Source organism: Siniperca chuatsi, linkage group LG21 (genome assembly GCF_020085105.1).
Source record: "Siniperca chuatsi isolate FFG_IHB_CAS linkage group LG21, ASM2008510v1, whole genome shotgun sequence".
Lineage (NCBI taxonomy): Eukaryota > Metazoa > Chordata > Actinopteri > Centrarchiformes > Sinipercidae > Siniperca > Siniperca chuatsi.
Window position 1 is genome coordinate 4,759,009 of NC_058062.1, and position 220,684 is coordinate 4,979,692.

The 220,684-nt window shown below is 39.5% G+C and overlaps 22 protein-coding genes and 1 long non-coding RNA gene across 41 annotated transcripts; 9 read left to right on the forward strand and 14 right to left on the reverse strand.

Moving 5' to 3' along the window:
* Positions 1–21,176: 21,176 nt before the first annotated feature.
* Positions 21,177–35,611, reverse strand: kmt5c (lysine methyltransferase 5C). Of its 2 annotated transcripts, none has more exons than XM_044181307.1 (9): positions 35,192–35,611; positions 34,590–34,722; positions 33,544–33,709; positions 33,333–33,442; positions 31,959–32,122; positions 30,160–30,179; positions 29,750–29,886; positions 29,463–29,623; positions 21,177–28,224 (listed from the first exon to the last, which is right to left on the reverse strand). In XM_044181307.1, exons 2-9 carry the CDS (start codon positions 34,700–34,702, stop codon positions 22,841–22,843), a joined length of 6,255 nt encoding a protein of 2,084 aa, XP_044037242.1. In that variant the 5' UTR covers positions 34,703–34,722; positions 35,192–35,611; the 3' UTR covers positions 21,177–22,840. The 2 variants fall into 2 exon arrangements, with proteins under 2 accessions (XP_044037242.1, XP_044037241.1); XM_044181306.1 differs by having other exon boundaries at positions 29,451–29,623; positions 35,192–35,610.
* A 3,157-nt stretch (positions 35,612–38,768) lies between these two features.
* ppp1caa (protein phosphatase 1, catalytic subunit, alpha isozyme a) lies at positions 38,769–49,723 on the reverse strand. Its single transcript, XM_044181060.1, has 8 exons — positions 49,533–49,723; positions 49,141–49,251; positions 44,164–44,295; positions 43,669–43,899; positions 43,477–43,581; positions 43,169–43,392; positions 42,583–42,717; positions 38,769–42,291 (listed from the first exon to the last, which is right to left on the reverse strand). Exons 2-8 carry the CDS (start codon positions 49,193–49,195, stop codon positions 42,175–42,177), a joined length of 999 nt encoding a protein of 332 aa, XP_044036995.1. The 5' UTR covers positions 49,196–49,251; positions 49,533–49,723; the 3' UTR covers positions 38,769–42,174.
* Positions 49,724–51,492: 1,769 nt separating this feature from the next.
* Positions 51,493–56,255, forward strand: cldni (claudin i). The gene is made up of 3 exons (XM_044181063.1): positions 51,493–51,689; positions 53,261–53,393; positions 54,862–56,255. The coding sequence occupies exons 2-3, from the start codon at positions 53,262–53,264 to the stop codon at positions 55,363–55,365; spliced, it is 636 nt and encodes a 211-aa protein (XP_044036998.1). The 5' UTR covers positions 51,493–51,689; position 53,261; the 3' UTR covers positions 55,366–56,255.
* A 51-nt stretch (positions 56,256–56,306) lies between these two features.
* coro1a (coronin, actin binding protein, 1A) lies at positions 56,307–66,408 on the reverse strand. Of its 2 annotated transcripts, none has more exons than XM_044181061.1 (11): positions 66,255–66,408; positions 64,715–64,918; positions 62,185–62,307; positions 61,902–62,031; positions 60,884–61,065; positions 59,771–59,890; positions 58,581–58,685; positions 58,367–58,512; positions 57,778–57,835; positions 57,454–57,669; positions 56,307–56,672 (listed from the first exon to the last, which is right to left on the reverse strand). In XM_044181061.1, exons 2-11 carry the CDS (start codon positions 64,910–64,912, stop codon positions 56,580–56,582), a joined length of 1,371 nt encoding a protein of 456 aa, XP_044036996.1. In that variant the 5' UTR covers positions 64,913–64,918; positions 66,255–66,408; the 3' UTR covers positions 56,307–56,579. The 2 variants fall into 2 exon arrangements, with proteins under 2 accessions (XP_044036996.1, XP_044036997.1); XM_044181062.1 differs by lacking the exon at positions 66,255–66,408 and adding an exon at positions 65,112–65,246.
* A 2,741-nt stretch (positions 66,409–69,149) lies between these two features.
* On the reverse strand, positions 69,150–80,470 carry paqr4a (progestin and adipoQ receptor family member IVa). Its single transcript, XM_044181069.1, has 3 exons — positions 80,185–80,470; positions 74,687–74,905; positions 69,150–74,051 (listed from the first exon to the last, which is right to left on the reverse strand). The coding sequence occupies exons 1-3, from the start codon at positions 80,468–80,470 to the stop codon at positions 73,618–73,620; spliced, it is 939 nt and encodes a 312-aa protein (XP_044037004.1). The 3' UTR covers positions 69,150–73,617.
* Positions 80,471–80,822: 352 nt separating this feature from the next.
* Positions 80,823–88,334, forward strand: LOC122868780 (perforin-1-like). Of its 3 annotated transcripts, none has more exons than XM_044181066.1 (6): positions 80,823–81,146; positions 83,737–83,857; positions 85,046–85,621; positions 85,788–85,926; positions 86,019–86,230; positions 86,570–88,334. In XM_044181066.1, the coding sequence occupies exons 2-6, from the start codon at positions 83,832–83,834 to the stop codon at positions 87,438–87,440; spliced, it is 1,824 nt and encodes a 607-aa protein (XP_044037001.1). In that variant the 5' UTR covers positions 80,823–81,146; positions 83,737–83,831; the 3' UTR covers positions 87,441–88,334. The 3 variants fall into 3 exon arrangements, with proteins under 3 accessions (XP_044037001.1, XP_044037000.1, XP_044037003.1); XM_044181065.1 differs by having other exon boundaries at positions 81,003–81,141; XM_044181068.1 differs by having other exon boundaries at positions 81,017–81,141; positions 83,820–83,857.
* Positions 88,335–88,682: 348 nt separating this feature from the next.
* LOC122868779 (perforin-1-like) lies at positions 88,683–93,690 on the forward strand. Its single transcript, XM_044181064.1, has 5 exons — positions 88,683–88,862; positions 90,791–91,366; positions 91,533–91,671; positions 91,764–91,975; positions 92,110–93,690. Exons 1-5 carry the CDS (start codon positions 88,837–88,839, stop codon positions 92,987–92,989), a joined length of 1,833 nt encoding a protein of 610 aa, XP_044036999.1. The 5' UTR covers positions 88,683–88,836; the 3' UTR covers positions 92,990–93,690.
* Positions 93,691–93,887: 197 nt separating this feature from the next.
* On the reverse strand, positions 93,888–110,101 carry LOC122868782 (spidroin-1). 2 transcript variants are annotated; one of them, XM_044181070.1, is made up of 25 exons: positions 109,972–110,101; positions 108,349–108,396; positions 108,048–108,074; positions 107,145–107,204; positions 107,002–107,034; positions 106,761–106,835; positions 106,518–106,601; positions 105,824–105,853; positions 105,479–105,523; positions 105,030–105,080; positions 102,733–103,830; positions 99,153–99,215; positions 98,988–99,035; positions 98,827–98,889; positions 98,168–98,221; positions 97,645–97,680; positions 97,470–97,529; positions 97,120–97,164; positions 96,558–96,599; positions 96,384–96,443; positions 95,886–95,960; positions 95,430–95,462; positions 95,073–95,111; positions 94,495–94,551; positions 93,888–94,259 (listed from the first exon to the last, which is right to left on the reverse strand). In XM_044181070.1, exons 1-25 carry the CDS (start codon positions 110,036–110,038, stop codon positions 94,255–94,257), a joined length of 2,298 nt encoding a protein of 765 aa, XP_044037005.1. In that variant the 5' UTR covers positions 110,039–110,101; the 3' UTR covers positions 93,888–94,254. The 2 variants fall into 2 exon arrangements, with proteins under 2 accessions (XP_044037005.1, XP_044037006.1); XM_044181071.1 differs by lacking the exon at positions 109,972–110,101 and adding an exon at positions 108,628–108,718.
* A 9,871-nt stretch (positions 110,102–119,972) lies between these two features.
* Positions 119,973–121,619, forward strand: LOC122868791 (cytochrome c oxidase subunit 6A, mitochondrial). Its single transcript, XM_044181085.1, has 4 exons — positions 119,973–120,132; positions 120,497–120,572; positions 121,114–121,256; positions 121,395–121,619. Exons 2-4 carry the CDS (start codon positions 120,497–120,499, stop codon positions 121,482–121,484), a joined length of 309 nt encoding a protein of 102 aa, XP_044037020.1. The 5' UTR covers positions 119,973–120,132; the 3' UTR covers positions 121,485–121,619.
* Positions 121,620–122,874: 1,255 nt separating this feature from the next.
* On the reverse strand, positions 122,875–129,800 carry armc5 (armadillo repeat containing 5). Its single transcript, XM_044181072.1, is given in 8 exon segments — positions 122,875–124,983; positions 125,470–125,602; positions 126,144–126,955; positions 127,052–127,886; positions 127,889–127,942; positions 128,491–128,601; positions 128,714–128,744; positions 128,831–129,800. Coding segments are annotated over 8 exon segments (3,882 nt in total). The 5' UTR covers positions 129,224–129,800; the 3' UTR covers positions 122,875–123,470.
* Positions 129,801–130,020: 220 nt separating this feature from the next.
* si:dkey-66i24.7 lies at positions 130,021–131,956 on the forward strand. Of its 2 annotated transcripts, none has more exons than XM_044181082.1 (2): positions 130,021–130,266; positions 130,557–131,956. In XM_044181082.1, exons 1-2 carry the CDS (start codon positions 130,173–130,175, stop codon positions 131,159–131,161), a joined length of 699 nt encoding a protein of 232 aa, XP_044037017.1. In that variant the 5' UTR covers positions 130,021–130,172; the 3' UTR covers positions 131,162–131,956. The 2 variants fall into 2 exon arrangements, with proteins under 2 accessions (XP_044037017.1, XP_044037018.1); XM_044181083.1 differs by having other exon boundaries at positions 130,246–130,385.
* Positions 131,957–132,971: 1,015 nt separating this feature from the next.
* On the reverse strand, positions 132,972–135,460 carry LOC122868785. The gene is made up of 3 exons (XM_044181074.1): positions 134,823–135,460; positions 133,868–134,099; positions 132,972–133,760 (listed from the first exon to the last, which is right to left on the reverse strand). The coding sequence occupies exons 1-3, from the start codon at positions 135,126–135,128 to the stop codon at positions 133,045–133,047; spliced, it is 1,254 nt and encodes a 417-aa protein (XP_044037009.1). The 5' UTR covers positions 135,129–135,460; the 3' UTR covers positions 132,972–133,044.
* A 692-nt stretch (positions 135,461–136,152) lies between these two features.
* On the reverse strand, positions 136,153–139,983 carry elob (elongin B). Its single transcript, XM_044181084.1, has 4 exons — positions 139,827–139,983; positions 138,229–138,363; positions 137,785–137,893; positions 136,153–137,567 (listed from the first exon to the last, which is right to left on the reverse strand). The coding sequence occupies exons 1-4, from the start codon at positions 139,827–139,829 to the stop codon at positions 137,455–137,457; spliced, it is 360 nt and encodes a 119-aa protein (XP_044037019.1). The 5' UTR covers positions 139,830–139,983; the 3' UTR covers positions 136,153–137,454.
* A 1,129-nt stretch (positions 139,984–141,112) lies between these two features.
* zgc:153292 (uncharacterized protein LOC100003014 homolog) lies at positions 141,113–149,494 on the reverse strand. Of its 4 annotated transcripts, none has more exons than XM_044181078.1 (12): positions 149,472–149,494; positions 148,240–148,441; positions 148,027–148,059; positions 147,644–147,744; positions 144,199–144,307; positions 143,969–144,001; positions 143,852–143,884; positions 143,512–143,745; positions 142,808–142,911; positions 142,042–142,207; positions 141,898–141,953; positions 141,113–141,669 (listed from the first exon to the last, which is right to left on the reverse strand). In XM_044181078.1, exons 1-11 carry the CDS (start codon positions 149,477–149,479, stop codon positions 141,909–141,911), a joined length of 1,068 nt encoding a protein of 355 aa, XP_044037013.1. In that variant the 5' UTR covers positions 149,480–149,494; the 3' UTR covers positions 141,113–141,669; positions 141,898–141,908. The 4 variants fall into 4 exon arrangements, with proteins under 4 accessions (XP_044037013.1, XP_044037011.1, XP_044037010.1 ...); XM_044181076.1 differs by lacking the exon at positions 149,472–149,494 and adding an exon at positions 149,083–149,447 and having other exon boundaries at positions 143,975–144,001; XM_044181075.1 differs by lacking the exon at positions 149,472–149,494 and adding an exon at positions 149,083–149,446.
* On the forward strand, positions 144,343–147,892 carry LOC122868788. 2 transcript variants are annotated; one of them, XM_044181081.1, is made up of 4 exons: positions 144,343–145,264; positions 145,432–145,723; positions 145,948–146,129; positions 146,908–147,892. In XM_044181081.1, exons 2-4 carry the CDS (start codon positions 145,573–145,575, stop codon positions 147,439–147,441), a joined length of 867 nt encoding a protein of 288 aa, XP_044037016.1. In that variant the 5' UTR covers positions 144,343–145,264; positions 145,432–145,572; the 3' UTR covers positions 147,442–147,892. The 2 variants fall into 2 exon arrangements, with proteins under 2 accessions (XP_044037016.1, XP_044037014.1); XM_044181079.1 differs by having other exon boundaries at positions 144,343–145,236.
* Positions 149,495–149,769: 275 nt separating the features above from the next.
* Positions 149,770–153,876, reverse strand: rusf1 (RUS family member 1). The gene is made up of 14 exons (XM_044181073.1): positions 153,516–153,876; positions 153,349–153,426; positions 153,145–153,259; positions 153,020–153,065; positions 152,850–152,882; positions 152,652–152,757; positions 151,739–151,840; positions 151,052–151,122; positions 150,742–150,926; positions 150,567–150,624; positions 150,407–150,471; positions 150,183–150,314; positions 150,031–150,096; positions 149,770–149,934 (listed from the first exon to the last, which is right to left on the reverse strand). The coding sequence occupies exons 1-14, from the start codon at positions 153,663–153,665 to the stop codon at positions 149,849–149,851; spliced, it is 1,293 nt and encodes a 430-aa protein (XP_044037008.1). The 5' UTR covers positions 153,666–153,876; the 3' UTR covers positions 149,770–149,848.
* Positions 153,877–155,795: 1,919 nt separating this feature from the next.
* On the forward strand, positions 155,796–160,328 carry LOC122868792. Its single transcript, XR_006376175.1, has 3 exons — positions 155,796–156,323; positions 157,987–158,219; positions 159,444–160,328. It is a non-coding gene; the product is annotated as an uncharacterized LOC122868792 (long non-coding RNA).
* Positions 160,329–161,196: 868 nt separating this feature from the next.
* Positions 161,197–174,244, reverse strand: prr14 (proline rich 14). 3 transcript variants are annotated; one of them, XM_044181086.1, is made up of 11 exons: positions 174,088–174,244; positions 172,637–172,665; positions 172,359–172,538; positions 170,958–171,120; positions 170,803–170,868; positions 170,095–170,135; positions 166,406–169,408; positions 166,182–166,323; positions 165,238–165,347; positions 163,709–163,777; positions 161,197–162,290 (listed from the first exon to the last, which is right to left on the reverse strand). In XM_044181086.1, exons 3-11 carry the CDS (start codon positions 172,499–172,501, stop codon positions 161,999–162,001), a joined length of 4,029 nt encoding a protein of 1,342 aa, XP_044037021.1. In that variant the 5' UTR covers positions 172,502–172,538; positions 172,637–172,665; positions 174,088–174,244; the 3' UTR covers positions 161,197–161,998. The 3 variants fall into 3 exon arrangements, with proteins under 3 accessions (XP_044037021.1, XP_044037022.1, XP_044037023.1); XM_044181087.1 differs by having other exon boundaries at positions 172,359–172,551; XM_044181088.1 differs by lacking the exon at positions 172,359–172,538.
* A 996-nt stretch (positions 174,245–175,240) lies between these two features.
* cd2bp2 (CD2 (cytoplasmic tail) binding protein 2) lies at positions 175,241–178,745 on the reverse strand. 4 transcript variants are annotated; one of them, XM_044181095.1, is made up of 7 exons: positions 178,617–178,742; positions 178,215–178,293; positions 177,430–177,559; positions 176,926–177,083; positions 176,259–176,850; positions 176,089–176,174; positions 175,241–175,518 (listed from the first exon to the last, which is right to left on the reverse strand). In XM_044181095.1, exons 2-7 carry the CDS (start codon positions 178,287–178,289, stop codon positions 175,408–175,410), a joined length of 1,152 nt encoding a protein of 383 aa, XP_044037030.1. In that variant the 5' UTR covers positions 178,290–178,293; positions 178,617–178,742; the 3' UTR covers positions 175,241–175,407. The 4 variants fall into 4 exon arrangements, with proteins under 4 accessions (XP_044037030.1, XP_044037026.1, XP_044037029.1 ...); XM_044181091.1 differs by having other exon boundaries at positions 176,259–177,083; positions 178,617–178,745; XM_044181094.1 differs by having other exon boundaries at positions 176,259–177,083; positions 178,599–178,668.
* Positions 178,746–179,148: 403 nt separating this feature from the next.
* On the forward strand, positions 179,149–186,084 carry pheta2 (PH domain containing endocytic trafficking adaptor 2). 2 transcript variants are annotated; one of them, XM_044181099.1, is made up of 4 exons: positions 179,149–179,666; positions 182,579–182,667; positions 182,774–183,086; positions 183,866–186,084. In XM_044181099.1, the coding sequence occupies exons 2-4, from the start codon at positions 182,587–182,589 to the stop codon at positions 184,273–184,275; spliced, it is 804 nt and encodes a 267-aa protein (XP_044037034.1). In that variant the 5' UTR covers positions 179,149–179,666; positions 182,579–182,586; the 3' UTR covers positions 184,276–186,084. The 2 variants fall into 2 exon arrangements, with proteins under 2 accessions (XP_044037034.1, XP_044037035.1); XM_044181100.1 differs by having other exon boundaries at positions 179,160–179,666; positions 182,774–183,077; positions 183,866–186,080.
* A 295-nt stretch (positions 186,085–186,379) lies between these two features.
* mylpfa (myosin light chain, phosphorylatable, fast skeletal muscle a) lies at positions 186,380–195,599 on the forward strand. 2 transcript variants are annotated; one of them, XM_044181098.1, is made up of 8 exons: positions 186,380–186,397; positions 190,678–190,804; positions 191,598–191,696; positions 192,994–193,069; positions 193,165–193,269; positions 193,798–193,876; positions 193,974–194,022; positions 194,739–195,599. In XM_044181098.1, coding segments are annotated over exons 1-8 (639 nt in total). In that variant the 5' UTR covers positions 186,380–186,395; the 3' UTR covers positions 194,841–195,599. The 2 variants fall into 2 exon arrangements, with proteins under 2 accessions (XP_044037033.1, XP_044037032.1); XM_044181097.1 differs by lacking the exon at positions 186,380–186,397 and adding an exon at positions 190,359–190,540.
* Positions 195,600–196,042: 443 nt separating this feature from the next.
* On the reverse strand, positions 196,043–207,870 carry LOC122868795 (TBC1 domain family member 10A-like). 2 transcript variants are annotated; one of them, XM_044181089.1, is made up of 11 exons: positions 207,718–207,870; positions 207,369–207,458; positions 205,285–206,310; positions 203,860–203,959; positions 203,644–203,751; positions 202,570–202,676; positions 201,885–201,999; positions 200,736–200,801; positions 200,457–200,646; positions 200,053–200,207; positions 196,043–199,891 (listed from the first exon to the last, which is right to left on the reverse strand). In XM_044181089.1, the coding sequence occupies exons 3-11, from the start codon at positions 206,289–206,291 to the stop codon at positions 198,998–199,000; spliced, it is 2,742 nt and encodes a 913-aa protein (XP_044037024.1). In that variant the 5' UTR covers positions 206,292–206,310; positions 207,369–207,458; positions 207,718–207,870; the 3' UTR covers positions 196,043–198,997. The 2 variants fall into 2 exon arrangements, with proteins under 2 accessions (XP_044037024.1, XP_044037025.1); XM_044181090.1 differs by lacking the exon at positions 207,369–207,458.
* A 1,072-nt stretch (positions 207,871–208,942) lies between these two features.
* Positions 208,943–220,100, reverse strand: hsd3b7 (hydroxy-delta-5-steroid dehydrogenase, 3 beta- and steroid delta-isomerase). The gene is made up of 6 exons (XM_044181096.1): positions 219,853–220,100; positions 217,261–217,416; positions 213,678–213,786; positions 211,828–211,927; positions 211,249–211,411; positions 208,943–209,972 (listed from the first exon to the last, which is right to left on the reverse strand). Exons 1-6 carry the CDS (start codon positions 220,010–220,012, stop codon positions 209,560–209,562), a joined length of 1,101 nt encoding a protein of 366 aa, XP_044037031.1. The 5' UTR covers positions 220,013–220,100; the 3' UTR covers positions 208,943–209,559.
* Positions 220,101–220,684: the final 584 nt, after the last annotated feature.

The following is a 220,684-nucleotide window of genomic DNA, read 5'->3' on the forward strand; positions in this document are numbered from 1 at the left end:
CTTGGATATTTTTACCAAATTTGGTGGCCACCCACCCAATAGTTGTCAAGATATTTCCCTCTGAACCACAAATGTCAACCTCATGGTAGCGCTAAAGGAAAAGGCAGGGGATCACCAAAGTTATTAGAATACATTGTCTGGGAGGCATAATTATCTGTACATGTTAAGATATTTAAGTGACAACTTTGACCTTCTGGTGGCACTACCATGGTATGAATCATCTGGAGAACTTTAATATCTGTATCATATTTCATGGAAATCCATCAAGATATTTCACACTGAACCACAAATGTCAACCTCATGGTGGCACTAAAGGAAAAGTCAGAGGATGACCAAAGTCAGTAGGATTTGTCCTCTGGGGACCACAAATGTCTGTACAAAATTTCATGTCAATCCATCTAATAGTTGTCGAGATATTACAGTCGGACCAAAGTGGTGGACGACTGACACACAGACAGACTGACTGACTGACCAACATTGCCATCCAAGAGAGCTATGCCTCTAGCAAGGCTTAAAATGTGAGGGGCTTAGCTAAGGTGAGAGAGGTGCATATTGCAAAAGAAAAGGTGCCAGAGAGACAAGAAAATGACAAAAACACATCTGTGGAGGAGAGAGAGAGAGGAAAAGAAAAAAACAGCAGAGATATTGTGATGGAACAGGGAAACACAAGAACATTGCAGGAGAACAGCGAGAAAAGGAGTTGAATGTGAGAGGTGGCTGTGAAATCGGAAGTGTGAACTCACAGGGCTGGATTGTGGAGAGCAGAGAGGAGCAGAAGGCAGAGAGGATGAAGGTGGGGTCGAACCATCATACCACCACCAAACATTTTTTTGGTTGAATTTGCCAAAAGTCAGGGCTACTGTAGTATTGTGATATTCATTGTATTTTGATTTGGCATTTTCCCACATTTTCATACCAAAAAATTGAAAGGAGTCCATCATTTTTGTAGAATTCCATTATGGTCATGTTGGAAAAGGCTCTGAAACAGCCTTTAGAACCTCACAGGATGCTAAAACGCTCCACTGAAAGCCATAATGAAATAAATTTTACAGAAAGGAGCTCCTTAAGGCAGGCAGAGGTAGGTTTCATTGCAGGTTTTACAGACTGATACCTTGAAGCTGTTGAGTAAAATCCACCCACACCACACAGTGATCATCAGCCTTCTGAAAGTGGCTGGCGTGACAGACCTGTTTGTCACGCACTCTGAGTTACTTATACAGATTTTTTTCAAGGTTGATATTAGCTGGATACTGGCTGATCCTGAGGGATGGAGCTGAGAAAATGAACGTGGAGATAAAAGGCTGAATCCAAACTTTTGAGAGAATCACTCATCGTCAATTAAGCTGGAACAGGTCAGGACAGAGGGAAAATTATGAGAAAGTGATAATCAGTTCCCGAGAGAAAAGTCATGACTCACACATAAAAGACCTTCATAATGAATGCTCTGTGTGTGTGAGCTTATGAGTGTCTATCTGAGTGAAGATGAAGAGGGCGATGGAGCGATTAGATATTGCCTAATGCCAACAAGTGATAATCATCTCCTCCGCTTCATATCTCGCTCTCATAAATCTTTATCTCTCGCCATTCTCCTTGGAGAGCTGTTTCAGTTTCAGGTCATATCATTAACACTTTCAGTCAGCTCGGCAACTTAAAACTATATTAACCCTGCTAACCCTAACCTCGTCGAGCAATCACTGATTTTAGCTCCACTAGGAAAGTAAGAACACACCGTAAGAACGGAGAGCCATCTCAAGTCAATCGATTTTCAAATTAAAAATGTTCCAGGCACACAAAGGGCAGAGCACGATACATTTTACACAATATTAAAGGGATACTCACACTGTTACTTCTTGTTAATATGTGATATTCTGCACATTATTTTGCGATGCTATTGTTTTTGTGTAGCCACTTTCCCTCAATCTGCTTCTTCTACCTCAGTTATATAAAAAAGTAAAGGACAAGAAATTGTTGCATTCGGCTGTAGATTATTCATCTCATGAACGTTATACATGAGAGATACATAATGGCTGCACTGCCACGGCGGCAACTCCTGAAAGCACCTTAGAATGTAAGTGTGTTGGGCAGAGAGGGGACAGGGCAGATCTCCTGAACTTAACAAGCATGCTAAGCTATACAGAGAAGTGAGTTAATGGGCATTAGGAGATGGAAAACTTTATTTATTTTACTAGCAGTGTTATGTTTGATTGCGTGCCCCTGCCTTGGCATTTGCTGTAGATTTATTTGTACGTTCGCAGACATCTGACAGCTTTTATATTTATCTGTTCTGTCAGCAGTGTCGCTTTCAATAGTGTTTGTTGTTGGGACTCAGATTTTTAATTGCATTATGCACACACAGGCTATGTCATTCTTGCTTTATGATGTTATTCAGCTGTGTTATATATACAGTAATGTTATTTCAATTTTAATCAAATACTGGTAGCCTTTTACAGCATGTGAGCATTTTGGTCATTCATTTTTGCTCTTTAAAAATCTATATATGATACGCATGGTTCTTGTGGATTTGTTTTATGTGTGTCCCTATAGACACTAAATATTAGTTCTAAATCAAAAGTCTTGAACATAGACTGCAGAAAGTGTGATATTAAAAAACTGAACTTTATGTCTGATGTTTACTGATGATGATTCTGAGCTGGAAAGACCTCAGGCTGACATCACTTAATTTACATTTGGTCAGCCTGTGAGTATGAGACCTAGAAAGGAAGGACACACCAACTCTTGCTGTTTTTTGGCAGTGCTAAAACATTTCAGGATGTTTTTCTTCCTTTAAACATGCGTTGTACATTATTGTATTGTAATCAAGTGCAGTAAGATGTGAGCGTTGTAAATTTGTATGCACTGAAGCTCAAATCAACAAATGAAACAGGTGGTTGGTGGCTCAGGTGGTAACACACTTGTCAGAAAGGAAATGTTAATATATTCATGGATGGGGAACAAGTTAGATGAGCCATTTGACATCTGTTTTAAAAGACGCAAAGCTCACAGGAGGAAGTGGCATGTTTAGCAAATCTGGCAAGGGAAAGATGGACTTGATCTCTTTTTGTTAACTCAAGACACAGTCACCAGGTGTAAATGTAATCCAAATAAATCCTGTTTCATACACATGATCACGTGCTCATGCCACACTTGAACCTGCCATTGGTGGCAGAAGACAATGCGCAGAAGAAAATGGGGTTATGAGGCAGCATTTCTACTTCTACTTGAGGAGTTTTCATAAGGCAGAAGTGAGAGGGAAAATTAGGTAACTTTGCTGGGTGACTTGCTGGAGTCTTGACCTGGTTCTACTAAGCTTCAATCTATCAGCGGTCTGTGTGATGCCATCAAAAGACTGATATCCCACCAGCACAGTGACATTTAACCTCCCTCCCTCTCTCTTTTTATCTCTCCCAAAACACACGTGTCTTCATGTGCTCTCTCACTCCCTCTCTTCCTCTCTCTCTCTTTGGTTCACCGTCTCTTTTATGTAGGACATAGCATGTATATAGATAGATATTTTCAGTGTCTCGGTCCCCAGGAAATTTCACTGGGAAACTTCCAAAGAACAGATCGCCCCACTTTCCTGCCACTAAACTGGAACGGCCAATTTCCCTCCCTCCTTGTTTGACATCTACACACAAAATGGCACGCTGATGCGCACAAATGGACACAGACCTCTTGTACAACCTGTTTGTGTGTGTGTGCAAGGACTCAATCCTCCATGAAGCTGTGGATACAGATGGACAAAGGCTAATAATGTGTGTAAACTTTGACCCTCTGGTCAATTGAGCACATATGTAACATCCTCCAGCACTAAGGCCTCCAAGTGGGAGCTGTATGTCACAGAAAATGTCGATCCAAACTGCGGGGACCCAGGGGAGCTCGAGCGAAGGAGAAAGAAGCCACATGTTCTACGCATATTCTGATGTAACCATCCCTTGTGCTATTAAACTAGGGTGAGTGCCGGTGGAGGAACCTGGTTTGAGTTTGAGAGGAAAGGGTGGGGTGTACCACAGTCACCGGTGTTCTCATCATGGAAATTTTGCAGAATTAGGCCCAGGACACCTCAGAAAAGAACACCAGCTCATTTGGTGTCCCAGAATCTCCCTTCTGGCCCCCTACACTCACCCATCCCATTATATCTACACTCAGCATGCCAACAGGAACACAAACTACTGTAGACTGTACTTATACAGAGGGTATTAGAGCTAAATGCTAATGTCGGAATGCTAACATGCTCACAATGATAATGCAAACATGCTGATGCTAAGCAGGTATAATGTTTACCAAAACACTCCAACTACAAAACAGTCGGCAAGACATTCATGCTTGCAAGAAATCAAAAACCTTCCACGTCGACAATAAGCCAAAAGACATCTATCCAATTCTGCCTCTCTGATTTGTGAGCATCAAAAGAAACAGTACTGTAGTACAGGAAGCGGATTTAGAGACATGTTGGGGAAGAGCAATAAAACAAACCCCTGGAGGACTCCCTATATATAGACAACAGTGGATTATAGTGAAGATGTGAGTGGGTGTATGAAACTACATAAAGACACAAGAAAGAAATGAGCGTGTGAGCTCTTCCTAAGGGGTAAGAGTGACCTCGTAGCCTATTTCCCTGTGGTTCAAAATGGTGTTTACCTCAGGCTACCAAACCTTGCCTCACAACACAGTGACTTTTAAGATATTTTCCAGTCAAAATCATGCTTTCCAGACTATTAAACTCTGTTTAACAAATGTTCGCTGGAAGCAGAGCCAGTCAATTCAGAAAAATTATAATCAGCATTAGTAATTTATAAAGATTTCTCTTTCTCTCCTGCCTTAAAGCTTCTATTCTCTCCCCCTTTTGGAGATAGGTCACCTGCTATATTAATTTGTATACAAATGTTATTATAAGGTTGCTGATGCCCCTTGAGCCAGAGGATTGCTCATTTGCTTATTTATTGATCAAACAGGTTTGGTTGTTTACAAAGACCTGTCAAATCTTGACAACACACAAAGCAACCCGTTTGACTGAGCAACAAGCTACGACTCATATTTTGGAAGGTTTTGGCAGCAATAGTATAACATAGTGTAAATGATATTCTAGTTTTGTTTTTAACCTTAAGAGCTACTGCATTGATTCAGTTAAGAATGAGACACTTCTGAATCCTGAAATCTTCAGTGATTTCCAAAAGTGGTGCATCTACACTGCATTTCCCAGAGATCAGTTGCTTTATTGTCCCTGTCTACACAGCAAATGTTAGACAATAGGTCAAATTATGTTGCATTAGTTTGTGCAAGAGGCATGTGTATATGCCACACAACTTCACATTAATTCTCTTCTTGGATGCAAATGAAGTTCAAGTGTGAGTATATCATATGAAAACACTGGTTAGTTGGCAGAGGGTTTGCATGAGCTGGTGCAGCGCATTGATGTATATGGCAGTACATTTAGCCAAATACTGTATATTTTATTGCAAGAACACACACTCTGTGTTACTTTATAATAGGGCAACTCTTTAATCATTTGCCCTGCAAAATGTTGGAAAATAGTGAAAAATGCACTTCACAATTACAAATATTCAATGAACTATCACAAGAAAGAAGGCAAAGCAGCAAATCCTAACAAATGAGAGGCTAGAACTAGAGAATGTTGAAATAATTGCTGATTATTTTTCTGTCAATCGACTACTTGATTAATTGACTAATCATTTCAGCTCTACTTTATTAAAACGCAGTCTTGTACAAGCACAAACAGTATTTCTCTGCGTACATGTAAGAGACCACAGTGTTTGTTAAAGCTTCTCTATTATCGACAGAAGAGATGAAGACAGTCACTCAGCTGGGGAGCCAGAAAGCTGAGATCACGTTCAAATAGCCTGTTAATTAATCCGCTTTATTCGTCATCGCCACTAATTCTCTGTGGGACTGCTCAGAATTTGTACTTTTTTTCTGCTAGCAGCTAAACATGCTGCCTGTTTCACAGAGCTGAGTAATATCCTAAATCACACAGACTCATGGCTCTTGTCTGGCTGAAGAGCTGAAGTGGTGGCTCAGCTCAGAGTGGCAGGACCCACTTGCTGCTATCTAGGGCCGTACTGAGGGCCAAGTTGGGGCTATTAGTTGGCAGTGCATGGGGAGCTCATGAATAAGTAAGCCACAGTGGGAGTAGCTGTAGGGGAGGAGACTGCCTGAACATACGAAGGGCTGTGAAATATTAAAGGTGGATGCTGTTTCACGGCTGCAGGCGGCAAATAGGGGCCTGCAGCCTGACCATGTGGCAACCTCCAGGTCGTCCCTTTTTGTTTTCTACAGACCAACAGGAAGCAAATAACCCGACCACATGTCTCACTGGTTCACATTCACAAGAGCCTGCTGGATTTCTAATTTGCTTCTCTCTTCAGAATAACGTCCTTTGAAGTCCTGTCAGAAAGTACCAACCGTCAGCAGAGTCAGCGTAGCAATGGAAGTTTTGATCTTGACCCGCTGGGAGTTGACCAAAACTGGGGTTGTGATGAGTATGCAGCTCTAACAAGACTAAAAAGCCAAGTTTTAAACGGTGGTTGGAATAAAACACCTTGAACCAGGAGACATGATGAGACCTGTGATTCATACTCTCTCGCACTCTCTAACAACATGAGGTAGAAGGAGCAGAGACCCAAAAGCTGGACAAAGCTGTCACGGTTTGAAAAAGCTTTGTTTGACCAAGTGAAGGGAGTTTTTTAGCTCCCTGCGGTTCAGCAGCGGCTGATTCAGCACTTCTTCCAGGAGGGTCTGTGGTTTCACGTTTCAAGGCTTTTGAATGGAAAATCTATTTCCTCAGACAGATACAGCATCCCAAACAGACACATTACTTAAACACATCTCTCAGCCACTCTATACGTAGCAATTCTTGGTGATGGGATTCTTCAAGACAGACTAAACAAATGCCAGTTAATCGTTGTGTCGAGTTTACAATAAAAACTGTATTTCAACTAAGATTTGTCACAGCTTTGCTCCACATTTCTGCTCTTTTCTCATAAGTGGCATTCACATGACAATCACATGTTACTGTGATCTTCATAGGCAAACAGTCAGCTACAGAGTCACAGACAGTGGTGGAAAGTAACTAAGTACAATTACTCAAGCACTGTATTTAAGTAAAACTTTGAGGTACTTGTATTTTACTTGAATATTTCTATTCTATGCTACTTTATACTTATACTTCACTACATTTCAGAGGCAAATTTTGTACTTTTTACTTCACTAAATTTATTTTTCAAACAAAACATATGTTCCGCTTCTTAAATATAATGCATTGTTCAGAGTACATAATATAGATGTACAATACAACACTATCAAAGGAGCAATTTTATGCAGAATGAGTACTTTTACGTTAGATACTTTAAGTACATTTGGCTGATAAGTACTAAGTACTGTAAGTAAGTACTTACTTCAGTAAGCTTTTGAGGGATGGACTTTAATTTGTATTTTCGCATGTGGTATTGTCACTTTTATTTAAGTAAAGGATCTGAGTTCTTCTTCCACGATTGGTCACAGAGCTGAAGTCACATTAAAATAAGTTGATCTTTAAACATCATTCCCATTTGTGTGTCTTGTGACAGTACAGCTGTTGTTGTATGATATCATATGATGTCCTTTATTTCCTCACATCCCTGCTGTCTTGTACAAAATCAGGTTCACCTCCTTGTCCTTCACTTCAAAAATCCACTGGGACTCGGCCGCTTTTGATGTTTAACTGTCATCTGTGTTTCTTGTTATCTGGCTTGAAAGTGACAGAAAAGTAACAAAAGAAGCCGAATGGCTGTGAGCCACAGATTCAATCAGACTTCATAAACTCCAACCACAGACGGGAAAGCCATCACATTTTCGCTGTTTAATCTAAACTATGTAGGCCAATCAATATTGCTTCACATCAAACGACTCCTATAGGCTATATGTCCTTTGCCTCTATCCGTGCGTTCCTCCTTCCATTTCCAGCTTGTGTCTACTTCTTCTCTCTCCCTCTCTTCTACTCATTCTCCTCCTATAGCTTGGGCTGACAATCTCAACCACTTTCTAATCATCAGCAGCACTTCTTCTTTTTGTTCTCCTCTGATGAAACATCTTAACTTTGCAGAGGTCAGAGGAGAACATGCGTTGTACTGTGTGCAAATTTATGCACACTGTAAGTCTGAGTGTGTTTTTGTGAGTGTTTATGGGTGGGTGTCTGTGCACATGTCACCATCAGATCCCCCCGTCTGTCAGCTAATTTCACATCCAGCACTGCCTACCGTGAGGGAACTCACACTGTCTGATGTCCAGGCAAGTTGGCTGGATGTACTGTATCTCATATATCACCTCCCATTCACGCTGCCACAGCCCCCCTTCCACTGTTACTATAAATACTGCCAGCTGTGCTTCCATTATTAATGTAGCACGATGCCCAAACCTTCCCTGGCCCGAACATCGCAGATTCATCATCTCCCATAAACTTTAAAACACCCACTACTGCCTACTGCTGGTGCAAACTGACACACATAAACAAGCAGATGAGGTGCATGCACACACACCAACACACACTTCTGTCCATGACAAGTTCATTGGTGGAGGAGGCAGGCAGGCAGGCAGAGAGGGAGAATCAGCATGAAAACCAAAAATAACACATTGCATCTTGATGACAGATCAGTTACTGTTTGAAAAAGGCTGTAATGCAATATGGAAGCAGAGGGCCGTAGCTCAGCAGAGGTGAATTAAATCAGGCTCTTTTCTTTTTTGCTGAGGCATAGTAACAAAATGAGATATAATACTGTTATTTAAAGAGGTAATGGTAATAGTGTATTATATTTTGATTTGCTTAGTACTTCTATTCTTGTGTGCACTGACGTGATAGTGAGCTGCTGTAACAAAAGAGTTTCCCCTCGGGGATCAATAAAGTATTTCTGATTCTGATTCTGATTGCAGAGAGACAGAGGAAATAATAAACTGTTTTTGTAATGTCAAAGCTAATCACTGCATTAGAAAATGTAGAGTCAAAAGCTAACCCACGCTGCATTTTCCATCAACTGCAGCTGTTTCCCCGACAGGGTTACGCTGTGACAAAAACAAGGTGCTGCAGCTCGACACCTTTCAATCACAAGTAGCAAACCTGACACCAGTTTGAGTTTGCACAAAACGCTGAGTGAAAGTAACGTCTGCAGAAATCTCAACGACACCACAAACGTCCTGACAAGCTACTTGACATCTATTTTAGCATATGGACGACTTTAACTACTGACTGAAACATCATAAAACAGTCTAAAATCATAACATGTATTATGTGATATGGAGCAGGATAGAGAGGCTCTGATTTGCAAGAATCTTCATGAATTTTAAAGTGCAGTATGCATTTCCAAACACGATCACATACTAACCAAAAATAATTTGATTTCAATCTATGGCACAATAGCTTCTACAGCTTATACCGATATTACACATTCACTGTTTGGTTGAATAAAATAAGCCTCTCACAGATAAAATGAACATGAAATACTCGCTTTGGTTTGATATTCTTTGAACGCTGCTCACGTTCCTGTCAGGCTGTAGTGCTGCACTCAAAGCTTATGGTGAGAGCAAATTTAGGATTTCCAGCAAAAAACATGGAAGTGTTTGCGTGTTTGAACTCATTTAAGGTCACAAAAAGAATCACAATTGAGCTCATATCTACTGTCTTTCCCACAGGGCCTGAATGCAGCACTGGATCCTGCGGCTGATGCTTATGCTGCTGCCTTCAATCATGCACAAATACACACACACACACACTAACACAAATCACACCCCACCCCATCATCCCGGGCCAGCACTGCTCCACTGCTGCCGTGCATCTGCTGCTGCTAAATATAGCAACCCCACTTTGATGATGATGCAGCGGTGACTGTTGGGAGAACTCAACAACCCCCCCCCACACACACACCTCTCAATGGCGCAATTAGCCCTAATAAACTGAGAGTGAATTCATGATGCATGGAGGAGTCTGGCCAAAGCCCTCCAAACCCCTCCAAGCCCCCACCATCCTCCCCTCTAATTACCATGAATGGAGTCTTTGCAACAGGACAGATGGGATCTGTTTGTGAGGAGATGAGGTAGGAGAAAGTGAAAGAGCAACACAGCATTAAAGATACAGTAAGTGTGTGTATGTCTGTGTGGTGGTAATGGGCGGGGAGGGGGGGGATCCCCTTGGGAACCAAAGCCTGGCTGGGCATCATTTCCACAGACCAAATACACACACTTACAAACATACACAACCAGAAAATTTTGAGGTGAGGATTCAGATCTGTGCTCTTATGGAAAATACACATACATAAACAAAACACATCATCCACAATGATAACCACAACATTTTTTCAGTAAGTTGCAGTGTCTCCCTTTGACCATTTAGTTTAATTTTGAAGTTTCCTTATGAGTAAAATGTCTGTTCTGGTACTCCACATGTTCATTTATATCATGATAATGATACACTGAAATACTGTTTATTTGCAGCTCAAGACAGTAGTGTTGAAAAGTGCTCTAATATTCTAATTAGCCATGCTAGCGCCGTGGCTCTATGGATAGCAATGTCGTTATTTCAGTCGGTCCACCACTTTGGTCCACACTGAAAAATCATTATTGAATTATTGGGAGGTTTGTCATGAAACTTTGTACAGACATTCATAGTTTCCGAACAATGTACTGAAATGACTTAAATCCATGAGGTTGATATTTGTGGTTCAGAGTGAAATAATTCCACCACTGAATGGATTGCCATGAATTTTGGTACAGACTTTCATGTCCCCCTTAGGATGAATTCTAATTACTTTGGTGATGATTTTTAGCGCTCTCATAAGATCAATATTTTCAATTCTTTGGTTTATGACTAAATACCTGCACAACTAATGACATTCCCATCCGCCTCAGCTGTACTTTGTTTTTAGTGCTAATTAGCAAATGTTAGCATGCTAACATGCTAAACTAAAATGATGAACATTATACCTGCTTAACATCAGCATGTTAGCATTGTCTGTGAGCATGTCAGAATGCAGACATTAGCATTTAGCTCAAAGCACCGCTGTGCATAAGTACAGCCTCACAGAGTCGTTAGTATGGCTGTAGACTCATAGGCTTGTTTTAACACAAAACTTTTAATGACCCTCTTAAATTAGATTATTACACATTTGTGACCAATACATGGTAGCATAAGGCAGGATATTTTACAGTAGAACAATAAATTTAGTAGCAGTAAATATTTCAGTAAACATCACTGGAAATTAAAACATTATGAATAACACCTATTAATAAAAACACAAATGCAGCAATGATATAGTAACTTTTACAGCTAACATCCAAAAATAACATAAAATTGTAGTCTAAAACATTTGTGTGCTGCAGTTTCTATTTGCATATCTGCCAACATATACACATATAAATATATGTGATAAGTCAAACCATAATACTGGCTTTTTTCAATACTATATATTGTTCGAGCTCGAGAAGCGGTAGCCATCATTACACTATAGAAAGATCAGCACCTACAGACACTTCAAGACAATCCAAACAAAATTCATAGTATTAAACAAACATTTCACTGAGATCCAGCACAGCAATGAGCGCCTGCTACCAGCAGAGATAGAAACTGAATTTTAAAAGTACATAAACCTCACAGATTACCATGGCTGATGGGTGATTTTGTACTTCTGTAACAGAGAGCAGTTTGAACACTCGTACAAAAACTCTGAAGGTACACTTACTCCAAATCATCACCTCCCCTCAAATAAAAGGAGAGGTGGTTCATGGCAAACAAGCATCAATTTTCTACATCATGCCTGCAGGTAGAGAAAAATATGCTGTTGGTAATGACAGTGCCTCAGTCTCCCAAACACCCTGACAGCCTATTAACACCAGACAGAACCATCACTCTGGTATGATGAAACAGTCGCAGACGGTGAAATGATTAATAGAGACGGAGACTGAGCGACTCGATAAGAGATAGGTGGATAGAGGTAAACGACAGAGGGAAAGGAATAAGGAGAAACAAGAGAGAGGACAACGCTGAAGTAGGACAGAGCGCAGGGGAGGCCTGTCTGTCCCAGATCAGTCGTTTACCGCCGGCAAGAGAGGGAGAAGAAATGAGTGAGATAGGAAAAAAAGAGAGAAAAGAGTGAGAGAGTAAACGAGACGGCTAAATCTGGAGTTATTAACTACATCCCCCCTGAGCAGCGTAGCAAATATTGAAAAGAAAGTTAAGCTCCACTCCCTGCACTTGGGCAAATATACCAGGAGAGAGACTGAAAATAATACAAAACCTCAGACAAAATAAGGCTCTGACTATGGGACTTTGACAAGTTGTCAGCACAGCAGCAACTGAACAGAAGGATAATCAGTCCAAAGACACAGCATTTACACCCTTTCTCTCCTTCCCAACCCCTGTGGAAGAGGATTCTGAATAAACATAGCCTGAAATAATCCAATTAATTCTAATTAATCAACATGTATCTCTGTCAAGGCCTGTTTTTCCTCTTTGAGACAGGTAATCTCTGCCCTAGTGCACTGAGAAATCCTCTTTTTGCCAAGCTTTGTTGAATTGAATGATTGGCGAGAAGAGATTTTGGTCCCCTGATCCCCAAAGAGGGAACTGCACGGGTGGAAATGTCAACTGTGTGCTGTGTCCTCTGTGTGTGTAGTGGAACTAAAGTGTGGCGTTCCATAGCACTTTCCGACCAAGAAGGAATTAATGGTATTTCCCTGCTAACGTGGGCTGAATGTTAATTCATCTGCTCAGGCAGCAAATCATCTGTGTTTGCTGGACCTTGACTCTCTTTTTGCCAAACAACATCTGAAGTACGACATGTCAGTCAGTTATTCAACACTCAACAGCGGCTGCGTCGGCCTGTTGGATTAGCTAAACGAACAGCTGGATGTTCAGTGTCATACTGGTTTGACAGTGATGGAATAGCTTTTATTAAACTAACTCATTCATTGACACGTTGCCTGTTGAAGATGCAAGTAACAAGACATAATGTTGTAAACTGGTTGTAGATTATTTTTGCACTCCAGAGAATTCAAAAGTCAAAATTCAGGTTTCTTACTTTCCACCAGAAAAAAAATTAATAGAATGTTTTTTCAAGCCAGATGGTAAAAAGGATTTGGCTATCTGAAGTCATGCCAACATAGTTGACTACAATTGGATGTCAACACCAGAGAACCTTGATAGTTTTCATATGACATTTTGTGAATTTTCATCCTTGCATAACTGGACTGGCTACTGTTGCTAGTGACATGCTAATGGTGTGGGAAAGGAACTTCAACCACGAACAAGATCAAGCCGACTATAACTAGGCCCATATATGAAGAAAGACAACATTAACTTTACTACAACACAATGGAAATCTTTAAAAGTAACTTACAAGAGTTAGACAAGACTTAGACAAGAGGTAGACGATGTTGGTCTTGACCTCTATCACAAAGCAGTCCCTTTTCTGTAATGATTAGCATATTAATTAGCCACAAATGTATGTTAAAAAGAAATAAAGAAAGTTCTCAAAGGTATACAAAAGCCAGACGAGCAAATCACCTGGTATAGTGATTAGTTGGACCTGCATTCCAGCCTCCATCTTCCATCTCTGCCTTAGAAACTGCAGAATGGTCAAATAAATGTGAAATTGATTGTGCGACTTTGCTCCAACATGTGCAATCTAATGTGTTTGGCAGATTAAGACTTATTTTTTATATGAGTTTTTTGATATGATCTATGGAGAGCTGGTAGCAATACGTTAGCGTGTAGCGACTGCTTGACATCAGTATGTGATGAGTGTGTTTGAGCTTAGAGCACCACTCAAAGCAAAGACTGAGTCATGTATCTGTAGCACACCAACACTTAACAGAATAATCACTACACATTGTCAAAAGCACTTAACTTTTACATATCAATACAGACTATACGCTTCTCCAAATCCACCATTAATGCACTGATGGTGGCGTTCAAAGTTTTCACTGTTACAAATTGCTCATAGTGTGTAATGTCGGCTGTCTTCTCAGATGATCCGGTCTGCCATCCTCTACCTCCATGTCCCTGAGGCAACACACCATGTACAGAGCACGAATAGCATGTGCATGTGTGAGTTACTATGACTGTGTGTGGGCGATGTGTTGCCCACCGTATGCCATTGCCCAAACCTCTGTGAAGCCGAAACTGAACACATAGCCACATCTCTTGCGCTTCAACACCTCCAACAACAAGTTATTCGCAATTTAACTTCAATCCTGCCACATTATGCTGAAATCCTCCTCACTGCACTGTGCAACACTGCAATATAGAAGTAGCTTGTGTGTAATTATGTGTGCCCTGTAAAGTGACCTGCCATCACCTTCCTGTGGGCTGTGTTCAATATAGACAAAGGCATCTATAGATAGACCAAAATAAGATGGAGAGATAATGACAGGGGCAGACCAAACACATGGTTCCTGCTGGCAGGGTGACCCTTTTCTTGTAGAAGCAGCCGCTCGAGTGAGGGCAGCAGTTTTAACATCTCTATCAAATTCTTCTGCTGTTTAATGCATGGCAAAACACGTATATCTATATCTGCTCTTGAGTGCAATATTCCACACATTTTTAATGCTAAGGTGCATCTGTGTCCATGTTCATCCATGCATACCTTGCCTTACACGCTAAAGTCAATATGTCAGGGCAGCCAAAGTGTGATTTCCTAGGTGATTTTATGCACTGGTTAGCCTTTTAATGTGAACACTGAGCATGCATGAAAATGTATGTAGGAGGGATTATCAGTTTGACACAATGATAAATCCAAGAGCTGACAAGTAGCATCTCATACATCTATCTATGTCTTTTTTATTGATGATGCCACATACATTGCCTGATTCCCTGTCTTGTCTTGTCTTTGCCTCATCTACAAATCTGTGTCCCTCCACTGTTGCCTCCTCCTCTTTTTATTCCTCCACTTTCTCTCTTGTCCTCTCTTCTTCTGATGTAAAGCTGGGATAGTATATTCATCTGCTGGCATCAAGGAGTAATACACTATCAAACACTGCTTGGTTTGCCTTCCTTGTGTCTGTGCATCCCTCAGTAGGTTCTTTCAAAGCTGTTCTGTTGCATTTCTCATTTCATTTTATTTTCATTTCAAGTGTTTATTTTGTGCAACTGCTGTATATCTTAATTTAAAGCTGGGATATTGTACGCACAGACAGCCACGTGAGAGAGTAATTACTGCTTTAAATCAATGCAGGAAACTTGAACATGCAAACCCCCTCCCACCCCCTGCTGCACACACACATACACACACACACTCCGTTTGACTCCACTACTATCCCTACACAAACATAATTCATACTCTCCACAGCTTTGCCATGCACCCCCCTCCATTTCCATGCATGACTCCTTGAGAGAAAAAAAGAAAGAAAAGACAGAAAACATTCTTACTGTCTTCTACAATCCCTGATGAAATACAGAAATCCCTCCTTTGGCAAAAGGGATAGAAGTAGAAAAGAGAGGAGGGGGAGCAGTTGCCAGTTGCAGAGGAATAAGGAGTGAGGAGGGGCAAGCAGGAAAATGATGAAGAAGACTGTGGTTAAAGGGAGAAAAAAAGAAAAGACAATCACTGCTGCAACAACGAAGACCCTCCTCCTCCACAGCCACCGCCGCCACGAGAAATTACAAGGTGTCCAGCGTGCTGCTGTACGCTGAGGGATGGAGCATTATCCTCGGCTCCCAGCCCGTCCTCCAGCAGCAGCAGCTCTGTAGTAACACTTCTATCCGCTCGGTCCGGCAATCTCCCCATCCCTCGCTCACTATCCTCCCCTCCTCCCTCCCTCCAGCATGCTCAGAGTGCCCCTCTCTCTCTTTCTCTCTCTCGCTCCTCGTACTGGTTGGTTGGATTCTGTCCCTCACCCTCCTTCACATACCTCTCTCTCTTTCTCGCTCTCATTTGTCCCTCCTCCTCCCTCCATCTCTCTCATTACCCAGATACAGGGCATACCCCTCCCTCCCTTTATCTCTCTCTCTCTTTGATGTTATGGAGTTAGACTCTTAGCTGTGAAAAACTGTTTTTTTCCTTTTCACAGAACTGAAAGCACCATAGAACACAGTGGGATCCACCCAACGGTGGAGAGATACACACAAAACACACACACACATAAAAGATTATACAATAATTACCACACAATATCAACAACAAAACCACACACATCAATTAGAGCAAAATTTCTCATTTTTAACGGATTCCTTCCATAATCCGTAATCATATAATGATTATATCCAAGTCATACAGATACAGAACAGCACAATCTGCAGCGGTGCAGCCAACATGTGTATTCTCACACACACACAGAAATATGAATAAGGAATGAAAGAGATGTGTATAAGAGGATGAGGGAAGCCACTGCTGCAATGCTTATTACCATACATAGAGGGGGGTGAGGGAGGAGAGGACTGTGGGTGGAGAGGGAGCCTTCTACTGACGAGCTGAATAGCAAGTAGAAATCAACTCTATTATGCCAATCATTGATGAGTGAAGCATGTCAAACTTGCCTCATTGTCATTAGTTGGGGAGGAAGGGGTCAGCATGGTTGTGTCTAATAACTGATCGTGATATTCAAGTGAGATCCCGAGTCCCAGAACAACCAAAAAAAAAAAAAAAACATCTGCTGGATTCCCCCAGCGGAAAACTGTCTGGTTACAGTTGATGTTGATGAGTGTTACGCTGCATGTCAAATGTTGACAAAATATCACTGGTTCAGAATCCGGTGATGAATGTAAGAGGGCAAGCTCTCCTGCATCAGACATTCACACTGTTACATTATGAAACATCTGTATTAGACTATGAAAAATGGCTTCTCCAGCAACAAACACCTTTTGGATTTATCTCTCAGCAGTCTCAGTGTGCATTTTAATAAGCATCTCTTGTAAATTGTGCCTTATTTACTGTACACCCTAAATTGTCTGATTTTTTGATGTGTTTTTTATTCTCCTAAAACATTTTCCAGAATTGGTCTATTTAATCTCGCAGGTCATCATATAACTGTGATATAGTAGTTACATTTTTCCTGTTTATTGATTTTTCTCCCTTCTCGAGAAACAATATTTCTAGGGAGTTGCCGAATCTACTAAATCTCATGGCACTGTTTTATTTCTTTTGTACCAGTTGTCATGTTATGTTTTCCATTTTCCTGTTGGGTTGAAACGTTGAAATGTACTATTTTATTCATCCAACAGTCCAGAACCCGGACATTCAATTTACTCAAATGTAAGACAAATAAAAACTGCTGAAAAAAAGCTGAAACAATCAAATGTTTGGCATTTTTGCTTCAAAAATCACTAAAATGGTTAATCAATTGTGAAAATAGTTGCAGATGAATTTTCTGTCAATTGACTCATCACATAAATGGACTAACTGTTATAGCTCTAGATATCATCTGCCTTTTTCTAATTGAATCCGCCGTCCTGCACTTGGACTAAATATAACATTAGATGTGCTCACAAATACCATACTGCTTCACACTGTGAAAATGAGTGAAGTAAATGCCATGTCATGGCATCATATCTTAGGCATGGTGAGGCAGCTTCAACTCAGAGGTTACATTGACAGGCAAACCCTGACATCTCAGCTATAGAAAGTGGTATTAATAACTATAAATATCACCATCCTTCACTTTATTTTCTCTCACTAACATTACATCCATTAGCTCCAAGCTGGACATTTAGAAACGGATGTGAATTAAATGAAACCTCACACAGTGGGGGTTGTCCACCTCTTCACTCAGTCAGTGACTCATGCGGAGGTATTACGCCATCTGATCTATTGGTTTCTTTAAATTAGATTTGCAATGATTGGTCAGCCTTAATCTGCCAGCACTACTCCTTTGACTGATTGAGTCTATATGTATCAGAGGGTGTTTAACAGGTTTTGTTCATCAGGCTCAAGCTGGACCAACAGTATTAATTGGATGAGAGTAAGCAAGCAGTTGCAGTAAACTAAAAGGGATTGCTGTCCTTCATCAAAACCACACATGCAACTCTAGCTTGTACAAGGAGATGGGGGAGTCGCCTTAATAGCAGACAGTCAGACTTAATAAAGAAAGATAGCCATAATAATGATAAAAGCAATATCCCTGCTTGTGCAGCTGACATATTTATTCAGCCCCCTCTTTCAGACACACAGGGTTTTGTTACAGTCATAATTTACACTAATGCACTGACACCTCAGCCAGTAGCCCAGTCTCTGCCACCTGTCACCTGGGAAATAATGTGCAATGCCAGTACACCTTTCTAAAGCTCTCTCCTCTGAATGTGTTTTTCCTCTCTCCTTCCAGCCTAAGCTTGTTTCTCAGGGTTACAGACCGTTTGTGTTTCTCTTGCTCTGCTGATGAAGACCAAAATCCAACAGCAACTCAACACAGTCAGCCATTTCACACGGCTACCGTTGCCGTGCAACACTCATATCCCATGACAAATTATAATCCCTGGCGTCCTGACCATGGGGAACATGGAGTCATGTGGCTACATACATACATGTAGTTAGGGTTTAATGGAATTGTGATGTACGCAAGAGTAACATGAGGAGCGAGAGAGGTGACGCCTAATGAATAATTAAGAATGTGGAAAACTAGTGGGGTTAAAATGGTTGGGAAATATTTATGTGGCATATTTTATGGAATTCTACAGTATTTTGTATAAAGCAATGCTGCACGGAGTAGACAAGGTTAAAAGCAGTGGTGGACAGTAACTAAGTACATTTTCTACATTACTAAGATTTTACATTAAAAAAAACCATATGATAAGATTACAAAATACAACACAACTGGCTTTTTAAGGATGCTGGAGATTAATGCTCTGTGATGCAGCACCCAAGAAAAGTTTCCCCAAGTGGACAATAAAGTATATCTTACAAATGTGTGCAGCTGAACAGTTTTTTCTTTTCTTGCTCATTAATCATCATCATCTCACAATCCCTCAGATTTATCTTGTGACCCTTTGGAGGGGCCCGACCCCTAAATTGGGAACCACTGGACTAAACTACCAAACTGTATGTTAAGTAGTTAAGTTCCACATTGACCACAACAGTAAAATTTTGCTTACACAATGAAGCATCAGTATTAAGAATTTAATATTTTAATATATAATAATTTCTCAGTCACAGGGGACATTTTACTGCATAACTAGTACTTTTACTTTAAGTACATCTGGCTGTTAATATTTCTGTACTTTTACTTAAGTAGGATATTAAATGGATTCTTCCACCACTGGTTAAAAGGAGATAAAACTGAAGGAGTCATGTTTTGATAATCGCTGCAACCAAACTGAAATCAATGTTGAATTAATGGGTGCATAAATCTAAATAAACCTGTGTACTCTCTTATGAGAAACACTGGTTTTAATATTAACTATTTTTTCCCCTATTTTTTCCCTGTTTTTTCTGTCCCTTTAACTGTACAATTTCCAAGACACCCTTTCCCTCACTACTATAATGGATAATCCCTCCCTCTCTTTCCATCCTCATTATGAGAAAACTGTTATACTTGGCATCAGAATTAACTGCTCTGCTGCTACTGAGAGCCAGAAAGAAAAGCAGAAGTGGGTCATGTGCTGGAGGAGAAGAGGGGAAGAACACAAATGCTGGTTGGGTAGGATGAAAGCACAGGTAGAGAGGAAGGAGGTAACGGCTGAGCACTAAACCAGGAGGATGAGCGCTTGCCCCAAGCTTTGAAATTAACCAGATGAATACAGGAGGAGACTGAATATGAAGAAAAACAGAACCTTACAGAGGAAATGGCTGAAAAAATCATAACTGACAGTGAACAACTTTCTCTGCACACTTGACTGTAGCGTATAACAATGTTGTAAGGATTATATCTTATTCTTCTGATTATGGTGGACATATAAAAACTGCTAGAATGTAAACATTTAATCTAAATGTCTATTTAACAGTAAAAAAGCAATACCAGGGTGTAGAAATTTTGTTAAAAGTAAAAGCATTCAAGATTTAAAATCATATAAGTATTAACATCAAAATTTGATGAAAAATGTATGCATTAATGTGTACATCATTTGTACACTGTTGCAGCTGGCAAAGGTGGGGCTAATTTTAACAATTGTATATACTGCTGGGTAGCTTAATCTATAATATTAGATCAGAATTTATTAGTTGATCATATCTTGTATGAATAATTTGAACTGCAAAGTAATTAGTAACTAAAGCTGTCAGATAAATGTAGTGGAGTGAAAAGTACATTTACCTCTGAGATGTAGTGGAGTAGAAGTACAAAGTAGCATAAAATGGAATTACTCAAGTCAAGTACAAGTACCTCAAATTTGTACTTAAGTAGAGAATTTGAATAAAGGTACTTAGTTACTTTCCACAACTGTTAGTTAATAGTTTCATAAATTAATGTCAGGTGGAGACAATTTAAGCAGGAGTTTAACAAACAACTTTCAACTAGACTATTAGAGACCAATGAGAAGGTGACTGAAGAATCTGCACACAAAAAAAGCAACGATCGATTTTTGTTTCAATCATTTTTCAAGCCCAAATGTCAAATATTTTCTGGTTCCAGTTTCTCAATTTTGAGGACTTTATGGTATGTCTTATATGATATTAAATTGATTATATTTGGGATTTTGGACAACTGTTGTACAAAACAAGTAATTTGAAGACGTTAACTTGGGCTTTAGGAAATATTGCATTTTTCACTATTTTGTGACATTTATAGACCAAATGATTAATCAGCAGATTAATCGATAATGAAAATAATCATTAATTGAGGCCCTAACCTGAATACAATGACAATGGACAAAAAGTTAAATAGTAAATTGTTTGATTATTAGGAACACAATTAAATAATATAGAAAGGTATGTCATTAGATTTGGGCAGATTGAAGAATGACATGTCTAATTAATGATTAAATGATTTCATGGATGATCAATCAAATCAACAAGCTGGTCATCCCATCACTTGAATTTACTTTAACAGCTTAAGTATTTATATTCATTAATTAATTTATAATTATCATAATTTTTGTTTATATATATATATATATATATATATATATATATATATATATATATATATATATATATATATATATATATATATATATACATATACACACACACACACACACAGTATAAAATTGAAGAAATAATGTAATGCAAACAATCACATTTAAGTATTAAAAAACAGTCAAAGAGAGGAAATACAAAAAAGAATTAAGTGTCTTTAATGATATAGGCTACATTTGTACATTTCTACAGCAGACATCCAGTAAGACTAACTGCCAATTAGAAAAAAGAGAAAGTTTTACCTGTAACAACTGAAAAATTGGATAACATGTCAAAGGCTTTGAAATTAAATACTTGATGTAAATATTCAGTTCAGTATTTTGTCCCATTAAATAATAAAAAAACATTTAATAGTTTGAACAATCAATGTGAAATATAAATTACATTAAAGCACCATTTCAAGGATAAGGATATTAAAATAAATAATTGGCCTTTCCATATCAAGACAGTACATTTTCATGGTAATAATGTAAGGCTGTGCAGTCACACTAACGCTCCTGACCAATGATGTCAAATGGGTTCAACATACAGTAAATCACGACATGAGGGGAATGCTCGTGTGACTTCCACAATCAACAGCAAATAACTCTGCTTACAATATAAACACCTATGAATGTGTAGCTCTGTCAGCAACAACAAAATAACAGACAGTAACTATTGTAGGTGATGAACTTATCCTTCTGTTCTTTCTGTATAATAATTAACCGTTTTGAAAAAAAAACACCAATGACAAAAGTGAGTTACTCTGTGAGAAGATTGTCACTTTCCTTGATGTAACATTGTAATATTTAAATGTTTCTCTTACATTTCCAATTGGGAGAACTCCCTTTACAAACATCTCATGTTGTACTATCCCTCAATCCATTAAGCACAACTGGTCTAAAAATAAAAAAATAACATATTGCAGTTTCTCCCACTCGCTCATCCACATAGGTACTCAAGAGAGCAGCTGTGAGAAGCTGCAGTTCATGTCACACATGTCTTCAACCAGTAGAGTGGTCCTTGAATATTTATTTTTTTCAGGTCGGGAAAACATTTTACTGTATACTGTTCATGCACAAACCTTTCATTGATGCACTAATGACTAATGACCTTACTAAAATGTGGCAGAGCAACAATCACACGATATCACACATCTTACTTTCAACCTTCAAGGCCAGCCTGCCAAACGCATGCACACACTCGCACGCACACACACACACACACACACACGGAGGTACGCACACAAAGTGAGAAAAGAGCTTACTGTGTGTATAAAAACGAGGGTGGACTGTTTCAACAGGTGCTTCAAAAAGTCACAAGAACATATCAAAGACTGAGGCACAAAGCTGCCTTTTCAAAACCAACCAATACAAGTACCAGCAACCAATGATGGTGCTCCTGCCTCTACTGCCATACATGGTATATAAAAATTCATACAGCTATGTTACAGTACAGTAAGAGGGCTTTACAGGGTTCAAACTCCTAGTCACAAATATATTAATGCTTTCTTTTCTTTATGCATTTTTAATTTGGTATTCTCAGCAAATTGTAGTGAATATTTCATTTCGTAAAAATCATACAGTAGTTAAAACACGCTGATACGCCCACTTTACATAAAACCCTGTACAAGTCATTCATACATTAACAGTCCATCAAAATAATGATTTAGAAAAACGCCAATCAGTCAGCGGGCTTTTATAACTGGTAGACTATGAATTACAGTGTTTACAAAAACATCTTCTGTATAATCCTGTATAATCCCCCTTGAGAAAAACAATATCCAAATTCAGGGTTCCAGTGACTCCGGCGGGTATAAATCAATCCGAGTACTGGAGATCTAAGTCTACTGTGCCATCTGTCACCACTAACCTCACTCTCTTGGGTTTTGTGGCACCCATGGAGTGAGACGTTGGAACAGGTCCATAGTGTGGTGCGCCTTGGTGTTCCCCAGGCTGGCACTGTTGCTGCATGTCCTTCCTGCAATGTTCATCCTGTCCTTTCAGTCCTGAAAATCCACCCAAGGAAAAAGACGCTGGGTTAGACAGCTGGGGTCCACAGGGCTCGAGAACCAGCCGGCCTTGGGTGCCTGAAGGTTCCATCAGGCAATGGTAGGTGTAGTTTGTCGAGCCTAACCCTGGGTAACCCTCAGCTCCATCCCTGAGACCCAGGGTCAATGAGTGATCTCCACTGAAGTTTAGTACATAAGGAGGACCTTGATAGCCATAAGGGAAAGAGGCTGAGGAGGTTGGGGACTGACTCTTGTTTGCTGGTGCTGGCGTACCAGGAGGTGTACTGTGGGCCACTTGGGGGCTGTTGTGGTGAGACATGGACGAAAGAGACGAGCTAAAGCTGAAATCAAAGGGGTCTTGCTGAGTGTAACATGGCTGGTGTTTGTCTGAGGTCGACATAGTGGATTTATCCTGTTTTAAACTCTTGTCTTGTGGTGATGAATAACTGTCAGACATTTTGGTAGGAAAGAAGGTTCTTGGCTGTGCTGAGAGGTTTTTGTATGTCATGTTGGTTTCAACACTTTCATGTTTGTCAGATGAAATCTTACTTTTACTAAAAGACTGAGGGAAAGAGGGGTTGGATTTGTTGAAATGAGGGTCAGACCTGCTGTAGTTGCTGGAGGAACCATGGTGGCCGACATCCTTTCCAAACCCTTGAAGAGAAATGTTGTCTTTATGATGACTGTCTGTACTAACACCTAGTTTCTGACTCTGCTGGGTCCTCTCAATAGCACCTGATTTTGCACTGAGTGTTCTGGATGTGACGATCGGGCTGCCAGCAGCCATGGCGTCTTTACAGGGTGCACTATACAAGTTCTGACTCTGGTTCCCCCCCTGAAACTTAAGCACTCTGTGAATAACTGTAGAGGTTTTCTCGTGGAATTTGAATGGATTGTCAGGAGGATTGGGATTTTTCACAGTGAAGAGCTGAGGAGAGAGGAATTTGTTAGACATTTGAGGTGGCTGGATGGATTTAGTCAAGTAACTCTGGGACACTCCTCTGACTGTGTTTGGCTGACTACTTGAAAAAGACTGTGATTTACTAGGAATGGTCATACGATGGAAGGGCCCCTGGGTTTTAAGGTTAGACTGGGCTTTTGATTGACTGGTGCTAGCTTTGACGTTGCTGAAGGATTGGGTTAAAGTGACAGGAGTTTGAGATGTAACAGATGATGATGTTGCGCCAAACAGCCGAGGCTTACCGACTACAGACAAGGGCTGAGTTTTGAAGTCTTCTCTGGACAGCCTCATTCCTGGATTTTTACTTGTTATTCGATCCTTAGCAGTCAAGTCAGAGCTGCAGAGACCTGAAAAACTGAAACTGGGGTTGGGTGGGTTTCTGTCTTTGGAAGCATCCTTCGCTTCACATTCCAGAGGAACAGAGTCACTTTTGGAAGAAATTAGACCTGGAAAGAACTGCAGATCCTCACTGGTAAAGTTATTTCCTGGACTGGGAGGGCCAAGGTACGGCGTTTCAGTGTTCCATGTATCAGACGGGCTGTGAGAGAGGGGACTGCTGAAAGGATCTGTGGGTGGATCCAGTGAACACAGATCTGATGGGGAAGATGGAAGTATGTTCTGTGGCTGATAATACCCCTCAAAGTTGAGACACTGAAAGTCCAGAATATCATCGCAGCAGTTTGTGAAGCTGGGCTCACTAGAAAGCATGTTATCTGCAGTTGTGAATGGAGGCGACTGGGACGAGGGCTGGATAACAGAATTAGAAGCACTGGGACAGGCTGTTGGCTTTTCCAAAGTCTGAGATGAACACAAGCCCTCGGAGAGCCTAGAGAGACTGTTGTCAATTTGTTGGAGAGTGTGACTAAGACAAGTGGTGGGTGTTTCTACAGGCCCACACTTGCGTGTTCTCTCCATTTTGGGCCTCTGTTTCCTTCCTCCGCTGTTCATCTCTGGCCTTTCAGTGACTGTCTCTGCAGCTGAGGATATAACTTCAGTTTTACTGTCATTAAGAGGGGAAGACAGAGACAGTGGTGACAGAGACAAGGAAAATGGTGGTGGCTCTGTTTTCAGAAGGGCTGAGTTGCTGTTCAGTCCCTGCGAAGACGAGCACTCTTCTTTGAGCTTGTTAAAATCAAGACATCCTTTCTCTAGTTTCCCTAAAATGTGACCCTTTATCTCTTTCTTAACATTGGGCTCTACTTTAAGTTCAGTTTGTATGAGCCTCTCTTTGCTGTCCACTTCCCAAATATCCTCTGTCTTTCTGCGTAGTTTAATTACTGGTAACGGAAGACCATTTGAATCCAATTCAGGCTGCACTTTCTGTTGTGAGCCAGTTTCAAACAAGCAGCAATTCTTTACAAAACGATCTTCAATTTTTGTTTCTTGCACTACAGCTGACAACATATCACTATCATTTTTACAACTTTCAAATTTTACTGGCAGTAGCTTGACTCCATCTAGAAGTTCCCTGTCAAGCTTCACTTCAATGTCTATTTTCTCACTGGGCATTTCACTGGGTCCACATGCATTTTCAACATTTTCAAGATCTTTGTCAGATTTTGCATCTGAGGAGAGATTTATGGATTGCCTTTCACTGAGTCTCTCACCTCTTTTTTTCAAACGATGCAATCTGCTCTTTGACTTCTTACTAGCATGCACATGGGCCTGAGCTGCCTCCATCTCCATGTTCAAAACCGATACGGAATCCATGATGGCTTTAAAGGGATCGCATGTCATCAACTCATCTCCTTTTTCAGTTTTTAATGCCTCATTGTCAAATCCTGCGCTTTGCATCTCCCATACTCTCCCTCTCCTCCTCTTGAAACGAATCTTAAAATCAAGGTCTGGCTTTGTTTCCTCCAAACCACTTTGCTGGATTAACGTTTCCACCTCATCTTTCTTTTCAGATTTATTTCGAGTAGAATTTTTACCACACTGCTCTTGAATTTTATCAGGATCCTCAGTCTGTTTGTCCTTTGCAAGCTTATCACTCCCTAGAGTCTGATCCTCATCTTGCCTCTCTAATTTACATTTTCGAACTTTCCTAAATAAATGGCTTCGCTGAACTTCATTAGATCGGGAGCGAAGCACTTGGTTAAAGGAGTTCTGTTTTGAGACCCTTTTGGAAGTTAACCTCTGGACTTCTGTTTTCCTAAATCTGCCTTTAGCATCTTTTTTTCCTTTGCTACTCTCTCCTGAACAAGTGGTAAGGCCCTGCCTCAGCTCGGCAGATGAATTTAACTCAGTGGCTTCTTTAGAAGCTTGATCTGAAGTAAAATTTAAACCTGGTTCAGAGTCTATTTCCACAGAACTGCGAAATGTACGTTTCTTCAGAGGTATGTTGGACTGTATGTGTGCCTGTGGATTGGTGTCCAGATGCAGATTAGTAGTGGCTTTTGCTGAAATTAGTGACTTATGAGGTAGTGGGTTGAGGCAGGTGGCCGGTGGGTCGTTATGCCTCTGTGACAACTGAGCCTGCAAACTATCCTCACTCAACTCATTCTTCACTGTAGCTAGAACGTCTTTGCTCGTGTGTCCCTTGGTGCTTTGCTTACCTTCTGCTTTTGTTTTCACTGCTCTAGGCCTCGCCTTTCGTCGTCTCATAATTCTCCTCTGCACTGAAAAATGGTACCTGCCTCCATTTATTTCGGTCTGTTGTCCTTCCTCCTCAGCACTTTGCATTTCTTTAGAGGCTGAGGTAGAAAACCCTCTTTCTACAATATCTCTTTGTAATCTCTTATCTATTAAGGGTTTATCTTTTCTTAAAATATCAGATAGCAGAACCTTCGCCTGCTTTATGACAATATCTTCTTCATGCCTACTTACTGGCTGTTTACTCACACTGCTAGACATTTGTTCTGATAGTTTAACAACTTCCTCCTCCTTGCATGCATCCTTGACTTTATTTTGAACACAGTGCATGTTATTTTGTCCTCTAGATTTTTCGCTGGGCTCTATTTTACATTCGGACTCTTTCACTTCTTCCAGGGCCTTGTTACTTTTACATTCCATAACTGTAGATGCAGCATTTCTCTTTTCTTTCTGCCCTACAATTTTGCTTTTTACAACGTCCTGCGGTTCTTTTTGTACATCATCTTTTTCTTCTGACACACTTTGTATTTCGATGACCTTGTCAATCCCCCTTTTCTCGCTGTGGGATAAATCACCTACAGATTGACTTGTGTGTCGCTTCCTTAAATTTACTTTATCAGTGGCCTTGAAAAACATTTCCCTCACCCCTCTGTTACCTTCAGCTGTGCAGATCTCTGAACTTCCTCCCTGCCTCTGCTGAGATCTGGACACCCTTTTTTCTGTCAGAGCTGCTGGTCTGGAACACTGGGTCTGCTTGCTCCTTCCTTTCACCTCCACTCTTCCTTTCATGTCTTCAGAGGCCTTTTCTGCTTCTATACTTTGTGGCACTGATAACCTTGTTAGGCTGACTCTAAGGTATTGCTTCAGTGATATTAGTGGACACTTAGTGACACTCTGACAAACTTCTAACAGGGATGAAGCTCTGATGGTTCCATGCTCTGTTTGCTCAGTGGCTGGATTTTCAGCTGTGTCGATGATGCAGGATTCAATGCTGCTGCACTTGTTGCTTTGACTCTCTAGGATTGCTTTTTCAATCTTCTCTTGTTCTATTGCACTGCAGTTTTTGTCAACTTTGATAGGGTAAACAGTTGTAGTGTTGGCTGTGTTACTGGACCCTGTTTGATGTGTGGGTGTGGGGTCAACCATGCTTCGTGTTCTCGAAGAGGTCCTCTTGGGAACTGCCTGCTTATCCACCACTTTGACAGACTTCCCATTAAGGCCTGCAGTACTTACTGCAGGTAGACATTTCTGATGAACTGACATTGAGGAATTTAGAGTGAAAGGCTTCAAGTTTACTTCACTGCTGTTATTTTCTTCACCAGTCAAATTTGGTTCACTCAACCTGTTATCTTTTGGTTTCACTTCCTCCAGTTGTTGAAGCAAGGCTCTTTCTTTGCTTTTTGGATCCTTGCAATTGACTAAGAAATCCACTGTGTGGCGCCGTACTCTGATTCTAAGGTCCCTTAGAGTAACCTCTGACAAAAGTGGAACTGTCCACTGTTTGACTGTGGAGGATTTCAATGGGTGCTTTCCTGATCTTCTGTGCTTCTCTCGTCTCCACTTTTTTGTTTGACAAAATTTTCTGTTCTTCAAGGCATTTCTCCTCATCTGCTGAGTAAAGGAATTCCTTGAGGGGATGGCTATGAATGAAAGACAACAAAGACGCAGTTGAACTTGAAGACCATGCTTATTTAAACAAAGAAAACACTGAAATTCTATTGTGTTCAATTATCAAAAAATGGTAACTCTAATACACTAATAACATCTCTGTTTAAAAAACCTGATGATTTGAGTGATTATCTATTTAGAAATTTACTGCACAGCAGATGCCAAGATAGCCTGCAGTGCTAACAAAGCATGTGATGCTCGGAAAGGTGTGGGACTTAAGTTTACTAGATTATGCAAATAAAATGTCCCAACGACCACAGAAACAGCTCAAAAAAATCCACTCATATCCCCCCTCTATTGCATTACTACACCTTAAAGCTTGCTCCTCAAAAAATGCAGGTTTCGCATGTGATCTAATCAAAACTATATCACCCGTAGTAATGACTGGAATTACATACATATATTTGAGTAAAATATGAAGGTAAAAATTTTTCAAAAAATCTAACCAAATCTATTTAAAAGTTTCAATCTATTTGTGTGGGGTCTCAATTGTTAATGTTTACGACGTTCCCTGTTTGTTTCCAAAGATGTCAAATTATTTTATATCCTAGATGCTAAATCCTTTGTTTTGCTATGGTTACATAAGCATACACATGCTACTTATAGTGCTGAAATGTATTTTTAATAAAACAAAACAGTTGTTGTAACAGAGTTATTCAAGACTCCCATTTGTTTCCAAAGAGTGAGACAACGTTAACTGACTGCATTAGCCTGGTCTTAAAGCTGCCCCATAATTGTCTGCACACCGTCTCCATAGAAATCAGTACGCTAACATTTTTGGAAACCAACACAACAAAGTAAAAAATAGAAAAAAAGCTTGTTTCTTCCTAAATCATGATTAATATTCTTAGATCTGCAAACATGTTTTATTCAGCAAATCTGAGATCATCAAACAACCATAATGTTAAAGTAATCTGTGTGACATAATACAGCAGGCAAGTGCTGAAATCTGACTTTTACAAAAGGTATAGTGTACATCTAATATTCCTGTTAGTTAGTTTTGAGCCACTTCTGTGGTGCTGAGAAGACTTTTAGAAAGCCAGCAATGCAGATCTTCTTTTTTAATTAGCTGGCAATTTTTATTTTGTTACTATTATTTTAACAGTATTTAGAATTGCTGTGCTAGTAATTACTTTTTATGATTGATCAATAACTGATTTGAGATAGAATATTTTAGAGAAAATCCTAAAGCTGTTACCTTTTAAGATACCTGAGTGTATTCCTGGTATTATCGGCCTTGTAGGAAAGTGAACCTTCTCTCTGTGATGACGAAGATATCTCTCTCTCAGGCGGTACTTTTGGCCCACAGGGTCCTTTGTTTCTTCACATTCAGGCTGCTTCCCTCTGTGTTTGAAGTGACCCTCTCCATTCCTAAAGAACAATTAAAATTGCAGTTAAAAGTCCACCACTTTTTTCTTATCTGATAAACAAAATTTTCAGTTTTGAGCAAAAACCAAGCTATAATAAGGACAATGTCTGATCAGATGAAAGACACACCTCTCACAGGTGCAGCATTCACACATTTCATTGCCTTCCCCAAAAAAGCTGGCACCATAGTAACATGTGATCTCCTCCCCAGGTGAGATGGGTCGAATCACTTCAACACAAGCGATATTCTTTTCACCAGGGACGAACTGGGCGGGTGAAAAGGGAAAGGAAAAAAAAACAGCCAGAGACAAAGACAAAGGTTGGTTGGCCCATGGGATACATTAACACAGAGTAGTTAGGAAACAGAACTGGAGTGTAATTCTGTATAGAAAATACAATTTTCAATATGTACAATTTCACAATGATAAATCTTACTAGATTATTCAAATAAGATGTATTACTCTGACAAATGCTTACATCAATCATTTCAATTTGTCAAATTTCTTTGGTGCACGTGGTAAATAAATATTGGTGATTACCTTGCAGTTTGGTTTGCAGTCTTCAACCCAGAAGGACAAAGAGAGAAAAACACAGAGATAAAAGATTTCAAGTTATTAATTCAATGACAGCATTGAATAAAGGACTCAACTTTTTGTTGATCAACTGGTTTGTACTGAATTTATTTTGCAAAAGGCTCAAAGGCTAAGCTTATTAACTTTGAAACATTATTCAAAGATCTTGTCAGAAGTTGCCCTCTGAGTGGACAAAAGAATTAACTAAAATTTCATTGGACCTTTCATACACATTAATTCAGTTCACACACGCAAGCTGTGTGTGCTTATCTGTTGTAATGACTTCTATGATTGACAAAATGTTCATGTAATGAAATTATTCATTACACACTGGGCAAGGGCTGCAACTAACTATTACTTTCATTGTTGATTAATCTGATGATTTTTTTCACGATTAATCAATCATTTGGTCTACATAATGTCAATAAATACTTTAACATGTTCACTACAATTTTCCACAACCCAAGCTGACTTATTTAAATGTCATGTTTTGTTCGACAAACAGTCCAAAACCCCAAAATATTCTAGTTATTATCATATAAGACAATGAAAACCAGCAAAAATTCACATTTTAGAAGGTGGAACCAGTGATTTTTTGTTTAAATGATAAAGCAGTTAAACTGTTAAGACGGTGTAGTCCCTCAGTTAAACTGTTGTTGACAAATTTTCTGACGGTCAACTAATCGATTAATCAACTATTCATTTCAGCTTTTTGATTTGTGACTATATTTATGATTCAGATACAGTCATGGCAATAACAAAATTCACCACTACCTTTGAATTAATGGACATTTTCTCTGTGGTGCAAAATAAGTTTACTATAAATTTGTGTTTTTATCAACTACACAACATACTCGTTCATCTATGTGTAGCAGAGTTTTTAAAACTGTGGAACTGTGCAAGGAACTGTGAAGAATTGTCATAAAAGGAAAGATCAAATCAAATTAGGGAACTGCACAGGTCTTAAAGACACAAAGATAAGTTAGTCTTGTCACCTAAAGATATTTTTGAGACATTTGAATAATTTTAGAAACATTTTTCTTACTGGAATTTAAAACTTCAATTTTATATTTCAGTAAGTTACCACTTGGTCTCAGTTTGAGGGACAAAAGTAATTTGCTGAGATTTGAAACTAAAAATCCTAAATAAAGTGCTTTATTAGCATAACATAATGTACAAAATAAGTCGATAGTGTTGAGAGCAGTAATGCCCATGAAACAGGCAAAAATCACACTCATGAAGGACAATTTGTCAAAGATAGAAAATAACTAGACAAGTATTTAATGTTTAGTCTGGAACACAAGAACAGACTCTATATGTTTGTTACAGGTGATCCAGAAGTAACAGCAGGCACAAACTGGTGCTAATCCAGGTCCCAAGCACTTGTTCTAGGATCAGCATATTAATCTTTCCCAATGTGTATACAGTACTTACATAAAGTAATTCATGACCATAAAAATAGTCAAAATATGTGGATATTTTGTGTTTCTCAAATGATCATAATTGAAACTATAGGCCACATTCAGTATGTATGTCAGTAATCAAACATTATTAGAGAACAAATGACTAAGTCTTCGTCATGTAGTGTGACCACATGTAATAAAAGACCTGTCAATCAGTTTGAGAGTGATAGCCGCTTCCAATCTTGTGTTGTGAATGTTGGTATTTGGATTACCTGATTACTGAATGAAACTCACATGCAAGCTCTTATCAGCTCTGGGTGCGTGTACTGGGAAAGAATGAGTCATAAATGCTAACAAACTCACCATGGTTAATGAAAGCTGCAGGCCCGAGCCAGAGCTGAGCGCAGCGTTTGCGTGTGGAATACATCACGCTGAAGTCATTGACTCCAGCCCTCAGCACAGCGCTGTCAGCAGGGCTCAGCTCTGCTATGCATCCCAGCAGGACCTCCACCCGCTCTCCTGCAAACCTGTGGAGCAACAATCCAAGTGTCACATATCTACAATTAAAAAAAGAAAAAAGAAAACACACTCCAGGACATGCAGCAGCAATTGTTTAGTAGGGCTGGGTACCGAAGTCGGAACTTTTAAGGGTACCGACCGAATGGCGTCGGTCAGAGTACAGATTCACGTTAAATCAATCGGTGCCAAATTTCGGTACCTGAGAGTGCATCTGGGTGAGAAATTAAAGTATAGAGAGAAAGAGAGAGAGAGCGAGACTACGTCACCCCTGCTGCTTGTTCAAGTCACAGGGAAACGTGTGTGCGTAGTGAGTGTGTGGTTAAACGAGAGAGAGAGAGAGAGAGAGAGAGAGAGCGGCAGAGAGTGACGGTGAATGCAAGCGGTACAGAGGACAATGTGAGCAGTTAAACTGTCAATCTGGCAGTAAATGTACAGCGTAAGTTACAGTTTGTCAGTGAATAAAAGGCTGCAGCTTCTCAAGACCAACGTAAAGCTCCCGTGTGTTGTTTCCTAACTCCTGGAATAGCGTCGCTATGACGATGAGCTCTGCCTACTTTTAGAGGGTACTTTCCGCTATCTAAATCCCACACTGGGGCGGCATTATGCCACCGTTGTTCGGTTCAGCGTAAAAAAGCAAAGCAGGTGTAATGAAAGCACTTCTTTACAGCAGTATTGTGGGATCTCCGTGTAAAAAAAGGGCTACCGAGTCAGGGCAATGGCGAGCTGAAAGCAGTCGCAAGTGTGGTTACACTTTTCAAAACTCGGGGCAGACAACTCTCACTGCATAAGCTGGCCAGGGCAACACGTCTAACCTGAGGAAACACCTGGTCAAACACAAAATATATCTAAAAGCTGAAGAGGGTACCATGCTTGATAATCTGAAAGCCCCCCACAGCAGCCGCAGCTAACGATAGCATGCCTCCAGCCAGCAGGAAGAAGTTAATTTACCCTCCACAGATGACTAAACTTTAAGTGAGGCAGTGAGGTAAAATGTTCTAAATAAATAACAATGTTTACATTGAGAAGTTTGGACTTATTTTTTACAATTGAAATTACATGTTATGTTATTACAGAGAGAGTAAAGTACCACAAAAAGGTACCAGCACCTAATTCTAGGTACCGGTACTGGTATCGGTTCAAATGTGAACGGTACCCAACCCTATTGTTCAGCTACATGTTTACCTTGACAAATACAATATTAAGAGTGTGAGTGATTACCAGTGCCTTGTTGAGGTTATCTTTGCTCCGTTGGTCTCTGAGGAGTATCTGTCACAGGACTCTATCTTGACACCGCTATCCAACAGGAAGGCACTGAGGTACCGATACACCTGCAGACATCATAGATTTATGTATTTTGTCGGAACAAGTTTTAATTAGTTTTTGTGACATTATTTCATATTTATACTGATTTGTAAGAACATCAGCCTACATGTTGTCTAAGCAGCTCCTGTCGATGGCTCCCCAAAGCATTAAAGTAGTCACCAGCCAGATCACCCACTGTCAGCGCCTCAAACGTAGCGTTGAAGTCGTGCGTACGCTGAAAGCGCAACAGGGTCTCTTTGAGGTTACCCCAACGCCGGATCTCTGGTGGGGGACTAAAGACGAGAGAAAAGAAGATAATGGCATACAAGAAGAGCAAAAACACAGGACAAAGTCTAAGTCTGTGTTAGTCTAAGGCGTGTCTGTGTAAAATGATCATTTTTAATCTTGAATGTTAGATATAGATTTCAGGAGACTGCATCACTATGTATGCTTTAAATCATCAAAACATTTTTGTGCTCAGACTTGTCAGTTAACACTTCCTGGCATGATCAAAGGAAGACACAAGATTAAAAAATAACTCAAATAAAGGATTTGCATTTTTGTGAAAGTTGCTAATTTAACATTTCTTTTACTTGATGTGCTTGGAGAACATAAGATCACAAAAATACCAAAATCAGTCACCAGTTAAACAACGGACTAGGGCTGAATGATAAGCACAAATATGCTGGAAAAAATTGAGATAAGATCGTATCTATTTTCCCTGAAGTCAAAGTTTCAAAAGCTATTACAGTATTTGTACTTTAATTGTTGTGTTGAGCTAGGCAATAGTTCCAGTACACCTACTTTAATTGTGAATGGAGTTGGCAGTGTACAGGAACTGTGCTGAAGTGCAGATCTGTTTTTTGAACAGATACAGGACAGTATTTAATCTATTTGATTCCACACACTGTTATTTTGCAAATAAAGAAATGTTTAACTTGTGTGTCTGTATATAAAGACACCTTAAGGATAGCTGTGGGTGTCATGACATGCTCATACATGTCCCAGTAAACATACAAATAGTCAGAACAGAAAAAGCAAGCATAGTACTGTACTGAAGTGGAAACCCAAAAGAAATAATTAATAAACAACTGTTTAAATACTGCTTGAGTGTTAATTAGACTCTAGGATTGTGATATAGTTTGAACTGACATTTCTTGAGTGACACATTACCTGATGTTCATTTTGTGGGTGCTGAAGCCCAGCAGAGGGTCCAGCACCAAACCGGTGGCCAGGTCATCGGTCTCACACAGTTCCTTCACACTCATTCTAGTGCATCCGTCCATTGCCTCCCACCATCAGCATGCTGCAATCACAGGGTAAAAGTAACGCTATGACAACAATAACAAAACAATCATCTATGAGTTGTGCATATCGGCAGATCCAGTCTGCAAACGACACAACGAAACTTGCTCACTTGCTAAAGTTGGCTCACAACCCCGTCATGTAACCCGGTCTGTATCTGAATTAACGTTATATATACTGTCCTTACAATAACCAGTAAATGATTGGCCTAACGAATTAAGTTGGGAATGTGACTGAGTTCACATTAGCTTCCATAGAACATTAGCTTAGCATGTCGGCTTGCTGGGAAAATTTGCTAGGTTATCAGCTGAGGATTGAAGAGGCTAACATTATGTTAGCACCAGCGGTCAGCAGCTAACGTAACATCACTGCATCAGATCGTTGAGGAAATCCAGGCACTGATAGCCGACCTGTGAAGCAATATGCGCTAACAGTGATGCATACTGGCAATGTGGTTTTCGAAAACATACCTGGGAGTGTTTTGTAGTCAACGAAAGTATCGTCAGATAGACAATTTATCGCAAGCTACTCGCTTGCTCTGGCTCCCGTTCGCCTGACAGGGAAAGTTAGCCTAGCATCATATCCAGCTAGCTTTCCGCCGTCTTGCTGGCTAGCCCGGTCAGCCGCGTACGAAAATGGAGTCTCCTCGTCACTTCTGGAATTTGCTGGTTTGTTGACGACTGCAAATCCCGGACCGAATTACAAAAGGTAGAAATGGACCATACACGACGACAAATTAGCTGGAAAACGTATATGTTGTACATATGTTGTGCTGCTAGCTAACTAGCTTTGCACAACGCTCATCTATTAGCAAAAGTTGATGGGTAACGTCCAGTGCAACCGAACTACTATTGACCACGCCCACACGCTGCGCTATTCGCTGTGGTCAAGGTCAATTTTACAAATCAAACACGGTACAGTATTTTAAGCTCTGTGATTGGTCAGAGTTTTTATGGGTGGGGCCATTTTTTTAGGTTTACTATGTTGATGATAGAAAGCATCTCACAAAATTACTCACCCAAGAACTAAACAGTACAAATTGTAGATGCTGTCACCAGGAGCAATACGTAACCTGCCTGCTACTACATGATAGAAAAGCCACACATATTTAGCGTCTGTACTGTAAATTAGATGTCTATAGATGGAACTGTTAAGAACAGTTATTATTTGCATAAAAGTGTAATTAGTGAGTAACTCAATACCTTGGATTAGTGTTTCAGAGGGGTACAATTTCATTTCGGATGGACAATTTATTACAATGTAAAGACTGTAATTAAGGGTTAAGCAATGAGCTTTTATAATAAGCCAGTTATAATGAGGAATGCAAGACGTATAGCTGAACTCACGGTGTGGTCCAAGTTAAAGGTCCAACCAGTATTTTGTTTTTTTGGTCCTAAAAATTTGAATAACACTAATACATGGAAGGGTTTGGTTCAGAGATAGATAGTCAACATTTTATGTGTTTCTCAACTCATCATAGTTCAAAATACAAGCCAGTTTTACTATAGTGTTTGCAGATCCATACAAACCTTTTTAACATCAAAAACATTAATAAGAGATTGAGTTGTTTAGTGTTAGTATATTTATTAAATGGCCCTTCAATCAATTTGAAAGTGATAAAATGTTCCAATCTCCTAGTCTGAGCTTTGGGTTTTGTTTACCTTTGGATCACTGCTTGTGCCTTTAAAGGTTCAAAGTTAACTTTCTGCATTATGAAATTCACATTTCAGTGTGGAAGATAATCTACAACTCTATTATCTTTGGTACCTAATGCACACCTTCCTATCTTTGAATAACAAATTTACCTTAGGAGTCCAGGGTGCCAAAGTCCAAGCTGATTGCTGACTAGTGATGTATCAGTCGCGAACGAGTCGGCTCTGTGAGCCGGTTCCTTTAAGTGAACGATGAGAGCCAGCTCCCGCCTGAGAGCCAATTAAAGCAGAAATATTTTTTGTTTCATATTATATCATAGAAAATATACTGTATGTGTCTGTATAGAGTTGTGTAATTATTTATTAATCATACTATTAGGATAGTTATTCTTGATACATCCCACTTTTTAACCATCAATATGACAGAATATTTCAATGTATTGCAGATGAAGAATCTTGCATATTTATTTCTTGCAACAAATAAGAAAGTAACTGAGGCAGTGACCAGGAGTGGTACTAAATGAAGAGCCGTTTGGGAGCTGAAAGAGCCGGCTCTCGGAACGGAACGGAGCCATAAGATCTGGCTCCATTCAAAGAGCCGTAATTCCCATCACTAATCCTGACCTCCTTTTGAAGAATTAGCTATAAACTGTATATAGCTATGTATTTCTCTAAGATACATTGTTTTGCATTACCACTGTGAGCCTGTCAACCATTTCAAAATCTGCTCTTTTAGTCTGTGCTATCTTTTTGCAAATCTATTTTAAGATCTAGATCTACATCCATTCCATAGACTGTATAAAATAGATCCATACTCTATAATTTAACAGTGAAACTATTCAGATTGCTCAACCTTCAAGGAAAATTTCATCCAGAGCTGCCAAGAAAAGAGAAGTTGAAAAATGGGATTTTGCCCACAACCGATTCTTGAGTGTTGAAATGTCTTGGAAATCAAGACACCCAACTGGAAAACAATCCAGAGTAGTGCTATTGCATATTTTAAAGGGCATCAAGGCATTTAAGCTTTCACAGACATCAACTCTAAGGACTTGAAGTGAAAAGCAAACATCGCTCTGTCACTTTAAAGGCTCAGCTGAGGTATTTCATGTGGCTGAATGAATTTATCATCACAGATGATGGTCCAGTTTTACACATTTATTAATGAGTCTATCCTCCACCTCCTTAGTGCAGAAGGTAAACAGTTGCGCCCTTCAACGCCTTCACCCTGGTGAACACATTGTCCAGGCTCTTCTGACAATCAGAAAACAGTCACTGTTACTCTAGAGTCATACATTTAGTCTGTTCACACCACCCAAGCTCATGTTTTTTCTCTCGAAAGAACACTGCACTCACAAGATTTGATGTTGCTCTCTGGTGAAGACTCATACACAGGTCTGATTCATCAATCAACAGGAAGACTTACGAGCTGACAGGTGGTGACTTCACTGTAGAGGATGTCAGGCTGCACCGTCATAAATCTACAGGACCATCACAGACAACACTCAGCCACCTGATGTGAATGTTGCAGGTACATCAGGTGTTTCGTTTTGGTGTTGTTTCATCAGAAACTAGTGCTGTTTGATGTTTTCTATGCATTTATTGCTACTAGTGACTTCAATAGCTTTCTTTCAGTATACATACTAACTCATAAATATCTCCTGTCTATTTCTATACTTACAGTATATATACACTGTTACATGCTTATAAACATCTTTTTCATCCTTTTTCCATTTGTAATTTTCGTTATTATTTTGTCATATTAACACATTAAGTAGATTCAGAATTTTGCTTTTAAAGGCCTGCATGAAATTAAATAGATTTTCAGAGAATTTTTGGGTCAGCTAACTTTTAGTTTAAAGCAGTACACTGTGGTCCACTTTAGAGTAACTATTTTACATTTTCTAAGAAAACTGTTGAAAACTATACAAGATAAACAAAAGGGAAAAGAAGAAGACTGCAAAGACACAGAGGCACATAGATGGAAACAAACCATGCTGCACAACCCCAGCACCATTTTTAAAACAGAAGAGGAAGGAAGCGGCTGGCAGCACGGATGGAGAAAGACTGTGTTGTCAGTTTATTTGTTTTTCTTTTTTTCATAAACTAGCTCACACTGGACATGGTCAACTGACAGACTCTTTGACTTGGAAAAGTGTTTGTGTGCCGTCTGAGGCAGGTGACATCTATATAAATAAATAAGTAAATAAACACAGGGATAAAGACCCCACACAAGCTACCGACTTGACGTGTAAACATTACTACACTCCCTTTGCCATTGTATGAGACTTTTCTAGCAGCGGATGCTACTTTCACTTTTCATGTGGAAGTGAAATGTTAGATTTATATTTCTTACATTGTAGTCAGAAGCATTTGGAAAGAAAACCAGACACAAATATACAAATTCTATGTTTTATTTCTACCTTGTAACAGAGACAATTTGTGATTGATTTGAAAACAAATGAAATACAAATAAAAATAATGTTAATTTCTATTGTTTCCTTTTCTTAATTGTAATAATCTAATAATTTCATATCTACTCAGCGACAGTGCATGGTGCAAAACATCCCTGATTGATTAAAAAATCCTACACCAATAAGCTTGCAGAATCTAGGATTAAATTTGTTAGTAAAAACAATATGAACAAAAAAAGTCATTAAAGACCAGATTCTTAGAGGTAATAACAGTAAATATAGAGAAACAATTTAAAAAAAAAAAGTTATAAGCAGAGGTTTGTACAGCTATGAAAATGGGAATGAAAGTGGCCTTTATTGGACCATTTATTCAGAAGACAGAGATCTATAAGTTCCATAATGTTTCAGCACTATATTATGTCTTACATGAGCCACTTAACTGTTGTTGAAGACACAATCTCTCTCCATTGGAGAAGGTCCCCTCAACATCATAGCTCTCCAGCCTTGTAATGACTTTTTATTATCCTATTAGACTTTAATACCATACATTTCTGTACATCTCTTTCTACATCATATCACCTTTATCCACAAAAGGTGGGCCTGTATCATTTACAAATCAAAAGAAATGACCTTCAAAGCAACAGATCACTCTGAACATTGTTCCCCCATGGACTCACCAGCATGCCAAGGTTGGGCTCAACAATTTAGCCACCTTAAAACGTGAACAGAAACGGCAAGTCATCTGACTTGTGAATATCCTGTAATAATGGCATTTATTGATGTATTTTTCTTAGTATATGAATATAAATATGATTTCCTCACACCATTTATTTTGATTTAAATTTCACTTCCTGAGTTCATCTTACTGGATGTGATTTGAACAAGAGCACACAATGAGGTCCAATGACATTTCTTTTTCACCTGCCCTCTCCGACACAATATCTGATGTTGCACTGTATGCAAATTGTTAGAAAGCCAAGTAGGATTCTGAATAAAGCTTACTTACATTGATTTGATTGCTTAAAAAACATTTATTTTCTGAGGTACTGAGTTAAAAAACCTCTTGCTGAGAAAGTGGAGGGAGAAAGGTGGGGCAGGATGACGGCTGAATTCCATTTTCCCCACCCTCTGCTTAAGTATGCACTACAATCAAGTTGACCAATATTTACTGACTTTGCAATCTGGAGAGCTGCAGTCACATTTGTTCATACTTGGACAGAGGCCTGAAGAATAAGGACAGACAGCAGACAAATAAAACCAGACACACCAATTATGTAATGGGGGGAAAGAGTGTGTTTGGATTATTAGAAAAGGGCAGAGATACCCTCAGACACTGTAGAAAGAAATATTTTTCACCAGATGCAACAGCCTGTGCTGAACTATGGGCTGCTTTCACTGGGGACACCCTGTATGCCAAAAATAACTTAATGCACAGTAGAAGGAAAGCAAAATGGCCCATTTGTGACATTAAGTGATAACAAACTTTTTTTTTTTTAAAGCCTGTTTAAACAAGCAAAAAGTGTCTTTTTGATTGCCTGATGTTGAAACCCAACACTTTTAATATAGATTCATGGGGGATTTTCTGTACATATATTATCTGTGTCTTACAGTAAAACTATAATTTCGTGCTCAGATTCCCCATCAAGTTTAAAGAACTGCCTGCATGTCAGAAATCTGATCTATCACTTAGTTACATCCAAACACTGTCTTCAATTCTCATGTAACCAGTTTTAGCTTACATGCAAGCCTCATTTGGTGTGGGTTTTGATTTAAAATAAGCCCACTCTGTTTTTATGATTGAACAACTGCTCTCGTCAACTGAAGTGGTTTTGACTAGAGCACTTAGAACTGGAAAGGTCAGAGCAACGATTCAACATCTCCCTTGAATAGTTTTTGCCTTTGATCACAGCAAAATATGGAAAACCTTCAAGCCACTTTCTCCCCAGTAGGCGTGTTGAGTGTCTTGTGTTAGCTCAATATAGATTAAAAAGTAAATAGTTGTATCTACTTGTGGAACACATCAACTGCACATGGTGACATTGTATTATGTGTGAGGATTGAGCGTTGTGAGGCATTGAACAGAAGCTCAGTGACAAAGCCATTCACTTCCTCTTCCTGAACTTCCTTAACTACTTCTACTTCATAATCATCGAACAATCATTAGAAAAAATAAACATTTTGCATTGAAGAGATTCCTAATCATTATTTTTTTGTGATAAAAACAGGCAACATCTGCTTCTGAAACCAGCTTCAGGCTGTCCTCTTCTGCAGCCCATGAATTTCCACTCAACAAAAAAATAAATTAAAAATAAAATTAAAAAAATAAAATAAAAATCACACTGAAGCAACATGTGAAATGCCCCTTTGTTTACACTAAGTGTAAGCTGGGCCAAAATTACACTTTCCAGCTTCTACATTTTTTTTTTTTTTTAAATCTCATTCATAGACAACTCTTCAAGCTGCTGTATTGTCAATTCAATGTACCACACTCAAAGACAAGCAAAGCCACTATACATGGCAAAGGTTGCTGACAGACATGACAAAGCAATGGCAAACACAAAGTGATCAGCATGATGGCATAATTCAAATACATGGTTATTTTTATTCATCTTCAACTTTAAGTGAACTAAAAACAAGAAAATCAAACCATGTCGGTTTCATGTATCTACAAAAAATAAAAAGAAAGAAAGAAATAAAAGAAGCAAAACTATTTCACATTCATGACCACAATCTCAAATCATTGGTTTTCAGAAGGGAAGAGAAAAAAATATTATCTCATCACGTATCTATTTCATTTGAGGATTCAACTGCACATATATCCTGTGCACCCAGTGTGTGCGGTATGTGCCAATATCGCTTGACCGTGCAACTTGATCCCACCCCCCCATCACACAGACCTCTAAAACAGGATGTACAAAAGCTTGTGTTTAGCATTAAACAGTGCAGGGCCTTAACATAAACAGCTATGGCTCCTTTTTTCCTCTCTCCCCCTTCTCCTCCCCTGCACCCAGGTTTGAAATTACATCACGGATGGGCAAGAACCCATCTCTACAAGATGAGAGGAAAACAAAACAGAGGGCATAGGAGGAAGGAAAAAAACATACATACAGAATACAGCAATTTTCTCTGCATCACTCTCACTTTTTTTATACACAAAAAAAATTGCACGCAAACAGCCAAACAAACTGTTAAAAATCGTTTTAGAGAGAAAAAACATGATTGAACCCTGGACACTTGTCTGCTTTGTTGCCATTTGGTGACGAGGGAGAAACAAGTTTGGGAGGTAGAGGGAAGGGGAAAAAAAAAAAAAAAAAAAAAAAAAAAAAAAAAAAAAAAGAGCGTTGGGCCGACAGGAGGGTGGCAGGTTGTGGGAGGGGGAGCCAGCGGGTGTTATTTCTTGGCCTTGGCGGCCTTGGCTGAATTTCGCGGCGGGGTGACCGGTCTCCCAGAGCCCATTCCTCCCCCTCCACCATAAGGATACAATTTCTTATCTGCTGGCTTCAGAATCTGAGAGAGACAAAGAAATTCTCATTTAGTTTGACAGACATACACACTAACCTCTGTAATGGCTGACAGTATAAATTAATCTGATTTTTAGTATTTAGGTTTAATAATATAATATAGGTAAACTCGATGAAGTTTAAAACATAAAAAAATGAACAATACATGCAAGCCATTCACTAGAATTCATTAATGATCTATACTGTATAATTTTGGTTTGATACTGGTATACAAAATACAAGCAGCATACAAATATGTTTCATTACAAAATGAAAATACAGGCTCTGTATTACACACCTGAAAGGAGCACATGAGCGTCTCATCCACACTCATCATGGCACCAGCGTTGTCAAACTCTCCACAGTAGTTGGGAGCCGAGAATAAGGTCACGAGTTGCCTCTTTGCGAAAAACTCATAACCATCTTCTACCACCTCAGGACAGAAATGAGACCGTTAATACCACATATAATAAAACTGAAGCAAGAAAATGAACTGGTCAACCTATGACTCGCTTGGTACCGTTTTAGTCCACTTAGTAGAGTAAAGCAACACAGGTTTAAATTTTCAGCGTGTCCTGCCTAAACAGGAGTCCTGGATCTTGAGTACCACTAAATGTCACAATACTGACATGGATGATTGTAAAGCATATTATATATTAGCATATTTGAAGTAATCACCTGCAGTTTTGTTTATTTATAGTGAAGTTAATCTAAAAAAAAAACAACAAAACAAAAAACTTTTTGGTACAAGAGCTTAAATATGTACTGAAATAAAATCCCAATACTGGTACACCACTAATCCTTTGGTAAACAATTAAAGAGGACAAATGCAAGTCCCACAGCTTCAGTTAGCAGGAACACAAGGCCTCCTGGCTAAACATTACCTGATGCGCCCTGCATATTAGGTCCATGTCGTGTTTGTGCAAAAATTTGGCCACCACATCTGCCCCAAATGTGAAGGAGACACCACGGTCGTTTTCACCCCAGCCCAGCACATCTTTGTCTGGATCAGCCCACAGCAGGTCACACAACAAACCCTGGTCAGGCACATCTGTGGGTCGCATTACTCTGCGGATCTGCTCCATAGACTGAAGATCAGGAGAGAGGCCTGGAGAGAGATCATACACCCATCTTAGTCTGGTTCTTATCATCTATTGTGTATCCTGTAACATCTTATATTAACAAGGCCTACCTCCATGACAGCAGAAGATTTTCTCATCTACAATGGCAGCCACAGGTAAACAGTTGAAGCAGTCTGTGAAGGTCTTCCACAGCTTAATATTATACCGTCGCTTACCTACCAACAAAAGAGGTGAGATGAGAACAGCAGTCAAGAGAATTGTTTTTACATTCTTCCTGTTAACAAAAATACTCATGCACTTACACTCGTCATAAAAGCCGTAGATACGATTAATAGAGGCGCATTCATGGTTTCCACGCAGCAGGAAAAAGTTCTCTGGATATTTGATCTTGTAGGCTAGAAGCAGGCAGATAGTCTCCAGTGACTGCTTCCCTCTGTCTACATAGTCACCCAGGAACAGATAGTTGCTTTCTGGGGGGAAGCCTCCATATTCAAACAGCCGGAGGAGATCATAGTACTGACCATGCACATCACCTGCAGAGGGCAGCAGAGGAATACAATTTAAACACCATACTTTCACTACTACTGCGTGTAGCTGCTTTTGCATGCAGTCCACACATCAAATGATACAACTGGCAAATACAGATGAGCAAACTGTCTAGTAAATCATGAACAAAACCCCAGGAAATTATCTTCTCTTGCATCAGAGTCAGTCTACAGTCAAACCTCTTAGACTTTATGACATTTCAAACTTGGTCTTGATACATTATTGAAACTGACTACTACATTCAAACTTACCACAGATTTTGAGGGGAGCTTCTAGTTCAAGCAGTATTGGCTGGCTCAGGAAGATTTCACGGGACTTTAGGCAAAGGCCACGGATCTCACCCTCTGTCAGCTGGACATTCTTCCCTGGCCGAGAGCCCTTGACTGAAAAAAGGGAGATAAAGGATGTTTTATGGGAGATACAATAACACCACAAGGACACATCTATGCTCAGAGCTGTAATAAAGACTGAATGAAGGAGAACATAAGGCAAAGCAATGAAACGTGATCATTTTGATTTTAAGCCAGTCCACCAGACTGGGAAGTTAACACCTCCCACCAGCCAAATGCTGGCAAATTCTGTTAGCAGTCCAGTCTAACAGCCACTTCAGCAGGTAACCACATCATTTAAACGTAATATTATACTCTAAATATTGGAAATCATAAGTTACTAATACAAGCTATACTTAATGTTTATCAAACTCCAACACAACAAGATGAGCCTATGCAGTATGCACAGAGATGCAGCATTTGAGAAAACCTGATCAGTGGAAACTTGCCTGACGTTGTCAGCCTCAAAAGCACGTCTTTCTCTTTACGTGGCAGTTCAAACCCAAGCTAGGAGAAAGACATGAAACCCACTTCCCCACTAGCTGATGAAGCTGCAGCAAAGACATTATGACACTTAGTGTGCACTGTTAAGAAATTAAGTTAAGAATGGCACGCAATACAAACTGTATTTATCCTGTAATAATGAAGGTAATATTCTGTTCCTGTCATTTGGCTGCATTCACTGATGCTCCCTGGAGAATTAAGCAGGTCTGTCAAGTCTCTTCTTGTCATGCTTTTTCACACATATCACACACTGATGGAGCCAAACGCAAATCATGATAAAGATATAAACAAGGAACCCAATTTATTTTCCTGACAGATTAATTGTTTTAAAATGACACATCACAACAATACATGTCATCATGGCTCAAATGCTAGAGAAGGCAGGAGCTGGTAGTGGTACTGCTCATAATTCAGATCAAAATATTTATACATTGACATGCCAACCGTAGGGTGTGGACGTGACGCCATGCGACTATATCTCAGCGACTAAGTGTGTACTGCAGCCTTAGGCGAGACTGCCACTGACGGAGTTTGGAATCTGGTTTGTTTGTATAACTGACAGAATCAATCACACCCCCATTACTACATGTACTGCTTGATGCCAAAGTAGAGCACAACACAAACTGTACAAGCCTCCTAATGAGGAGTTGCATTCCCACCCAACAAATTCTGTCACAGGCTACTGAATAGGTAATGTACGTAACAGAACCGCCTCCAAACGTCTGACAATTATTTTCAACCTGGGTGTGAACAGAGCTCTCTCTAATATGTTTATGGAATTGATTAAACAGTTGTCAGGTGTTCCCTGGTTAACAGACGAATGAAACAAAGCGACACAGATCAAGGGTGAATAATAAGAACAAGAATAAGAACGACAGCTCTATTCAAACTAGATTTGTTTTACAACATTAAGTCTGTAATTGTACTTCCTACTACTGGCAAAACTAGAAGCAAATTCAGCAGCAAAGCTACACAATTATATGTGAAAGTATAGTTGCTTGGTCAATACTGAGATCAGAATTATTCATGCCGGTTATCCATCCAATAAACAAGATATTCCAGTTGAACATTGTAAGAAAACTACCACCACTTTCACATTGTAGCTATTAAGCAATGAACTAAAACCTGTTTCAAATGTACCCTACTTCCTTCACAAAAAAAATCTATTTGACCTCATATACCAAAGTTTAAATGAAATGGCTATACTAATGCCACCATGGCAGCATTCAAACAAATAAGGATTCAATCTCTAGGTACACAATGCTGTTTCATTACACTTGTAGGTTGCCTTTGTGAAGAAAATGCTTTTGTCTGAGATGACAATTGTGTAGCAGAGAGCCATAAATCCCAGCGTACACAAAAGAAACATTTGTGACTGATCAGACAGTTTTTGGTGATTGGTAAAGCAGTTTCCATGTGGACACAGACAGACCTCTTGATTCCATGTACCAGGGCAGGTACTTAAAACACAAAACACCAATATCACAAGTGATCAAATTAATGTGTGGTTTCTAAAATCATGATTTAATTTATTACAATTATTATACAATTAATGACACCACATCATTGAGACAAAGGAGGATTCAATTAAATGTAAACAATCAAAAGTTCACAAATAGCTGCAGGATAACTCTTATATGGGAATTTTTGGTAAACTGGATCATTACCACTGCAAGAAAAGTAATTGCTGATAATTGTCAAACTAACATTTGCTTGTATAGATATGAAAAGAGAGACACAGATCAAGTTTTTGTCCAAGCAACGAACCATAACTTGAGGAAATCACAGATACCCTTCACTCCTTGTGAATTGTTGTTAACGCAGAGCACCTGACAGAATTACAGACCATCTCTCAGTAAAACAAATCCACTTTTAATAGTGCTTGCAAAGCACTTGGAGAGGGAGGGTTAGAGTAGAAATCAACAAATGGATGTAAAATAATGGCTCTATTCTGCAGTGGCAACTAAAAGCAAAGTCCTAAACAATGAAAAGTAGGTATAAATACTGCAGTGCTGCTTGTCACTTTAAACCTGGATTACAGAAGGCTAAACCCTGACAGAGATTACTCCAAAGTTAGCCACATAGCCAGTGGGCAATAGTGAGCTTATGAGGGGTACAGACAAAAGGCTTTCCACTACGCTGATCAGGAGGCAGAAAACAAAGAGCTGGACCAGCACAACAGAAAAGCTGTTGCGGTGTTGGGAGTGCTGGAATCAACAGTTGGTTTGGTCCTGATTCAGTGCGGGGTGATGTCACGCTCTCCATACATGCTATTAGCAACACACACACTCCCAGAGTTCACTTTGCTCTAGATCTACGAAAGTAATCCAATAGAAACCGCTCATTATCCAAACACATTTAATTGGTTTGGTCTCAAAACAGTCAGCAAGCAGGAGGGTTACCTTGTTGTCCACATAGGAGGCTGAGCTGGTGTGGGATATAATTTATCAATCTTTTGATGCAGCACCTGCAGTAGGGTAAGTATTCTTGAGTCTACTGTAATCTTGAACGAAGCAGATCAACACAATAGTAATATTAACTGGAGAGTTGTTACTCTCAGCAATTTAAAAAAAAAAAAAAAAAAAAAAAAAAAAAAAGGTCAAGTGAGTTACATAAGAGGATATAAATACTGGCACTGTCAGGCTTGATTGTCTTCTCCTGGATTTGGCAGACCTTATCACAGCCCAAGTATAACAACCCATGTAAAAAACACTCCAGCAGCCATCAGAGTCCACAGTCAAAGTCAAACTCCCAGGAGGCACTATGACTGCACAGGCATATTTATGAATAATCCCAATCAAGTTCACCAGCTCAATTTAGGCCGATCGTGCAGTGCCTATATTTAAGAAGGTTAATAAACAGAGAGCTAAGGTCAAATATATTAATAGCGTTAGGCCTGGGAAAATTCTCTGTACCCAATGTTCCTCATTTACTGGCCAAAATATCTTCTGATACTGTGACGTGGACTCTACAAGTTGTGATTCATAAAAAATGCCAAAGACCCCTAACCAACGTACGTGATGCTGCTGCTGTGAAACAGTCACACAAAGAAGCCAGCATAATTTCAGAACCCAGCGCACTTCCCTCACAAGGGACTACATCGATCACAACCTTATTTCTTGTGGTCTTTAGATGAACTGTACACTTGGGTGTGAAGAGATTTATGCTTCTGTTGAATGTCCTCAAGGCTCCGGTTACACAACCATCATATAGATGTGAAGATTAAAAAAAAGCCCTGTTTTGCCTCATACACACATCTCCAGCCATAACAAATCTATCTCCACACATTGTATACAGTGGGCTTTCAGTGTTCACATGTAAAACTGCCTAAAAAATGTCTCATGTCTTAAGTGTATATTTTGCTAAAACATTGCACAAGATGTTTCCCAGTCACAACATAAAACTTACATTTAGAACTACTGTAATATATGCACTTATGGAAATGTTATTTTTCACATAAGATACACCCAATGCTGTGTAGGACAAAAAAAATGTAAGCAGTTCATATCTTGCTTAAAAAACAGCAGTAGAGTAGCAGAGATGGCCAACCAACAGTTTCAAACAGTTTTACAGTGAGCACATGCCAATCGAAGCACCTTTGTTTGTACACTTCATTAACAAGTCACTCTGGGGAAGGTTGTGGCTGCGAATTGTAATCAGATCCTCGACTGCGAAACAGTAAACACAACAAGACAGTCCACCCATGTAACTGAGAAACTCTGGTGGGAAATGGCAACAAATGGGGTTGGAAAAACAAAACAAAAAAACAATGACTACAAATCTGTTCTTACAGTGTCAATGAATGTAAACATCTACAAGTCATAGTAATAATTTCTCACTGACATATTGCAAATAGCCACTCTCAAATCCTCCAACTAATAACAGTAATTATTCAGACTGGGCATTTCTCATATTCTGAAATACAAGTAAGAAATCTCAGACCAGCATCACCTCCTCGATGGGGAAAGTAAATGCATTAATCAAAACCCATAAACCCTAAGCCAGTAATTTGCGTAGAATATGTGTGATGTTTCTCCATTTTCGTGCAACTTCACCTATTTACCCTTGATTTGCAGTCAATGCCGTAACAGTGTTATCTCTAATGAAAACAGATATCGATGGCTATGATAAAAAAAAATGTTCTCCATTCAGAAAACGTTAATTTAGCTAAACAATCCGTAATGAGCAGGGTTGATTGGGCTACAACCGTTCATCCAAATCCAACCATGGAGTCTTAGAGCACACCAATCTTAAGTAGGCTACTACAACATAACGTGACTACCTTTAACTTTAGCCGACTTACCTAGTAAAAAAAAATACATATTTCACTACCATCAAGATATCCCATAATGTAAATTTAGTACATTGCTGCACAGTAGGTTTGGTCCTCCTCACCTTCCAAGAGACGCTGAATTATAGAGTCGATGTTTAATTTGTCTGGCTCCGCCATTTTCTTTATTTTCTGGCGTTCTCGGGCAGTAAAGACCTTGGTTTTCCGTGTTGCACCTTATATTTCAAGAACAGAAAGAAACACAGACGGACACCAACAGTTACTCATAATATACGTTTTAACATCGGTTAGCTAACGAGTGCCTCGCACTAGCTAATTGAGCACTGTTAGCGGACTGAAACAATGAATGATCTTACGCGAGCTTGAGCTAACCAAGCTAACTAAGCTATGTACTAGCTACTAGCCAAGTACTGAAGGCTACACGTATAAACTAGCAGCAGCAAAACTGAACGGCTAACGTTAGCTATGTAATATAACGTATACAATATCCCCGAACCTTGTCTTCGGTTTTACGACAGTCTTCCTATGATGAAAATGTGTAAATATTTATCCTCTGTGCTCAATCTTGGCCCGTTTCTCTTGGCTTGTCTGGGTCCCTTCACTCTTCCCCCAGGAACTTTAAAAAGAGGGCCGTTTCTACCGAAATGTCTACGGTAACGTAGGAGGCTGAATCAAACCGAGTTCTTCACGCGTTTCTTAGAAGATGATTGGTCCATCCTGGAATTTAGAACTCGAATTGTCATATTTGATTGGACGCATTCAGGGTCCGTCTTACACGTAAGCTCCTCCCCCAGCCGTTTACAGCGGCATCAATGGAGATTTAAATTATAACTCAAAGTGCGCCACCGAGTGTTTACAAATGGAGTTGCAGTGTTAAACCTAAAAACACCATCTACTGACCTTTTCACAGGAAGCTGGCCACAGACACCTGTTCAGGATAATGGAAATCTGTCACAAAAGCTCTGTAATAAACACCTTTGGGAGGATCATAGTTTTCATTTTTATTGAGAATCTAAATGGGCTTACTTAAATCTATAATAGGCCATAGTTCCTGATGGAACCAATGAAAAACTTGCTTATCATGTGCATAATTTTAAACACATTTCTTTGTAGTTCAGTACCACATAGAGCTGGTGTCACTAGAAACTTTAGGATCTTGACTAAAATAAAGTTTTGTAGGTTTGAACGGTGTCATTTGAGTTTGTGTTGATGGACCCACCAAAGCTTCTGTGAGATTGATAATGCTCAATAAAAAAATAAAAAAAACTTTTTAAATTAAATTCTTTCTGGTCATGTTACTGTATCTGCTAGTCATTCAACAAATATTACAGAAAACTACAAAGCAATGACCTGTCTTACATTTGTTTTTTCTGATCGTCCAGGTGTTTTGACATGTAGAAATAGACCAGAAAGAGCCCAGTTTACAGTGATGGAATGTAACCAGGTACATTTATTCAAGTACTGTACAATATGAGGTACTTGTACTTTACTTGAGTATTTCCATTTCGCCACTTTCATGCTACTTTATACTAGAGGGAAATATTATACTTTCTATTCTACTACATTTATTTGGAAGCTTTAGTTGCAGTAAAAAATACTTTTACAGATTAAGATCACTGGACACTGAACAAATTCAAAATACGCGATGTACTTTGTAGAGTAAAACTACAAAACAGTAGCAGGTTTAGCTCCTCATTGTTGCTGAGAATATGGAATTATTCTTATTGAATTACAATTAATTATTACATATTAGTTGATGTACAGCCTCTGTTAAAATGTGGTTAATATCCATGTAAAATTTGAATTATATGTGTGAGTTTGTGATGCCCTGAACATAGGACCATCACTGAACCCTCTTCGAAACTAAAATCTAAAATTGTCAGCATACTATGGAAACCAAAACTATGCGTGTGTGAGTGTGTCACTCTGTCTGCATGTTTGTGAATGTGTTAATGGCAGGTACACATGTTTCACAACATTTAATTTCCTCATTTTCTTCCCTCCCCGTGATCCATGAAAGCCTACTTTTAATCTTACGCAAAATCCTAAACCCAATATGTCTCAGTTTCCTAAATCAGTCTCCATGTCGTCATCACAGTTTCGACAGAGGTTGGTGTGTGTGTGTGTGTGGGTTGTGCAGGTATGGAAGCCAGGGGGAAAAAAATCGTGATCATGTTCCAGATACCTCCATTTTCTTTGTTCTGGCAACTGAAATTATTCACTCAGCATCATCACAGCAATCACAACAACATCTGTGTGTGTTTTTTGATCAATTTTGACCAAAGACCACTGATGCTAACAGATGCCAACTTTTCTTTCATGGAAACTTTGAGGTTATCCACAGAGGTGTGGTAAGTAAGAACTCCTCTGGGCTCCACATCAGGTCTAAGGTGGAAAAAGAGAGGGAATATATGTAAAGGACAAGTCCAGTCTGGTTCACTCCTGTGTACTTCCCAGTTTGAGCTCAACCCCACCCTACACCTCACATTCCTCTACAAATACCCCATCTTATCACACAGTTTCTGCACAACACTTGTACATCACAAAACAGCATTTCAAAACAACGCACAGACAGGAAGAAAGGAAGAACCTCAAGAAACACCTTGCTTAATTTTTCAATTTTCAATCAACTTCAGAGGACACAGAAGACAAGGTAGGCATAATTTTTTTTATCCACTTTTTATTCAGATGGACACCCTGAGCTTTTGAAAAGAGATATGATTCTGCAAAAGCTTGAAATGACAGAGATGAAAGGATTGGTTGAGGATTAGTTGAATACCTTATTATGGGCACCAGCAAAAATCATGAAAAGTGCAAATAAGCAGCTGTGAGAGAGGAAAAGAAAAAAAGGCATGAAAGCCTCAGCAGCATGTTTGTGATTTTTTCAGAAATGTTTTTTGTGTCTGTGATCTCTGTTTAAAGGGATGTTTGATAAGACTTCACATGCGTCACTCAATTTAAAAAAAAATAGGCTTATGTGTGGCTATTTATTATCAGTAATTCCGAGGAAAAACTGAACAGAAAAAAAACCATCTGATTTTATATCCAGTGACCCACATCAGATTAGTTTTCAGTGTTCTGCTCTGAAAGTTTGTGATCTGGAGCGGGTCACATATGCTTAAAGTAAGATATTTTTGTCCTGGTCTAAATCCAAGTTACACTGTCCAACCCTGACTGGGTTATTGGCTCTCCTTTGTTATTTCACTAGATTTATGATGTAGGAAATTAGGTTTAATCGTCATCTGTGGGTATAATATAATTTCTTAATTTGCATTTACAAAAAATGCAACAAAATGTGCTTTCAGATGGTAAAGGATCATCTGAATTGTCTGTATGGATGAAGAACAAAGGGAAGGGGTTCCTCGCATGAATTGAAGATTATTCACGTGTCTGTAACACATAAATTGTATAAAAAATAAACATGTCTAGAGAGAATATGGGCATGTGTTTCATTTATCTAGTTTGAAATTTATAGTACTTGAATTCAATAGCAATTAAACAATTAAAACATTTCATGTAATATTTATAATGAATTATGAAAATCCTCTGTCTTGTGATCAAAAGAACTTCCTTAAACTGCATCACTTTTCATGCAAAGAATTTGCATCATTCTTCATAATTAACCTGCCGGGTGTGGGTCCGTTTTCCTTCCAACTTTTTGACTCGAATTTGAATTTTTGTCTGTATGAAGGTCAATCATACAGTGACCCTAAAATAAATAAGTAAGGCAGATTTTCAAAATAAGAAGATGTGAGGGAGTGGTTCAGCCAGTCCTGGGTGGAGTTCCAGGAGGCCAGGGCCTGTCAGGACCTGAATTTGTTTTTTTAACATAGCCCTAAGATACATAATCCTGTGAATGCCTGTCAGAGGGAATGGGTGTTTGTCTGAGTGTGTGTTCAGCTAGGTGATCACAAAAAACCCACAGATCAACAGTAACACCGCAACAACAACAGATAAATCTTGAATCAGTGGAACACATTCAACAACTCCTCCTCTCTAACCAAAGGAGGGAAACAGGATGAGTTTTACTAAAGTAGCAGTACTAGGAATTTAAAGTAGAATTTACAAAAATAAACAAACGAAATGTTTAGCATGTAAGTGGAAAAAAAAGGAAAAATCTTAGATTTTGGGAGAGCCAATTTAAAAAAGGCATCTCCCCTCCTCAGATGGCTGGGGATAAAAAATAATTTTTCTGATTTTTCTCTCCTTTTTGTCCGTTACCAGAATGGGATCTGCTGGAGTTCAGATTGTTTGTGTGGCCCTCGGGGTCTTTGGACTGGTCGGGGCCATCATATGCTGCGCTGTGCCACGCTGGAAAGTGTCCTCCTTCACAGGATCCAACATTGTGACAGCACAGGTAATGAAAAACTTTTTATGAAAGGTTATGAATAAGAAGAAGGTTTGTTGGTATGGCAGAGATGTTTAACATTTAAAGCCCAACATACAGTGGATTCTTCTGCCATACACTGATAGCACGTATCATGGAAGTGGTATTAACTAAACTTTATACTTTCCTGAAAGTACAGTTTCTATAACCCCATAATTAAAATGTTGAACACAGGATTGAAACATGTCACTCCCAAAATGATAGACAGGTCTATTAATACAGGGACTAATACTACACAACTAAAGCTGATTTCTGATACTGTTAGAGGATTGCTTATTAGTAATGTTTGTAAACACTGCAGCAAAAAAGGCCTACTGATACTTTCATCAGTTAACCAACAAACAAAATGTTTATTTTTCATCATTATATTATATTTGCAAATATACCTTTAAGTTATTTGGCCATAAAATTACAGATTTGACCTTAATGCTTAATAATCAGCTTTGGGGTGTACAGTTCAGCCAATTGTTTTTTCTTTTAACCACAATTAACTACAATATGTTCATGAGATTTCTTTACGGTTTCCAGTCACATAAGAGTAACCACACTGAATTCATTATTATTATTACTACATAAAGACTTAATAAAAGAAGACTATTATTATTGAAGTACTCAAGTAAAAGTAGCAAATACTACAATAACAAAATAAAATAAAAAGTCACTTAAGTAAAAGTATTAATAGCAAAATGTTCGAAAAGTATCAAAAAGTACTCACAATGCCTGTGTGAGTGCTATACTATTATCTATGTCATTACATTATCATTACTGATCCAGTATTGTGTAAGTAAGTATTTTAATGTTGTAGCTGGTCGAGGTGGAGCTTATTTAAACTAGTTTATATACTGCTGGGTAGTTTAAAGGCCCTGAAAACCAGTTTCTTACTATGAGTGATGGGATGCTACATGGACAAAAAAATGTTGTGGTTAATGTTGTTGCACATGACAGATTTCTGTATTTCTGTTTTTGTCTTTGCTTTTCTCACTGGTTTGAAGTGGGCGGGGCTCATTTAGAAAAAGGTGTCTTCACATACTTCTGTGCACCACTCAGGATCTTGCCACATATGAATCAAAATCTGATGTCAATCATATCTGATAAAACCACACTCTAAAACCATGAAGCAGATTAGCTGAGTTTTTGAGTGTCTGACACTCTAATAATACCTAAAGATGTTTTGTTTTTTACTTTAACTTTGTTTGTTTATTAAGTCATGAATATTTAATGTAATACAGAAGATTCAAGTTTTAAGGGCCTTAGCTATGAGAGTGCATCATATTTTATGAGATCAAGATATGTTTTGAATGAAAAATCTGATGTAAAGTAAAAAGTTAAATATTTTCCTTTGAATTGTAGTGGAGAAGAAGTATATAGTTAAGTACATGTACTGGACGTGATTGTGTTTGAAATGACTGAACCTCTCTCTTTCTGTCTGTGTGTGTAGAGCGCTCAGGATGGTCTGTGGATGACCTGTGTGGTGCAGAGTACCGGCCAGCAGCAGTGCAAGAACTACGAGTCGCTGCTGGAGCTGGCCTCTGACCTGCAGGCCGCCCGCGCCATGACCATCATCAGCTGCATGCTCAGCAGCCTCAGCCTCCTCATCCTGTTCTGCGGGGCCGACTTCACCACCTGTGTGGAGAACGAAGGCGCCAAGCCCAAGATCAGCCTGGTGGCCGGGATAGGCCTGCTGCTGGCTGGCCTCTTGGTGATCATTCCTGTCAGCTGGTCCGCTCACAATGTTGTGCAAGACTTCAACAACCCCCTGATACCTTCTTCCCAGAAGAAGGAGCTGGGAGCGTGTATCTTTGTGGGTTGGGGGGCCGGTGTGCTGCTCTTTCTGGCTGGAGGTCTGCTCTGCTGCTTCAGCAGGCCCAAATCTGGCAGCTCCGGTGGAACCGCCAAGTACTACAGCAACAGCGCCTCTGCACCTAATAAAAACTACGTGTAGTGGCTTTATGAAGGGGACTGGTGTTTGAGAGAAAGGAGGGGAGGGTGATTTAGTTGGTGAAAGACTGAGGAGCAACAAAGTAGATGACACCAGGGGTTGTTTTGGAAAAAAACAGAAAAGGTCTCTGTAAATACTGAATGCTGATAATAACTGTCTCCAATTTTTTCTTTTATATTCATAGTTATGCTGGTGATGTTTTAAATTTTAAAGTTGTTTTACTATTAGGTGTTGGGTTATGCATATGCTATTTGAAAGTACATGGAAAACAAATGGTTTGCAGGCTGTACATTATAGAACACACTAACAACATTTTGGGATCTTAGAATTAAAAAGGTTTCAGTTTGATTGCTGCTTTAACACATACAACATCAGCCACGGTATCCTAGCTACAAAACTGATGCATTCTCCTTATTTTACTTGAGATATTTGACTTCAAAAGGGTCTTTAAAAGATCCACACAAGTGTAAAGTGAAATTAAAGATATGAAAAGTGTATTTGATGGAAGAAAAATTATCTGATAATGTAAGCTCTAAACTCAACATTTCAGTATAAAAGCGCCGTCCAGCCTTTTTAGATGCCTCATATTTTACATATAGTTTGGATCAACCATTCTGTCTGTGTTGCATGTTTTGATCACTTGTCTTTTTCTCTTTAATCTTTGCTGTTTCTATTATCCACAGTCAGAAAAAGCTGCTCATAATAGTCTTTAACCAAAGGCACCTCAGTAGGTCTCAGAGAGCATCTGTGTGCTCTTGCTTCTCTGGTGATACGTTCTTCAACGTTCACAACATTTCAAACATTTGATATAACATTTGTTATTGCTCATTTTGTTTTGTTTCTCATCTTGTATGATGATGAGTATAAATGATTAAAATTTGGTGTAATTCAAATGTGTGTTTCATGTGTATTTCATGTGTTTGAAAAAAAAAGTCAAAACAGCATTTGGAAAATACAGAAGACTTTATTTTAAACTAAAAGCATATATTAAAATAGGATTTTTTTCAAATTGATCAGACAAACCAATAAACAAATTCAAGCTTTAAGCCAAAGAAAAATGAAGTTTCATAAGAACTGTTGTCTTAAATCTCTCCCTTTGTCTCACTACAATCAGAAGTTAAAACAGTCCTCTCTTCTCACTGTCTTTCTTTGCTCCAATGTTTCTCTCTTGACGTCTACTCTTGATTTATTTTTCTTGTTTTTCAAAATCCTCTAATTTAATGCTTGCTCTCCAGCTCCTTCACACGTTTAGTCAGCTCCTCTATCGCTGCTTTGAGGTCTTTCACCTCCTTTCTCAAGGACTGAACCTCCTAGGAGACAGAGAGACAAAGACAGACATGATCATGAGTTATGATGCGATAGAGTATTGATTACACACATATTGTAGAATTGGTTAATACTACATTTGTTGTCTAGGTTGCACCCGTGGAGCTAATTTTCAAGCCAAAAAGGATTTTCTGGAGCAATAAAAATGGTTACATTTAAAGAAACAACAACAGTCCAAACATTTATAGATAATCAGAGGTATATAAGGTATTCAGATCCTTTACTTCAGTAAAAACAGCAATACCAAAGTGTAAATATACTGGGGTCAATAACTCCCTAGTGGAGGTAAAAGTCCTGCATGCAAAATTGTACTATATAAGTACAGATGCATTACCAGTAAAATGTACTTAAAGTATCAAAAGTAAAAGTAACATTATGAGGAGAAATTGTCTGAGTGAGTGTAATATTATTACATATTTTGTTAGTGCTTTAATGTGTAAGTAGGATTTTACTGTTGTAGCTGCTCGAGGTGGAGCTAGTTTTACTATATTATATATTCAAGGTGAAATTAAGTTGATCTTTGTATGTAAAACCTTATTAAACAAAGTAACTGGTAACTAAAGCTGTGAAATAAATGTAGTGTAGAAGTATAAAGTAGCATAAAATGGAAATAAGATAGAATACGAAATTCGAGTTCAAGTAAAAAGTGTTTAATTAGAATACTTGTGTAAATGTACTTAGTTACATTCCACCACTGCAACCAACACAGTTTTGAAAGAGTTTGAACCCTAGATGTAACATGATATTTAGCTTTAAATGTCTCACCCCACTGTTATCCTGTTGAACCCCAGCAGAAGCAGTCGTGGTCTTCAGGAGAGTCTTGTGAACTTTGAACTCCTTGGCTTTGGTGGTTGCTACAAACCCATCCTTAAGAGAGATCAGAATAGGCTGGGCATCTTTTCCTTGAAACCACTCATCAGCTTCGGCTGAAGGCTCAGGACCGATGGTGTCTGGGTACAGATCCTCCTGGAACAGATCAGACTGCGCAGGCAGAGAAGGAAAAAGTGAGTTAAAGACAGAAATGCACAAATGAACCTAAATCTACAAACAAATTTTGACTGATAAAAGTACATATATTGTATACTGTACCTTGCGTGGCACCGTCATGACTATGGGCTCACATTTCCTCTCATGGAGTTTGTAGAACCTGAAGGTAGAAATGTTTGTTCATATTTTAAGTTGTTGTGTCAGCCTTGCTTGAGATAATAAGTTTCCTTTGTTTCCAAAATGTCAAGAGTCTACAGCCATGCTAGCTCCCGTGACTTACTTAGGCACAGTGGTGACAATGCTCACATGCTGATACTAAGCAGGAATAATATCATGTTTACCATCTTAGTTTAGCGTGTTAACATTTTCTAATTAGCACTAAACACAAAGTACAGTTCAGGCGGCATTGTCATTCGTTTTAAAGGTGTTTGGTCAGAAATTGATTGACTACATGTTGGCACTAGATGAAAAGTCAGGGGATCACCAGTGTCAGTTGGATTAATCATCCATGGAACATGAATGTCTGTACAAAATTTCATGGCACTTCATCTAATAGTTGTTGAGATATTTCAGCCTGGACCGAAGTGATGGACCTACTGACCAACAGCATTGCCATCCATGGAGCCACACCGCTAACATAGCTAAAAACACTGAGCTATTTTTGGCATTATAAAGACATAAATGTCACTACCTGGCGATTTCACATTTGTTGACCTCCAGGCCCCTCTTGGGCATGTATCCCATCCCCTTCTGGCTCTCCTTGCTGCTGTACATGGACAGGTAGTGGACATAAGGAGCTTCATCTGTCACCTCAAAGTAACGGATACTGCTGTCCCCCTGTGAAGAAGATGTGTTTAGTCAACTGTATGTGTCCGTGTAGGTGAGACAGACACAGAAAATCTAACCTTGCCACAGAGGTAGACGATGCCAGTGTCTGGATCAAAAAATGGCAGAAGGACGCCACTACTGGTGTCCAGTTCCTGCAGGTTCAGCGGCTCTCCAAAGTTCTTCTGTTAAAAGAGATTCAAATACATAGAGTTATACATTTAATTATATCCAATGTAATATTCTGTATAAAAAGGCTACTTGAGCAGACTGCATGTAAGCCAAGGATTCTTTTAATTGAGCTTGATGTGGGTTATTGCAGAGCAACACTGCCCTTAGTGCTGTAAGCTGTCAGTTGTGAAACAGCAGTGCTGTAAATACAATAAATAACTCCCTAGTGACACTGTGTAATACTGTGCAGCATGATGTATGTCCAGAGTCTGACACTAGAAGGCTGTTTTCACATTCATCTGCTGAAGGAGGAAAGCTTCTCTGTGCTCACCTTAAATGTCAGTTTAACGCGTGTATGTACGAGCAGGATTTTGTAACATCACAACTGATACACTGAGAATGGACTTTTCATTGAAGTAGGAGACATCTTGTGTTCAGCAAGAAAAATATTTCCATTCATTCTATTCATAGATTCTGAATGTTTTAATGCGGCAAAAGGAGTAGATTATTAACAAATTAACAAGGTAACTTAACAATTTTGTCGAAAATCCATGTCAGAAAGAAATTATTATTCAAAGCAGAGTGTTTTATGTTTTTTATGTCTTAAAACACGTCTGGATGGGCTCTTTAAAGGCCATGAAAACCTATTTTCTTACTACGAGTTATGGGTCCTGTTTAAACTCACAGTTTTCTGCCAAAGTTAGTTAGTTATGTCATATGAGAATTTTTCTTAATTTTTGGTTTTGTCTGTACTCGTCTCACTGGTTTAAAGTGGGCAGGATTGTTGCTCATGTTGCCAGGCCACTGTTAGTCAAATCTGATCAGACCACACGCACACAGTCCTGATGAAGCAGATAACTGAGTTTTTGAGTGCTCAACCTTTAATAAATAATACCTAACGATGTTTTGTTCCAAACAGTAATTTTGTATTTAATGTTGTAGAGAAATACTAAAGATTTGAAAACATGTTTTCAGGGGCTTTAAGGATAAGAATAAGGATCATGAAGCTTAGTAAAGTGAAAAGGTTTTCAGCCTGAGGCAGAAGTGACTGTAAGAGACAAAAGTCTTAAATGTGAACATGCAGGTGGTTGACACTCACTGGGTCCCACAGCGCCACCTGTCTCTCACTCATGCGACTGAAGCCAGTAGTGAGGATCTTTCCGTCGGACACGAACACCGCCCTGATAGGCCTGGAGCCCTCATGAGGCTTCTCCTTCTCCTGTAGGTGTGTGAGGTGGAGAAGAGGTGGTGTTACAGACAGAGCTATCTGACCAGAGCTACGTTCTGTGTAGACATAGTAGTACTCATTATTAGCACAAAAACAATATAAAATCATTACATTTTACATATTCAATATTTAAATGATTTGATACTATGAAAATATCAAATATAATTTCTCCGTCTTATTATTATCATGTGCGAGAGCTAAAAATAAAAATCCAAATAAATGAAGAAATTATTATTTATAAATCAGATAATGCTGCTGATTGAAAATGTTCCATTTCAGACTCACAACTCAAGAATAAATAAATAAAATCAATTTCCTATTGTTTTGCACTGAAATTCTCCAAATTGCTGCATATAGAAGCAGACAGACAAACAAATCTGTTAGCAATATAAAAAAGTTTTAGCATGAACAGTGTGATTAATTAATACAGTATATCTCAGCTGTGTTTTATCTTATACTTACTTAAACAGTCAAATTATGGAAACTAGAACTGTTATATCATTATAAGAGACTCAACTATTAGTCAATTAATCAATTAGTTGAATGACAGAAAATTAATCTACAATTATTTTAATCATCAATTAATTGTTTAAGCCATTTTTCAAGCAAAAAAGAAAAGCATCTGCTGATTCCAGCCTCTCAAATGTGAGGATTTGTTGCCTTTTCTTGTCATATATTCTAGTAAACTGAATATCTTTGGGTGTTGGCCAGACAAAAAAGCTATCTGAAGATGTCACCTTGGACTCTGGGAAATTGTGATGAGTATTTGTTATTATGTTCTGACCTTTGATAGACCAAATGATCAACTGATTATTAAAGAGATTAATCAGCAATAATTGCAGCTCTAATCATGATGGCCTGTGAGTTAAATGTCACTCCAGATGTTTGCAGAGAAATATAATTTAAGACTTGTTTGATAAAGCTGCTGTGACATTGGTACCAGTGCAGCGTTACAGGAAAGGACGGTAAGAGGAGGAAACCTACAATGAGGACGGTGCCCTTGCGTGGGTCCAGCACCCGCAGAGTCTTATCCTTGCAGGAGGTGAGAATCCTGGAGCCGTCCCTGTTCCAGCAGGCGCTGTAGATGAGGTCAGTGTGTATGTTGTCGATCCTCATCACTGCCTCCCCACAGGCCACGTTCCACAGGATCACAACGTTATCACAGCCTGCATGGACACAACAGTGACAAAAGTGGTAAATGAAAAGAGGAGTAAAAGGCTTCACTGTGGGTCATTATAAGGCCATTAATATACAGCATAAATCAAGATCAAAATAATTCCAGGTACGTTTTACGGTAATATTCTGTCTTATTTTCTAATGAAAAACACACGTTTTGCAATTCTTTATCACTGACTTGACATGACTGATTCAACCTCTACCCGATTAGTGAAAGCTTTGTTGTTGCTGATGTTTTACATTTCCAATGTGTTTGGAAAACACAACAGCAACGATAGCTGCCATGGCTACACAGAAAATGTTACTTTATTGAACTATTTTTAAACATAAAATGAAAACGTATCGACAGCGCTGGATACACTATTTGACTGACAAATTACCTCTGCATTAAAAATAACCTTAACCTACACTTGGTATTTACCACATAGAGAGAATTCAATTATTGTTTATATACTTTATCTACTATTAAAATCATGATATTATCAATTTAAACCATATTGCCCAGTCCTAGTAGTATTATTTAGCATGAGTTAACTGTCACAGACAGATTGAGTGGTTTAAGGAGTCATGGTAATGCTGTGAACTCAGAGTCAACAAGAGTGCTGATCCGTGTTCAAAGTGACAAAAGTGGGTGGAGACTGTGAGAACTTCCTGTTCATAGAAGGTGTGAATCTCATTCAACAATACATTTGTGATAGATCGTACATTCACACCACCTTAGTTCCTCTAATATACAAGCTACTGCACAGGAACTCTCTGTCATGTAAATGCAGCTCTGGGGGCGGGTGCGTCTGTGTTTTTAGCAGGTCTATGGAAGGTGTGATACCTGCACTCATCAGCACATTGTGGGCGGTGGGGTGCCAGCTCAGGATGCCAACACGTTTGGAGTGGCCGTCCAGCTTGACAACAGGATCTGTGAGTTGCGTGGTCAGCCCGCCGTCTGGGATCTCCCAAATCTTTTTACCAAGGGAACAATTTAGACACTGAATTTGCACATATTACAGTACAACATTACAGTACAATGTCATGTCATGCTGAAAACTGAAATGCTTGAAAGATCGAACTGAAAGATTCTGTCATGTTTGCTGTTGCAATATAGTAATGCCTACCATGACACTGCAGTCCTCAGAGCCACTGGCAATGATGTTGTCATTGTGAGGACAAAACTCGATGTCCAGGACTGGTCCTGTGTGGCCACACACAGTTGGGTAGGACATGTCGATACGTCCTGTCTGCAGAGAGAGGAACATCAAGAAGGGTGGTGAATACAACTCTCAAAAAACAAAACTCGTCCATAGTGTGAAAAGAGACATGGCAGCTGCAAAAGGTAATGATAGCAGGTTAGATAAAGCAAAGGGACTGAAAGGTTACACACAACTAAACAGGATGATTTAGTCTAGGTGGGAGGAGGAAGTTGATAGTCAGCTGATACAAATTCTACAGCTATGCCTCCAATTATTCCTAATGTGTAGTAACTGGGTTAGAGAGGAGATCAGGGCCAAGGAAATGAAATCCCATGGCTACTTTGGTTCTCCTTCCATGGCCCAATCTGGGCTGTCCTTCCTCGAAACATCAGACAGACTTTCACAAGCTGTGAAAAAACGTACGTATTACACCCAATACAGCAAAGACACGTGTGATTAAGATCCACTCCAAAAACAGTGACCGTATCCTCATGCACAGCACTGCCCTGGAGGAGGTAGAAGCATTCACAAACCTAGGCAGTGTTGTGGACACCACCAGACCAGAGGGACAGAGCAGGATCAATAAGGCTAGGCTGGTGTTTAACATGCTCAGATCTGGAGCTCAAGACACATCTCAGTCAACACCAAAACACACATCTTTAACTGCAATGTGAAGCAGGTGATGCTGTATGGATCAGAGACATGGAAAACAACAAAACATACAGCAAACAGGCTGCAAACATTCATTAACATCTGCCTCAGGAGAATACTAAACATCTGAGACAAAGTAAGCAATGTGGACCTGTGGAAAAGAACAAGCCAGGATCCCATCGACTTACAAATTCGAAGTAGAAAGTGCAGTTGGATTGGACACACCCTCAGAAACCCTGTCAAACATCACCCGACAAGCCCTGAAATGGAACCCCCAAAGAACAAGGAAAAGAGGTCGCCCCAGGAGCAGCTGGAGAAGAGGTGTCCAGGCAGAAATGTCTGGGAGTGGGCTCAACTGTGGAGATCTCGAAAGATCCGCCAACAACCGAGTGAGGTGGAGGACATTTGTCAATGGCCTATGCTCCCTAGAGAAGCAAGTAAGTCAAGACCATGCCTGACCCAGGGCATCATGACAATTTATTTTATGTTTTTTTGTTTGACTGAAAAATTCTGAATAGACATTTTTGAGCACTTTTTCAGTGTACTGTATCAATCACATCTGGCTCCACTGAGTTTCTGTAGTTTATTAACACGGTGGAAAAAACTGAACAAGTTATTGGTCCTTAAAGCATGATGGGACAAGCATGTTTGCACCAACATTTATCTCAAAACAGGAAGAGTATTTCCATGTCACCACAGTACATTTCTCTGCGATTTTACGCCCACTGGTCCTGTGACTAATTTGTTTCCCTTGAGAATTATATACTACATCAGAGATAAGCCCATGAATAATGTGGTTTCTGCAGGGTTCACCAAGTTAAAGGGCTTTTCGAGACCTTTTCAATACCTCATACAATGCAATTAATACCTGTGTCACATCATACAGCCTTGAATTATTTATTATTATATCACATTTTTGTCAGTACTTCCAAACCATATATAACAATATTTCCTAGTAATATAATTAATTACATTAACAGGACCTGGACTCAGATAAGTGGCATAAAATAGATAGATGGATTTACCAATGAAAGGATTTCATTGGTGAATCCTATGGAAGTTTTTGCTAAACACTTTTGCTTGACACTTGCCCATTATGAGACGATAAGCATCCTAGTAGCTAGCAGTAGTGACACCACCACTTTTACACCATTACTATACTACTAACATTACTGTCTATATCAGGCAAGGAAAATATTTAAGACTTTTGTGAATGAAATGTAAGACTTTTTAATGCCTTCTTTTTGAGGAAACTAAATTCACTTCTTTTTAAGACTTTTCAAGACCAGCAGATATCATATGTATATTAAATTCACAAGCCTGAGGGAACATGCAGGTGATCTTAAGAGAAGCTTCATTGAGTTCACATACTATAGATGACCATAAACAAGGCCACAAGGTTTGCAAATTTCCACTTTTTCAAGCAAATAAAATGCAATGAAGACGTTTCAAGCCACCTAACGTACTCCATAAGTGACTGCAGAATAACCGGGCTGAGGCCACATCCTGCCCTGACTGAGCTGACAACAAACTCCTAATATGGTGAAAACTTCTCAACAGAGAGCGAGTGACGTGTAGAAAGACTCAAAGTCGGCATCAAACTTCCTTATTCAGCTGAATGTGTGATGGTTGCTGGCAGTATTCAAATTTTAAAATGTAAGCATGGTGTCACACCAACTTGCATTTGAAATGATCAACATGTCCAAACATGGTATTATGAGAAATAGAAGGACACAGAGAGCCAAGCAGCAGATATAGTTTTCTTCTTTGTGCCAATATAAGCAGAGTGTTTCCTGTGACCCACCTTGCTCAGGGGCAACACCATGAAGGCTCCTCCACCACTGGCATCCACAATCATGGCCACAAACTTGGGGTTAACAGAGCAGAAGTTGCTGTCCCATGTCATCTGGGAGATTCGGATGTCATCGTAGCATTGGTCAGCTTTCAAAGCCTGGCCAAAGACGTGGCGGAACTTACTGGACCTTACAACCTTTCTGGACATGGTGAACTGGAAAGAAAGCAAGGGTTAATATGACAACAGGCTCAAAATGAAAAAGACAGAATTTTATGTGTGCAGGAAGCCTGTATTAAATCCTGAAATAGTCTCTAATAGTCCAGATCTATTACTCTGTGCATTTCAAATGCACACCAAATGTCATCATTTGAATGCATTTAAGACTAACCATGTCAAAAAGAGTTACCTGTAGTAATTCCCTTTATGTTTATGCTTTTAGATTTCATGTGGAAATGAACTGACAGACACAAAGCTGACGGCACAGCTAAAAGACACGACAGAGGAAAGCTAAAAAAAAAGAGGAAGCAAAAGCTTTCACAACTGCTTCCTCTAGTCTGTCTGTGACTGGTACTCTGCCCAGTACTCTCTCTTTAATTTGGGATTATATGTGTTACTTTAATAATTGTGCATGCTGAAGACAACTGTACAAGACAACAGTATGAAGGTGACACATAAAAAACAATGCTATGTACCATCAGTTGAGTTGCACATGCTGTATGCCAAAAAAGGTAGATGAGTTGACCCAAAGCAGCAGTTACACCACATCCTTCAGAGTGAACAACAAAACCACCGACCTTTCTCTCTTGTCAAAGCTGTCATTCACACACACACACACACACACACACACACTCGTGTTCTCATTGATTTTGCCACATGTATACATACTGGCAAATATATATTTTAGCAAGTTGCAAGTTAAAATACATGCAATAAATACACCCTTTACCAAAGCAGAAATCAAAACTGAATAAGTAATGAGATTCGTGTCAAGCCTCAAATCGTGTAGATGTTCGGTCAGTACCAGCTGCAAAATAAATCAATCTTACACTATTTAGGGACGGTAACACCAATCAAAAATACTTAATATGTTTTGCTTTACCTCCATTTGTAGATTTTACTTCCTGAAATCTGCAGCCGCGCCTAAGCTCAGAAGTGTACAACAGTTTTGCTGCATGTGCATCACAAGACCTCTCTGGCTGCTCTGCGCCTAATTTAATAATCCTTTATAGAGTGAGCTGTAATTTTATCAGGAACCTAAATGCATGTCAATAATCTCTCTCTTCCACTGTCTCTCTCTGTAGTGATGGAAAACATAGCCTGGTACAAAGTAGGAGAGAATTCACTGTCTTGAAACAGAAGGAACTCAAGCCATGTGGAGCATGAGGATCAAAGATGCTAAATTCAAATCAATGGCGTTTGATTAGCTTTACCTGTTATTTACCTATGTTATAATTAATGTACCTATTGTAGATCAAATGATATCTGCAGAGATGTTATGTAGGTGTAAATGAACTATATGAAAAACTGCAGACAGATATTGCAGGCCTACCTGGAAGTGTGGGGACGATTCAGCTCAAGGAGTTTCGGTAGTGCACCAAACACTCTGCCACCAGATTGAGGACTTAAAGGAGACGGTAGGTTAAAGTACATCACAAAATTACATGGAGGAAGTGACAGTTTCAAATGATGGTGGAAGTGGGAGGTGTCTTCTGTGACAGTTTTGGGGTTGAAAAACTGCAGAAGGCAACATGTAGGGGAAGACGGTGCAAGTTTGCAGAGATCTTTTGCAAGATTATATCAAGATAAAAATGTCAGGACAATACATACTTACATAGATATAGTTCATATAGTTAGTCTGCGCCTGGCCACAGGTGTCAACCAATGAAAGCAGATTCTATCATTCCTCAGGTGTCACCTAATAATCAGAATCACTACATTTCTGTGTAGTGCAAAGTGCAGTATCACTAAACGGGTTGAAAAGCATTACCAGGTCACAGAAGCTCCAGACTAAAGTGATGCATTGCTGAGATACACAGCTGAGGGCCGAAAGTGCAGTTTACCCTGAAATCTGAGAGGAAATGCTTTGATGCTACAATGTTGTGCAGCCTTCACTACAACATGATGAGACAGCTGGAAAACTGTCAGGGGCAAAATGATCAGTTATTCTTGATTATCTGTACATTGATTTCACCTAAATAGTTTGTTTGTATCAAACTAAATTATATATTGGAGGTCTACTGAGGGAAAGGCAGATAACATATATGACCCTTCCTGATCGCGCTCTCTTTTTTTTTTTTTTTTTTTTTACAATATTTGTGAGGACCTTACATCTATTTGATGTATCCCCTAAACCCTAATCTAACCAATATTACACTTTAATGCTCACCTTTTCTAATACTAAGCCCAACTTTAATTTAAAGAGGCACATGAAGATTAGTTTACTAGTCATGGTTACTCAGCCTTTGAAAACAGTTGTAAAAAGTATTGTGTGGCTGTGGGGTCAGCTTTGTAAAGCCTGAAAAAAATGACAGAAGTGACATCATTTTGAATCATTTCTGTTTGGGCTTGGAGACTACAAATTTATAACAGAAACCCTGCTTTGCTAACTAGGGGCATCAAGTTTGAAAGGCGTGGGCATATACCAGTCAGGGAAGGTCTAATGAAAGACACTTGAGTTGCATTATGGGAAATGTAGGATCCAGTGTATTTGGAGTTTGACCCATACTAGGGAGTAAAAGTCAGGATATCTCAGCCTCTGCTGCATCAATCTTGATATATATGATATTTTATAATAATAATATTTTATAATATCTTTTTATCTGTCTCTTGCAAGTCCCCCAACTTTACAGACATAATAATAAATTGCTCAAGCACCCATTTAAACCCCTAAACATTTCCTATTACTTTTAAATTACAATAACAAGCTCTAATCTAACTCATTGAAGAGGTGAGATCAAGTAATTTCTCATCTTTCTATCATTGTGAGGGCATTCAATACTTATTACACCTGCTCACATACTTCTATAATTGTGAGGACCCTCATTTGACATAATGCATTCCCTAGCTCCCACCCCTAACCTCAACCATCAAAACTACAAGACTAACTCCAGCCCTTGCCCTAACATTAACCTAAACCTAATTCTGTTGAGCATATAGGACTTGATCGTACAATCCCTTCGAAGTATCTTTCTTGACATCTAGAGAGGGGGGTAGGGGTAATAACTTCATTGGGGTCGTCAAGTGGGCACCCTCCTTGCTTTTGTTGATAGGCCCACAACACCTCCAAAGGGCTCAACAGAGACACTTGCTGTCCAAGGTGCACCCCCCTCCGCTTTTGGTCATTTTGCAGCCCATTTGGGATCCTTCCATTTAGCCACAGCCAGTTGCTGCTTCGCTCAGCAGCCTCTGACAGCGACCTGACAGCTTCTCATATTGCTTTACAGTGTTTGTGAGCGCCTTATATCTATTTGATTCATTTCCTAACCCTCCATCTTACTAATACTACATACACCTAACTTTGATGCTTATTGATTCTAAAACTAAACCCAATTTATTAACTTCAACCCCGAACCCTACACTATAAGCTCTACCTTACCTTTTCTATTACACTCTCAAGCTACCCCTGATTTACTACTTGAAGAGCTGAGGTCAAGTAGTGTCCTCACCTTTTAGGATTTTCCTTCTATCATTGTGGGGACAGTTGATCCTGACTATACAACAAATAGCCCAAACGATCACAACCCCACCACAAGCATTTTTACCTGTGCAATCAGATAAAAAGCTGCTCAATTGGGCGGAAAACCCCCCACTCTGGAAACACTGCCTTGCCCCTAGTCCTAACCTTAACCATCACAACTACATGCATAACCTCAACCTTTACGCCAACTTTAAAGGGACAGTTCACCCCAAAATTCCTCTTACCTGTAGTGCTATTCATCCATCTAGATCTCGACAGCAATGTCTCTTTCCAGAAATCATGACCTGGTTACTCAAGATAATCAACAGATTTGATGTGAGCAGTTTCATGTGGGAACTATTTTCTTTCTACCAATAGTTCCTATTGTATGTATGTTTTTTTTTTTGCACACAAGCTGAGTGCCATATAGTCCCATTATATTAAAAAAAATGCAGACATCTCTACGGCCGATATCTCCAAAACTCTGCAACTCACACCAAAACAATCTGGATGGATAAAAAGCACTACAGGTAAGAGGAAAATATGTATTTCTGATTTTGGGGTGAACTGTCCCTTTAACCTAATTCTAACCCTAAAACCAAGTCTAAACCTTCAAACAGCTGTTAGAAGAGGTGAGGACCAGCCTGAATGTCCTCACTTTCCAGTCCTAAAACTCAAACTGTTCCTCACAAACATAGAAGTACAAAAGGACACACACACACATCTCAATAAAAGAAACATGGATGAAACAGATGGCCTATAGGCGGGTTTAAAAATATAGACTTCAGTTTATTGCACAATCGTTGCTGGAGACTGAGGAGTGTGAGAGCCTGTCTGTTACACAGGACACTAATGTTGAACAGACGTGTGAACTACAGCACAGGAACAAACTGTGTCTGTGCTCATGCACATTAATTTGCAAGCACACAGACTGGATAATGAGGCACTCTGGGGATGCTATCAGCACCCCGTCAGTGCAAAGGGAGAAAGTAAATTTGACAACATACAGATTTCATGCTTGCATGGGTTCTGCAGGAGAGCTCATATACACGCCATACATACATGATCTGAAAATATAAATAAACAACCCTGGAGAATAACTGCAAACCAGCGCTGACAGTATTACAGCCTGTCAATTATTTTCATTTACCTGCAGTATGGCTACAGTAATGCCTGCATCAGTGCATATGAACTTCCGCTAGATGGAGCCACATTCACTCCTTTGTCATTTTAAAAATGCCATGATATTGCAGATATGAAGAGACGATAACAGACAGACCCTCCAGAAAGCTCCCTTCATCCTAAAGGAAAGGGCTTGTCTCATTATCTGTACACAGACCAGTGTCATTATTAGGATCCACAGAATAACAGTAATCATAATAATCAGTATATAACAATACAGGTAATCCATTATAAACAGGTCATTAACAGGCTATCCGGCACCTGTTATATTAAAAAAACTGAATTTTGTTTTGTTAAGTGATGTGTTCATACATCATTTCATTTTTTTCATTTGACATACAGGCAAAAGGACAAAAGACCATTTTTTCTGGCCAGGTTCCACTACTGTAACATGGTTTTCTGAGAGAAACTCCCTTTCCACCTTCTTTCTCCCTTCTGTCCAATCTGTTACCCAGTTCATAGCATGAACAGACTGGACAAACAGGGCAGGTGGAGGTAGATCAAAGTCTCGCAGCCATGTGTCAGACAGCAGAGGTCAGGTCTCGGATGTTACAGCTACTGTTATGGCAACCTGAGAAGTGGGAGACCCAGGATGTTGGAGCAAAGCCCTCTGTTACAGTGGATCAGAGAGCTGTCTTACCAAACACAAATCGACTTCACTGTTACGTATCCTTCAGCTGATAATGCATAGATAGACCAGTGGTAGTCACGAGGTATTCACATGCCGCCAAGATTCTCCACAATGGTCAGAAATGTCTTTCCCACGTGTCTAAAAAAGTGGTTACATCTAAATGATCAAATGCATTCTTAGTTAGGGTCACAAAAGGTCAAACAACTCTACATTAGCACTGAAACCAATTTCAGTATTTTTTTTCTGTGTTGTTCACATACATATGGATATAGCTAAGCAAACAAACATCTTTGATATTAATCTGAAGCACCGCACCGAGCCGCGTCTGCTTCCCTCTCTCATAATTCGCTTTGACTGTGAAAGAGAGCAGCAGCTTATATGTGGCAAACCATTATTCCTGTTTCTTATTTTTCTTTCCTTAACATATGGTGTATGTATCAAATCAGGGTATATCGTTTGCACTGTATGTATATATATTCTACATACATGTATTTACATTATTTATATGGACTTTAAATATGTTTCAGAATTGGAATTTACTTTGATCCAAAGCCCTTTTGAGAACAATGAACAGTGCAGTTTATTTGATAGTGATGTATTGCCTCTGATCGGACCTGTTCAATAATCTTCTTGTAGTGGATCTCCCCCACTCCCCCAACCCCCAGCCCCCCACTACCCACACAGTCAATTCCAAGAGCAAGTGACATGGCCTTTGGATGGCTACAGTGAACAAAAGATTGGCTAACACTATCGGACATCAGTTTCTGTTTCACAACTACTTTCATGCATTTTTTTTCAATTTCATTCAATGGCCAAAAATACATTAGTTTCAGCTTTTACATTGTACCACGGCCATAGTAGGTAATAATCATCAGAGTGAGACTAGCAGGCATACAGTATCTGGCTCTTTGTCAAGGTGAGGGGTGGGGTGGAGGGATCCAGTCTAAGACTAGTGTACGTGATAAAGACTGTGGGAAATCCTTCTTCACCTATGAGTCAGTGTGAGTCAGTCAGTCATGTTAGTGAGCACAGGAAGCAGAGGACATACTACACCACAGACGCTGCTAATTTGGCAAGAAGGGGCTGACAAGATTGGCAACTAGTCAGGGGGCGGCTGTGACTGTTGGCATGGGAAACAAGTGCAATGTCATTAAGAAAGTAAAGTCTGTCTGAAAAGAGATCGCATTTCAACCACTAGTCTTGAGCATGAAGTAACAGAGCAACAGTTAATTTTACTCAAGATTAGTAACTGAAATACCACAGAGGAATACAGTGGCAAAACAATCATGGACATCCACACAGAACTGATGTAACTTATATATTATGACAGGATGGCATAGGGGTTCATTCTTGTTTGGCAAGGCCATCTTAAATAAAATAAAATACTACTCCACTTTAAAAAGACTCAGACTGTCTAACCTCTGTTCGGGTTAAAAAAAGTGCAAGTTAAGAAGTGCTCTGTCACAAAACAAAAGCGGTGCATTTAAATAATAAAGCATAAAGTGGCAAAAATGACTAACCCTTATAAACCATCAATATCTAGAGTCAATGTACAAGTAAACATACAAATACATTAGAACCATTTTCATTCAAGCCCAAGAAAAATTTACATAAGTAACATCTTAAAAAGAGAAGTTTTAAAAGTCACATAACTTCTTGCTGATTATTGTGAATGTTATGTGAATTGCAATGCATAGAGACCAATCTTTTTTCACAATATTACTGTGTGACTGAGAAGTCAAACGTCACTGAAAAAAAAAGCGTGTGGGGAGAAAATGAGGAGCTAATCCTCGGGATTTGCACGGGTTGGAATACAACAAAAGATTTTCTCTGACCTCTAACTTGATCTGTCAGCCAGTGATCCTGCACAGCAACAACGTAAACTGTTTAGACAGCTGACAGATAAACACAATTTTACCTGTATCAGTAAATAAATACAACTCAATAAAAAGCATAATAAATATAATATATTTCATTACAATATTTTGTGCATATTGTGCCAATACGCAGGTCAGTTTTATCTGTAGTTTGTCTAAACAGGGTTACAGTGTAAAGATATTTAATTGTTCAGGAACTTACAATTACAATCACGTTACCATAAAAATTAAATAGCAATCCCTTAATTTTCAGTGCATCTTGCTGCCACATGTACATCAAGATCTAATGTACATATGGTGGCATTTCAGTGTAGTGTAACATAGCAATGTCATTTTTGAGATTGTTATCATCAGAGTGCCTTTTCATGTCTGTTCTGTCATTTTAAAATGCACATTAAAGGACTTTTTTTAAGAACAAATGTACATAAAAAATGTTAAACTTAAGACAGTTTATAACTTAAAAGTTCTAAAACCTCACCTTCCATAAAAGGAAATAGTGGTGACAATCTTCCTTATAATGGGAGGTTATCATAAATGTACAAGCATAAATAACTAGGACTAGGTTTGGCAAACAGTAATGCCACTGAACAACATAGTTTGTAAACGTGTGCACTTTCCTTTCTGATTAAAAATGCCTGAATTTCATTGGCACTGAGCTCAGGTGCAGAAAAAGCCGATAACACTGCACGATTGATTCTAATGTGTGGTCCAAGCCACCTAAAGCAAGTAAACTCATTGCCAACATGCTAGCAAACTCAGGAATGAACCCCCTCACCCATCTTCATTTCCTCGTCATCTCTTGACTGTAAGGACAAATCAGACTGATTCACAAATAAAGAAAGAGGCAGTGACAGAAAACAAGGAAACACGGACAGAACAACCAGTCTAGTAAAACTCAGTCAGTTGGACGTAGTTAAGACTCGATGCACTTACAGTATGTACATGTAGTATAAAAATATAGGTGTGAGGGTGTCTGAGCATGTGTTGTGTATGTGATGTGCATGAGTTGAGATATGGATGTGCTGCATAGGTAGCAACAGTGACATCTGAGAGGACTTGAGCATGTGATGTCATTTAGCCATAGACTGTCTTAACCAACCACATCAACTAATGTTCAAGTAAAACTTCTATTATTAAGTAAAGGCTTTAAACTCAGCAGTAACCTTTACTAGAGCCTTTACTTAAGACTTTATAGTGTTCAATACTCAGTCATTAAATTTACTGTTTAAAATAGTTCTATTTTGCAGTGTATGTTTATGTTCGTGTGTGTCCATGTTTGCAGCAAGTGAGAGAGTCAAAATGCTTGTGCGTGTTACTTGACATAATTTTGCCTGCATTCGCACAAAGTCCCAAGATGGACGAAGATATGAACGTTCTGAGTTTGAGCGCATGAAGTAAACACGTGCACGGACAACATATCGTCTCACCTCACAGAATCAGTTCCACCTGATTTCCCCTCCTTCCCCTTCCCTCTCCAGACACCTCCCTCCCCCCAGGAGGGCCTTTAACCTTACGTCCCAGTGTTCCTTGTGAGAGGGGGGGGGGGTCAGTCTGAGGGACAGTTGTAGCTGTTGATCCACAGCAGGTCGTCCAGCACACCCCAGTGCAGGTAAAGGATGGAGCCCACCACCAGTACATGCATAATCTGGTGGCTGTTGCACCAGTAGTCAAAGAGGCCCGGGCGGAAGCGCTCCGGGATGCGTGTGATGTTGATGACCCCGCCCAGCACAGCCAGCGCGTCCATCATGAGGAAGTGGCGTAGCGAGGTGGGGCTGCCGCCACCCACGCCCACCCAGCGCAGCAGGAAGAAGGAGAAGCGGAACAGCGCCTGCCAGGCGAAGGAGCGCAGCCGGCGAACGCTGCTCTGAGCTGTGACGGCGCAGTAGATGGCGTGGCTGGACAGCAGGATGTAGACTAACAGAGTCACAGTGCGGATGAACGGGTAGCAAAGCAGCGTGCTGTAGACAATGGGCAGCGCCCCTGAGACAAGAAAACACACAAAGGAGAGTCAGCATAGAGATGGAGCATTGATGCCCAGCTCAGCAGCAATGCAACACCTGGTGCAAGCCAGTGTGACACTGCTGAGTGTGGTTAGCAGCATTCAGACCCTCTAATGTTTAGTCATTTCCTGCCTGGGGGTTAAATATAGCACTCAACTACTTTGATAATCATTTAAGTCTTTGTATGGTGATTTTATAAAATATCAAGTCTCATGTCACAATATTAATTATTACTGTATTATTATCAGAATAATATGTGTAGTATGGCCAATCTATATTGGTTGTTCAAAGTACATAAGTGCATAAATAAATGCTAAATATTGCACTTGTCACTTTTGGCTTAATAGGCTAATACAGGCATCATGGAAATATCAATAGTCATCTTAGAACTTGGATCATTGCTTGCATTGGCCAATTGACTCAGTAGTCAATTTTGTTCTGACAAATCAATACTGGTACACCTCCAAGCAAAACACTTCCATGGAAAATCATTGACAATCAATGTAGAAAAATTTCACCCTCAAAGTAAACAGACCAGCAATAACAGCGGCCGACAATGAGTCCAAAATGATAAAAGATGAAGGAATCTGCTGAGCTTCAAAAAAGAAGTCTTACCCAATGTATTGATCATGCAGATTCCACACACGTCAAGTTTGAGGAGAGTGTGGTAGACGGGCTCCCCTCCCTCGTGGTTCATGAAGAGGTGGTAGAGCACAGAGCCTAGCTGGGGCGACAGGCAAGCCAGGAAGTGCACCACGCCCAACCACGTAACGCTGATCTGAGACCACGGGATGTTGAGAGGCAGCAGCACCAAGAAGCAAACCAAAGGGATGCCTGGAGAGAGGAAGGGCAGAGAAACAGACAGCACAGGTTGTTGGAGTAGGCTTTACTAGCTGTAATTAAAGATGAAGCCTGTGTAGCTCCTGTCAAGGCTCGATACACAAACAACACATACTTTGCTGTACACAGTGTCATGTACTTAACAAATCTAGTTTACTTTTTGTGCTGTAATTTTGCAATGTCTTCTGTATGTAATTACATATTTTTGACAGTAACATTTGTAAAGCAACATATTTTTAAGGATTATTTACTGTAGGATGTTTCTTCTAGAGGGCGTCCAGTGATTGATAGAAAACAAAGCGGTAATGTGCACTTTGGTATGAAAACCATCAGCTCAAGCGTGATAAAATAACACGGAAACTTTGACAAAACCAAATTAAGGTGTCATGTTTATTGTAATGGATTATCTAGCTCGGGACTTTTGAGGCCTGGGGACGTTGTTTTTCAAATTATACAAGAATGAGTCACTGCGAAGGGCTTCCAACTACGCTGAGTTTGTGCAGACAATGGCAAGAATAATGTGGAGCACAGCGGAAACCTACATGATTGGCACAAATGTATCAGTGTTACCCTTTGAAGGGAAAGACAAGACTCCCACTAAGCTCATATTTTGATGCAGCAAAGTGCCATATTGCTAATTGCTACATAGCTCCAATTTAAGTTTCTCTATTGGGCAAGGGAGAGGCATTCACTGCTATGTGAGAAAAATCCAGACCTTGAAATTTGATCCACATACAGTTGTTACGATCATTAATCATATTGCACTCCCTTCCTCTTTTTTTGCTCACTCTGCCTTTCCCAATGTCAAGGCATTCGTCCCAGCCAGGTGATACAGGCAATGCCATCTACTGTAACACATCTATTTTAAGTGTGTTATCTCTGCTCCTCCCCCCACTCATCCTGAGCCGACCAGCTGTACTCAGCTCCACTCAGGGTTGGATACAGTGGAGAGGACCTCCTCTGAAGGCCTGCAGCATGAACGTGGTGAAGTGTCTGAGAGCTGAGCTGCGGGCAGGATATTTTGAGTTTATATGCAAAACAAACCAGCTCATGAAACTTAGCTGAAATGTTAGAACACTATATTTTTATAGTGACAACAACAATGATCCACCTGAGTTTAAAGCACACCTCTGCATCTTTTTTTCTACTTTGGAAAAATTGGACAAAAGCTCATTTGATTAAACATCATTTCCTTATATAGGGAATGATGTCAGCTGACGTCAGTGGAGTGTAATAAAGACTTCCAGGGCCACTTCCCTGATGATCACTACTGCAATGAAATGATGACCTTCAGAATGAGAAAGTCGGTGAACACACAGATGATCTGCAGCACCCTGTATGCCTATAGGATGTATTTTGATGGTAATAACAGCAGGGGGCAAAGAAACAAGTCATGCTACTGTGTGCCATGCTATTGGCAGTCTAATCATATCAAGCTAAAAACACAATAACACCATGCAGATTGCTAACAAGCTGACACATCAGTCTCACCTCTGGCTGCACAGATTAACACATTACTGCAATTAATTTTGGTTTGCACTAACCTATTAAAAGAATGGCATATTGTTGTGTAACCATGACGTTTTGGACCAGATGAAAGATGAAAGCCACTCCTGGCAATTTCCGTTATGTGTATATATGTCCGCTTGTTAGCGGACATACATAGTAAAATATCTACGGTCTATGGTCTGTTTATAATTAATATAATTAATAATCAAATTCACTCTTCAATTTGGCACACATGCAATATAAAATGTATGTAAGTATAGTATTAATGTATTAATTCAAAGAAAAAGTGGTTCTCTATGCTTGCCATATTAATTTGAAAAAAACCTTCAGATTAAATACATTTTTAAAATTGAGTAGTAGTAGTAACTGTTTTTACTGTTTTACTTTTACTGTAGCGAGAGCAAATTTTAACTATGTTATTGAGCTGAAAGATTTAATCTATTAATCGTTTCAATCTGCAACTATTTCAATAAATCATTAATTGTTTCAGTAAATTTTCAAGCAAAAACAGTGAAGAAATGCCAAACACTTCCTGGTTTCAGCTTCTCACATGAGAGGATTTGCTGCTTTTCTTTGTCACAAAACATTGAAAACAGAATATATTTGGGTTTTGAACTGTTGGACAAAACAAGACATTTGAAGACATCAACTTAGGCTCTGTGAAGTTGTGACTGGCATTTTATCAATTTTCTTGTGTTTCACAGACTAGTAAGCAAAATAAAAAAATTTGTCTGCAGATTAATCGGTAATGAAAATAATCGTTAGCTGCAGACATACTACATTATATACCTTTTGGGTAGTTAAATCTTGTGTCATATTTATAAGTTGATTTTATGTTTTGTATATATAAATCATAATTAGCAAACTAGTAACTAGAGCTGTCTAATAAAGTGGATTAAAAGTACAGTATTTCCCTCTAAAAAGTAGTGGAGTAAAAGTATTAAGTAACATCAATACTCCAGTTAAGTATAAGTGCGTCAAAATTGTACAGTACATTAGCTGAGTAAATGTAATTAGTTATGTTCCACCACTGATGACTGATGTATTCATCAAAACCAACCTGCTATCACTCTCAAATTGATTGACAGGTGTTTTAATAGGTTAAACGTTCCTATTAAGCCCACGTAGCGTATAAGCCCACTTGCAACTTCTGAGTCAAATAAAAAAAAAACTACATCATCATTTTTTGCTGTGTGATGTTTCTTCCAGTGAAGCTGCTTATTATATAAATGTCACTTTATGTTATTGTAAGCCAATCAGATTGGTGGATATAGAGTTCTCGAAGCACATGTGTGACATGTGCCTGCTGGTTTTGGTACCCTCAGAAAAACATTTTTTGCATATGTCTACTCCTGTTTTTGGTAAGTATTCATTTGTTAACAAAATTTAAAGGTGGGGTATGCGATTCTGGAGAAATCCAACACCATGATAAATACCATGATATAAAGCGAACAGCGTCACTGCAAGTAATGTAACTAACGTTAGCTAGGTTGTAGGTTAGCTTAGCTAGGTTGTGGGTTAGCAAACTGTCGCTACAGTTGCTGCTGCGAAGCTAACAGCCAGAGAGGACGAGACGGTTTCCCAGAGCCAGCAAACAGACAACGATACCCACAACTCTCCTGCTACTATAGCTAACATCACAACAACAGCATATCTTGGCAAACTAGAAAGTAAGCTGCATGTCCGCAGGCAAGTCATTTAACGTTATCTGACACACAAATCATGGCTGGAATAGTGTTGTGTGTCTCGGTCCGAGCCACTTTGTTTAATTCCCATTTACAGAGCCAGCGCTGTGTACAAACACCGAGTTATTTTCAGAGAACACACTGAACGGACAGCTAGCATACCGTGAGGAGATATTCTTTGAATTTTGAAAAAAAACCGTCTATTGGATTAGATTCGCATATCCCACCTTTAAGTGATTAGTGTTTTGAATAAGACGTATGTTAGAATATTACTTGAATTAGAAAGATTGTTTCTTTTTAAATCAAAATAGGAGTTTTAGCATGCCAGCAAACAGACCACATGCTGCATCGATACAGCAGCTGCATAGTATGGTTCACTGCAATGACATAAAGCATGACAAGCATGTAGAATTTACATTTTTGTATGCAGTTTATATTATTATACTGTTAAATAGACAATAAATGTGTATTTTTATCTTTATTTATTTTTTAATTAACATTTTTACCTGTTGGGCTTGAAGGGGACGCTGGCAAACAAATCACAAATCACATCGTCTGGGGTGGATGTAAACGAGTATCGCAAATTACTTCTCTGCATAATCAATTTATACTTTTCATGTTATGTTAGTGATGCAAATATAGATATATTCCATGTAGTTGTTTTTTAAATGTCAGGTGTGTAGAATAAAATATTCTGTCTTTTAACCATAAATTCACTGATGTTCCCTTTAAGCCAACTTGACTGTTTCAATGGGGATTTTGACCTCTTTTGACCTTTGAACTATTTCCCTCCCTAATTTTGACCTCACCTGATGAATCAGCTCCATAATTCACATAATTAATACCCATATTTAAACATCATAGATCATATATGTGAATGTGTATATTATATATAATCACCTCAAAGAGCATAGGCCTGCATTTAGCCTATAGGAGAAAGTATAAATGGCAGAAATGTTGACATCTTTCTTGTTTATTTTGCTTAAGTTATAACCTAATGATACATGAGCTTCAAGATGTTGTGTCTGATGTCTCCTCACAATGTACTGTATGTTTTAATGTTACTCCACAATGAACTGAATGGTTTTAAAATGTGCTTTTACAATGTTTTCAAACTACTAGCCTAAATGTGATTAACATTTGAAAATCAATTAAAGTTATTGTTTAATTGTAAAATTGGTATTGAATCTGCAAACTGTTTTTCTTTCAATCAGTCTGTCTCATAAATCTTCATAAAAACATCTGCACTTTCAATCAGTTGGCTGGACCAGAAATTTTGGCCAGTTTCAAAAGCCAACAGCACACCATAGGATGGAGATACAGACGAAATGACAACACATATTTAAAGATGACGTGGTCAAAAGTAATTTTCACTATAGTTTTGATTTTTTTTGGCTACGTTCCAAAGAAGACATGATGTAAGTTTAGCTTTTCACACAGCAAAACGGCTGGTCACGCCTATATCAAATGCCATTTACAGGCCATAGGATAGGAGTGGACACAAAATGAAAATAGCTATTGAGAGCTAAGAGATTACAGATTTCAATAGAAAAGTTTGTATTGTTAATATTGTTTAAATATATATTTATTTATCAACAAATCATGAAGCGGGCTTATTTGAAACACCCATGGGTTTAAAGAGTAAGTTTGGTATCCATAAAGCCCATACCAGACTTTTCACATATTTTGACAAATCAAAGAATAAAAACATCAGAAATTGGTATAAACACACTTTATTTGAGAGATTAGACTTTAATTTTAACTAAAATGTTCTCACTTAAATTGGGGCAGTATATATTAAAAATGTCTGAAAAGCAGATTTGGTGGGCTTAAAAGGGACGTTCATGGACAAACACTATACAACAAATAAATATAAGTTATTAGTGTTTTCTAATGAAAATATGAATTTAGCTCAAATAAATGTGGTCAAATATTAAGGGTTTAGGTCATGTGTGCCTTCCTGACTGCAAATGTCCCCGGCTTTAGTGCAGTGTCTGTGCAGGTGTGGGTTAACACTCAAAGTCACACTGGCTCCAGCAACCTGCTGACTTAACTGTTCATGCTGATTTCTTTACTCACCGTGAGTGTATATGTTTCCAAGTTCATTGTGCAGGTAAAACAGGCTTCTGATGCAGTCTTGCACAGAGGAGATTGGCCGGTATCCCGTTAAGACGTATTTGTTAAACTGCAGATGTGGAGGTGAATTCGCCCAGTCCAGCAGCCTGGGTCCATTTAAAAATGCCATAGCAAAGAGGACCGTTAAAAGGACGCCGCCGAATAAGTAAAAAACAGACTGTACACCTATATACACATTTAATAAGATTATTGCAACTAAAACCTTATGGGATACCATTGGTGATGGCATTTGTTTAGGGTCTCTATATTGTGCTGTTAGCCTCCTAGCTTGGCGCTAGCAAGCTCACGTCAAGTCTCTCAGCACTACCCGGCAACGGCGAATCCGCGCCGCCGCTGTTTGCTTTGAACCGCCGGTACCTGTGTGAGTGTCATCCGCAAGGTTGGAGACAGACACGGCCAGCCACATACATGGTGCAAGCTCGGGACGGTCATTACATTTGGCATCTAAAAAATGTCAGTGCAGCGCCTAAAAGCCTTAGGCGGTTGAGAGGCAGTGTTCGCCGTCATGTTAAAGCCACTTCCTCATTAGTTAACGTTAGCATTCCGTTGCAGCAGCGCGAGCTTGAACGCGTCCCGGGCAGGGATGCTGTGGCAGTTGGAGCGTGAGCCGCGCTGCCATTCAACTCCAGATGATGCTAGCTTGATCCTAGCGGTCAGATTTGTAATAGAGGACTAGCAGGTCATACCTTTACTTTAATGAACGCGTCATATGCTCAGGTCAGTTCCGTGTGATGCTGGCTAGCTTTCGTAATGCTCTTAAAAAACAGATGAGATCCGGGACTCTGGAGCGGAGATTTTGGGAAGGACTGCGGGCTAGCAAGCCGGGCACTCGGCTACCGATGTCCTGTGACTGGGGCTGAGTAAGCTGATATTTGAGCCGGCTGACTCCAAACACACGCGGTACGGTCCGTAAAGCTTATACTCTGTTTCTTAAACATCTGTTTTATCCAATTATTTCTGGCTAGCTGTATTCCTTGAAACGCAGAGTCTTCCCTGGCGGCCTCAAGTCCCCTGCATCGCCTCTCCACAAGTGTCAAGCTACATAGAATAAAAGGGACGGCACTTCCGGTCATTGTTTTCAAAATCTATGTACATGCCACATTTTTCAGTAGTGGCTGCAAAGTTCAAACATTGAAATAAAGACTAAGCATTTGGTGCCAGTGATATCTTAGATGGTTCCACAAGTCTACATATGAGCTGGAGTAATATGTCATCAGTCAAGATGGAGCGAGGCCCTTAATCTAAATTTGTGTGTAGAAAACAGTAGCAGGTTGCTGTGGTAGTACAGAGTCTGAATGCATGGAATTGAATTAATTTAAATGTTCACACAGGTGTTGAAGCAAGATCATGCGTTCTCATTGTTCAGCTGAGTTTAGTTAAACCTGGTTAACATAAATACACAAGATGGTGCCTTATAGGGAGGACCACGTCAAACATTTGCTTTTGGGCCACTACTGACCCTCCATTTCTCCACCTCCTGCCCTTGTGTATGTACTCTTTCAAGCAGTATTCCTGGGCTGTAATAATACAACCTGGCCCCAGGTTTTCTTTGCGGTAATTTAATTAAATATAACTTTATTAAAGAATATGTGCCATTTGTGAGAAGAATATGTAATAAAAATAATCATAAATGCTTTTCAAGTCAGGTTCACAAGAAACACTAACCCATCTTAATTGTTGCTGCATATTCTCTAATAAATGTGCAATTAACCAAATTTCTCAAACCAACATACAAACAGTGAACCTGGGACTTCGGAGCCCCTGGAAGTCTGGGGACCTGAACCAGCTGTCCACTTGGTGTCCAGCTTTCTCTTAAAAAGCAAAACAAAACACTTTCAATAAATTTACTTTTCTTTAAAGATCAAATTTTATTTTGAAGGCAAACTCTTTTAACTTCTGGTGTTATTCTGGTCGGCTGAGAGGAGTTTGACGCTGCTTGGCCGCACTTGGCAGTGTGTGAATACCAACACTTAAGCTATAGCTGCCTTCAATTCAGCAGGAAATATTGCAGTTACCACCTGAGCTCACAAGATAAACAGAAAGAACATGATTATTATTACTACTTAATACTAAAAGATGTGTTTATTACAGCAACAACATGCGTCTTTTCCCTCAGGGGTTAATACAAATATTAATGATAATTATAATTACAGAAAAGAATTGAGGTCAGCCATCCAAGAATGTTTCCAAAGGCCTAGATGTTGAATTTTCTGAAAACTATGATTATACCGGAGAAATGAAATATTATTTCTAATAATAGAAATTATGCGAGTCTCAGATTTCATCATGAGAAAATCTGTTAATTGAAAATTCAAGTTAGCCCAACTTCTGTGAAACCAGTGATTTCTTGTGACATATTGTAAGTACACGTCCTTTCACTACTGTGTTTTTTATTATCATCCTTATGCGTGAGGTTTTGTCATGGGACTCACAATTAGGTGCATCCCTGTTGGACATTGATTATTATTCCTATTATCCTGCAATACACGTGTGAAGGACTGGTAGACAGCTCGGGCATATTGTGAGAACTTGTAATTACTATAATAAATAAAACTAGTCTGCACACTGAAAGCTGCAAGTCTATAAATGAGTCACCATCCAGACACATGGTAATTTGAGTGCAGTGCTCAAATCTCATACATGCTAGTCTTCTAATTTCAAACAACAACAAAAATACTGTCATTATAGGGTCAAATTTGCTATATTACTGCACACAAGTAATACACTTGGAGTAAGAAGTTTCCGAGGAGCACATGAAGGCAGCAGGTGACGTGCTGTAATCCTCTGATGGGAGAGGACTGTTGAGGAGCTGGATGACTCACACCACCTCCACCTCTCACCCCTCTCTGCTACACCTCTGTGGGACAAACAAGATACCCCTCTACTGTGGGAGGTGGTGGCTTACATGTCACATGTTTATCAGATGTGGTTAAGATTTCAGAATTATTCACAGTTGTACAGAAAGTGGATTAGAGAAGTGAAGAGTACAACAATATGTTTTTATAATGCCAACATATTATATGTGTTTCATATATTTCATTTTTCAGTTAGTTCCTCTCCTACTTGCAGTGCTGCTTTATCTCCTTTGTGCTTATAAAAAACATTTTTAATGTATGAATCGATGCATTTATCAGTTTTCACTGAATGTTTTTTGTTACCTTATCTGTAATTTTAATTTTTAGTTTCTTCTCAGTTAATTTCAAATATGTTAATTTATCCATATTAGATTTACTTTTGTTTAGTACGTATATATAAATAATATTTTTTACATGTCAAAATTTTAAATTCATCTTTTCTGTGTCAGTATTTGCTGCTGGAAAAAGCCAGATTTTGTCAAAGAGGCTCACTAAAATCTTATCTCAGAAAGAAATGGATCGTTTGCGTGTCACAGTCTTGTCACCTAGCATGGCCATTCAGCCCACCACTACTTGAGAGAAGTGACTCTACACTGGTCAAGCTGTCAAACCACTTGTTTTTTCCTGTGTTTTCTCAAAGACTACTCTCACCTCAGACCCACCCCCCATCACATAGTACTAATTGTCTTTAAAAACACAACGTACTGATTTGGATGCCCACAGTTGGATTCACGCATGCAGTGTGGACACGATAGACAAAGGTGAGTCTATGCTGATTTGCTTTTTGAAATATTCTCAAACTTGATTTGAAAATACATAACCTTCTGTGGGCTATTGAATATAATAATGATTAATGACTGAATAATTACTTTTTTTACATAGCACTAGCACTTTTTTTTAAATTACAAAGTGCTTTACAGTAAAACAAGCAATAAAAAAGGGAATAAAATCCAAAGATAAAATGGTTTTATCAGTTAAGAAAAAGCCATAAGATGCAGCTTAGTTTTAAGAAGAGATTTAAAAAAGAGGATACTGACTTGCAGCTGAGGGGCTCGGACAGCAAAGACCTGGTCACCCTTAGTGACAGGCGAGATTTTGGACCCACTAGCTGGGCCCTCAGGGAGTTAGCGGATCAGCTTAGCTTACTACAAGTCTTCAGTTTGTTTCTCATGATCATTGATTATATATTAATTATATTATAAGTTTTACATTGTTCTAATCACAATTTGTCAAAACTAAATAGAGGTGAAAGAATAAAGCAGCACACCTACTACGTTTTTCTTTTTTCTGTAGAAAGTTGTAAAAATTTTCCAAGGACAGTTGTGATATGTGCTTCTTCACTGTTTACATTTTCTACCATACAAGTAGACAAGCTAGCAAGACTACCAAAAACTAGCCTCCTAAGGCCTTCTGCTATCTCAGTCACGTCCGTCGAGAGTCCCTATTCACTCAGTCGTAAGGTTTATGCTCCTTCCTGACAGTCAAAGACTAAAGACTGCAAGTTAGTGAGTGGTTATGAGTGGTTTGTCCAGTCTTTGTAGGTTTAGTCTTCAGGTTTGTCCCAAGCTTTAGAGATGGATCTAAAGTTGCTTAAAACAGAAGGATCCAGAGAGGTTTTCTTTAAGATGGGGTAAATAGTAGTGTGTTTTTTAAACTGGACGGGAAAATGTCGGTCGACAGAGAGCAGTTAATAATGGCTAAAATATCTGGAAGAACTGTCTAAAATGCTGCTTTTAAAAAACAACTGGAAATGCAGTCAGAAGGGCAGGTTGGGGATGTTGAAAGTGCAACAGTGCTGCAAATTGACTGAATGAGGTGTTAATCTCAAGTTATTTAGCATGTGGTAGAAACTGTTCATTACTACTTCAGCGTGGAATTCTACAGTAGTTTAGTAGTAATAAATGGCTTCACTTGCTCATGTTTGTTTAACTAAAATGTTTCTTTTTCAGGATTAACCATCAGTTTACATCCATCACCCAACTTAACAGCAGCATGTTTCTGTTGAATATTTGCATCTATGCCAGCCTCATGCTGTCCCTCCCTCAGTATACGTATCAGTCATGCACAGAGGGGACACCCAGACAGTGCTTGGATGCAGAATTTGCTCCTGGTACCAATTTGGCCGGGGAAGGCTTCGACATCACCAGAATGGAACGCAAGGGGGCCTTTGTGCTCGACATGAATCAGTGGAAACGCAAGGACAAGACGTGCACCCTGTGTAGCAACCCCTATCTGGAGAACAAAAAGCAAAAGCTCCCCTTGTCAGTGGAGGACTGGAGGCCAAAGCAGTCCTGCAGCATGGAAGTGGCCAGTAAACTCCACCGATCCAGTGAGTCTCTGGTCAGTTCCAGCTCCTCTTTGGTAGAAAACAACTGGCAGGTCAATCTAGATTTTAATGTGGGTAAAATAGGTGGCTCACTGATGCTAGCTGGTACCCATTCTAAATTGGCTGATTACTCCATGGAAAAAACGAAGAATGACAAGTTCAGCTTCACAAGCCAAAGCATGTCCTGTGAGTACTACAGGTAAGAAGATGACGACTGGGATGAAACTTTTCTCCACACACTCCCCTAGATGCAAAGATAAATGCAGTGAACAAAATGAATGAACTTTAATGCTCAAATGCAATACTGTAGTATACCTGTTTCATACTGGTCTGTCTTTTATTGTCTGGTGTCTCACTGGAAACAGCTACCGAGTGTCCAGCACTCCCAAGTTGCACAGGGAATTTCGCAAAGCAGTGAAACAGCTCCCCAAAATCTACAGCCCTGAATTCAAGCAACGATTTTACAAACTGATTGACAACTTTGGCACCCATTACATCAGCAAGGTGAACCAAAATGATGGCAGGATTGTAACAAAACAAAATGCATTTCTATCAACAAATTCAAGCATTACTGAAATGAAAATATATTATTCCAGGTGAAGTTGGGAGGAAGCGTTCAATCTGTGACCAGCATCAGGCAGTGCCAGGCCAGCCTGCAGGGCCTCAGCGTGGAGGAGGTGCAGATGTGCCTGGCAGTTGAGGCGTCCGCCAGCTTCAAAGCTACAATAAAAACTGAATCAAAACACTGCAAGAAGGACCTAGAGAGGACAGACAGTAAGTCAGCCTTCTCCAGCCTCTTCAACGACAGGTATAGAACATTTTCTCATATATATTGTCACGTTTTCTATTGTTTTGCACTTCTAAATTACTATTTTCAACACTGGAAAGGCCAAACTGCGGTTGTCTTAAATACCAGAATTGAAATATATTAGATTTTAAAATGTCCCTCCAAATCCAAGACCTACTTTCTGTGCAAACCAATGGGGGAAGACTTTCAAAATCATGTAAGGCAATATTAATTCCAATTATAATAAAACACCTTGTGTTTGATGGTTTCAAAGGTAGACCCCTAAAAGCCGTTGGCTTCTCTAGTGTTGTTTAAATGTATGCTCTGGCTCAGTTCTTTAAGCAACTCTCTCCTCTACAGGTTCACAGAAATAAAGGGGGGTCATACCACAGAGCCAGACCTTCTCTTCTCCGCTGACAAAAATCCATCAGCCTACAAAGAATGGCTGAACACACTACCACAGAATCCAGACATATTCTCATATTCCCTGGAATCGCTTCACGAGTTACTGCCTACTAACACCCCTGTCCGGAAGAACCTGCGCTCAGCCATTAGCCATTACATCCTGGAGAAAGGACTGTGGAGGAACTGCAGTGAGCGCTGTCAGGCCGGCATCAAGAGCGACTCAAGGGATTCCTGCGTCTGCCAATGCCACAATGACCCTGCTGTAAACCAAGACTGCTGCCCGACCCGTAAGGGCATGGCTCGAGTCATCATAACTGTACAACGGGCTTCTGGTCTTTGGGGAGACCACATCACAGCCACGGACGGCTACGTGAAGGTCTTTTTCAACAAACAGATGGTCCAGCGTTCTCCTGTCATACACAACAACAACAACCCACACTGGGCCATTAACGTCGACCTGGGCTCTCAGGATTTGTCAGCAGGAAATAAAGTGAGATTTGAAGTGTGGGATGAGGACAACAACTGGGACGACGACCTGTTGGGACAATGTGAGAAAGTTCTGTCTGTTGGAGTCAAGGAGGATCTCTGTAACCTGCAGCACGGCCGGCTCTTCTACAAACTGGAGGTGAAATGTGCTCCGAGTCTGAGTGGAAATTCATGCATGGACTATAAACCTTCGCCTATGAGTCAAAGTCTGAAGAGGCTGTATGTGTCCCGTCATGCCCACCCTGTCCCAAAGGCCATCCTGTTAGAGATGGGTGTGTTTGTGGACGAAACAAGCTCACAGAGAAACCAGAGTCTTAATGTGTTCAAAAGTTTGGTGTGATATAACACCCATGTTTGGCTTTACTGAGGCTTATATTCAAGGTATTAGCAACATTTTTTATTGTATTGATGAGGTTAATCTAAGCATTATCCATAACACTTATTAAATCTCTACTGATCACAAAAGATGAGATGTACATCAGATGACAAAGTGGTTGCAATTCTGGTCACTTTTGTATGTTCAGTTTTTATATCAGTTTAAGCTACAGTACATTAAGGTCTTTATGAATTAAAAGTAAAATAGCATTTTTATACTTTATTTTATATTGTTAATATAGGCTAGATAGAAAAGATAGTTTAATTATTTTTATATATCTATGCATTTGCATCATATAGTGCTTAGTATACTGTAGATACCGGCCTGGTCTTTAACAGGACAGCAAAGCATATGTTGGGGTTGAAATGTGAGTTTGAATCAATGCAGCTTTTACTTACAACCTTATTTTTACTTTATTTGTTTATCCGTGCATTTTTTGCATTTTATTGTTTCTATAGAGGCATTTATAACATGTACTAGTGTGTTTTATACAATTTAACCACATTATTGCCCTGTTGATTTTTGACATGATGTTTGACTCCCATTTCTAGAGAGAAGTGAAGAATAGAGCCATAAAGCTTTATGTATAGATCACACATGCAGAGTCCATTACACATGTAATGCCATCATATTGAAAAAATATTTTATAGTTTATAGTCAGTTAGTTGTTTACATCTTCTTAGTGCTGATATAAATATCTTTTTACTGTATGAATCCACACATTTATCAGTTTTCATTGATTGTTTTTATCTGTAATTTGAATGCCTTTTTCTCTGTTCATTTTAAATATGTTAATTTCTCCATCTGGGATTTACCTTTTAATATTCTTAAATAAAAATAACCAGATGCTCATATTCATATGGCTATAGGTTGTTTGTGTATTTTAATTTAGATTAATTTTCTTTGCTGTACAGTGTTTGCTGCTGAAACAGCCCAATTCTATCACAGGGCTCACTAAAATGTTATCCCAGCTTATCATATACAAGTATTAAGTTACTTTGTGTTTGTGATACACTTAAGAAATTCATCATTTTGAGTGTGATGGTCTCCTGTTCTCATGAAGTATGGCCACAGCCCACCACCACTTCAGAGAAATGATAGGTTTGTGGTCTCTGGTTCGTTATTGACTGGAAAGCCGGCCTGACTTTCATGTTGTTACTATCTGTTTGAGTTTGTCTATAGACCACCAGCTCCACCCCTCAGTGCTGGGTCTGCTCAACAGCGATGAAACTGTCAAACCACTTTTTCCCTCATGTTCTCTTTAAGACCACTGTCACCTCATCCCGTCACCACCTCCTGCTCTGTTTTTTAACCTTTAAACAGACAGCACTAACATTCGTGTTCACAGTCAGTTTTATAAATGCAGCGTGAACAGGCAAGACGAAGGTGAGTCTATGCTGATGCGCTTATATTGAAATATTTTTTCACTCTACTTGAATATATGTAACCGTCTGTGGATTATTTACTATAGTGTTAAGTTATTAAGCATCCGGTATAAACTGTTCATTGCTGTATCAGTGAGAAATTCTATAGTATAGTTTAGTCCTGTAACAATTGTGAGAGCAGTAGTTTTAAACATTCAATGAGCTATAATACTGTAAGTCAAGTCCATTTATTTGTAGAGCACATTTCAAAACAACAAATGTTGACCACAGTATCGTTTAGTTGCGATAGTCCTGGAGACTCAAATGCAGTTATAAAAAGATTGGTCTTAAGACAGGATTTAAAAAATGGCAATGGACTGAAAGGACCTGACAGTAAGGGTTAAAATGTCCCACAGTCTGGGGGGTAATAAGGGAACATGTTTGATTATCTTTGGATTTTGACAAAGAACATGGAGAGGAGTAATTGATCAGAACATCTAAGAAGTCTTAAGTTGGAATAGGGGCCAAAGAGATCTCAGATATAAATATGTGCCAATCCGTGCAGTGCTTAAAAAGCAATAAATATTCTTAAAATCAATTCTATATTTCATTGGTCTCTCTTGTTGGTACCACTGAGAAGATTCTTGACATACCGCAGGCAAGACAAGGATGACTGACTGACGCACAGAAAGAAAGTTCCAGCAGTCAAGATACGAGGAGATAAAAACACGTAAAATCTCCTGATCCTAGGAAGACAGATAAGGTTTTATTTTCGCAATAAACCGAATGTGGGAAAAGCTACTATTAATGACAGAGTTCGTAAAATGTTAAGGCAGATTCAAAAGTGACACCTAGACCTCTGAATGTTGAGGGACATTTGAGCATGTTTTTGGCCATCGACATTCTTGTGGCAAATGAAAAGAGACTTGAAGGTGCCCTGCAGAGTTTTCTTGTAAACAAACAAAAGTTATGACGGTGTAGTCCCTCATTCATCCAGGAGCGTTCTATTGTAGAAAAGGTTTCAGTCGTAGTCATCTGGACACTGTTTTCAGAATCATTGTGACAATTGAGAATGACTTCTGGATGGGAGCCGAAACGTCTTGATTCTGAAAACAGTGTCCAGATGACTACGACTGAAACCTTTTCTACAAAACAAAAGTTATGTTCACATTTCGTGTTTTTCACCAAAACACATTGTGTGTATCCTTGAGGTCTAACAAACATGTTCAATGCATTTCCTTCCTCATGAAGCATTTGCAAAAAAACATGGGATGTCATGTTTTCTAAAATCAGACCCAAGTGAAAGCATACTAAAATAGGTCCTAAATGGGGCCTTGAGGTACACCACAAGAGAAAGAATCAAAGGAAGATAAAGAGTTATCACTCGTAACTGAAGATGATGTATTGTGCAGATAAGACTTAAACCACAAGGCCTTACCCTGATTATGAGCTACATGACTGAGTTGGCCCAAGAGAACAAAATGGTCAACATTATCAAAAGCAGCAGAAGTTAGTCCAACACAATTAAAATAACGTTATTTAAACTGTCTAAAGACATCACAAAGTAATTTGTTACCCTTAGGAGAGCAAACTAAGTCGACAGGAATTTGTCCAAAATGTTGTTGTGGTTTACACAGAAGAAAAGCTATGAAAAGAAAACTTTTACCAAGACCTTAGATAAAAATGACAACTTTTGAGATAAAGTACAGTCAGATCTAAGGTAGTTTTTTTTTTAAATCAAAAGTGTATCATTGCATGTTTAAAGGAGGATAGGACATAACAATTTACTAAACGGGTGTTTATTATGGATAAACTACTAGGCCAAAAAATGTCAAACACTTCTTTAAGGATTGTTAGAATTACTATATGTCCGACAACCAAGTAGTAGTGGTGTACTAATCAACTGCTTCACTTACTCATGTTTGTTTAACTAAAATGTTTCTTTTTCAGGATTAACCATCAGTTTACATCCATCACCCAACTTAACAGCAGCATGTTTCTGTTGAATATTTGCATCTATGCCAGCCTCATGCTGTCCCTCCCTCAGTATACGTATCAGTCATGCACAGAGGGGACACCCAGACAGTGCTTGGATGCAGAATTTGCTCCTGGTACCAATTTGGCCGGGGAAGGCTTCGACATCACCAGAATGGAACGCAAGGGGGCCTTTGTGCTCGACATGAATCAGTGGAAACGCAAGGACAAGACGTGCACCCTGTGTAGCAACCCCTATCTGGAGAACAAAAAGCAAAAGCTCCCCTTGTCAGTGGAGGACTGGAGGCCAAAGCAGTACTGCAGCATGAAAGTGGCCAGTAAACTCCACCGATCCAGTGAGTCTCTGGTCAGTTCCAGCTCCTCTTTGGTAGAAAACAACTGGCAGGTCAATCTAGATGTTAATGTGGGTGACAAAGGGGGCTCAGTGATGCTAGCTGGTACCCATTCTAAATTGGCTGATTACTCCATGGAAAAAACGAAGAATGACAAGTTCAGCTTCACAAGCCAAAGCATGTCCTGTGAGTACTACAGGTAAGAAGATGACGACTGGGATGAAACTTTTCTCCACACACTCCCCTAGATGCAAAGATAAATGCAGTGAACAAAATGAATGAACTTTAATGCTCAAATGCAATACTGTAGTATACCTGTTTCATACTGGTCTGTCTTTTATTGTCTGGTGTCTCACTGGAAACAGCTACCGAGTGTCCAGCACTCCCAAGTTGCACAGGGAATTTCGCAAAGCAGTGAAGCAGCTCCCCAAAATCTACAGCCCTGAATTCAAGCAACGATTTTACAAACTGATTGACAACTTTGGCACCCATTACATCAGCAAGGTGAACCAAAATGATGGCTTGGTTGTAACAAAACAAAATGCATTTCTATCAACAAATTCAAGCATTACTGAAATGAAAGTATATTATTCCAGGTGAAGTTGGGAGGAAGTGTTCAATCTGTAACCAGCATCAGGCAGTGCCAGGCCAGCCTGCAGGGCCTCAGCGTGGAGGAGGTGCAGATGTGCCTGGAAGCTGAGGCGTCCGCCAGCTTCAAAGCTACAATAAAAACTGAATCAAAACACTGCAAGAAGGACGTAGAGAGGACAGACAGTAAGTCAGCCTTCTCCAGCCTCTTCAACGACAGGTATAGAACATCTTCTCATATATATTGTTTTTACTAGTTGCACACTTTGACTGAATACACTTTTATAAATTATTATTTTCACCCACAGAAAAGCCAATTTGGCTCAGTTCTTTAAGCAACTCTCTCCTCTACAGGTTCACAGAAATAAAGGGGGGTCATACCACAGAGCCAGACCTTCTCTTCTCCGCTGACAAAAATCCATCAGCCTACAAAGAATGGCTGAACACACTACCACAGAATCCAGACATATTCTCATATTCCCTGGAATCGCTTCACGAGTTACTGCCTACTAACACCCCTGTCCGGAAGAACCTGCGCTCAGCCATTAGCCATTACATCCTGGAGAAAGGACTGTGGAGGAACTGCAGTGAGCGCTGTCAGGCCGGCATCAAGAGCGACTCAAGGGATTCCTGCGTCTGCCAATGCCACAATGACCCTGCTGTAAACCAAGACTGCTGCCCGACCCGTAAGGGCATGGCTCGAGTCATCATAACTGTACAACGGGCTACTGATCTTTGGGGAGACCACATCACAGCCACGGACGGCTACGTGAAGGTCTTTTTCAACAAACAGATGGTCCAGCGTTCTCCTGTCAAACACAACAACAACAACCCACACTGGGCCATTAACGTCGACCTGGGCTCTCAGGATTTGTCAGCAGGAAATATAGTGAGATTTGAAGTGTGGGATGAGGACAACAACTGGGACGACGACCTGTTGGGACAATGTGAGCAAGTTCTGTCTGTTGGAGTCAAGGAGGATCTCTGTAACCTGCAGCACGGCCGGCTCTTCTACAAACTGGAGGTGAAATGTGCTCCGAGTCTGAGTGGAAATTCATGCATGGACTATAAACCTTCGCCTATGAGTCAAAGTCTGAAGAGGCTGTATGTGTCCCGTCATGCCCACCCTGTCCCAAAGGCCATCCTGTTAGAGATGGGTGTGTTTGTGGACGAAACAAGCTCACAGAGAAACCAGAGTCTTAATGCAGAGAGTCAAAAGTTTGGTGTGATATAACACCCATGTTTGGCTTTACTGAGGCTTATATAGAAACATCACTCTTTTTATTAGGTGTATCGATGAGGTTAATTTAAGCAGAACCCTTTACCCATAACTGATACTCCTTATTAAAACTCTACTGATCACAAACCGTGACAAGTATGTCTGTTCAGAGAATTTTTATGTGTTGTTAAAATGTGTGAAATTATTGGCATGTTCAGATTAATTTATGATTTGTGTTTGACAGAAGACTACTGTTAATGTAGGCTCTCAGAAATCTACATGAGCAAAAGATTCAGATGACTGAAATGTAATGTTAAAATTCATTTTTGTTCAAAATATGAATAAAAGCAGAGGCAGACAAGATACTTTTGTTGTTTTTATATACTGTATCTATGTATTTGTATAAGTATAGGGCCAATTATACTCAGCAAAGCATATGCAATTCAAGTTGTCAAAATGTTAGTTTGATCAATGCAGCTTTTTACATATACACTTATTTATGCCTTATTTTTTACATATTTTTTTTAATTTGCAGATTCATAAAGAATAACATGTTTGCAGATTTTATGTATTGTGCAATCATTTTGTAGCATTTTATTATCTATACAAACATTTATAAAAATCTAATAGTGTTTTATGTATTTTAATCCTGTATTATCTTGTGGATTTTTGACATGTTTGTTTATCATGAATAAAAGCATATTATATGAACTGTTCGTAGTATTTGATGTTTCATCTTGTTACTTTTACTTTTGATTTGAGTGTTCATGTTCCGTTTGTCTTAGGCAGTGTTGCCCGACATGAGAAAGGAAGTGGTAAAACTTCCTGTGTACGCATGAGGTTTTGTTAATGCTATTAAAGAGAACAATGTGTGCAGGTAAACATTAAAAAAAAATTTACTCAGAAGCTTCTATTCAGCATAATTTGACATATAATTTATTGGATTCAAACAGTAAAATCATCATTTTAATATTTATTTTATAACATAGTGACAATTTTCTTGTACTTAACATCTATTTATGTTCAATCACCACCAGTTTTTTCAGTGTTGACAGAATAAGACTGGTGGGGCACTGCAGGTTTTGGACCAACAAGACAAACAGACAAAGGTAACAAATGTCCACTTACAAAGAAAGACAACAGGGTCAAGAAAAATAAAACACAAGATAAAACAGACAACAAAACAGGACAAAATGGAGTTAAACAAAAAGCTTTAAAAACACACTACACTGGACACATTATGGAAATTATCCCCTTGGAAGAAGTTCAGGTCATTTGAATTAGCCTGGTTATAGATGGAGACAAAGAGGACCGGGGGGGGGGGCACAAAGATAATGAATCAGGAAATATTGAATACAGAATTTATGCAGTGGTAATGAAATCACACAATACACAAGTTAAGTGTTATATATATTTAGTCTTTCTTTTTAATAAGAAATAACCGTTGTGTCAAAGTTGATTAGCTTTAAAAATGAGAGGAAACCCCCCCCCCGCACCAACTGTAAACCTTCCATTCTCACCTTTGTATCCATTTCTGAGGGCACCGTTCACTCCGCCATACTTGCCAGGTTGCTCTCCTGTGAAAGGATCAACCCAGTTCGATGTTATGAATGTGATACGGAAACTGTAGCAGCAAGAAAAAGACGTTTGACAGCTAAGTTAAACCTTGCAAAAAAGGGCTTTGACTTTTATTAGAGGACTCAGCCAACTCACTATGCAGGCTCCAGACCCTTGAGTGGAAAATAATCCATAATGCATGCGTTACTTTTTGTGGGAAAGCAACTTAGCAAAGTAAAAGTGCTGTTCAGAGGATGTAAAAAGAACAATAGTGAGTAAAGAGTTCATTTTCCAGAAATGGCTTCACCACATTTTTACTTTTACTCAGGAAAAAAATGTATATGTTTGAAAGCACAGTAATATTGAGAGACATGCAAAACAATAATTAGATATGAAAGCTGTTTTGTAGCATGGCAGAATGTGGAGTACACTATGTGCGGTCACTGTAATATTATGCAAGACATTACAAATAAGGCCACCAGAAACAGCAAAGCGAGTAAAGCTGGTTATAAATGAGGAAGTCTGGGGTTTTTTTGATTACCCAAGGCATCTTGAGTTGCTCCTAGCTGTGCACCGTAACCTTGTCAAACACAAGCAAAGAAGTTATATTTTTAAAACAGACCAGGACAAAAGGCAAATACACAAAACACATGTATGTCATGATTTGGTGTTTTTTGGACTTCAAGAGTACCTGGAGAAATTTGTGCAGCTAAAGCGTATAACAAAAAAATTTAAATCTCAATTATGCAAGACATACCAATACTAAAAATATGCTCATGCAACCATCTCTGTGAATTGCAATGTGATATGTGTGACAAAAGATATAAAAGATGTGTGTGTGTGTGTGTGTGTGTGTGTGTGTGTGTGTGTTAGAGAGAGAGAGTGCATGAAAATTCACCTGTTTGCTGAGCTCCATGTCCTGCACCAGCTCCTGAAACAACACAAAATATATGTACTTGGACTTCAATAGGGATAACAATGATGAGTCATAACAGACAGAAATATTGTAGTATTACAATACAATACAGATATAACACACTGAGACATAAACATATTTCAGATCACAAGACATATAGATGGGAAAGAAAGCATTCATGTTCATGGGTAATCTAATATTTCTGGCTGAATTCATGACAATTGAAAAATCCATTGTAAATGACTCCTTTGCTTATTGTTTGTATTCTTAATTATTTTTAGCCTTTTAAGTATTGTTATCTGTTTTCACTATTATCTGGGACTTATGGAGTTAAATGAAAACTAGCCGACACCTCGCTGCTTTAGAGAAACAGCCAAACAATGCTTTTTCCATCATCTACAGTTTATCACACTCTATAGCTCACACAGTCATTCTCACCATATTTGTTGGTGGTTTTGGCACCTTCAGTACCGAGGCCGAGCTGCTGAGCAGCATACGGGTAGCCACCATCACCTGAGGGGATGACACAGATCTGTTAAGTATTTAACTGTTCTGGTAGCTGTGATGTTGTAAACTAACAGGATTGGGGTTGTGATGTATTTAAATGAGACTTTTGTACATTTGGTATTTTGTTGTTGGAATTTATTCCTTTTAACTGCTGAGGGCCCTCGGCTGGTGGTGTGGTTTTATTTTAGGTGTTGTATCATACAGCATTTTGAGGCCCTTGAAACTGTGACTGAAGACTACACCAATAAACTGACTTGGAGTTTATCATTATGCTTACGTCATGGCCCCTTAGCAGAGGTAAAACGAGATACTGTTTATTCAAGTATTTTATAGTCACAACTCAAAAGTTAGATCCAGTAGTACTAGAACAAATGTCCTCAATTTTACATCACGGTTGCAAATGAAGTTGCAAACACATGCGGCTCTTACCTTCCAGTCCAGTAGAAATCACTGGAGCATTACCATAAGGAACCTGAGCAGCTCCTCCTCCTGCAGGAAAAATATCAGATGGAAAAACTGTCTGACTCATGCATGGAAAGCCACATCGACAGAAGCTTGACTAATAGTGTAACAGAAGGGTGAGGTCATGTCAGAAGTGCTCACCATATTTGCCACCAGTTGATTCCAGTCCTGCACCAAGTGCTCCTGAAAGAAGAGAAGGGGGGCTTCAGTGACAAGCTTTCAAACATAACAGAAAATATATTCATACTGAGCTCTTGTTGGTGACTTGGAGGAGGTTGTTTTTCCTCCAGCTTGTCTGTTGGTTTGATACATCGATTTCTCAAAAAGTAATAGATTTGACTGAAATGTGGTAGACAGATATTTTTAGCTGTAGCTTTTATGCTGCATGTGTGATTTGACATTTTATCTGATTGGAAGGAACTATGCAGCTATTTATTAGATAATCAACTAAAAGTTACTTTGAACAAACTTAAACCATTACAGAGCCTGCAGCCTGCAGCTGGGAAGAGGACAAATGTTTGTTTGTGTTATCTTTTCCACTAGTTTAATTTAAATTGAATGATTGGATTGTGCAGCCTTGGGGGAGGCATTCACACTCTCAGTGCTTTCTAGTATTTCCATGTGTTGTGTCCATGTGCACAGTGTATGGCAGCCAGAGGAATATACAGTCATCTCTGATGCTGCTCCATCCTAAATCTCTTACCATAAGCCCCCTGGGCCTGTCCAGCATAGCCTCCTGTACTGAGGGCTGGAAAAATTAGAAAAAAATAAACATGCACGTAAGACACTGTTCATCCATTAACTGATTCCCACATTTAAATAAAATTGTGTGAAAAGCATCTACAGGAGCAGGAAGTCAGAAACCATCAGATTAAACTGGTCAGCTTCTATAAATAAGAGACAATAGCTACACCCAGTGGATTAAAGACCACACTGGACATGTACAGCAGAGGAAGTGTGTTTCCTTAACAGCCTCTAATGTTTTTTCAGCTGTCAAATGTCGCAGGTTAAAGCATCTACGGGTTAGTGCCATCACCTCCTCAAAATTGTTACCTTCACTCTTCCCTGCTTTGTTTTCAGCACCATCAGCTAACTCTGCAGGGTAACCAAGCCCTGAAACATAGTTCTAATTAGCATTAGATTATGCGTCATGTCTGTGAGCTAATAAGTCTTTAAGTAGACTGAGTTACCCCTGAACACCCTTCTTTTTTCTCTAAAAGGTACTCACCAGCTCCATAACCATCGCTGTAACCATTCCCATAACCTGTTGAGAGAAGGGGCTATTTGTTAAAACATTTAAAAGGAAAATTTACCTTTAAAAACTGAATTCAAAGCTAATCTTTTCAAGTCAGTGCTGTATTTGACATTTCTGACTGTACCCGGTACCAAAAGGAAAGGAAATGTTCAAGCGAGTCCTCAGCATGCATGCGAAATACCTGTAGACAAAGCTTTTGCACCAGCATCTCCACCAACAGTGAGAACAGAACAAAGAAAGTCACTCAACACAAAGGATCAGCCTGTCTTAACTGAATATCATCAGTCCTGTCAGTGACGGCTTTGATGCAGATTCCTTCTGACACCAAACAGAATGAAGAATGATCCCTGGTCATTGCGGGCAGACAATTCACGTTTCAAGCTTAAAGTTTGGGTTTTTAAGTTTAAATTGTCTTCTATGTTGCCTTCTGTAACTTGCAGAGTAGTTGACTAGAATTTGAATTTCCCGGTGCATGTACTGCTGAGTTGCCACTTACCGAAGCCATTGCCTGCCCCAGCACCCAGGTGTCCTGTTGCTCCCTCACCATAGCCTGTGATAACACACATTCAAAACATATTGTAGGGGACACAGAATCTCACTACTATTGCATTTGTTTACCAAAAGACATCAATATTAAACTTGGGACAAATATGAAACGTGAAAAGCTACTACGAGATACATCATTTTGATGGTCTGGCTTCCATGCATACAAAAGAAGAGGAAAAGACATCCACAGGAGTAAAATCTGGAGATGATGAAATGGTTTGTGAGTAATCCTTTGTTGTTGTTGTCTTCTACTTTTTTAAAAGCGCTATCAATTATTCACCAGAAACGAAAGGAAGTTACTGATGCAGCTTTTCCTCTGACCTTTAAAGAAAGGTGAAGATGAACTCAGACACAGCTTGTTTTTTCTAGTAAGACTCACAAGCAAATGGTTGGTTTACAAGGCAAATTAGGAGCAACAGCTGATTTTCTGCTGTGTGACACATGATCTACTGTACATCCTCAGCTCCATTCACATTCTGAACATTCAAATTCAGGTGGAGAAAAAGGTCATTGGGGTTGTGGGGGAGGCCCTTTAGAATCAAAAGTCCAAACTGAGATTCAAAAGGCATCAGAAAGGAGACAGATAGTAAAATTATTCCACATCCTCACCAGTTGACCTCCCTGCAACACCATGGGGATACCCACCCTGTCCTGGAGCAGTAGCAGCTGCTGCTTTATTTTAGAGAGAGAGAGTTAGGACATGGTGCAAAAGGAAAAAACCCTAAATTATAACAAAGAAAAGAAAAATGAATAAAAATGTACATCCTTACCTCCAAGTTTGCCAGCTGCACCACCCAGGTACGCTCCCTGTCCCAAACCTGTTGGCAGTGCATGGGAATCCTTTACCACAGGAAGTGTCAATCTACGTCAGCATCTCCATCTGCTAGCAAGAAGTGTTGATTTTTCCTGCTTTACGAATCAGTGCTCAACATTACCTGCTCCATAGCCCCCAGTGCCCAGGCTTGCTCCCAGATAGTTTCCTGCTCCACCAATATAACCTGTGGAGGAAGTTAGCACAAGCTCAGCAAAATCACCTGTAATTTGCTGTGGGCTAGAGGGACATGATCAGATTTTTTTATGCCAACATTTATAGAGAAAAACACAAGTATTGATCACTCAGTACTGTTTTTGGCTGAAAGTTATGTTTAAATCAAAATCACATTTTAAACACATGATAAAACTAGGACATAATATCTCGCCTCATTCACTTGTTTTCATATACAGAAGATACAGAGGTTGCTGTTAACAGAGTTTTTGACATGTGCAGCTGACAGTGGAACAAAAAAAAAGTTTTTTAGCACCCTCTCCATTGGACACTGACTCTCCTGGACTGAATCGTAAAAACCACAACACCAGATACTGAATCTTCTTTCAGTATCTCTTTATAACATCTCTTCATAACTTCTACTTTCTTGGTTCAAGCACTTATTTCTCCTTGTTTTATACATTATCTTCTCTGTCTCTATAGCTCCCTCTTCCCCTTTTTATCTTCCTGTAAAGCACTTTGTAACTTCTGCTCTGAAAAGTGCTTTATAACTTTGCTTGCTTGTTTCAGATAACTGTATGTGACAACTTGAAACACACTACATGCACCATAGGTTATCCAGAGAGATACACAATGAGACACAGAGATATTGTTGGAGGTATTAGGTTTCACCATTGCTTACAGCAGGAGGACCACCGTAAGAAACACAAAATGTATTAAATTCAAGGAACCCAAACAAACTGGACTAGATGTACCTATTGTACCTGTAGATACAGTTTAACATACACCAACTATCATAAAATAGTGTGATGTGAAGATAAAGAGATTACAGGTCCAGTGTGTAACATTTAGGAGGCGCTATTGGCAGAAATGGAATATAATATTACAAGTGTGTTTTCATTAGGGTATAATGACCTGAAAATAAGAACCGTTGTGCTTTCGTTACCTTAGAATAAGCTGTTTTTATCTACAGAGGGAGCAGGTCCCCTTCCACAGAGGGAGCCATGTTGCACCACCATGTTTCTACAGTAGCCCAGAACAGACAAACCAAGCACTGGCTCTATATAGGGCCTTTCACATTTTTCGCGAGTTTCGCGGCCACCGTAGTTTCTCCTACATGCTTGGAAGGGGAGGGTGAGGCGAGCAGTAGTAAAATGGTTGCAAACTGCAATTTCACCACTAGATACCACTAAATCCTTCACACTGGACCTTTAACAAACACTGACTTTAAGAACTCTGATCTAAACCTCTGATCTAAGAGATCATCACCTGAATCAACCCAATGCAAATATGAGCCATATAATGCACAAACCAAGGTATTAGTGAATACTACAAAACCCTCCACAAACAAATGCATGAAAGGCAATAGCAGTGTGCCATTGTTTTTGGCTCTGGGACTTTGAGTTATTGAAGGAGGATCCAAACTTGTCTTGGGTGAAAATGGATCTCTCCCTCTTGCCTGGACTAAGTTCGATACACAAACAAAAATCACAAAAACAAACAGATCACCACTAGAACTCAAAGGTCTTCTGACAGTTGATTTAGTATAATCAGAAGCCACACCCATCCTGTTACCAAGAAGCAAACACATTTTACAACAGAAAAAGAAAATGCTCCTCCTGATTTTGTTTTTTGGGGGGAGCAAAAACAGTAAAGGAGGCTGAAAGAGCTTCAGAGTTCTGATTTATTCTCAGTTGGTTTGTTACTTCAAGTGACACAGAGAGTTTTCCTGAGAGACTAGCATGTGGCTACCATTGCTGTTAGCAGCGAGGACCGTAACACAGAGACCAAAATGATTCAATAATAATAATAATAATTTTATGTCTAAATTCTGGAAGATTAGTTCTGTTTGTCAGCATCCTCAATTCTGTGATGTTAAAGTCATGCCATTTTTTTTGATCATCTATATATTTTCTGACTTTATGCCAAATGTTTATTGATCCCAGAGGGGAAACTCTTTCGTTACAGCTGCTCACTATCACGTCAATGCACACAGGAATAGAAGTACTATACACACTAGTACAGAGACACAAGGACATGCAGGTGACAGTTTACTAGTGGCTTACTCTCCACAAGTTATATTCCCTGGGTCATAGCCTATACATCAGGAAACTAATCATCATTCTCAAGGAATTTGTCAGAAGTTTCAACCTTACAATGATTAAGGCTTGATGATTGCTATGATTCTCCATCCACACAAAGGTGAAATTATACAAGGAAACCACTCAGTATGCCAAACAATACACATACAGGCTAATGATTTTAACATTTATAGTACCACTGGTCACTCCAGCTGCTGGCCCGTGACCTAGAGACCACAACAACTATCATAAAGCAGCATAAGCACTGTATGTACTTATTACAATATCCTGAAGACCACAACAATAATTATTGACAGGCTCAGACACAGTAATCAGTTATGTGTCACTGATCACAGCTTAGAAATGCTTCAAAACACAGACAAAGATAATCCATACATTGTAGTATACTGTAGGTCTGTGTGTTCATATTCTATATTCTTACTCTGTTTAGTAAGATAAAAACATATATTGATTGTGTAAATATGGATGACTCACAAGAGTTGGCTATTCACAAAAAAAGCCCTTTGTCAGGATAAACTGTAGGCATGTAGTAGTTATTTGAAGAGTACATTTCAAATTCCACATAAATATGTTATTGGAAAGAATATAGAAGTAGTCTATAATATTTTGCTCTACTGTTTTTGTATATGTATTAACGGAAGATGCATGTATTGTAAAATAGCAGTGTCTTGTAATCCCATGTGGGATGGGCCAGATGTTTAGCATGACACAGAAATAAAAACTAAATGAAAGTAACTCTAACCATGGCCTAAAGCACAACTGCAGCACTAATCTAACACAAAGGGACATGAAAACAGACCTCAAGGCACCAATAAACAAAAAGATTAAGACACCACTAGTGGCAGGACAACATGGAAGCAGCTGTAAATGTGCCATTGCCGTTAGCTAACAGGGTAAATATAGGAACAGCATGGGATCTGCTCCCAAATGTTAACCACCTACACAATACTATCCATCTATCATATAATACGCAAGTCATATATTGACTGCATCTTCAAAATCATAAAAGTCATCAAATGTACACATCTATTAATGAACAAACAATAAAACATTTAATCATAGAGCAAACAATGTCTGTATTTCTGGGTTTGGTTTTCATGTGGCTCATTTCCAGATAAATATCCAGATAATGCACCTAAATCTCTTAGCCATCTGCCAAACATGCAGAAGAATAAACTTTACATTTCTGATCATTTGAGCTAAAAATTGTTTGGCAAACTGGCCAACAACTATCCAACAACTAGCACAACCACATGGATGACTCGCATGGACGGACAACAAGAGATATAAAGGTTTTGCTACTACAGTCAGATAGAAATCCACTACTAATATTTCTTGGTTGTATTTAGATGAAAAAATAAAATGTAGATCTGAAGAATGAACAAAAAGACATTGTGACAGTGAATAAAGACAAAGCTTTGCTCTTACTTGTTGCCTGGATATTCCTCCCAGTCTGTCCTGGGATACTGAGAGCTTTTGACTTTGTGATGTCACGTTCAGCATGGGAAAGGTGTTTTGCTTTCTGACCACCAGCAGTAAAGCCTTTAGGTATCTGCCCTTCCACTGGGGTGATGCCTAAACTTTGGGCTCCACTTGAACCTGGGATCACTGGTCCATAGCTCCCCTCTCCTTGTACTTGAAGATTTGGAGAACCATGACTACGGTTTTCTACAGCAACAGTCCCAAGGATTCTAGGCCCCTTTGTGTCTTTAGCCACAAGCCCAAGGTCTTTGATACCCTGCCTGTCTGCTACAACAGATAAATAGTTTCTGGTTGCCTGACTTTGTGGAAGAGAGAATATATTGCTTCTGACATCTTGAGTTTGTGCCAGTCGATAGGTTCTTTCTCCTTGTGCTTGTGTGGTTGCATGTCCAAGATGCTTGCTGTTCTTACCAACATGAGGCTGGGGCACTAAACTTTGAATCCTCTGTGTTTCTGAACCCAAAAGCTCATGGCGATTGATTCCCAATATATCTGACAAATCACTAGTGGATCCACAGTTTTGGGCTCGCTGTTTTTGTTGGATAGATGAATCATAGTCTCTCGCACTTTGTACCTGAGAAGAAGCAAAACCCAGACTTCTGATGTTGTCTTTATCAAGAGGCAGTTGCTGTCTTACACTTCCAGTGGCCAGTGTGGCTCCATGGCTAGCTGTGCCCCTTCTTTCTGAGAACGTAGGCTCATAAGTTTCTCTTCCTTGTGCTTGTGAAACAGCCAAACCAAGACTTTTACTCTGTTTATCAAGGGGTGTCATAGGTCCAAGACTTGATGACGTAACTACTGGATCAAGGCTTTTGACCTCTCTTCCAGGTGGCAGTACAGCAGGTCTAAAACCAGTTTCTGCCTGTAATTCAGGAGCAGTAGGACCAAATATGTTGTTTTTCCTCATGCTGGGCATTTCATGTCCAAGACTGTCTCTTTTTCCATATGAGGGACCAACTGCTCTGCTCTTTTCTCTCTTCAGATCTTGAACAGCTTGGCCCAGATTGGCCATCTCAGGTCCACCCAAATCTGTTGTAGACACACCTGGCAGAGAAATATCATCATGCATTCATGACTTCCCAGTGGCTCAGCGACAACAGTGTTTCTTTGAGGGTCAACAGCACACTGTGGTGGCCAGTGGCAAAAAGATTTACTGTTCTGTCTTTCAACTGATGTGTGCATCAGAGCATTCAATGCAATATAACACATCATCCACAGAGAAATGTGTGGAGGCAATTCAAGACCAAACAGAGACAAGACAAAATCCATTATGGCCTGAAATTAGTCCAGTTTCAAAGGACAGAATCATCAGTATAATTAGGAACTGAGACTACAAAGAGACAACAAACAACTGAAGCCACACTTTTGGAGGACACACATGATACTGCTCACTGAGTCAGAGAAATGACATCAACACATAAATCATGACAACAAAATGTTGCCATCCCAAATTGTTGAAATGCCATAAAACACACCAGCACAAGACAAAGACACCACCTGACTCAGACAGCATCAATGTGGGACAAAGACAACTGATAAACAAAGCTTAGTAAAACACTGATTAGACATGGAAGTAGAAACCTACAGAACCAGAACCAGAACTGCAACCAGAATAAGGTAATAGATTCACAACATTTCATGGCTCACAGTAACTTCATGTCTCCCAAAGAGCAAATTAAGTGTGTGTGAATAATTTGTTTTGATGCTCAAATAAATAAATTAGCAAAGTTCTAGGTAAGATTCTGCAAAAAATGATAACAAGCTTAATGGAGCAAAATACAGCTTTCACAATTATCAGAGTATCACCTTAAGCTTTTTATTATCGAGTTGTTAGCGTGTATTTAGTTTGATTAACATATTTTCCAGTGGCCCTTTGAGCTCTTGTTAACCACAGCACACCAAGTACTGCACACACATCAACTCTGATTAGCTCTGATTAACGCTCAGATTGAAACTGTGGTAAGAAGAGCTGGGGAACTCATGCAACATGCAACACAGATGAAACACTGATAGACAAACACAGTCAGACAGCAGCATGTGAATCTCCCCTGTGCACACAAAATAAAACAGCTGATAATATTACAGTAGATAGATTTCATGCAAACAAAAGCCAGCATTAACGCGACATCAGTGAATCACACGACACCAATTTCACAGAAGTTACAGACAAATACAACACAGGACAAAGACAGACACAGACTAACAAACACAAAGATCACAGGTTGCTGTGGTGAAGATTTTACCAGGTTTTTGTTCCTTAGCCCTCTGTCCAGTGGGATACCCAAGTCCAATTCCTGATGATAGCAGATAGGGGAACTGTAATTTATTTCACTCAACTGACAAGAGACACCCAAGCCAACACCCAGGCCAGACAGGCCTACAGCCTTGTTTTCAAAGACGAGCATCTCTATAACGGTGGAGGCGATGATAAAATAATATATTAAAGAAAGATGTTGGACATTGTTGCAAGACTACCCAGCTACCTTAGAATGTGTTAATAAACAATCTGATTGTCACATTTTCTTTTTTACAATCAAATAAACCTGATTTTATCCATGACTGATAGCATAAGTGTGTGTTTGTGGCAAGAGCGATGGGACATAGGGACACAGAAAATACCCTCCAGCATACAAATCTGAGCTGAATGGAGGACGTAATGGGGTTATGAGTTAAGACCTGATTCATCACTTACCTGGTCGGGCTCCAGGATAGCCAATGCCAGCTAAAGCCCCATATCCTGGCAAGAAAACAAAGAGCCAAGTTCAGAGGACATGGAGCAAATCTGTAAATCTGACAAGCACTCTGATTACCTCACTCGTGCCCTGGGTTTTTCTCTGTTTTACAAGGACACTTAATTTATTTGCTGAGATGCAATCTGCTCCATATATCATGTTCACAGACAATGACAGAGAGCCACTTAGTTGAGATTTATCAAACAAACAAGCATAGGGTTTACAGAGAGTGTAATTCATTGTGTATACTCTCGTTTGGGCAAACAACATAAGGAAACCGTGGAATAAAGCACATAATTACTTACCTGGCAGAGTGCCAAGGCCAGCACCATAAACTGGAAAGACACAAAAACACAGAGTTAATTTTTATTTACAAAGATTTCTACTGTTGAAACCAAACTGTTTATGTAAGATTTGTCTCCATCCTTGCCTTCTTCTTTTTCCCTAAGACATCACACAGACTGCTTTTTGACAATTAACTGCTTCAGTGTAATGTCAATAACAGTTTCTGCCAAAATCTGCATGCAGCACAGACAAGATTATGGCTACTAGGGGTGAACACGACTTATGGGAGGCTACACTGTGTTTCCTAAAGCCCCAGAAAACAAGCAACAATCAAACTTTAAGTTAGGGAAAAACATACTTAGTTATTATTTAGGAAGAGTTTAACACATGTTGCTAAACTCTGATTGGTGCACAGACATGCGTGACTTCCCCTTTTCCCACCTGAGACCTGTCCACTTCAACCAGGTGAGAAAAGCACAGACAAAAACAGAGATGCAAAAATCTCTTATGTGAAATGACCGAAACCAAAATCACCACAATCATTACAGCTGGCAGATTTTCAAATAGCAGTGAGTCAGGCTTTTACCTGCAGGTGCTGGACTGTCAATGAAATGTTCTTTATCAAGCTAACAGTGTGTTCTATAAATGTGTGGTATGGTCTATACATTTATCCAATAGGTACATTTATCTAAGACTTTCCCTCATGCATCTTACCACGTTTCCCTCCCTGGCCCAAACCCAGTCCCAGTCCATTTGGAAGTCCAGCCCCCAAAGCCATTCCTGTGCCCAGACTGGCACCTGCAATCACAAGAAAGACATGGTCAAAAATGTGTCGTATTTTAATAAACATGTTTCATTATCTAAATAGAGCAAATCAGTAATCTACAACAGAAGTCAAGGGAAGATGATAAAAGGCTGTAGGCTGTGAGTGTTTGATGAGCGGTTATATTGATGTACCATAGGCTCCCTGGGTTCCATATCCACCTTGCTTCAAACCTGCTCTACCTCCTAATCCAAGAGCTCTGTATTCTCCTGTGAAAAAAGAACGCGTTTCACATTGAACAGCAGAGTCTGCCAAGAAGTATCATCATTCAGACTTTAGATACACAGATTGTTTCTGTGCATCAGGACTGGAGGGAGGATTCTTTCACTTGGTCTCATTAAACTTCAAGAAAGATTTGTTCCTAAGACAACTTACCGACACCAAGCTGAGCCCCTGGATAACGTCCAACTAAGATTTTTTTTTAAAAGAATAAATGAAAACATTACTCATCTGTGGTAAACGTAATGTACAGTAAAACAATGCTGTGTGCAGAAAGTTAAACATAAAGTCAAACATACTTCCAGTCTTCATTGCTTTGCTGCCATATCGGCTCCCCAGTGCTCCAAGAGCACCTGCAACTGTAGAAAAAGAAACAGTTGATGATTTTATTATGCCATTTAATGTCCATCAGCTGTGTATTTGTCCTAACTTGAAGCAAGAAATATGCATTTCACTTACATTCATTATATAGATTATGCGTCATGGCAAACTAAAGTGATAACTAACATTTAACGTGAACCCTCAGGACATTTTAAAAGATGTCTGATACATAACTAATTTCACATCTGTAAATGCTACAACATCCAGGTACATGTTACCTACAGTACACCTGTATATGATGGAGTATGTTGTAAATTTGATGTTAACACAAATATTACATGTGGACATGTGGTACTCTTTAATTGTTCTCCTGACTTATCTGTAAATCTAATGATTTGCACAGCAAACAATGCATATACTAGAGCTGCAACGATTAAAAATCGATTAGTTGTCAAATATTAAATTAATCGCCAACTATTTTAAAAATCGATTAATCGTTTAATGTCCAAATTCTCTGATTTCAGCTTTTCAAATGCAAATATTTTCTGGTTTTGTTAGTCCTCTATGACAGTACACTGAATATCTTTGGATTGTGGACAAACCAAGACATTTGAGGACGTCACCTTGGGCTTTGGGAAACAGTGATCAACATTTTTTTACCATTTGCTGACATTTTATGGACCAAACAACTAATCGATTAATCAAGAAAATGATCGACAGATTAATCGATAGCAAAAATAATCATTAGTTGCAGCTCTGATATCCACAAAGCTATAAATCAGTCAGCGAAGGTGCTAATCATTTGGCATCATTTGTACTTTAGTCATTAGTTAACCATGTGGTGTAATTGGTTGTTAATGCATGCTAATAAAACCACTGACCTCCCGGTTTTACTCCAATGCCAACACCTGACAAAAAACAATAAAACAGACAAAAGTAGAGACAGGAGTTAATAATATTATGACGTCTTGGTCTGTGGCTACAAACTAAAAAAAAATTAGGTATTGCATACAATCTAGCCTAGCTAGTCTCGCTAATGTTCAAAGCTAACAATGCTAATCCAAAGTTGGCTAGTTAGCAGCCAGCTGACCTTCAAAAGTCATAAATTACATTGTCATGAAGGGGGAAAACAAATATACATGCTTGAAGAAGTTAAAAACATATAAAAACTTTGTGACATACCTCTGGCTGGCAGCGCTCTCCCCCAGGATACACTTTCAGGTCGAACCCCTGAAAAATTTAATACACAATATCATTGTACCATTAGTGGCAATTTGTTCTTTTAATTTATCAAAAGGACCTAAATTTATTATGTGAAATTATTCAAAATGGCTCATGCAGTATACAATAGACCAAAAGACATGCTTGCTATTTTACAGTAAAAAAAAACTAAAAAGTACAAAAAAATGTTTTAACAATTGCCAAACTACAGACATAATAAACAGATCAGTACAAATACACGTTAACCCTGCATCCACAATATGGAAATGATGACAATAATGCATAATGAAGCATGAATGGCCATACAACACAGTGTGAACAAACAATGTGCAGGAGTGCACAAAACTGAATTTCTACAGACTTGTTTAAAGAGGTCTTTTAGATTTATAGTATTTATTTGCCTTCAAAAATAATAGATTTTTTTTTTGCTGCAGGAGCAGTTTGGAGTTATGTTACAGTGATTATTTTCTCTTTTAAGCAAAGATGTGCTGGCTTGATGGTTTGATGGAGTGTCAGTAATTTTTTGATTAACTTTACTTTCACACCTTTACCTTTACCTACTTAAATACTACTCCCAATAAGGTAAGTACTTTGAGAGACATGTAGATGACAATACTACTTAGTATCACAAATGCCACTATAGTGTTTCATGAATACTGCAACCTGACTGGGCAACAGGAGGAGAGAGGAACAGATATCCACTGATGGAAATAGAGGATGAGACTAAATGGAGCGACTGTGTGGAGCCTGTTAGTTCATGTCACGATTGGTCGTCAGATTTTACCTGCCTCTGCCACCTTTTCATCACCTCCTTTGATTCAAAGAAATTAGATAATATAAACTGCAGTGACTTGGCGGGATTACTGATGGTGGAGCCAACGTCCAGTACTTTTTTCTCCCTAAATCTCACAGACATGATATTTAACAAGTAAGTGAGAGTGAGTCACTGGAGATGCTGATTCATCAGGTGAAATCCTACTGCTTTTGACAAATGTAAACTCTTTGATAAAGTGACTTTGTCACTCAAAATAACAACAACACATCAACTTATCACATCAACAACAGCCATAACTTACTAATTGTGTAAATACAACTATGGCAATGAAAATTTAACAAAAATTATTGCAAGTTTGTGCAGAAAGAACCAGTCTGTGCTTTACATGTTGATATGGTCAAAAGTGTTGTCATTTTTTTTTGTTCAGTTTTGTAGCAATATTATCTTTTATAACCTTATGATTAGATATTTTCCAACCAATAAGCTAAAGGTGCACAGTATCAATCAAATCAGATAAATCTGATCATTTTAAGTGATTATACATAATACTTTTACTAATTATCATGAGATGGCAGCAGAGGTATTAAAGAGAAATAAGATGTTTTTCAACAACAGCGCAGGAAATAAAAATGATCCTGATCATAGTCTTTGTGCTGACATGGTGTTTAAGACAAGCTGAAAAATGACTAAATCTGTTAAAATAATAATCTCAAATTTGACAAAAACTGAAGAAAATTGTCTATAAAACTGTGATCTTGCTATACAACCAGTGCTCTGTCTTTACTTATGTAATCCCTTGTTTTTCTTACCGCCTTGCAGAGTTTGCTGAGCCAGCCAGAGAACCAGTGAGGTCTGGAGTAGAGCTTGAACCAGCATGATGGAGGAGACCAGGTACAAAACACTGAGCAGCACTGATAGAGAGCAGAGAGACCAACTGATGAACAGATGAACTGATGGATGGATGCTTAAAGTACGACTACCTCTGATGTCTTATATATGGTGTTCTCTTTGATACACTCCCACTGCCCAGTCCTGCCCTCTGCGCACACACTCTGGTCTGATTGGGCAAAGCCAAAGGCCCATTTTGGTCCATTTCCATTAGCTGAGAATTCACACACACAAGGAAACTGAGATTTCGTAGTTTCTCCTGCACGTCAAAATTCACACCCTCTCTTAACCATCTCCTTGCTTGGCATGTTGCACCCAGGTTATATGAGATTTGTCAGATTTGAGCTAAAGGTTTATTGTAGCATCATTTGCATTTTTCTGAAAGCATAAGTCAGAAACTAACTATCTGATAATTTATCATGCACTATGATTGACTGCTCTACTGGGTATAGATGCAATGCTTTCTGCCAAAGTCACAAGTGTAGAGAAGGAAATAAAAATAACAAAGCAACTGGGTTCCCTTCAGTAGACTAAGAGCCAGAGAGCAATGTCTTCTCTGTGAATGCGGAGCTAAAGAGCAAACGCCCAGTATGTCTGTCTGCTGTCTGACTTTTCTGTCACTTACTCAAGAGTCAAGGATTCAGGATTCAATGGATTATTTGTCATATACACAAATAACATGTGTGTTGAAATTCAATGAGGCGTGCACCAAATTTATATATACAGTATATTTAAAAATGGGAAATGTACATATGTTCTAAGTACAAATATGCAATGTCAGGATTCAATGAGGACAATGTGCCAGATAAGGCAGAGGATGCACGCAGGTCAGTGGACAGAGTTGACCATCCTGTTGGTGTAAGGAAAGAAGCTTTTTCTTAGTCTCTCTGTGTTGGCCTTGTGGCCTGAGCGCAGTGGTAGTCTGTTGCTGGGGTGGTGAGGATGCTTCATAATCTTAATAGCTCTGGTTCTGCACCTTCTTGTGTACAAGTCCTGCGCAGTGGGGACTGTCAATCTGATGGTATGCTCTGCTGAGTTCACCACTCTCTTTAAGGCTCTATGGTCTGGCAGAGTCACCAGTTGGTGATGCACCCTATTAGGATGCTTTCCACCGAACCACAGTAGAGGGTCTTAAACACACGCAACAGTGTTTTCTCCATAATTATTCTCCATAATTCTTGTCAGGATGGAAAAGCATCAGGAACAGCAGTTAGCAGCTCCATAAAGCAAGATGACGTCCTGCACATGATCTCACACACACAGAGACACACTTACACACGCAGAAACACGCAACAGTCTCACAGATGTACTCATAATGCAAATACACTGTCCAATAATAAACTTGTGCAAAATGAAAATGGAGACAGAAAAATTTGATTTAATTAGATTTTTTGTAGAAAATTAGGTTTTGACAGATGGGGTGAACTCAACCCTCCTAAAAACAAACTCGCCTGTGTCAAAGACTGCTAACAACAGACCTGTTTTTCTTGGGTAATAGAGTAAACATTACACCTTCTAAAAACAAGAAGGGAAAAAGAATGAGAGCAAGCAAACATAATTTGTTTAAGTAACGTAAACATCCTGGTAAAAAAAAAGGACACTAAAAACTGCAAAGTACACATTACATCCTTTTTGTGTTCATGTTTGTATGTGTGTGTTGGGGGGGGGGGCAAGCACTGTACAATTTAGTGAAAAACATGCAACAATAAATGTTTAATGTGGAAACATACACACACACACACACTATACTGCTGTAGAAATAGCCCTCAACGCTGCCATCTCAAGGAGTTTCCATGGTTTTCTACAGAAGAGCATTGTAATCTCACTTAAAACAGGCAACATAGGTTGTGACTACAGTCTGTTGAGACTGTGTACAAGAAGCATTAGCCCATGGTGGTATCAACACCAAGCTCCAGGATCATCCTCATATTATATAGTGTTGGGAGGTCCCTTGTATAACCGCCAATTCTTAATGTAATGTTTAAGTTTATGTCTTAACCTCAGGCACGGCAGCGCTCAATGCAAACGTCTGACTGGAGAACCACATATGATGGTTATGCTTTGAAAGAAGCCAGTTGTTGTTTTTGCCACCTGAGGAAAACTGATGTCATATGTGCAGACCACCACATCGTCTTCCCTGGTGGTACTGAGCATAAGACAATAACATAACCCACGTCTGACTCATGACTCCTTCACCCATGATTCACCTCTAAACATTTATCTGTCTGCATGTTTAAGAGGTCCCTATTTAAAAAAGCAACCAGATCCATAAGGAGAGTGTACATTTTTCAAGACAATATGTCAAAGCTTTGCAAAGAGGAGCTGATTGTTGTCAGAGGTGATGCAGGCTGTGTTGGCTCATTCACCAGAGAACAGCATGAGAACAGGGAACAGGAGAGCAGTGTCTGTGGAGGCACATCTGGATGGCAGTTTCACTGTGGTCTGTCATATTAGAAACATTATGTGCCCCGATGTATACATACAAATTACCTTCTGTGTGTGTTCGTGTGCTGTCCTTATGTGTCCTTTAAGGACGAAAAAAGGTGAAAAAATCTCTTAAGTAAGGAGATTTGGATCTTATCCAACGGGATGGTTAATGGCATGTTGGTTGAGGGTAAAGGATAGACTCAGGATTATGTTTAGGCTCGTCAGATTTACCAAACAGGTAAAAACATTTTTTGGAGGTTGACTTAATAACTTCATATATCTTCATAAAGTTGACCACTTAATTCCCAACAAAGATGTAACATTTTCAACTGTACCGGCCCCTGGTCAGTGTTTTTCAACAGTCATTTTTGCAACAGAACAGAAAAGTACATAGTGACTTACAATGAATGCTGATATACATACATTTGCTCTACTTCCATGTTTAATCTGTAGCAAATATACTCATGTGCAAATTTACCCTGGTATCCTGCTTCCTATAAAATACCCAGTGTGTGCATCAACAAAACAACAATCAAATTTATTATACAGCTCAATACAGCTCACCAGTTGATGCAATATGTACCAAAATGTTCATAGTGAAGGCATAAACACAGACGCAGCATGACAGGAGCTCAGTCAAAAACTGTGTGCCTCTATAACAAAGCAGCAACACCTTTACCTGATTACATTAACTTCCTCAATTAAGTCTGTCAATTACCTCAAATACAGATGCTCCACTTGGTGGTAAATACAAATAAACACAAACACAACACAAAATGGCTGTAAGGGGCAGTTTCATTGGGAGGTTTGAAATCTGCATAATCTCAACTGAATCTCCAAACACTAAACACTTTCATGAAATCAGAGAAAATGAACAGCTTCACATTGGTGAAGTGAACAGCCTGGTAAAATAAACATCTTCACTGGCAAAATGAAAACTTTCACTCTTGAGAAAAGAACTCCAAAATAACTTTAGTCTTGAATTTTTTCTTAGCCCGGGGACTGGAACAGTGGTGTTTATTAGTGGTTTTATGATCTTCTTCTTCCAGCTTGTAAGACACTGTGGCCCACCTCCAGGGGGCTTAATATTAATGTTCAGCTCCATGTAGCGTGTACACATTAGGGGAAGAACACAAAGACCTACAGAGTGATGGTGCTGGCACACTCTTCATGCAGGTGTTTCGCCTGAACCTGCATCTGACTGGGCAGTTTAGCTCAGAGCTGATGTGAAAAATTACAATAAATCAGCCTCCCAGCCAAAATTAAAAATAGATATTTTTCCTCTTACCTGTAGTGCTATTTATCCATCTAGATTGTTTTGGTGTGAGTTGCAGAGTTTTGGAGATATCAGCCGTAGAGATGTCTGCATTTTTCTAATAAAATGGGTCTATATGGAACTCGGCTTGTGGTGCTCAAAGTGCCAAAAAAATGCATTTGAATAACTTAAGAGCAATGTCTGTTTCCAGAAATCATGAGTTACTCAAGATAATCCACAGATTTGTTGTTTGTTGTTTCATGTAGGAACTATCGGTAGAAAGAAAATAGTTCCTACATGAAACTGCTCACAACAAATCTGTGGATTATCTTGAGTTACCAAAAACTCCAAAACTGCTGCTCACACCAAAACAATCTAGATGGATAAATAGCACTACAGGTGAAAGAAAAAATATATATTTTTAATTTGGGGGTGAACTGTCCCTTTAAGACTGAAGTCAGCTGGAAGAGTTTGAAAGAGGACTGAGAGAGTACAGCAAACCAGCTGGCCTACCAAACTCATCAAATCATTTTTATGATACAGTATCTTTTCCCAGAGGTCAGACAGAGAGGCAACTGTTAGGTCTATTTAAGGATAAAGCTGGTCTGTATTACCTTCTTAAAAATTATATCAACAAAACCCATGAAAAGAAAATAACTAATAAATAAATTATCTGTAATCAAAATATCGCAAAATAAGTTTTTATGCTTGACTGAGGTGGAAAAGTTGGTGTATTGTTAAAAGCAAAATGTGACAAAATGCAATGGAAACAGACTTAGCGAATCAATCATGATGTACATGAAGCATGTGACTTAAACGGCATCGACATGTTATAATGTTTTAAGTTGATATGGCAAACTTGTTTGCAAACAGTTTACATATCCAGAATGCCAACTCTACCAACTCCTGAGTGAAATATCTGGTTCTTTAGCTGCCAAATGCTCCAGTATGTAACGTTAACTGTGTCTGTCTGTTGTTAGGTGCGGGGCGGTAGTGTGCAGTGGGTTTATAGAGCCTTTCGCTGATACCAGGCCTGCGGCTTCAGAAAACTACGCTATAAGAATAGTGAGAGTGAACTGTCCCTGTTCCCCCGTCAATGTGTTTCCCCTACCTTAACCTGACCCCCACCTTTTCCCTAACCCTAACCACAGGGGGCACTACTGGAAACACTATACTAATGGGAGGGGAACACTATCTGATGTGGAACAGACTTCGACACAACACCGTAAAACCAAAACAATGAGCTGAAAGATGCTATAAAACTCTGTGGCGCTGTGAGGAACCGCAGAGTCCAGTCATGTGACCCGTTGTTAATATAAACATTTTAAACTTTAAACTGGCTTCCACTAACTATTAATGCACAGCCACTAGCAGCCAGTCAGTGGTACTGTGCATTTCCACTGGCATGTTGAATTGAAAAAATAAATAAATAAATACTCTGACCTAGTTGTATAAAACTTGTCAGCGGTACTTGAGCAAAGTGTCCAGCTTACTTGCTGTGTCAGACTGTAAGTAAACATCCACACTGCAGACAAAAGACACTGAACTCTTTTTTCCACCCCCTGTCTGCACGGGACCTGCTGATGTGATGCACAGTGTATGGAAGTTTCCACTGTAGAGTAATGCTGGCCCTCGCATCGCTCCAAATCCCCTGCTGTCTCAGTCCGACTGGGACAATATTGATGGTGGATTCTGACTCCTCATCATGGTTTGTTCAAGTGTTTGCACCCAGTTACCCTACAGGCCAGTCCCAGTCTCACTCACTCACAATTAGAGACATCATTCTACTGTTATACACATTTCATACCAGCACATTCTCAAGATACTTTCCATTATATATTTATTGTACAATCCTACTTTGCAGTAATAAGAATTAGATAGCAGCATCCGTGTAGTAATTTAAAGCCATAGTTTAAAATCAGTTCAGTCGTGGAAATGAAACTGCAAGGCAAAGTTCAGCATTAGAATATTTTTATGTTTTTCAGCCTGGTTTGCTTTTTCAAAACTACATAAAACATCCTGAAATTATCTGCATGAAGATCAAAAAAGGTCCAAAACAGTATTACTTCAATAAAGAGCTGAGATTTGAGCTGCTCTGAGGTGACGGCAGAAATATGGTAGCTAAGTGCCCAGAAAAGAGAGAGACACACAGATTTACAAGGGAAAGACGGGACAGGCTGCTTTCACCTCTGTCCAACATCACACGGACTTACTGCATTGCACACAATCCGCAGTTGTCTTTCTCTTGGCATGAAGGACACACAGACAGGGGTGTGTGGGTGTTAAGGGATGTTGTGGAGAGTCAACCCACCTGAGCTCAGTTTACACATCTTTTTTATTTGCAAAACACACTTTACCATACTTCATGACGTAAACCCCACACGCTTTATATTAATAATTTGTTTAAGTGGTGTCAAACTGGTAATACAGTCAGAAATAATAATTGTGTAATACTTTTGGAAAATATAGAATCTAAATTTGTGTTTGCTTTATGATGTTGGAGATCATAGTTTTTTTTTAATTTACACATCATTCAGTGTTTGTCTGTCTGTCCTGTGCACTTTGCTGTGTTGAGTCTGTGGTGTTTCCTCCGGCTGCTGTGTGTGTACAAACTCCACACCCACAGGTGGAAATGGTGTACTTCATCAGGTTCGGGTAGAAAACCTTTTGAATCTGTTCTTCCTGTATGTGACTGTCCATCATCCTGGCAACAAAAACGCTGCTGTGTTCAGTAATGGAGAGACACTCTCCTGCTAACGTCAACATGCTAACATGGTAACAATGATAATGCTAACATGCTGATGTTTCGCAGGTGTAAACTAACATTTGATTAACATTATCAAGTGTAGCTAAGGCTGACATGATTGTCATTTGTTTTGCAGTAATTTGGTAATAATCCACAGTGTTAAACAAATAAACATTTTGACCTGATGATGGCGCTCAAGGAAAAGTTAAGCTAAGTTAAGTCATTACGATTCATGATCTGGGGAGCATTAATGTGTGTACCAGATTTTACAGCAAACCATCCAATCGACCTTTTCAGACTACATCTCAACAATCCTTACTATCACTTACTTGTGTCTCATTTCTTTTAAATAAATCTCTAAGCACTTGTACTGTAGCACTGAACATGCTTGTAGTTATTTGTTTGAAATGTGCCAAATAAATGTAGTGTAATAATAATGAATTAATCAAGACATTTCACTTAAAAACAAAAATGTCAACCTTGTGGTGGTCCTAGAGGAAAAGTCAAGCGATCAACAAAGTCATTAGGATTCAGCCTCTGGGGACCATGAATGTACAAAATTGTATCTCAATCTGTCCAGTAGCTGTTGAGATATTTCAGTCTGCATCAAAGTGCTGGACCGACTGACAGACCAACATTGCCACCCGCTTGCATAGATAGATAGATACTTTATTGATCCCGAGGGAAATGTAGGCATCCAGTAGCTTATACGACACATACAAAACATCAATACCAAGAATATAATAATATTAATAACTTTGATTTATATAGCGCCTTTCAAGGGACCCAAGGACGCTTTACACAAAAAGGGGGAGATAATGTTAAAGACCATAGGCCTTAGAGAGTAGGTGAGCTTTGAGGAGGTTTTTAAAGATGCCTGGAGAAGGAAGTGAAGTGAACTACTACGGGGAGCTGTCACTATATGCTAACAGAGGTAGTGCAAATGTAAGGTGATTAAAAAGTAAAAAAACAGTGCAAGAATAATGATTACTGTGGATAATATAAAATACAAATTGAAGATAAATATATAAACAAATACAAATGCAAATTGTGCATAAGACTGACATAGCCAGTAACTGTCAGTCCAGCAGCCTAATGACAGAATGCAGGTGAGTATTCAATTTCTCCCCGTCACCGCTGGGAGGAGTTGTATGGCCGTATGGCCTGGGAGACAAAATACTTCCTCAGTCTCTGTTGAGCAGGACTGAGACAGCAGTCTGCCACTGAATATACCCCTCTGCCTAACGAATGTGCTGTGCAGAGGGTGGCGGGCATTGTCCATGATGGACAACAGTTTATTTAGGGTCCTTCTCTCTGCCACTGACATAAGGGAATCCAGTTCCGTGCCAACCACAGAGCCATCTCTCCTCACCAGCCTGTCCAGACCCCCAGCCTCCAGCGTCCCTCTTCTTAATGCTGCCTCCACAACACACCAGGCTTTAAAACAATAGAAATATTACATAGACTTAATTGGGTTTGGAAACTTCTATATTCCATACATCTCATTTGTCATTTCTAATTGAATTATTTCTCACAGATACATGTTAAAGTTAGGTTCCGCCTTATATAGGCTATGCCTGTAAAAGCTGGCAATGAAGCCATGATCTTAATAACATGTCTGCAGGTTGGAGGGACTGGATCTTTGGCCTCTCCAGCTCCAGCAGCACACCTGCAGGACATGCAGACCTCCATGTGTCTATCTGCCAGCACATGTCTGTGCACGGAGTCTTCAAACTGAGATGGTGTTTAACTTCTGCCCACAATAACACAAGTGCTAGACATTCAGACTGGCTGCTTGCATGACTGGCTGACATCACTGCTGGCTCTGGCTGCTGTTTGCACTGCAGCCTGAAGCTGCCCAGACAGAGACGACAAAGGCATTACTACTAGTGTGCAAATCAAGAATTAACATTCAACTGAGGGGAGAATACAGTACAAAAATAATTTAAATTTAAATAAAACTTTTTCCAAACCATAAAGGCTGCATTTTGTATCTCATTAAATTTTTTGACTTTTCAAAGTTGTGAAATGGACTTTGCTCTTTCAAATTTAAAACATAAATGAAGTTAATCAGCCAAAATCCAAATGTATGACAACTTTTATTTTAAAGATTAAACAGTCACTTCAGCAGTCCAAACTAGTGAACTATAACCAAGAGGAAGGAACCCCACTGCTGAAGTGAGCCTGTATAACACAAATGACCAAAGGACAGGAGTCTTGATGGAGTGTTTAAGGACAGTGTACTCACAGCAACACTACCCCACTTTGTGGACAGTCTATCTTAAGGGTAAAGAAAATGACAGCATTTTTGATTTTTTAACTATGAATACAGTCTCTTTTACATGTTTTTTTTTTCAAAGGTCACAATTCTGGATTCTGGATTACCAAACAAATCTAGTCAACACTGAAGCAAAGGCTGGATGGACCAAACTAAATGTGAAGTAATTAAAAGACTGGAATTAGACTTCACTTATCAATCATTATGGGACTTAGCCCATACAGTACCCCAAGCCTGTTCAGCTTGTATGATTTCATGTCTTATACACATGCTTTCAAGCTTTTCCTGTCCCCACTGAACTAGCAAATGAAATCCCATGTAACTAAAACACTTGGTTTATATACAATTTTATTTAAGATTTGTGTTGTTTATTCACCTCTAGGTTTACCAAAAATGTTCATATAATTCAAAGTCATCATGGCTCGGGGCAGCAGTGTAATGGCACAGGCCTCTTTAAGAAAAGAAATAGATCTGCTCAATTTCTCATTAAGTTTCTAATACTTATTACATATATATATATATATATATATATATATATATATATTATAATGTTATAATGACACATTTTCTTCTTCTGTGACCAACTAACAAGATACTTTTCCTGTTAAAACAACATATACCAACAAACTATTTCTAACTACAACAAGATACCTTGGTATGATGTTATTATATGTATGGAAACGGTTAGGTGTTGTTACATATAGCAGCCAAAGAGGCCTCTACACTATTTACAATTAAAAATATAACTTTTATTTAAGTAAACATTTTTGCACGAGTTGCATATACCCACAGGATTTACCTGGGCCTCAATGGCTTAAATATTTCCCTTCAGGATATCAGTGTTCATCTAATCTCGAGGTAACACAGACCAAAAAGGACTTACAATAATATGTGATTAATAAATTAAAAAAATGTGAATAAACTGGAAATTATTCTGCACCTGTGACCCACAACTGAGCCACAGGTGCTTTCAGTGAACGACTGGCTTTCAGTACTGCTCTCCAACTGAAACCAAAAATGAAAGTTAACATGCTGATTATGTCAAAAACCTGAAAGGCCTTCATTAATGTGGGCCATTAATGAGGAAGAATCAGCCCTTATTTCAGCCTTTGTAATGTAGAATGAATGTCCTCTGCAGCACCAACACACCTCCTCCCCCACCCTCTTCGTCACATATCAGCCCGCCTTTGCACTTGCCCAAATATAAACTAAGTTTCTTGGCGCAGGGACAGATTGAAATGGGGAGGAGTCTGACATACTAAGTTCAGATCAGGACAGACTGAAGGACAAACAAGCAGGAAGAAGGAGAAAATTAAGTGAGCACCGGGTTCACCAGAAAAATAAGAGGATAATAAATATTGCCTGCTTGAAGAATAGTAAGTTTCCACCAAATTTTCTTATATTTTAATTACAGTAGGGTTACCACAACTCTTGATTCACAGCAACACTAGTAGGCCCAGCCTCAACTGCCTGCTGTTTTATGGATAGTGCTTGTTTGTAGAGGGTTATATGACATTTCTTCTACAAATTACTTTATATATGAGAAATATATGATGTTTAAATGGCTGTGTAGAGGTTCTCTTTAGTTGACTTGTCATTATTTCAACATTGGTCTGTTGTTTGTTTTGCTCCTTTGACATTACAATAAATAGAAGAAAAAACTTGGATCATTCATTTCTTAAACTTTTTTTTCTGGTGCAAAATATACTGCAAAATGTTTCTCCCTCTCCACTTTTATAGATGTCTCTATCTCCAGCTGCCTTGGCCGCTCGTCGGGTGTTGGCTGCTGCGTCACATTCAAGCCATGAGGGTGGAGGTCAGTGTGTCTTTACTGTCCCTCTCAACCAACTACAACCAAAATGCATCGAAGCCTCCAGATTCAGAGCTTCTGCATGCAACTGCACCTCTGGGTCACATATAGTTGGAGCCTTTTGTTGAACATTAACTGAAATGTCTGCAGAGCTGGCAGATGTCCTGCACATTACTGCTCTTTGGCAAATCATCAGGAATTATATCGTATTATTGATATGGACTCTGTAGAGAGACAGCTGCTATTATTTATTTTTTCATTGTCCCCATCAGAATCAGAAATACTTTTTTGATCCCCGAGGGGAAAGTGCACCCAGACAGGAATAAAACCACTTTGTGTATTACAATGTGTGCATTTCTTTTGTTTTATTCAGAGTAGTGCTCAATTTAATCAACCCTCAAGACTTGTATCTAAAAATGTGTTTTTACATCTCATTATCTAGACCTTGTTCTAGTATTTGTGATAAGTGTTACAGCAGCATGCACTGCCATCACATGCTCTATTTAGTGCTTCAGTCATGTCCTTTCACTGGTTGTGTTTTCCACAGCGAGGACCTGGAAGATACTGACCATTGTGTTGGCCATCCCTGGTGTTGGTGTCTGCATGGCCAACGCCTACATGAAGATGCAGGCGCACTCGCACTCGCAGCCAGAATTTGTGCCATATCCTCATCTGCGTATCCGCACCAAGGTGAGTCTCAAACTGCCTGCACCCATATACTCTCTCAACTCTCAGCAGGGTTTACATAACACCATGGCATGGGATGAATACCAATGGTTAATCCCCATGTTGTTGCCTTCACTCGTGTGTTTATATGTTTCCTTCCAGAAATTTCCCTGGGGTGATGGAAACCACTCTCTGTTCCACAACCCTCACACCAATCCTCTGCCTGAGGGTTTCGAGAGCTCCCATCACTGAGAGCATCAGTCATATTTCTCAGCTGTGTTTCCAGTCAGCAGTGTGCTTGGCTTAATTATACTGGCCGAGTGGGCAAGCCGCACCGCCACAAAGCGGTGCACCCAGACAGGAATAAAACCACTTTGTGTATTACAATGAGTGCATTTCTTTTGTTTAATTCAGAGTAGTGCTCAATTTAATCAACCCTCAAGACTTGTATCAAAATGTGTTTTTGAGACAAGTGTTTTTACATTTCATTATCTAGATCTTGTTCTAGTATCAGTGTCTAGTGTCTTTTTATATATAACCACTAGGGGTCGTCAAAGTCGGAATTGTTCAAATACTGCACATACAGGCTTTAAAAAATTAAAAGAAGGCTGGCAATAGTCTATGTGTTTGTAAATGTCAAAAAAATCCCATGAAAAGACCAAAACCAACAATGAATTGATCCTACTAATAGGTATCGTCTGTGAAGCCAAAGCCTAATACTGTATGTCTTATTCCCCTGTGTAATAGAGCTCCACTGTGTCCAAAAACACAGAAATGAGCCACATTGTTGCACTGGGTGACATGTTCCTGCATTACCATTACACACACTGTAGTTTATTTTGACTCAGTCCCACATACACCGTCCTGCTGCCCCAAATACTCACTAGAGCACCAAATGTGTATTAATCAGCCGCTGAATATAGTCCTCAACAAATGCACTGTTTTGTCCTGTTTGAGTGATGGTTGCTAAAATCTACAGTGATCAGCTGTGATGTTTGGCTCTTTTTGAAAAATTGAATTATATATTCACGATCTATTTTTAAAGATTGTTGTCTTCAATAGCAATCAGTGGGCTTGGGACTGACAGCCATAAACAAGAGTACTGTATTGAGAGACGGACTAACACACTGTTGCCTTTGGTCTTTCATGCAATTAGTTGACAATAAGAAACATACAGAACATTGCCAGCCCCAGCCTTATCCTTTAAAATGCTAACATTTACAGGGCACCCTGGTAGCTCACCTGGTAGAGCGCACGCCCCAAGTACCTTACCGCAGCGGCCAGGTTTGAATCCAGCCCGTGGTCCTTTGCTGCATGTCATCCCCCCTCCCTCTCCCACATTTCCTGTCTCTCTTCAGCTGTTCTTATCAAATAAAGGCAAAAGGCCAAAAAAATAATCTAAACTGGAAAACTCGACTTGTAGGTGGCACTAAATGAAAAGTCAGGGGATCACCAAAGTCATTATGATTCATCCTCTGGAGACCACGAATACCTACCAAATTTATTGGCAATCCAACCAATAGCTGTTTCACCCTCTGTTGTAGAACTGAAATAATATAACCGACTGACTAAAGCCACACGGTCAAATTACTGTGGCCATACTGTAAACCCACACTCCAACAACAAGAAACTGAAAGCAAAGTAAGTTCCAACAATATATTCAGTGGCATAAATTAATATGGGACAGTTGGAATCTATACACTGTATATCTACCAATCTATTATCTCTATGTACAAAATAAACAACTGGTTCCTAAACCAACCTTGATAATTCCAGTACTTCCAGCTAAATGACATTTTATCAAATGCATTGTGGACATTTGCGAAGAGCTTTTCCAAAAAAAAAAAAAAAACTAAACTAAACAAAATTCACAATACAAATGTCATTCGAAGTTAATCCAACAATAAATTATAATACAATTATGTCATGCTGGGACGGGCTACAGTTTATATCAGATTACATCAAAACTAAATAGAAATGTATGCTTCCAGTTTATGAAAATAAATCAACAGTCAGTTCTGTCAGTGCTGAAGAAATTCATACAGCATGTTTTTCAGGTAATCGTGCTGTTGTTGAAACCTGCACTTGTACTTTCCAGACTTTCGATAAAAGTAATACAATGATAATACAATGGCAACGTTTCTAGAAGCTTATAACAAGCCCATAGTTGACTCTCACTTAATCTGTGCCTTCTGAATTCATGCCACCAATCACTCCACTCAATATTACCCTGCTTGCTCAGCTGAGAGCTACTGTGGCCAAACGTAGTAGATCCTGTTTCAGAGTCTCTGTACAGTCAGACTCTCTGGCAAGTCTGCGAAGGCAATCCCCAGCAAGGGAGGAGGACAAGAAGGGCCGAGGACAGTCCTGGCAGCCCAGCAGCAAAGACAGGCAGGCCCGACCCAGTGCTGGGTAGCTGTATCGCTGGGAAAACCAGTATACCTGGGGGAGGAGAGCAGCCAAGGCCCCACCTCCTGCACTGGCTTCTGAGGAAGAAAGGGAGTCCTGAGCAGCTGATTTCAGAAGCTGTGCTGAACTTTTCATCAAGTTCTTTGGTCTTAACCTGAACTCTTCTGGATTAAGTGATTTGTCCACCACTGACGCACAGCTTGATTTGGAAACTGGAGTGAAACTTTGGATGGTCTTATGATCAGAAGTTGTATTAAGTCCTCTGCTGTCCTTTCGAACAGTTGCAGCGAAAAAGGTTTTATTACTGTCTGTCTGGTGTAAGGAACCGTTTGGTTTCTTCGTCTGTCCTGGTAAATTTTCTGTTTGGATTTCAAAACCAGTCAACTCTAACTCAGATGTTCGATTAGCCAGTTTCTCCTCAGCAGACTCGAGGCCTTCTTGGTCCGTTTGAGATGCAGCCTTTTCAGCGTTGTCCTCTGTGGGAGCTGATGCAGCTCGACTAGCAGCCTTGGTGGAGCAGGACAGGAGAAGAGACACGCAGAGATCCTCCAACTCTTTCTGCAGCTCAGTCACCAAAAATCTGCACGCTCCAATCATCATCTCACCTAAAGCGGTCTTCTGGAAAGCAAAGTCTTCTGTTGAGTGATCCTCTGTCTCTTTTTGGCAGATCCCCAGTCCTTCAAGGACCAATGTGTCCAGGATCTGACACTGTCCTCTCCTCTCTCCTACATCACTTTCCCTTGTTGTTTCTGTGTCCTTGGTGAGGCGACATCCATGCAGGTAATGCAGCACTGGTAGCAGCATACCTGTGCTGACATCTTTAATGCGGATGGCTTCCTCCGCATTACCCTGAGCTTCTCCAAATCCGCCTCTCAACAGAGTCCAAAAGTATTCAGAGCCGACTCCGTCTGTCCCCTCAACCCTGGCCACAGCCTCCCTGTTGGCGGGGACCTGAGTCCCGTCATCCAGCAGCAAGAGGAGGTCAAACTTCGAGACTGCATAAGGACAGATGTCAGCCAAGCGAGGCTTTTTCGAGGGAGGGGGTGAAACTCTGTCAATTTTACTGACTGACTGTGTTGCAACTGGATTTAGATGTTTTTTGTCAAGCTCCATTTTTATGCCACCCATCAGGGTAGACAGGCATCCAATCAGGAGAGAGAAGTACAGCGAGTGGAGCTGAGAAGTCAGGCCTGAATGCGGTGAATTTAACCAATCAGAAAGCCATCGCCCACATTCAGTGGGGTGGTCTTCATCCACTTCATCGTCATCGCAACCAAGGGGCTGCAGAGCCAAGAGCAGCCCACCGCTGTCCAGAAGAAGTTTCTTCAACAGGGACTTGTTGCTGTTGGAGAAAAAGAGGGTTTGTAAAGCTCATATATGGTCATTATTCTGGATCATCTTTGTAATACCGTAAGTAAATACAAAACCATTAAATGAGTGCATGGTAAATGCAAAACCATTCACTAAACTGCATGTAAAAAATTCTGGAAATAATGTTTTTATCAATAATCAGTGTTGTAAAGTAGTTTTTTTATCAGAATTCAAATCAATTTTATTTATATAGTGCCAATTCATAACAGAAGTTATCTCATTGCTCTTTTCCTATAGAGCAGGTCTAGACCGTACTCTTTATATTATTCACAGAGACCCAACAAATCCCACCATGAGAATGCCCACTTTCTCTCCAGAATAGCACACCAACAAATACAATTTTTAAGATCACTAACACTAAACTGATGACAGAAAAGTGCATTTTATGGCATTAAAGTTATTACATGTAAGATTCTGATGATTACTGAGCTCATATTCATATAGATCTACTACTCACCTGCTGATTAATGGCAGAGACAGTGCACAGTTCATCTTGTCAGACTCAGAGCCTGACAGCATCACATGGGCAAGAACCCCAGAGCCATATCCAGACTCACACTGGACACGCAGATTATTAAGAAGAGCAAGACCTACAGAGACAGTCAGTGCACAGTGCATTATAAACTGCTCTTGTATGAAATAAAATAATGATTGCATGAGTATTATTTATGTCAGAAGTTCCAATGCACCCAATCCGTATCAGCCCTGATAATGACCTTATTAAGAGTATCGAGCATCAGCCAGATGTGACTGATCCACATGAAATATTTAAGATTTATTTGTTAATGTCATTATGAAATTCAGTGTTTTCACTGTCAGTTACATTCACTCAGTCACGGCGGGCCGCTGAATCTGTTCCACACAGTCAGATATACAAATTTTAAATTTGGGAAAACGGGAGCACTGGTATCAGATCGGTTGATGTTAATGTCAGATAGGCTGAGTTGAGTATCAGGACCTGGATACCTCAACTCAGAGGAATTAAATGTATTGATTTAACCAATAATACTACTAACAATACAACATTAATTAAAATGAATGAATGAATTATCTATAACTTTTATAAGGCAATGAGCAACTGTAGATTGTGTTATCACAGCAATTTTATTACTGATGTCGCAAAGGTCTTACCAAGTTGTTTAACTTTGGCTTTCACTCGGTCCGTCTGTCTCCCCTTTCCCTCAAATCCTCCCCCTCTCTGGCAGAGATGGTGTCGAATCAGTGCGACCGAGCCAGTTCGGACCAGCGCCTGCAAACAGTTTGGGTTGCAGCTCAGCCGGCAAAGCATACGGAGGCACCTGCTGCTGGGGTCCTGGTGCTGGGTGAGGTAGTAGAGCAAGCCAGACATGACGCCTGAGCTAACCAGAGCAGCACTTGGGTCGGTGGCGTGGGAGAAGCGTGACAGCAGCAGTAGGATGGGTGACTCGGGAGTCCAGGGTTCAGGGTGGTAGGGGTGGTGGTAAGCCATCGGGCGGGGCACAGAGGGAGGGGTATCAAGAGTGACTTTAGTCAAACAAGCTGCTGAATGAGCACGCTGCCTCCTTCTGTGAGGGGATGAGAACTTTGATGGAGAGACTGGTGTTTGGGTTGTTTTAGTGGGAGAGGAGATAGTGGAGGAACTGGGCTGGGTTTGGGGTGTGAGCGCACCGGAAGGTTGAGGACTAGAGGGAGGTGGATCAGTGTTTTTCCATGAGGATGACGGTTGGGGCTGGGCCGAAGAGGACACAGGGGAAGGCTGAGCTGCTTTTTTAGAAGAAGTGGAAGAGGCAGTAGGATTGGGTGGAGAAGAGTTTTTAAGAGAGGAAAGGGAATCAGGGTTTGGGGAGGAGGTTTGAGGGGATGAAGACGGTGGGATCTGAAGACCCCCCCATTCCCCTTCAACACCAGAGGAATCCAGCAGGTCCCCCTCTGAAGAGATCAGTCCCTCAGACAACAACCAGGACCTGAAGAAAGAGCAATAAGCATGTAGATAAACAGAAAATAGTAGAATAAAATAATTCACAGGGAAAATAGATAAACCTGTGCTTCATTTTCCATACCTGAGACTCAAAAAGCTTGATGAACATAGACCTTGCTCCCTACCAGATTCCTCCTTCTTGTAGCCCTCAGGAGGAGGAAAGTCAAAGGAGTCAAAACATGAAGAGGGCAGGAGCTCAGGAGACATGCTGGAGGAGAGGCTTACATCCATCTTCTCAGCAGATGGTTCCTCGCCTCTGGTGAGCTCAACTAGTCGTGCAACAAGCAGAGGGACCAGCCCTAGCTCTTGCAATTGCTCCATAGCAGATTCATCAAAAACAAAGTCTACACAGGCCAGGATGGCTAGTCGGGAAAGGGGATGACTCTGATGGGCAGCCAAAAAGCCAATGAGCACCTCCAGTCCACAACTCTCCTTCACCTTAGCCCGGTTGACCGCCTCCTTGCAGCACAAGCACAGCGCCTTGAGGAAGACTCCAGACCTCAGTGGGTCCCTCTTGACCTCCTCAGCAAACTTCTGAATGACCCCCAGTGATCCCACGAGAGGGCGCAGGCAGCCTTGGGAGCACATGTTGGCCAGGGTTTTCAGTGCCAGCTCCTCAAAAGGTTTACCTGACTCACCCGACGCCATGACACTGAGCTGAGCGAGGACTCCGGAACGGGACACCTCCCTGGCACATTCAACACCACAGCCCCGGGTCAGCTCGTGGAGGGTCCTGAGCGCCGCCCGCCTCAGCGCCTGGGGATATTCTGGAGCAATTAGAGGTGCAAGAGCAGATATGGTCCCTTGGGTGAGCAGTGACAGGCGGTTAGAGGGCGTATCTGAGAGGTAGAGGAGAGCCCGAGCAGCCGACTGAGCACACTCCAGTTTAGGACAGGGGTCTTTGAGTGGAGCAGCAGTGGGGAGGACTGGCTAGAAGGAAGAGACACACAAAGGAGGAGAAGAGGAACACCACCTGTGTGTGTGTGTGGGGAGTATGGTTTTTAATCTTAGAACAAATAATATATCTCCACAAAAACATTTCACAGACCATATTAACAGTTTCTGCAAGCATTTTCATAACTATGTTTCTCTGGCTCTGGAAATGTGAATAGACATTTAAAATTTTAGGCACATGTGACCTCTGGACTTAAATCTTATGAAGAGATAACAACACAATTGGACCTCTTGACATGTTTCTGTACATATGTTCCTTCTATCCACCGATAAGGAATGGTAACAATGAACAGCTGGATGTAGGGCTGCAAGAAATGATTATTTTCATTATCGATTAATCTGACGATTATTTTCTCAATGAAAAATTTGGTCCATAAAACACCAGAAAACTGTGAGAATTACTCCATACGTGATTACTCTTTCAAACCAACGGGTAATCGATATTAAAATAATTATTATTATAATTTCCCCTCAAGTAGCATTCAAGCTCAACTTCATCTGATTTTGAAGGCTGAATAGTGCCAGCTATAAATTATGCAGTGAGACACACTGACATTTCAGACTTACCAGAAGAGTGGATGAGTGCAGAGCTCTCTGGATCCATGGCCAAGTTTCCCAAAGCCCGGGCTGCTCTGTTCTGGACCGTGTCCAGGGCCATATTTCTCTTCAGGATCTCCACTGAGACAGTCAAGAATTTGTTTCAAGATTACATGCCATTAATTGTGAAATAGTTTATAAAGGTCATCATTCTAAGATCAAATTCCTCATAAGACTGTAAAATACCACTTACCTACAATATTTATTCCATCAAGCTTACGAACCTATAGCAGAAGACATTTTAAATTTTAATGGGTGGTTAAATAAATACGAGCGTTCAATACATTCTCTATTATTCCTTTTATCTCACCTCTATACGTGTCTCCAGCTCAGTGCAGCAGTTTGCCAGGATGCTCAGAGCCAGGTCCAGGGTTTTCCTGGAGCATTGTGGGTGTTTGAGCAGGCCCAGCAGGGGCTGGAGACCACCTTGAGTTCTGAATCTGGCAATGCCAGCCTTGTCACCCTTGATGTGCTGCGTCCGGATAGCTACCAGAGCTCGCCACTGAGAGACTCTGGACCTCTTGTCCATTTCTCTGCCACCGCCTGAGTCAGCCTTGCCATGCCCGTGATGTTCAGCTCCTGATCCAGGTTTGGAGAGGTGTGCCAAGCACCAGGTCAAAGACGACTCTGGTGATGATGGGTGCCCTTCTCTGGAGGGTGCTCGAGATTGTTTCCAGTCACTTTGAACAGGTGATGCAGCCATGGTCCCTCTGCCTGGCAGGCTACAGGTTCAATTATCTTAATTTTCCTCCTCTCAGTTTAGACAGATATTAAACACACCGTGGAGTATCACTGGGCGCTTCCAGTGAAATACTAAGAAATTAAATAACATGTCCTTTCGCTTTAAATTGTTAGCTTGTTTGCTCAACTGGTGAATGTGTGTTCGTAATGAGTCAATTCATATTTTTTCAAAGTTTCCGCAAAAATAACATTGTGGTGTGGTCAGAAAACTACAGATACCGTGAAAAAGGAAAGTTGTACCACCTGACGCCGAACTCGCTGACGGGAAATGGAGTTCCAACAGCTTCGGTCCACTCCCTAAAAACAGGCCTACATCGTGAGAAGGCCGAACAAACGTTATTCTACGTAATGGACGTTTATTTGCTCAGTGTAACACATTTTTGCACATCAAATGACGAATTAAAGCTCTACTTGATCAATGTTTTGTTACCACTGGCCGAATAATTTTTGTGAAACAAAATCCAATCGTCTGTGTTAGCCGCTAACGCCATCTTTAGCCAAACAACAAAACAGGGGCGGTTGAGGGAGGGAGCAGGGACTGAAGAGGTGGGTCGGTAAGATATATGCTGGGACTTGTAGTTCAAATTTCGCTGGCCTTCACTTCCTCTAGTGCAGTTTCCCTCTTAAAAAAACTACATTCCCCTTGAGAGTAAAAAATGTAGCTTGCATTAAATAAGTCGCAGCGTTTAGGGATTGTAGTTTAGTTGGTACACCAGAAAACTCAAAAGCCCATTGGTACTAACCAAGACGGACTACACTTCCCGAGCTGTCAAGTGACGTTGTTATAATCATCGTTTTACTCGATGCGAGAAAATGCATCGGTGCCTCGGAGAGGTTGTTAAATTCCACGATAGATACACCGCTAATTTAATAAAAGCCAACTTTGACTGTAATTGTAATGTTTTAACAACATGGAGGTAATCGAGACAATTGTTATACAAAGTAGTGAAGTGGAAGGAAAGGAAACGGTCGTGTCCAGTGTGGACACCGATAAAACCAAAGCAGGTTAGTACACGCAGCCTGAAGTTAAACAGGTTTCATTCTGTCATCGCATGAAGCGCGGAGGGCCTGATGAGTGCGCAGTTTCTGCCTATCGCAGCGACTTTGGTCGTAATTCATACAATGTGAGTTACGTTAATGAGAATTGTATGTCGTCTGGTAACTTATGACTTCGTGTTTCAATCAGACAAGCTGTGTCACATAAGATTAATAAACATTAAAAACAGGCAAGAGGTTCAGAGCAAGGTCATAATTTATCAACCAATGTCATGATACACCTTTGTTTTCTTCTGTAGAATTTATATGGACTCTGCAGGCTACATGGCACCTTGTCAACACTCGACTTGAAATGGACCAGGCTTTTGACCAGCCAGTATGCAAGAAAAAGAAACTTTGGGAGATGGTGGCGGAGAAAGTGAATGCCAAACTGAGGGAGTCAGAGGTCACTGATGTCACCGTGAAGGCCTACGAGTGTGACCTCAAGTGGAGAAACATGCTGGCCACCTACAGGAAGAATGCTGAGAGGGCCAAGAGGCTTGGGGCGGCCAGCGTCCACTGGGAGTTCTTCAAGGCCATGCACGAGGTTCTGGGTAAGAGCAGGGAGGAGATCGAAGCCCAGCGGAGGGCCAAGCTCAGTGGGACGAGAGTGGGCAAGGCCATAGCCAACAAGAGGTTTACCCCTATTCTCCCTACACCTCCTGCAACGGCTGCTCCCTGCTCTGCCCGGCCTCCACAGGACGTCCTACAGCTGTACATGGAGCTGCAAGAGAGGAAGATGAACATGTGGGCCCAGCAGAAAGCCCTGGAGGAGAGGAAGATAGAGGCCATTAACAACCTGGCCCAGGCCATCTCCAGCCTGGCTCAGAAGAACAGCACAGAGATGTTAAAGGATGGACATTAGGCTAGAAGAGACGGGAAGTGGATCTGAACTTCCCCGTGTGGTGTTTGCTCTTACCAAAAACTTTTATGATACTGCACGAGGAAAACTCTTCGAGTGTGTTTTCAGTATGCACATTTGTACTGTTACAGTTTTAAGAATAGTTTGGCCAGTCTGTATTCTGTAGCGCTGAACAGCAGAAAGAGAGAATTTCAGAATGAATGAAAATACAGCAGTTCAGGAAACGGGACATATATACGAGACACAGACTGACATATCATACCCTGGGCAACTCTTGTTTGTACTGCAAGCAGATTACATGTCCTTTTCTGCTGATGTCCCTTTGGGTGTAATCATCACTTATTTTTATACCATAAGAGAGGAGTGAATTATGGTTGGCTGATGTTGGAGAGTAAGAAAAACAAAAATATTACTCACAAATAAGATTAATGCAGGCATTCCTATCATCACTACACCAGTTATATTGATATCATATGTCAACAACCTATGCAAGAGTACAAGATGATATTTTTCATGTGGGCCCCATTAACCGATAAAATGAAGTATTCATGAACAAGCTAACAGAAATGATCAATGATTATTGTCATTGCTCAAGAGAAGTCACATTTTTCAGTGAAAACAATACACATATTTATACTGATAATTATTATTCTTAAGCAGTTTCACTAACAGTATTCATAGACACACTTGTACTCTTAATGTATTAATAATATGCACTATGTTATCAGACAGTATGAACAACTTCACCATGTAATGTGTTCCAATAAACAGTCCTGCAATAAATACTACCTTTGTGAATGTTTTGTTCACCTCTGGTTACACATTTGGCGGTGGACAAAGAATTAGAAACACTGCCATCTCTCTTGACTGTTTCATTGTCAAAGTTTTACCGGACATATTGTTAAGGTATCGTGTCTACCTTGACGCTGGAGCCTGGCAGAGCCAGAATTATGAACGCTCACTGCCCCACAGTGGGGAACTGCAAACACTACATTTTTTTGCTGCTTTTTTAATATCAGTATAATCAATATTAATATCTATGTACAACTCATTATTAGTGTGATTATTACAGATAACGACAGTAACATAAGTAGTGCCGATAACGGTATTAACAGACAGTTGTTTAAAATAGTTTTTCTTTGGTCTGGAGATTAACCTGGCAATGTTCATACAGTCATCACTCTCAAAATAAATATGAGTGATCAAACTGAATACAGAAAAGATGTATATTCTTTATTCATTGCCCAATGATTTACTTCATTTGTCCTTTTCTGTCAAACCGTCACATGTTCCTTTTGGCCCTCCACAGTTTCTAAGAGCCTGGATGGAAATCTCACTTGACATAAATCATTACTCTTTTCAGTGGATGTTATTTATGTTCCTTACCAGTATGCTGCTATTTACAGGTTTTATTGGCTGTGACATGTACTTCCACTCTGATGAAGAGGAACACTGGAAATACACTAGCATATACATTTCTGATTAACGATAGTGTAAGTCTAATTCCAGAATAAAGCTTATGTCCATGTCAGAAAAAAACAGTCAATAAGTCTATTTTGTGTGTTTATTTTTATTTTCTATGTGTAAAATGTAAAACAGGAGGAGAAACTGTTCTAGAAAAATGCAAACTCTTCCTCCAATATCATCATTTGTCATCCCCATTATGGTAAACAACAGTAATAACTATGCATTACCCAGCTTTACTGTGAAAAACTGTTAATTCACACTGTAAATGCTTTAACAGCAAACCTATCCCTGTTTTCTGATAGTATTAATGAGTGTTATGTGTGCAGACAGACCCAGATAGTAGAGATTCTGTTCAAATAAACCTTTATATTACAGAACTGTTCATTTACATCTATGAGCAGAAGTTTTCCAACATCACATCATGTGCTTCCAGAACAAAAGTTTTTAAACAACAAATCTGAGATGGCGTCACGTCTGTGTACACCCTCGTCATCTACCTCGCCCTCTCGGGTTATGGCTTCCTCTTTCTCAACTTCTCCTTGAAGCACTTGCCCCATGTCTGAAAACACATTGTGCAACACACAGGCAGTCAGCACAACAGCTCTGGCTCGATCATAGTTTCCAATATCCAGATACCTGAGCCTTTGAAATCTGGCTCTCAGGTTGGCCAGAGCCTGATCCAGGATGTGAAAATGCTCCTCCAGCGTCTTGTTGAAGAGCTCCTCTCTTGGTCCATGACTTCCTGGGTATGGAGTTAAAATCTGAGCAGTGAGCGGGTAGCCGGCTCTGGCCACCAGGCAGGAGCCAGAGGGCATCAGTTCAGGATGCTGTTTGAGTTTGTCTCTCAGAGCGCTGCCTCTGTCCACGTCTGATCCTTTACTGATCCTGCAGTGTAGGAACCGGCCCTTATGGTCGCATATGAGCTGAAGGTTTAGCCAGGAGTCGGGATGGGCCTCCTTCTTCATCCTCTTCACCTCAGGCACTGTGCTCTCCACATCATGTTTACCTATTGGCAGGCGGATAGGGATGCGGGTGTGTCCCAACACTCCCAGGACCCGAGGGACACCTTGATGCTGCTCCTCCTGCTCCTTCACTGCACTGGAGAGCGGGAAAAGGGCCTCTACAGCCTCACTGCCTGAGGAATATAGAGGAAATACCCCCACCATAAGCATTTTCAAGCATTTTTTTTTTACACTCAAATCAATGATAACATTGCACTGATCATCCAACAAATCAACCCACCGACTGGCCATCTGATGAGCGTCTCTTCCAGCATGTTGATGTGCTCACAGAAAGAAAAGAAGATCCTGTGGATGTTTCCTTTCTCCAAGTGGAAGCGTCGGGACACAGAGCGGTAGCTGACGCGCTCAGAGAGCAGAGTGAGGGACAGCAGGACAGTGTGGGACAGGGATAAGCGAGCCCGTCCAGCCATTCGAGCCCTGGATTTGGAGCTTTGAAGCAGGTCTGCGATGTGCTGATGAGAGGGGGGACAATGATGTTACAGTAGCCAACATCAGTCAGTCAGGAGATTCAACAGGTATTTCATGTGAAATTGATCGTAATCGTATCACAATGTGATCATAACCATGGTGAAAATAGTGACAAATGATGACTCTCAAAGAGTGTATCTCACAGGTCTGACAGCAGAAAAAAATATTTATCATATTTATCTAAAAATATTATTATTGGTTGGATTATTTATTCAGAACAAGGAACAGCTAGCGAACATTGGCCGAATGCAGAAAATGTTAACATTTGGTCTGAAGTGGAACAAAAAAGGGAATTTATGTAAGTTGATGAAATGTGTATGTACGTGTTTATGTATGTGCAGGTATTTGTATATGTATATACTGCAGGTACCACAGGTCTAACCTTGGGAGGGATTTTGTTTTCTGCCTGTATGTGTATTCATTGTGTTTAAACTCTCCCCCCTTTCACAGTCATTCTTAAAATGTCGTTGCTATGGGTTAAGTGAAAATTGTTGCCTTGGGTTTGAGATTATTTCACTTATTTCAAGCGCAGTTTCACTTGGCAAAATAAGGTGAATATATCAGTACAAAGAAAAACACTCGTGAATAAGTGTTTATGTGCACTGCGGATAAGTCTATATCTTACCCTTCTTAAACTTATTTTAAGAAGGGTAACAGTCTCAGGTAACAGTTAGTAGACCAGATCACAAGAGACACCTGACTGATACCTTGACTGCAGCAGTGTCTACAGGATCCTTCGGTCCTCGGGGATCTGGTGAGTCCTCCACTGGGGGACTGGATGTTCTCGTCTGTAAAACTTGGGGCTGCACATTATCTTGACTCTGCATTAACTGTACGTATATAGCAGGAGGAGGCTGAGTTTTGAGTTTTGCTATCAGGTCAGCCTCCAAGATCTCCTCCACCGACTGGTCCAGCCGCTGCTCCAGCTCGCCCGAAGACAGCGGCTGCCAGTCCCGTTCCACCATGTCCAGCACGGCTCTGCCCGCCGATAAAACATACTCACTGACGTCCATTTGTCTTGGTGATCGATAGTCTATGTTCGCATACCAGACGGCATAATTTCTCCATACATTGAGCAGTTAATCAAGTTATTTGTAGCTGCATAGACTGGAATCGCGTATTATCGTTGCTAGCAAAATGCTCAGCTAGCCTGCTAGCTAACGTACGCTGCCTTCAAGTGCTGTCGGAAAGATCGCACGAGCAACAAGCACAACTTGTGTCAACATTTGCAAAGTGGTAACATTTTATTTTACGTACGTTAAAGAATCCGTTTTCCACTTTATAAATATTGAGGTTGGAGCTGAAACATTTCGTCGATTAATCAATTATTCGACCGACAGAAAATTAATAATTTATCAAGCAAAAATGCCAAACACCCTCTGGTTTCAGCCTCTCAAATTCGAGGATGTGATGCTTCTGTGTTTTACATGATTGTAAATTTAATACCGTTTGGTTTTGAAATGTTGGTCAGACAAAATAAGCAATTTGAAAACGTCGACTTGGGTTCTGGGATATTGTGATGGGCATTTATTACCATTTTATTGGCCAAACTCTTAATTGAGTGAGAAAACAATTAACAAAATAATCTTTAATTAATATATTTAGTTGTTGTCCTAATTGAGTTACTTTCTTTGCACATATTGCTGACTATTTTTTCTAGTTCTCCTAATACAAGCTGATACATACTAGCACAACACAACCACAAATGTAAAGGTCACCCTAGTGATAGTACAAGCCACCCCATGTGATTGTGCAGGTATGTATCCATTTTTAAAAAGATCTCAAATGGCAGTCATTGCCCCTCATCAGTCTGCCATTACCTTCTGTACTAGCTTATGTTCTTGTATGACTCTTAAATTAACACAAAACTATACGAGATATCAGCTGCTGTTTATTAATGTAATGCTAAATCAATAATTGATTGTATTCCACCAACTGCAGAGTGCACAAAATTCATAATATCTACAAAATCAATATAGTGTTGTAATGTTTACTATAAACTACACAAGTATACAAAAACACCACAGTGCACAGGGGTGAAAAACAGTTGTTTTAATGTTAAATCAGTTACAAGTGCAACTTTGATCACGTCCCACTATTTAACAGCCTCAAATTGCAAATGCAGTAATGTCATCAATTTCATTCAACACCCCCAGGTCGGAATATACTTTCCTGTTGTAACTAATGGAGGATTTTTGTTTTTAAATTGTAGTTTTCCAGGTCATGAGACCCAGTGTTATACTTTAATTTGACGTTTTGATGTGCAGAGGAGTTCATTTCTAATTCACCTTTAATTTTAGGAAAACGTGTATTAAGGTATTAATGGTGTATAATACAACACAAGTTGCAGCATGAACTAAACCCAATTGGGTAGTGGTACTGGGATAATGGAGAGTTATAACTCATTACATGACAAACTACCTGTTTAACTTGAAACAGTTTATGTTTACAACTCATCAGTATCTCCAAGATGTCATGAGCTACAAACAAACATTGGAGAGGAAAGTTGGTTAGTCCTCACCTTTGTAAGTAAAGTAAAAAAACAAAAAAAACAATTAAAAGTCAATAATCACTATTAATTATCAGTTGCTGCTATGGTTGTCAGTCATTTCATTTTCAACACCAGGTCCACGCCAGCGTTACTTGTGTTGTAGATACCCACAACTTCTTTGAGCAGCTACAGTATGAAAAGTACTACTGATAAGTACCAAGAAATGTTCACCTTAATGCCAGATCTTCTGCCAACATGTCAATCTATTTTATTTCTGGTTCATATTGTTCAAAAGTCTTTGAAATACAGATAGTAACTTAGAAATTCACAAACTCCTAGCTATTGTCGTAACACATATCCAGGCCAAAGACCAAAACAATGTTAAATCCTAGTAATATAGTTTAATAAAGAAACACACAAACATAAAAGCCTAAAAATGTCACACCTTATCAACTCCCACCTTTAAGCCATCAAAATAGGCAGCAATAACTTTACCCCAAATAAAGACTAGAATGAATTAAATACGAGGTACAATTCTTTATGTTCAGCCTTTACCAATCCCATGGATGACTGACAGTGTCGTGACAAGTCCGTCAGGTATCTCTGAAGGGTCTTGTGTGAAATTATCAATTTATCTAGCATGCGTTCACCGATTTCAGGACAAATGAACCACTTTGAAGCACCTCCCTTCAAATTTACAACAAGGGGAATCCATGTTTGTAATTGTTTATGCCCAGCTGAAGATCTGTTGTCGGCAAGTAAAACTCACCCGCTGAGACATTACTTCCCAAAATTCAACCCCTCCCTCCGACCCCCTGTGCGTCCCTCTTGTTTACCCGCCCACTCCCTCACTGTACAGCCTGCTCGTTGGCTGTGCTGCCCGAGTCCTGGGGCTTCATGACGTCAGGGAGCTCTGGGGGAGTGGAGAAAGACTCGATCCTCAGCTGCTCAAATGAATCATCTGAGAGAACGACAGAGAGAGAAAGTGAAAAGACAAAGAAAGAATATACATAACACAAAGTAAATCAGAGCAGAAAAATCAGAGCTACTAACGTTCAAAACAACCTGCTCAGCTCAGACTGAGCTAAGAGTGGCTTGAAATAAAACAAGTGAATGAATGTTGCCACGACTCTGAAAATGGTCTAATATGGGGCTGAATGAAAGGGTGAACTACTTACCACTCAGACGGAAAGCTAATCCCACCGTGGCTGGGGCCTGAGGTCGGGCTGTTTGATTTGTGAAACCACAATTTCCAAGAGTTTGACCATCGTTAAGCATTACGTCATCCTGGGGAAGAACATTTAAAAAAGTAGTGTAGACTCAGCTGTTCATTCACTACATTTTTATTTTTCACGTTACACAGTGCACATTATCAGCCTCTCATTAACTTAGTGAACCTAACAAATCAACGTACTTCATCACATTCATGAAAAATCATATTAGAATCCAATATACAGCAGTCCTGCTCATTGATTTGTAACGTTGCACTCTTAAGTCTAATACAACCAGATATATTAAAGAGATAACTAACTCAAACGATATTAGGACTGCAACTAACAATTATTTTTCCAGATTAATCTTGTTGATCGGAGAAAATTCTGGACTGAAAGATGGTAATTTACCTTAAAAAGCCTCTGATCTTCAGGTGGCCTCTTTAAAATACCTTCCACAATGCGCTTCAGTTCATAGACTGTGGTAGACTCTTTGGCATCTGTGAAGATGGTCGTCTTGTGACGTCGGATCATTAGAAACACGTCCTGAAATGAGATCAAGTGACAGAGGAAAGAGTGGAAATGAGACACCGATGACTCCCAAGAATATTCACATCAGAAAAACTTCATTGTTGATGCTCTTTTCTCAAACATGAAGCTGTAAACCCCCGGAGGCACAACTCATTCATGTTGTGGTCTTTTAATCAGGTTCTTCCAAAGCTAGAAAAACAACCAAGATATGTAAGTAAGATATGCTGCATCTATAACACTCTGTTGTCTATTTCAAACCCATAAGCTCCACTAAGGAATAAAGATAATTTAAGTGTAAATTCAAATAATTCATAATCTACCCATTACTGGCCATCTCTATGGTAAAACCTCCAGAAAGTGCCTGTTGCCATCAGCAGATGGAAGCTTTATCATTTGCAAATATTGATCAATTGAAGCAAAAGCATAGGGGTAATGTACAACATATTGTGGATGAGTTTTGATCAAAACTCGTACAGTATACTGAGCCACCACACAAAAGGATGCTCAAGCAAAGCCCTGACACTGAGTTCTTGATGAATTTCATTGATGCAGTCTGAATATCTGATGATAATGCAGACGAGCAATATGACAGATGTAAAGACTCCTTAAACTCGTTATTGGATCAATTTTGGATGCAGATACAGTTTCTTGTTTATGTACTTCAACTGCCTGCACTATCCAGGTTATAACTCTAGAGGTTGAGCTGTGTGACAGCAGTTGTGGCGAAGCTGGCAGTAACAGGTTTGGTGTGTTCAACTAGTTGATAAGTCGGGTAAGGTTTATTTAAAAACCCAGCTCTACACCATAACGCCACACGAAGGCGTTTAAAGACCCACGGTGCGGCAGCTGCTAGCTAGCGTCATGACGAGCTATCTTAGCTGTGGCTACTAAGGTTCAATCAACTGTTAGCTGAAGTAGCTACCTCAACAAACTGGGAATGGAAATTATATGCCCCCGAGCTACCATTTACTAAAACACACATTCTGTTGGAACCTGCCTAATGTTAAAATATCTTCATCGTTAACACCATCCGAGTAATTTAATCAAGATTATAACGTTAGCCGAGCTACAGCAGCAACTGACAACTTTAGCTAGTTAGCTTCTTTACGGCTAGCTAGCCATTTGATCAAAAGCAAAGTTTGTTGGTTGAGCTGTCACTTATCCAAAACAATGTTAATTTCTATACCCTTTTGTCTGGACCCTTCACCGCTAACCTTGCGATCGACTTGAGCATTATAATGCAATGTCTCGCTAGCGTGAGCTAGTGTGTTGACGTTAACCAACGTAGGGGAGCTAACGTTAACCCACGATAGCAAGGGTTAGCTAAACAAAGGCATCAGCTTTTGGATGATCGCTTTTTGTGACAAGCTTGGTTCAGATACTGACAGCACACATGTTAACGCTCAGGGAAAGACTTGATGACTAACTAAAGTAAGGTTTAGTCAACATGTTAAGCTGTATCTGTTTTCCTCACTCACCATTTCTTGCGGTTGATCTCGCACAGAAAAAAAAGCACCTCCACTGCACAGCGACAACTGTGAGCTCACAGCAGCACCAAGACAGCCACAGCTGCAACTCCAAGATCAACCAGCAGGTGGCGCACCTGAACTTCCTTCTTCTTTTAATGGCGAATTGCAACCGGGTGGAGCCATGGGCGGAGCATTATCGCCACCAACTGTAGAATTTGCATATTTAGGACAAACAAAGATGACAGGAGTATTTAGGAGGATTTATTTGGTTCAGTATGTTCCAGTCTAATCCTACTTTTTAAACACTCTTCTTTCCTACTTTTCTCAAGTAATCATCCCACTCCTACATCTGAATCCCATGTTTGAATCTGAAATTCACAAATTAGGGGACCTAAGTGGGTTACACAGTTGTAAGTTGCAGCTCAATACTCCATCACCATTCAACAAAAAATGTATTTTGGTTTCTCATGGAGCTTCGTCCCTTTGTACAGTTCTGTAGGATCAAAGCCCTTTTAACAGCACTGAACAGAGCCTCTACATCAGACCAACTATAAACCTTCATGTCTTCCTCCCTGGTGAAACAAACAGGTGTTTCTTTTCACTGGCTGCTTCTTTTATGTGGCAGGACTTATTTCCTTCCTCTCAGCCTGATAGCAGCTGTCACCACAGTGAGTGGGACAGCTGAACTGACAGCAGCCAAGACATACAAATCAAGCCAGGTACCACGAGCTGTGTAAGATCAGGGTTTGTTTTTTCTGTTAGGGTGTTTATGACGTGGCTTGGTTGGCTGATCAGCGGTTGCTACAAAAAATGTGATACAGAAAAAGGTTTAAAAAAAAAAAAAAAAAAAAACCTAAAACCTTACACACATACGCAGACACACTTGTCATACTATTTTTAAATTGTTGGGGTTTTTTAATCGTTTGATGCATTGTAGAAAACTTGTCGCCTGACACAAGCTCCTGAAACTCTGCTGTTGTTCTGTTTGACGCATTTTGTATGAAAGATTTCAAATAACTGTAGTAGTTTTTACCACAAGACTGTAATCTGTAAACAAAGCGGCTCCAGCTTGTCTTTGCATAACTTGAAATTGCCTTTGCAAATGCAACTCAGGCATAACAGATAGTATTTACAAATGATCGCATCTAACGTGTTAACGCATTAAAATAGTTCAAAACAAGTCATGGTGCTGACAATATGTACTGCTGACAAATTACTTCATTTTGAAAGCACATTGATTATGCAGGAGTATTTTTGTAGTCTCATTTTGCATATTGCATGCGTAATCAATGCAATTCTTATTTAAAGCGTGTTTATTGACGTCTTACATTTTATAGGGATAAAACAATAACAAACAATCAGGCACAGCAGCCTTAAATTTGCCAACTCAAACTTTCTAAACTGTTGGCCATGTTGGACTGTAAAAGACCTCTATTTAGTTTGTCAATGCATTTAGCATTTTTATTACAATTCATTGTAGTACAATGTTAACAAAAAATAATAAAACATTACATCCAAAAATATGATACAAGACTGAAAATGGCCTTCTACTAAGATGATGAACAAAAAATGGGTAAAAGTGAAAATAAACTTTGAATTGAACAGGTTGAAAATTACACTGAGTCCTTGGGAGAGTGGAGGACGCTGTAGAAATCTGCACTTTCATCTGAGATGCCTGTCCAGTCAACAAAGTCCTCATCCTGGTCAAACTATCAGGGTTACCACGTTCCCACTGTGGCCATGAAGTCCAGATGAATTTCAGCATGTTTCCATGACAATCCTTATCAAAAGTCAAAGCACTTCCATGGCCAAAAAATACTCCAAGCTCTGTTTTATTTCCACATCAATTGACCTGAAAAATAATAATAATAAGTGAGAAAAGTTGTTACTATTAAGTGACCTGTTTGTAAAATTCCCTAATATTCTCAAACTTCTCTGAGATTGTTTTCAAATTCAGTAACTTTCTCTTTCTTGAAAACACCTCATGAAAATGCCAAGATATTCCACAAATTCCATGACCCCAGAAAAATGAAGAATATTATATTAAAGTATTGTATGTACAAAAATATATTAAACTCACCAAATAAACTTCTATCTAACCACGAAAGCACTCTCTCGGATCTTGGAATAAGAATACTGTGGAACAGAGAGGCAAGAACACAATAGTCACTTTACAGTATATAGAAACTCATCAAAACTCAAAAGGTTCAAAACCTCCACTTACATTCAGTCCTCTGGGGGATTGGACAGGCTCCAGTCCCTTACAGCAGAGCATTGAAAAGGGCCTTTCCTTAGTCTTTGAATGCTCTTTGAAACACAGACTGAAAACCTTGGCAGGCAGGTAGACATCCCAATCAGCTGCATGCTCCTCTATTAGATCACTTACCATCCTGTTGGGGAGCGGCAATTAGAAAAGCTAAAACATTAACAGGCAGGCATGGTGAGAGAATTTTTCAGTTCCAGGAGTGTCCTTACAGTATTTATCAGTTTAAAAGGAAAAATTCACAGGATACACTTGTGCACTGCTGAGCGGAGCTACAATACCAGTTGTGTACGAACACTTGACCTCTGAGCCCATTTCTCTGCTCTGGCTAACTGGCCAACATCACATCAATTTGGAGCTGGGATCAAAGCAATACTGATACAGTAATATGAGAATAAATAGTGTCTGGGATGTTTCACATTTGCAGTTGTGATATAGCTTAAATGTGTCTTTTCCTGGTCTTGACAGTTACATGATACAATTTTCAGCTATGGGATGGAAATGCCTCTGTGTGGGCCATAATGTCCACATTACAAATAATTATTTTAGTCTCTTTGATCTGACAAGAACGTCTCAATTTGAAAAACATCAGAACAAAAAAGATGAGATTGGCATGAGATGGAGAATAACAATCACCTCAAAGCGCGCATTTTACCGCAGTATAATGTGATAGTAAAATATTGTGCAAAATGTTACAAATAGCAATAAATACCAAATCTGTACAGACCTGTCAATCAGCTGCTGTGTGATCAAATCTGCAGTGCCAGTCTGCTGATGATAGACGACAAGAGCGATGGTGACCTTCAGCTGATCTTTCAGTTCTCTGTTGATCTAGCATGGGGATACATTCACACAGTGTATCTATGTGAGACACTGGCTGATTAGGACACAATATTACACCAATACTTTATTATAAAACAAAATGTGCACTGTGTAGCGAGCTTAAGTCCCACCCCAACTCCTTGCTAGCGTCTGTCCCACTAGCATCTGGGTGGAATTTATCATAGAAGGTTTCTTTCTTCAGTCTTTCTGAAAAGCTGAAACTTATTCCTGTGTTTTTATGTACATATTCTAAGCTACATGGGAGTCTTCTATTATACTGGATAGTCAAATCCAAGCACATGGTTATTTTAACCAAGATAAAATGACAATTATTTTGTTAGCATTCAACAACAACAAATCTTATGCTGCATTCACATCATATGGGATCGATGACAATATAGCACTATATCCATTCAATTTGGTTTTAAATGAACCTTCAATGGCAGACTTTGGCTGTTGTGAGGCATCTTTGTTAGTTTGGTTTTCTATATGTCGGATTACAACTTGGATGTTGATGTGAAAACTATTTATAAGTCAAAAACGGGTAATTACGATAACTCCTTAAGCTTTCTATAATAATGTGAGCAGTTCAATCACCAGTGCGCTCACCTTGTGGACTATGTCATGAGGCAGTCTGGAGAGGATTCTGAGCGGGTATCCAAAGTGGGCGATGATGTCCACGATGTGCTTCGCCACATGTGAAGGGAGGCACGACTGCATAGGCACAGCTTCCACCCACTTGGAGTGGTAGTCTGTCACAGTCAAAATGTATTTGTGTCCGTTCACTGTTTGGGGCAGCGGTCCTCTGACATCCAGACCAAGCCACTGCCACGGCTCTTTCACCTGCCATCACAATATTATATCATGCAATAATACAATGTGACTGCAGTAATAATCCCAACCACTTTAGTTTGTTGCAATAAATTCAGGTAATGATGTTGTAACTTACCTCTATCACGTTTTCAGGATCTTCACATTCTGTCTGAAAATTACAGAAGAGCACGTCATAATATAGAAGTCATAAAAGACAAAATATTAAAGGTTTAAAATCATGACGACTACTTACACTCACATTATCATCTGGAGCCCACTGAATATCCTGTCGGTGAATGTGAAAAATTACACATAGACAAATTGGTTATAAATATTAAATAACAATAATGAAGGTAAACATCTGGCAACAAAAGGCTTGTCATATCATAACTGCCATAATTTATGCTAAAAATAAACAAAAACAATGACGTCACTAAGTTACCAAGGCATAATTAGTAATAAGTAATAGATAATACCTCTTACCCGTGGTACACAGTAATCTCCATGGAAGAAATGTGGAAATGACTCGATCTTCATCAGCCCTTCATCTACTATAATCCTCCATTTGTCAGACTTTTTTGGGTCTTTGTCTCTGAACATAAAACCAGAAGAGGTCAACACATTATAAAGAGGAAACAATCCAAATGGGTACGAACTTAATACAATACAGGAACTTAGGTTAAAGCTTTTGCTGATTTGTCTGAAAGTGTGAAACTGTTACCTCCTCACAGTTTCTAATGCAGAAAATCCCAAAAATGTGTGAATTAATCCAATATCATTACAACCTCTAGTATACTTGTAGTAGAGGATCACAACTAAGTTACTATATAAATGTGTAAAAATGCACAATTATAAAGGGCATTTTTAAACTACTTTCAGACATAGACTGTAGACAAAACCATTAAATCGGGAGAATAATTGGCAGATTAATTGATAATGAAAATAATCATGACTTGCAACCCTTATTTATACATCTCCTCCTGGCTACTGATGCAGATAATTATACAAATGCAAGAAAGTCACAAAGGTTCTGGAAGGGAGTGCAATAAATTCAATCTAGTAGCTGGGTAACGGTCTCACTGTAGCAGCCCTAAAGAAACTGGTTAGTCAGAAGATAACTGCCCTCTCTCTCCTAAATCCTGTTTTCTTTTGTCTCGGGGCTTGTAAAATTAAGCTTGCAGGCATGAAACTGAATACACAAACATATATAACAAAGTTTAAAGGCAGAAGCCTACACACTGTAACATTAAGATTACAGGTACATAACTGTATTTCCAAGCAAATCTCTTTCATTTATATAATATGAGCGACAGTAGAATCATGCACTGAAACTGAATTGACAGTAGACTTATGTATTTACGTCCACATATTTGTGTGGTCGATAAGAGAGCTTTCTGATTCGCTGCACACCGGATGGCCCGCTTCAACAGGTGACAGCGGCGTGCACGCCTACCTCGACCACATGGCCCATGCCAACACAAACAGGTCGAGGGAGATCGATGGGACCGAGAAGTGATGCATGTAATTCAGACTTGCGTAAAATCATATCGTGAGCATTACTGTCCATGCTGACAGTTATTTGTCAACTAGGAAAGCTACTACGGTTTTATCCTGCAGGCCGACATTGTTGTTTGTTTTGTCAGCTGACAACTGCGTGGTTGCCGCCGCTGGCTGACAGAGTGCACTCCATTTAAACTGTTTTCCCGGCCTTTGCAGGTGCACGGAAATGGAGCGGACCCTGTGCACGAGTGGAGGGTGATCAAAGCTAACAAACCGCATGCTGCGCACACGCATCTCGTTTTCAGATCGCCTGCCAAAACGCTCTGAATAATTATAAGACAAACATATCGGTAAGAAATGTCCGTCTGGAAAGAAGAAACCGAGGATCAGCTGGTCAGCATGGTCCAAGAGAGGCCGGCTCTGTACGACATTACAGAGAAACTTTATGCCAACCGAGTGAAGAAAACAGAACTGTGGCGGGAGATAGAAAATAAACTCGGGATATCAGGTGAGATTATCTTCTCAAGCACTGACCCGCATTGTGGCTGCGAGGAGTGCGCGCCACGGGCTGCCGTGCTGCTTCGCCAGCCGGTGTAGCATAGCTGCTCCCCTTTACAGAGCTAGCAAGCTTGTGCTAACGTAAACAAACAAACGGGGCTAACCCCTTCATAATGCAGTATGTGACATGATTTGAACATGCTACTTGGCTTCACATCTGGCTGTGACTTCCAGAGAAGGAGCTCAAGAAGAGGTGGGAGTCTCTACGGACGCAGTACACTCGGTACAAGAAATGTGCAGATCCAGGGAGCCGTGGAGCGATAACGACCGGGAGGCAGCAATGGATCCTGACCCGTCTGCAGTTTTTAGAGCCCCACAGAAAAAGGAAGGAGGCCGCTTCCAACCTTGAACTCAGGGTACGTGGACTGTTTTATTTACCGAGCAGTAAAACCACAGTTAACTGCTGCGTTGTCGCCATTTTCCAGAAGCCTGTGTACCTGTTTGTGTCTATTCAGCATGGCCGGATTACCCTGTTTAGGAGCCCTTGGCAAAAAAATAAATAAAAATGCTGTTTGGCTCATGTTGCCTCCAAGTTCCCATCAAGTACATCATAGATTGTGGTTATATAAAATTAGACCCAGAAACCAACCAGCACTCCTATACTGGAATACTACCTGGCCCCAGGTTTTCTGTTTGTCAGTTAGTTTGTGGTAATTTGATGAAACACAACTCTGTTGAGGAAACGGCACCACATGAACACAGCACAAACTAAAATGATAAAGATGTAGGACCTAGATTCTGACATAGGGCCCGTTTACAAGACAGGGCCACAAGATTACGTAATAATGCAGGATGCAGTTGATATTGTCATGTAATGATGCAACTTCCCAAACAAATTTGCATATAACACAAAAAGCAAGTGACACAGTGAACCCTGGACGTTTGGAGCTGGTAATCAAGCCTTGCTTTTCAGCATCAGAGTTAGTCAAGTTGCAACGTGTTGACTATTAATGGCACGCTCCCATTATCTTCCACAGTGTCTTTTTTTGTTGTGGTTTCTAAATCACATATTTTTTTGTTGTCAAAACTTGTCTACGCCATGTAGGAAGCTCAGTTCACACCAGACCTTGACGGACATTTTAAAAACACTTTATTGTGTTCCTTGATGTGATTTTTTTTTGTTTTCTTCTACAGGAAACTTCAGCTGCTGGTTCTGATTCAACCTCAGATGGCATCAGCTACATCAAAACTGAGGTGCCATCCAGCCCGCTCTGCAGTGAGACCCAATGCAGCACCCCTACATATGAGGCCTGCATGTCTGAACAAGAGATAAAGCCATGCACTCCCTTTGAGGAGTCCAGCATCTCTGAAGCAGAGTACACACCCAGACTTCTCAGAGAGGAGCCTTGGCCAAGCACCTCCAGAGAATCCAGGCCTCTGGCAAAACGCAGCAAGAAACAGCTGGAGGAGTCCACTAGTGAGGAGTCAACAAACTTATTACGCGTCATCAGTAAAACCCTGGAGACTTTGGCTACTAGGGATGACCGCAATGATGACGTCTCAGCGTACTGCAAAAATCTTGAAAGCAAAATGAGGAAGTTGCCACAGCACATACTCCCACATTTCCAGCATGAAGTGGACACTCTTCTCTACAGATACCTAATTCTTACTTCTTATAATCATACAGGTCAAACATCAGGGTCTCACTGTTCTCAGCATCAAATGTGATGCAGAGGTCAGTGAAGTATATTAAGGTTACCACTGATGCATCATTTTTTACTTTTTTCCTGTTACATTTTTGGATTATATGTGTTGATTTATTAACTGGGGAAAAAAATGTACACAAACCTTGCTAAGACATAATGGTAGTAAAGCAAGTATACAATAAAAACAGTGGTGCGTTAAAACTTCCCTGTCTATAGGCACATACCCAGCAGGCTCTTCTTCTGGGTGGCTGGGCTCTTTGTTCTGGACGCTTCGCTTTGCTGTGGCAGGAGCTGGACTCGTCTGTGAGGCTTTAACACCAGGTGGCTGGGTTCACAATACAGGGAAACAACACATACTGCGTTTGAAGTTTGAAGACGTTTGTACTGATTGTGGTTGTAAGCAGTTAGTATAATGACTCGACTGTGCTAAAGTGAAGAACAGTTTGAATAAAGACCAAATTTATGTTAATCTACTTTTTCAACCCCAATCCATGAAAGCTTGAGCAAACAATGTTTTGTAAGGACCAACAAGCTTGCTAAAATGACCACAAATGACAACTGAAACACAGAATTTTAACAGTTAAATGTCAATATAGTATGCCCTCACCTTGTATTTCTTACTTCTTGGGTTGATGGAAGCCTACATCAGGGGGATAGTGACAGTAATTGCATGAGATCTTTATTTTAGAGGATTATCGGAAACAAATGAAGATGATTTTTTTTAAAATTAAGCATTGGCCTATAAAAGGGTTTAGGGTTTTATTGTCTTGTTCTGAAACTACTTTTTTCACTCAATGACGCTGAGTAACTACATACAAACCTTTCTTTTCTGTGTGTCGTCAGGGGATGAAAATATGGTGGGAACTGCATTTTCTTTAAGTTTCACACATTTGCCTGTTCGGTCAATGTATTGTTCCTCAAAATGATTGATGCACAGCACAGAGAAGCGAGATGGGGTCCAGTCCTTCCACTTCATGTTGATAAGCCATTTCTTGAGTTTTCGGGGATTGTACAAGGGAAACCTGTAGTAGCAGACAAGTCATTAAAACAGTCCTAACACTAATGTGTGCAAATCTTTCCTGTGTGAAGGAAACACAACATTGAACTCCATTTAAAAGTCAGTAACTTTGGGTATTAGCTCTCATTGGCAAAATTCAACTTTTGCACTCCATGTAGCCAGAAAGAGACTGGATTACAGGGCTGCAAACAGATTTTCATTATCGATTAACCTGCCGATAATTTTCACAATAAAATCTAACCTTAGGAAAACAGTGGAAAATCTTTTGTCTGACAAACAGTCCATAACCCAAAGATATTTAGTTTATAATGATAAACAGCAAATGCGAAGCTAAAACTAGGCAATGTTTGGTGTTGTTGCTTGAAAAATTACTTAAAACGATGAATCGATTTTCAAAATAGGTGCCATTAATTTTCTGTCGATCGATTAATCTAACTTGTTTCAGCTCTACTCAATATAGTTAGCTTGAGTGTCTTTGAAATATGGCTTTTCTTACATTACCAGTTATGTTAGATAAAACGTTACGACGAGCTGGAAAAAGAAAGAAATGGCTAATGTGAATCAAGTTGATGTTTATATTAGCTAGCTTGACCATCCACAAATCAAGCTATTCCCTGCTTTCGAGTGCCAGTTGTTAATACTCACTTAAAAAACTTCACATCTGAATCGCTGGAGTTTTCGCAGTGGTAGGCACATTTATATCTTCCCATTTAGTACACAATTTTGTTCAATTTGCGACTAGACAAACTGATTTTGTTGCCAGAGTTGTTTGAGTGTCCAGTCAAGGTAGCAATAATACAACTTCAACATCCGGTCAAAACTTGAAAATAATCTCTTGACATTTGTGAACGCTTTTGGAGTAACAAGCCGTAGCCGAAATCTTACAATAATTCGGCAGAATATAGAGTATATTTTTGCTTGTCTTGTATCAAACCCTGTTGACGTAAATATTCAACATTTGTTAATTATATCTACTGGTCATAAATACTTATTTTCTGATATTACCCTACAAAATTTAGCTAACTTGACGCAACTGTTTCATCACCGGATGTTTCTTCTTCTTCGTGGGTGTTTTAATTTCACATAAATGCCCTACAGCGCCCCTTTATGGATAAACGATAGAAGGACAGTCAGTCGTATTTTATTTGCATGACACATTTGTAAACAGGCAAATGCAATGTCTTTTACAAATAAGAGTAAATAATAAATTAATAACATTTGCTCACTGACTCTCCAGCGTTGAATCTTAATATACCTGTACAAATATAGATTTTCTTCTCTATTTATATCATACCACTTGAGATTTGAACACAAAACGAGTCAAACAAGGAATACTTCAAAATGTCACTGTTTAATTAACATTAAAAAATGCGATATAAACAATGCGAAATGGCTGCAGATGTCTCACAGTTCAGTTGCTTTTTGATTTCCACTCGACCCTCCACTCATCCCAGTCCAGTAGAGTTCGTTTTATGTCCCATCCTGCAGCTTCCACACCTGGAAATTATATTAGCAAAATCATGTTTCTATTGGTAAAAATACACAAGATAAAAAGGATGATTTGTAGGTTAAAACAGTTTTGTGTGTGCTCACCTTTGAGAAATGGATTGAAAATTGTGTCCATCAGCTTGTGACTCTCATGCACCATTTCCCAGTGACCTTTAAAAAAAAGTGTGTATTGTGTAAAGCAGAGAAAGCACCTCTGTTATTGTAAAGTAAAGACATGAATGGAGATAAAGGCTCACTCTGCTGTTGTTGTGTAGGAGGTTGTCTGGAAGTTGAAGGGCACAACTTGCTGCTGAGCCACACAGCTTGGCACATCGCTCTGATTTCATCATGTACTGATGCTTCTGGTCCCAAACAAACACATACACAGCCTAAGAGGAAAACAGCTGAGTTTAAAAAAACATTCAAAGTGTGTTATGTGGCTCAACAACACACTGTTGTTCTGTGGAGGAAGATGACATACCATTTCGTACTCCTAATAGGTAAGACATGTTGTTTTTCTTCAAAGCCAAATTCAGTTCCTCTGGGCTACCAAATAAGCAAACTAATATTAAACTGTGTTGAACTTTTATTGTGTGTTATTTTTCATCATATAAGCAACAAAAAAAGGTATATGAAATTACCTTTGTACAACCTCCTGTAGCCTCACTCCAAGTTTGATTGGCACCGTTTTCCTAAACTCTGTAAAAAACAGAAGAAGCCATAATTTTGAATGCACAGAATTAACATATTACAACTGTGTCTCAACGCTGCTACTATTGGATACAGAAAATAGTCCAAAAAATTCATGATTTTTACCCAAGAAAACTGGTTCTCTCCAATTGGCCTCTGGTGGACTCAAGATCCGTCTGTCTCTCAGGTACTGCTGCAGTACGATCGAAAGCCGCGCCTCGTTGAAGGTTTCCATGACAACCGAACGCACAGCCTTGTAGTTGGCAAAGAGGTGGAGGACGGTGAAGAGGAAGAAGAGGCTGAGAGTCAGTCTGAGGGACAGAAAGAGAGCAGGGAATGGAGGTAAATGACGTAAAAGACATGACAGACTCTTCAAATAAGTCCCTGTGTAAGATCATTATGGTCATTTATATACGTTCTATGTAACAACACTTACACTGGATTATCAGTGACGAGGGGAATGAGTACTAAACTGATCAGCAGTCCAGCCAGATTCACTAAAGTTTCCTGTGGGAAATAAAAGGCATGACAATGAGAATTAAATTCCTTATTTGCAGCACACTGCCCCATCAGAAACTTTGTTTTGATGATTTCTATAAGGAGTTGTTATCAATTTAAACTGAAACCTACAGTGCAAACAACTGTTCGTAGGCCTTTTTTAATGAAGACATGTCACAGTAGGAAAAGCGCAGGTGTAAATAATAAAATGAATGATGGCTGAATTCCATTTAGCTGCTTCAGTTTCAAGGTCCTGGTATTGAGCATGCTGGCTCGTGGTCACTGTCATGGCTTACTGGGACACTTGAATAGAACAACATTAATGTTATTAGTAACAAATGTTGCTTTTCCTACAATGACAAGTCAAAATATCTGCTGTGAAAAAGGCCTATTGTACTTCTTCATGTATTTGGTTATACACTTATAATACACTTATAATTATCATTAATAATTTACAACTTTTCTCTGGTATAATTAAAATAGAAGACCACATGAATGGGTACGGGACGTAGACCTCTGCGCCACAACTTTGCACAATGTTATTTATCACACTGTTCACCGTGGTTTGCTTCAAACAGCCTGACAAAAACAAAAGTTATCGGTCACGAAAAATCCAATAAAATACCTGACTGCCATCTTTGGCAGAGATGTCAGCCATGTTGTCTCTGCGAGCCTGATGAACAGTCAGAGCAGCTCTGGTCGCACCGCCTGCCACTCCAACAATGGACTGAAGAAAATAAAAACACACATAATAGCACCAAGTAAGCTTATATTTATCAATCAATCAATCAATCAATACCTAGCAGCCCTAAAACTTTGAGTTTAAGTGTTTAGTAGGTCAACAACAGAATGTTCTGATAATCAATCAATAGCATCTTTACAAATGCTAAGTTTGATTGCTTGTCTCCATTTCATATCAAAGTTTCAAATAGTGTTAATAATGAATGAATGAAGTGAAATGAAACAGCCATGCAGTCTGATTATCAGGCTACAAAGTTTAGGCCAGTGGTTCCTGGCCTTTTTGGCTTGTGACCCCTTAAAATGAAGCAGTGTCTACTTGCGGCTCCTCGTCACAGGTTGCAAACGTCACTCGGTGGTGGCCTCTTCGACCAAAGACTGGTTTTGCCTTCTCAGATTATTTTATTAGAATTTATTTAGGCTTTGCTCATAAATTAAAAAACACTGACAGATAAACAAAATATTTTTTTTCTGCTTTCTAATTCTGTAAACTCACATCCTCTAAGATTTATCTTGCGGCCCTGTGGAGGAGTCCCGACCCCCGTGTCGGGAACCACTAGTTTAAGCCTCTCTCTCAGGCCTCTGGTTTGTTACGATTGGCATTTGTCCTTAATTTAAATATTTTATAGACTAAAATGAAAATGTGTTGATAATTGGATCAATAATTTTTTTTTAATTACATAATACATAAGTTGAGCTTAACTCTGGGAAAATATACAGTTCTAAACTCAAAAGTTCACTTACTTAGTTTCTTATTTATCTTCAGGAATAGCAAATTGAGTGAACTTTGAGTTTTTTACCTTGAATATCCCTGCAGTACACACAATCAGGGTGAAGCAAACAGGAAAGTATGGAGCCAATATTTCCATGAACATGGCAATGTCGTTGAGAACGTCAGCAAAAAGTCTGGTAAAAAATTAAAAGACAGAACTTAGTACATCGAATGGGTTCATGTTAATGACTAGACTAAGAATTTAGTGCCTGTACACCATGCATACCTCCATTTTTTGGCCTCAGAGTCCAGTTTACTCCTGGAACAAAGACAGAAAAACTGATCATAAAGAGGAATTTCCATCAGTCAAAAGAGGAGCACAAATAGAGGGGAAAAACTGGATAAAAGCTCCCAGAACTTTTACTGGACTGAAAAAAGACACAAAAATGAGCCTACCCTTTCCGCCAAGCGAAGAGGATTCTTCCCAACATGCCAGTTCCATCTGCAGGGAAAAACATTGGTTTACAAGTTGCACTCACCATGCAAGTAATGAAAATGTATGGTATATTTTAAGGGATCACCTCTTAGTAACCAGGTGACTGTGGCCGCAGCTACTGTTGCCTCTTGGTTTCCAACACCGACACCTTTGAGAGAGGCCTGAGTGGCTAGAGTCCCTGACAGAGAGCTGGAGAAAGCCTGAGAGAGAGAGAAGAGTGTGGATGGAGAGTTTCAATCTGAGGGTGATGGTGATGATCTCAATAGTGTTGGTGTATCATTTATTGTACCTGCACAGTATCCCAAAGCTGGTACTGCAGGTAATCGTTACTGACACTCTCTGGATAGCCTTGAGGCAGAAAGACACTCTGAAAAAACATGTTAAAAAGTGAGGCTGAGGGGGAGTGTATGAACAGTCAATGCATCTACATGGAAACACTGTCATGTAAATCCTTACTTTAAAAACTCCAACAATAGAGTTTCCTCTTGATCCACCTTCACTCCCATCTCTTCTCCTCTCCATCACCCCGTCCTTTCCAAAATACTTCCAGCACTCTGCACTGCCATATCTCTCTGTGGCCAAAACCACACCTCTAGCTGTCTCCATTTAGGTTGTTAGGAGCGAATAACAATGTGAAGCTGACTAAACTAACAAACGCAATAAAACTGCAGTCTGATATGCATCGGAATTTATTTAATTAAAGTCCATTTTGGCTTAGTATACCATAAAACTGGACACAGCCTACGTGTCGTCCTCTCCTGTCGTGCTTTTCTTTGTAGCACTTCCGTGTTTTCTTTCCGCCTCACAGTTTGGGGACTCCTCATTGGTTGATTGGGAGTTTAAGGCGGAGCTTCGATAAACACGCCAACAAATCCCCAATAAATGGAGAGAGAGAGAGAGAGAGAGAGACGCACTGATAATAGGATTACTACTCCTATAATTAAGTTTATTGTACAAGAAACTATGGCCTTCAATGGCTACACCTACCAAACTACAGATATTTATAGAAATATTATGGTAATAAATTAGAAAAAACGACCATTATTCAACAGAGCATTATTGCCATTGTGTTTTCCAACAAAATCGCAGCTGTTTTCAATCAGGTGCCAAGTCAATCAGAGATGTAAAACAACAGTATAAAAGTATAGTAGACTATAAAGATAACAATATAAAAGTACCAAAATACACATACAAGTAAGGGAGAGGAAGAAGCGCCAGGTCACAGATTGAGTAAAACAGAAAAAGTAAAATTAAAATAAATAAAAACACAAAAATCAAAATCAAAAATACTAAAATATAAGTACAGAAATAGAAATAAACTAGGCAGGTATAATGTTTACCATCTTAGTTTAGCATGCTAGCATACTAACATTTGCTAATCAGCACACTAAGTACAGGCGAGACTGATGGGGATGTCATTAATTTTTCAAGTATTTGGTCATAAACCAGTATAAGTATTGTACAAATTGAAATGTTGACCTGATGGTGGCGCTATATGACATATAGGGGATCACCAAACTGATTACAATTCATCCTTTGGGCACCATGAATGTTTGAACCAAATTTCACAGCAATCCATCCAATAGTTATTGTGATATTTCAGTCTGGACCAAAGTGTTGGACCAACTGATATTACCATCCCTGCAGGGCCATGCTGCCACCATTGCTTAAAATACCGTTATATACAATGAATACCGTGCCTGTGGTGTGTGCAGGTGTACTCAGGTGAGCAAATGTACTAGCTCTTGCACTTCATCTCTTTGCATGTTACACAGTTGTTATATTACAAACAAATTAAACTGTACTGTCCGTAAAGAACAGGCCAGGAGAGTGGGATGTGATAAGGAGGGTCACAGTTTTTGAGTTATGAGTATTGGTCATTTAGATGATGTGCCTGGGCAAGAAGCTGTTCCTGAACCTGGACGTGTGAATAAGGATGTTCCTGCTGGAAGATCAAAAAGATGATTGTTGGCATGAGTCAAGGGCCTGCTGTGATGATGTTTGTGACCTTCTCTGAGCATCTTGTTGTTTGTTTGGGCCAATGCATTTAGATCAGAAATCTATCCACACTTGCTTTGACCAGTCCTAGTAACTGAGAACGACCAAACATTATTATTACTCTGAAGCAGTACCAGCAATTTACTGATGCAAGACAAGGCCAGTTTGTCGTTATTTAGAGACAACACTAAATGGATCAAGATCCCAATTCGCTGTGGTTTGAAATGTACCCACAGTTAAAAAACACATTTTGTGAATAGAACTTTGTACTTGTGGTTCCCTGGGTGTCAATTCCCCCTGTTCTACTTTCTTAAAACACAGAGGAATGCACCTGACAGGATGTGATGCAGACACTGGGTCTGTTGAGCAACAACGATTGGATGGAAAAGCCACAGCAGCCACACAGCTCTCATGCTCTTTTTTATCATGAGGAAAGATCCAGCTGTCTTTGAGGCTGGTAGAGTGTACAGCGAGTGGCGTCAGCTCTGAAAAAATGCAGTCACGTAGTCATTAATCGCTGAGTTAAGGGGGAGTGAATATTTCTTATCTCTGGATCATAGAGCAGACCCAAAAGAAGAGTGTATGTTTCCAAAGTGATATAAAGATGCAGTGATTGAGCAAAAAGCTAATGAGGTGTTGAATGAAAGACAAAAACATACGATCTGTTAACTCTTCCAAGATCAATTTAACAGTGAGGCAGGAATCTGTGACTGTTTCACCCCAAGACGAGACAAGTGCTGACACACCTTTCCCAAGTCCTCAGGAATGTTGTGTGGGAAACAAGAGAGGAAAGGTCGTACTGTCATGCTGTGCAGTATTTGAATCTGTGACAAATGAAGGAGAGAGGAAGCCTAACCTGCAAATACAAGGAATAGAATATGAGAACTAATGTAACCGAGTGAACAAAGGGTTTGTATGTGTGGGAGGGCAAGAAAAGAAGGAAGGAGCCTGCACAGTAAATGGGCGTGGAAGTTTCACACTGAGTTTCACTCCTAGCTCTCAGTCCTTTCATTTAACAACTTATATGGCACTGGGATTTCACAGGAACAAGTCGGCATTGGCGCTGTTGTCTGTCGGACTCCTACTACAATGACAGCAGTGGTGTTTGGATGACGACGTGTGGAAATCTTCACTGAAACTTTCATATCTAAAGGAAGAAACTTCATGCGGCAGCTGTCACCATAAACTGGAATTTTGTTTAGGATACAATACACCTGCCCACCATCTCATTAAGACTGTAAATAACACACTGGACAAACAAAGAAGGTTTGTACTTTAAAGTAAGAATTTAACCCTTGAATGAGGTTTAATTGTGTTTAAAGTATCTGGTCAATTTTATATTCACTGTCTTTATTCAAGTTGTGCCTTTTTGTCCTTGAGAACCAACTTTAAGATTTTCTTTTCAGCTGTGTATAATTACAGAACAGAAACTCTAACTCACATTTAGTAATCCACACTTTTACATTTGAGGACACAGACCAGAATCATTAAGTTTCTCGCTACAAATGATTCACAGGCTTGTGCTACATTATATTACATGAACTATTATTAACTCAGTCCAACTCTCTGCTGACACATTTTTTCAAGTGACAAACACACATGGCATGCAGGTGTCCCACTCTTTGATCAAATCAGAGATTAGATAAATTATATTTTGTTTTCATTTTGCCATGACAACGGTGCCTGCCAAGCGGGAGGTTTCAACATTTTTAAAGTGTGATCATACAAGTTTTTCAAGCTTTTTTGTTGTTGTATAGTTAACAGCTGCACCCCATGTTACGCCATTCAAAGAGTACTTTCTGTTTCATGCTGGAAATACCCAGTCCAGAGAAATTCCCATGCAAGAACATATTGTCTGAATGTTTTGAAGAACATGTTTAGACTTGTAAGGGACATTTTTAATAATAATAATAATAATAATAATAATAATAATATTTTTAATTCTGTCTGTCCCAGTTCTGTTGGCAACAGGTCAAACTGCTCAGTGTAAACTCATCAAACCTTATAAACTACAAAGTAAACACAGGTCACAATAGCAACTTGGGAACACATTCTTCTGTTTTAGCACAAATTAAAGCAGCAACAAGCACCACCTGGGCAATCTTAAGTGACAGCATTTTTCACAAGGACATGATTGGAGATAATGAAAACCCTTAATATTCCCTTTGGGCCATGTTGGCACCTGAATTATACTTTGACTGATTCTGGCGTGTTATCATTATTAGTCCAAAAAACAGGTGGGCAAGGTTTAAGAGGGGCTCAAATTTTAGTCTTACTACAGAGGGACATTTTAAATATGTATACACCTTAACAAAACCATGGGAACTGTGGGAGTTTTGTTATTTTATGTACAGTCACAAAAAATAGTTCTTGTATCAGTGTTTTGGCAGAATGCATGCAGGATAATACCAGTCTTGTACAGCGTTATTCAGGTTTAGTAATGGAGGGAGACTCTGACATTGTGTAGTTAAATGGAGGTGACGTCAGCAATCAGGTTATTATTTTCAGAATGTAAGCAGGAACATGAATAGAACAGAAAAGATCAAATGCAACCCGTGTAGATAGATAAAATAACTCTGAGGTCATCTGTCCCATTGTGCCGGAACAATATTCTGAAAAGACCATACGCAAGTTCCTAAGTACATACCCAAGTACACTTGTAACATTAAAGTATAAATATAACTAATAATAATAATAATAATATAGGCTAAGTGTTTACCTAGGCAGGGTTTGGCCTTACATAAAGGGTGAAACAAACAATTCTATCAGGTGTGAACAAAGTTAAAACCATAAAGCAGCCACTCAGACAAATCATACAATTGTTCTTTGCTTTTCAGCAAATTTAGTTAAAGTTTAGTAGCTAAGTGGTTTTAGTAATTATGACATTACTCAGCTAAACCTTTCTTAAACATGCTGTTATGTTTTGCAGAAATGTCTAATTCACCTCAGACACATGTAACGATGGATGAAGTGGTCCCACTGAATACCATTCCAGGGTCAGGTGACACACAAAATAATAACACTTGCAATCAAGTAATCAGCTGCACTGGACGTGGTGCTGCCTCCTGCTGCGGTGACAAGAACCACAGGAAACTAGCCATCTGCAGCATCATCTGTGGGATCTCCTGCATTGGAATCAAGGCTCTGATCAATTCAGTCAAGGTATTTTATCGTCTGGTTCTTTGGGGGACAGTAACACAAGGGGAAATACTTTGTACTAAAAAGACTGCATCTGCATTTTAAGATATGAACTTGATATTCACTTAATTTGTCTAACGCAGACTGCTGAAGCCTCATATGAACTTGTATGTGTTTTTATATACAAGTTCATATGAGGCTATGTAGATTTACACAGAATGAGGACTGTGGATTTTGTCCTCCACTTCACTTACATTGAAATAAGGAAGGATATCTGTATGGCCAGAGACAACAGAGTGAACAGATTCAATCTACACTATTTCAGAGAAAGTCTACTTTTCGAAGACAGAGTTTCATGACAGTTATAATTTTATAAAGGATGTTGTTTGTACCTGCCTAATGTTGTGTTTGGGCTCCTGGAGACCCCAGGCTCTCTTTAACACCACTAAACACACACTTATCATTGTTTTATCGCCTTGAGCCTTCATGACTTTTCCTTTTTTTATGAGAATTGCTTAGAAACATGATTTTGAACTGATTACATGTTTCAAAAGCTGCCACAGGAAATCAGTACTTCAGCTGTAAAACATGGTTAAATACAATGGATTGCCATTGTGTTTTGTATCTGTGATCTGTGTTGACAGGTCTTTTTCCGCCGCACTACTCCTTCCAAATCCCCAAAAGAGTCTAAGTTAGACCTCTCTGTGGTGTAATTGACCCCAAACAGTAGTAACACCACTCTGTAGATTAACATACTGTACTTTTCTTTGTCTGTGAATGACTTTTAGGCAAATAAAAGGAATATGTTTGTTCCTGCATAGCCTGTATAATATATTAAACATGAAACATTGTAATGACACCAAATAAGGACATGTTTCATGGCCATTTCTGTATTTTGTGACCTAATGTGCAAGCACAATTTGTGACAGAGTAAAGATTACCCCTTCAATACTTTTCTACATATTAGGTTTTAATAAGATCAGAAGAGAATATTTAAAAAATGGTGGATTTTGCAGTTATTATTTTTACACATGCAGCAGTGAGGTCTGTGGGACCCCAAGCAATGACAAAGTAAAGCCAGTTTCAACAAAATACAAGGAGTAAAGAGAGTCCTTTAAAATCACTAGACTAAATGAGAAACTAGATTATTGCTTATTTTCAGTGATATTAGTTTCAATATGTATTTATATATTGCTTTTTCTGATTTAACCCTTGGTTGAAAATATCGTCTTGTCCTTACTTCAACAGGCTGAGAAGACGACAGATCCAGAGATAGCTGCGATGTTTTCACGACGGGCAAGAAAATTTGGCATCATCTCCATCGTGACATGGGTTGCCATTCTGGCTTTAATTCCCATACTAATGGCACTAATCTCATATCTTTTCACTCTGAAAGACTGATCAACTTTGATAAACCTCTACAGAAGATAAACAGTGGAGTGGCTCTTCTCATTTGGATTTTTATGGGGACAGACAGCAGACAGTACAACGCTGTTTATCAAATACTAAAAACCATGAAGATTGGTAGTTACACAAAACAGAAAAAGACTGCTTTAGTCTTTCTTGTGCTGATAAAACAACTGCTTACCCAGTTTACACTTTTCTACTTGCTCTTAACCATTTACATTTTTTACACAAAGAACTTTTACATGTTTTTTTTATATACACCATGATATTTATTTTAACAATATATGAACAAAATCTAAATGACCATATAAAATCCAGCATTAACTATAGTTTGAGACGTGACACATATACATTATATATTAAAGATTACAATTGTCATTCCCCAGTAAGGACCCAATCCTTATTTTTGCACCTTAAGTTCCATTACAATTTAACATACTCATTCTTAGATACTGTATAAATTTGCAGATAACACAAAAGTTAATGAATTACTCAATCTGACAAGTAGTAACATAAACTTGTTCAAGGATTGGGTCTGTACTGGAAATAAAATGGCATGGCAGTGCTTCTTCAGAACATTATGATATCCTGCTCTTGTTGCCAACATTATCTTGGCATTATTGCATTGTTACCATATTAGCTTTATTAATGTCAAATGTATCAATAAGTTGTGCTTGTCTACAAACATATAAACAGATACAATTTAATAATAAAATGACAAATGTGTGTGCTGAGTTCCTTGAAGCATTTTAACATGCCCTCTTTTAAAAAAAAAAAAAAAAAAAAAAAAAAAAAAAAAAAAAAACCCAGCAACTTTTACAAATATGCCTATAAAACACCTATTTAGCGATCCAGTGTGTAACATTTAGGAGGAGCTATTGGCAGAAATGGAATATAATATTTATTAGTATGTTTTCATTAGTGTATAATCACTCGAAAATAAGAGTCGGTGTGTTTTCGTTACCTTAGAATAAGCCGTTTTTATCTACAGAGGGAGCGGCTCCCCTTCCACGGAGGTCGCCATGTTGCACCGCCATGTTTCTACAGTAGCCCAGAACGAACAAACCAATCACTGGGTCTAGATAGGGCCTTTTGCAATTTTCGCGGCCACCATAGTTTCTCCTACACGCTTGGAAGGGGAGAAAGAGGCGAGCGGTATTCAAATGGTTGCAAAGTGCAATTTCACCGCTAGATGCCACTAAATCCTACACACTGGACCTTTAAACAGAAAATCTTACAGTTAAGGCAACCTCATAAAAATATGTCCCCCCCCAAAAAAACAAACAACAAAAAAAAGAAAAAAAACATATACATAGGCAGTTTATCAAGAAGTTAGATTTGTAATACAAATATAGACACCACAAAACAATCCAGAGAGAACCACAGGTAATAAAAAGCCAACTAGCAGTGGAATCTGGACACCTCCACTTGATTAGAAATGCTCTCTGGAGTGCCGTCTTGTTTCCAAGTTATATTTTCTACAACAAAAACCTATTCAGCCATAAAATTACAAACAACTAATTGACAGGGTCTGTCCTGAGCTGAGTAAACTGATTTAAACGGTGCATGCTGCTTAACGACACACCTGACCGTACATAAAATTAGTGGACAGAAACTTGTTGGTTGTGAAACTGGTTGCAGCAAATACAAATCTCTTGCTGGCATTTTTAAAAGCTATATTCAGCATTTAATTTAAAAAAAAATAGCTGCCTTTATAAAATAACTTACAATGACGCTGCAAGGTCACTACTACTTGTGTAATACATACATGTTTTCTTTCAAACAAGACAGCGCAAAAGAAATCAGATGCATTCTGCATTGTCATTTTTGAAAAGAAAGTCATTGTAACAAAACGGCATCATCACTCACCCAAGGAGGTTGTGCAGATTTGTAATACTCTGGGTAAGTCTGAGATTTTAGAAACTTAAGATATAACGAAAATGCTATGATACTGTAACAAGTGTTTAAATCAAGGATGTCAACGTTTGCCATTAGACAGTTTCACTGATCGCAGATGGAAAGTGGTGGGGGGAATAATGGACGACAGAGGTTTGAGTGAAGTAATGACAAATAAGTGACTTACTGTATAATGCATTTAACCACTATGTTTATAACCAACTTCTATGAGGCAACACACTTATGGTGCTATAGTGCCTTATTCTTCACCTTGCAGGCTACACATGCTACAGAACGAACATGTAATTCTTCAATAATAACTTGTCACCACAACAACTATACACTGATTGTGCAGACAAACAGTAAAAAATAAAGAGCTGGAAGACTCATATGTGAATCTTCATGTTGAAAACACATTAGAAATAGTCACATAAACAGTATTATCTCTTGCAGTGCTTTTTAATGGCTGCCAAACAATCAACATTTAAAAAAGGCATCTGTCAACTGTCTTTCTGATCATTTATCAACCACAAATTCAGCTGTTCAAGCTTGGCACAGAGAAGTGAGTCCACATCCTGCACGCTGAGGGACCGTTCATCTTTAGGAAAGCACCCTCGTCTTGTCCTGGAAGATGAAATACCCGCCTTAGCAAAACCAACAAGTGGCTTCTTTGGTTTTCTGGCCTCGCCGACCTCCAGGAACTCCAAAAATCGCTTGACACGCCTCTGGCCAAACCAGGACTCCGAACCATTCCGGCGATTGAGAGGCACCTCGAATATGGTCTCCAGCCGGCTGAAACGAGTAACGAATTCCAATCAATGATATTATTTACTAATGATGCACGAATGGCACTTTTTCATTCCCATACAGAGTACAGCACTGGGTTGCACCAGCTATGTGTAAGTTCTCTCCGAAGTTAGGGTGTAAAGTCGACACTAGACTTAGTAACTACTGGTTAGTTTGTAACTAAATCAGCTAGTAAAATTAGTTGCACCCTGATTACTTGGGGCATAACCTAACTAGTTTGGACGTAAAGTCATAATTAAGGCAAGTGGCCAATCAACGATAAGAGTTCCATCGTCATGGTTACCGTGCGCATTAGCTTTCTGGCTGGCATGAGCCACTTGGCATGGTAGCATATTGTAGTACACTAGATCGATATTGAATTATATCAATAAATTAGGTCTCTACTGGATTACTGTGTTGCAAAATGGCATGTAATTAATGGAATGCAACCGCTTTTATTTTAGTAATGCATAAATCACAACTTAGCGTAGCTATAAACGTAAATTATTACTAAGTTTGAACTTACACACAGCTGGTGCAACAGGCTGCGGAACCCTAAATGTTAGCTGATGCAGCTGATAGAAGTAACAACATGATCTTTCCTCTGCTGCCACCCTGTGGGGAAACGTTTTGGTCTCACTAGCAGCAACAATGTGATGGTGACGCTGTAGCTGTGTCCCAAATCCATACTGCATACTAATTCTAAGCAGGTTTTGAGTATGTAGTGTGTTCACACTGAAGAAATAACAAAACAAAGTACCCTCAAAACACTCCCACAATGCAATGCATAAAGGGAATAAAGGAACTGCTCACAGCCGGACAAAGTAAAAACCTAATTGTGGATGGTGGTAAAACAGCTCCAGGACACCTCAGAAAACAAAAAACATTACATTTTACTTATTTTACAGTATAATATAAAGATTACGTATATACTGTATACAATTAGAGAGTAGTATGGAATTCCATTTTTAATCCACTCAACGGTTTTGTTTTGTGGTGTGTAATGAGCGTCACAGCATCACACGGTTGCTAGTGTAGCTATAGGGTTTCTCTTAGTTTTGTCTGTAACGTGTTAACAGCAAGACCACACCCAAGCCAACTTTATGCGGATACATTTTGTGTTGCAATCTCATACATGTTGATTAAATAAAACTGATTTATTTATTTATTAAATGTCTGACTCATTACTTAATAAATAAATAAATGGCTCCTGCAACTCCATATGTCCAGTAACACAGCATAGTGCCATAGATAAAGTTGGTTTTACTATTCCAAAGTCCAAAGGGAAAAGGTGGTGAAGATGCAAAATATTTGCCTCAAGACGTATGAATTGTTAACCTTTATGAAATATCTAGTGTGTGTTTTTGTGTTTATATGCATCATTTAACATGCATTTACAATTCATGTTGTAATGTTGACCTTACCTTTCAGGGGGTTTGCTGAAATTCTTATTGGTGTAAATTTCTTCCAAACTAAACTCCTTCTTTTTCAGCCTGTGAAACATAAGTGGGGGGCAATCAGTCTGAATATTAATCAGAGTGTTAAATAGACGACATGTATTGACACTGACATAAATTCACTTTCAATGGTAGGGCACAGGGTGACCCAATAGAATTTGGCCTATTTTCAAACGCTAACATAATGGAGGCAGAAGAGTGACCTTTGCATGACTATTTAACGTGTTAAATAGTGAGGACAAGTTTGATTTTGCTTCAAATGATCAGAAATGGCCATGTATATTTATAAAATCAGCACAGAAGTTCTTTTACTTACAGGCTGCATCTATAAAGTCCTTATAGACCTTTGCATTTGACCCAGTGTTTGGTAATCAGCCAGACAAGTTACAATAGCTAGAAAACTGTTGCTTAAGAGTTCCCTTTGAACTTGCCACACATGTTACGCCGGGATTCCACCGGGCACGGCTCTTTAACAACGCATGTGAGAGCAAGTTTTGTTCTGCCCTCCAAGCAGCTTCATACTGCACCAGGAGTGTTTCAGAAGCAGAGCGCTTTGCCTGCCAGATGTTGTTGACTTGTTGATTTGGTCCTTTTTCCTTGGCTTTTGTGCTTCTACCATGGGTAAGTAGCCTACTTAGTTAAATGGGTTTTTTGTCTGTTTTAGTTGTGTTTTCTGTTGATATATGATCAGGAGTCTGCACAGGTCATTTTATTTTGAAAATTGACTGGATTCTCTATGCCGTTGCTGTGTCTGACTTCCTGCCCGGTTCAATCTGCTCTGTGCAGTTTGACGTGACATCCATCAAAAGTAGACTTGCTGCATATTCACTGCGGATCAGTGCGGAGAGCCGCTTCTGGGACCGCATCTGGTAGAATCACAAGCATTGTCTAGAATGGCCGCGATCAGCTCCGGCGGCCATGTGGCAGCCAGAACGCAACACAGCTGTGTCCGGTGGAATCCAGGCTTTACTATTCACCAGCTAGGTAAATAATAACAATATTTATAGTGCTATGGCAACAAAAGGAATTATGATAGTTTATCAGCACTTGTCCTGGTTATGTTTTTTTTTTTTATTTTTTTTTTTTTTTTATAAACCTATGCCAGGTACCCCCCCCTAGCTTACTCTGGCTGTCTACCTGAACTTGCTGATCTTGCTTATGTGGAAGGAGGTCAAGGAGAAAGAGACATCCATTTGATTAGTTCAAATGTAGTTGATTTGTTGAGGTCAACAATGAGGCAGAAATACAGTAAAGACCCTTTAGTAAGTGATAAGTGCATAAATAAATGCAGCACATTCAGTGATTTTATAGTTAATTATTAAGTAAGTTAATTATATGCTGAAAGCCCTCTTGGCTGCAACAAGAAAACAAAGAACAATGTCTGAAGCATTGAGTCAGTACTTGCAGCAAAAATAATAACACGTAACCAACCAACGCTTCATTCACACTTAGGTCACGTGCTCATTAGGTCATGCTCATGTATATAGGGTACTAACCTGATGGGTTTGGGCAGACCCATGGGTGTCAGGTTGTTCTGAGGTTTAGGTAAAGTTTTCCGAATTCTAATAGACGACACTTTCCCTCGTTCCTCATGCTTTTGCACCACCTGTGATGATGAAAAAAGAAGATAAGTAACACAAAATCATTCTGAAAGCATTACGAAATATAGCTGTGACAAAAATATACACAAACTACAGCCACCAAATGTCCATAAAGTTGAATCAACATCTCTCAAATAGTTTCAACAAAAAGTGAATATTATACCTTTTTTAAAGGAAGATTCTAAGTAGAGAGAAGAGTTGGTTTGAACAGGGTGTCAAGGAAGCCATTTTTGTGAAAAAAAGAGAACCCCTCTTTGAACAGAAATGGTGGTCTGAGATTCAATCTGCCCAAAGTCTATCACAGTGTATTATCACCCTGGTCACGCCAATCACATGCTAATCAGGTACTTAACAGTGATGAAGTAGATGCAGCCAAAAAACAATAGGCCTGATTACTGGGCTATCTTGGAAACTATAAGGTCAGTTTCAGGTGAAACTAGCTATTAACAGATACTCAGGCAGATTCCTTCCTGAGGGCAGGGCTTATGTAACACAGAGTAGCTTAAATTTCTAGTTCCCGTCCCATTTTTTCACAATTGAGAATGACTTCCGGATGGGAGCCGATTCTGAAAACAGTGTCCAGATGACTACGACTGAAACCTTTTCTACGATAGAACACTCCTGGACGAATAAGGAACTACACCGCCTTTTTAAGGAAGGATTTATTACTTGGCTGTTGTATTAGACTGCATTAGTGTTATCTAGGTGTACCTAATAAACTGGCAACTGAGCATAAATCCAAAAATCAAAAGGGATTCAATATAAAATGATGCACAATAACAATGTGTTATTACACCTGTAGTACAAGATGTCTTATACTGACATATGATAATGCATACCTTGATTTCAGAATCAGAAAAGGCCTTTTCTTCTCTCAACCCTACATCTTCAAACTCCTGACTGGATGAGCTTGTGTCCTCGCCATCATCCTCCTCTTCACTCTGTTGCCTTCTCTCAATCTCACACTCCAGGGGATTCCCACTGCAAAGAAGCCAAGAGTTAATATCAGCAAAGCACTAAAACATTTGAGCATCTTACTACAGATTTTTAAAAAGTGCGTTACCTGCTGCTAGAGTCCAAGGTAGCACTACAAGAGTCAGTTCTTTCGAGGAATCCTGGAAGGCGCCATGTTGAGGAGCTCAATGAGTATATCGAAGAAGAGGCAGTGGGAGAGGAAATGTGACTGGAGGAGGAGCTGCTGCTGGGGCTGGCAGCAGCTCCTCTGCTGTCTACTTTCTTAGAAAGGAAAGCCAGGGGGCTTGAAAGGAAACAGGAAGCAAGAGCTGAGAGGGAAGTGCTGGGAGAAAGTGCAAGACTAGGAGACAAGTGTTGGGTGGCGCTGTCATATAGGACAGATCTTCTGGATGGGTACACCTCCTTACGAAGGCAGAGAGGGGCGATCTCCCTCTCCACTTCTATACTGCAGACTGTGTGTCGACGAGCCCGCCGCAGGGATTTGTGGGCATGATGAACAAGAGGAATGTGGGAAGACTGATGCTGGTGTGGTGTGTGAATCCTGCTGTGATGGGGTGAATGCAGAGAAGAAGCCCAAGTTGCGTCATGGGAACGGAGGGAGGGGATCTCTGGGCAAGAGTAGCTGCGTAACAGGCGCCTTGAAAGGCTATTTTCTGATGAGCTTCCTTCTGTAACCAGGTCTGCATCATCCATAGTGATGGAGTTTGTCACCTCTTCACCTTTACGTTTCCTAATATGCAAAACCCTGCATTTTCTCCTTTGGTTATCTGTTCTCCTTGGCTTAATGTTAACCCTTCTTGCACTAGACCTTAACCTAGAGACATTGATGCTGCTGTGGTTACTGGCTTCAGCATCAGTGGGAAATACCTCATCTGCCACGGAAGCAGTACTCTTTTCCTTCTCATCCATAACATGCTTAACTTCATTACTTAATTGTACATAGTCTAAATCAAGATGGGAGGGTGAAGGAACAAGTTGGTGATTACTTTCAAAAGGTGTCATTTCAAAATATAAAGGGTCCATTGACATTTTACCTTTTCCTTCTTTAGACTGGTTTTCTTTGGTTATCAAATTAAGGTTATGGATACATTGCTTTGTCTCTTGAGTCCCACCTGACGCAGATAATTTAACAGCACCTCTAAAACCCTTTTTGGGTCTCTTGGACGGCTGGTTCAGCTCCATTTTCATGCTCTCCTCGTTTTGAACATGCTGAGAGTTATTAAAAGCTGTGGGCGTGAGTTCTAATGGTTCCATTGATAGTGCTGATGAGGTAGAAACCAAAGTGCTGTCTGATTCTGTAGTTGAACTCGCTTGGTTTGGCGTTTTGCGTTTTAGTGGTTTTTTGTTTATATTCCTGCACTTGTTTGTGGTCTGGAGCTGCTTTATATCAGAACCGTCAAAGACTTCTGATAACGGTTCCTGCTCTACTTGTTTTGTAGAGATGATTGCCATGGTGGTTTCCAGATCCATACAGTTATCAATGCCTACATCAGGTTTACCAAGACCTGTTCTTGTCTTCAGTCTTTTGCATGAACCACTGGGCTTCACCTTGCTGCTGCTGCCCTTTTGGTTGTTCTCTGACACACAACTGCTTTTATCCAGTGAGCAAACCAACATCACATCAGAGGAACTTTCAGTCTGTATGTTTAACACTGCTTTATTTATGGTAGCAAGCATTTCTTGTCCACCTTTTCCTTTCTTGTTTGCTCTTGTTGAAACTGCCTGTCTTTTTCTAGCAGGCTTCACCATTTCTTCCCTATCTACAATGGTATTTGTAGACACTTCCTTTCTTGTTGGTCTTAGCACTCTCAATACGCCACTATCTGAAGCCACATTTAATAACTCTTGTGTTTTTATATCCTTTGTACATATATTTGCTGTCAATCTTTTCCTCTTCACAAAGTCTTGGGAATGACAGTCCAGTTTCAGCCCCCTCTTTGCTCTCCCAAGACCTGCAGCTGAATACATTTCAGGGTTTAGCTGACATTCCAGCTGCTGAGTATCCAAAGTAGGCTTTAGTGTCCTTCCAATAGCACTGTCACTGTCAGTTAAGTTATTCCAGAGATTTTGGCAAACCAAGTGGCAACTTTCCATTTTCCTGCCATCATCATCATCACCATCAGGCTGAGCATAACAGACTGAAGAAGATAATGACAGTGTTTTGTCAATGTCTCTTGAGTCTGCTTTGTTTGATTTGACTAAATTCATGTGAGAAACTTGCTCATCAATAACCTCTGGGTAAGACTCTTCCATTGTGACTTCAGATGTTAAAGTCTTAGAGGCAACTTTCTTTGCTTCAGTTCTCTTTCTGGAACACCTCCTAGGCAGTGTTTTCAGCTGGACAACCATTTTGCCTTTCTGGGCCTCCATGGCACTGGATATCTTTAACTTGGATTCATGTGAGGCACTTACACTGACAGAGGGCTGTAACAGTATAGAGGACCTAATCACGGACCCATCAGATTCTGGAACGTCCTCAGAAACAATGCAGGGTAAGGGACTGTGTTGCAAAGGCACAGAATCAGGTGAGTTTTTTTCCTTCTGAGTTATTGCACATTCATCTGCCAGTTCAGAGCTGTGTGTTGATGACTCCACATCAAACGACAATTTTTTAGAATATTTAAGAGCAACAGTTTTTGCATTTTGCACACATTCTACTTCAGTGAGCCTCTGCTGATTAGCTTTGCCGTCCTGATTTCCATTCTCACTTTGTGCTTCTGGATGAAACACATCGCTTGGTTCTGAATGTTCAATATCAGATGTTTCATCAGCTTGCAGCTCACACTTATTGAGTTTGTCTGGATGGTCCATGGATGGTGGAGGACTATTAGCTCTGAAGAGTTTAACCGGACTCATTACTATCTCTGTGAAACAGGCCATCTTCGACTTGAATGACTGAAACAAGGGGCCGATCACCCATCCCTTCGGGGCAGATGCATTTTCAACAGTGTGTCCAACAGCCAATCCCCCGCATGTAGCCACATCAGATTTAGTGGTGTCAAGATTCTGAGTGGTACTGTCAAACTGTTCGACTACATTTTCTGCCGCAGAGACATTTGGTTTCTTCCGAGGGCTTTCCCAGTCCTTTTGCCTATAATAAAAAAACAGCAAAGGGAAATTCAACTTTCAAACATAACTCACAAGGCAGACAGTGTCATTATGTCAAATAAAAACACCTACATATATTTTCTCGTGAAAGCATCAATACAGTGGTGTGCAAAAGTGTTTGCCCCCTTCCTGATTTCTTATTTTTTTGCATGTTTTTCACACTTGAATGTTTCAGATCATCAAACAAATTTAAATATTAGTCAAAGATAACACAAGTAAATACAAAATGCAGTTTTTAAATGAAGGTTGTTATTATTATTAAGGGAAAACAAAATCCAAACCTACATGGCCCTGAGTGAAAAAGTAATTGCCCCCTAAACCTTAATAACTGGTTGGGTCACCCTTAGCAGCAACAATTGCAATCAAGCGGGGGAAAAAAATATGGATGCAAATGATGTAGGTCGCTTTTCTGCTCTGAATTAAAGTTTTTTTTTTTCAACACAAGGCCTTCAGAGTGCTTCTGCAAAAAGAAGAAGACAACTGGAAAAAAATAAAAAAATAAAAAACACACCTCTCACTGCAAAAACCACAGCCTGTCTGATCAGGGCATAAAAATAACATTTGTGTGAAGAGTTTTTACACACAAATAATGTCTAAGTAAACACTTCCATATCAACAAAATGATTGTCATGCATACACAAGCTGAGAAAACTTAACTGTAACACTTACGTATTTCGCTGCTCTGCCACAAAACTAAAATCAAATCCATCCTGTAAAATAAATACATATAATACAATATAAACATTTTACAGTTGTTTTAGGAAAATTAAGCAGTGTTTGGCTGAGCATAGATACCATCTGAGCTGCTGATCCAACCAACTAAACATCAAATAGAAAACGCTAAAATGCTGCTGTTTGTGAAAAAGCATTATAGGCTCATTTTCCATTTATAAAAGAAAAAAGTTAAATGTTTTCCAAACCTATTTCATTTTTTTCCAAAATTAAACCAAGCACTATGCATTCATGATAATTGTGAACTTTTACATATTCAAACTCAATATTTAAACAATTTTTGAACGACAAGGTAAAGAGAAGACAAATTAAGATGCATTACATTCTGCAATATCTGCTGTCTAAGCGTTAGTGGGTCACATTAAGACCCTCCATTGCTTGTCTGTGTTAGATGCAGCAGACCGCGAAGGAGGATTAAAATCACTCAATTAACCCTCACAGCCAGTTTACTGTACAGGTCTCCAATGTTGGCATACAGACCCACAGTACAGCTGCTGTGCAACCAGATTAGACACTGACAACCTTATTACATGTAAAATACCATAAAGGGCATGCAGACAGACTGTAAGATAAAGACTGAGAGACTGACAGAGACAGAGAGGATAGAGTGTGAGAACATCTAGAGCAAGGAAAGATAAAACTGACCTCGTTTTGTTTCTCATGTCCATGTGTGCTTTCAACTCTTGGCTGCTTGGACTGTGACACTTGTACCTACAAATCACAGATGCATAGGCGCTGCATGAGCAGTGACTCATTTGATTATGGAAGAGTATCTGAACAAGACTTTTTAAACCTCCTACCATGTTCCCACTCTCCCCTTGTCTCTTTGTGGGGGACGGACTCTGTCTGGATGGTTTCTGAGCTGCTCCAATGTCTGTATTGCTCTGCTTTTTAGGAGTTTGTGCTCTGTTCCCTTGAATGCGACCACTCCTTCTGTGTCCAGATATTCCATCATTCGCACAGCTGTGAATGTTTCAAAAATTTGTAAATTTAGCCAATATGCAGCTTTTATTTCTCCCCCAAATACAGTGGAAAAAAACAGTACTGTAAGTCTTAGAAATGCACGATGCATCGGTATCTGCATTAGGGATGTCCCAATCCAGTTTTTTTGGCCCCAATCCCATTCCCAGTTCTTTACTAATGGGTATCTGCCGACACTGAGTCTGATATGTTTTGTACACTGCTCTTTGCTTATAAGAGAAGACTGATAACAGGTTAGTTACCGTATGAGTTTAGAGAATCCGTTTATTTTGCCAACTCGGGTGTCAGAACAGAGTCACTCATGGGTGTGACCAAATACTTTTTCACATTCACACACTCTAATTTTCACTTGTATATGCAGTGAAATGCTGCACTGTAGAGCTCAGCTGCCATTAGGGAGAGCCGCACTGCAACACTAGCAGGCTGAGGTGGACAAAACACAGTAAAGTTCAGTAAGGAAAGATTTTGATCTGCTTTATTTTTGATACCGACCCATTAAAATATGATCCTTTGGATCTGCTCAGGACATCCCTAAGTATCACAAACAAAATTGCTTAAAAATACATCATCCTTACTCAAACCAATATTTAACTTGTGAGTTGTGACCAACATTTGTTGATGCAATATATACAGCATAAATATGATAATCATTTTGATAACCTAATTTGTTAGCCAACTGTAAAGTGATGATTACAATCTAACTTTCTGTACATGTCATATAAATGTGTGCCGATTGCAGGGAACAGATTCACTTTCACTTTTGTCTTCAGCTGAGGTGGGACCGTCAACATCTACATCAAGCTTTCAAAGATCCACCTGCTGTTTTAAAATGCTATTTCAAAATAAGTGTTAAAGGCTTTCTGCATTTCAGGTGAGATAGTTTTTGCTGTTCATCTCCATTGTTGACTGAAGAAACTTGCCTTGAAGAAATGTTGCCTTTTGCAATGTATCAGAACAAGTGCTGAGACCACAGTGTTATCTAAATCTGCACCATGCATAGCAGTATACCAGATAAATTTCAATGGCGAAAATACATTGTACTCCTATCAGTTCTGATGGAAATTATCAGTTATCAGCAAAACTTCGACAGAATGTACTCAGTGTCTGCAAATCCTAAACCATTCAGTCAATAAAGGAAAAAAAAAGTGTCAAAAAGCAAGGAGGGGAAAACACACCTACAGCAAAAGAAACCAAAAAAAAAGGTGCCAGGACAACTATACCTGGGAGTGATGGAGGAAAGGGGGAGGAGAGGTGGTGGAGGTTCACTGTGGGGAGGTGCACTACAGAAACGGTTTGGGGGAATAGCATCTTCATCCATTGGACAAACTATCTGAGGAAGCGGGTCAGAGGAATGAGTCAACATCCCCTTGCTCTCACTTTCTCTCCTTGTTTCTCCTTATCTGTAAATACCAACAACGGAAAAAAACCCAAACATGCAGGGTATCAAATCAGTATGAAAACACTTCAAAACAGGTCTTAAAAATGAGGCTTCACTTACTTTTCTGATCTCTGTGATGGGGGTTTATTCTGAAATGAAGAATAGTATACGTTTTTATATATTTACCTTTTCTTTTGCAAAATTGAACATTCATATGTAAAACAACTAGGGATGCAACAAATGATTCTTTTCATAATCTAATAAAATCCTGATCATTTTCTCAATTAAATCGCTTGGTATATAACATATCAGAAAATAGTGAAAAATGGCAATCACAATTTTCATCACAATAAGCCCATGGTGACCTCTTCAAATGTCTTGTTTTATCCAACTAACAGTCCAAAACCCAAACATATTCAGTTTACTATCACATAAAAAACAGAAAAGCATATAATCCTCCTATTTGAGAAGCTAAGAAATTTGAGATATTAGCTTGAAAAATGACTATAATGATTATTCGATCAACTAATCGATTAATCGACTAATTGTTCCAGCTCTAAAAACAACAACAGAGAAATAGAAAGTGATGTAATGTAATGTGACAAATGTAGAGACGAGATAAGGTAAAAACTAAAATAAACATTTAGCTGGTGCACATTAGTAGTACAGCAGTTGAGGGGTATTTGTGACAGCATTTCTGGGGAATTTAAAATATTAAATTGACACAGGCACAGTCAATCTGGTTTTGAGGAATGTCCTTCATAGAGTCAAAAGGTTTACATGTCTTGTAAACGGTTTTACACTTGTTTCTCAACAAATATGTAATTTTTCTCTAGTTGCATGAAACGGAATTAATTAAATTTAAGCATGGTGGAGGTTATTTTAATCAATACTTAAGATTGAAACGGTGTTGTAAATCGAGAAATTCTTAATAGTCAATATCACAGCAATAATTATGTTGGAGGGAAAAAAAACAAAACTCATTTTTGAATTTGAGCTCCCAGTCTTTGCCAGTGGTTGGCACATCAAAATTAGTTATCTTACGCTGCAGTCCGTTAGCGAAAGGTTGGCTGCATCTAAAGCTCGCTAACGTTATATCAGGAAATGGAAATAGACCCGGTTTCATAGCTAGCGGTAATTAACGTTAAATACGACTGCACTTCAGTGAATGTTTTCAATCAAACGGAAGCGGCGGTTCGATCAAAAGTGAGCGCGGTCTACTTGCTGGAATGGACACTGTCTCACATTCAAACTTATATGAGCTAACGTATGTTAACATTAGCTAACGTTATCGTATGTCGCACAATGGCTATCATAAAAGTAGTGTGGGTTTTACATTTTAGCTACGTCTGAGCAGAGCTTTATTGTAACTCCGTCAACAGTGCATGGTTTGGCTAACGCCGATATTCATAGTGTGTACCATACAGTTTCTGCACCAGAGAATAGCCGTAGCCGGGAGCTGTCATGTCTCTTAACGTTCAAGTGCTTTCTATGGGGCAACTGGAGATTTTCTCATTTCGTAGTTTAGTTGCATACGGTTATTGTGGCTAAATACTATTAAACAAACTTACCAGAAACGTTTAGCTGTACCGCAGGCTACTATTCCGACCTCAACGTAAACAAGACATGCCGGACGGCGCCCTACAACAACGACGCGTAGAGGGATCCGTTTTTACAAATCCAACAACCAGACAGGCGGATCATCCAATCACAGCACGAGTTCATTTTCCGCAAATCTCACCAATAAGAGAAGATTCTGAAGAGCCATAGAAGGAGGGCAGCCAATAGGAGAGCGACGACAAATGGCTAATAAAAATTAGTCTTCTTTTATGTCCTCGAGTGACCCAGTATCTTAAAAGACCTACATTTTGTTAAGCGAAGGCGTTGAAATTATAGTCAATTTGACCAAATGAATGTGTGATCACAAGAGCACCCTAGTTAGTTAAGTTTTAGTTTTTAGTTAAACTACACACGTATTTTAGTTTAGTTACACAATTTTATTGGATCTTCTATTATAAACAAAAAATGTTTTACAGTTGCTCATTAAACAATTTTAATGTTCCACAAGTCTAATTTCGTACAAATCGCTACTGTTGAGCAAATTGTACTAGGGTTGAAATTCACAATTATTTTCATTATAGAATAATCTCGATTAATCGTTTGGCCTATAAAACTTCAAAATATCCTAGAGAACAAGGTGATGTAATTCACAGATTGTAGTCTGATTGTTGATCTTTTTCTTACTTTGATTTGAAAGAATATAAATAATTTGAATTGGCTCAATATTTTATACCAATGTATATATTTTATCCTGGGAGGTAACACTGATGTATATGACTATATGCAAAGTAGATATAATCTAATAACTACCAAGAAAATCTAACTGTGAATATCTGAAGCTGTGTGCAGTTAAACTTTGTCCTAAACATCTCCATATTCTACTCCACTAAAAACATGAATTTCTTCCTGGCAAAAGTGCCATTTAGTATTGAATTGACAAGATGGTACAGTAGTACCGTTAATTATTAACAATATAAGTACAGAAGTGTAAAATACTCTACAGTAACAAAATAATTCTAATAATTTTATCAAATGTCAGCGTGCAAATGAATGTCATGTAGAATGACCATGTAAACGTCACTAAATGATCAGAATTAAATCAGTCTTCAATGAGTCTTAAAATGAACCCACAATGTGATTTGGTTCTCAAGAAAACAAAAAAAATGGCTGATAGCAACACCACATACATGAGTTATTTATTTAAAAACAATGTACAGAAAACAAAGCCCCTGTTAAAATGATTTTACACCAAAGCCGTGGATGAAAAGACTGAAGAAAGATTGAAGGTAAGTGATCGTGATGGTTGTGATTCATTTGATGCTGGACATAAATCATGTATAGAGCTCAAAGTCTAGTCTCTTGGAGTTGTAGAACTGAGATCCCTCCTCGTCCTTCCTCCTGCAGTAAACACCACTGCTGAAATAGCCTTCATCCACCCACTCCTGGACAAACAGACAATAAGAAGATTAAAACCAACCTGGCCAGATTGAGGTTAAAGGTAGAACCGGCTGCATCCCAATAATCTTGTAAACATAATGGGATTTACTAATAAATTTGCAGGTACATTAGTTTGCAGGAAAAAAACAAAATAAATGGGTAAATACCTAAATAACTTTGCTATTTAACATGTCTATATAGCTGCAAGTTAAGGTTTGTGCATGTACTTTATTACACTTTAAAACAGACATACATTTCTGATATGACGATAAGCAAAAAAACTGTCCCAAAAAACATATTCTGTTTTGAGCAATGCGTCCACACTTCAAGTATACTCAAAGATATCAGTACACATACTAAATTCGCTTCATTGTTAAATGTGATATTGTTGGACAATGCTGTCTCACACACAAATTCTTGGTTGTGCATTTTTGCCGTATATATCCATACATTACCAGGCAAAATCTGTAATCAATGAGGAGCTTCTTGGAGAAGGCCATTGGTCCACTGTATCACCTACAAACTCAAGAACTGTCGATTTATAATTGGTGTAAGACAACATAATAATACAATACCTGCATCTGCCGACTGGTGAAGGGGCCGTAAACTTCTGAATTATCCTCGTTGTCCCATTTGTACTCCCACATCACTTCATCACTCACTGAGAAGAAGACAGAACTGGATTAAACAAAACAAGATCATTTGTGATATTGAAGGGAAATGTATACAAGCAACACTAAGTAACCTCTTCGGTCTTCTTCCTCCTCTTTATCCCCTGATTTGCCACAAAGCGTTTCGTCAAATTTGTCTGCGAACATGTCAAGTTCATCGCCTTCTTCATCATCATCACCACTGGGTTTCTGCCTCACAGCTGGTCGCTTGCTGCTCATGCTCTTCATCAAATAGGCCAGTTTTTCATAAGTTTGCTGATAGATCTCAAACATCCCAGATCCAACCAATCTGTCAGCTAGTGCTGTGAGCTTGTCGAGCTTTTCTGTATCCCTTTTGGTCTCCTCTGTTGGTTCACTCTCTTCCCTCATCTTCCCCTTCTTCCGTCCTCCAAGGCCTCCTAGCCGACGGAGTGCTGTGGCAACTGTCTCCCCAGGTAGCAACAGTTCAACAACAGCTTCGGTGAGCTGGTGCTGTGTGTAGGATGCCAGCGGGTCCTCTGCAGGCTCCGTCTCCTCCTCTTCTTCTTCTTCTTCATTTTCTCTGCCTGCCTGTTGCTCTTCTCTCTGTTTCTCGTCCTCAGCCTCATCCTCATCCCCAACTCTGCGTTTCCGTTTGGCTCCAAGACCTTTCTTCTTTTGTTTGAAAGGTTGCTCTTTTATTCTCACCTGGAAGAAGTAACATATATTATTGAAAATTGCTTGAAAAGTAACGTTAAGCAAAATCGCCTCAAATGTAATTACCCAGTCAATGTTGTCAAGCCAGTTGTCTCTAATCTGTTGTTCCTTTTTGATGAAATAGTTTCCCTCGGAATCAAAGTGTCCTTCCTGCATCTCCTCCTCCAGGTTGAAAGGTGTAATGGGAACTCCCTCATCACAGTCGATTGTTGCTCCCTCTTGGCCTGAAAACATAGTTAGCATGGTCTGGTCTCAGGTGACATAATTACTGATACTCCATGTTTACGCAAAACACTTTCTTGCTAGACTCACTATACTTGTATGTAGCAGAAATGGATGAAAATGTTGCAGTGTCAAATAATTCAGCCCCTCATTGTTACAAGCTTGCTTCCTTCACAGGTAATTTTTAAAAAACTGTAGATTTAGACTTGTGAAGAACATGTAAATATGTGCTCAAAATTGTATGTGCAAAGAAAAGTTTGAAGTAATATGTCATATCAAAGTAAGCAAGACCACCTCTCTGCCATATATCACTACATAGTTACAGCTCAAATAATAAACAAGACATACCCTCCACATCATCACTGGCCAGAATATCATATTTGCTGCTGTTTGTGTCATCCCCTTCATCCTCTTCATCGCTATCAAGGGAATGTTTACCCTTAAACCTGGAGCCTGGTCCGCTCACAGCCTCACAACTCTAGTTCAGTTAAAGAAAGAAAAGAAAAATATTATCCTTAAGATTATTTAACATTAAAAGTAATACAGGGATACATTTTCATGCTAGATTAAGTGACTTATTTCCTTGTCACAACAACACTGCCATTAATTTTGCTCTACGGCAGTCCATCTGTCCATGTGCTCATTCAAAAAGACACACAGTCTGACAGGTAAAAGTGTACTTCTGCACATTTAAGTCTTAAGGGACAGGTGCATTGAAAAACCCCCATAAAGGACGAGAAAGAAAGGATCCCAAGCATGCAACTAGGACATTTCATAAACAAACAAAACAATGACATGGGGTGTGTGTGAAGACAAACGACTAACTCCTCCTTATAGATAACTTCACTCACATGGTAATCTAATAGAGCTTGGTAAGTATAGTCATTAATGCAATAGGTAAAGTCGTCACTGGACCAAAGGCGGTCCAGTGATGATTTGGGTGTTGTTTGTTATGGTCTTATAAAAGGTCTAAAAGTTTTGGACTGCCAACTTTTAGAGTGATCATGGTATTAAGGCTATTTGATGTCCTTTGTCAAATATATCACCTGTGGCCACTTAGTTACATTTCTGAAGTCTTAAGTAATTAACCAGTGATCTGGGTCTAAGCAATGATGTGAACGGGACAGTGCTACCTTTTTGTTTGGGAGGTCGTCATCCAGGTCAAACTCCCCGTTCCCGTCCTCAAATGTTACTTTCCTCTTCGCCATGGTGCTACAGAAGGCAAGACAGTGACTCTTTTATACTCCAAACGCAACTGTAACATTAGTGAGTAGCTTTATAACACTTTCACAGAGTAGATTCTTGTAACGTTGTGTATATGAGCGGTTACATCAGAACTCATGTTAGCTTTGTTGCTAAAAATGTTAGCCAACAACAGCATGCAGACGAAGTAAAGCCTTTATCACTGTCCAAACTCTTGGTAGAGGTTAGTTTAGTTAACATTTAGTTAACTAGTACAATACAACCAGCATATTCAGTTGGTGTATATAAACAAGGGTAATAAACAGAGATTTAACTGGAAAATGATGCAAAACCTGGTGAAAATTATTCAAACGACGTTCGTTGTCGTTTCTTCTTCGCTTGTTTTCTTCTTCTTCTCTTTCTTAACGTCGATGGTGGTTGGTAAACAACGATACGTCGCACTACCGCCACCACCTGGCGGGGAGTGTAGGTAGGCTTTTGCAGGTTCTAATATTGAATTGCTGTATTTAAAAAATACTAACTTTCCTAGAATGTGACATACAATAAAACTTCTGTGGTGATAACCCCGACCCAAAACTCAAATCCCACGAGGCCCGAAGACATTTTCATTGAGGTCCTTAAGCATAAAAAGGATAAGTGTGTGTCAAAAATATATACAACAAGCAAAGAAATGTAGAGGCACATTTGCAAGAGGTCATGTAATGTCTGTCTCTATTTACTTTTAATTTATACAAAAATGTTTCTTATTTAGAGATAAATAAAGAAAGACCAATTCAGGCATGACATTGCTTTAAAAGCAGAGAAGATAATTTGACACACTGATACTGTCATAAACAAGTATTCACTATATCTGAAAAGAAGCTGTACATCTCTCTGAAAAATCAACCATCTACCAAGGGACATTTGATCTACTCACCATCAGAGATTAAAATAAAAAATATATAAGTAACACAAAATGCAGAAGTGAGAGAGCTGAGGCAAATATTGTACATCAGACCTCAATCTAGCACCTCACTTCCATGTAGCAGTTCATGTCAGGGAGGTTGGTTTCGACTGCTTGGTTTGGCTGATCTGTCAGCTCAGGGTCGACTCAAGCGTAGAGGAGAGAGAATATAATGTGTCAGGGTTTTGTTACCAGGAAGTGGGTCGAGTTATTTATATTTCAACACTCGTCCTCTCGTACCCGAGGGAGAACCAATGGTAGTAACCTGAAACTAGATATTCAAACATTGTGTGGTTCTGGATGCATCGACATGATAGAGAACAATTGGCTTCACGTTGAGGAACTCTGAGGACCCGGAGAAACTATCTGTAAATGTAAATAATGTAAAGACTGTGTGGAAGGGTAAAGTGACCCTGTGAGGGATTCAACATTGGCAAAGGTAAGTCTGAGTCACTATTTTATATTCTGTCGGTGACACTGACAGCTGCTTTTAAACCTCAGTCATACTGGATATTAATATGAAATATATAAAATCACACTTTACTTGCATTGCACTGTTACACCATACCTGTATACTACTTTTGTTAACCTGTTTACATCGCTGTTTTTGTATGTATCTATATATATATATATATATATATATATATATATATATATATATATATATATATATATATATATATATTTATGTGCATTCTGTGTACATTCTGTTCTTACCTATACATAACCAGTTCTCACTAAGCACATACCTTTACTACATTACTGCATAACCTCAGTCTACCTCAGTATTATATTTCATATTAAATCTAATCTATTTTTTATATATTTTAACTTTTGCACTATTTATGTCTTATCTTAGATTCTCTTTTTCTAATTTCTCATTTACTTATGTGATTTTCTTTTGTACATTTTTGTATGAGCATTGTTTGAGGGAGCCTGAGAACAAGAATTTCATTGCCAACAACTGCTTCACTGTAATATGACAAATAAAGAACTTAAACTTATTAATTTCCTCCAAGTAATGCCCTCATAATACTAGTAATAATAATATTAAATATTTACTGAATTTAACTTAACAGAAAAGTGAAAACTTACTGTGGTTCCTATCATGTTGCTTGATGATTTCAGTCAATGTTTTGCTGATAAAAATTCTGTAATCAGAATCAGAAATACTTTATTGATCCCCGAGGGGAAACTCTTACAACTGCTCACTATCACGTCAGTGCACACTTGAGAATAGAAGGAATAGAAGTACTAAGCAAATCAAAATATAATACACTATACCAGTGGCGCTCTGTGGTGCATTTTGTGGGGATGAGTCTTCCGCTGAAGGTACTCCTTTGTTTGACCAGCACGTCATGGAGCGGGTGGGAGACACTGTCCAAGATGGCATGTAGTTTGGCCAGCATCCTCCTCTCTGACACCACCGATAGAGAGTCCAGCTCCACCCCCAAAATGTCACTGGCCTTACGGATCAGTTTGTTGAGTCTGTTAGCGTCCGCTACCCTCAACCTGCTGCCACAGCATGCAACAGCATACAGGATAGCACTGGCCACCACAGACTCATAAAACATCTTCAGCATTGTCCGGCAGATGTTGAAGGATCTCAGCCTCCTCAGAAAATACAGGCATCTCTGGCCCTTCCTGTAAACAGCTTGAGTGTTCTTAGCCCAGTCCAGTTTATTGTCCATGTGTACTCCCAGGTGTAATCCTCTATCTACACTGACCCCCTGGATGGAAACCGGGGTCACTGGTGCCTTGGCCCTTCGTAGATCTACCACCAGCTCCTTAGACTTTGTCACACTGAGCTGCAGATGGTTCTGCTCACACCATGAGACAAAGTTCCCCACCACAGCCCTGTACTCAGTGTCATCACCACCGCTGATACATCCCACCACAGCAGAGTCATCAGAAAACTTCTGAAGGTGGCAGGACTCTGTGTGGTGGCTGATGTCCGTGGTGTAGATGGTGAAGAGGAAGGGAGAGAGGACAGTCCCCTGTGCGGCCCCAGTGTTGCTGACCACGCTGTCCGACACATAGTGCTGCAGGCGCACGTGCTGTGGTCTGCCAGTCAGGTAGTCAACAATCCAGGACACGAGGGGGGCATCCACCTGCATCGCTTACAGCTTCTCACCCAGCAGGGCCGGCCGGATGGTGTTGAAAGCACTAGAGAAGTCAAAAAACATGATCCTCACTGGGCTTGCCGGCTTGTCCAGATGGGTGTGGATGCGGTTCAGCAGGAAGATGATGGCATCCTCAACTCCCAGCCAGAGCTGGTAGGTGAACTGAAGGGGCCTGACTATGGGCCGCAGCTGTTCCAGCACCAGTCTCTCCAGGGTCTTCATTATGTGGCAGGTCAGTGCCACCAGTCTGTAGTCCTTGGAGCCACTGGGATGCGACGTCTTCAGCACAGGAACGAGGCAAGATGTCTTCCACAGAACAGGGACCCTTTGAAGACTCAGGCTCAGGTTGAAGACATGTTGAAGGACTCCACATAGCTGGGGGGCACAGGCTTTTATGTTCTGGTCTACATCTCGAGCAGTTTTCAGTAAAAATACCCAATGGTGGAAGAAGTATTCATATCTTTTACTTAAATAAAAGTACCAATGCTTTAATGAAAAAATACTCCATAATAAGTAGCAAAAGTACAGAAATATTATAAGCAAATTTTACTTTAAGTATCAACTCGTTCTGCTGAAAGGTTGCCTCTCTGGATTAACAACTGCATCAAGAAGTATTTTACTGTTGTAGCCAATCAAGTGGAGCTTGTTTTAACTTCTTTATATACTGTTAGGTAGCTTAATCCAGTGGTTCTCAACCTAGGGCTCAGGCCCCTCCAAAGGGTCACAAGATAAATCTGAGGGGTTGAGAGATTAAGTTCTGCTTGTGAAATATTAAGTCATTTTAGCTCTTTGGGCCTCAAACAATTATTTGAATGAAGCCATCTGAGCAGTTTAGAGGGTAAATGTCTATTTGCTGGAACTACATTTCATTTTAGTTTTTTTAATGTAAAATCTTCATCTAAAAAGTGACTAATTACACCTGTCAGATAAATGCAGTGGAGTAAAAAGAACAATATTTCCCTCTGAATTGTAGTAAAGTAGAAGTATAAAGTAGCATCAAATGGAAATACTCAAGTAAAGTAGAAGTACTTCAAATTGCTTTCAAACCTTTAGTGTGTGGATATACGGAGGATATTTAAGATCTACTGAATTGAACTTGATAATGATAACGTATTATAGTAAAATCAGATTGCTCGATGATTTTAGTATTTCTGGAATATGTTCGACTGCTACATGTGATGCAGTTTTTAGTATTGTACTTTCTAAATGTAAAAGCACTTTTCTTTAGGTGTTGGGATGAAGCTCCATGAGAAGATTCTGACCCATTACCTATCATGCACCTCTCCAGTAGACAAAGAGGGATATCTTTACAAAAAGGTTTGGATAAACATAAAACACAGACAACATGAAATAACTGAAGTAACGATTTCCATATGATAGCCAATGCAATATTCCTGCTCTACTTTGACATCTTTCTTCATAGAAAGAGCGAACTGCCAACTACCAGCGGCGGTGGTTTGTCCTGAAGGCAAACCTGCTTTTCTACCAGGAGCGCCCAGCTGATCGACACCTGCTGGGTGTCATCGTGCTGGAGGGGTGTGAAGTCCGGCACTCGGAGTCTGATGGACAGTTTGCCTTTTCTCTGGTGTTTGAAGGGCCTGGACTCAAAACCTACAGATTTGCAGCAGGGGATCGTCAGACTCTAGAGAGCTGGGTGAAAGCTTTGCTCTCAGCCAGCCACTGTTACCTCTCCCTGCTGGTGAAAGACTTGGGCAGGCAGTATGAAGGTGTGTTAGGTGTGTTATGAGTGTTGTGGCCTTGTTCTGTTTACTGATGCTAATACCCATTTCTATAGACAGAAGTTTATGGGTTTTTTCTGCCTTTTAACAACTTTTGTCTTTAATATGCTTCTTAGAATGTTTGATTTACTTTTTTATCTCATTGCCTGCATCATAATTTGTTCTTTGTCTTCATAAACATTGTTTGAAAGAATAATTCGACATTTTGGGGAATAGTCCCTTTCAGGTGGACAGTTAGATGAGAAGATCAGTAGCTACAATTCTTATATCTGTCTGTTAAATATAAGGCTGCTCAATTATAAAGGTTACAGCCTGCAGTGGGTTAGCTTAGCTTAGCATAACAAATGGAAACAGGGAGAAACAGCTAGCCTGGCTCTAACCAAAGACACCAGGAAGTTACTGCTCCCAACTAAGAAGTAATCCAGCAAATAACCCCCGGTAAAATCCCAAATTGTTGTTTTTACACATTTTTTTTTGTACAGCTGAAACAATCACGTGTTAATTAGTGATCTTCAGTAGTGCTGGTAAGGTGGATTTTGTTACCTGTTTCCCCCTGTTTCTAGTCTTTGTGCTAAGCTAAGCTAACCAGCTGCTGATTGTACCTAAACAAAAGAGTGGTATTGATCTTCTCATCTAACTCCCTGCCAGATAATTAATAAGCGTATTTCCTAAAATGTTGAAGTATTCCTTTGCATAAGGTGCTATGTAAAAAATATTTCTTATTAATTAGTATGTGTAGCCTATGTTTTTGTTAATTTCCTGTTTTCCATCTGCAGAAGCTAAACAGCAACAAGGCTCTGGTGAATCTGGTGACAGCTCCTCTGTCAGTGCCCTCAAACAGTCCACGACCAACTTCTTCTTACCTGTGCAGTGGCCAACAACAGTGGTCAGGGAGGGGAGAAGCTTCAGTGCTAGCACTGTTTTACATGTTCCTTCAATACCCACTAAAGTGGTAGCTAAAAAGTCCCCTAAACTGTGGCTCAGGAGAAATGCTCACGTCACACCACTTAATGGACCGGCACCTTTGTACGGCGAATGGCCTTTGGTGGGTTTTGATCCACTTGAGGAGTTTAGCAAACTTCATGATTATTATGGCCAAGAAGTGAAGAAAGCGAGAGAGGAATGGCTGAGGAGTCGACAAGCAAAAGAGGAACACGTTGATAGAGATCTCATCGACCTGGGCTGAAAGTAAAACTGACAGTTTAGAGACCATTTAAGAGGAAGTGAGATGGAGTGGTTCATGTGTGTTAAAAAGTTCCTGAACGGTTGTGAGTTATAGCCTGCTGTATTTAAGAACATGGAGTTTGAGGCCCAGACATCTGTAAATGTGCTAAATTTCATATAATGAGTTTAGGACATTTGTATGTTAAATTTGTTTACAGTAAGTTGTAATTTTCCTGATTTTCCATGGGATGTAACAAAGAACATCACATCATTTAAAATATTTTTACTAATAACATTAACAATGTCTCAGTTCTATTTAAATGTCACAGTAGGCAATAACAGTGTAACAATGAGACAGCATGCACAATAACACGGCCCTGAAACTGAAGCAGCTAAATGGAATTCAGCCATGAGTAATTTTATTATTTACACCTGTTCTTTACATGTCAAAATGTCTCCCATGAAAAAGGCCTTTTCCTTGTTTGTTCTCATGTAGTCCCTGCTAATTGTAACTTGCACACCTGCGGCTAATTGCATATGCATAGCAGTATTAAGCAAAGAGCATTATATATTTTTCATTGCTTGAAAATAAAATTGGTCTGTTGACTTAAATGTCTCATAATCAATTAGCTGAAATACACAGCCATACATCTGTGATACATAATAAGATGCTGATACACAAAATACAAACATAACTTTATTTCAAATTCTAGTCCATAATGTGAAGTTTGATTATTTTTTTTTTTATGTTTCTGGTAGAATTACAGGGAAATAAATGGAAATAAGCACAAGACATCTAGAATTTTCTGTTTTATGTAATAGGCCTTTTTTCACTGCAGACATTTTGACTTGTCATAGTAGGAAAAGTACAGGTGTTTCAAATAACATTAAGAATGGCTCCGTACTATTCAAGTGTCCCAGTAAGCCATGACAGTGTGACAGAGAGCCAGCATGCACAACTCCAGGACCCTGAAACTGAAGCAGCTAAATTCTTCATCTTCATTCTTCGTCATTATTAATGAATAATTATTAATAAAATAACTGTTGGCCTCATAATTAGTTAGTTTACATATGAATACACAGCCCTAGGTAAAATACAAACACAACTTTGGTCTCTGGTCCAGTTCATAAAGTTTTAAAACATAAAATATCTTCCTGCATATGGAAATAAGCATGTGACAGATAGAAGTTGTCTATCCTACAGTCATAAAGAAATGGGATCTTGTGTTTGAATATTTATCTCAATTAAAGGCATGGTTTTGTTCAGTAGAATCGTTGAAGCAAGCAGATAAACATTATGTGTAGAAATATTATTTTATCTTACATTAAAGCTACTTTAAGAGGAGATTTGTGGAAAACACAGAGAACACTGAAGCTTAGGAAATTAATTTGCTCTCCCTTTTACTGGCAAAAAAATCACTGAGTCTACGAAGCATCAGAGAAACATACAGTATATGACAGTCAGTGGAGGATGGTGAACAGCAGAGGGCGCTGAAGGCACAGTGTGCTGACAATGGGCTGGAGAGAACCACCTGATTTAGAGTAAGCTCAGCAGTGTGATTTAGTCAGAAATAGATCAGTGTGCAAGAGACAATGTGAATGCAGCTGGTGTTAAAACTGACAGGTTAAACATTTTGGGAAATCAAGTGCCTTTAATTGAGTTATCCACTCATTTACTTGGATCATTACATGTCCGACTGTAATTTCCATTGAATCCACTGGGTTAATTAGACAAAGTAACCGCTTCAGAGGCAAAAACTGTGGTAGTGTGTAAGTGTAATAGGCTTTATGATAAAACTGTTCATTCAACTGCCAAGCCACCAGATTGAAAAAAGCAAAAGGTGACTCCCTTAAACTTAAAATTTACTGAATGGTGATTACCGTAACACCATCCTATATGGACTCCAATAACAAAACAGGGCAACCTGAGGCTGGTAGGTAATCAAACACACCAGAGTATATAATAACTGTGACGTCTCCCATGTCACGCAGGTTCCTTAAGGTCGACTTCCTCCATAGGACAGCTGGGAGCTTCTCCACATTCCAGACCCTACAGACAGACATACCAATCATCTAAAAAGTGATAGATGGCTTCAGAGGAGCGTGGCGAGGCGTGTCACATTACAGCAACGGCCCCCTGAAATGTACACACATCTGTATGGAAACACTTCCCCACGATAGCAGGGTGTAAACACATTGTTAAGTGAGACCATTTTGTTTTTTTACAACTGTGTTGTAAAGTCAGCAAACTGCAGCAGCTGACACATTTGTGAAAAGTTGGAGATGTCACACTTTTCATATTCTAGGAATCAAAAACATAAAACATTAAATGAGTGGACCAAATCTGCCCAAAAATGCAGATTCATATTGCAATAATTGCAATATTTAGGAGTTTATAGAAACAGAGCTATTATTTCTCAATTTTTCTTTTTTCTATACTTATTTATGTCTTAATCAAGACAGATTTGAAATACATAATCAGTTACATTCCTTGACAACAAGTATCAGCATTTGTAATCGTAAGAGAAAATGCAGAATTTTTTTTTATCGCAGATATGGTAAAAATAGTACAAAATGATGTCATAGAGCATATTTAGTTTATGCCTAAAATCATGTCACACAAAGAAAAGAAAACATTTAGAGTTTTTATTATTATATTGATTATTTATTAAGACAGAACACATGTGCGTCAATGAGAGGGACCCAGGTGGAACGGTGAGGCTACAGGGAGCAGAGGTGAAGAAGGTGCAGGACTTTAAGTACTTAGGGTCAACGGTTCAGAGCAATGGAGACTGTGGAAAAGAGGTGAAGAGGCGAGTGCAAGCAGGTTGGAACGGGTGGAGAAAAGTGTCAGGTGTGTTGTGTGATAAAAGAGTATCAGCAAGAATGAAAGGAAAGGTGTTCAAGACGGTGGTGAGACCAGTGATGTTGTACAGCTTAGAGACAGTGGCGCTGAAGAAAAGACAAGAGGCAGAGCTGGAGGTAGCAGAGCTTTAGATGTTGAGGTTCTCTTTGGGAGAGACGAGGACGGACAGGATCAGGAATGAGTACATCAGAGGGACAGCTCATGTTAGATGTTTCGGAGATACAGTCAGAGAGGCCAGATTGAGGTGGTTTGGACATGTTCAGAGGAGAGACTGTGAATATATTGGTAGAAGGATGCTGAGGTTGGAGCTGCCAGGCAGGAGGTTTAGAGGAAGACCAAAGAGGAGATTTATGGATGTAGTGAGAGAGGACATGAAGTTAATTGGTGTGAGTGAAGAGGATGCAGAGGACAGGGTTAGATGGAGGCACATGATTCGCTGTGGCGACCCCTGAAAGGGAACAGCCGAAAGGAAGAAGATTATCATCATCAAATAATTAAGAATATCAAAAAACTGCCAAAAGTACAGAACGCAAAAAGGTTGCAAGGAATATGACAAACCAGAAAAACAGATGAAATTGTGGTGACAAAAAGTTGTTGCCATGAATGCTATAAATTATTATCATATTGTTATAATATAAATTACTTAGGCAGTGAACTAATGTCAAACCTTGCTAGCAGACAAATCCTTAAAAATTCTGTAAAATGTCATAATTATCTCTTGATCTATGTACAAACGCCTCGATATAAAATCACTGTCTCTTAATTTACTGAATATAATTTCTGATATTTCCCTTAATTTGCAGGATTAGGGGACTGTCTGTTTAAATAGAACTTAAATTAAGATTTTAAAGCACAGAATCATTAACGTAAGCGCAGACTAAGACCAGAAGCTACATTTAGGACTTGAATATAGTCAGTTAAAGGTCACATTCAGTTGTTTTACCCCTTAAAATTACTGCTTCCACACACATTCCACCTTAATTTTAACATGAAAAGTTTAATGGGCATTTAAAAATTTTAAATTTAAGGGGTTTTGTTTCATAGTGAATGTAAAGACAAAATGCAAAATTATACCATGGAGTTGACATTCAGTTGATATATTGGCCTAAACCTACATCTCCTTTTTAAAGTTAGAAATCACAGTCAGAACAGTCATATTTCATCCTGCAACAAGGTGGTGATAATCAAGGGAACCAGGGGTCAAAGGTCAACAGGAACACAAAGGGAGGACAGACAGCTAGCGTCAGGCTCTGGATGTCCTGAACACCAAAGAAAAACAAACGTCTGAGCGAGGAGATCAGTGGAAACACAAACAGGCATGACCAGAGGGCTGAGAGAGGAGACAAAAATAAATTCCTACAATAGACAAGATTAACAAAGTTGTTAATGAAATGAAAACAGTTTATCTCTGAGGTAAATTTGGATATAAAACCTGAAAAAACTAATGAAGGAAAACATTTTGCTCTCAGGGCCCGGCACATTGGCAGACTGTCAAGTTTATTTAGCTATTTTGGTCACCCTCAGCTGTCCCTTTTATGTTCTCCTGGGAATGTCTGCTGCCACCACCCTGCCAAGTAATCCCCTTATATTTAAGGGGGAAGGGACGGTGGGTAGACGGCGCGAGAGGGGGGCCGGGGGTAAACAGGTGGGAAAGTGTTCATGACTGAGGCCAATCACCAAACACACACCTTTGTAGTGATGAGAAAGCATGACTGCAGCTAGAAGTTAACGGTGCTTTCACTTGGCTGGCATGTTGTCGTTCATTTAACGTTGACAACAAAACTCATCGGTTCTCAGAAAAAAAATCCCTAAAACAAACAAAACAGGAAACAGACACAAGAAACCAGAAGCGTATACATAAACCACAGCTTTCATTGACGAAATTACATGCATTGACATTTGAGCACCTTCTGCTCACAATAAATATAACTGTGAAAAAAAATCACAATTACATAATTGCCTTTATTGCATTTATTTAATTGTAATTAAGTCTTTTACTTAAGTATTTCCGTTTCAATTTTATGCTTCTGTATACTTCTATGCCACTACATTTCAGAGGCAAATATTGTACTTTTTACTCCACTACATTTATCTGACGGTAAGCCTTAATATAAAAAAACATTATATAAAATGCAAAGCATTGTTAAAGAATAAACCAATGGCTCCCAAACTTTGGCTTGTAAAATAATTTTTGAGGCCCAAAGAGGTAAAATCATCTAATATTTCACAAAAAAAGCAACAATTAGAGAAAAGTCCATAAAATGAATACAAATTTAGCACATTTTGGAAGCAGAACTTTGTTTTTTCTTCTTTCCTCTCACATAAATCATCTCATGACCCCTCAGAATTATCTTGTGACCCTCTGGAGGGGGTCAACTACTACCAAACTACTTAACAGTATATAAAGTATTTAAAACCAGCTCCACCTCAATCAACTACAACATTAAATGATTTTTACACATTGTCTACTATTAAGAATCTAATAATACCAGTACATATAATACCAGTCACATATTTTTAGTTGATTAACAGGAAGTCATTCTTAACTCACAGTTAATCAAAAGTTTAAATAATTAATATTAATAATGTATCTTGAAATATATATCTTGAAAGGTGAGATTGTTGGATAGAAAATTGTTTGTTTTGGTTTGGTTTTCAAGCAGTCACAACAAGAATTATAATGATTTAGTTATTATTATTTTGTTGTTTTATTTTATACTTTATTGTCATTAATGAAATTCATAAATTATCTCAATGCCCCCAACTCATCATGATAGAGTAGAACAAGAAAAGTTTAAAAAAAGACAGGAGAGATATACTATACATACTTAAACACTGTGTGAGCATGCATATCCAAAGATATTTAATTATTTTTAATTTTACCACAGTTATTTAAAATATTGCCTCATGTATTTTTTCAAAGACAGACAAAAAATCTTTGTTTGTTGTGTGAAAAGATATTTTGATTAATTCTAGGAATGGAGCCAGACAGTTATTCATGCAATACTACATATTTGGTGCTACTACAGAGACCCCTTCCATCCTAACTTCTATGGGAAAATCCCAGATTTGACATTAGCATCATTACTTTGTCACAACTTAAAATAAGAAAGCTGAGCTGTGCACATACAGGGTAAATGCTGCATCAGTTGCTGAGGGTATAGAATACTTGTATCCCAGTCTGTAATATCGCAATGGACATCACAAACCAAAAATAAAGTCAGCGAGTGGCCGCTGTGCCTCTATGCAGGCAGATGGAGGTGGACAGAAGGAGGGTGGAGAGACAGTGTCCAGTGGTCAAACGAGCATCTATGTCCCGAATGTCCTTATTAGTCCACGTGGGACTGCAGACCTGCAGCATGGTCCCTCAGCTATCAGGTTTACTTAATTCCAAGACTCCTGGGTCTATTTCTGATCTCCAGTAAGGTGATACGCTTTCGAGCCATTCTGTCTCCTCCATTTTGGCCATCAGTTCATCCTTGACCATCCTCTCTCTCTCCCCTCCGCTCTCTCTCTCTCTCTCCCTCTCTCTCTTTTTTATCCCCATCCAAACTTAAGGCTGTGGCTAAAGTTAGACTGGCCTGTGGAGGGGTATATAAGCCCCCGGGGATATACGTATAACGCGGCTTCACACTGTCTTCTCCTTCTTGATCATCCAAACCTCCACTCATACCGTCTCAAGATGGTGAGTACCAGGGTTCCCACATCTCTGCACTCTGCTGGTGGAAAATACTACAGGGGAATCAAACGGATGGATTAACTTCGCTTTTTGATGCATTTTCTGTCGAAGCTTGAACTAATATTAACAAAAAGATGGGAGCATTTGTCATCACTTGCAGTAGATCAAGCGTTTTTGGACATTTTTTGTGGAGTTGTGGATAGTTGGAGATCTTGGTGATGCTCTTCAATTCAAAATGCACTTCAGATTGCATGCCAAACTCAAACATCTGCAGGGCAAAATTAAGCAAAAGGATTTTGAAAACATTTACTCATACTCATACGCCAAGTGCATGTCATATTAGTAGTCAGATGAAAAATGTCTTTGCTAACCTGATGATTGCACCTGAACTTTTGGGATTTGCTAGAGCAATGGTTCCCAACCTGAGGCTCAAGGTTCTTTATGGGGTAACAAGATAAATCTAAGGGGTTGTGACATGATCATGGGACAGGAAAGAAGAAATATTTTCTTGTGCTACAAAAAATCTATAAAATGTTTTCAGCCTTTTCTCTAATCTTTGTTTCTGTAGTTCAGGCTTCTAACAATTTTTCAAATTAAACAATGAAAATGAAAGAAGTTCGTAGGGGAAAATCTTTCTTTTTGGTGGATATATGCAAGTATACGTTGCTTGATCTTAAAGGATCACAAGCCAAAAAGGTTGGGAACCACTGCCTGTACATCACTCAGTAGCATCACTGTGAGTTTTAGCCATAAGCTAACTGACTTACTTGAAGATTTTACTCATGTGTTTGACCCACAGGCACCAAAGAAGGCCAAGAGGAGGCAGGCAGCAGGAGACAGTGGCTCCTCCAACGTGTTCTCCATGTTTGAGCAGAGCCAGATTCAGGAGTACAAAGAGGTTTGTCCAGCCACACAGTGACACTCCATCCCTACAGGAGCCCCTTTTTTCTACTGTATGAGCATCATTCATTGCAGCCTTAGGAAGCATTAGACATCTGTGTTACCTCTGGTTAGTTGATAGATGGATATAAAGAACCCCAGATTCTGAATTAAAGCTTGTGTATTTTGAAATCAATTTCTTAGAGACAGTAACCAAAATTAGAGTTTGGTTAAGCAGCTCTCGGATTCATTTTCATGGCAGTTGCTATTTTGCGTGCCCCCCTCTTCTCCCCTGACAATTTAATAAGCACGAGAATGTCATTAGGAGGAGCTCTGAAATTTCTGACACCATCTGAAGCTCTCCACATTTTGTTCACCTTTGACCCCCCCCCAGCTGTCACTCAGACATCTCTTTCTGAGGCTCTTGCTGAAGGCTGGGAGGCCAAGCAGAACAACTGGACCTCGATAGGCGTATTGTAATCCAGAACAGAGACTATGGACAGGAAAGAGCTTTTATGCTTTTTGCACATTTGATGTTTTCGAAACTCAACTTTTGTTGCTCAATTTCAGAACTTTGACTTTTGAAAGTGATTTGATGAGCAGAGAAAGAAAGACCAAAAAGCAAAAGGAGAAAGTGTAAAAGTGAGGCGTGAGTTCAGTAAGGTCAGGGAGATGGGATTTTATAAGGATGGGCTGTCAAGAGATTGGATAATGACGGTGTCTGTGTTTTCAGTTTTGTCAAGGGATATGTGATGTAAGCTATGTGCTAATAAAGGAAACATATCTCCTGCGATAAATGATACAGGCTTCTTGAGTGCCACTCAGGGAATGTATGACATGATGATTAGGATGATCTTAGCACATTTCACTGATGGAAAGATAGCAGGCGGGGGGGTTGTATCTGTCAGAGCGAGGGATGTGTGTGTTCAAGTCCAAGGGGTTATCTTAAGTTTCATAGACGTAAGTTGCACAGGGTGAGCAGATCAGACAGCTGTTCCCTAATGATACTTTCCCAGATTAACATGTAAGAAAAGACTCTGGCCATCTTAAGCACCCCCATCAGCCCCTCCCCCCTAAAGGCCACTACAGTCAGGTTTGACTTTTTGGGTGCAACTTTTTTCTTGCACAATATCCTCAAACATTTCTACAGCACGGTGTCAAAGATACTCGCCAGCTGTCACTTTAATGGGTTAACTGTTGACTGAGGAGTCCCTAAAAAGTGTAAAGAGGTCTCACCCTGTCCATCCACACAGACACATGTCTGTCTTCAGTGCTTCCTTCAAGAAATAAACCGAGTCTGCTTCTCTTCTTTTTAGGCTTTCACAATCATTGACCAGAACAGAGATGGTATCATCAGCAAAGATGACCTTAGGGACGTGCTGGCTTCAATGGGTAAGTGGTGGTGGGATAAATCTACATTGGAAACGCATGTGTAACTGTGTGTTTCTTGGTTTCTTGTACTAATCCGAATTCTTTTGGCTGTTCAGGCCAACTGAACACAAAGAACGAGGAGCTGGAGGCCATGATCAAGGAGGCCAGCGGCCCCATCAACTTCACCGTCTTCCTCACCATGTTTGGAGAGAAGCTGAAGGGTGGGCATCTAATTTTCACCAACTGTCACTCCCAAATTGTTGTGTGTTTTACACTATTTGCATTATACTGAAGTAGTATAATCAGTCGTCAGCGGTGGAAAGTAACTAAGTACATCTACTACTAGTACTTGTATTTTACTTAAGTATTTCCATTTTATGCTACTTTATACCTCAACTCCACTGCATTTCAGAGGGGAAATTTGTACTTTTTACTCTACTGTATTTATTTACAGTAATAGTTACTTTTCAGATCAAGATTTTATATACAAGTATATGCATACATATCAATACATCAGTGATCCAGTGATATAGTAATATAGCACTGATTGAGGATGTTCTGTATTATGAGTACCTTTACCTTTGATACTTTTAAGTACACATTGGTGCTTATATTTCTATACTTTCACTTAAGTAAAATTAGTAATGCAGGACATTAACTCATAATGGAGTATTTTTATTATGTGGTATTGAATGCTTCTTCCACCACTGTCAGTCAGTGTAACCAACCTCTTCCTCTGTCCTCACCAGGTGCTGACCCCGAGGACGTTATTCTTAGCGCTTTCAAGGTCCTGGACCCCGAGGGTACTGGAACTATCAAGAAGCAATTGTGAGCATTTTTAAATTATTTTAATGTTCACCACGTATGTCCAAAGTTAATGAATTATAATTTTGACTCCCAAAATCTGTCTGTTTGCCCATTCCAGCCTCGAGGAGCTCCTGACCACTCAGTGCGACAGGTTCTCCAAGGAGGAGGTAAAATCACCAACCTGTTGGAAAAATACTACATGTTTTTGGCAGACTGGCTCATTGGTCTCGTTGCCTACTATAGATGTGCTTTTCTGAGTTTATCATAGAAATATAGAATTCCTAGTCTGTGCAACTCAGGCTAGTTTTTCTTTTTTTTGACACTTTTCAATTGTTACAAATTAAATATATTTTACAAAAGAAAGGGGGAAAAACATGAACAAAGCATATGATTCAAGTGGGGCATACATTTCTTGGTCAACTGCCTTTATGTCCATATTGTCTTTAAATCTATTCAGATCAAGATATGATAGTGTCCTCATTGTTTGCAGATAAGGTGATCCATTTCTCCCATTTTCTTGGAGGCTCTCCCTCTTACATAGGGAAAATGTCAGTTTTTCCATCACATGTATGTCCCCCATTTTATCCATTCATTGTTTAAGACTGAGAGGTTCCTTTTCAGACAAGTTTTTTAAGTATATTATTTGAACAAAAGATTATTAGTTGTCAAAACTTTAAACTTTAAGCTGGGCTCAAATCTTAACAGTTTTGTTAAGTAAGCTGCCTTTAAAGTGTGAGCATTCTTAACTTTTTTTTTAACAGTGAGGGGATAACTTAACCAATGGACCAATATCTCAAAAACATGGTGTATACCTTTAAAGAACCTCAGTAAGACAGTATATCCCCTGCCATTCTGAATTTCCAACCCTCTTTTTCTCCCTCAGATTAAGAACATGTGGGCCGCCTTCCCCCCAGATGTTGCCGGCAACGTAGACTACAAGAACATCTGCTATGTCATCACACACGGAGAGGAGAAGGAGGAGTAAAGAGAAAGCTAGAAGACAAGAAAGACAGCAATCCCTTTGCTATTCTGCCTTCCCTGCCCTTTTCTTTCCTCCTCTTCCTCCCCGCTCACTTTTTGTGTAAACCCATGTGCTCAGCCGATCACGTTCAAACCAAAGACTTGTTACACTGACACCTGAGGATGCCCATGGGATGTCTATGTTTGCTTATGGGGAATAGGGGTGATTTTCAATAAAAATTATCCTATAACATAATTTTCATCCACAAGCTTTTCTCAAAAACCTTTTCTTTCCTTGCAACCATCTTCTGTCTTCTCACCTCTATATCTCTGTCTGCCCTGTCACTTCAGCTTCTGAGGTATTTGTGTGAATGAAATGTGTCCCTCTGCTTCCCTCAGTATCTGAGGAGAAGACAGATTTACTATTGGGGGGGGGCACACACAAAATGTGAGGACCTCATTCCAAATTTTGAAGATGTCCTCTTGGGTGGAAGAGGTGAGAGACGGGAGGGCATTTGCAGGTTAGAGAGGAAAAAGTTGCCTCCTTAAAGTGATGACAACTTTTTTCCTTGAAAAGTGAAAAAAAAAATGACTGAAGGAGAGGAGAGAAAGGGCCGAAAGAAAACATTCAAGTCTTCGATTTCTTTCCCTCCACTCCTTCCTGCACCCATTAAATCATCTTTTTTTTCCATAAGCTGTGTGTTCAGTGACTGGACTCTTCCTCACTTTTCCTCTGTAATGAATAAAAGGGACAAACTGTGAATAAAATCTCTTTCCTTTTGTACAATAGTGTCTGTTCAGTGGCTCTGTGGGACAGGGTTCGAGGGAGGAAACAAGTCTGGTGAAATAAATAGCTAAATCCCTCATGAATACACATCTAGTGACATCTAGTGGAGCTTCTTTACATTTGCATACACAAACAGGAGCCATACAGATCAGCAGCTACTGTATATTGCTGCACTAATAGTAACTAAATTACCAAACCACTTGTATTATAGCAGTGACAGCTGACTTTCCCTGGTTAAAACAAAAATGCTGGTTATTTAAATCTAGCCAAATTCATGTTTCCAAGAATATGATCAAAAGTTGCATAAGCAGACACATAACATGATCTCTAGGTTGAATTCTTCATCACTACTGTAATTAATTTACCACGATGGTCATATGCAAACAGACCATCCTCCACATTTTAATAGACAAATGCCAAGAAAGACAAAAACACCATGATGATTTAATATATTATGGTTTATTACTCATCACAAATGTCATTATCATCATTTAAATACATCAGTTGTAGATCTGAAGGAATGAATTCAATTAGCTATGATTTAATTTCACTTTTCGCCAGAGAGAGTGACATGTAAACTTAAAAACACAAAAGACATAACGGCATGGGGAGAAAAACAGCTGAAATGCTTCTTTAAATATTTGCATCAGTGGGGTCATTCCCAATCAAATGTAATCAAGAATGACAATTTCAGGATCAATGCTGAAATGCAAAAAGGACCTGTAGAAATTGATTTATTGATTCATCCTCAATATTGCAGAGTTAAGTGCTGTTTCCACAGCGGGAAATCACAAGCTAGTGAGAGATTAATTTGATCATCACGACATCTCGAGCCCCCTGAATAAAGAGAAATTATCATCAAGACATGAGCTGCAAGGACATATTGCTCATAAGATATTGTAGTCCACGGGTCTCAAAGTGTGCTCAGAAAAATACCTACTGAAGCACAAAATTCATTCTTCCATGGCACCAATCTGATCGTCACGATCAGAGGTGAAATCAGTGCTGCTGTCACCACACACTACCAAGTCATGATGGAGGATGGTTTGCATAGATGTGTTCAGTTTATCCTCACTAACACTAAACTAATTTGTCTATAAATGCACTAGTGTCAAATTAGGAGGGAGTGTGTGATATCTATATATTTAAATGACAGCCATGTAAAGACCTGAAATAAGTGAAAAACAATGAATATGGAGGACATGTTGGCTACAACTACACGAAAGTCCCTCTAATCCTTAACTACAAAAACAGTACAGTTAAAGAGCATCAATGTTTTTTGCCATCAAATGGTTTTACACTAACTACCTGGCACTATTCATCGTATACTGATGGGGTTCAGTGCAGTTTAATGTATGCATAAATATCTTACAGTACAGGACACTGAGTGTAAATATGATTAGGGAGTTAATCTATAAGTCATTATCAATGTTACAACACAACTTGATGAGACAGACATACTTAAGATCTCAAATTAACAAACTATTCAAAGCTCATAAATCACCTCTTAGTATATTATACAGTACGATTAAGACCTTCAACTCCCAAAAATTCTGTCTGAATCACTCATGTCACTGTTTGTTCTGTCGGAGGCCCATTTTTCCAGTCAAGTCTGTTTAATACTGCACTTCCGTAAACTGGAGACTCACAAACCTAAAGATGACCAAACCAACATTAAACTTAAATAATAGCAAAGACATGCATCAAGTTTGTTGTGTAAAAGCAGAGGACTTAGCGTGCAAAGAAAAAAAAAAGAAATTAAATATGAACACTTAAATGATCCCGCTGCAGCTACACTGAGTGTAGTCGGCCATCGTTCCAGTCAACCAGGTGTCTCTTACTCACATAGAAAAATAGTCAGATCCAAAATAATAATAATAATAATAATAATTCATAATATACTATATTTGATTAAATTAACCACTTTGTACATAAATACATCAGAGCCCAAAGGTCAAAGATCAAAGGTTAATGCTACATTGGCACACCTGGCACCTCCAGTCAAGTGGCTTCCTATAGGTCCTCAAAGTACAGATTTCAAACTATGAAATCGGCCTGTTGAGATTCTCATTTTCTACGTCACTACACTAACGGAGTGGTCGACTTCAGTGGTGCTTTGTGAAAAATCACAAATGCAAAAATCCTTCATTCGCTTAAGATACTTGAAATCACATTCTAATGGGTTAAAGAACATAAGTTCTTACCCATACTGAAATTTGGCTAAATAAAATACATTATGTAGGATTTTGTTCGTCAAAAGCAAAATAATACAAATTTTATAGATGGACATTTGGTGTGCAGGATTTGTGCACGGTCACTGCAGGTTTTCACGTGACCAGTTTAACAATAATGTTGCTTCCGCTTTTTTTTGCAAAAAAAAAAAAATCAACCTCAGACAAAAAGAAATTTAAATTGAAGCATGAAATAAAAACAATAAAATGCTCCCTGTGTGTTGTTTTGTCAGAGACAAAATAACACACATAAACAGACCATTAAAAAACAGCCACCACTGCATGGTGTGTGGCTGTATTTTTAATTTTCTCCCTGTTTTCGTCTGTATACATTCCCTCCATTTCCCCCATCAGATTTATACCGATGACAGAAGAATTTGGGGAGAACCACACACGACAAGATAAAATAAAGCAGGCAGAGAGAGACTGAAAACAGGGAGGCCACACATAGAACAGTAACACATTTCACTATACTACTAAGGCACACACTCACAACATTTAACATGACAATAAATACATCCTCAACAACATTGCTAGCATTTCTACCTTCAGTGCCTGCATTTGAGATGACCTTAAAGGGTATACTTTTCTTTTTGTTCCAGGCATTCAGATAACCTGTCCACAGATGAGAACTAATGGGGCATATGGAGTGCTAACAGGATCCTATGTACTGTAGGTAGACTTTTTATTTACATAATCTATGGCACCATAACTATTTCTGCAAACCTTCAGTTCAACAATCCTTTGAGTCGATGTTTTTCTAACCACAGCTATCAATCTGATTAAAATAATAAAACAAAAAAAAAACAAATCAAGAATTTAAAAAAAAAAAACTAAAAGAGATAATGACTGTAATCTTCTGAAATTTTATTCAGATTCACAGTCCATGCTCCAGTTGAAAAAGGAAATTTATCCCATCTTACTAAAACTCAGTGAAAAAAATGGTTGAACGAAGGGCAAAAAGCCCCCCGAGGCATTAAAACCATGATCCAGTTTTCTCCACAGTCCTGGGACTACATTAAGTCTTCAAAAGGATGCGTTATACAGGAAGCCATCCCATTTTATATTTTATTAATCACCCTGTTTCTGGGGGTCTTTTGTTCCCCTGACCTCTTTTTTTGTTCAGTGTCCCTTTTCATTTTCCTGGAATGACAAGGTGGAAAACTAGGCCGAATCTCTCGCTGCTGTAGCTCCATTTTTGTCCTCGGCTTCTCCTCTCCCTTTGTCCTTTTTCTTCCCCCCTTTCTTCTTCTCTTTTTCTAGCCTCTCTTTCTCCTTCCTGAGCCCCTCTTTTTCAGCCTTTTCCTTTTCTTTCTTTTCCTTTAGTTTTTTCTTCTCATCTTCCTTTTCCTTCTTCTTGTCTTTGCTCTTCTTCTTCTTTCCCTCTTCCTCAACAGCTGTGGCATCAGCCACTGGCGCCACTTCTTTTTTTGAATCTGGAAATGGCGGCAAGGGGGCGTTGTTTGCAGTAGGAGAGGGGATAGTAGGAGTAATTTGCTCAGAGACGATCTTAGGGGAGGGGGATAGAGTGCTAGGTGGTGGTGATGTGCTTTGTATTGGGGCTGAAGCAGTAGGCTGGCCCTGTGCTGAGGTAACCTCTGAGGCCTGAGCAACTAAGGGGCTCTGAGTGTGGGGTGGCGGTGCCCTCTGACCTGCCCCGGGAGGAATGGGTGGTTTATGGCTGGTGCCTCGTCCCGGGCTTGATGTTACTGCAGGTGGGGACTGATGCTGCAGGCCCTCCATTCCTGATGGCCCTGAGAAGGAGCCTTTCTTGGGGTGGGAGTGGAAAGGAGTCCTGGACTTGCGGAAGCCAGGGAGTGAGAGGAGGCTGGAAGAGGCCCTGAGGGGTCCTGGTGGAGGGATTGGGCTTCCCAGGAAAGAGAAGCTACCACCGGAGCTGATGGAGGCGGCACGGCGTTTGTACTCAAAGATGGCTCTCGTACCGTGGAGGCGGCGGCCTGGCTGGTGTGTCAGCTCCCCTCTGGACTCCTTCCACTTCCTCACCTGGACACTGCACTCCCTCTCTATAAGCGCCTCTGTCACCGGGAGCGTGATAATCTGGACAACACATCAGACAAGGACGAGACAGACGGAGGAAGTGAAAATTACTAGACTGGGCACTACAGGACAAAGTGACTCATAACTCGTGTTGCTGAGTAAAAACAGAAGCAGGTTTTGGTTATGTACATGATCTATGAAGCCAAGAGAAAAAGACCCACCTCCTGTACCAATATGTCCTCTCTGAAAGTGTCAGGTGAGATGTTCCTTAGACGCTCCATAGTTTCATACATGCCCTGCAATTCCCTAAGTTTATCGACAGAGCCAAGCATCTGTTTCAGTAGCACCAGGCCCACACGAAACACTATCTTCACCCCTACAACCAGAGACTTAGGTCAGGTTTCTGTCAAACTACAGAGCAAAAACAATACTGAATTTGACACATGCTTAAAACCTTTCTACTCAAGCAACTATAAACATTTATGACAGATAAAAAATGTATTACATTTCTTTTCTTAGATCATTATAACTCATCACCAACTAGAGGTAAATGTAGGTAAACAGTTCAGTTATAAACAGACAAGAGCACTGAGAGCTGGCTGAACCGTGTGGATATGAATGGTACCTTCACAGAAGAACATGTCCCATACACGCAGAACACTGGCCCATGGTAAGGTGCGTGAGAAGATACACATGAACCACTCAGTCATGTAGAGAATTGGGTCAATCTTGAACTTCTTGAGATGACGGTACGCCATCGGACACGTACGCCGTAACAGGGAGAAAAAGATCTCGCCATCCAGCTGGATTGCTTCCTAAAAGACCGAAATGACGAGTTAATAAAGCTGAGAAAACTAACATGAAGGTCTGACAAAAACAGACATGAGTTAGTTCATTCACTCACCAGTCCAGCGCTGTAGTAGCCAGGAAGGTACTTCTCACATATCTGGACGAGGCACCAAAAAGCTTGCTGTGAAACAAAACCAAATTATAATAGTTAAGGTTGGCAATGAGATTTAAATGTTATCAGAAAGTAGTGAGATGAAACACAATTGCATCAATTCCCACTTTTGTTTCCTGCTTCTTTTTGGGGCTCTTTTAAAAATAGAACAATGTGCACATTATTCATTGACCAAATCTTCTCACTCTGCCTTCTTCCTGTATTTGTTGTGCATAAATGATGGCAAGGCTGTGTTGTGATATATAGTGACAATTATATACATGGACTCCTTGTCTTTCTGTCAAACAGAAAAGGGCTGCAACTGAAAATGTGAAATTTAGTAGATAAAGACACACTAGCTGCTACCAGGCATCAACTACAGCAACTGTCCCAGTGTCATTAGAAAATAACACACACTGCTACTTGAGTACCACAACATCACAGCAAAACACCCTCACACTGACACATCGGCATACACCCATTTATTCATGTGACTGAATGAACTCAAACTGTTTCAAACTGTCAGAATATAGATTAGGCAGATCTGTGTGGTCACCCTGCTGTTATTTTTCATTTAGTAAGTAACCCCAATGAAATAATAACTAAATAAAGTTTCAGTTTTGTTTTGGTTTCTTGCACGCCCACTATGTTTTTCTCATGAGCGCTCTCTTAATGTGTCGTATGAGAAAGGATGAACAGAAATAGAGATGCTTAAATAAAAACAAAATGCATCTTGTGATGTGCTACATACTGATGTTAACTCATCTTCCTGTGTGCCTACTGGTCTAACATCAAGAAATAAAGTAGAGTAAAATCATACAGTGGACATTTGCCCCAAGATACAGTCTTGTGTGATGTGTGTTAGGGTATGGAGGCATTGTGAGATAATGTAACATAAAAGTAAATTGTAAGGTATTTAATATCTATTCATTCTATTTCTATTCAGTCTAGTCCATTGGTGGTAACAGAATTTCAACACAACTCAATACTGGGCAATAATGTATTTATGACGCTTTGTAAATTATTCGGTAATCATTACAGAACTGACACTGATGGACCCTCTTCATTTCCCACGTAATGAGAACCTGTACCCCTGGTGGCTCAACCCCTCACCTCAGCAGGCATATGCATGAGCAGCACTGCAGCCACTGGAGCCTGGGCCTGGCAGTAGCCCTCGTCAGGCCGGTAGATGGTATAGGCCTTCAGGATCCGGTACAGATCCTGTTGTCTGCAGGAACAAACAAAATTATCCAGTGGCCAAATCCATCAAAATATTTGACCAGTTTGTGCACCTTCCTTTGACTCATGAGGACTGGAATCTGGGTGAAAAAACAGTCCATAGTCAGTGCAGACAAATGCAACACTTTAGAATAAGAAAATCTTGACACTACATCTCATTCACTTATCTTCTAAAAGAAAATATGTTATTCTTATACATATTGTGATTTCATATTTCTCACTGATTTTCCAATTTTCAGTATTATCTATTGGTATCACTTTCAATATTACATTGTTGGTTTTTGAATTATTAATGCTTCTGCTATTTTTGATATATTTACTCTATTCTAATTTACAGCAATTTCTAGGTTGTATCGTGTAATCTGTTACTCCAACAGACCAATTTCCCCATGGGCATCATGTATACTCACTGACAGATGTATGCACATCGATACAGTTGCCAGGACATTACACATCAACTTATGACACTGACCTGACCTGAAACATTGTCTTCTAGTGGTTACATACAATTTGAGGGTTGCAGTCAGTGTGCAGAATGAGGGTGTGTGTTGTTTTTTACCCATGGCCACCACGAGCAGCAAACATCTCATGGAAGGGGAACTGTCTGTGGAGATCCTTCTCTATAATGTCCAGCCATTTAGCTTCTCCCTGCTCTCTCTCCAGCTCCTGCAGTAAGAAAAAAAAAAACACCCTGTTTTAGAAGTTTTAGAAAAATTCTCGTTAACTCACGGAGTCAGTTTCCAAATTAGCCATCAAAGTGGATTAGACTGCAAAGCCCTGTATGAAACCACATTTGAGGGTCTTCATCAGACAACACAAACAATACTAAGCAGAAAGCTGGACCCAGGCCCAGCTGAGGCCAGACCCCCCTCCAGCATGGACACAGAGGCAGAGCCCTGACAGGCAGGATTACCGGTCCTGATAAGAGGCTTACAGCTCACTAGGTCTGCATCTGCGCCTGCGCCCCTTTAGCACCCCTGGAGCTGAAATTGCCCTACTCAGCCACAGCTACCCATTACAATGATCCCCACTTTGATCCAGTTACTCAATAACAATACTGTAGCTTCTTCACTGTCCTTAAATATTCTCAAAGCTATAACCAACTTTTTAGAGAGAGAGACAAGTTCAAGAATTAAGAGAGCAGATTTGAAGAATAAAAGATCAAACTAAATTTCCATGTAAGTGCATTTGTGATTTTGGTGACATTGTTGCTGTTGACAATATAGTAACAGTTGGAGATGTCCCTAAAGGTTTGTGTAAAGTGATATCTGCCTCCTGAAGATCCTCGTGGCTACAAGTAAGAAGAATGTTACCAAATGCAGGCTTCAGAAAAATATCCCTACTATGGCCTGTCTCAGACACTATTGACCATTTACACTCTTATTAGTACTTTTTTTGTTATCAACTTTCTTCCTCTTAGCTCCTTTTTGTCTTAAATACTAGGGGGAAATTTCCTGAATCCATGTGTAATGAACTGTATCTGTGTGTTTGTCTGTGTGAATCATAGACTGTATAAAGGGGTGTGAATTGATGACTGCATCCTAGACCTCATGTTTTTTTGTTACACCTTTCAGCCTCTCTGTTAAATTTAAAAATGTTATAAAAGAAAAAAACAACATGGTCACAGTGGTACCTCAAATTTCCCAGGGTTGGCATCTAGGAGCTCTTGGCTGTTGGACAGCAGCTGCCAGGCTTTGGCTCTGAGAGAAGATGGAATCCCCTTTCTGCAGCGCAACTTTACCTATAAACGCACAAACTATAGGCTATTAGCTATGCCATAATGTTAAGTATAACCAATCCAAGTATATCTGAAACACATCCAAACTCATCTGAATACTCATCTGCATACCTTCTGGAAGCGATGTTTGATCCACTTATCCCAGTTGTGGAACATATCAAGCCATTTAACCTCCCTCTGTCGGGCGACTTCAACTCGAACTTCCTTTTCACTGTAATAGTGAGTAATATAAAATGACTCCGTCATTGACAGAACTGGGAAGTATTCTTATTCTTTTTTTTATACACCTAAATATTGCACTGATATGTTTAGAGATTTGTAACTCTAATCTAATGGCACAAAAGAATGACCTCACTTTCTCTTCTTACATTTATTTGCACAACATTATGCTGAATTGCTCAGATACAGGACATCCTTAAGATTGACCAGAATGCACTGCCACTACTGATGGTAAATCAATTAAATTTTAATTATTCAACAGTGGAAGAGCAATTAGCTTGTCAGAAGCAAATCTGACAAAAAAGAGAGGAAAAGAGAAGATGGGTGTGAAGGGTGATACCACAGAGACACACAGTCAGTACATATTGAGTCACAAAAACGCCCTCAGCAATATCTGAGTCAGACCAAAGGGAGATAAAGGATGGACAGATATGTTTAGAGCAGCAGAGACGGAGAGGAAGACAGGAAAGAGAGGAAGATCTCTTTGGGGCAGATGGATGACAGAGTGAATAAGATGTCCGGGGAAGGCAAAGTGGCCGATTCAAAGGAAGATAGTCAGGCAGGATTTACATTTATCTGTTTAAACCAATTCCCTGGCCACAATCTAATGACGTCTCCTATTGCAAATAGTGAACTGTCTGCATGGAACCTTAGCATCCATCAAACAGCCCATACCGAATATGCATCTCTAATTTCAGAATATCTTAAACTGTTAGACACATAGACTGTATATAAAGATGGATGACATGACAGCTCCCCAAAAGTGAAGTCAAAACATCTTGATTGCCCCGTGGTGGCTGGCTGCAGTATAGCTCATAAACCCAGACCCCTCAATGTTAGCGGATGGGACATAAGCCAAACTAAAAACTCAAAGTATACGCCAAATAAATTTTTCCTAAAGATGGTTTCTGTCTATTTAGATAGTTCTTATTACGCTGATGTACGTTCAAGTGTTCATTTTTCTGAGTTTGGTTCTAAATAGTTATTTGATGCTATAAAAATGGGGTTTCACGTCATGATTGACAGCTGAGGCCGGCTCGCAATTGAGTCGGCCGGGTGTATGGGCGGGACCTTGATACCGCAGCACCAACTCCGATCACTACTGCGCACTCACTCAGACGTCACCAGCGCAAGACGGCAGCTCTGGTATCTGGGATATTTTGGGTTCATTTTTGTACAGTGGGAGGAAGTGGAGACATGTCGTCCATCTTTATATACAGTCTATGGTTAAATATAGTGAAATCACAAAGTGGACATGATCAATATTTTGCACAGTGGCTGGGAGAGCGAGTCATAAGTTAATGTTCTAATACTTACCCCACATCACTGTACTGAGTCCCACCTAGGAAGCCATATTTATCAGTGCGTCTGACAGTCAGGCCATTGATCTCTGAGTCTGAGCCCACAGAGCTGCCATCCTCTCCCAGCCCAGAGAGAGACTCCAACGTCCCCGACATTAGGCTGGCTGACTCTAGGTAGCTGAGGGTGTCAAGGGCCTGCCGGGGATTGGGCAGCGAGAAGGCAGAGGCTGGCTCGTGGATCAGTGGGACAGTAGGGCTGGGGTGTTCGGCTCTGGTAGGGGTGCTGGGCAGTTCTTCTTTCCTTGCTTCACTGGTAGTGTCAGGCTTTGGGGAGAGCAGAGGAGGCTGACTTTGAGGGTTTTGTGCTTGTTGAAGTGGCTGAGGTGTCTCCTCTTCAGCCAATGCTGATGCTGCCATATCGGTGGATTCTGGAGGATCAGGCGTGGGATTGGAGGCTGCAGCGGCTTGGGGTTGGTCCGCTGTAAATTGACCATCATCCATGATAGGATTTGGATTGTGGGTGACATGTACATTGGGGTAGAGATTAGGACCAGGATTCAGATCAGGAGAGGGGGATGCCTGTTGCACTTCGCTCGGAGCTGATGGCTCACTTGACAGTGCTGGGGTTTCAGTATTCAAGAGTTCTGCAGCTGCTGGGTCACCGGTCATTGTCTCCTGCTTAACAACATGACCTCCAGGCTCTCCATCTTTCCCTGCTGATTCCTCTCTCTGTGGAGCAGCCTCATGTACCAATAATGTGAGGGTGGTCTCAGCAATGAGTTTGGGAGGACTCAAGGGTGGGTGGGGGGTTAAGGGAGAACCTCCTGACAGTGCTGAAGGGGTGTTTCCAGTCAAAGCTTTGTCATTGTAGAGGGAAGACTTGGGTATGTGTATCTCCCTGGCAGAATCTGGAGCAGGGTTGTTGGTAGCAGGGAGCGCTGATGAGGACAGAGGAATGGATGGAGCTGCATGAGGATCACCCAATGCAGGTGGTGATGGGGATAGGGTGGAGAGTTCGGCCATGGTTCCACTCTGATCTCTCCTTTACAAATAGAGAGAAAATTATGGAGGTGAGTTTTCTTTTGCCAAAACCTGCGGTTGTTTGGATCATAAACAATTTATTTAACATATTTATAGTGGATAGAGATGCATATCTTCTCAGCAACAAGACATGACCCTGACAACATTAAAGGTCAATGTTTGACACAAAGGTGAGAAAAGCATCTATGAAAAGAAAAAAATAACAGTTCCTCTTCTTAAAATTGCATCAGAGAATTGGATTGGAAAAGCAGCCAAATTAGTTAACTATATTTTGAAATCAGGGAAATTCTTGGGTGACACTGCATACATACACAGGCCAAATGCAGTTTTTATAACACTAAAGCACTTTCAGCCTTAATTGGTTTTACTTGTAACTTCAAATGTAATATTTTGGTATATTGTTTCTGCAAAAAATTATGTTTACAACAATAAATTTAAAGTTATATTTCCCTTTTTTGCAACACAGAAGCCTATATCATACAGTAAAATTACTTTACGATAGTATATATGCATGCAATTCAGAAACTTTCAAATTTCAGAAAAGCTCGTGAAAGCATACTTAACGTACCACCCTGCTCTCAGCATACACCACACCAAAAAAAAACCCAGCTTACAGCCACTGTAATATTCCACTTTACCACAATTTTACTTTATCAACGGGCTAGCCAGCCAAAAATAATACTGTTGACAGAGCTGAATTAACAGTTTCGTCTACAGATGTACCAGTGCACTGGCATTTAACGTTATCAACAAAGCGCCGCCGATAGTGATCCAGTATTTTGCTGACGAATTAGGTTAATGCCTGTAGTGGTGGTTCCAAACAGCTATCGGTTACATGCTAGCAGCTAATAACATCAGCCACTTTTTTTGTCATAACCTCCCTAGAGGCCTCTCTCGAAGCGACTCAACTTCCCGATTCAGCGCACAGGAGTAATGCTTTACTAATAGCTAATAGTCAACACCCTCCCTGTCTGCCAGGCCCTGGCCGAACAGCGTCCACGGCCTTGTCCACCCCGCTGCCCCGGTCAACTACAACTTCAGCTCCGCTGCTCAACTCACCCACGACCGGCGTGTCACTGTGATCAGTCCGCCTGGATAGCCAGGGGTTTCGCACGCCCCCCCGCCACAGCTCCGGTTCCGCAACCTCCTCTGTAAAATGAAAACACGAAAAGCGAGACCAGGACAGGAACCGCTGAACTGGGTGAGGACCTGGAAGAGCAAACGTCCTGCAATCGGCGAGCTAGCTAGCTAGCTAAGTTAGCAGCTAGCTAAGTTAGCTTATCTTAGCCTCTTAGCATTAGCGCCGATAGTGTTCTGTTTTTTTTAATTTAGCCTAGCTAGCTAGCTGAATGTTACATCGGTTAGAGTTGCGGACTTGCAGCGACCATTCTCACCAAATTCAACTAACCTTCTAAGTAATAGTTTTCATTCTGAAAGAAAAAGGGCATTCTTTGTTTAGCGTTAATTTATCCAAACGCAGCGGTACATCCAACACCCGCAGCCTGCATTTCCTACTGACAGCTACGTGCGTGTTCTTGTCAATGCCGTCGGGCACACGCACGCATCCGCACAGGAGCCTCCCTTCCACAGCAGAAATATGCAATTCTACACTAACAATGCATTGTGCATTATAAATTAATGTTTCTTGACATTCTTTTTTTTGCCTCAGATTGAATTATATCACAATTACACACATTTATTACAGTGTATTTAATAATCAAATGTGTTTTTTGTAAAGAAGTTAAAGAGAAATTGCAAAACAACGATGGGAGGGTAAATAAATACAATCTACCGTAATAATAAAAACGCCGAAATAGTCACCTCAATGTTTTTCACTTTATTGGTATGTTTCCGTTGCACCAATAGATGGCGCAAATTCCCTTTAATTGCAAGCGTTTTATAGACCCTGAAGTTTCAGGGTTGTGGTGATCCGCCAAAACACAGCTAGTAAACTGACGCAGACACATGCGCGCGCGCTCACACACACACACACACACACACACACACACCTTTCATTAGATTTATACTGAGGCATGCTTACAGGTGTCATAGTAATAATAATAATTTCAATACTACAAGGGTCCCACAATTACGGATTGTTTTCTTTTGTGTGGGGAGAGCATAATAGGTTTTGTTTGGCGATTGTGAGTCACTGCTTTCCATTTCATACTAGCAGGCATGTAAATGTTGTGAGGATTGCCATGGAAAACCACAGAAATCGGGGGACACCCAGGCATGCTGGAAAAATGTCAAGTTATTCTGCAAGGGAACTCCCATATATACAAATAAATGCTATCCAGCTGGTTGTCATAGAGGCTGAAGACATGTTTCCACAAGAGTACAGCCAGGATACTTTGCAACGTGGGTAAACAAAGTACATTGTCTCCATGGTAATCCAGAGGTGGACAACTCCCAGTAACCATGGGGAAATGGTGAGGACATATATGAAACTAAACCAGTAATTTAAGATCATGAGTCAGGTCTCCAGGCTGTGCAAACTTTCATTATGACATACATTGCACATCATAATAATATACGTAATATGAGACCAGTTATGGAAAGAAAAACAGGAAAATGCAGCCTCTCCCTGTAATGTGAATCACGTGCAAACTTAAAAAAAGCAAAGCCATGTATAATATATTAAAACATCTTTATTAAAAATTACAAAAAATTAACAAACTAAATATATATATATATATTTTGATGTTTTATCAATAATATAAATTCCTAAAATACAGGTATTCAGTCCATATAAATGTAGTAAATGCTTGTAAATTGTGTTTACATTTGTCTTAATTGACAGTTACAAATGGTGTCTCTCTCTGATCTAGAAGTGTTCAATGTCTAAATACTACAGCACATTCTTAACGAAGGGCACAATCCCTTGATCGATGTACCAACAAAAGACCAATGAACTGAATCCAATGGAATATTAACGGATGTTAAGATGCAACCATATTATTAATACTATATTGTTTCCATTCCCCCACATGCTAATTTAAAAAATGCACAACAGAAATATTACTCTCTGGATGTAGCTATACATGTGTAGGTAACATGTAAATAACTGTATATATTGTTTTATTTATTTTAGTTAATTTTATTCTATTCTAAATTTAAATATTTGTATATATGTTCCATATGTGTGTAGCATGAACGTGCAACATGTTACTCTTTCACACATGTATATCTGGAGTCCTGCATGTCTACGTAGCAGCTTCTGATGAGTGTTGCAGTAGTTGAGGTCACATTAGGAGTCTTTGGGGTTATCCATAGCGAGCGTGTCCACCCATTTTTGTGTGAGGGCTCGGCATTGATCCCAGTCGTACAGAGGGAGGTACTGGAAATGACGCATGGCCTTGTCTGTGGAGACAGTGAAGGAGGTACTAGCAACGGCCAAGGTGTAACGGTTCAGCAACGGTGTGTAGTTGTACAAGGGGCTCAGTATCCAGCGGAGAAGGTCATTAACCATGGCCAAGAACCAGAGCACCAGTGAGGGCATGCGGACCCTTCGGAAGTTAAATTTGGAGAGGAACACCATGTTGAAATCCTCGTAGCTCTTGTAGGGTGAGTCATCATAGCAGAAGAAAGCTTCACCTCCGACTGTCTGCGGGCGTTCACTCAGGGCTCGGGCTGCAAGTACATGCATCCAGGCCACGTTGCCTAGCAACACAAACAATAGGTGAATATCAGATTGAATGAGAGAAGAAGTACTCTAAATATTTATCTTAGTAGAAATACTTAAGCAGTAAACTGTATTTGAGTGCCAAAAGAAAAAGTAGTCAGTCTGAAGAATGATTCCTTGTTTTCACATCTTTGGAACTTGTGTTTTACAAAGTTGTTAACAATAACATTTGTTATTAGAAGCTAAATTTATGACTTATGCCAAATACTGTATGAAGCTGAGAGGTAGAATTAAAATATAACTACTTTTAGGTAAGAAGAAAAGTAGTCAGTCTGAAGAATGAATTCCTGTCAGTGCCAAATATTAATGAATAAATATGTATAATTGGTATATGTTCATTTCATATCCCCAAATTTGGGGATTTACATTACATGTTCATCTATCAATAATAGATTCAAACTCAGCTACATGTTCAATTAATTTAAAAAAACATAATTGTCTAATTGTGTCATCAAGTTAAATCAAGACATTCTTTTCCAGAGTTCCTGAAAAGTTAACATTTCAGAGGAAAAACATGTTTACCTAACAGTACCAATGTTTTATGCCATTAACCAATGTTAAATATAAAATATTAAAGTATTTCCCATCAAAATTGTGCACAAGTACAAGGCTTGAGCAAATATTCTTAGTTGCTTCACATCTCTGACCACATTACACTGACATCATCTTTAACTTCATTTGTGCAAATGCTACAATTTACAAAATATCTACAGTGTCTAATATACTAATAGTGAACTTGCATCCTCAATAGTTAAGCTTTATCAACTGTGGATCCTGTTTATGTTAAGTCTTGTAGAATTTAATGGGATGTTACAGTTCTGTTTCATCCCATGATCAGCATCAGCATCAGCATCAACATCACCATCTGTTAGTGGCGCTACAATTATCAGCCACCAATACATGTTGGCTGTTACTCATTCTTAAATGCAATATTGGTGAATACTAATTTCATCATAAGCAATAGCTAGCTGAATAGCAAAAACAGCTAGACTAAGAGTAATGTAAAATCTATCAGATAAAAAGACACTTCCTGTGAAATGCAGAGGAAGTGGTTTGGCATGACAACTGTACTTCTGCTTTTAGTTCTGGTGTCAACCGAAGTCATCGTGGTAAGGCCTTTGTCAGGTTCTCCTTTGCTCCTTTACTCGCAAGTTAAGAATAGAACAGATGTTGGTTGGGATTCTCAGGCTCCATTGGGGAGCTCTGACGTGTCTTTGAAGTTGTGGTTATGACTCACAAAAACTGTAATTTTACCTGCATAGACCCGTCCATGTTCAATGTGGTCTGGGACACCCCCGATGATCAAGCCTCCTCTTTGTACAGCCAGCTCGTAGAAAGCCTTAATTATCTCGTGCCCCTCGCCATAGATCCCTGTCGGCCTCAGAGAGCATGTGTATAAACACTTTCCACCCTTCACCTGGACACAGAACCAGGATTCGGTGTTAGAAATCAAACAGGACGCATACGGAAATAAAAACATTTACACAGAGGGGTCAAAGGGTAGATTTATGTGGATTTTGACTGTAAATAGCAGGACACAAGCAGCACAAAGGGATGATGTAGCATTTTGTGGCTGAGTTGCACAAGAAAGTCCCACCAAATTCCCTGGAATCCAAACAAAAATAACCTGTTTGTTTCTCAGTGTGCCTGTAAAATGTACTCAACATTTAAAATGGGCTTTTAATAAATCTGCCTCACTGTGATTTGGCTCGAAAAACATTACCACTTTAAGAATGTAAATGTACAAATGTGAGCTTGAAGAATTTGCTTGGACAATGAAAACACAAGAATGACCATTTATTTGTGAAATTAATATTGTAAAACATAAAGTACCTTGGTGCCATTTGCTTCGAGCACGATTTTCTCTGCCATTGACTTGCTCTTAGGATAGGCCATAGTATGTTTCACATTGTAAGGTGTGTCTTCATTGCCCCTGTAGAGAAATAGTCAAACAGTTAGTGGAGAACTCAGGAGAAAAAAAGTAGATGGTGTTTTTTTGTTCTTGCCACGTGTATGAGAGGAATATGTTTAAATGGGGCCAACTGGACTGTAGCTCAGAGAGGAAACTTGCACAGAGAGAGGTAGAGAGAGATACAGGACTAAAGTTTAAATCAAACTCTAGGTGTCTGTGTTGTATCTCCTTGCATACCTTTTGCAGCTTTCATCTCAACTTGTTTGTATTTGTGCTTGGGCAGAACTAGTCTTTCCAGTAAGAGCAGATAAAGTTTCTTACACTGTGAACTAATCTTGTGATGTGAACACAGAGAGAATGCCAAATATTGCTCTGAGTTACAGCTGTGGCTACGTACGTGCGAACAGCACACACACACACACACACATCACCATCTGGAAGAATGTTGGGATTCCTGCTCAGATGGATGCTGGAGGTTTGCCATTACAAGTATTTTTTATCTACTGCTTTTGATCCATGTAAAGGATCATACCACTGTTTTTGCATTTTTTAATCTAATTACTACTAATTGTGTATATTTCAATTTACCATACAGCTAACCATCTTTCAAAGAATACCTTGGTGTTTTAGAATTTTTATGTTTTAACATCTTTCCAGACAGTCATTGGGTTCCATTTATTTCCATACTGTGTAAAAAACAACTTTCAGAGACATGAAATTTGCTTGAGACTGGTAATCTATCATAGTAAAGATCATGAATGTTTATGTTGTTGTCAAACTCACTGTATTGTTGCATGGTAAATAGATATATAATCAAATCAATCTGTCAAACGTTTTGAAAAAATTCAAAATTGTATTTCAAATTTGTAATATAAATGTAAAGTATTTGTAGTAAATGGGCTAACATATGTAGAAACATTGAGTATAAATAAATGCAGTGCTTGGAGACACAGTACTTGTAGCTCTGACTCACACCATCAGGCATGATTATTTGTCATTGTCTGTTTGCACGGTTGTTTTTGTCATGGTTTCCCCTGTTATTCAGGAAAGAACAATGACCCTCTTGAATGATGCAGACATCCCCGGACCCAGTCAATATTTAGAAACACCATTCTTCCAAATGTCAGTAACAGTGTGCAGCATTTACCCCTTTTCACAGGTGGAAATAAGGCTAAATTGTAAATTTGTTCATCCACGAATCCAGTACTCAAATGCCATCCCCATAGGTTTTGTCAACAGTGCACCAGTAGCATCTGTGATTTCATGTTTAAGAGAAAAATAGACACTTGCACTTGTTTAGTCATGCTTTAGTTAATAACTGACACTGAGCTGCAGGCCTATTTTTTACATAATGTTGTGACAACTGGTAAAGCGTGTTTGGAGTTAAAGCTGAAGGCATGTTGCTATCTGCGGACATGATGCAAAATATTACGGAGGGAAAATATCACGTCAGTGTGACAGTAACATATACAGTCTGACAGTGGACAATGTCTTTTTCATTCCAGATTATTTCTACCTGAAGGAATTTAAAAACCCCTTGATTAGACCACCAGGGTACTGAATACTGTGTGTTGTGTACTTTTGTCTCCACCTGATGATATCTTATTTGTACAGGCCTCCTATTTTCCATGATGGTGCATTCAAGAAAGAAGAAGATAGTGACCACAGAAACATAACTGAAAGAGCCAAAGCATTTCTCAAAATGGGAGTGTAACGTGCAACCATGTGTGCTCAGTGAGAAAAACACTGAATGGTATTTTTTTAGCTTTACCTGATAAAGTGGTCTCCGTTCATGTTGGGACCGATCACTTCCATGCTGCTGGTGTAGACCAGGCACTGGATGCCACACTCCACACAGGCATTGATCACATTCTTCGTTCCTGAGAAGAGGGAAAACATTGTCATTTAAGATATCGAGGATGATGGGGTTGGATAGATCAGACTGAATTTACTGGGTACATTGGGAATTAATTATTTAATGGGTAACACATAAGTTTCTAAGTCATTCAAAGCCACATGACTTGCTTTTGACACAGTTGGATTTTTTCAGTGTCTGCAGTTGAGACAGCCAAATCTCTAAATGCTCCTTTGTAAAGATAAATTTAAGAGTCAAAATAAAAGAAACACACTGGAACATACTGTACAGGATGAAAGTCTTGAAATTACATTTGGATGCATAAGGAAAGGATCAACAGGAAATCAATTTAAAAGAGGCGTGAGATCCGTATGTGTTCTGACTCTGAGAGGAAGAAAACATGTTTTTCTAAAACCTGGTCTTTATTAGTGCAACAATGGACATGTGGTGGAAAGAAATATGGTCATTGCAAAGTGGAGGAAATAATACTATTGTATTTAATACTTTTAAAGGTCTTTCCAGTTTTCCATTTTAAGAATTTATTAGACTTCAAGTAGTCTGAAGTTAAAGTTGGGTCATAGAGGGAGTAGAGGAGAAGGGAGGGGACACAGTCCACAGGCTGTAAAGTTACATCTGGTACAGTTTAGAAGATGATGAAAAGAAGTCCAGATGAGAGCATGCTGTAATCTGTTTCAAGAATGATAATTCATGGTTTACACTTTAACTTGCTATCTTAACCATGCAGCAGCAGTGAGAAAACAGATGATGCCACCGATTTTGAGATCTTCAACCAGATTGAAGCAAACATCCACGCCTGTACAAAAGACCTGCATCAAAGTACTTCATAATACAAATACAAAATGATATGAATTAATGTCTTGACTTATTACTAGAAAATACATAGATGTGTGGCTTTGTCTGATCTAATTTATATTTTTTCCTGGGAAATATGTCTCCCAGATGACAGAATTTAGTTTGACTGCCAAACAAACAATGAATCTAGAGCCATGCTAGCGGCTGTACTTAGGCATCAGTGTTCTAACATGCTCACAATGACAATGCTAACATGCTGATGTTAAGCAGGTATTATGTTGACCATGTTCACCATCTTAGTTTAGTGTGTTAGCATGCTAAAACTTGCTAATTGGCACCAAGTACAGCTGAGGCTAATGGGAATGTCATTAGTTTTGCAGGTATTTGGTCATACACCATAGAGCTGGACAAACCGAAATTTTGACCTGATGATGGCGCTAGAAGAAAAGTCAGGGGATCAACAAAGTGATTGCAATTCATCTTGATGGGGAAATGGATGTGAGATATTTCACTAGATGAGTTAAAACTGACCTGCTAGAGAAAAGGTCAGAGGATCACCAAAGACACTGGGATGCATCCTTGTGATGTCTACAAAATTTCATGGCAGTCCATTGAATAGTTGCTCAGATACTTCAGTCTGGACTAAAGTGGTGGACCGACTGTCATCACCATCCCTAGCTAGCATGGCAAAAATTTCACCACCTTCTTCCACCTATCCAAAAGCAATCACCTGCTAAGTACAAGTGAATAAATAAAATCGAGGTACAGGTAGTCAAAAAGGTATGTTCACAGAAGCTAGAAAGGAAAACATTGAATATAATAAATTCAACAAATAATAAAGTGCTGGAAACCAGTGTCTAAATAAAGTATAATGTTCTCAAGTACTATACTGAGTTAACTCTCCCGCACTTGCAATGCTTACTAGAGATCTTGTCTCTGAGACTGGAGAAAAAGGAGTTAACAGTAATCTGAAACATGAAGTGATAAAAGGCCTGAAAACCCTTTGAGACCAACATTGGGGAAATTACATAAATTCTTGAAATATTTCTTAACTGGAGGAATCTAGACTGAACCACCCTCTTTGATGAAGTGAAACAGAGGTCAGAATCAAATCACTCCCTCGGTTCCTCAGGTTCACACCAGTGGTCAAACTTTAATTCTGTAGAGCTTTAATGACATTAGGTGCATGAAAACAGTACATCAGATTTTATTTAGCTGAGGAAGTTCTGACACTTCAGAACATTAATAACTTCCAGACAGATATTAGTAAGTTATTCATTAAATTCAAGCAACTGTAAGAGGACTGTTGTACTCCTATGTGAAAAGCCTACAGCTGACTCTCAGACAAAAACATGATCTTTTGTGTATTTGCTGAATCCCTGCAGACTATTCCAGGCCAGTCATTGACCCTTGCCTCACCACAACCCATGGACATAAACCCAGACACTGAATATGTATTCACTTTTCATCACCCTACTCTATTAATGTAAATAATATCCTCAGTCTGGATCTAGATTAGATCATCTTAAATTTACATCTATTAAATGCCCATTTTTATTTTCATCAAAAGCATCTGACATACTGCTATCAACAAAACAAAACAAAACAAAGGTCAGAAAAGAAAAGGTCCTGAGTGCTCAGAAGTTCAAACAAGTGCAAAAAAGTGTAATGAAGGTGCTCTTTGGTAGTGTACACAAAAGTAAAAAAAAAAATAAAGGTCCAAGGCACTCTTCTGGCAAAAAGTTAAAAAGCGCACAGTCACAAACAAAAAAGATATTTCCTTACTCACACACAACTCATGACCACATAGATCTATGAATTCATACAAGTAAGCTACAGTATTTCCTGTTTTAAAGGATAAGTCTGGCAATATTTTAGATTGTTCTTATTTTCAACAAATCCAAGCCTGATTTATATTATTCCTCTGTGGGATGAACACACACAAACACGTACAAACAGCCCTACAGTTCAACACAAGTGATGCACCATTTCACAGGCTTCAAGAGATTTAACCCACAACAAGTCTTCAGTTCACTATATTTAGTCAGAGTTACAGCTACAGTGAATGGCACCACCATGTTCCCGAAAAGGGTCTTTTTACTTTTACTCCTAGCTCACATCCAAGAAAAGGTCAACACTGATATTTTTGTTTCTTTTTTTCATCCGTAAGAGTTGAATTCTTGTCAGGATGAAAAAAAGCGTCTCAAACAGCATTTATACAATCATGTGACACTTAGACTCACCATTGAAACCCAAACTAATAGGGTTAAACACTTAAGAGCAGGATGACCAACCGTGCTTTGTCAATGGAAGGAGAAACTCTGCTACACATTAGATCTTTAAATGAACCATTCATTTACAAAAATATAATTTGTGAACAATTAAAATAACATAATATGCAATGAAAACTCAGGTTAGTCCAGGTTTGAATATCAAGAATAAGTCTCTGTCACACCAGATATGAGCAGACAATATCAGCTACAATAATAGCATACTTCAGCATAACTTAATTTTTTAAACCATGGGTAAACACAAGTCCTTGAATTTCATCCAGAGCAGGCGTGGGTTTCCTCTGTTGCATGGTTTCCCACAGAAAAACATTCATAAAACTGAATCACTGTTTTATGTTTCCTTCCCTTCCCTTTTCCTTGTTATCATTCGGATCACCACTCCCTGAAAGTCTCACCTGTGATGTTGACAGAGTAGATGAGGGTGTCTGGGACTCTGTGCCAAACGTCTACCAAGCTGGCTGCGTGGATAACGACATCGGCCCCACGGGAGGCCTCCAACACACTGCTGTAGTCTGTGATGTCACCTGGAATGCATACCACCTTTGTCCGGTCTGAGGGAAAAACAGGAAAAACCACAAAGTATTATATGTGACCCTCGATCAGGGCTGTTTTCCTAATAACTCTACAAAGGCATGTAAATACACAAGAAAAAGGGCTTGGAATATTTTACATACTTTGTTTACCAAAAGATTACAAAATTCCCTTTTGATTTAATTTGCCAGAAGATAACACTAGATAACTATGTTGTTTAAAGATTTGATTTGGGTCATATTTGCAGAGTATCTGGATCAGCTTTCCACAACATTTTCTGGAAATTCAATAGATAAAAAAAAAAAACTCAGGCAAGAGCGTGTGTTTTTATCTAAAAACCTGACGCATTGAGGTACTTCATCACATTGATGCAAAAAGCAGTCCTGCTCAGTGATCTGAAACATTGCCCACAATGGCCTAAAACAATAGCTCTCTTGGTACGATATTGTAAAATCTCTGTCAAATGAGACATTTTAATAATCTTGTGGTATATTTCATCATCATGCCCAACTCTCCCTCACACTAGACAAATTCTTTGTGGGATTTCATGATGTTTTTCATTTAAGCACCAATGTTTAGTGTCATCATTACTTATGAAGGTCTAGCACCGCTGGTTTATCTCAGCTTCCATGCACTGTCCTTGAAATGCTGATAGATAAGGAGAGAAGACAAAGTCCTATAGCTGACATGCAAAGGGACTGGACTTTTGAACATTGAGTCAGAGATTCTGTTGCAAATCAGATACTCTAGAGTTTGCTTTCCCATATGTAATTTTACTAATTACAGATAGACATTCAGTTACAGATGTTTTCCCTCATTCAAATCAGACACAAGTCTCATTTTTCTTGAGCTGTAAGGCCTACAATGGGTGTTACTGAGACCGAGCTCTCCTGTTACTGGTAGCTCATTTCGCCTAAACTGCACTGCATCAACAGCAGGCCTCATTCCAGTCTGACAATGAATAATGAAAGCCAAAAAAGCATTTTCCAATGAGGGACAGATGCGTCATTTGTGGTTGGTTGCAATTCTGACGACACTGATGAGGGAAAAAGATTACTATTGTAAGACTGACGTGCTATATTAATAAGCTTGCCTTGCCTTTTCTTACTAACTTATAACATGCCTTCTCACCAGGAAAAAAAAACCTGCTTAGCAATGTAAGAACTAAACATCAAAGAAACAAATGAGAACCGCTTCAGGTCACAACTCCTGGTTACATGGAAAACACAAACACACCTACATGACTTTTTCATGTCATCCAAAGTTTTTGAAAGTGATTATAAACTGTTACAGGAAATGAAAGAGCAGAGCTAAATTATACAATGACTGGTTACAACATCTTTATCCTGGCACAGGAAATGTTGGGAAGTTGGCTATCCTGGATTCACAGCCCAGCGGACATCTCTGCAAATTGACCCAGTGACCATACAGTATGTGAGGGAAATGAATGTCAGGCTATGTTAGTCTTACAGTGACACAGAATTCAGCTCCATCGCCTCCTCTCACACTACTGAAACCTAATAGAACATCTTCTGTTATTTATATATTTTGCATATCCTCTTGATTATCAGAAACCATTCATGTTGGCAAGCTACTCTTCAAGCAGAAATACACAGCTGATGTTGTAAAGGCTTAAAGTAAGAGCTCCATAGTAGGCCTAAATCATTTTAATGCCGAATTGACGTAAGACTCATATGACATTAGACTCGGCTTGGGTCTTATCTTAAACAAGTGTCCAACCGCCGATAATGCGATAAAACTTTAGATTAGCAGATTCTAAAATGTAAAGGTACTTTAAACAGAAAACAAGAGAGTAACGTTACTACAGAAGCTATTGCTGCCACGCCAGAAAAAGATAAAACTGATCAGTATCACGTTATAACGTGACAAGTTTATCGTTCTAACAATATGTTTTTCACGTTATGACTAGATATTTTCGCGATATTACGACATACAAACTCACATTATACGAAGAACCTTTTCTTGTTATAACAATAAGTTATCACGTTAGAATTGAAACGTTTTATGTTATGACAATAAGTTATCACGTTAGAACTGAAACTTTTATGTTATAACAATAAGTTATCACGTTATAACTGAAACTTTTATGTTATAACAATAAGTTATCACGTTATAACATGAAACGTTCCACGTTACAACAAGATAAATAGTATACATGTTGTAACAATATAAGTTATCACAATATAACAATACAATTTCTCACATTATAATGTGAAACTTATATGTTATAACAAGGTAAATAGTAGGCTACATTATTATAACAAGAAAAGTTTCTTGTTAACGTGATAAAATTGTAGGCCTATGTCGTAATAGCGTGAAAATATCTTGTTTTAAGATGAAAAACATCTAGTTTTCGCATCAAGTCGTGATACTGATCAGTTGATCTGTTTCTGGCGTGGCTGCAGTACGCTTCCGTACGCTTCAGCTCGTCTTACCTGTGCCGAGTCCATTTAAATTTGAGTCTATATGTTTGTCAAACACTCGGACCTCCACCAGTTTGTCCTCCTTCTCCACCAAAAGCCTCAGTAGGTGCTTGCCTAGAAAACCGGAACCTCCGGTGATCAAATAAACGAGACCCCGCTGGTTCTCAGACATGCTGTGAGAATCTGGTGCAGCGTCAGCTGTGGTCTGGTGGTTTCTGCCACTTCTCTCTGCGAACACTGAGAGCTGCACAGCCGACCAGGCATTATGAAGCGGAGCGCTGTTGCGTTTTTTTTTTTTTGAACCTTTATTTGCATATGCAGAAAATGGCAATGACAAACTTCAGTGTATACAGCGCAGCTCACATAGCGCCCTCTCATAGCCAACCTGTACAGAAATACTAGCAAATCAGGCAAATTATAAAAATACATTTAATTAGTTCTAATAAAAAATGATAAAGAGCAGACAATTCTTGGATGGATTACAATGAAATTGGTGCCACTTTCAAAAAACTTTATAAAGGGTTTATAAATTTAAACTACTGCCTTTATATGACATTATTTGGTAATAATGATGCAGTTATACATGTTTATAATCCATGAATACATTTCCATGGGTTTTTCTCACTCTCTAATAAGACATTATAAGTCTGCAGTTATAAATCATTAATGCAGCTGTAAGTGTTAATAAGTTGTAAATAAATTGATCCAAATTGTCTGCAGGCCTTTTCCAGAAGATAAGTGGTCAAACTGGATTTTTCACAACCTGGCAACCCAAAGGTTGTTCTTATTAATTGCTTATAACTGATCCATAAAGCATTCGTAAATTATATATAAATCCATTAAT

What these genes read in the sequence shown, in the direction of transcription:
- hsd3b7 (XM_044181096.1), bottom strand. Translation starts at nt 220,012, where the DNA reads ATGTCTGAGAACCAGCGGGGTCTCGTTTATTTGATCACCGGAGGTTCC. An exon ending in TTTAAATGGACTCGGCACAG is followed by an intron (nt 217,417 to 219,852) that starts GTAAGACGAGCT and finishes TTTTTCCCTCAG; the next exon opens with ACCGGACAAAGGTGGTATGC. An exon ending in CTACTCTGTCAACATCACAG is followed by an intron (nt 213,787 to 217,260) that starts GTGAGACTTTCA and finishes CCCTCTTCTCAG; the next exon opens with GAACGAAGAATGTGATCAAT.
- coro1a (XM_044181061.1), bottom strand. Translation starts at nt 64,912, where the DNA reads ATGTCCAGAAAGGTTGTAAGGTCCAGTAAGTTCCGCCACGTCTTTGGC. An exon ending in CTGAGGACTGCAGTGTCATG is followed by an intron (nt 62,032 to 62,184) that starts GTAGGCATTACT and finishes CTTGGTAAAAAG; the next exon opens with ATTTGGGAGATCCCAGACGG. An exon ending in CAATGTGCTGATGAGTGCAG is followed by an intron (nt 61,066 to 61,901) that starts GTATCACACCTT and finishes GTGTCCATGCAG; the next exon opens with GCTGTGATAACGTTGTGATC.
- si:dkey-66i24.7 (XM_044181082.1), top strand. Translation starts at nt 130,173, where the DNA reads ATGGAGGTAATCGAGACAATTGTTATACAAAGTAGTGAAGTGGAAGGA. An exon ending in CACCGATAAAACCAAAGCAG is followed by an intron (nt 130,267 to 130,556) that starts GTTAGTACACGC and finishes TTTCTTCTGTAG; the next exon opens with AATTTATATGGACTCTGCAG.
- kmt5c (XM_044181306.1), bottom strand. Translation starts at nt 34,702, where the DNA reads ATGGACGGATGCACTAGAATGAGTGTGAAGGAACTGTGTGAGACCGAT. An exon ending in ACCCACAAAATGAACATCAG is followed by an intron (nt 33,710 to 34,589) that starts GTAATGTGTCAC and finishes TCTCGTCTTTAG; the next exon opens with TCCCCCACCAGAGATCCGGC. An exon ending in ATAACCTCAACAAGGCACTG is followed by an intron (nt 32,123 to 33,332) that starts GTAATCACTCAC and finishes GTTGCTCCACAG; the next exon opens with GTTTGCAGGAGAGCGGGTGG.
- cldni (XM_044181063.1), top strand. Translation starts at nt 53,262, where the DNA reads ATGGGATCTGCTGGAGTTCAGATTGTTTGTGTGGCCCTCGGGGTCTTT. An exon ending in CCAACATTGTGACAGCACAG is followed by an intron (nt 53,394 to 54,861) that starts GTAATGAAAAAC and finishes CTGTGTGTGTAG; the next exon opens with AGCGCTCAGGATGGTCTGTG.
- elob (XM_044181084.1), bottom strand. An exon ending in AAGATCAGAGGCTTTTTAAG is followed by an intron (nt 137,894 to 138,228) that starts GTAAATTACCAT and finishes GTTCTTCCCCAG; the next exon opens with GATGACGTAATGCTTAACGA. An exon ending in ATTAGCTTTCCGTCTGAGTG is followed by an intron (nt 137,568 to 137,784) that starts GTAAGTAGTTCA and finishes TCGTTCTCTCAG; the next exon opens with ATGATTCATTTGAGCAGCTG.
- LOC122868791 (XM_044181085.1), top strand. Translation starts at nt 120,497, where the DNA reads ATGTCTCTATCTCCAGCTGCCTTGGCCGCTCGTCGGGTGTTGGCTGCT. An exon ending in TTCAAGCCATGAGGGTGGAG is followed by an intron (nt 120,573 to 121,113) that starts GTCAGTGTGTCT and finishes TGTTTTCCACAG; the next exon opens with CGAGGACCTGGAAGATACTG. An exon ending in ATCTGCGTATCCGCACCAAG is followed by an intron (nt 121,257 to 121,394) that starts GTGAGTCTCAAA and finishes GTTTCCTTCCAG; the next exon opens with AAATTTCCCTGGGGTGATGG.
- cd2bp2 (XM_044181091.1), bottom strand. Translation starts at nt 178,289, where the DNA reads ATGGCGAAGAGGAAAGTAACATTTGAGGACGGGAACGGGGAGTTTGAC. An exon ending in GGCCAGTGATGATGTGGAGG is followed by an intron (nt 177,084 to 177,429) that starts GTATGTCTTGTT and finishes CTATGTTTTCAG; the next exon opens with GCCAAGAGGGAGCAACAATC. An exon ending in TCACCAGTCGGCAGATGCAG is followed by an intron (nt 175,519 to 176,088) that starts GTATTGTATTAT and finishes CTGTTTGTCCAG; the next exon opens with GAGTGGGTGGATGAAGGCTA.
- zgc:153292 (XM_044181075.1), bottom strand. Translation starts at nt 149,147, where the DNA reads ATGGGAAGATATAAATGTGCCTACCACTGCGAAAACTCCAGCGATTCA. An exon ending in CTCCAGATGATAATGTGAGT is followed by an intron (nt 143,885 to 143,968) that starts GTAAGTAGTCGT and finishes TGTAATTTTCAG; the next exon opens with ACAGAATGTGAAGATCCTGA. An exon ending in CTCATGACATAGTCCACAAG is followed by an intron (nt 142,912 to 143,511) that starts GTGAGCGCACTG and finishes TCCCCATGCTAG; the next exon opens with ATCAACAGAGAACTGAAAGA.
- mylpfa (XM_044181097.1), top strand. Translation starts at nt 190,374, where the DNA reads ATGGAGGTGGACAGAAGGAGGGTGGAGAGACAGTGTCCAGTGGTCAAA. An exon ending in AGATTCAGGAGTACAAAGAG is followed by an intron (nt 191,697 to 192,993) that starts GTTTGTCCAGCC and finishes TCTTCTTTTTAG; the next exon opens with GCTTTCACAATCATTGACCA. An exon ending in GTTTGGAGAGAAGCTGAAGG is followed by an intron (nt 193,270 to 193,797) that starts GTGGGCATCTAA and finishes TGTCCTCACCAG; the next exon opens with GTGCTGACCCCGAGGACGTT.
- LOC122868779 (XM_044181064.1), top strand. Translation starts at nt 88,837, where the DNA reads ATGCAGCGTGAACAGGCAAGACGAAG. An exon ending in ATGTCCTGTGAGTACTACAG is followed by an intron (nt 91,367 to 91,532) that starts GTAAGAAGATGA and finishes CACTGGAAACAG; the next exon opens with CTACCGAGTGTCCAGCACTC. An exon ending in TCCAGCCTCTTCAACGACAG is followed by an intron (nt 91,976 to 92,109) that starts GTATAGAACATC and finishes TCTCCTCTACAG; the next exon opens with GTTCACAGAAATAAAGGGGG.
- paqr4a (XM_044181069.1), bottom strand. Translation starts at nt 80,470, where the DNA reads ATGCCATCACCAATGGTATCCCATAAGGTTTTAGTTGCAATAATCTTA. An exon ending in TGGAAACATATACACTCACG is followed by an intron (nt 74,906 to 80,184) that starts GTGAGTAAAGAA and finishes TCCTCTCTCCAG; the next exon opens with GCATCCCTTTGGTTTGCTTC. An exon ending in CTGCATGATCAATACATTGG is followed by an intron (nt 74,052 to 74,686) that starts GTAAGACTTCTT and finishes TTCTTGTCTCAG; the next exon opens with GGGCGCTGCCCATTGTCTAC.
- pheta2 (XM_044181099.1), top strand. Translation starts at nt 182,587, where the DNA reads ATGAAGCTCCATGAGAAGATTCTGACCCATTACCTATCATGCACCTCT. An exon ending in AGGGATATCTTTACAAAAAG is followed by an intron (nt 182,668 to 182,773) that starts GTTTGGATAAAC and finishes CTTTCTTCATAG; the next exon opens with AAAGAGCGAACTGCCAACTA. An exon ending in GCAGTATGAAGGTGTGTTAG is followed by an intron (nt 183,087 to 183,865) that starts GTGTGTTATGAG and finishes TTCCATCTGCAG; the next exon opens with AAGCTAAACAGCAACAAGGC.
- LOC122868795 (XM_044181090.1), bottom strand. Translation starts at nt 206,291, where the DNA reads ATGGCCGAACTCTCCACCCTATCCCCATCACCACCTGCATTGGGTGAT. An exon ending in ACTCAGTACAGTGATGTGGG is followed by an intron (nt 203,960 to 205,284) that starts GTAAGTATTAGA and finishes TCACTATTACAG; the next exon opens with TGAAAAGGAAGTTCGAGTTG. An exon ending in GGACATGTTCTTCTGTGAAG is followed by an intron (nt 200,208 to 200,456) that starts GTACCATTCATA and finishes CTCTGGTTGTAG; the next exon opens with GGGTGAAGATAGTGTTTCGT.
- rusf1 (XM_044181073.1), bottom strand. Translation starts at nt 153,665, where the DNA reads ATGGAGACAGCTAGAGGTGTGGTTTTGGCCACAGAGAGATATGGCAGT. An exon ending in CTCGTCACTGATAATCCAGT is followed by an intron (nt 150,927 to 151,051) that starts GTAAGTGTTGTT and finishes TCTGTCCCTCAG; the next exon opens with ACTGACTCTCAGCCTCTTCT. An exon ending in CCTATTAGGAGTACGAAATG is followed by an intron (nt 150,315 to 150,406) that starts GTATGTCATCTT and finishes TTTTCCTCTTAG; the next exon opens with GCTGTGTATGTGTTTGTTTG.
- LOC122868788 (XM_044181081.1), top strand. Translation starts at nt 145,573, where the DNA reads ATGTCCGTCTGGAAAGAAGAAACCGAGGATCAGCTGGTCAGCATGGTC. An exon ending in AAATAAACTCGGGATATCAG is followed by an intron (nt 145,724 to 145,947) that starts GTGAGATTATCT and finishes TGTGACTTCCAG; the next exon opens with AGAAGGAGCTCAAGAAGAGG. An exon ending in CTTCCAACCTTGAACTCAGG is followed by an intron (nt 146,130 to 146,907) that starts GTACGTGGACTG and finishes TTTCTTCTACAG; the next exon opens with GAAACTTCAGCTGCTGGTTC.
- ppp1caa (XM_044181060.1), bottom strand. Translation starts at nt 49,195, where the DNA reads ATGGCGGAGCCAGACAAATTAAACATCGACTCTATAATTCAGCGTCTC. An exon ending in AGCTCCCCTCAAAATCTGTG is followed by an intron (nt 43,900 to 44,163) that starts GTAAGTTTGAAT and finishes TGCCCTCTGCAG; the next exon opens with GTGATGTGCATGGTCAGTAC. An exon ending in CTACGGCTTTTATGACGAGT is followed by an intron (nt 43,582 to 43,668) that starts GTAAGTGCATGA and finishes TTTTGTTGGTAG; the next exon opens with GTAAGCGACGGTATAATATT.
- LOC122868780 (XM_044181066.1), top strand. Translation starts at nt 83,832, where the DNA reads ATGCAGTGTGGACACGATAGACAAAG. An exon ending in TGTGGACACGATAGACAAAG is followed by an intron (nt 83,858 to 85,045) that starts GTGAGTCTATGC and finishes TTTCTTTTTCAG; the next exon opens with GATTAACCATCAGTTTACAT. An exon ending in GCACCCATTACATCAGCAAG is followed by an intron (nt 85,927 to 86,018) that starts GTGAACCAAAAT and finishes ATATTATTCCAG; the next exon opens with GTGAAGTTGGGAGGAAGCGT.
- LOC122868782 (XM_044181070.1), bottom strand. Translation starts at nt 110,038, where the DNA reads ATGCTGGTTCAAGCTCTACTCCAGACCTCACTGGTTCTCTGGCTGGCT. An exon ending in GAGAGCGCTGCCAGCCAGAG is followed by an intron (nt 108,075 to 108,348) that starts GTATGTCACAAA and finishes GTTTTTTGTCAG; the next exon opens with GTGTTGGCATTGGAGTAAAA. An exon ending in TGGGGCAGGCAATGGCTTCG is followed by an intron (nt 97,681 to 98,167) that starts GTAAGTGGCAAC and finishes TTCTCTCAACAG; the next exon opens with GTTATGGGAATGGTTACAGC.
- LOC122868785 (XM_044181074.1), bottom strand. Translation starts at nt 135,128, where the DNA reads ATGGACGTCAGTGAGTATGTTTTATCGGCGGGCAGAGCCGTGCTGGAC. An exon ending in TAGACACTGCTGCAGTCAAG is followed by an intron (nt 134,100 to 134,822) that starts GTATCAGTCAGG and finishes CCCTCTCATCAG; the next exon opens with CACATCGCAGACCTGCTTCA. An exon ending in GCTCATCAGATGGCCAGTCG is followed by an intron (nt 133,761 to 133,867) that starts GTGGGTTGATTT and finishes TATATTCCTCAG; the next exon opens with GCAGTGAGGCTGTAGAGGCC.
- prr14 (XM_044181086.1), bottom strand. Translation starts at nt 172,501, where the DNA reads ATGTTGACTCATTCCTCTGACCCGCTTCCTCAGATAGTTTGTCCAATG. An exon ending in AAGGGGAGAGTGGGAACATG is followed by an intron (nt 170,869 to 170,957) that starts GTAGGAGGTTTA and finishes TGTGATTTGTAG; the next exon opens with GTACAAGTGTCACAGTCCAA. An exon ending in GTGGCAGAGCAGCGAAATAC is followed by an intron (nt 169,409 to 170,094) that starts GTAAGTGTTACA and finishes TTTTTATTATAG; the next exon opens with GCAAAAGGACTGGGAAAGCC.